The sequence below is a fragment of the Engystomops pustulosus genome, chromosome 5 (genome assembly GCF_040894005.1).
Source record: "Engystomops pustulosus chromosome 5, aEngPut4.maternal, whole genome shotgun sequence".
In the NCBI taxonomy this organism is placed as follows: Eukaryota; Metazoa; Chordata; class Amphibia; order Anura; family Leptodactylidae; genus Engystomops; species Engystomops pustulosus.
In genome coordinates this window covers 22,252,733-22,500,184 of record NC_092415.1, presented here as the reverse complement: position 1 = coordinate 22,500,184, position 247,452 = coordinate 22,252,733, and the positions used below count along the sequence as shown (strand labels likewise).

The 247,452-nt window shown below is 44.4% G+C and overlaps 3 protein-coding genes across 10 annotated transcripts; 1 reads left to right on the top strand and 2 right to left on the bottom strand.

The window, feature by feature from the left end:
- Positions 1 to 23,319: 23,319 nt before the first annotated feature.
- Positions 23,320 to 159,629, bottom strand: LOC140132489 (fibrocystin-L-like). Its single transcript, XM_072151315.1, has 78 exons — positions 159,542 to 159,629; positions 149,830 to 149,904; positions 147,794 to 147,874; positions 140,653 to 140,797; positions 140,020 to 140,125; positions 139,554 to 139,611; positions 137,627 to 137,720; positions 134,784 to 134,837; positions 133,271 to 133,344; positions 126,350 to 126,392; positions 124,719 to 124,789; positions 123,306 to 123,416; positions 116,949 to 117,038; positions 113,696 to 113,958; positions 111,254 to 111,342; positions 107,536 to 107,695; positions 107,305 to 107,437; positions 105,542 to 105,685; positions 103,358 to 103,515; positions 101,612 to 101,725; positions 100,985 to 101,131; positions 99,862 to 99,992; positions 97,134 to 97,288; positions 96,744 to 96,901; positions 94,485 to 94,629; positions 90,227 to 90,384; positions 88,045 to 88,167; positions 87,736 to 87,835; positions 86,689 to 86,808; positions 85,554 to 85,715; positions 84,399 to 84,520; positions 81,828 to 82,153; positions 81,065 to 81,207; positions 80,806 to 80,910; positions 78,151 to 78,336; positions 77,621 to 77,791; positions 75,094 to 75,308; positions 73,009 to 73,993; positions 71,830 to 72,075; positions 71,538 to 71,687; positions 69,615 to 69,792; positions 69,106 to 69,262; positions 67,885 to 68,041; positions 67,092 to 67,171; positions 66,840 to 66,969; positions 65,829 to 65,958; positions 65,328 to 65,569; positions 64,521 to 64,657; positions 62,977 to 64,006; positions 61,297 to 61,488; positions 59,045 to 59,202; positions 58,771 to 58,930; positions 57,537 to 57,696; positions 56,337 to 56,425; positions 53,495 to 53,649; positions 53,274 to 53,403; positions 53,070 to 53,188; positions 51,495 to 51,624; positions 50,719 to 50,892; positions 50,451 to 50,554; positions 49,596 to 49,722; positions 49,223 to 49,338; positions 47,154 to 47,244; positions 46,547 to 46,695; positions 44,857 to 44,967; positions 43,656 to 43,770; positions 43,254 to 43,343; positions 42,991 to 43,156; positions 42,085 to 42,317; positions 41,048 to 41,215; positions 40,801 to 40,958; positions 39,567 to 39,696; positions 38,420 to 38,791; positions 30,788 to 30,939; positions 30,486 to 30,635; positions 26,317 to 26,473; positions 25,539 to 25,782; positions 23,320 to 24,281 (listed from the first exon to the last, which is right to left on the bottom strand). The coding sequence occupies exons 2-77, from the start codon at positions 149,885 to 149,887 to the stop codon at positions 25,553 to 25,555; spliced, it is 12,621 nt and encodes a 4,206-aa protein (XP_072007416.1). The 5' UTR covers positions 149,888 to 149,904; positions 159,542 to 159,629; the 3' UTR covers positions 23,320 to 24,281; positions 25,539 to 25,552.
- Positions 159,630 to 173,867: 14,238 nt separating this feature from the next.
- Positions 173,868 to 188,479, top strand: EBAG9 (estrogen receptor binding site associated antigen 9). Of its 3 annotated transcripts, none has more exons than XM_072151312.1 (8): positions 173,868 to 174,028; positions 175,211 to 175,279; positions 177,110 to 177,208; positions 180,922 to 181,000; positions 182,163 to 182,312; positions 183,933 to 184,037; positions 185,251 to 185,342; positions 188,065 to 188,479. In XM_072151312.1, the coding sequence occupies exons 3-8, from the start codon at positions 177,126 to 177,128 to the stop codon at positions 188,183 to 188,185; spliced, it is 630 nt and encodes a 209-aa protein (XP_072007413.1). In that variant the 5' UTR covers positions 173,868 to 174,028; positions 175,211 to 175,279; positions 177,110 to 177,125; the 3' UTR covers positions 188,186 to 188,479. The 3 variants fall into 3 exon arrangements, with proteins under 3 accessions (XP_072007413.1, XP_072007415.1, XP_072007414.1); XM_072151314.1 differs by having other exon boundaries at positions 173,868 to 174,035; XM_072151313.1 differs by having other exon boundaries at positions 173,868 to 174,039.
- Positions 188,480 to 191,148: 2,669 nt separating this feature from the next.
- On the bottom strand, positions 191,149 to 231,608 carry SYBU (syntabulin). 6 transcript variants are annotated; one of them, XM_072151306.1, is made up of 10 exons: positions 231,403 to 231,608; positions 231,170 to 231,237; positions 224,620 to 224,800; positions 219,941 to 220,138; positions 207,020 to 207,125; positions 198,126 to 198,179; positions 196,668 to 196,739; positions 195,265 to 195,468; positions 194,035 to 194,184; positions 191,149 to 193,424 (listed from the first exon to the last, which is right to left on the bottom strand). In XM_072151306.1, exons 2-10 carry the CDS (start codon positions 231,191 to 231,193, stop codon positions 192,347 to 192,349), a joined length of 2,067 nt encoding a protein of 688 aa, XP_072007407.1. In that variant the 5' UTR covers positions 231,194 to 231,237; positions 231,403 to 231,608; the 3' UTR covers positions 191,149 to 192,346. The 6 variants fall into 6 exon arrangements, with proteins under 6 accessions (XP_072007407.1, XP_072007408.1, XP_072007409.1 ...); XM_072151307.1 differs by having other exon boundaries at positions 231,426 to 231,608; XM_072151308.1 differs by lacking the exon at positions 231,403 to 231,608 and adding an exon at positions 231,343 to 231,361.
- Between the last annotated feature and the right edge of the window lie 15,844 nt (positions 231,609 to 247,452).

The window sequence follows — 247,452 nt, the reverse complement described above, 5'->3', positions numbered from 1 at the left end:
AAAACACAAATGCTAACACAATGGGGCTCATTCACTAAGGGACCGCGGAGCGCATTTTTGTCGGGTTTCCCGACGAGTTCTGGTTTGCTCGCATCGCGCCGGGGATTTTGGTGCACGGGATCGGATTTTGGTGCATCGGCGCCGGCTTGCACACAACAGAAATGATACTGTGCTCCTTTCAGAGAGATATAGATATATACTGTGCCCCTTCGAGAGAGATACAGATATATAATGTCCCCCCTTCCAGAGAGATATAGATATATACTGTCCCCTCTTCCAGAGAGATAGAGATATATACTGTGCCCCTTCCAGAGAGATAGAGATATATACTGTGCCCCTCCCAGAGATATAGAGATATATACTGTGCCCCTCCCAGAGATATATGTACTGTGCCCCCTCCAGAGAGATATAGATATATACTGTGCCCCTTCCAGAGAGATAGAGATATATACTGTGCCCCCTCCCAGAGAGATAGAGATATATACTGTGCCCCCTCCAGAGAGATAGAGATATATATTGTGCCCCCTCCAGAGTGATAGAGGTATATACTGTGCCCTCTCCAGAGAGATAGAGATATATATTGTGCCCCCTCCAGAGAGATAGAGATATATATTGTGCCCCCTCCAGAGAGATAGAGGTATATACTGTGCCCCCTCCAGAGAGATAGAGGTATATACTGTGCCCTCTCCAGAGAGATAGAGATATATACTGTGCCCCCTCCAGAGAGATAGAGATATATACTGTGCCACTTCCAGAGAGTTAGAGATATATACTGTGCCCCTTCGAGAGATACAGATATATACTGTCCCCCCTTCCAGAGAGATATAGATATATACTGTCCCCCCTTCCAGAGAGATAGAGATATATACTGTGCCCCTCCCAGAGAGATAGAGATATATACTGTGCCCCTCCCAGAGATATATGTACTGTGCCCCCTCCAGAGAGATATAGATATATACTGTGCCCCTTCCAGAGAGATAGAGATATATACTGTGCCCCTCCCAGAGAGATAGAGATATATACTGTGCCCCTCCCAGAGATATATGTACTGTGCCCCTCCCAGAGAGATAGAGATATATACTGTGCCCCTTCCAGAGAGATAGAGATATATACTGTGCCCCCTCCCAGAGAGATAGAGATATATACTGTGCCCCCTCCCAGAGAGATAGAGATATATACTGTGCCACTTCCAGAGAGATAGAGATATATACTGTGCTCCCTCCAGAGAGATAGAGATATATACTGTGCCACTTCCAGAGAGATAGAGATATATACTGTGCTCCCTCCAGAGAGATAGGGAGGAAATTTGCTTACCGAAATTTCCATTTCTTTTAGTCCGTTCGGCAGCACACATATGGGATTTATCCCCTAGGTACAACTCAGAAGAGAACAGGGTAACAAGCAGTAGTAGACAATTAACAATTAGTGTCTTGGCTGACTCCACCTATATAAGGCCGGAGCACACACACAACCCTTGTATGGTATATAGCAATAACGTTTCATCATTTAAGGGTGGGAAAGCTGTGCTGCCTCACGGACTAAAAGAAATGGAAATTTCGGTAAGCAAATTTCCTCCTTTTTCGTCCGTTCGGCAGCACACATATGGGATGTAGCAAGCAGTACTTATGGGGAGGGATCTTAGTCGCCTGCTGAAGCACCGCCTTGTGTAAGGCTGAAACCTTAGGAGGCAGAGAAGTCCATCCTGCAGAGATCTATAGATGAGGATGGAGCGGAGCACGTGGCTGCTCTGTAGAACTGATAGACGTGACAGAGCTCAGCTAAAGAAGCTGATGTAGACTTGGCTCTCAGCTGGTCTGGAGCTTCATGACCAGAGAGCATCTCATGGAGTCCATGATCCATGTGGACAATTTGCCCCCTTATAAAAATTATTTGAAAATGTATTGTTTAAAAGAATTGTTCTGAAGACTGTAGAAATCGCTGGATGAAGGATGAGCAGGAAAGTAACATGATGCTTTCTGGTAGGAATCCTTGAAGGACATTGCTTGGAGTTCTGCAGTCCTCCTGGACGATGTCGTGGCCATCAAGCATGAACATGATCGGCGGCTTTTGAGGATTCTTCTGGCTTTAGGCTTTTAGTGCAGCCAGAAGATATATCCTTTGTGAGTAGGCGCCCTGGACCTCCACTCAGCGCCGTCCGGGATGCGTCATGTGACGTCACATGTCTTCATGCAGGAAGAAGATAGGACGGCCCGCTGCCTGGACACACAGGTGGAGCCAGGTGCGGCAGACTTAGGGACGGGCAGCCCCCTCAGCATTGCGGCTGCAGCAGCTATGGTCAATAGGGCCGGGCCCGCCTAGGTACACGACGTGCATAATTTATGATTCGGTCGTGGGTCCTGGGCCGGCCATTAGCATCACTGCTATGGTTGCTACGGCGATAATAACGCCTCTGATAGAGAGTATTCTGGATATCAGAAATATGATTAAGGATATCAAGTGTCAACAGCTGAAGATTTGCCTCTGCTTAGTGCAGGGTTTTGCATTCTCTTGTAAGTTGGAGACTTCAGGACCCTTTTTATAGTAAATGACTTATGTATGCAGCAGCACATTGTGATAGACGTGTTAGAATAACATAGAAGTATATGTAACGCTGGTCTGATTGGCTCACAGCTCCCGATGAATAGAGGACAATATCTTCTCTTGAGTGTTCCATGACTTATGATCCTCATCATCTCCTACATGGGACCCCAGCCTCAGAAAGACGTATCCCTATGGTTAATGTGCGAGGATGAAGAATCCAGAATTTTCTTGCCATAAATTATTGGGACTGGTTCCTTCACTTCAGATATGGGCTTTGCTCATTGCACTACATCTATGGTGACAGGCATTTGGCCAGTGCTCTTGTCACTCACTAACTTTTGTTAGCTGATATCAGGGGAAATATTTCCAAAAATACATTTCTAGACTTTCATTACTCTTCTTCAAATTTGAAGTTGAAGATTTAGAAGTTCCATGGAAATAACCAGTCCTCCAGGTATGGAACCTTTAAGGACATGACTGGCAATGCAGTGGGCTGGAGTCTGAAGCGCTATCCCAATGTTCTCCCGATGTGGAGGCAGGATGGGAATATGAAGATCTGATAGGATAGTTGATGCCGCGCAGTGATACCTTTGAGGCAGAGATATACAACTAGCAGATTGCTGGTCAGGATCTGTCAGGTGGGAAGGTTACAGAGTGTATACTTGATGTATTGTAGAGGACACCAGGCGTCTGATAAAGACTTTGGCCAATCTGAAGAGAAGGACCTCCTTCTTATTGTTGATATTCCACCAGGCCAGATGCACTAACTCCCATGGTTTTGAGTTAAGTGGCTTTTTACCTACTCATGGAAGGTGTTGCCTGTGTCTGAACCGACCCTGTGTACCAAGTCCATGTGATGGAATGATAAACTCTTCCTGCTCTTCCTGGATTTTTGAGTCTATATCTTGAAAATTCAAATAATCCTTTTGGTGGTGCGTCCTTATTCCAGAGCTTTGTCCATATAGCTTTTTGCCATGACCAAAGCAACCAGGACTTTAGAGGAATCCTTAATGCTGGTAATACAAGCATCAGATAGCTATTGTGACAGGTCACATGGCCAGTGGTGGCACAGAGTAGGATTTCATCCCTTGGTCACTGGACCTCTAATGCCGTTATCAGGTGTGGTCCATCCACGCTGAGAATATATAGACAGGACTGGGTGAGTAGGGAAGACGTCATCATCAGTGACTGGAAAGTAGAATCATCCTTTCCCTGTTGTTTCCCTTCAGTATCTTTAGTGGATTCCACTGGTGGTTACATTCTCCTTCCTCAGGAGGAAGATCTGGTCTGGGTCATCAGATTTAATCTCTGAGATTTAATATTCCAATAAACAAGAATCTGCAATAGAGAATGATGTCTGGAGATCCAGAAGAAAAGGACATGATCCATGATAAGAAGGCTTGGGCCTGGGATCTGTGTGGATCTCTGGCTCTATATCCTGGGGTAACACAGGAGAATAGATACAAAACTCATTCTTAATAGGCAATGGGTGAGGACATAACCTCTGCCTAGTTTTCCTCCTCTTTCCACCTCTCATAGGGGTCTGTGACAGCCGCTCAGGAGAGGACGTCTAGTGAAAACACAAAGGACACATTAGTATGAGGTAAAGATGTGTACAGACAAGCCATATGCAGCCGACATCACTGTATGAGGAGTTCTGCTGCCGGGATATGAGAGGATCACTCTCCAATGCCATTCATGTAGAGCAGACTATGGAGAACATACATAGAAGCAGAACCTAGAGATTCTGGTATCAGTCTGCTGTGTATCATTATTACAGTATGTCACTATGTATACAGATCATAGATACCTGCACATCTCACCAGACAGAGGATGTGGGTACAGTGTATAACACACAGGCCATGCTCATTACTTACCGGAGGCCGAGTACATGCTCATCACATACCAGAGGCCGAGTACATGCTCATCACATACCAGAGGCCGAGTACATGCTCATCACATACCAGAGGCCGAGTACATGCTCATCACATACCAGAGGCCGAGTACATGCTCATCACATACCAGAGGCCGAGTACATGCTCATCACATACCAGAGGCCGAGTACATGCTCATCACATACCAGAGGCCGAGTACATGCTCATCACATACCAGAGGCCGAGTACATGCTCATCACATACCAGAGGCCGAGTACATGCTCATCACATACCAGAGGCCGAGTACATGCTCATCACATACCAGAGGCCGAGTACATGCTCATCACATTCCAGAGGCCGAGTACATGCTCATCACATACCAGAGGCTCATTACATACCGGAGGTCTAGTCCAGAGAAAATGGTTAGTAAATCTAGTGTAAAGATCACAGATTATACACATGAAATACCGGTAAGATAATTCTAAGTCAAGCAGAGCTCACAGACTCTGCATATAAACCCTGGAGTCAGGGCGCAGGAGTGACCTGAAATGCAATAAAGATCTATGCATTTAGCAAGGTAGACATTATACCAATGCCTTGAGCAGGTAGACATTATACCTGATCATTGAGCAGGTAGACATTATACCAATGCCTTGAGCAGCAATACATAGGAGACCTGAGCATTTAGCAGGTAGACATTATACCAATGCATTTAGCAGGTAGATATTATACCAATGCATTTAGCAGGGATACATAGGAGAACTGAGCATTCCTCTTACCTTGTCTTGCAGAGGGCAGAGGTTATCTGGCAGCTGAGACCTGCTGTGAGGTTGCATGATCTGACTGCAACAGGTGAATGCAAATTGAAAATGCACCAATACATAGCAATGGCTGACACATGTGCACAAGAAACACCAGAATGTCCAGGACAGGACAATCTATATCCCAGGAGCTGGCATGTAATGCTCCCTGTACTGCAAGTGATAGCAGGACATGCAGAAATCTCTGTACAACATGTGGTAACAGTGTAAATACTGTACAATATGCAGAGATCTCCAGCAGGAGAAAACAGGTTAAGAAACTGTATAACATATATCACAGGAGGATGAGAGACCAGCGGCCGGTATACAGCCTGGATATACTCACTGATACAATGTGCTGCTGTATAGCCCGCAGGCTGTTTAAGCCGGGGGGCTGCAGGACTGGCTGTGCTCCATACAGTAGGAGCGCAGCCCTTCCTGCTGCCCTTTAACCCGGGCCTCTGATTGGTTGCCATTTTGGCCACTGGGGGCAGTGGCCCGCTTGGTATTAAAGCTTGAGCGCGGAGCTAGCCCTTCCTCTTTGGACTGCTCCGCGCTCAAGAGACTTCTGGCCCCGCAAGTATGGCGGACCCGGCGTTATTAGCCCTTCTGGAGGAGAAGCTGAGGAGAGAGGGGTCCGGCTGGCTGACCCCCTTGTTGGTACAGCCGGATCCCTCTGCTCCCGTGTCGGCTGCTCCGGTTCCCCCGCAGGCTTCTGCCCGTCCTGCACGGCGCGGTCGTGCGCCGTGCAGGCTTAGCCCATCCCCCATAAAAACGCGGAGCCGAGCGCGGGGTCCGTCGCGGACCCCTGCCTCGGCGCCGCCGGCGGCAGAGCGCACGCTGCGCTCTGCTAGCTCAAAGAGGAGAGCCTCCGCTGCGGCTGGCATTCGGCCAGCGGCGGAGGCGAGCGTACAGTGCGGGGAGGGGATGCGGAGCACTGCTGCTCCTGCATCCTCTCAGCCGGACAACCTGGCTGTGCCTGTCAGCACAGTGCAGGTTGCTACTGCTCCCCCTGCTGGCCCTCCACCCAAACAGCCCGGCAGATTAGCTAGGTGGTTTGGGCTGGGGGCCAGCTCTGATGTCCCAACCCCTGCACACACACAGGTGACCTCCCAATCCCCACAAGTGTCAGTGGCGGTGCAGCCGCCTGCACCTAACAGTACACTGCCCGGTTCACATCCTTAGACGCCGGTTGGCAGACAGGCCTGAGGTAGGTTGGGCAACGAAGGCGACTGACGTGTGGATACAATTTATGATGTCGCAGAAGCCTCAGGCTCCCTTTCTTTCAGGAGCCGTCTCGGGCAATCAGTCTGGGGCGGCTTCAAAACGACCGGGATCCTGCTGGCTGTTCAATGAAGGCCACTGTCGCTTCTTTGCATCCTGCAAGTTCAAGCATGAATGCTCCATATGTGGTGGGGCGCATTCTGTACTCAGATGCTTCAAGCGCCAAAGACCTCCCGCTAAACCGGCTGCCGGTGGCAAAGGGGAGGACGCCGGTGCTGGTGCAAAGGATGCGACCGTGGTTAGACAGCTACCATCTGAAGCAGGAGGCAAAGGTGTTGCTTGAGGGTTTTACGCACGGTTTTGTTATTCCGTTTGTGCCAAACACGGTTTTGCAGTTGTCGGATAATTTTAAATCGGTTAAGGATAATGAATCGTTGGTCTTAGAGAAGTTGTTGAAGGAGGTGGAAATGGGCAGAATGTCTGGCCCGTTTGCTAAACCACCATTTGAGAACCTGCGGGTTTCTCCTTTGGGTTTGGTCCCGAAAAAGGAATCGGGAAAATTTAGGTTAATTCACCATCTTTCTTACCCAGCAGGTGAATCGGTCAATGACGGCATCCCCAGGGAGGAGGTAGCGGTTTCTTACACCTCTTTTGACAAGGCGGTACTGTTGGTCAATAAGGCTGGTCCTGGGGCTCTTATGGCCAAATCGGACATAGAGTCGGCTTTTCGCCTCCTCCCTGTGCATCCGTCCTGTTTTCACCTGTTGGGTTGCAAGCTGAATGGGTCCTTTTTTGTGGATATGTGCCTACCGATGGGTTGTTCAATATCTTGTAAATTGTTTGAAACTTTCAGCAGTTTTTTAGAATGGGTGGTTCGTTGGGAGTCTGGTTCGAACTGGGTCATGCATTATTTGGATGATTTCCTATTTGTGGGGGCGAAGGATTCGTCTGACTGTTTGCGGTTGTTGAATTTGTTCCGTCATTTGGCAGGGTATTTTGGCATTCCCTTGTCGGTGGAAAAGACTGAGGGTCCTACCTACCAGTTAACCTTTTTAGGCATTTTGATAAATTCTAAGGATATGACTCTCAGTCTTCCGGCCGATAAGTTGGAGCGTTTACGAGTCGAAATCGATTTTTGTCTGGTTTCTGACAAGGTGACTTTACAACGGTTACAATCATTGTTGGGTCAGCTGGCCTTTGCTTGTAGGATTTTTCCTATGGGCAGGGTGTTTGCAAGAAGGCTGTCGATGGCTACTGCTGGTACGACCAAGCCTTATCATCACATCCGTTTGACGTCAGTGCGTTAAAGACGATTTGAAGGTTTGGAGGTCTTTTTTGACAGATTACAGCGGTGTTTCAGCTTTTCTTGAACCGGAAATGGATAATGCGGATTTACAGTTGTATACTGATGCAGCTGGGTCTGTTGGTTATGGGGCCATCTTCGGAAAAAAGTGGTCGGCTGAACGTTGGCCACCGCAGTGGTTGGAGATGGGTCTTCATAAAAATTTGACGCTGTTGGAATTATTTCCTATTGTGGTTGCGGTGGAGCTGTGGTGTTGTGAAATGGAGAATAAGAGGATTCGTTTTTGGTCTGACAACGAGAGTACAGTACAGTCCTTGAACAGCCTCACGTCAAGTTCTTTGCAGGTTTTAGCGCTGCTGCGGCATCTGGTGTTGCGTTGTTTGCAGCTCAATATTGTGTTCAGGGCCAGGCATGTTCCTGGTGAGGTTAATGTGGTTGCTGACGTCTTGTCTCGTTTTCAGTTCCAGCGTTTCAGGGATTTCCACCCCCTGGCGGACCTGGAGGGGTCCCCCTGCCCCCCTTTCCTGTGGGACCTAGTGGTGAGCTGTTGACTCCTTTGCTTCAGACCTCGTTGGCGGAAAGCACGTGGAGCAGCCATGGTAAGGCGTGGGGAGAGTGGCATAGCATGCTGACGGAGGAGCGGGGGGAGCCGGTATCATTGGCCAAGGTCAATACGTTGCGTTATTTAGCTCGTCTGCGGGCGGAAGGTGTGTCCATTGCAGCGGTTAGAAAACGGCTGGCCGGGGTTTCATTTATCTTTAAATTGTGGGGGTTTCAGGATGTCACAAAGGATTTCCAGATAAAAATGCTGCTAAGGGGGTGGGAGAAGGAGCCAGTCCGCAGGGACGCTCGCAGGCTGATTTCATTTGCGTTGCTTCAGCGTTTGTGCGTAGCGGCCGGGGATGTGTGCTCTTCTGCATTCGAGGCGTTGTTGTTGCAATGCAGTTTTGCGCTGGCTTTCTTCTGCGCTCTGCGGGTGAGTGAGTTGGTTGCTGCATCGGGCCGCGCTACGGCTAGCTTGGGTGAAGAAGACGTTCTGTTAGTGGGGGATTTCGTAAAAGTGCATGTTAAGAAGTCAAAAACTGACATATATGGCACCGGGTGTTGGCTTTCGGTCGGTAGACTGGGAGGCCCCTTTTGCCCTTTTCAGCTCTTGGGCCGTTTTATTGCGCAGCGCCCAAAAGCGCCGGCTTTCCTGTGCCATCAAGATGGCTCTCCCATCACAAAATTTCAATTTATTTCGCTTTTTCGGAAGGCGCTGGCGGTGGCAGGTGTCCCGGCGGCGGAATACGGGTCACATTCTTTTCGCATTGGTGCGGCAACAACAGCTGACGCGGCTGGGCTTTCAGACGGCGATATCATGCGAATTGGCAGGTGGAAGTCGGATTGTTTTAAACGTTATGTTCGTCCTAATTTGCTGTTGGATTAATTTTTGTTTTCTTTTAGGTGGCTGTCGGCCGAAAGTGTGGTTGGTCGGCCATTCATATATTTTTTGGGCGGGAAGAAGGGCAGCGGTGCGCCCGGGAGGTTTGAACCTGGGCTTTACCAACGCTGATTTGTCATGGAGGGGAGTCAAAGGCCTGAAGTGGCTTCAAGTCCTGCCGGAAGTGGTGGCGATCAGCAGGTCCTCGCCAGGTCCCACGGTGCTGGTGATACATGCTGGGGGAAATGATATGTGCTCCACGCGCCTGGCTGAGTTGATTTCTGTTATAAAATCGGACATTGAGCGCTTCTCAGCTTTCTTTTCAGACTTGGTCGTAGTTTGGTCCGAAGTTGTGCCCAGAGTTATTTGGAATGGCGCCCGCAATCCCGATTCCATTGAGAGGGCGCGGCGCATGTTGAACATGCGTGTCACCCGTTTTGTGCGGTCGAGATGTGGTGTCGTCATTCGCCATAGGCAGTTAGAAGGGGACAACAGAGGCCTCATGAGGGAAGATGGGGTCCATCTCAATGAAATCGGCCTTGATATTTTTCTATCTGGGCTCCAAGATGCCATTGAGAGGGCCTTATTCCTTCTGTGTGGGGGTCGGAGCACAGTGTAGGGGTACACTGTTCTCCTAGTGGCCTGTGGTGGAATTTTGACCCTCTCGGTTTAGCCCATATAACCTGACAGACCAACTAGGACATGCCCCCGCGGAGGCGGGGCCCGGCATGCAAGGAGAATTTGGGCAAAGGGTCTGGATTTCATCATAGGTCTGGGATTTGATTTCTGTTAGCAATAAAGCTGTGGCCGACCCCCACCTTTTTTCATCCAATACGGTTTCTGGCGTTTTTATTTTTGTGGTTAAGGGACGGGGTATTTTAAGCGGGGTTTAGGCATTAGTACAGCCAGTCTGTATAGCCCGCAGGCTGTTTAAGCCGGGGGGCTGCAGGACTGGCTGTGCTCCATACAGTAGGAGCGCAGCCCTTCCTGCTGCCCTTTAACCCGGGCCTCTGATTGGTTGCCATTTTGGCCACTGGGGGCAGTGGCCCGCTTGGTATTAAAGCTTGAGCGCGGAGCTAGCCCTTCCTCTTTGGACTGCTCCGCGCTCAAGAGACTCCCGCCCACCCTCGCTATTTTTGTGTTTTTGTATTTGGATTTGTATTACTTGTTATGTTACTTGTTTATGGTTATTTAATGTTTGGAATTTGTTGGTAGTCACACCTTGGGCCTGTGGTGGAATTTTGACCCTCTCGGTTTAGCCCATATAACCTGACAGACCAACTAGGACATGCCCCCGCGGAGGCGGGGCCCGGCATGCAAGGAGAATTTGGGCAAAGGGTCTGGATTTCATCATAGGTCTGGGATTTGATTTCTGTTAGCAATAAAGCTGTGGCCGACCCCCACCTTTTTTCATCCAATACGGTTTCTGGCGTTTTTATTTTTGTGGTTAAGGGACGGGGTATTTTAAGCGGGGTTTAGGCATTAGTACAGCCAGTCCTCCATCCAGATAAACAAATGGTTAATATCAGGAGCAGCGCTGGGCTGCGGCCTATGCAGGAGGCGACCTAAGCGTCCGATGGTGAGGCACGCAGGGTTAATGAACCACAAGGCCCAGCAGGTAGGAGATAATAGCAGTGATCTCATGTGTCAGTGATGTGTGGTATATACTCAACACAGTCTGTATTATTACCCCTGTAAGGGCCGGATAGCTGTACAGGCTCTTACCTGGGCTGCGGCCTATGCAGGAGGGGATCCATGCGTCTGATGGTGAGGCACGCAGGGTGATGAACCACAAGGCCCAGCAGGTGGGAGATGCAGGAGCGATCTCATGTGCCGGGTACATGGTGGCCGATGTACACCACAGCCTCAGCTATTACCCCTGTAAGGGCAGGATAGCTGTACAGGCTCCTCCAGGCCAGAGACCAGCAGTGCTATGGTATACAGCCTGAGCTGCGGCCTATGCAGGAGGGGATCCAGGCGTCCGATGGTGAGGCACGCAGGGTGATGAACCACAAGGCCCAGTAGGTAGGAGATGCAAGAGCGATCTCATGTGCCGGGTACATGGTGGCCGATGTACACCACAGCCTCAGCTATTACCCCTGTAAGGGCAGGATAGCTGTACAGGCTCCTCCAGGCCAGAGACCAGCAGTGCTATGGTATACAGCCTGAGCTGCGGCCTATGCAGGAGGGGATCCAGGCGTCCGATGGTGAGGCACGCAGGGTGATGAACCACAAGGCCCAGCAGGTAGGAGATGCAAGAGCGATCTCATGTGCCGGGTACATGGTGGTAGATACACACCACAGCCTCAGCTATTACCCCTGTAAGGGCAGGATAGCTGTACAGGCTCCTCCAGGCCAGAGACCAGCAGTGCTATGGTATACAGCCTGAGCTGCGGCCTATGCAGGAGGGGATCCAGGCGTCCGATGGTGAGGCACGCAGGGTGATGAACCACAAGGCCCAGCAGGTAGGAGATGCAAGAGCGATCTCATGTGCCGGGTACATGGTGGCTGATACTCACCACAGCCTCAGCTATTGCCCCTGTAAAGACAGGATAGCTTGTACAGGTTCCTCCAGGCCAGAGACCAGCAGTGCTATGGTATACAGCCTGGGCTGCGGCGGCCTATGCAGGAGGGGATCCAGGCGTCTGCTGGTGAGGCACGCAGGGTGATGAACCACAAGGCCCAGCAGGTAGGAGATGCAAGAGCGATCTCATGTGCCGGGTACATGGTGGCTGATACTCACCACAGCCTCAGCTATTACCCCTGTAAAGACAGGATAGCTTGTACAGGTTCCTCCAGGCCAGAGACCAGCAGTGCTATGGTATACAGCCTGGGCTGCGGCCTATGCAGGAGGGGATCCAGGCATCTGATAGCTGTACAGGCTCCTCCAGGCCAGAGACCAGCAGTGCTATGGTATACAGCCTGAGCTGCGGCCTATGCAGGAGGGGATCCAGGCGTCCGATGGTGAGGCACGCAGGGTGATGAACCACAAGGCCCAGCAGGTAGGAGATGCAAGAGCGATCTCATGTGCCGGGTACATGGTGGCTGATACTCACCACAGCCTCAGCTATTGCCCCTGTAAAGACAGGATAGCTGTACAGGCTCCTCCGGGACGAGGGACCGCATGCAAGCGTATACAGCCCGGGCCGGTCCATCCAAGTGTTCTGTGTAAAGACACAGAGGACCTAGAAAACTTATTATCTAGATAGTTTTTTTTTTTTTTCTGTGTAGACACACAGGACCTGAACTCTTCTGTCATACTTAAGAGAAAAAGAAATACAAGGGTTGTGTGTGTGCTCCGGCCTTATATAGGTGGAGTCAGCCAAGACACTAATTGTTAATTGTCTACTACTGCTTGTTACCTGTTCTCTTCTGAGTTGTACCTAGGGGATAAATCCCATATGTGTGCTGCCGAACGGACGAAAAAGAAAGATATATACTGTGCCACTTCCAGAGAGATATAGATATATACTTTAAAAAAATATTTGAATTTTTATTTTGTAAATATTAAAATTGCAAGGTCACATCCTGGCATATCATCCAAAAAAGAAAAGATCTACGCGTTTCGGACTAGTGTGCTTGCGTCCTTATTCATGATCTAAAAAATCATTGTGATCCTCCATCTTAAAAAAGAGGAGGAGGAAAAAGACCATCAGTTAACCCTTACATAACGGCAGCAGAGATACATTCCATGACAAAACATGCTAGTTCATCAAAGTATACAGATAAACATTCGGACATAATTTACTTTGTGTACAAACCTGCTATTAATGCAACCACATGAAAAAATATATACTAAAATGAACTAAATACATTAGACCCATGCAGTCATGAATAGGTACATAGTCTAATAGCGTACACAAATATAACGCTGGGTCTATACAATAAAGAGGTTATGGTGTTTTTTGAATAGTGTTAGAATATCTACGTTATAAACAACATGATGAGCTCTGAATATCATAAAATAATCTTCCGTCCATGTGACGTTAACAGTATATGTTAACATATATTCAAATGTATTTAGTTCATTTTAGTATATATTTTTTCATGTGGTTGCATTAATAGCAGGTTTGTACACAAAGTAAATTATGTCCGAATGTTTATCTGTATACTTTGATGAACTAGCATGTTTTGTCATGGAATGTATCTCTGCTGCCGTTATGTAAGGGTTAACTGATTACAAGCCAATTCACCTGGTCTTTTTCCTCCTCCTCTTTTTTAAGATGGAGGATCACAATGATTTTTTAGATCATGAATAAGGACGCAAGCACACTAGTCCGAAACGCGTAGATCTTTTCTTTTTTGGATGATATGCCAGGATGTGACCTTGCAATTTTAATATTTACAAAATAAAAATTCAAATATATTTTTTTAAAGAAGATTCTGAGTGCTGGAATACCTTCGTTTCATTGTGCATCATTCAGTCAACCGGCAGGACTGCCTTTCCTTGCACGGAGAGCTAAGGAGGAATAGGACCTCGTCTATATTGAGGATGCAGCTTATGTGAGCGGTGGCTTTCTTTCTATTGTTTCCTATAGATATATACTGTGCCCCCTCCAGAGAGAAAGAGATATATACTGTGCCCCTCCCAGAGAGATAGAGATATATACTGTGCCCCTCCCAGAGAGATAGAGATATATACTGTGCCCCTCCCAGAGAGAAAGAGATATATACTGTGCCCCTCCCAGAGAGAAAGAGATATATACTGTGCCCCCTCCAGAGAGATAGAGATATATACTGTGCCCCCTCCAGAGAGAAAGAGATATATACTGTGCCCCTCCCAGAGAGATAGAGATATATACTGTGCCCCTCCCAGAGAGATAGAGATATATACTGTGCCCCTCCCAGAGAGAAAGAGATATATACTGTGCCCCTCCCAGAGAGATAGAGATATATACTGTGCCCCCTCCAGAGAGATAGAGATATATACTGTGCCCCCTCCAGAGAGAAAGAGATATATACTGTGCCCCTCCCAGAGAGATAGAGATATATACTGTGCCCCTCCCAGAGAGAAAGAGATATATACTGTGCCCCTCCCAGAGAGATAGAGATATATACTGTGCCCCTCCCAGAGAGATAGAGATATATACTGTGCCCCCTCCAGAGAGATAGAGATATATACTGTGCCCCCTCCAGAGAGATATAGATATATACTGTGCCCCTTCCAGAGAGATAGAGATATATACTGTGCCCCTCCCAGAGAGATAGAGATATATACTGTGCCCCTTCCAGAGAGAAATAGATATATACTGTGCCCCTCCCAGAGAGATAGAGATATATACTGTGCCCCTCCCAGAGAGATAGAGATATATACTGTGCCCCCCCCCAGAGAGATAGAGATATATTCTGTGCCCCCTCCAGAGAGATAGAGATATATACTGTGCCCCCTCCAGAGAGATAGAGATATATAATGTGCCCCCTCCAGAGAGAAAGAGATATATACTGTGCCCCCTCCAAAGAGATAGAGGTATATACTGTGCCCCCTCCAGAGAGATAGAGATATATACTGTGCCCCCTCCAGAGAGATAGAGATATATACTGTGCCCCCTCCAGAGAGATAGAGATATATAATGTGCCCCCTCCAGAGAGATAGAGATATATACTGTGCCCCCTCCAGAGAGATAGAGGTATATACTGTGCCCCCTCCAGAGAGATAGAGATATATACTGTGCCCCCTCCCAGAGAGATAGAGATATATACTGTGCCCCCTCCAGAGAGATAGAGATATATACTATGCCCCCTCCAGAGAGATATAGATATATACTGTGCCCCCTCCAGAGAGATAGAGATATATACTGTACCACTTCCAGAGAGATAGAGATATATACTGTGCCCCTCCCAGAGAGATAGAGATATATACTGTGCCCCCTCCAGAGAGATAGAGATATATACTGTGCCCCCTCAAGAGAGAAACAGATATATACTGTACCCCTTCCAGAGAGATAGAGATATATACTGTGCCCCTCCCAGAGAGATAAAGATATATACTGTGCCCCTCCCAGAGAGATATAGATATATACTGTGCCCCCTCCAGAGAGATAGAGATATATACTGTGCCCCCTCCTAGAGAGATAGAGATATATACTGTGCCCCTTCCAGAGAGATATAGATATATACTGTGCCCCTTCCAGAGAGATAGAGATATATACTGTGCCCCTCCCAGAGAGATAGAGATATATACTGTGCCCCTTCCAGAGAGAAATAGATATATACTGTGCCCCCCCCAGAGAGATAGAGATATATTCTGTGCCCCCTCCAGAGAGATAGAGATATATACTGTGCCCCCTCCAGAGAGATAGAGATATATAATGTGCCCCCTCCAGAGAGATAGAGATATATACTGTGCCCCCTCCAGAGAGATAGAGGTATATACTGTGCCCCCTCCAGAGAGATAGAGATATATACTGTGCCCCTTCCCAGAGAGATAGAGATATATACTATGCCCCCTCCAGAGAGATATAGATATATACTGTGCCCCCTCCAGAGAGATAGAGATATATACTGTACCACTTCCAGAGAGATAGAGATATATACTGTGCCCCTCCCAGAGAGATAGAGATATATACTGTGCCCCCTCCAGAGAGATAGAGATATATACTGTGCCCCCTCAAGAGAGATACAGATATATACTGTACCCCTTCCAGAGAGATAGAGATATATACTGTGCCCCTCCCAGAGAGATAAAGATATATACTGTGCCCCTCCCAGAGAGATATAGATATATACTGTGCCCCCTCCAGAGAGATAGAGATATATACTGTGCCCCCTCCCAGAGAGATAGAGATATATACTGTGCCCCTCCCAGAGAGATAGAGGTATATACTGTGCCACTTCCAGAGAGATATAGATATTTACTGTGCCCCTTCCAGAGAGAAAGAGATATATACTGTGCCCCCTCCAGAGAGATAGAGATATATACTGTGCCCCTTCCAGAGAGATAGAGATATATACTGTGCCACTTCCAGAGAGATATAGATATTTACTGTGCCCCTTCCAGAGAGATAGAGATATATACTGTACCACTTCCAGAAGGATATAGATATATACTGTGCCCCTCCCAGAGAGATATAGATATATACTGTGCCCCCTCCAGAGAGATAGAGATATATACTGTGCCCCTTCCAGAGAGATATAGATATATACTGTGCCCCTCCCAGAGAGATAGAGATATATACTGTGCCCCTCCCAGAGAGATAGAGATATATACTGTGCCCCTCCCAGAGAGATAGAGATATATACTGTGCCCCTTCCAGAGAGATAGAGATATATACTGTGCCCCTTCCAGAGAGATAGAGATACATACTGTTCCCCCTCAAGAGAGATACAGATATATACTGTGCCCCTTCCAGAGAGATAGAGATATATATTGTGCCCCCTCCAGAGAGATAGAGGTATATACTGTGCCCCCTCCAGAGAGATAGAGATATATACTGTTCCCCCTCAAGAGAGATACAGATATATACTGTACCCCTTCCAGAGAGATAGAGATACATACTGTGCCCCTTCCAGAGAGATAGAGATATATACTTTGCCCCCTCAAGAGAGATAGAGATATATACTGTTCCCCCTCAAGAGAGATACAGATATATACTGTACCCCTTCCAGAGAGATAGAGATATATACTGTGCCCCTTCCAGAGAGATAGAGATATATACTGTGCCCACTCCAGAGAGATAGAGATATATACTGTGCCCCTCCCAGAGAGATATAAATATATACTGTGCCCCCTACAGAGAGATAGAGATATATACTGTGCCACTTCCAGAGAGATATAGATATATACTGTGCCCACTCCAGAGAGATAGAGATATATACTGTGCCCTCTACAGAGAGATAGAGATATATACTGTGCCACTTCCAGAGAGATATAGATATATACTGTGCCCCCTCCAGAGAGATATAGATATATACTGTGCCCCCTACAGAGAGATAGAGATATATACTGTGCCCCCTCCAGAGAGATAGAGATATATACTATGCCCCCTCCAGAGAGATAGAGATATATACTGTGCCACTTCCAGAGAGATAGAGATATATACTTTGCCCCCTCAAGAGAGATAGAGATATATACTGTGCCCCCTCCAGAGAGATAAAGATATATACTGTGCCCCTCCCAGAGAGATATAGATATATACTGTGCCCCCTCCAGAGAGATAGAGATATATACTGTGCCCCCTCCCAGAGAGATAGAGATATATACTGTGCCCCTCCCAGAGAGATAGAGGTATATACTGTGCCACTTCCAGAGAGATATAGATATTTACTGTGCCCCTTCCAGAGAGAAAGAGATATATACTGTGCCCCCTCCAGAGAGATAGAGATATATACTGTGCCCCTTCCAGAGAGATAGAGATATATACTGTGCCACTTCCAGAGAGATATAGATATTTACTGTGCCCCTTCCAGAGAGATAGAGATATATACTGTACCACTTCCAGAAGGATATAGATATATACTGTGCCCCTCCCAGAGAGATATAGATATATACTGTGCCCCCTCCAGAGAGATAGAGATATATACTGTGCCCCTTCCAGAGAGATATAGATATATACTGTGCCCCTCCCAGAGAGATAGAGATATATACTGTGCCCCCTCCAGAGAGATAGAGATATATACTGTGCCCCTCCCAGAGAGATAGAGATATATACTGTGCCCCCTCCAGAGAGATAGAGATATATACTGTGCCCCTTCCAGAGAGATAGAGATATATACTGTGCCCCTTCCAGAGAGATAGAGATATATATTGTGCCCCCTCCAGAGAGATAGAGGTATATACTGTGCCCCCTCCAGAGAGATAGAGATATATACTGTTCCCCCTCAAGAGAGATACAGATATATACTGTACCCCTTCCAGAGAGATAGAGATACATACTGTGCCCCTTCCAGAGAGATAGAGATATATACTTTGCCCCCTCAAGAGAGATAGAGATATATACTGTGCCCCCTCCAGAGAGATAGAGATATATACTATGCCCCCTCCAGAGAGATATAGATATATACTGTGCCCCCTCCAGAGAGATAGAGATATATACTATGCCCCCTCAAGAGAGATACAGATATATACTGTACCCCTTCCAGAGAGATAGAGATATATACTGTGCCCCTTCCAGAGAGATATAGATATATACTGTTCCCCCTCAAGAGAGATACAGATATATACTGTACCCCTTCCAGAGAGATAGAGATATATACTGTGCCCCTTCCAGAGAGATAGAGATATATACTGTGCCCACTCCAGAGAGATAGAGATATATACTGTGCCCCTCCCAGAGAGATATAAATATATACTGTGCCCCCTACAGAGAGATAGAGATATATACTGTGCCACTTCCAGAGAGATATAGATATATACTGTGCCCACTCCAGAGAGATAGAGATATATACTGTGCCCTCTACAGAGAGATAGAGATATATACTGTGCCACTTCCAGAGAGATATAGATATATACTGTGCCCCCTCCAGAGAGATATAGATATATACTGTGCCCCCTACAGAGAGATAGAGATATATACTGTGCCCCCTCCAGAGAGATAGAGATATATACTGTGCCACTTCCAGAGAGATAGAGATATATACTTTGCCCCCTCAAGAGAGATAGAGATATATACTGTGCCCCCTCCAGAGAGATATAGATATATACTGTGCCACTTCCAGAGAGATAGAGATATATACTGTGCCCCCTCCAGAGAGATAGAGGTATATACTGTGCCCCCTCCAGAGAGATAGAGATATATACTGTGCCCCCTACAGAGAGATAGAGATATATACTGTGCCACTTCCAGAGAGATAGAGATATATACTTTGCCCCCTCAAGAGAGATAGAGATATATACTGTGCCCCCTCCAGAGAGATATAGATATATACTGTGCCACTTCCAGAGAGATAGAGATATATACTGTGCCCCCTCCAGAGAGATATAGATATATACTGTGCCACTTCCAGAGAGATATAGATATATACTGTGCCCCTCCAGAGAGATAGAGGTATATACTGTGCCCCTCCCAGAGAGATAGAGATATATACTGTGCCACTTCCAGAGAGATAGAGATATATACTGTGCCCCCTCCAGAGAGATATAGATATATACTGTGCCCCTCCCAGAGAGATATAGATATATACTGTTCCCCCTCCAGAGAGGTATAGATATATACTGTGCCCCCTCCAGAGAGATAGAGATATATACTGTACCACTTCCAGAGAGATATAGATATATACTGTGCCCCCTCCAGAGAGATAGAGATATATACTGTACCACTTCCAGAGAGATATAGATATATACTGTGCCACTTCCAGAGAGATATAGATATATACTGTGCCCCCTCCAGAGAGATAGAGATATATACTGTGCCCCTCCCAGAGAGATAGAGATATATACTGTGCCCCCTCCAGAGAGATAGAGATATATACTGTGCCCCTCCCAGAGAGATATAGATATATACTGTGCCACTTCCAGAGAGATATAGATATATACTGTTAGAGATTTTTATCTATGGCTTAACAGCCCTTACTTCGGTTGTACAGGTGACTTTTAAATTAACTTTTTCATGGCTGCCCTGGTACCGGGACTTGAACACAAACCAAGACACACGTCAGTCTCTTAGTGCATGTAAAAATCTTCTCCCCATTTATTAGTCCCAGCTGCATATATAAAACACAAAATCATCAGGAAAAAGGGTCGTGACGGGGAGATAGACTATTGCAATGCTATTGGCCATAATGAAATTACCAGGACATTCCCCGAAAAGGTTAATAAATTGTGTCCTGTGTTCTCAGGGCCCTTCTCCCCAGATAAATGGTATTGTTTATATTATCTGAGCCACGGAATGTACATAAAGTGGAACCAGAACAAATTAAAAAACCATACAGGCCGAAGGACAGTAAAATGCCAAGGACAATGTGGAAGGCAAACAACAGTTTAAATAACAAAAATGGCTGAATTAAGACATTTAACCCTATAACTTCTCAGTGGGCAACATACACCTCCCCCCAGGCCAGACCTAAAATGGCTTCTGTTTGGTTCTCTTGGTCAAGATGGCTGCAGTAGAGGAATATATCACTAACAATGCTGTGCCACTTCCAGAGAGATAGAGATATATATACTCTGCCCTTTCGAGAGAGATAGATAAATACTGAGCCCTATATATATATATATGCTGTGTCCCATTTAAGAAAGGTAAATAATGTGCCACAACATGTAATGGCCCTCTGGATGGGTCATTACTAAAACGCTTACTCTAGTAATCCTCCCGGTTGTTTGAAGGAAGTGTGGCCAGCTTCCCAATTCTAGCCTTTAGGAATCTCCTTCTGTAACATTGGGCTGCCCCTGATTGCTATCCTTTGTCACCTAATCCTATAATGTGATATTACATATGTAATAACTTATGCCTGTGAACTATCGGATTAATAGCTAATGTTTATATTAAATGTTGCATTGGTTGGTTTAACTCAGCATACCTTGCAGTGAGCTCCTGTTTATGTATAGTCTGTACTATGTGCAGTTTTCTTGTGTAGTCTGCATAGGGCAGAATCTGGCGTCCCCCGCACTGCCCTGACTTAGTGCACCAACTTCTTTTTGGTGCACCTTTAACATAGGGCATGCAACACAATTCTCTTGGACACTGGATGATAAATGTGGAACATGGTCCGACTGAGCGCCAGAACGCCCCCTAATTTGCGTTGCATGATGCCGAGTGCAGATGCACCACAAAATGGTTGCTTGCGTCACAATTGTGGTGCAGACACTTCTTAAATACTTGTGCAAGCAGTATAAACCTAAAAGAATGTGCAAAGTCTATCACAAAACTGGCACAAAGCCCTTAGTAAACTTGCCCCAATGGGTTAACAAAAATATTTTGCACATAAAAATCACAAACCAAAGAAAGAAATGTGCTTTACTCCTGTAACCACCTGTGTTCAGACTAACTTCCCCTGGTCCTGTATCTGGGCTGCTTGTCCTGGTGGGGGCGCTAAAACGATTGGGGTCATTAGAAGACAGTCATCCAATGGGTGTATTCCACCATGTGTCCACACGTCAGCCCCTCCCCTAGAGTTATTCCAGGAATGTGTCACCTGTCTGGAGGGGTGTTACTGGAGGGGTGTTACTATAAACATCCTCCTGCAGGGGGTGCCATATCTGTGTGTGACATCCATAGGTGCCAATAGCTCCCTCTCTTCATCTAAATAGTCACTTCTTAACCCAGAGAGAATTTAAGAAGTACTTGTAGATATGAGACTGCAGCTCTGGATGCAACTTGGGTATCATAGATGATATACAGTAACTGCAGATTGATACTCCGGTCACATCCAGATCTGCAGCCATCTGAGATGATATAATAACAGATAGATGGTTGCAGTTCAGGATGTGACTGGAGTATCAGAGACGATCTAATGACAGATGCAGTCCTGGATGTGAATGAAATAGAGAAATTATATAACAATAGATGTAACTAGAGTATCTAAGATGATATAACATCAAATAATTACTCCAGCCACATCCAGAACTGCCGTCATTAGAGATTATATAATGGTAGATAGATGATTGCAGCTTTGGATGTGACTGGAGCATAATAAATCACATAATAATAGTTAGATTATTGCAACACTGAATGTGACTGCAGTTTCGGAGATGATATAATATCAAATAATTACTCCAGTCACATCCAAAGCTGCAGTCATTGCAGGTAATATAATGGTAGATACATGATTGAAGCTTTGAATGTAACTGGAGTATCAAAAATGATGTAAAAATTTATAAATGATTGCAGCTCTGGATGTGACTGGAGTATCAGTGATGATCTAACGCCTCTACAACAATGTTGGATAAGTGTATGGCAAGGATAAGACTGCAGCTCTGGTTGTGACTGAGTATAAAGAGATGATATTATGCCTCTACGTTGACGTTGGCTACAGGACACAATTGAAATCATATTAACTCACACATAAGCTGTCTTGTACTGAAAACGTCCTATGTTGACCAATCATAGTTCAGAGCTTCTATAGTTTGGCATTAAGTAATTTAAGTGTATTTTGAAAATGTGGGGTTAAAAAATTTAATTCAAAACCTAGTCTATGAAATTCCCCGAGTCACAGGAGGCGTCTGCGTGAAATTTTGTAATTGTAAATGCAACGGTGCAGATTCCTTCAGAGGACATAGACAATCAGCTTCATATATTAGATTGCATCTATTTCATATCAGTGTAGAGCTCAAACATATCCTATAGCCAGGCGGAGGTCCCCAGACCAACCTCATCTGTGTTGGGGTAGCCTCTACCCCACTAATTGGGGGGGGCATTTATCAATTGTGGCGCAGGGTTTGTGTTTTTGGCGAATGAATTGTGCTATAATTTACACCAGGAAGTTAGGACGGAAATCAGTGGACGTGGCCGAACGAAAACCCGACGGATTCGGAGAAACCGCTGCATTTTAAAAAAAAGTGTCGCTGGATACGCGCTTACCTGCACCCAGCAATGGATCGTGAACTCCGGCGGACCTCGGCGGACTTCAGCACAGCAGCGACACCTGGTGGACATCGGGCGCACTACCTTACTGAAACCCCGGAAGACCCGAATCCACCACAGAGAAAGCGTCGCTGGATCGCGAATGGACCGGGTAAGTAAATCTGCCCCAATATCTACTGCGTCATCCAGCAGAGGGATATCGGAGGGTGTCTCTGACATTGCCAAGTGGCTCCTGGATGCTCCGGCTGTCGTTGCGATGTCTATGGCCCAGATATATGGAAACTGGTGCAATCTGAATTGTGGTGAATATGATAAATATGTGATCGCTTCGGTTCCCACTTCTCGTAGTCCTGATTTATACAGTATGTACAGGATAGAAGAGAACATGCTGTATACTGGCAGTTTTTCTTCTAGGACTGCGATCAGTCCCAACAACAAGGCTCCCTAGTACCACTGAATAGACAATTCGTCTGGTGGTGCATGTGTGTAGCTGCTCCCTTCATTCACTATGGGACTATAGAAGATGAGTGTAAATGGAGCAGCTATTTATGGGCTTTTAGTTATAAAGTAACAAAGTTTCATAGGCAAAATTGTACTTTATTATAATAAGTCGTTATAATCAGGTTCTAGAAACAGGTTTAGATCAGTGCCCCCCCCCCCCCATTTCATTTATTAATAACCTGTACTTTGCAGAAAATCACATTGAAATATTTATTGTATATTTATTTTATTGAACAGCCTGATAGAGGATTCTAGAAACATCAATGGGGAGACAGCAGGATCACCATAAAATAACTGGACGAGTGACGAGTGAAGGTTGCTAGAGAATATTTTCTGGGGGATAATGAAGAGTAGGCCTCCCAAATTGATTCTCTCTGGTGGGCCTAAGGAAACCCAGTCCAACACTGATCTTGTATCTTCTATAACTCATCTTCACAGAACAATAAACCAGATTCAAATCTTGACTTTCTTGTCTGTGTTTGTCTCCATTGTAGGTGACCAATCACAGATCAGCATTACTGTGGTCACTGTAGTCTGATGGTGGTTGTAGTCCTCTATGTAGGACACTAACTTCTCACAGACAGCTGTGATACATGAAGGATGTGTGTACATACATAAAATAGCTCAAATTCTAAAGAATTTTAAACTCTATAAATATAGGTTCAGCCTTGGATTCTGGGTTCTTGCTTCACAGATTTGTGTTGCTGAAGCAGCGGAGCCTATACAGCTCCTCGAAGATTTACCCAATACCGCAGACAATACAGACCAGTTCCTGCCCCTACGTAAAGGGAAGTTAATATAAATCAGTCAGTTGTATATATAAATCAGCTATGTGAGAATTCTCCCATGTATGTCCATGTGTCTAGCGCTTTGTATAGTCATACGTTATACAAGATACATTAGAATATTGCGTGGGATCTACACGCCAAATACCCGATACGTATTTTATTCACTTCTCTACAAATAACAAGGTTATTCCTACTAATAAATTGTAAAGGGGCACAATATTTATACTTTTATAGAATGTCCTACAAAAACTTCTAAAAAGTCGACTGATATATATTATTTTTGACTTAATGAGATAAATATAGAGACATTGATTAAATTATAGAGCATGGAAATTGACCATAACATCCGATCTTCTGGAAATTTTCATATCTGCGGAAACATAAAGATCAGTGTTAAACCTCTTGCTCTGTGGATGCTGCGCCCTGTATAGGAGGTGACCTGATGATGATCTGTTTCATTATATGTCAGGACATCTCTTTGTTTGCTCTGGATTACAGTGTAGTCATTCAGACAAAGATATACAGAAAACTCAGTTTTTTCAGACTGCTGACTACTCAAGGATATAAAAAAAATAAATGTAGTACTTACCTTCCGGCGCTCACCTTCAGTGTCCTCTTCCCTGCCTGCACACACATTATGACATCTTATTAATGGGGTACTCTGCCATAGACATTTTATTAAAGGGGTTATCCGGGTTTAAAAAATTTCTTATGGCCGGGCTGGGGAGGGCTAGTTAAACACAATAAACATGTATTTACCTCGTCCGGTGCTGCCGATGTCCCACACCGCGGCCGGTCTTCTCTGTGCGCCGGTTTCATTACAAGTGCCGCCGGAAGCTCCCATCCAACACCATCTCCGAGCGCTTACAACGCTGAGAGATAGGGACGGATAGGAGGAGCCGGCCACATCGCGGACCGGAAGCTCCCTGTGCGCGGCTTCCGTGCCCCTGTAAACAAACATTGGCATGGATCGACCGGACCGCGGGACATCAGCGGACGAGGACGAGGTAAGTACATGTTTATTATGTTTAACTAGCCCTCCCCAGCCCGGCCATAAGTAATTTTTAAAACCCAGATAACCCCTTTAATGAGGGGGCTCTGCTGGACATTTTATTAATTGAAGGGGCTGCTGTGGACATTTTATTAATGAGGGGAGACTACTGAACATTTCATTGATGAGGAAAGACTGATGGACATTTCATTGATAAGTGGAAACTGATGGAGTAAATTAATGATTTAAGACTAAAGAGTAGCGGCTGTATTTACCACCCTAGGCTTATACTCAAGTCAATACATTTCCCTAATTTTTGTGGTAAAATTAGGTGCCTTTGTTTATACACGGGTCGGCTTATACTCGAGTATATACAGTAATATTCCATGCAATGGTAGAAGGCATATGGAAGACTGTCCATTCACCTTCTGTTTTTAGTTTTTGTTACGTGTCTAAAAGAAAGAGTAAAATGGAAATCCTCTACGTAAATGTGAGCTGACCCTTAACTGTTGCAGGAAGACTCTGGAGCCACACAGACACCACCAATGTGTTTCTGATGGTCATCAGAAGAAAAAATATGCCACTCTGCCCAAAAAACCCAGTTTGAGTCCGAATTTTACATAGTCTATATCTGACCTGTGTTTCACTCCTTACAATCCGTCCCTCAATAGATTCACAGTAATCAAGGTGATGGCCAAAGTCAGCAACGCCTGGAATGGACCGTATATGGCGAGAGCAGCGCCTGATGATGAGGTACTGGTACTGGTGCTGGTACTGGTGCTGGTACTGGTGCTTGTTGTGGCTGTCACAGTTCTGGCATCAAAAGATCGAGTCTGCACAGAGACCCTATTCAGCACAAATTCCAGCTTGTATCCTTTTCCTGAAATAGAGATTTCCATAAAATTAAAATTTCACCTTTTTCCTTCAACTATTACCCTCAAAAGTAAAATAGAGGGTACAAGTCACCAACCAAACAAAGCAAAAAGCTTTTGGGCAAATGAGAGAACAAGAATAATCCTGTAGCTAAAGACATGGTGCACAGGGTTTCCCATCCACTGATTAATGGAATATTGGGAATTTCCTGTATATAATATATATATAGCAGCACATTCTCATATATAATATATAGCAGCACATTCTCATATATAATATATAGCAGCACATTCTCATATATAATATATAGCAGCACATTCTCATATATAATATATAGCAGCACATTCTCATAGATAATATATAGCAGCACATTCTCATATATAATATATAGCAGCACATTCTCATATATAATATATAGCAGCACATTCTCATATATAATATATAGCAGCACATTCTCATATATAATATATAGCAGCACATTCTCATAGATAATATATATCAGCACATTCTCATAGATAATATATCAGGGTACAGCCTCTACCTGGCAGCTTCAGACCAAGGTCGGTGAAGTTTGCCCAACAGCTGACGAATGCGATGGTCACGTTTCCATCCAGTCCATTGCTGACGATGGTGTTATTGGGGTATTTCAGGGTGGCTGTTAGAGTCAGAGAACTTGTACTTACAGAGACACAGTTCCCCTAGTAAATTAAAATACAAAAACATAAAAAAGCAATGCAAACCTCAATTACTGACGTTCACAAAGTCCATTTTCATCATGTCTCTACCCGTGAAGAAGCATCTGTTGCAAAACACTTATTGGGGACCTTGTGGCGTTACACAACAATTATGCGTAGATCTCTACCTACTTAACCTCATGGGTAGAGATGAGTGGACCCGATGTTACCGTTCGGGTTCTGTATTATTGCATATTGCTGGTCTGCTTACAAAAGCAAATGCCCTCAAGAAATATATATAACTTAGCATTTAATTAAATCAAGTTAAAAATTGGTCTCAGCATATACATAAACAAACAAACACAGTTGTAATGTATGTTGAACCTAGTCAGGGACAATCAACATAAACCAGGACAATTTATCCTGGACAAATGCACAGTGTATGAGGGCATACAATTGCTTCAGGCATATAATGCGGCAGATATGGGGGAAGAATACAATTTTTAGTTAAAAGAAAGGTTTGGTCTCACCAGTCTTCATCCCAGGGAAAGAGGTACAGCAATAAATTGGTTATGCTCTTACCTGTCTTCATCCAGGGGTAGGGAGTAGGAAAATCTACTGTGGCGTATTCCTAGTTCACCCTACTATATCTTAACCCTAACCCCATGGATTAGCTCCCGGCCCTTACAAGGGCGGTCCCCAGTCTGCCCCTAAGTGCGGCTATTATGCCCTCAAACTAGAGGATGCATGAAAAAATCACTTCCCCACGCGTTTCGTGTACCGGTAAGAGTACACTCCTCAGGGGAACCATCTTGCGAAGGGAGACAAGATGTATTTTCCTCCTCGACACGGTTGCTCCCTAAGGTTTGAATGAAACCCTTAACTGGGCGAGTTTCCTGTAGTCTGCCTTCACAAGCACACGTTTCTCTCCACCCTACCGTTCTGTAAATCTTAATCCACCTCTTGAGGTGGAATTTGATGTTGGGTCAGGTGTTTAGCCTATATATGGTCGTCATCTAATACCTTGTTTCCTCCTTCCCATGTACCCTTTTACATAACGGGGCTGCTTAATACGTTCATAGCCACTACTTTCGCTTTCTCGTCTACGAGTTTAATGTGTCCAAAAAATTGTTTTCAAGACTTACAGCCATAGTTCGGTTCTTGACGTACGGAACTATTTTTAATAAACCAGAACTAAAATTGACCTTTGTATTAAGCCTCTAAGAGGAGCCTGCAATGGGGGGATCGATGTGGCTCTCTACAATGAGAGGTCATTATGGCCCCTTAGATTCAGGCTATCTCATCAGTCATGCGGGTGAGAACTCCTTATCTGAGTCCCCGCACGATACGAGGCAGACACTCCCCCTCACAAGTGAAATTGATACTTACCCGTCATGATCGATGGGAGGGTGTAGGTGCGGTGATGTCGAGATCAAGGCGGGGAAGGCTGGATCACTACTCAGCAACCTCCGATCCTGGACTCCGCCCACAACCATGACGTACCGCTTCACAGTCATGTGCCGGAGGCGTGGTGTGGGCAGGCCTATCTCAGCCCATTTCTGGCGCGTGCGCAGTAACCGATGCCGTCCCTGACCTAGCGTTTGGGTCCATGCTTGTTTGGGGAAGACGAGCCACTGCTCGCCTTCCGTAATTTTTATGGACCGATGTCCATTCCAGACTCAAGCTTATTTCCTCAACCAAATCTTGCACACTATTCCCCTGAGGAGTGTACTCTTACCGGTACACGAAACTCGTGGGGAAGTGATTTTTTCATGCATCCTCTAGTTTGAGGGCATAATAGCCGCACTTAGGGGCAGACTGGGGACCGCCCTTGTAAGGGCCGGGAGCTAATCCATGGGGTTAGGGTTAAGATATAGTAGGGTGAACTAGGAATACGCCACAGTAGATTTCCCTACTCCCTACCCCTGGATGAAGACAGGTAAGAGCATAACCAATTTATTGCTGTACCTCTTTCCCTGGGATGAAGACTGGTGAGACCAAACCTTTCTTTTAACTAAAAATTATATTCTTCCCCCATATCTGCCGCATTATATGCCTGAAGCAATTGTATGCCCTCATACACTGTGCATTTGTCCAGGATAAATTGTCCTGGTTTATGTTGATTGTCCCTGACTAGGTTCAACATACATTACAACTGTGTTTGTTTGTTTGTTTATGTATATGCTGAGACCAATTTTTAACTTGATTTAATTAAATGCTAAGTTTTATATATTTCTTGAGGGCATTTGCTTTTGTAAGTTGACTACTATTTATGCCTGGTCAAAAGACTGGTTCCCTTTGATTGACCAATCATTTAGTGAGTACTGGTTACTGCTGTGTATATTCTACATATTGCTGGTCTGGCGACCAAAAAGCCAATCAGACAAATTGATGCACCTGGCAGCTAGCCTTGGCTGTGATTGGCCAGGGGTTTCCCCCTAGCTAATTATAGTCATGGCTCGTTGCTGGAGCCATCAACTTGCCCGATTGACTGATCCCAAACCTGAATGTGAACATCGGTTCCTCTCAACTCTACTCATGGTATATACAGGATAGGTTTATCAGTTGTGGGGCAGTGGAGTAGCTCTGTTATGCCCTCACTGATATTTCTTATGTATTGATATTTATCGGGCTTTAGGACCAGACAATTTGTATAGTGAGAATCCCCACATTGGGGCAGATTTACTTACCCGGTCCATTCGCGATCCAGCGGCGCATTCTCTGCAGTGGATTCGGGTCCGGCCGGGATTCATTAAGGCAGTTCCTCCGACGTCCACCAGGTGGCACTGCTGCGCTGAAGAGCATCGCAACGCACCCAAGTTCACCAGCCTATACCTAGTGAAGGTAAGTGCAAGCTCCGCGACACATTTTTTTTTTTAAATGCGGCGGTTTTTCCAAATCCGTCGGGTTTTTAGTTCGGCCACACCCCCGATTTCCGTTGCGTGTATGCCAGCGCCGATGCGCCACAATCCGATCGCGTGCGCCAAAATCCTGGGGCAATACAGGGAAAATCGACGCAAATTGGAAACATTCGGGTAACACATCGGGAAAACGCGAATCGGGCCCTTAGTAAATGACCCCCATTGTGTTTACACTGAACCCATTGGCTGCTCTTGGTAAGATCTGACCAGGTTTTTGATTTTCTATTTTCACACTGCAACTGATATTTCTCTAATGGTTAATGTGCTGTTTACAAAGTCTCTTGTGCCCATTGATCTGTGGTATATGAGTTTTATTTTTATGTATATAATGTGGTTTAAATTGATTACATTAAAAGTTATATTTTAATATCCACTTTCACCATTTTCTATTGTTATGGTACACAGATCCCAGTCAATTCCACAGAAAGGAACTTTTTTTTGTGTAGTTATGCACATGTTTATATGTATAGCTGGCAATAACTGTCATGGGTACTCCTGCAACCCATTTCCTAGGTCGCAGGCGCACCCGTGTGCCTCCCCGTACCCCCTCTTGCCTGCAGTAGCTCTGCTTACCTGACCACATTACACTGGCAGTCTCCTCGCTGCGCCTTGCGCCTCAGCCTTCTAGGATGCGCAAGCTCCGGCGTTCTGAGATTTAAAGGGTCAGTGCGCCGATAATTGGCACCGGCCGGCCCTCTTTCCTGTTAAATTCACAGCCCCTTCCTGTGTCCCCTGCCTGATCTTTGTGCCTCATGCCATTAAGAAAGCTTATTCCTGTATGCCTCTTGCAAGTATTGAGATTTCCTCAATGCCCCGGTTCCGTTCCTGAACTTGATCCTGTGCTGCCTGTCTTGACCTCCTGCCTGTTGACGACCACGATTCTGCCTCACGACTCTGTACCTTGCCTTGGCCACTACTGTGGACAAAGTCGTGCCTATGTAGCGACCTGGTGGTACCAGGCTGCAGCAAGTCCAACCTGCTTTCACTCGGATCCCCGGTGTGGGCTTATGTCATCGTCCGTGGTGGGGATTTTTTTTCTGCCAGGATGTAGAACCTTAGCAAGGTCTCTCCTGTGTGTGTTTCAGGTCAATGTATGTTACGTGCACGGTACTTACGTTGGAGTCTTGAGCCATCACACATGGCTGCTGGTAAAGTCTTTCTCCAGGAAGTCCGGCCACAGGTTCTTGGATGACTTTCAGAGTAGATACTGTGGCCAGATAGCTGCCAGTAGAGGACGAAGTCTTGTTCTCAGATGCAGCCGCCACCTTGAAAACATCATAATATAGACATGGAGGATGCCAATACAGTTTAAAGCTTACATTTAGTGCAGTTGAAATAAGACATATGTCCATCAGGTTCAACCATGCATACGAGTGAGCATCCTGCTACATATTATCATCATTATAATGTTAGTTACCTGACTCCAGGCAGGATCACTCGGAGGTGGAACTGGGTCAGAAATGGACAATGATGACACGGTGACGTTCAGCTGAGAGCTGAGACTTCCATCAATGGCGGCAGATGCCAGGTTCTTACTCATAGTCTGGAAATCTGAGAATGACAGTCCGTCTGAAAGACAACAGAAAATTATTACTGAGAAACTGCAATAGATTGAGATAAAAAAGATTTAGAACAAATAATGGAATGGATGGATAATACAAATGGAAATATACATGCCCCCGCATGTTTTGCTTTTTCCTGATCTTCATGTCTGTCAGGCTTGCGGGATGTGGATCCGCTGGACCACTGCAGACGATGACTCAAGCCACTACCTGGGACCGGAGTCTAAGTGGTACCCGGTTTTCACCAGAGCCCGCCGCAAAGCGGGTTAGACAAGCTGCGGCGTGGTACCACCAGGTCGTTCCTCAGGCGTGACTTGTCTGCAGTGGCGGCCAAGGTTGAGGTACAGAAACAGCAGTCAAGCTCGAGGTCACAGTCCAGGCACAAGGTCAGGGCAGGCGGCAGAGATGCAATGTCAGAATCCAAACCGGGGTCAGCAACAGGAGGTCCAAGCAGAAGGGTACGGGAACACAGAACTCACGACAGCAATACGGAGGGACACTGGTACACAGGAACACGGAGGTAGTCAGGCAACACAGGAACACGGAGGGATTCAGGCACGCAGGAGACACTGGAACGCAGGAGACACTGGAACGCAGGCAAATAGCAACAGAGCTTTCTCTAAGGCTGTGAGGCACAAAGATCCGGCAAGAGTGTGAGGAAGGTGCAGGGTTTTTAAAGGGGAAGTGATCAGCCAGTGCACCAATTAGCGGTGCACTGGCCCTTTAAATTTCCTGAAGATACCGCGTGCGCGCCCTAGGAGGCGGGGACGCGCGCGGCCGGAACCTGGCAGCGATTCCGGAGCGGGGGGAGGTGAGTGGCGCCGGCACCGCGCCTGCGAGGCTCGGGGGGCACGGGTGAGCCTGCGACCCGCGATATGGGTCGCAGGACCACCCGTGACAGTACCGCCCCCCTTCGGCCTCCCCCTCTTCTTGGGTTGTAAAAATCTCTGTAGTAAATCATGGTCCAGGATGTTGTCTTCAGGCTCCCAAGATCTCTCCTCAGGCCCGAACCCCTTCCAGTCAACCAAGAAGAACCGCTTACCCTTTACGGTCTTCATGTCGAGGATCTCCTTTACCACATAAATATCTGAGGAGTCAGCCACCGGAGCAGGAGGAGGTACTTGCTGGGAGAAGCGGTTCAGAATAACAGGCTTGAGTAGAGAGACATGGAAGGAGTTCGGGATGCGCATGGTGGAAGGAAGGCGCAGCTTGTAAGATACCGGATTGATGCGGGATATAACCTCGAAAGGACCCAAGAAGCGTGGACCAAGCTTGTATCCAGGAATCTTTAACCTGATGTATTTAGCTGACAACCAGACCTTGTCCCCAGGAGAAAAAACAGGAGATGGCCTGCGTTTCTTATCCGCTTGGAGTTTGGTACGGGCGGAAGCCTGCTTCAATGAAAGGCGAGTTTGTTCCCAAATTGTCTTAAGGTCTCGTACCAACTCGTCAACAGCAGGAACCTCCGTGGACACATGCAGAGGGAGAGGAGGACGTGGATGTTGTCCATAAACAATGAAGAAGGGAGTAGAACCAGAAGCTTCAGAGTCCAGGGAGTTGTATGAGAACTCCGCCCATGGCAACAAGGAAGACCAGTCATCTTGGCGGGCCGAGACGAAGTGCCGAAGGTAGCAGCCAAGGGTTTGATTGATTCTCTCTACCTGTCCATTCGACTGAGGATGATATGCTGACGAGAAGTCCAATTTCACCTGAAGATGGTTACACAGGGATCGCCAGAAGCGGGAGACAAACTGGACCCCACGGTCCGAAACAATGTGCAATGGGAGTCCATGCAGCCGAAAGATGTGGGAGAAGAACAGGCTGGCAAGACGCGGAGCAGATGGCAAACCTGGCAAGGAGACAAAATGGGACATTTTCGAGAACCGGTCGGTTACCACCCAGATGACAGTATTCCCCGAGGATGATGGCAGGTCAGTGACGAAGTCCATGGCCACATGAGTCCACGGGCGGCTGGGTATCGGTAACGGCATCAGGAGACCGGCAGGTTTGAGGCGTGATGACTTGTTTCGGGCACAGGAGATGCAGGAAGCCACAAAATCCCGCACATCTTTGGCCAGGTCTGGCCACCAATAATAACGGGAAATAAGGGCTATGGAACGCTGCACTCCAGGGTGTCCAGCCACACGAGAGCAATGTCCCCATGTCAGGATCCTCTTACGAAGGGCAGGTCTGACGTACGTCTTGCCTGGTGGAAGCTGCCTAAGGTCCACTGGAGCTGCAAGGACCAGACGTTCTGGAGGCACAATATGACTGGGCACAGGGTCTTCTCCAACCACATCCGAAGCACGGGAGAGAGCATCTGCCTTAACGTTCTTCTCCGCAGGACGGAAATGGATTAAGAAATCAAATCGGGAGAAGAAAAGAGACCAACGGGCTTGACGAGGATTCAGTCACTGAGCGGTCTGGAGGTACAGGAGGTTCTTGTGGTCGGTATAAATGTGAACCGGGTGACGAGCCCCCTCCAGGAGATAGCGCCACACCTCCAAAGCCAGCTTTATGGCCAACAGTTCCCGATCTCCAATGGAATAATTCTTCTCGGCAGGAGAGAATGTCTTCGAGAAGAACCCGCAGGTGAAGGTACGAGCCTTGGGCCCCTTCTGGGTAAGAACTGCACCAGCACCGACGGATGAAGCATCAACCTCCAACTGAAAAGGTTTCTCCGTATCTGGTCTTCTAAGTACTGGCGCAGAGGCAAAGGCAGATTTTAACTTAGTAAAGGCTTCCTCAGCAGCTGGAGACCATTGTCTAGGATTGGCATTCTTCTTAGTCAATGCCACAATAGGAGCCACAAGTGAAGAGAAGTGTGGAATAAACTGACTATAGTAATTGGCGAAGCCCAGAAATCTTTGAACAGCACGCAGTCCCACTGGGCGAGGCCACTGAAGTACGGCTGCCAATTTAGAAGGATCCATCTGGAGTCCCTGGCCAGAAATGACGTATCCCAAAAACGGAAGACTGCTCTGGTGGAAATGACACTTCTCGAGTTTGGCGTATAAATGATTAGTCCTTAAGCGTCTGAGAACCTGCCGGACGTGGTTTTGGTGAGAGGAAAGGTCTGAAGAATACACCAAAATGTCATCCAAGTAGACTATAACACAGGAGTAGAGCAGGTCTCTAAAAATATCATTAACAAACTCCTGGAAGACAGCAGGAGCATTGCAGAGACCAAAGGGCATTACCAAATACTGAAAATGCCCGTCACGAGTATTGAAAGCTGTCTTCCACTCATCGCCCTCCCGAATTCGGATGAGGTTATATGCTCCTCGCAGATCCAGCTTAGTAAACACTTTGGCACCTCGTAGACGGTCAAAGAGTTCGGTGATGAGAGGCAGAGGATAGCGGTTCTTCACCGTAACCTTGTTGAGACCGCGATAGTCTATGCAGGGTCGGAGGGAACCATCCTTTTTAGAGACAAAGAAAAATCCAGCTCCAGCGGGGGAGGAAGACTTGCGGATGAACCCCTTTTGCAAATTTTCCTTTATGTAAGCGGACATGGCTTCAGTCTCGGGCACGGATAACGGATAAACCCGACCTCGTGGAGGAGACGTACCCGCCAGCAAATCAATGGGACAGTCATAGGGGCGATGAGGAGGCAGAACCTCTGCTTGCTTCTCGGAGAAAACATCGGTGAAGTCTCGGTAGCAAACCGGAAGGTCCTTCAGAGACTTGGCAACTACGGAAGTTAGCATGAGAGGCACAGGGTGAAGAGCATCCAAGCAACAAGAAAGGCAGTCAGGACCCCAACGTAGAATCTCCCCCGTTCTCCAATCAAGGACTGGTGAATGGAACTGCAACCACGGAAGACCTAGCAGGAGGGGCGAGGTTGAGCGTGGCAGAACCAGGAAGGACATGGTCTCCTTATGCAGAGCACCAACTTGCATGACTATCGGCTCCATGCGGTACCGTACTGGGTCCGAGAGAATTTGTCCACTGACCGAAGAAATAACAAGCGGTTTGTCAAGAAGAATCACTGGAATGTGGTACTGGGAAACCAATGCAGCATCCATGAAGTTCCCAGCGGAGCCGGAGTCCAAGAAGGCAGATACTTGGGTTTGATTGCCGGAACCAACGCTGAGCAGCACCGGAATCAACAGGCGTGGAGAAGCACTGTTCACACCTAGGGACGCTTCTCCCAATAACCCTAGGTGCTGGCGTTTCCCGGGCGTTGGGGTCGGATAGGACAAGATGCAAGGAAATGCTCAGGACTACCGCAATAGAGGCAAAGGTTTCCTTGACGTCTTCTGTTACGCTCCTGAGGAGACAATTTGGCTCTATCCACCTCCATAGACTCCTCTGCAGGTGGTACAACTGGAGACTGGAATGGTCTTTGGAAGACAGGAGCTAGTCGAGGAAGGCGTCGTGGTCGGACTGGACTCTGCTCGAAACGTGACTCTTCGGCACGCTCCCAGAAGCGCACATCTATCCGGGTGGCTAGGGAGATGAGCCCACTCAGAGAAGATGGTAAGTCACGAGCAGCCAGAGCGTCCTTAACCTGTGAGGACAGACCTTTCTTAAAAGCTGCAGACAAGGCCGCGTCATTCCAGGAAAGTTCCGACGCTAAGGTACGGAACTGGACCGCATACTCTCCCACGGAGCAATTCCCCTGACGTAAATTCAATAAAGCTGACTCTGCGGAGGAGGCCCGAGCCGGTTCTTCAAATACTGACCGGAATTCAGACAAAAAGGCTGCAAGAGAAGCCGTAACTGGGTCGTTCCTATCCCAAAGGGGAGTAGCCCAGGCCAAGGCTTTCCCCGAGAGAAGGCTGACTATAAATGCCACCTTAGATCGCTCCGTGATGAATTGGGTCCGCATAAGTTCTATGTGCAGGGAGCATTGGGTAATAAAACTCTGGCACATCTTGGGATCGCCATCGTACTTGCTAGGCATAGACAACCGCATTCTAGGTTCAAGAGCAGGCAGACTAGTCGGAGCAGTAGGGGTCACAAGAGCAGCCTCAGGTACCTGTTGCTGTTGCTGGTTAGCTAACAGTTGCTGAAGCGTGGCGGTAACTTGCTTCAGTCGATCTCGCTGAGCAGCAATCTGCCGAGACTGGTGGATCACAATAGTGGCAAGATCTGGCTGGCTGGAAGACGGAACCTCGGCGGGATCCATGGCCGGATCTTACTGTCAGGCTTGCGGGATGTGGATCCGCTGGACCACTGCAGACGATGACTCAAGCCACTACCTGGGACCGGAGTCTAAGTGGTACCCGGTTTTCACCAGAGCCCGCCGCAAAGCGGGTTAGACAAGCTGCGGCGTGGTACCACCAGGTCGTTCCTGAGGCGTGACTTGTCTGCAGTGGCGGCCAAGGTTGAGGTACAGAAACAGCAGTCAAGCTCGAAGTCACAGTCCAGGCACAGGGTCAGGGCAGGCGGCAGAGATGCAATGTCAGAATCCAAACCGGGGTCAGCAACAGGAGGTCCAAGCAGAAGGGTACGGGAACACAGAACTCACGACAGCAATACGGAGGGACACTGGTACACAGGAACACTGAGGTAGTCAGGCAACACAGGAACACGGAGGGATTCAGGCACGCAGGAGACACTGGAACGCAGGAGACACTGGGACGCAGGCAAATAGCAACAGAGCTTTCTCTAAGGCTGTGAGGCACAAAGATCCGGCAGGAGTGTGAGGAAGGTGCAGGGTTTTTAAAGGGGAAGTGATCAGCCAGTGCACCAATTAGCACTGGTCCTAGGAGGCGGGGACGCACGCGGCCGGAACCTGGCAGCGATTCCGGAGCGGGGGGAGGTGAGTGGCGCCGGCACCGCGCCTGCGAGGCTCGGGGGGCACGGGTGAGCCTGCGACCCGCGATATGGGTCGCAGGACCACCCGTGACAATGTCACTTGGTGGGGGCATGTCGGAGAGCGTGGGTAGTGAATGAAGGGGGTTGTGGGGCAGCGTGAACACCAGGTCCACCACATTTTCTATAGTCTCTGCCAGAAAACCGTCAGAGACTATAGCAAAAATCTCTCCCAGTTCAGAACTGGTGGAGTTTGCGTCTGTATTTACTTAAAGGCTAGAGCCTCTTAGTAGATATGGACGCAGGACAACCAGCGGGGGATATCTAATTCCATAATGTTGAAATGTTGAATATCTGAAGAACTCAGCAAATATAAATCATTAGACGTGTAATCTGATTTCTCATTGGAGCTTGCAGCAAGAGGGCAAAATGTGCTTTCCGTGCTGTCCTATAAAAAGGCTCTCAGACCCTACTTTTAGTTGGAGTTTCACTTGGTGAGGGATCACTAACTGCTTGACTTTAGAACTCACTTTAAGGCCCCATGTACACGACCATATACTTGCCTGAGCTGTACCTGCATGTAGCATACGGCCAGATGCAGGAGGGAGGAGATGTGAGCGCTCCTCAAACCTACCCTCTCCATAGGCAGCAGCACTCGGATGTGTCCTTTATTTTGCATGGCAGTTTCCGGCTAGGTCACGGTGCGGTGAAACACTGCATGCTCACCACACCATGCCTGTGTGCAATAGACATCTAAGGAGGCCATTATGTAGTCGGGCTTGTGCATGGGGCCTAAGAAATATAACCCAGTTTCCTGACTTTGAGAGTGGGTGCATTTCTAGGCTGGGAAAAGCAGGTTGATCATATCAATGACTTGCCATCATCTAGGCTCTTCTGACTTTGCTGTTAGAAGGTGCCGAGAACAATGGTTACGTGAGGGCACAAACAGCCCACCAGTAGAGAGGAATTCAATGTCAGCACTACCGTTTAATGAAGAAGGAGGGACTCCTTGCATCATTGCATCATGTTATATATTGTCTCATAGTGTATATTGGCATAGGGATAGTTGGCTGCAACACCAAGAATGTCTTTTGAAAATGACAGCGCTTTCCTCTTTCCCTCTTGCCTGCTTGTAACAGAACACGGGCACACTGGGTAGTGAATGAAATGGCAACAACTACACAACTGGGAATGTGTTTTGTGATTTTCCTCTTTCTCGTCTGGCACTGGTGGTAACAGACCACTAATCTTCACTGCTCAGCTAGGCAGCTTTTGTCATTGACTCCAACCATTCCTTATAAAATACCTTATCTAGTACCTACACTGCCTTATTCATCTCCATACTAGAGCAAAATCTCTTCCAATCTCTATTCCAGACCCCTTACACGGAAGTGTAGTTTGCAAATGGATTAGAGATTGCTGAAAGGCTCTACACCTGTGACCCAGGTCTAAAAACCTTGCAAGCGATGTCCTAACCGATCTCTGGTCATCCTAACAGTAGTTCACACTGATAGGCTCATAGAGGTTGCCGGTCAGCTTTTTAGCCAATCAGGACAACTCCTACTCCCGGTTCTTGTCTGGGTTCACCAATGCTGCTCTCACCTTTGCTTCAAACTCACTAAAACGAAAAATTAGTCTGAAAAAAATCAGAAAATATCCAAAATATCCAAATCCAGAAATAGATCCTCTCATCTTTACTCGATGGTTAACATTCCCCTACTTACCTGTGGAGTTAGAATTATCAGTCGTATTACTAGCCGTAGAGTTTATTTGTTGGGCCGGTGGTTCGGCAATTTCCACGACTACGCTGAGTCCTCCTGCCGCTCTCTTTCTACGACTGGAACCCTCCCGAATGATCTTTGTAATGCGGATTTTACTCGCTGGGATCTTCAAGAAAAGTGCAAGGTTCCTGACAAGATTGTCCCCATAAAACTGATCCACGGTCATGGCCGGAAGGTTGAATGAAACAACAATCAGAGGAGATGTACGGATTTCTATCGGAGTGGATCCTCTGACCAGGACATACAACATGTTATAGTCCTTATCAAAGTAGTTTTCTCCCAGGACAGCAGAGTTGAGCTGAGGTAGGTATTGTCCTGTCAGAAGAATGGACACCACATACATCATCAACCAACTCATGTACTACATAGATAACAAATTTAATGAACTTATGGAATTAGAGTGGCAAGAAATGTTAAGTGGAGTCTTGGATGACTTGAAATTCTCTGATATTTCACAAGATCTTCTCATCCAGACTGAGCTCAGATGAGCATGATGCATGTGTGGAAAAGGTGGAAAAAAAATTGTGATCTTTGATTTTCTTCAAAATTATATTTGGTTAGGACATACTGTACATTAAAATGGCCAGATAATTTCAATGAGCTAGATCATCTGCGTAGGAGATGTTTTTGATGTTGTCTATCAATCCATCTAGTTCTGTATATATGCAAAGTTTCCCCACCAGGGCCTAACAGCAGTGTGGTGGCATCGGGATTTCCAGGGACTGTAGTATGGCCAAGCGCCAGAATGTGTTACTTTGGCTTGGTCCCTAGGAACAGGCCTCGTCCACAACCGTCAGCGCTAACAGGAAGAAGCAAAAAGAAAGGTGGGCCACAATGTAGATAAAAAATCCCTCTGGGGCATTCCCAGTGTGTGTGTAGTAACAAATACCAAAACAGGTGGTGAGAGGAGGCTCATGATGTTAGCAGCAGGCCAGGGATCTCAATAGCAGTAACAAAGGGTGACAAGTGTTTAAAGGTGGCATGGGAGAGTTGGCCAGATCCTCTCTATCCAACCAGGAAACTAATCGGGGCAAAAATTATTTTAGAAACATTACATATACAAGCTGCAATGGAGCATGCATTAACTTACCCTGATAAGTAGGTGCATTCAGTGTATAGTCAGATCCCTGCCATTGTATATTTGTAGGGTTTATATACACATTATTAACATAGACGTCCAATCGCTGAGGATTTGAGAAGTAGATCCCCACACGGACAGACTACGATGGAAGAAATTAGTCAGTGGTGGGAGACAATAGAACACAATTAAGTCAAGTCACAAGTATTTAACCAACGATTTCCCTTATCTTATGTAATCCTTGGACTTTACATGCCACATGTGGTAGAACTCCAGGTCTGTACTAAAGACCCGTAGGCATGGTGCCACATAAAATCTGAGAGGAAACTAAGGTTCAGCACTGGCCCATGGAAGGCACAACTTGGATCTTTAATATGGTTCGGTGTGAGACGTCCCACTAAGATAACTGCCCTTTTAGGAAATATGGATGCCACACAAGAGCTCCCTGCTTGGGAACCTTCTTTGGGGGATCTGATGCATGCATATTTTACATAATATGCACCCAATAACGTAGGGCCTAAATATAGGGAACATTTATGTCTCCTTGTGAGATATTACTGCTTAGACAATTAGTCATATCTTCCAAACAGGTTAATAACTAACATTTACTGTATCTTTACTTTATGTCGCCACTAGAAGTTCAATAACCAATTTCCAGATTTCTATATTCTGTAATAAAACTTGTGGGGACCTGTTTGGTTCTAAAGGGATTTTGCACAGCCTATGTTTACTGCCCCCTCTCTTCCCCATAAATCAACTCATTTCCACTATGGAAACCCTAAAACTATTAACAGTGTTAATAGAAGTGGGTTAACCGTGTCGGTGGAACGTGTCAGTATGGGGTTAAAACGTATATATATAGAAAGTATATAAGATTTGATTCAGTGACCAAATCCCCGAGGTGCATTGTCGGACAATCATGAACAGCTGCTGCGATTCACAAAGATCAAGTGCACCCGATTTCCTGCATCTTTTGCTTCCCCGCTCAGGTCCGACAGAGTTCACCTTCTTTTTCCCGGTGTATGTAAGTGCATTGGATGCAACACAATTTAAATGTTAAGTCTGAATCAGTCGGATCGTCTGGCCCGCCCCCGATTTGTGTTGCATGAAAGCCAGTGCCGATGCACCAAAATCTTATTGCGCGCTCCAAAAACCCCTGCTAAATGCGGCGTAAAACGGAAATCGACGGAGTTTTCGACCATAGTGTGGTCCGCGGACCCTTAGTAAATAAGCCCCAATGACTTACCTTGGTGTCATCGCTGTTGAGCATTCTCAGTCGGAGTTTCTGGGGGCTCGTGCTGGTAAAATAAACGTCCACTGACTTGTTTGTAGCCACTATAGCATGAAATAAAGAAAGCCTCTTCCGACAGGAGTATCCAGAACACGAGCCATGGTTTGAGGGCCCTAAAGTTAAAAAATAAAAAAAAATTAGGTGAAACCATCATAATGAATCATAAGGAAATCTATGACTACAAATATAACGTCACACGAACCATTGATGAGATCCACATATCCTTCCTCCAGCACCGCCACCGGGGAAAGGCGTCTCGTCTCGGAATCGGCATCCAGACTCTCAATGACAAGCATCTCATAGTTCAGGCCGAAGCATTTGTAGCTCTCCCAGGACGACATGTACACACATGTGTTATCCCTGATGATACCTTTAAAAGATGATTTCATTTACTCTATTATTTATTTGGTGCTGGTGATAAAACCAGTAACGCTGATAAAAAAAAGTAAAGTATACAGTATAAGGCTACATTCACACTATATGTACTACGGGCATACATCTGCGCCGGGGAAAGGTGGCCGCTCACCCCCGCCCCTCTCCATAGGGTAACATAGGACCCGGCGCCGTATCCCAATGAAAGATAGGACATGTCCTATCTTTCTACGGGCTACGGAACGGTACGCTGCCGCACATGTGCTGCACCGTACCTCTCCCATATGGCGCTGTGAGGCCATTGCAGTGTATGGGGGACGTATATACATCGGCCGTGTATACAACTCCTGTACGTTCTTGTGAATGTAGCCTAATGCTAAAAAAATGCATAAAGTAAGAACAGTAAGAACAATTTACAAAATAAAAGTGAATTAAAGAAAAAACATAAATCTGAAAGGAGTAAATATTTCTGATCAATTTGGATATTGATTCCACAGAGCCCGGACCTGAACATCATCTAGTCTGTCTGGAATTACATGAGGGATGTTTGTCATGTGCAAGTGTAGAAGAACTGATGTTGTTTTAACAAAATGTGATAAAAAATAAATAATGTTCCCTATTACCTGGAAACAGTAAGTGGTTATTGTGCTACTCGGAATCCCTGGAGGTCCTCCAATAAAATGCCCCTCCAGTACCTTTACAATGGGCTTACTCACGTGTAGCCACTCACTATAGTTTATTTATGACTACACTACAAAAGTAGAGTCAAGATGGTGCTATGTTAAAAAACCCAACATGGATGAAGACTTGACCAATGTGAGTCCGGGCCATTTGTTACAAGGCCCACACGGTTTTAGGGGTATTCACCTTTGTTTGGTGCCACCTGTGACACAGGGATTCGACTTCCATTCAGGTAAGTCAGCATAACTTTTGGAATCCTGTAGTCTCCAAGACCGTAACTTGCAACTCCATTCCACTGGTATTCCGATTGTGGAACTACAGCCCCAACATTCCCCAGGAAAGAACCATCGAGATCTTTCAGCAATGCCTTCCTCTTAGCGTCGCAGGTCATGTCCACACATTCAGAGGGGTTGGCTTTTCTTTGGGGATAAGATAAAAAACAATAATGTAACTTCAAAACACACACAAACCTTAATTAGTAATCTACAGTATAATCTATCACATGTGGTAACCTAGAATGCCTACTTGACTTCTCTGGTTAACCATAAATTCCAGCCTTCTGCCATTAAAAGATTCAGATAGTTTGAATTATATTATGCTTAAACATGTTTTTGGGGAGAAAAACCATGGATATATCAAGCGGAAAAGAAGAGTTTTCCCAACAGCTATTAATGTCATATGGGCATCAAGACAAGGCCCAACTCTGGTTAGTCCGATCTTCTCTGCTACTGGAAGAAAGAGTTGCAGGATTACTCTTCTCTGCGTAAGAGGCGGAAAGGTAGAGGTAATTGGACTAAGGAACATCAGAAGAAGGTGAATGAAAAATAACAACCAAAAGATACCAACCACTAATATAGATCCACACATGGTCAAGAAACAAAAGGATCAAGTATGTTGAAATCTAACATGTCCCACCCTTCCAAAAGATCTGCCATCCCAGAAAAGTTACAACATCTCCATACATAAAATTGTCTGGCAGCCCTCCCCAAACCAGTGGGTTATTATCGGTCATACGTCTTACCTGTATGGCCTTTGTATTTGGAAAATTTAATAAATAGAAAGATGCCAGATTATTAAAGGTCAGCTACTTACGATACATCAGGCCGATGGATAAAGACTTTCTGATCCTCCGCACTGTCTGATATTGTTATCCTGGAAACTTCCACCGGATGCTGCAAATCTTCATATTCTGGGTTGGTGATGAACATGACGTTGGATTGTCCAGAACACACGGATTTGTATCCCACAAACGTTGTATCTAACCATGAAATGAGGATGACAACATCAATTTACCACAATATGGAGAGAAAACAAAAGAATAGGAGTAAACTATGAAGTATAAAAGATGACACTACCTTGCACAGTCATGAGGCCAGCAATGGAGTTTCTAGACCCCACGTTATAACCAGACACAAACGTCGGCCAACAAATTCCACTTCTGCCACCTGTATAAAAAAAGGAGAAAAGGGAATGGAGAAAAAAAAAATCAATCTACTGTATATGGGCATACGTACAGTAACGTTATGACCATCCAGATGTGATCCGGGAGCTCAGAGTGCACTCAAATTTTGTAAAACATTTCTAAAAAGAGGCCAATGGGAAAACCCCCTACCACAAAGGAAAGACCGCATCAGTACAAGAGGCATATAATAGTTAGGGGTCCTATATTTACTATATTCTTTTTGAGGAATCCATGAAAAATACAAATTGTTATCTTTTTTTTAATCCAAAATCATAACAGAAGAGTCAATACTTACCTGATACCGGAGGTCTGGCACTGCGGTCTTGAGCCGAAAGCCTGACATTGGTGTTACTGCTTGTCAGGATATCGCTACAGTCAAAGTCCGGACTGCTGCCCACCAGCAAGGATTTCTGAAGTTCAGAAACAAGTTTTATAATTTATGTTTACATTGGGAACAATTCTTTCTTAATGAAATAAATGTAAGTCTTTTAAAATGATCTGCTTCACAATAAAGGACTCCAGAGAGTTAGAATCCAAGTGCTCAGATGCCATGGTCACTACTGATCGCGACATCTGAGGGGTTGGGATTGGAACCAATTACAATGCTCAAAAACTGCCAGTATGTCTCTAAGAAAAACCGACCCTCTTGTCTTAAACGACAGTGTCCCCAACTTTTACCGCACTCAACAAACAACCAACTTAGGTAGGGTAAGAAATATAAGAGTGGATCGTTTAATTTTGACTCTCAAATCATCAGTTTTTCCATATTATGTGACAAAGGTATATGTATGAGAGAATATGAAAAAGAAAATACAATTTAGTTGTAACAACTCAAAACATACAGGTGTTGTCTAGCACTGGTCTATCACGTTTTTGGCACTTACTGCCGGGCTGGTGATGACGGAACATCCCACTTATATGTAATAGTATTACATCTCACCACCCACCACTCATCTCATCCTCTACCATAAACATGAATTGAACGCTAAGCCAGAGTTCACTGATTGAAGACCCAGGTGCACCGTGACATACTGCCAACCAGAAATCGAACACATCCAAGAAAAAAGACTCCGACATCATCTGGCTCTTAACACTTCTCGTGCATGTGCGTTATCCTACACCTACACAGTAGGATAACATGGATAACATTCTGTAGGATAACAATTGTGAGAAGTGCTAAGAGCTTGCTGACGGCACTCGGGGGCAGGGGGAGGAGAACAGAGAAACAAGAGGCGTGCATAATTATAATCTGGTGGAGTGCCGAATCTGAATGCCTAATCGCTACAAACCTGAACTTTGTGGCTTGGGTTCACTCAACACTACTTAGTAATTGTAGTCAACTGCTTCTATGAAGGAAAAAATATAGGATTCCGATTTTCTTAATGGATAGAGTAGAAGACAAAGAATGAAACCCTCCAGGATTCTGACAGACATATGTTCATTGTACAGAAGTCAAGGGGAAACAGAAAATGTCTGTTTATCTATCGTATACTTACTGAGATCTGGACAGTTTTGGGAGAGACCGTTCCTGGTGTGTATATTATAGTAAGTATTCCCATTCCGTTATCTGCCAGGAAGACATCAGAGATCTGCACTGAGGATGAGACCTGAAATGATAAAGACATAAGAGAAGTCAGAATCTTTATTATCAGACATGGTTGAACAAGCAGAGCAAAACAATTCCTTACATCAAGCCCCACCGATGGCATCTTCCCACCAGGACATAGGATCTCATCCCTCGTGTATGCTCAGTACTTTCTTGTATTCACATAATACGTATAACCCTTCTGCTGCACTATTTTCATAGCACTGCCTTGTGCTGCTTCTTTGTGACCAATTTTAGGGCATATTACAACAAGGTTTCCCCTTCCAGGAGGGAGGGGGAAACAATATTTGTGGGCCCCGTTAGTGTATATTCCGATGGTGGCTGGGTAATTAAATACTTAATTCAAACTTCAAAAAAGTCGCACGGCCACCTTTAGCCACCAGGATTGGGTAATAAAACTCAATGACAGGAACCGACTAGGTGGCTTCCATGAACACTTTACAGTGATACACAATATCCTTGAGTGAGAAGTTGATCAATCTCCCTCTAGAAAGATGAGATACCTCTATCACAGTTTAATGAAGCGCCTGAGTAGTATTCCACCCCATTAACCCTTCCCTCTATTGCCTGTCTGCAAATTTTAAAATGAGTTTTCGTTACTTATGAAGTCTTAATTTAATATCTAATAAAAGTTGAGTTTTATTACCCAATCCTGGTGGCTAAAGGGTATTAGTGGTCGCTGGCCGTGCGACTTTTTGAAGTTTCAATTTTAGGGCATGTCCTACACCCTTTCAAACTGTCCAATCAGAGCTTTCTTTGCAAAAGAGAAACGGTAACGCCCACCTGACTACAGAAAGGAACTGCACAAGAAAAAAGCTTTATAAGATTATGCCCCAGAACAGGGCAGTAGGTAGTTTACTCTATAGGTGGAATCTCTTGGACTCATTGGATTCATCAGGTGAAATGCACTGATTTTTAACAGTGAAGCCATGGAATGGAACCATTTTTGGGATAAGGGTAATGCTTTTTAATCATAGTTTTTAATGAGGTTTTTATTTTGGGTATATTCATTTAAATGGCAAGTTCTCGTTAAAGATAAATGCCTTTCTCTTATTTGAGGCTATTTTGCAATATGGAGCAGGAGGAGGATGGAGGCTTGCGCCCCCTACCTGCTCCACAAGGTTGGTGCTCCATGTGGTCGCACATCCTGCTTGGTGTATAAACGGAATTAATACATATGAAATACAAGTATTTAACAAACATGTCTTGATAGCAAGGGATTAACCTAAGGGGCTGCAGAGGGTATGGCTTCACCCATGCCCAGGATCCTTTGGGGGTCCATAAGGTGTAGCTTGCCCTCAAAAAGAAAACCTATAGTTGAGGGTCTGGTTTGGCTTCTGCATTCGCTCCTGGTTGTGCCGCTGGAGGACAGACAAGCCTCAATAAGGAGTTTTTTTGAAGTTGACAACACTCAGGCTGTTCTGTCTTCATACATTACCTGAAGAAGAGTGAAGAAATCACTTTTTTGAGAATAACTGAGTATAACTGGTGGTGAGCTTTCGAGAATACTACTTCTCTTCGTCAGACATGATGTTATGCATGAAACTGAAAATTCCCGGCATTTTATACACATACATTACCTGAGCATAGATACCATAATCCCAGCATTTCCATAATTTAAATCCTCTTATCAGTGAACAATCGGGAAGCCCATCTCCATTCATATAGACACCATATAACCCTCCATAGGCTTCATTGTTAGACCACTGCTGACTGGGATTGATGAAATCTGTAAGACAATAGTATTGTATATTATTAGAGGTTCCGGTCCATTTGCGATCCAGCGACGCGTTCTCTGCGGTGGATTCGAGTCTTCCGGTGATTCACTAAGGCATTTCCTTCGATGTCCACCAGGTGTCGCTGCTGCGCTGAAGTCCGCCGAGGTCCGCCGGAGTTCACGATCCGTTGCTGGGTGCCGGTAAGCGCGTGTCCAGCGGCACTTTTTTAAAAAAAATGCGGCGGTTTCTCCAAATCCGTCGGGTTTTTCGATTTCCGTTGCGTGCATGCCAGCGCCGATGCGCCACAATCCAATTGCGTGCGCCAAAAACCCGGGGCAATTCAGGGAAAATCGGCACAAACCGGAAATATTCGGGTAACACCTCGGGAAAACGTGAAAAAGTGTCAACTAACTGACCCATAGCAGTGATCTAGTGTCTGTGTTACTATTATATTTCATCTATTACTCACTTTGACAAGACTCTCCATCTATGCGATACGCGGCTCTCTCAAAGCCGCAAACCACGTTATCCTGCAGTACAATGTCTGCGCCTTCACTGATCTGGGAATAAAGCAGCACAAATTATAGCTACTAATAAGTACATTATAATCTTATAGGAATAACTTGTGTCACATATCAAGAACTGTATGAGATCATTTCACACAGTGTCAGACTGGGTTTCCTTAGGCCCACCAGAGAAAATCAATCTGGGGGCCCACTCTTCATTATCCCCCAGGAAATATACTCTAGCAGTCTCCACATTGTGGTGTTTTCTGATGGACCTATGGGGTTCAATATTGGGTTGAGCCAAGGCCCACCGGAGGCTCCTCTGGTACTCTGGTGGGCCAGTCCGACACTGCGTTCACGACAAAAGGGTGCAAAAATTGTCAAAAGCACAAAAATTTGCCCACATTGGCAACTAAGCTAACGTAGGAGGACTAGCTCAGGAGAGTCAAAGGAAATCTACCACCTGGCTCGAGGATTGTACACCAAGCACACTTACGTACTGGAGCTTCCCCCCTCTGCCACGATCTGCTCTTTTATTAGCTTCTTGAGCCCTTGCTTTTCGGAAAAAACGGTTTAAAAATTATGCAAATGGACCATAGGGCCGGAAATAATTTTTTTTTCATAAAAACAAGGTCCTAAGAAGCTAAAAGAAGAGCTGAAACTGGCAGGGGGGGTCATTGACCAGTATGTAAGTGTGTTTGTTTTACAATCTTTCATCCTGGTGGTAGATTTCCTTTAAGTCTGCCTTGCAAGCATCTTGAGACTTCTAGCCATTGATGCGCCAGTGGTCTTGATACCTGCCCTCTCATTATTATGCAGTAACTGACTTTTAGATACTGGGGAGATAACTAGACTGAATATAACATCCATGGCCAAGTCTTACTCTGTCCGCAGAATACGACTTAGGTGGCATTTGCCTTTGTGTTTCACTAGTCAGTTGCATGAACCCGCACTTGAGTTACTTGCTGATTTCCTGTCTTTAAACAGTTAATGTTTTGATTGATAGCCTTCTGCTCCTATTGCCTGTGACAGCCTCCTATGATTGTTTTGTTTTCATTCAGTCCAGTGCCGATTTTAGTTCTGCTTGACCTGCTCATTTTCTTTGAGACTACTCTCTTGGACTTTGATTTTGTACTGTATTTTCTATCTCTATTCTGACCCTGAACTCTGACATTGCTTTCTGTGTTATTTAATTGTGAGTCTTGCTTTTTGTCTGCACTGTGGCTTAGGAAGGGACCGTCTTTGTAGTTGTCCCATATCACCTTAGGATATGTGAGGCAAGTAGTCAGGTGTACGTATGGGGTGCTCATTTTAGGGCTCTCTATCCTACTGTCATCCCTAGTCCAGACCTACCATTACACTGACGCACTCTGTGCTACTTGCAATATCAGGCACATCCCCTACTACCAAATCTAGAGTCAAAATCTACGCCACTTTTTCATCAAAGTTATAATAAACTTCCCAGTCAATAGGTGTCAGGGGGCAAAAATAAGTCATGTGCCACAATATTTTACATCAGTTTGTGTTGTAAAATGTACAATAAGATTTGCACCTTCACTGTTAGTAAATATACCCCACTGGATATTTATTTACAGCTTCATACCTCTGTAAATGGTACATGTACATACATACATACATACATGTTTCCCAGTTAGGTCTTGTAGCAATTACCAAAATTCCAACTAAATTAAAATTCTTGTACTCAATGCGAACTGGGACTAACTACCTGCAACGACCACTAGAGGGAGATTTCTGAAGCCTACATTGAGTTCAATAATGATTCTGTATACAGTAAGTGCTCCCTCTAGTGGTGACTGCAGACAGACACAAAGTAAATAAAGTTGATGCAATGAATTTGAACCTCTGAACCAGAAATAATGGAGTCTGATCAATATAAAGACTATATATGAAACAGAGTAAATATAACACAGAATTAATATATAAAAAGATATGATAATGAAAGTTGGAGATTCACGTTGACACCATTCCCAATGCCCATGTTAAATCCCAGCTTGTAGAAGAAAAAGTTCACCTCTATTCCAGCGAGCCACAGGTTGCTTCCTTGGGATGTACCAGGCCTTGGTATGTACCAGGCAAGGGCAACAAGATTTCGTCTTACATTTACACGTTCTCCCCATACTCTGATTCCTACAAAATAAGACATAAATTATGTGAGTTACAGTGTAGTAACATTATATAGAAGAACTGTATTATCAAATGGGTTCCAGTAAATTATGGGGGATACCTAGATAGGCGACAGTATGGAATAAAAAAGTTTTTTATTAGATGTTTTTTTTATTTCTCTATGTTATTTATCATGGTTCAAAACAGAAGTCCATCCATCAAGACAAATATATTCCTATAATGTTGACCCAGAGGAGATTGTACTTTTCTATCTTAATTACCTTCTCCTACAGTGAAGTAAATGACGTTGTCATCAATATCGAGTCCATTTGTGTAAAACACACCAATAGCCGGAGAAAATCCATTGTGGAAGGCGCAGCCCTTCACATAGGATTCATTTGATAACACCTATAAATGACAAAATAGATTAGGATCCAGATAAATTCTGACAGTCCTGATTTTATTTCCAAAAAAAATACTTGTGTAAGCCAATAAACTTACATACACACCTTCCGGCACTCCCGATGCTCAGCGTGGCTCCCCGATGCTCCCTGAGGTAGAGACACGACCATGCGCTCTCCCGGCCGTCGCACACTATGATGCGACGGTGACATCATGATGACATCATAGTGTACGCTGGCAAGCAGAGCGCATGCACACGCACCTCTGCCCACTGTTACATGTAGAGAGAAGAAAGAAGAGGAGCTGGGGAGCATCAGGGTGCTGCGTCGAGTACCTGGAGTGCCGGAAGGTGAGTATGTACGTATGTAACCAAGGGGTGCAGGTAACATTTCATCAGTGGAGGGAGTTCCTGGCTGCATGGGGCATTTTATCATCAGTGGGGGGGGGGGGGTGAATGCATGGGGCCCTTCATAACTAGGGGACTGGCTGCATGGGGCATTTCCTCAGTAGGAGGGTGGCTGGCTACATGGGGCATTTCATTAGTAGGGGAATATCTGGCTGCATGAGGCATTTCATTCCTGGAGGAAGCTGTGCCCAATGCGTTTCCCACCCTTGGCTTATACCCGAGTCAATAAGTTTTCCCAGTTATTTGTGGCAAAATTAGGGACCTCGGCTTATACTTGGGTCAACTTATAATCAAGTACATACGGTAACTAAAATTCAGGGATACATACCTCGCCAAGATTGAGGAAAGCCAATGAGTAGCGCGGGTCTGTGGGATCTCTGTAACCTTCTTGTCCGCTGTGGTAGAACTCCACATTTTCAATTCTTGCATTACCTTTAAACACACAATCATACAAGGATTAGTAATGGCTCCTGCACAAATGGCCAGACCAAAAGTCTCTAAATATTAAACAAAAATTATTCCACAGTCTTCCATTGTATCTGGTGGCATCACTTGCCAGAATCAAAAATAACTTGCATTGATAACGTCTACGATACCTCGATATTCCATGCCGCTGGCAGAAAATGTGCTGACGAGAACTCGGGCTCCAAAGGATTCACTGTACCAACCAGGGTAGTCCTCACCGATGATCTTAACGTTCCTACTGAGTAACGCAACGTCAGCCGCCAGGGTGTAATTCAGAGTCGTGTTCGGTACCTGATAAGTGTTAGCTGAAAGAAAAATACAATAAATAAGCGATAACATCAGATATATCATCAGATATAGATAACATCAGATAATGCCAGCAGATTCAGGTAGGGTATGAAATGTTCCTTCTAGATTTCCCTAATTTATGTTAAAACTCCCTTGTTTAACCATAAAAAAAAAGTTGAGTCACTTTTAGAGGCTGGAAGAGTAGTTTCACTTTGGACAACCATATCTTGGCTTCTACAGCTCCTAAAACCATTAAGTTCTTGCAAACATTGTCAGTGAGACCTTCTGCTGCCCCCAGTAATGTCACTTGTTTCACACTGCTGACCACTTATTACTCCAGCGCAGTCATGAATGCCGGCAAAGTGATGCTCGCGGTGATGCTGGGATCTGATCAATAGGTCGCACATGAAGGACTAGTGGCAGTAATAAAATAATACTACTGCCCAGTGATTTTTATAGAGCATTGACAATACAGCTCGGTAGTAATAACTTAGATGTTGATTGATCTCACTTCAGGTAACTCACCGCACCCACTTTTGTAATCCACACAATATAGTATATTAGACTATCCATAAATTCTTTAAAAAAGGGTTAAAACCAGAAAATATACATAACTTACCAGTGTGGTTGAAGCTGAGGGACACATTTAAGGTGAGGGTCCTCTGGTCAGAAGAAACTGCAACGATACTTCTGGTTTCTGTCTGCCAGGCGTTATAACTGGTGGTCGTGATCAGAATCTCTTCTCCCACCTTGTAAAGGAAAATGTGAGGAAAGTGAAGCCTGAAGTAGTAGCTTATTTTACTGCTTTTAACTAAAGATTCCCTGTAAACATGGAGATCCCACACTAAAATCTGACGTCATTTCATATTCATCAAAGGTGCAACCCCTTCCCGCCGCGGCCCTTTTTCGATTTTTCGATTTTGCGTTTTCATTTTTCACTCCCCACATTCAAAAATCTGTAACTTTTTTATTTTTCCATGTACAGAGCTGTGTGATGGCTTATTTTCTGCGTAACAAATTGCACTTCAAAATGGTGGTATTTAATATTTCATGCTGTGTACCGGGAAGCGGGAAAAAAATTCCAAATGCAGTGAAATTGGTAAAAAAACGCATTTGTGCCGTATTCTTGTGGGCTTGGATTTTACGGATTTCACTGTGCACCCCAAATGACATGTCTACTTTATTCTTTGGGTTGGTACGATTACGGGGATACCAAATTTGTATAGGTTTTATTATGTTTTCATACATTTAAAAAAATTAAAACCTCCTGTACAAAAATTTTTTTGGGAATTTTGCCATCTTCTGGGGCTAATAACTTTTTCATACTTTGGTGTATGGAGCTGTGGGTGGTGTAGTTTTTTGTGGATTTTGATGACGTTTACAATGTTATCATATTCAGGACTGTACGACCTTTTGATCACTTTTTATAGAATTTAAAAAAAAAATGTAAATGGCAAAAAAGTGCCATTTTCGACTTTGGGCGCGATTTTCTGTTACGGGGTTAAACACAGTGAAAAACCGTTATCATATTTTGATAGATTGGGCATTTTCGGACGCGGCAATACCTAATGTGTTTATGATTTTTACTATTTATTTATATTTATATCAATTCTAGGGAAAGGGGGGTGATTTGAATTTTTAGGTTTTTTTATTATAATTTTTTTATTTTAACTTTTTTTTTATTTTTATTTTTACTATTTTTCAGACTCCCTAGGGTACTTTAACCCTAGGTTGTCTGATCGATCCTATCATATACTGCCATATTACAGTATGGCAGTATATGGGGATTTTACTACTCATACATTACCATGTGCTGACAGCACATGGTAATGAATGGGTTAACCCGAAGTAGCGACGGATCGTCGCTCCCCGCGCCGCCGTCTTTTTGAAGCAGCCGGCACCTTTGCCGGCGGCGATCAGCGGTAAAACACCCGCGATCGGTGCCGGCACCGATCGCGGGTGTTACCGGTAAGCCTTTGCTGCAATATGCAGCAAAGACTTACCGGCTATGGAGAGGGCTCGGCCCGCAAGCCCTCTCCATGTACCGGGACCCGACATGTGACGTACTATTACGTCACATTCAAGTTCCAAATTTGCAAGTTATCCAACCCTTAATCCAGCAAGATCAAAGTAAAAGTTCATATTTCTCTTGCTTTTCTGATCCTTGACTTAGACCAAAACTGGTAAAACTCACCTGCCAGTCTACAGGATCTCTGACGGTGATGGTTTGGGATCCCGCTGATGCTGTGTTTGCCAGCTTTGTCCTATACACAGAGCGTGAAAGTCCATGTAGGTCCAGCTGCCCAAACACTCCTACCCAGAGAAGATGAGGGATTGAGTGTTTAGTTTTATGATATCCACATTGTAAACATCCGCAATATTATAGATCTGAATTTACCTAGAACCTTTGACCCTTGGTTTGGACCACCTGGCAATGGAAACTTTGGGGTTGAGTGATTTCCTCGTAGTATAATATGCAATTCTCCTTGGAATGGCTCATCCTTTGTTCCTCCTATCAATCTTCCACCCTAAACATAACCAATAAAAATAAATTGATATCCCCTGGATATTTTTACCAAAACTACTTCTGACCAAATATGGTTGTATTATGTTCCTCACCTGGATAGAAATGTATGTAGCATTGAGTACAGTTGTTCTGAAGGTGGCTGCAGCCCGTGCTGTTGAGTTGTCAGTGAGGTTCCTCAACTCCAAGACACCATAAATGATAAGTTTATTGAGGGATGGGATGTCTATGTCAGCTACTACCCACTTGCCTGGAATGGAAAACAGGAAGCTTGTAATGGAAACTCTGGACAAAGAGATGTCAGACAGGAAAGTGAGCCCCTCCCTTCCACCAAAAACAGTCACCTGCCTACTTATTGGGTCCACCCTAACTGGTGGCCAATAACTGGGTGCTGTTCCTTCCCTAGGTCCCTGGGCAGACACAGAAGACAACCAAATGGAAAAACAAGATAGGAGAAAAGTCAATTCAACAAAGCCAGGGATCAAGAACCAAGAAAATTGCAAAAACAAACCAATAGCAGAATAGTAATAGAGCTAGCAAATTAATTTGACCAGCAAATGGTTAAGTGAGATCCAGTATTGAACAATTATTTTTTGAAAGAAACTAGAGATGAGCGAATCTATTCATCAATTTGTAGATCCATTCCGCCTTTTTTACAGGACTGAATTGGATCTGAATATTTTCTGATTCAGTTCATATGAATCTTTTAAAATAGTGGCTAGTGCCGTTTTAGTGCCTTTGCAATATGGGTGTGGCCAATTCCCTATCACAAGGCAAGAACCGGGGTGAGAGTTGGCCAGATTGGCTCACAGGATGAAAGGTGGAGGAGTCAGAGAGATCATAGCAAACATCATTCTGTCTGCTTCTTGTGATCTGATAAGTAAAAGAAGTGACTGAAAAATTTGAGTGCTCTACCCTTACTTGTATCAGTATTGTGTCACAGCTGCTTTATGCACGCTGTGACACAATCCTCTGCAAAGAAATGGGCGTTCCAGGGCATACTCGCACCAGCCGCCCCATTTATGTCGGCAGGTCGGCCAAAAATCTGGTGCACACAGTTCATGCACTTCAGGCGTGTGCCGCGCGTACCATCGGGCTCCGATCTTCATCAATGTGTTGCCTGCTGCACGATCAGAAGGCAAACTGCACATAGCCATAAAGGTCTCACCATAGAATCATATTCATGGAAAACCCCCAGGGGGTCGAGAAAAATATATAACACACTTACCTGGCTCCAGCTCCCAATTCAAACGTCACTCCATTACCTTCCGGATTTTGAGTCTGAACCCAGGTGTAGGTTCTGGGGGAAGCACAGGATCATCTGATAAGTGGCCTCCTTGGACTTTGGACCTTGGACTTCCTGTTTTGAAGTAGTTTTCGTGAACCCCCAAAAACTTTCAGTCAGATGCAGACCCAAAAACCATCAGTACTGGAGTGACACAGAAACAAGGAGAGAAGGTTGGTTGAACCAAGGCCCTCTGGGGGTTTTCAAATATTTATGGCAGATCTCTTTATAGGGACATTGTATACATATATATTAGGGCTACTGGGCTACGGCTAGCAGGTTAGGGGCAGTTTTTATCTATAAACTAATCATAAGGGAATTGTGTATGTTAGTGGCTTAGGGTTAGTGGCCTATGGTCAGCAGAGAAGGGTTAGAAAGCTAGGGTTAAGGCTAGTAGATGCACTGAGGTTTTCTGAAGTATCTGAAGCCAAAACTAGCTCTGGATCATTGATTATATAGAGGAGAGGTAATACTTCTAATTTTTTAGCATAAGAAGTCCTAAATGTGTTTATATATCCTTTAAGTGAATATTAGAAGCCTCCATGCATTAATTAGAAGGGCTATGTTTTCAGTTTTCTTGATCAGATCTGTCTATGCCCCATTCTTAAGGCGACTTGAGCTTCTTGCCTCAGGCTGCACCACCTGCAGCAAGATAGGGAGGTGCAGCCACCTGCTATAAAGCAGAATCTAATGCCTAAAAATAGTGTCTCTTCATACCCAGCATGGGAGAGACACTTCATGGAGAACTTATTTACTAAAACAATAACAATATATTACTTCTGGATGGGATGGAGGGCGCACCATTCTATAGCTTGCCTCAGGCGGCAGAGACTTTAGATACATCCCCGGACTGCATCAGAATCAGTGGACTACATCAATGACAACAATTTCTTTGCCAATAAAATGGGCAGAATGAACAGATAATAAAACATGGCTGCTTAGTATATAATACTATACACTGCCATATAATTTTAGTTAGCACAGTAACCCCTTGTATATGTGGCACAGCACCCCCTCAAAAATATAGCACAGCACCCCCTTTAAAATGTTGCACAGCACCCCCATTATAAATATAGAAACCCCATTAGTAAAGTTGCTTGGCATTTTTTGTAACTCAGCATCTCCCTTTGCAAAGTAGCTCAACACCCCCTTTCTGCACCCCTGCACCCCCCCCCCATCTTTGTAAAGTAGCACGGAACCCTTTATACTCACCTCCCTGCAGCTTCCTCCTCTGTTTGCAGCCCCACACTTCTCATCTGTATGACACAGGAGATGCTGGCAACTATAATAGCATTGCCTAAATGTAGGCTGTGGTGTTATCACGCTGCCTGCATCCTCTCTATGACCCAGCTGGCACCTTGGACATCATCATGTAGTTACCAGCACCGCCTGTATCCTACAGTGGGTGCCATAGGGCTGTGTGCATTCTGTATGGAATGGAATGCTCATCTTAAAGACACATATACTGTTGATTTCTTTTAAGAGTTAGGACAGCACCCCCAGATTTGGTAGCAGGATAGCGCCCTTAGCACTCACCTACCATGCCTACCCCTGAACCATGGTGTGTTGTAGAGTTTTAATGTATAAGTGGGCTGGGAAAGCCAAATTTCTTTGGGCTCTCCCACCCCTATACCATCAGCACTAGCATCTACCTGCAGGGATGACAACATTAGATCCTTCTTCCGGGACAGTGTAATTGTTTTCTGGGGATGATTCCCAGAAGTGGCGATTGGACCAAAGCCTGGAAAGACAAGATAAATACTTTAAAAAAGGACACATTTTATCTAATCGAATCCAAAGGCTTATACCTACAGATTACACGCCGATCTCTAAAAAACTCCCCTTCTATTATGTGCAAATATATAGAGATCCCTACATAGCAGTAAGTTCACACTAGACAAAGTGGGAAAGAAGGGGCAACCCAACCTGGCCCCCTTTTGTTCATGGCTTCATTAGCAGTAAAGTTGACATTCTCAATCCTGGATACATACACATATACAGTATTTTTTCCCAATAGCTCTAATCATGAAGCGCAACTTTGCTTTTTGCTTCCATTACCCCCTGTCTAGCAGTTTCTGTGCTATCCTCCTCAGTTTAGCCCTGCAAAGCCAGTCTCCACACTTTGTTCTGAATAGTACTGTCAGACCAAAGAGTGTTTACACATAAAACTTTACAGATCCTAGAGGGAGTGGCTACTCCCTGCTCACTCTGGAAGGAAGGATCATGTGATGCTGTGAATGTATTAAGACAGGCACATTGTCGACACAGACTTCTGCTATAACCTGTGCCTGCCAATAATTTTACCCTCTCAAAAAAGTAATGTGAGGGCGGCAAGAGAGGGGAAAATCTGTGCCAGGTTTGATAAAAGCCTATTAAAAAGACTATTCACTCTTCTGTTTCACTGCTGGTTTTTACTACCTATTCCATACTTCATGCTTCTACATTTGATTAAAGCTTCCAGGCTAGATGACAATATAGATCCTACATGCACAGACTATGAGGGGCGCAGTGGATTTAGTTGTTAGAATCTCATTGGATTTAGTACACGGCTGCTGAGGAACATTTCTGACAAGTAGCTTCAGAACAGAAAAATGGCCTAACTCTGGAAAGAAAAAGGTGAGCAAAATCGATAGGGGCATCATTCCATTTGGAAATGGTGAGTCCGATATGAATATATTTTAAAAATAATTGTGAAGCTGGAGGTACACTTTAACCAAATACATGTAAAACAGATAAATTATATCAGTACTTGGTGATAGAATACGAATATAAATAGAATTTTTGTTGATATTTTCTGATACAATAGGAAAGTTACAGTTGTGATCTACAGGTTACAGTCCAGTAACACTTACTCTTTGCCTGTAGGGTAGTATATGGGTGGAGTTGGTGGTGGGGGTGTATTACAGTTTGTATAGTAGCACCGGTAGACCTCCACGTTTACGTTGTTGTTTGACATAGTTGAGTCCAGGATCCCAGGTACAGCTTGTCTCTGAAGTGGGAGTTTTCCTGACACTGGGAGCAGAAAATACTTGTAACTAAAGAATGCAGTGTTTTTTTGGGCTATATTCTGGTTTTCTACTGTTCAATGTACATCATCATAGAAACCTAAAGGATGACATTATTTATGTCTCTCTACTGTCACATGGGTGCCACTGAAAATTCATACTGTGGTGAGTTGCCTATTTAGAAAAACATTGGGGCATGTATCTTAAGTTTGGCTTTGTGTGCCTGCATTTTTTTTGGTTTTCTGCCTGTCAGAATGTATCCTAGTGATTTTTCCTTATTAATACATGTGCAGTTGGAGGAGTTAGGGTCTTTAGTGAAATTGCAACTTTAACAAAAGTTGCAAAAAAAGGTCTCCAAAAGGTCACAAACAGCTCTAAGCGCTTGGCTTAGCTTGCTAGGGGGCAGATGTGAATTTATGCCAAAATTTGTGACTTTTTATAAAAGTTTTAACTTTCACATCTGGAATTGGGAGAATGTTACAAAACACTCAATAATGGCGAACTTTATAATTAAAAAAAAACTAAAACATCAATTTATTGGAGAACCCAGTAGGGAAAAACATATAATGAGGAACAGAACCCCCTCAAGTTGAGCATATATACCAAATGTATGTATCATGTGAAGTAAATACATAATGGGGCACATTTACTTACCCGGTCCATTCGCGTTCCAGCGGCGGCTTCTCGGACAAGCGTTCCGGTCTTCCAGCGATTCATGAAGGTCCTGCGCCCGATGTCCACCAGGTGTCGCTGCTGCGCCGAGGTCCGCCGAGTTGCGTCGGAGTTCACTGATCTCTTCCTGGTGCATGTGAGTATAGCCCATGCGACCAATTTTTTGTTTTAAATGCGGCGGTTTTTCCCAATCCGGCGGGTTTTCGTTCGGCCACGCCCCCCGATTTCCGTCGCGTGCATGCCAGCGCCGATGCGCCACAATCCGAACACGTGCGCCAAAATCCCGGGGCAATTCATGGAAAATCGCCGCAAATCGGAAATATTCGGGTAACACGTCGGGAAAACGCGAATCGGGCCCTTAGTAAATGACCCCCAATATGTATCAACGATATCGCACAGATATACGTACCTAGATATGTTAAAGTAGTTGTGTCACCATCAAAGTACCAGTCTCCATTGATATTGGTGTCCCAGCCCATTGGCGGGGTGGATGCATTGTGATCATCAATTATCTTGAACTTGTCAGGCGACTGAGTGAAGTTGTGGGATATCAGCACATAGTCCGCGCTCTAGATATAATACAGTCAAAGGGCAAAATTATTAAAAATAGCAGATACAACAGTCTTCCAGCAAACGCCAAATATCTGGTTTCATCGACTGTTTGGGATATGTATTCATGTTACCTTAAATCCATAGAAGGTCGATGTGTAGGAGATGTAGGTGATGCCTGTGAGGTCAACATTGCTGAAATACCAGTTGAAGGATCCTGCGTTAGGTAATAAGGCCATCCAACCGTTCGGGTGTGTCAAACGTGCTGCCAGGTACGGTACAAGGCTGGAGCCTACAAGTAAAAGTTACCTGGATATTACAGAGGGTAAAGACTTTATTTGCTATTTATCTTTGCAACTTACTGCAAAACACAAAAGTAGCCATTCCCATTTCCAGTATAGGCAGTCCCCGGGTCATGTACAATAGGTTCTTTAGGTTTGTACTTAAAGGGCATCTACCACCAGGATGAAAGACTGCATGCAAATAAGCCTGAGGGGCTCCAGGCTCCATTAACACCTATGGAGCCTGAAGCCCCTCAAGCTGATTTGCATACAGTCCTTCATCCTGGTGGTAGATTTCCTTTAAGGCTACATTCACACTGCCGTGAGCCCGCCGCCCCGTAGCACGGCGGGCACACGGGAGCGCGGGGAGAGCAGGAGGGGGTGAGCGCTGCTTACCCCCGCCCCTCTCCATAGCAAGTTATGGCGCACGGCGCCGTAATACGGGAAAAGATAGGACATGTCCTATCTTTTCCCGGGCTACGGAGCGGTACGGTGCCACACGTGTGCTGCACCGTACCGCTCCCGTACAGGGCCGTGAGCCCATAGAGGTGTATGGGGGACGTATATCGGCCGTATATACGTCCCCCATACATGTGTGTAATTGTAGCCTAACTCCTTAACGACCTGGCCCTTTTTAGTTTTTTCACTTCCATTTTTCACTCACCACCTTCACACATAAAGGGCACCATGATGGCTTATTTTCTGCGTAACAAATTGAACTTCATAGTGATGGTATTTAATATTCCATGCCATGTACTGGAAAGCGGGAAAAAATTTTTAAATGCAAAGAAAATGGTAAAAAAAAACGCATTTGTGCCGTTTTCTTGTGGGCTTGGATTTTACAGCTTTCACTGTGCGCCCCAAATGACATGTCTACTTTATTCTTTGGGTCGGTACAATCACGGGGATAACACATTTGTATCGGTTCCATAATGTTGTAACACATTTACAAAAATTAAAACCTCCTGTACATTTTTTTTTTAATCTTGCCATCTTCTGGCGCCAATAACTTTTTCATACTTTGGTGTACGGACTTGTGGTGGGTGTCATTTTTTGTGACTTCTGATGGCGTTTTCATTGCTATCACTTTTAGGACTGTGCGACCTTTTGATCACTTTTTTTTATATTTTTCAAAATGGCAAAAAAGTGCCATTTCCGACTTTGGGCGCTGTTTTCCATTACGGGGTTAAACACAGTGAAAAACCGTTATTATATTTTGATAGATTGGGCATTTTCAGACGCGGCGATACCTAATGTGTTTATGATTTTTATTAATATTTATATCAGTTCTAGGGAAAGGGGGGTGATTTGAATTAGGTTTTTTTATTATAATTTTTTTTTTAACTTTTTTTTATTTTTACTTTTACTATTTTTCAGACTCCCTAGGGTATTTTAACTGGGGATTTAACTGTCTGGGGATTTTCCTCCTCATTCATTACAATGTGCAATTAGCACATTGTAATGAATGGGTTAAAAACTTCATAAGAGGCTGACATGGCGATGGATCGCCACTCCCTGATGACGTCACGGGGAGCGACGATCCTTGGAAAGATGGCGGCGCCCGTGCCAGCACCGATCGCGGGTGATACCGGTAAGCCTTTGCTGCATTTGCATCGGGACCCGGCGTGTCCCGTACAAGAAATTCACAAATCAATAGCTCTTAGGAAACACATAATTTGGTTGTGCCTGTTAAAGATGATTTTTTACACTGCCTAATGTGTACATAGGCCTCTGTTGTAGCAGGACAAGCTCTTATGATCTCATCAAAGTGGAGTGCCTGGTATGGGAAAGGCAATCACTATTATTTTACCAGTATTCTGTATGTTCCTAAGCGCCCTCTAGTGGCACTTTCCTATGGATAGAATTTTATTATTAAAAATGTTTAAGAAAATATTATAAGAATTTTAAAATATATTTTCTTTTAACACTAAGTTGGGATGTTCCCTTGTGTTTTCTCCCAGAAATGTATTTGTTTCAGTTGGGAGTTTTTATCCTGTCCAATATGAGCTGACACTTCTAAGAGAAAGAGAAAGTGTAAAAAATTCTATCGGGGCAGATGTTCACTTTTAGCATAGAACATACAACACGTACTGTTATAAACATACCAAAAGAATTTGATATATTGACATCTTTTCCGTGAAGAAAATATGGAGATGGGTTATTGAAGGCCAATCTGTGGAAGCTGACGGAGGCATTACAGACATATCCTGGGAAGCCAGCGCTCCAATCACTGCTTTGTCTGCACTGGGACGGGTCAAGGAGCCCACTACCTGGTACCACCTTTGCTCCGGTCGTTCCTATATCGAAACCAAAATATATTTGTTAGACGCTAATTATAAATGAAATCAAAATGTGATAAAATCCTAATTTATCATCCATATTAGTCATGTATAGAGGTGGCCTTGGGAATAGTTGCTATCACTAGAAAAAGAGCAATTGGAGGTCAGTTCCACCAGCTAAATTACTTTTGTAGCAAATATTCAGGTTGGAAATGAATGTAGATTTATTTATTAATATATCTTCAAAGGTTAAGGAAGAAGAGAGTCATCCAGCTTTACAGTTGTATGTTCATAAGGAGAAGCTGCAGAGCTCCAACTCCACTGTCTCCTTATAGCCATGTGGTCATGCACTGCTATCACCAACTACTAGTGATCCCTCTTTGGTTCTTGTGGGGGCCATTTTCTTTGATGGAATGTAAAAAGGAGTCTTTTGGTAAATACGGCTTTGAGACAGGAAGTTCTTTCATTTGCTTTATTATTTTTGCCTGCCCCTGAGTGGCAAAGCCTCAGCAGAATGGGCCAAAAAGTTCTGCTGAATTAGCCTTTTATACTGGCAACTATATTCGTGAGGACATGCCCATGTTAAAACACTAACAGCCTTCCCCTTCAAGGGTTCCCACCTGATGGAGGAGATCTCTGAGGCTACACTCATCGTCCTCAAAACATTACACAGGAAAGGATTAACTTGCTTCCATTCCATTTGCAACTTTTACAGCTCAAAACTTACAGGGCAATTGTTTCAGGACGCTACTTAAAGCATCAGCCTTCACAGCGTTCACTTCCATAGGTTTCTTAGCATGCCTCCACCGTAAGGATGTTCTTCACCCAAAAAGTCCACATGGTAGGAGGTCACTTTTGTGATACTTTGCTAGCTCATGTTGTCTGATGATAAAACATCAATTTTTAGTTTTTCAAAAATTCTTTCTGTTAGTACCCCTGAGAAGTCCTGTATTCTCATTGCAAAATATAAGCCATAAGCGAATAGGAATAGTAAACTGCCAGGATAAACCCCCGATGATAGTGTCCCTTTTAGAAGGAGTCAGATCAGTTATAAAGTCCATAGACACATAAGGCCACAGTCTTTGAAGGGCAAGTAATGGAAGAAGCTACTCTAAAGGGTGGTCAGGGAGTCATAGCTCTTCCTCAAACCTTCACCAGATGGGTTGATAAAATAAGCACAAACAATATTGTCAAGACCAAGAATGTTACTGCACATTTTTTAGTTGTTGAGTGATGGAGGACTTTCCCTGTGACAGAAGTGATGCAGGAGAAACCTGGGAACGTCAATGATCTCTGAGAGGGTAAGTCTATGGAGCGATGGCTGAAAGATGATGCACTCATTACCATGAAAATAGAAAGATTAATTTCTCACTTCCCACAAGATACATTAGTATCTTTACTATCTTTAGTACATTACTAATTTTGTCCGTTGATTGACCTCATGATTGGCTTGGAGTTTTTGGGCAGCTGACAGATTTTCTTTAAGATTATTATTCATGTACTTACCTGTTAGAGTCCCATCTGTATCGATAAGAACAACTTCGTGCTCCCATCGAAATCCTGCCTTGTTGGGTGAATTGTAGAACTGTATTCCATCAAATCTTGCACTCCAGCCTCCACATCTGTCTGTGCACAGTCCTGATATACTTGTTACAGCGATTGCTGCACAGTTTGGTCGGTCAAAGTTCATAAACTTTAAAGATGAAACCGTGAGTCCTTCATCAAACGGGAGGGTGATGCCTCTAGCAGTGCAGTAATTAGGACCAAGTCCCAGCTCGTCCAGATGTCCCACAATTATGGAATTTTTGAGGACCGCTCCGTTAGTCTCTCCCCATCCACCAACATATCTTGAAACTACTCTCTTAGTTTCTATGCCGGAGTCCTCGTTATTGACCATGGTGAAGTTGTGGAACTGGAGAGCGCCACCATTGACCCATTCTGCTCCTTTCTGACAATTCCAAGTGGTCAAAGATTTAAAGACAGCCGGGGATGGTGAGGAGGATGTGCAATATCCATTAAACATTGGGAAGTAATTTTCATATATCCAAATGCCGAACCATCCCTGAGAGTGAACAGTGTTATTGTAGAATTCTCCAAGTGGCACCAACTTTGGGCAAATGTTAGGATCATAGGAAGGTCCATCTGGGTTATCATGCATCCTGTACCAAAAGCCAAAGTGTGTCCCACCAGCAGCGGCATTGTGTCTGATTGTGTTATTTGGATTGGTGACCCAGTAGGCTGCTGGGGTTATATCATCATTGAGCAAGCTGGTACTTTGCTGGACAAACACGGCCAGGTTGTACTGCAATATGTTTCCATGCTCAATGCCATCTTCAATGAAGAATGCTCCACCCATGATATCATAGATGACGTTATGTTCCACAAGTAGATGGTGAGTGTTGTGGATGGTCACTGCTCTGTTATAGGTCTGATGGATTCCACAACCTCGTACATACGACTTATACTGGACGTCACCCATTAAATGCCAGTTTATTGGGTACCGGCCTAACTTGAAAGCTTGTCCTGCATGGGAAACCTACAAAACAAATGTTAGAGGTCATTTAATGCTGTCATTTTTGTTGTATTTATTTAAACATTATTAGTCAACCTGATCTTATCTCGACTTAAATTTTTCATTAGATTTTTAAGATCGGGAAGTAAGAGTTCTCCCTATGGAGACTGCCAAGGCCGCCATGTAGGCCTGTGGAGACTTATAACCATGGATGCTGTACTAAGGGGGTCTTGGAAAATATGCAAACAAGTTTTCAAGGATGGGATAAGGAAAGAGGCGTGGTTTTCCTTATCCCATCCTGGAAATCTTATTGGCATATTTTGAAGATATTGATTTATGACATTTGTATGACATTTGTAATTGTATTGAATCCTTTTTCCCTTTGCCCATGTCCTCTCCCGTCCCTTGGCTAAAGTTGTTGGACATACGAGTGTCTTACCATTTATGTAACTACTGTATGTAAATTCTTAAAATATGTTTTAGTATCTCCTGGTAGAGCAGAATTATTTGGCCACTATTTTAATCATTATACACTTACCTCTACATATTCAATTCTCCCAATGGACAGTAGTTTATTGGGCTGCGGAGCATGAAACATTATACATCCTCCAAATTGATCACTTCCTGTTTCCTCACCATATCTTCCTTGGAAACAAGTCTGAGTGGCAAATTCACCTAAAGAGAGAACATGAGGATTACAGAATGAGGGATCACATGATATAAGGCTTTGTCCACATTACGTATTTAGACTCAGTTTAACATATTGTATACTGTTCACCAGAAAAAGCTTCTAACCTATCATTGACGTAAAGCCACCCATTACCCAGGATAAATAATGGATACCATTTGTTGACTTTTATTGGTGTATACACTAAGCAGACAGCAAGCATCCTAAATATGATAATAGTCGGGCAAACTTATTGAAATCGTTAGACTTTTCAACTTCTACACCATCTCTAGGATTAGACCAAGCCCAATCCTTAGACTTCTACACCATCTCTGTCATTAATAGATACCCTCCGCCTCCATAAAATAGCCACCAGATAGAAGGTCATGTGATCCTAACTGTCCATGACCAATCGCCCTTCCAGGACTTTAGGCTTGTAATCATGAATTGTGTCATAAGGTCCTGGAAGGGATATGGTCATGGATAGTTAGGATCATTTGACCCTCTATCTGTGGTCTTTTTGTGGGCAGGAAGGACAGCTGATGTGGTAAAAGACATTTTGATCCAGGGGATTAACTTTACATTTCAAAAAAGTGGTGGGAAACCATTAATAGATGTATGTCGGTAAATTACCCAATATCCTCTTCCCCCACTCCACACAAGTAGAATCAACATTACCGGTATCAAATCCTTCGGGACAGGCCGGCATTGTGTCGCTCCATTCCATGTTGGTTGACCCTCTGACAACGATGTTTCTTGTAAGGAGACCTACTTCAGCTCTGGCCTCAAAAACAGTGTTATCAGGTAGAGTGACCGAAACGCCCAAATGTTTGTAACGTAACGGCTGCGTCAGGGTCACGTTCATTCCGTCTGCCGATACGGACTGTATCGTTCTCTTCTCATTCTGATTTTGACTGTGTCTGTCATAGGATGAGGAAGTAGATGGATGTTAGGAAAACATACAACAGATAGCTCAGGATCACTTGAATGGGAAGAACAGCTGCTTACACGATGACGGTGCCACACAGCAATGTTTAGGAAAGAAATGACTGAAATCTATAATGGTGACCAAAATGGCTGTCACTCAGGTTATCCCGATCTACAAGAAGGGGAAGCTGGACTGCAGTCTTTAGCAAACTGGATTTTTTTGACTCTATGTATTATAGTGATATGGTATACCTGTGACCTGTTGATGCAATCACTATTTCATCTCCAGCTTTCCAGGTCACAGCTTTCTGTAGGATCAGGGTTGAGCTTCCTGATTCCGCGGTCTGAGCGAGTCTTGTCCATGTCACAGGAATGGGGAGGCCTAAAATATAGAAAAAACATCAAGTGGGAGATTTATAAGATGTGTCTGAGAGCAGAACTGTTCTAGTTGCACATGGAAACCAATCAGAGGCCAGTGCTAATTTTAAAACAGCTGTGGGGAAAATGAAAACTGAACTCATAAGGTTTTATTAACTAAATCATAGTAACTTAATTTACAGTTTTTAATGTATCGGAATTCTATGGCGCGCATTAAGGATACTTCTCCTGATATGCCACTTTTCTACGGGGCCACATCATAAAAATATTGCGGGACATTATGTCCTGCTTGTGCCGGGGCCCGGCTGTTTTATCACAGCGCAAACCTGGGACTAAGACCCGAGGGGGAGAGGGAGCCACCCATCGGCACCCTGTGACTGCAATCATAGGGTTACGATCGTGTTGCACGGCAGTCCAGGGTCCAGTGAAGGACCCCAGGGCTGCCTTTGATAAGCATCTATTAGGCCAGGCTAAAGGAAGGATAAAACTGAAGAGTTGCAATTTGCACCTCCTTTTAGTTGGTCTACACTCTACAGTATTACATTTTCTGAATTTTTTAGGTGCACTGGCTATTCTCTTCTAGGCCACACCCCGTTTAAACCAAGTACATGTCCCTTTTTAGGCCAAATTGGAAAACTGCCCCAAAATGGTCTAAAACCTTCATTAAATGAGGCACATTGCATTCCAGGGGCAAATTACTTTCAAATTGCTACAAATTAGTTTTCTGGCGTAGACGGATTGGTACAACTCCCCAACTGCAACTTTTTTGGACATTTCAACTCTGGGTTGAATAGGTCTTGCGCAATATATGCCAATAACAAATTTACTACAGTAGTACATGTTATAGTAGATACATCCATCACCAACTCTAGGTCCCCCATTTACCATGAAGATCCAGGGTCCCCTGTCTCACAGCCAATGTCTTGGCCCCATATAATGGCAGCTCTTGAGAACGTAAATGTCCATGTAGGGTGATTATGGCTTTGTGCTGGAATGGAGCTTGTTCAGTTCCAACCTGAACGTAGATTTAAGAAAATATTAGGCGTGGGCATAAAGCTGATGACCAGTCCGATAATCCCAGGAAATTAAACTGAATTAGTTTAACTAATTACAAAGTAAATCTTAGGGTTCCATTACCTGAAGAGCGCCTCCATCTGTAATGAGGATATTCTCAGATTGCAGCTCTATATCTGCTTCATCAAAGATCAGGGTTCCTCCTGTTATTAATTAAGAAAGGACTGTGGATATTACTGCGCTAAACCTAGTGGTAAATATATTAAAATCTGAATAATATATTTCTAAAATATAATACCCGGTGTTGCATGGGATAGTAGCTAACTATTCCTAGCTATAATAAAATAGAATAAATTACTATACACTAAAGGTCATGTGTGCTACATCATCCACAACAACAATGTTGGCGAAGCATTGCAATTGACATCGTATTAATTGACACATAAGCTTATAGCTTAAAGGGATATTCTCTTCTGGACATTCACATTTAATTTAATGCATCTGCATTAGCTGTCCTTGGATATGACCACCCACAAACTTTCATGTGCTATTGTGTCCTGCCTGATCACCTGGATTGAGCATTTATTACTACAAGATGACTGTTGGACATGCAGTTACTCCCAGCCATTTAATATGCAATTGTACAATCACTCCTGCAGGGAGGGTCATATCCAAGGACAACTACCTTGATTCTAAGGGACAGCATGGCTAATTTTATGGGAAATTATCTTCACACAGGTACTTTGCTTTAATAACATCCAATTGAAGAATGGTATGTCAGATCAACAGTGGCAATAGTTTTTTGAGTTATATAAACTCATCAGCACTCTCCATCTTAAGCTTATAGATGACCATCATATACTAAATGAATATCCTATTACTTAAATAATATACGTAAGGGATGTAGATCCATTACCCTGAATCAGCAGCATCTTCAGCACTGGTGTATTCTGATCCAACAAGATGGTTTGCCCCTGTGTGATAACCGCCATAGACCCCTCATCCGGTGGAGATTCTCCTCCCCAGGTGTATTTAGAAGACCAGACATCGATGTAGAAGAAGTCTGCATTTTCCTAAAAAATTAATTAAGTAATTACAGTATCTTCAGTTTTGGTTGGGCATGTTGGACCACAAGACCAATAAAGGCTTATACTGAAGGCTTATACTCCATTATAATTGTCCCCGAAGTTCAGGAGAAGACATGAGGTGACAGAAGGTATCACTAGACACTAAGGCATATTTCATACAGGAACATTCACATAAGAAGGGTTAATTAGAGTCCTGTGTTCTGAAGTCTTGGAACGTCAGACTTATGGCCAAGTCATGTAAGTCTGGAGGCATTCCCCATTGGGAATCCCAAACTGACCACCTGCCAAGCGGCTAGTTAGCACCTAACCCATTCGCCGCTCAGCAGGAGGGAATAGGATGGAAAGACGTAACATGCAACGTTTTTCCATCTTCCCTTTTTCAGTGGATCCGACGTATAGTGGTGAGACAGAGTCAACAACTATGCCTCTCTGTCATAATGGGGCACATTTACCTACCCGTCCTGTCGCGATACCCGCCGTGCGTTGTCTGACGAGGATTCGGGTCTGTCGCGATTCACTAAGATCGTGCGTCCAATTTCCTGCATCTGTCACTTCTCCCGCTGAGGTCCGCCGGAGTTCACCTTCTTCTTCTCGGTGCATGTAAATGCTGATCTTGCAACACAATTTGGTTTTTAAATTGTTCCGAATCAGTCGGGTTGTCAGACGTCCACGCCCCCCGATTTGTGTCGCATGCAAACCTGCGCCGATACGCCACAATCCGATCGCGTGCGCCAAAAAGCCAGGGCAATTCAGGGTAAAACGGAAAAAAGTCAGGAAACCCCACGAAAATGCGGCATTCAGACCCCTAGTAAATGAGTTTTTCTGACGTATGTGCTGTACGTACACAAAACGTAATGTGAACCCTGCCTAATTGTGGCACATTCATTAGATATCCCAAAACCCATTTCTCTGGGCACCTCTAATTCCATTTTTTAATCCTGTATTTTCTCCAGCTGTCATATTGCACCGGGCTAAGCTTCTATCTTCTACAGATATTCTAAAAAGCAGAATTCATGTAATATTTTACCTTTTGCTATCTTATTTCTTACCATCTTAGCATTGCCTTGGCCTTCAATGTACACTGTGACTTTGGCTCTTTGTGAAGGGGAATGGGCGCTGGTTATACACACTATTTGTGTGCTACTGGATGACTGGACGGCACATGCGGACTGAGCGATGGTGACGGTGATGGCTGAGGTGTTAGAGCTGCAAAGGAAAGAAGAAGATAAAAATTAGACAATTGTCGTCATATAAACAAAGTGGGGCACATTTACTAAGAACACATTCATTAAGATCGTGCACCAGAAATCATGAATCTGTTGCTTCCTTGCACAGGCCTGAGAGAGTTCACCAACTTTTTTGTGGTGCACCTGTAACATAGGGTGTGCGACAGACTTTGCATGTTAAATCTGGGACACGGTACGAAGGAGCACCAAAACACCCCCTAATTTGTGCCGCATGGTGTCTAGCGCAGCTGCGCCACAAAATAGTCACAAAAATGTTTAACATCACAAAACCAGTACTGCCGTTATAACTAACCTACGGCTATGGCGTCTACCTGAACATTGATCCGGTGATTGTGAGCCTGGTTCCCCCCGCTGTGCCGCCTCTCTTGGGGGTGACATCAGATATGGTTGGAGTAAGTGCGGAAGAGTATGTGAAGGCATTACTGATCTGTACAGAGTTGTCTCCATTTATCACACTGACGTCACAGCTTAAGGAGGAGATGTTAGTATCTGAGGAAGACATGAAGTTAATTTTACCATTTAGAGCTAAAGTGGCAGTGCACCGCAATGCATGGAACAACAGCCATAGTACACAGCCATACATGGAGCTACAGCGGCAGTACACAGCCATACATGGAGCTACAGCGGCAGTACACAGCCATACATGGAGCTACAGCGGCAGTACACAGCCATACATGGAGCTACAGCCACAGTACACAGCCATACGTGGAGCTACAGTGGCAGTACACAGCCATACATGGAGCTACAGCCACAGTACTAGGCCATACATGGAGCTACAGCCACAGTACACAGTCATACATGGAGCTACAGTAGTTATGCACATCCATATATCAAGCTAGAGCAGCAGTGCACTGCCACACTTGGTGCTACAACCGCAGTACACAGTGACACATGGAGCTGCAGCGGCAGTGCACAGCCATACATGGAGCTACAGCGGCAGTACACAGCCATACATGTAGCTACAGCGGCAGTACACAGCCATACGTGGAGCTACAGTGGCAGTACACAGCCATACATGGAGCTACAGCCGCAGTACACAGCCATACATGGAGCTACAGTGGCAGTACACAGCCATACATGGAGCTACAGCCACAGTACTAGGCCATGCATGGAGCTACAGCCACAGTACACAGTCATACATGGAGCTACAGTAGTTATGCACATCCATATATCAAGCTAGAGCAGCAGTGCACTGCCACACTTGGTGCTACAACCGCAGTACACAGCGACACATGGAGCTACAGCGGCAGTGCACAGCCATACATAGAGCTAAAGCAGCAGTGAACCGGCATAAAAAGACTCTGTGTAGCCCTGGACTTATTTTTATCCAGGTATTGCCATTTTGCTTGCCCACAGGACATGTTCACAGTGATGACTGTACACTGTCAGAGTGTGTATCACACCCTGTGACAGGAGACTCTGTGATGCCGATGACATAAATTTTTATTTCATTGAGAATTCAAGAATTTATTAAAACAAAGTGGGAGATATGTCCAATTCTTGTTCTATGGCTACATACCAACAGGGCTGCACACACCTGTATAGTCTGCAGGTTAATAATTCTTAGTATTTTACACTGAGCTTGATTGTACAGAGACTTTTTGCGGTATTGTATTTATGTACCTTTTTGGTTCTGGTTTTGTTCTGGAGCTGCTTTTAATTACTGAGGTTTCTTTTGGTGCTGTATTTATGTAATACAATTTCTTTCTGGTGCTGTATTTATGGCATGAGCTCAGTTTTGGTGCTGTATTATGTATAAAACTAGGTTCTAGTGCTGTAACGTCTTGATCTTTGCAGTTTACGCAACATTTTTGTATTTATGGAATGTTAAAGGGAGTATATTTGGATCTATAACTGAATAGTTTGTGTAGGTTGATATGTAAACAATTTTATTCTTAGTCATTTAAATGATTTATTTATTTTACATTCTAGGCTAAAAGGCATTGAAAAAAGAAAGAGCTTTTAAATACATAAAGATTGTTTTAAATATTGTATTACTATAAAATACACTTTAAAAATTGTAATTGTTTATTTGATTAGGTAATATAAACTCCTGCATATAACCTGGCAAGCATTACATGGCATGACATAAGCAATGCAATCAGACAGTAACTTGAAGTCTTCCCCACAACAGGGTCAAACTGTGACCCCTATATCATGTTGGTATCCTCCTTTGTAAGAGGGAGACAATTCCATGGTGAACCTCCTTACATGCAGAGTGTAGCTTGACTTACCATTGATTGCAGGAGCTGCACAGTACAGAAAACTTGGACTGGATCTCGCCTGGTCCACTACACACCTGGAGTTGCACACAGATACCTTGGACATCTGACTATCAAAACCGGAGCCAGAGATTGTGAGAATCAACCCACCACCAAAACTGCCTGTATGGGATCAAATGAAGATCAATTAGCACTTACTGTAAAAAACACTACAGGACATTCTAGGATTGTCGGTGACATTCCCAGGAGAAGACATGATGGTGGCCATCGTGGTCTTTACCGACTTTACCAGAATTAGACTTACCTTGATTTGGGGAGACACCGGTCATACTGAGTTCGTAGGTGAATCTTACATTGGATCTTGCAAATCCCTTCTCATTTGTGAAGGAAACAGGGAATGTTCCTCCCCAGTAATCTCCTACTGTACAGTTCAGCTCAGTATCAGACACTGCTACGATGGAGCATGTGGCATTGCCTATAGTCACTGTAGTTTTTGAAACATCCGCACCAAAACCAGAACCGGACACTGTGATGGTGGTTCCTGATGGTCCTAATAAAACCACATAAAGTAGAAGATTTACAAATCTGACAAGCAAATCCTAAACTCTTATTTACTACTGTAAGCATTGGCACAGTTAACTCTAAAGGGGCATTACGGTTAGGTCAGGTCTGAAAACCTCAGAACCTCATAATCATGAAAACAGAGATCCCTTGAAGCAGTGGGTTGCACATGTGCAGTTTGCCTCCGCAGTGTGGAGACTACAATAATTTGGCGCCCCCTGCACGGCTTAGGAAGTATGCACCATCTGTATATTGGTGCTCCTTCAGCATACGGCGTGCGACACAATACTTTCGAGGTGCTGTATTGAAAGTGTTGTAAACTCCGACTAAGCAGTAACACACACATTTTTTCTGCCTTGTCGACATAGCCACGACACAAAACTGGCGCAGATACTTTATAAATACACGTGCAAGCGCCAAAGATGTTCCTTTCAGTGCAAAGTCAGACAGAATAATGGATGTGGCCTAATAGGTTTATTTTATATTGGTCGGCTAAAGAAATACTCTGACTAGCTATGACCATCGGGAACAAAGAGGCGACTACAGTACAAAGCCAGCCCATTCTTGTGTCTGCCAACTTTTTATGTACGACCCATTTTGCCTTATTAATCTTCCTCGGTGTCTACATTCTTAGCGGAATATGGAATGGTGGAATGGTGACAACACAGATACAAATGAACAGGTCAGCCAATCCTACAAAAATCGGAGTCTTCGGTTGAACACATATGACCACCCTGCATCAGCAGATTATTTCAATATTGTCAGATTTAATACCAATTTAGAACTGATTAATCAAGAAAATAGAGCAGCAGGTTTACAATCTGTATATCATCAATCTATAACTAGTAGTCCCATTCCCAGCCCAGCTACAACTAGTCACTATGTAACTTATAATATTAAAATTGTCTGCAAAAAGTCATACCTGTGTCTGGAAGGACTGATGTTACTGCTGGGGTATCGGCCTCGGAGTAGGAGAAGCTGAGTGATGGATAATTAGCAGATGGTACACGGATGATCACAGTAGTAATTCGGGCAGTGGTGCTGGAGGGAGTAATGCACTGGAGACTACCAGGAGTAACCGCAGTTATTGGACACGGGGAACCACCAACTTGCACTGTGGTGTTGGTAGGATGAAATCCATTTCCATGTACAAGTAGAAGAGTTCCACCTAAAACACTTCCAGAAGGTGTCAATAGAGTGGCCTCAGCAGGACTGGTCACGGTGGAATAGCCCTGAGCCAAACCTTTACTAAATACAACAACCTTAACAGGATAGTTTCCGGCAGGAAGAGGGTCTATTCTGCATGTTATGTATGTGTCGTTGACGGCTAACACATCTAATATCTTGTCTCCGGCATAAACAGCTACATCATCAGCATCCATCCCAAATCCAAGGCCATTGATGTAGATTGTGGTGGACGTGTTTCCAACTTGAGCTGGGGAAATAATAGAGACGTGTGGTACTGAATCGCTTGAATAGGTGAAGGTGCAGGATCCATTGCACTGAGCAGGGATTCCCCTCACTGTTACCCCAACATTAAGACTGTGGGAATAACTAGATAGCGTATCACATACAATAGATGTGTAATTCACTGATACAATGTTACATCCTATCCCGGTCACCACAATGCTATTATTTACATTCAGGAACCCAGATCCGTGTATGGTGACTCTGGTAGACCCTGTAATGGACCCATTGACTGGTGAGATGTAGTCGATGTGGGGTATCAAGGCGAATCTTCTGTCCATCTCATTTCTTAATGAGTTAATGGCATTGCCCAGGTTATTTACAGTCAGTGACACCATTTCTGCAACCCCAATATCCATTGAGCCCTGGGGATCCACATTACAAGTGATTGTATTCTCATCAGCAGAAGACACGATACAAGGATATTTTCCGATTAAAACCTAAAATGAAAAGAAAAAGGAAAACAGGTCTAAGATAGTAGAGGTAGAAGCATAAGCCAACCCTGACAACTAGCAGCTTTTACAAAATTTTAAGACACAAGACAGCCAATCAGATTATGGTAATTCATGAGATATTGAAATATAATATTTACTAGGACCTCTGCACCACCGTTTCTTTTTGTAAGATCTCTGGAGTCTGGAGAGATACTAAAGGAACCTAACAAAAAACACTTTAATAAATGTAGAGAAGTCTACTCGACCACTGGTACCCTCTATTGATGCCAATAATGGGCTACAAAGCATTTAATATCACTCAAAGCGAGTTGTTCTGTACTGAAAGGAAAAAGAACCAAAGGATAAGGGTGAGAGATTTCCCTTCTTGTTTGGGTTTAGGGCACACGAATGGGCAATTCGACCTGCTCTTCTTAAAAATTGGAAAATGCTAAGTCAGGATCCGCAACGCTCTATGATCCCTGGCAGGGACCTCTCTTTTAGGATGAGCATGACTCTAAGGACGCAAAAAAAAAGTTTTGTACAGTTGAAAATATTCCTGAGACCTTCTTGAGATTGTGTGGCCAGTTGAAATATAATATGTTACAATCAAGCTTTAAGGTCCCTTCATCAGGCATGATATCAGGAATATTTTGATGGGTTGGATTGACTGCCTAATTCTGTGTATAAACTTCTATAGATAAAAGGGAGGATATTTTCTGCAGCATAAAAATCGTTCAAAAAATTATTCCAGTTTGCCAAAGCAGATACATCATATTCCCTTAAAGGGGTGGGGCCTAACTTGGAAGCGACGAGGGGTCTGAAGGAGGAACCTGAGGGTCTCAGTGATTCCAACGATCAGCAAGTTAGGCTCTATCCACTGGATAAGGCCTAACTTGTTTCCTGGGAAAACCCCTTTAAGGAATATGTCACACTCCGATCCAATGTGACTGAAATTGTGCAATTACTAGATTTCATTTATCGCTGTGTTTTGATATTGTTAATCATAATTTCAGTTTCTCCTATTTATTATTTACAAAGACAAGTCATTTATCATAGTCAGACACAGTTGTAATAATGTGATGAGGCTGATTGATAAAACGGTATACCTGGTTGGAACAAGTGATGTTACTGAAGCCTCTTCCGGTGATGGTTATTGAATCGTGGATTGTTCCAGAATTTGGGGTAATTTTGGTAATAACCGGTGTGTAACAGTCTGAGAACCCAAACCACATGGATGAGTTACTGGCAGGCGGGGAGATGAGCTGTGTGCACTTTGGATCTGGTGTGACACAAGCGCTCGGTGGGGTGGTGGGAAGCGGAGCTGTAAAAACATGACAAAAAATTACTACATTCAATCCATCCCTACAAATGACTGATGACAGAATCATTAGATTCACAGTCTGGGCCAGTATCTTGTGTACTGCAAAATATAAAACTCAAGATACAGATTTTGTTAACTTTTGGGTTTGTACTAGAAAACCAATTTTGCCCATTTATCTCCTGATCTATACATTTCTCCTGACCCCTGTAATCCCAGAAAGTAGCAGCAGAATATAAAGATTGGATGGAACTAATTGTGTCCAGAATACTTTCTCTTCTCTCCTGGTTCTTGATAAGTTCTGGTCCAGTTATAGAACATAGTTATGTGATGGCACACACAAAGCCCTGGTGCTAAATAGCCTTAAAGGGCATCTACCACCTGGATGAAAGACTGGATGCAAATGAGCCTGAGGGGCTCGAAGTGTCCATAGATGCTAATGCAGATAAAATGTATAGTCTGTTCTGGGTTCTTATTTGTATCAATTGAGTTAAGCTAAATTGTATTCTGAGGGACTTAAATTTGTAGGGAATCCGATCTTGGGGTTGAAAATAATAGAGTGGGGAACTAAATACATTTAAATGAAACCTACCACATGAAATTGTACTTCTAAGCTTCAAATACCGAGCACCAGCTGAGGGTGAGCTGGTGCCGGAGCATATTTTCGTTATTCTCATATTGCGGTTTAAACACTTTTGTAATCTTTATATGTGAAGCAGCTTCGGCGCACGGTGGTACGCGCTCCAGAAAATGTCACTTAAACGAACCCACACAAACTAAACATACAATTGAAAACTGTGATTACACAGCAGGACAACTATCTCTATAATGTTCCTCCTCATGCCATTAAAGTTCTATAGTCCATTCATAAAACTGACTCAACATCTATGTAAATGACCCTATGTCAGTCCCATCATCAACTTTCCTTTGAGCTTCGAGTCCAGTATATTCATTTTCTTACAGCTCAGCCGGACTTCCAGCTCATTCCTTCTTCCCTTAGAAAAAGACAGATACTGGTTGTGTGCAAGGGAGGATTAAGACCACCCTGGGCCCTTGGATGTATAAATATTGCAACCCCTACAAATCCAGAATTCACTTTCTACATATGGTTCTAGAATCAGCTTCTTGGAGAATGGAGGAAGTGTCCCTTCTGCTGCTTTCAATCTGTGGTGTCTGGACCTATAGAGGACCTCTCCTTGAGAGAAGGAACATATGTATGAGAATTGCATGGGTGAAGTTCTTTCTCCGTATAAAATTCACTAGGTGCTTTGGGTTGCCATGGGTCTTATAGAAGGCTCCGGGCTTAGGCTCCGGGCTACAGCCCAAGCCGGCTATATAATAATCCACTACTGGTTGAGTGTGACTCATTGAAGAGAATTCCTGAGGGAAGGGTGGATGAGGGAGCTGATTTCTCTTCAGTGTGATAAATATATTGAACAGGGGCACATGTTGGGTCTTTTCATGTCCATCAGAGAAGTTACAACAATCCCCAACTTATCGTGCTTTATGCAGAATACAAGCTGATAGGGTAATTCACTCCATGGGGGTGTGAGCCATTTTACACCTTGAGAAGACTCATTGGCACCAAGAATGTTCATAGAATTCCCTCCAGAACTACAAAAGGGTACATGGCCAATAACCTCATATGCCAGTTATATGGCCCAGCCAGATCAAAGAACCACAAGAGGATCGAAAAGATGAGATTCTCATCTTTAATGTAAGACCATGTTTCTAGGTCCTATAGAACCAAAGATAGGGGGATCTGAAGTGACACCCACCCCACAGCCAACTTGTATTTCAAACAATATATGACTCCTCTCTGCTCATTTTCACATGACTTTGGAGGAGATTTTTTTATCTTTTTTACAAAAAGAGAGAATTGTAAAAAAGGACATTTTATCCCCTATTTGAGGGGGCTGCTAGTATAATGGGGTAAAATCTGGTGACAGAGTACCTTTATTTAGATTTGATCTATTTTTTTTCTGATGGAGGGATTTCTCCTGCGGCCAAAAAATTAAATTAGGCATCTGGTCTAAGGTATGATATTGTAAAGGTCTTGCTCACTACTATTTCTACAGCCAGTATAGTAGTCAGGGTCAGCTCCAGGTTTCAGTAGACCTCTCCAGCCCCCTCATGGTTATTTTTTTATAAAGCCCCCCTCACCCCATATGGATTAATCAGATACAGCCCCTCCACCTCCCTGGATTCTTTATGTGCAGCCTTATGTAGGCCCCCCAGCAGCTCTGGGCCCCAGCAGTTGCCCTGGTATGCCCATTGCTAGCGCCGGCCCTGATAGCAGTGTTGTGTGTAATTACCAGCGGCATAGATGGCTTCATGTCCTCCCACGTACACACGCACTTGGCTGTTCTGGTCACTGATGGGGATCACATTGACCACTCCTTGCATAACTATGAACTGTCCATCATTTACATACCCGCTGCTGTAGTAATACACCCCCGGAGATGTGAACTGATAGGAAAAGACGCCTACAAGAAATAAAACAACAATGTTATCAAAAACCATACAACTACTAAGCATAGTAATGCCAATAAGTGTCATGTAAAGCAGGGAAAATAGGTTAAACATCTTCCCCCTCACTAACCCCTACAATCAGCTGATCGATGTGTCAGTACACATGTGTTTGGCTCTTCCTAATGAATTGGAGGTGCAGATCAGTGACCAGCAGTGACCACTTACCTGTATGCTCAATAGAAATAATGATCTGTTTCATCATATGTCAATTTAATGAGGAAAATGTGAAGTTTTGGTAGCAAAACGTGTGAGAATCGTCACAAATATCCTCAACTCCACAAGCTATAAAAACACTGATATAGTAGCTGCATACCTGAGAGGGTACGATCCCCGCTGTTAAAGGAGACTCCATCATAGGTGAAGTTGCCAGGATCCGACACTGAGAATACTCTGTATCCAATACCCAGGATGAGCGGCTGAGAGCTCCATTGCCAAACTACAGTATCTCCTGGAGATATCACCAGGCTGGATGGAGACCAGGCGTAACCTGCACCATACACTGCATAAAGGATATACTTATTAATCAATGCAGAAACTAAATGCAACATATTATACAAAAATACTATGCAATGTGTTAAAATATAATAGGATAAAAGAAAAGGTTTCACCAGTACAGCAATTGCATAACTTGTTCACCAACCAATCAGAATTTTTTGAGACTCTAAGAAAACAGCAAACTTATTGGTTCTAATAGGCAACAGCTCAACTTTTTACACCAGTATTAACAGAGCTCACTACATTGGCTTGTATTTTCATGCATCCCTTCTCTGTGGAAAAAAATTATGAAACTGTCCTATGTTTTTCATGGATGAGGATCATGGAAGGCAATAGAAGTCTACTGGTCCGCAAAAAGAACTGATGAAACATCAGGTTTTTTTCAGTGATGAGGCTGAAAAACCAGATGTGTTGTTTCCAAATGTTAAACCTTTAGATTTTTTGGCGGGCTTGTAGACAAAACGGAAGAATAACGGAGACACAACGGAGACAAAACGCAACGGAAGCTGAGCACCAATGCCAATGTGAGAGAGCCCTTACCCACATGACGGATGTTTCAGAACTCAGGATATAACTGTGCATTTTATACACATCTTGTAGTGAATTTTCCAGTTTTTACTGCCACGCAACAGCTTGAATGCACCAGTAATACATTGAGATGCCTGTAAAAGTGTTGATGGCTGTGGTTTTTCAATGGCTTTTAAAGGGGTCCTTTGATCTGCTCCAACAAATAATTGTAATTGTTGCAACTGTAGTGACCAAGAGTGGGATACCTTCTAATTTTTATATATATATATATATATATATATATATATATATATATATATATGGGTGATCCTTGATCAATCTGCTTCTGTCTTTATTCCTAGGAGAGATCTTTTATATTTAAACCCTCTATGAGATGTGCAAGGTGGAAAAACACCTAGATCTGAAACGAGTCAGTTTTTCTTATGTCATGACAATTTTTTTTTTCACTTTTTAATATGATGGAATAAAAGTTGTTTTTAAACTGGATATTTATGGATTTGATCGAGTGCTGGAAAAACTTCAATTTCTAGACTGTATCATTGCCTGGCAGCTCAGAACCTTATAGAGGGAAATACCATAGTTTGTAAAAGGGGTTCTGCCCTGGTTCAGGGTGATTAGTTTTGAGGAGCAGATAAGTGTGAGTTGGCAGTTCTGAAAGTGCTATAGAAAGAAGAAAGTTTCAGCCACAGGTCAAAACCTTGCCGCCCGAGGCAATTATTAAGGTCAGAACCATAGCCAAACTGAAAGCTAGCTCTACTTCAGCCTATCCTGTTGCATGTGATGGATCCTGCACTATTGTTTTCCCGCAAATAAAATTTTGGTTTGGACCAGTTTGGATCCTACTGTCCTGCATCCCCAGCCTTGTTGCTTAACATCACGGCCTCCCTTTAACTACAGCCAAGGACCATCACAAACCAGGAGTGCTCCATGGCTATCTGCAAGGTCCTGCAGAACCCCTTTCCTGCTCCATCCTTATCAGTCCCGAGGTGTGTAGAAATGTGTCATCTGCAAGGAGAGATCTACGGCGACCACCCAGCTAAGCCCAACAATGATACCACTCACCCCCTGAACTGTCATGGACACATTGAAAACTACATTGGTGCAGATAAAATGTTTCCTCTGCCCCCAAATGTTGCTGAGTTAATATCTCTGCTAGGTTCAAAATCCAAAATGCCAATTTTGCTCTTCACTGTCAGTGGGTGACCCTAAGCTTATCCATCCTGACCAACGTTGTTCGCGTCTCAATTAGCCAACCAGTACCATATTCTCAACTAATGAGACATGAGGGGCAAGATTCCTAAAACATCTCTTTCCAGATTCCAGATATTCATCCATTATGCCCTTGTGATACATGTATCTAAATTTGCATTCAGATATTATTTGTTTGTGTATATTTATTTATAGTTGATGGTATCTTGGACATTGTTTGTGGACCTATACACACAGTGTGCATATATACCGTATATATGGTTTGTTACATTCTTGATCAGTGTCATTATACTGTATAAGCTTTTTATATATATTTGACATGTTTTTGTGTGTGGGGGGAGTTATTGGTTGTGGTTTGCTTTTTTTTTTTTTTAGCAGACCTTTTGGATCCATACACGTCATCATCTTGTGCTTTTAAATGTTTTTAGGTGTATGAAATAAAGATTTGTATTTATTCTCTATTATATATTGGGCATTGCATTTATACACCAGTTTTTTTCATCTGATCATTTTGGGCCATCTTTTATTGCCATCTTTGCCGTGCATACGTTTCACTTTGGCTGGTAAAATGTACCAATCTGATCCTGGCTTATCTGAATTGAAAGCCAAGCGTCACTTTGGTTCATCTGATCCAGCTTTGGGCAGGTAAATTATGGCAACAAAGGAAACAAATGTGGCAGCTCACACTCGGTAATGTGCAATGTTTTGCCTGGTGCTGGCAGAAGTCTGTACTCACCTGAATGTCTTCCTCCATTGGTTACTGTATATACCGTACCGGGTCTCTGTATCACACAGATCAACTCACTGGCTGAACTATCAGAGACGTTACATGGGAGGGAACCTAGAACATAATACATATATCAGTATGAAATTGTATCTGGACAATGTAAATCATTTGACAAAGTCACCTAAGATGTAATACTTCTACATTCACTGGGCACATTGTCAGTTCAATAATCTTTGCTGTGCTATTTGATACCCAGTTTGTACTTTACCTATTAGTACTTGATTATTATTTGAGTCAAGACTGAACCCAGATCCTTTCAATGTGACCCGAGAACCTCCATACAGGGATCCATGTTGTGGGAAGATGCTGTTCACTTCCAGGATATATCTAATTGAGGCTTCGCTGTCCGTCCTACAATAAGACAAAAAAAGCTGCAGTATATCCACTGTGTACATATCTATTTACACTGGGGTAGATTCAAAGGCCCTTTTGCCCCTGTTTATGGAATGAAGTTGAGCTGCAATAATAGACATGTTCAAAAGTGAGAAATATTGTTCCAAGAAAACCCCCTAAGATGACCTAAGAGTGTGTAGCGACTCCAAATCTCTTACAGGAAGTAGAGCAGCTAATTTGCATAGTCAAATTAGAAATTTTAATTCTACCCACGATTATCCAATTTTGGAAAGGGACGACATTAATTTCCAGCCCGATTCCAAGAATGGTCCTGTCGACACATGAAAATTGTTGGCTTGCGTAGAAAGCAACTCAACCACGTTCCCACATAAGGTGCTCCGTAAAGGAAAATACTTTCATGATACAGCAATTGATGTGATTATGTAAGATTCGGTGCAGTGTAACAATTTGTAGAAGTTTTCTTCTTTCGAGGTAAGAGGCATCTACTGGTTATACCTGCAGATACTCGAAAGCTGACATTGAGAATACTTATAGTCATCCTCACAAGTCCTCAAAAGGTTAACCACACTTGTCAAGAGGAGATAGACATAGAAAAATAATAAAAATAGCAAATATACCTGGAAATCGCAAATCCCCGGTTCCCAAACTGAACCAGGATCTTGTATGACCCAGGAGGAAGTGCCGGCAGGAGACACGTTATACTGGTGGGTGTCCACTCCAGAAGCGAGCACAGGGTGTTCCCAATATACACAGCATTGTCCGCTGATTGATCTTGGAAGTTAGAGCCTGAAATGGTCAGGTTTGTGTTCCCCAGAACACTGCTGGTACTAGGGCTGATTCCAGTGATGGTCGGTGCCGAGTAAGAAGTGAAGTTGAAGGCGTTTTGTAAGGTTCCATTGAGTCCATTGGTGAAAACAGTAACATCAGCCAAACCTTCTAGTCCCTGAAACATAAGATTAGTTACTTAGAGGGACATTACTAGATACATTACAGAACTATTCAGGCCCCAGGTAGGAGCTGGTTACTGTGTTCAATCGCATCTTGCAGGTATGTAGTCTTATCTTAAGACAGTCTCCATTTACTACAACTTTCTACTTAACGTATCTTGTCTTACCTTAAGACTCCGTGTACCATAACTCCCAACTACAACCCAACATTGGTTGTCTCCATGTACTAGAACTGCCAAATTCAACAGTACATTTGTTGTTGACTGTCACAAATTCATTCAGTAATGTCAGTATTTTACCACATGACCTACTAACTGTACTTCTACATAATAATTTACTTACAACATTACAGAGTAATGTCAATCTGTGGAATAGCCTGCCTCAGGCGCTGGTCACAGCAGGGACAGCAGAGAGCTTCAAGAAGGGTTTAGATGCCTTTTTACACCTAAATAACATTGATGGTTATGTTTAGAGATGAGCGAGCACTAAAATGCTCGGGTGCTCGTTACTCGAGCCGAACATTTCCAGATGCTCGAGTGCTCGTTTCGAGTAACGAGCCCCATTGAAATCAATGGGAGACCCGAGCATTTTTCAGTAAAATTATAAATTTAACGAGCACAGTGAAAGAACACAGTGCAGAACAGATTGCAGATGTTCGGGAACATCTGCGATCTGTTCCGGAGACACGCGTGCAGAACGGTGTTCTCCGCAATAGTATTTGAAGAACAATATGTGTAGAGAACAACTTGCAGATGTTGCCAAACATCTGTAATGTGTTCTTCACACATATTGTTCTTCAAATACTATTGCGGAGAACACCGTTCTGCACGCGTGTCTCCGGAACAGATCGCAGATGTTCCCGAACATCTGCAATCTGTTCTGCACTGTGTTCTTTCACTGTTTTCTTCAATTAAACAATTAAATTAAATGTTTTAATTGTATCTTTTTACTGTTCTTCACTTTTTTTTTTTAAATTAAATGCTCGTTATCGAGCAGGGCAAATACTCGTCCGAGCAACGAGCCGGTCCGAGTATTCTAATACTCGACCGAGCATCAAGCTCGGACGAGTATACTCGCTCATCACTAGTTATGTTATATAGAATTGTTTCCCCTTAATCCCTTTCTCATCCAATCCCTTCCCTATCTTGGTTGAACTTGATGGACAAGTGTCTTTTTTCAACCGTATAAATTAAACTATACGTTGTAAGGAAATAACGGGCGGATTCCTGAATATCCTTACAACATATGGCACAGTTTCCCACTGTATGTTTATACAATGGGATATGTCACCCAGTGACTCCTCCTTCCCCTGAATGTAGGGGGAAGAGAGAACAAGGGCAGCTGCCGGTGATTGGGTGTACGACCATACTGCCGATGGGTGTTTCCCCAGTGATGTCACTGTCCTTATATGGTCAGTGACATCACCGGCATCCTCCCTCCTGCTGAGTAACGTATCTGCTCAGCAGTTGGGGCCCCGGGATGCAATATATTGTATCCACTCCCCATAGGCTTCTGATGCCTCCGCTGAGTGTATTATGTCGCTCAGCATGCGGGAGCAGGATGGAGGAGGTAGCTTGCTACGTCTTTCTATCCTGTCTTTTTCACAGGATGGGGCACATTTACCTACCCAGTCCTGTCACTATCCCCGATTGGGGGGTTCTACAAGATGAAGTCCGGTGCGATTCACTTAGATCGTGCGCCCGATATCCTGCATGCGTCGCATTCCTGCTGAGGTCCGACGGAGTTCACCTTCTTCTTCCTGGTGCATGTAGGTGCATTGTCTTGCGAAACAATTTAAATGTTAAATCCCGCGCTCAGTCCGAATCAGTCGGATCGTCGGACGGCCCGCCCTCCGATTTGTGTCGCGTGAAAGCCGGTGCCGATGCGCCAAAATCCGATCGCGTGCGACACAATCCCCCTTTTAAATGCAGCGCAAAATGGTAATCGTCGGAATATCCGACGTTTGTGCGGTCCGCTCCCCCTTAGTAAATGAGCCCCGATATGTCTTATACTGAGAAGACGAAATTAACAACTATTCCTCTGTCTGCCACTATATGCCAGTGGGTACACCCAGCGTATATGTCAGGAGTTTTTCCAAGCGTTTACTAAAAATGAAGCGTGAACACATCCCAAAATCGTATGTTACTGGAAAACAAAAAAAAAACAAGTATTCCCCTCATCTCCACCAAAACAAGAAGAACAAAAATATCGCTGAAAAGTCTTTATTCACACAGAACTTACTGCGGAGGTGCGGCAGGTGATCACAGTCAGATTGGCGAAGACAACAGCGCATCCGATTCTGCCAACTTCTACCACTGAGCTATCACTAAATCCAGAGCCAGAAATTGCTACTAAGGTTCCTCCTATAAGGAAAACATTTTTTAAATATTAATGCATAGAAGTTTCGCTTACATAAGCATCTGTTCACACATGATGGAATTTTCACCCAGATTGAAAACTACATCCTGTTTAGGTGACTTAAAATTTTCCACTCCTGATCTACATATACATTGGAAATGATCAATGAAGAACATTGAGCAAACATCCAATCCACAGTACATGTGTCTCAGAAATCCGGGAGGACATGTTATTTTTTTTAAACTTGTTTTTATTTGTTTTTTCATAAACATACATATAATATTCCAACATAAAAATTTGTACTTTTGGGGTTCTTGTCGTAGCCAAAGCAGGTTATTTTAATTTTAGAGAGGACATGTTAATTTTTGGAGATCACCGAAAGTGCATTGTCCGTGTATAATGCATTGTGCCGCGATTCACTAAGATCGTGCGCCCGATATCCTGCATGTGTCGCTTCCCTGCTCAGGTCCACCTGAGTTCACCTTCTTCTTCCTGGTGCATGTAAGTGCATTGTCCTGCGACACAATCTGAATCTTAAATCCCGCGCTCAGTCCGAATCAGTCGGTTCGTCCAACGGCCCACCTACTGATTTCTGTTGCATGGAAGCCAGCGCCACTGCGCCAAAATCTGTTCAGGTGCGACACAATCCCCTTCTAAATACCTGTCACAGTGGGGCAAATCTCTAAAATGTCGGGAAGACCAACGGAAATGCGATCCGCGGACCCTTTGTAAATAAGCCCCACTGTGAACACAGCCAAAGGAGAAAGAGTTCTGTCCACTTACCTTATACACTGACAAGAAGACCTGTTGCTTTACTAAACCCCTTAATACTAAGAACCTGCTTTGCGATACACCTCCTAGTAGGACCTTCATTCCCATTGTCCTATCTGACCATATTATTACTCTGTGGTATCCTATTTTGTATGTACATCTCCCCCATGATCTGTAAAGCGCTGAGGAATATGATGGAGATATAAAAATCCAGATTTATTTCTGTGTTGTATTTTATGAACATGCTTTCCTAGAGTATAATAATACCTGCGGTACTTCCAGATGATGGAGAGACTGAGGAGACGCTGATCTGATGAGTAAAGGTCAAGTTTCCTCCGGACGACACTGCAAACCCGAGTTCTGCAACGTAGACACTGATGGGGAATGTTCCGGCGCTGGCTTGCTGGACCTGACATCGGATCTCATTGTCTACATTTAAAAAAAACTGAGATTAGAACACATAATAAAGATAATCTGCATAAATTTCCATGAAATAAAGGGCTTCACCATGAAAGAAAATTCTCAAATTTTTTTTTTTAACCCCTTACTTTACAATGTTACTCAGTTTTATTGCTGTTTGAGCTCCTATCACTCAGTAATGGTCAGTGTAAGATTCCAGAGTGTGCGCGGGGACTCTCTAAGACACTTCCTGATCCCTCTGTGCTATGAGATGCTGTGTGCTGACAATGTGCTTAGATTATCAGGGTGCAGGGTTTATCTACACTTTTATTAAGCTTCTAAACATTCACTAGTATCTGACACATGAGGGAGATGAGAGATGATGAGATCCATGACATGCATATAACACGTGACATTATCAGCTTTGCTATCTCAGCCATAACATACACTGTCAGCACTGCTATATGCCACCCTCCCCTGCATAAAGACCTTATCTGTCTGTAGCGTGTAGAGTAAGTCTCCTCACACTGCTCTTTGGCAGCATGAAGTGTCTGGGGAGGGGCCGCTGCAGAGAGGAGCTCAGTGCAGCGACGGACAGGAGAACAATATGTCCTCCCGTCCCAACCCTACCAGGACTGGTAGAGACATGTTGGAGTTATATCTGTGAAATGCTGAATTATTGTTAGTTGTTAACAGTGAATTGGAGAATGTGTTATTTTGTTATCCTGAGTATATTTAAAACACTTGTCTTCATGGAAATACCGCTTTAACAGGGTTGTTCCACCCACCCTGGTGACCAACTGATTGTTTCTGGTCCATTTTCTGAACTCCCCAGTGACCCCTACAGGGAAGATGTTGTATTACAACACATTTAGTCCATTCAAGAAACTGCACTATGGCTATTAAATGGGGGGGGGGGAGTCCTGAATGGGGGTCTCCCTATGTGATATGTCATGATAAAATCCTATGGAGTAATTAATTTTTATCTTATGTGCTAACTTACTAGTGAGGGCAAGAATGGTGCAAGTTTGGCTTCCAATTTTCACGTAGGTTGTGTCACCGGCCGTGCTGTTAGCAAATCCGGTCCCATTTATTATTAACAGTTTATCTAATCCACTGACAACTGAAAAGAGAAATATAAACATAATGAGATTTATTGTTATTCGTTTATTTTTATAGCTTAAAGGGAACCTGTCATCAGCAAATGGCCTGATATATCATTAGTTATTGTTTCTTTCATGGACCAGTAAGGTGGCCTCATCCAGAAAATCTACTTTGAAGAAAGATGTAAATTGGTTGCATAAAGTCAAGAAGGCGGAGAGCTTAGCACTGAAGTCAAGGTGTGGAACAATGAACGCCTCCTCCTCTGTGACTGCCACCATGCTTCTGACTTCAGGAGATCTGGTTAGTGATGTTTTTGGAAGGAGGACCATCAATTACAGTGAGAGCTTGACTTTGGTGCTAAAACCCCGCCTCCGTGACTTTATATAACACATTTACATCTCACTTTAAAGTTGATTTTCTGAACAATGCCACCACACTGGATCATGAAAGTAACCCAATCTGGAAAGTGTTCAGCTGCTTGACAACATACTGGTAGTGGTTTATTGGGTCAATTTCTGATGACAGGTTCCCTTTACCATTTCTTCCCATTCTACTAAACTAGCACTTCAAGGGGTTGTCTAGAATTATAAAACTTAATACTATAGGCTACAGCAAGTAAAACTGCCTGCTTATGTTGCTATACAGAGGCTCGATGGTGACTTTGCATTGGCGTGGACCTATTACGGCCTCTGGCTTGAATTAAGCTGTAGCAGTCACCTGCTGTAGACGTGATGTCACCCCTGAGCCTCTGTATACCAATAGAGGGCGCTAGTGATGGGAGGAACAGCGCTGGATCGGAGCTCCGGAGAGAGGTAAGTATTACTTCTTTATTATTTTTAGAATTCCTGGAGCCCTCAGTATAAAATTAATGAAACCGAAAAAACGCTTTAAATGGGGGACTCCAAAAGTGTTATTGAAATAGCCCTATCAGTATGTCGGTCTTTACCTGTACTGACAGAATATATAGCTGGTGTCTGATTCTTATTCCAGGTATAGTCACAGTTTCCAGAACACTTTGAAGGAATCCCATTAATGTAGACTTCCACCTACAATGGAGAACACGTGGATTTGTATCTATTTATTGGTTATCTATATGGATTTTATATATAAATGTATATGAATACAAACCTCATTTGCATATGGAGGTCACTTATAGGTGACTCAGTGCTACTACTTATTACTGACATATTGAGTAGTATATGAATAGGGTAACATTTATATACTACTAGTACAAGACAATGTAAATTTCTCATACCTGGGGTTGTTTGTTTGGTGTTCTTGACAAATCTCCAAGCAGCCGCTGACGAAACAGCCCCCCCTCAGATAATTTTACTGCTTGTATTGTTGCATTCTGTCCGGTCACCTTGGAATCATTTACCTGAGTAAGACACATGACTTACACTTAGCTGTAGACAGTGTTTGGTATTGTCCCTGGAGAGGTGAGTAATCTCACTTTTCTTTGTATTGTTAGCAGCCAGAAAAAAAAAATGATCTTTTTCCAGGATTGCAGCTGGACTTGGAGCACTGGGGTGCAATGGTTTGTAATATCTGTTTACTGAATACAGTACAGCCCTGCTGAGTCAGAGTTGTAGCAGCTTCTGTTTGTATACGACAGCAATTACGGGGGAAGTGGTGGGTGGCAGAGGCTGTGCTTTGTTCAATGAAGCGATCTTAAAGGGGTCTGCCCATGTAAGAAAGTTCTCACATTTTAATACTCTAGTGATGTTTACAAATTATAGATCATTTTTAACCCCTGACTTTACAATTATACTCAGTTTTAATGCTGTTTAAGCTCCTACTACTCAGTGGTGGTCATTCTAAAATTCCAGAGTGTGGGCGGCACTAGCTAAGAGGACACTACCTGATCCCTCTGTGCTATGAGATGCTGTGTGCTGACGATGTACTTAGATTATCAGGGTACAGGGTTTATCTACACTTTTATTTAGTTTCTGAACATTCACTAGTATCTGACACATAGAAAGAGAGATGAGACAGATCAGCGTCATGAGATGGATATAAATTACAATGACACAATCCAGCTCTGGTATCTTACCTATAACACACACAGGGGCACATTTACTTACCCGCTCCATGGAGTTCACAGAAAGTGCACGATAATGCACTGTGCCGCGATTCACTAAGATCATGCGCCCGATATCCTGCATGTGTCGCTCAGGTCCGACTGAGTTCACCTTTTTCTTCCTGGTGCATGTAAGTGCATTGTCTTGCGACACAATGTGAAAGTTAAATCCCGCGCTCAGTCCGAATCAGTCGGATCGTCTGACGGCCCACCCCCCGATTTGTGTCGCATGAGAGCCAGCGCAGCTGTGCCCAAATCCGATCACGTGCGACACAATCCCAGTGCGGACACCTGTTAAATACCTGTCAAAGCCATGCACATCCCGAATAGTTGGAAAGTCCGACGAAAGTGTGCTCAGGGACACGTAGTAAATAAGCCCCACAGAGTCAGCTCAGCTATATACCTCCCTCACAGATAAAGACCTTATCTTGTCTGTAGCTTGTAGAGTAAGTCTCTGCATGCTGCTGGTTGCCGGCAGAAAGTGCCTGTGTCTGAGCTGTGCCTGTGCAGAGAGCACTGCAGTGTGCAGACAAGAGAAGCTATTTCTGAGAAGAACCTTACCATAGTCAGAAGATTTACGGTCGTATTCAGGGACAACCAAAATTCTAAATATCAGGACTGATAGAGACAAGTTGGACTTATATCTGTGAAATTCTGTATTTTTGTTAATAACAGTGAATTAGAGAATGTGTTATTTTGTTATCCTGTGTATATTTAAGAATCTTGTCTTTGTGGGAATACCTCTTTAAGCTCTGAATCCAGCTACAATCCTGAAAATAGATGCATATTTTACAGTTCTCTCGCTACACACATAGTAGGTATAATTACACATTGGGGGTCATTTACTAAGAGCCCGATTTGCGTTTTCCCAACGTGTTACCCGAATATTTCCGATTTGCGCCGATTCCCCCTGAATTGCCCCGGGATTTTGGCGCACGCGATCGGATTGTGGCGCATCGGCGCCGGCATGCACGCGACGGAAATCGGGGGGCGTGGCCGAACAAAAACCTGACGGATTCGGAAAACCGCCGCATTTAAAAAAAAAAATCTGTCGCGGAGCTTGCACTTACCTTCACTCAGCCCTGCTTGGTGTATTCCAGTGCGTTCCGATGCTTTTCAGCGCAGCAACGCCACCTGGTGGACGGCGGAGGAACTACCTTAATAAATCCCGTCCGGACCCGAATCCAGCGCAGAGAACGCAGGATCGCGAATGGACCGGGTAAGTAAATCTGCCCCATTGACTCTCCAGGGCCAATACCTCATTCGGTCTGCAGCTTTAGATGGTCCAAACTGCAGATACTGATATGTTCTGACCCACCAGATCTAGAACATGATGTAATGTTACAATCTTATATACCTGTAGCAGCGGCTGGTATCCTGTTGCCGTTAAGAACTTTACTTGCCATGTGTATCCGCTGCAGCTTCCATATCTTCCAAAAATGGAGACTTGTCCCATCTCTGGAATAGTCTCCAATGCATATTTCAGATCAGCTGCAGAAATGTCTACCTTGAGATCTGCAGAACAAACAATTGACATTCAATCATAAAAAAGAATTAGTTGTATTGGATACCAATGCCAGTCTCAAAAAGGGCATTGATTATCCTAGTTGATGAGGGAGCCCTTAACCCCTTAACGACCAAGCCCTTTTTTTCATTTCCCTTTTTCACTCCCCACCTCCAAAAACTCTATCTTTTTTATTTTCACACGTAAGGAGCTGTGTGACGGCTTGTTTTCTGTGTAACAAATTGCGCTTCATAGTGACGGTATTTAATATTCCACACCATGTACTGGGAAGTAGGAAAAAAATTCCAAATGCAGTGAAAATGGTGAAAAAACGCATTTGCGCCATATTCTTGTGGGCTTCCCTGTGCTTCCTGTACGGCTTTCACTGTGCTTCCCAAATGACATGTCTACTTTATTCTTTGGGTCGACACGATCACAGGGATACCAAATTTGTATAGGTTTTATAACGTTTTCATACATTTACAAAAATTAAAACCACCTGTGGAAATTTTTGAGGACATTTTCAATGCTTCTACATGTAGGACTGTACGACCTTTTGATCACTTTTTATAGAATTTTTTATATTTTTCAAAATGGCAAAAAAGTGACATTTTCGACTTGGGGTTTAAACGCAGTGAAAAAACGTTATTATATTTTGCTAAATCGGGCATTTTTGGACGTGGCGACACCTAATGTGTTTATGATTTTACTGTTTGTTAAAATTTAAATGACTTCTAGGGAAAGGGGGTGATTTTAATTTTTTGTTTAGTAATTAATTTTTTTTTTTACCCTAGGGTACTTTAACCGTAGATTGTCTGATTGATCCTACCATATACTGCCATACTGATCGCACATTGAAATGAATGGGTTCAAGCGAGACAGCCACAGGGCCTCGGAAGACCCGAGGCTGTCATACCAATGGATCGCCGCTCCCTGATGGCAAAATGACTACACTTATGGGAAATTATCTTTACCCAGGAACATTTCTTTAAATAACATCCAATTGAAGAAATGTATGTTTATGGTAGATTAATTCAATGTAATCTTCATGCCCAAATGAGAATATCCCTTTAAACCTCGGTTCGCTCATCTATACTTCCTATGTCTACAACATCACATCCATCAGCCACATGGATAATTTGTAAGACCAAGAACAGCCACTATACATTGTATGGCGCTGTGTTTGGAGGGAAGTAAAGAGACTGCGACACTCATCCAAATTGATTTCTAGAAACTTCCAGCACTGATGAGCAATCCTAAGGAAAGGTTAAAATTGTGCCAAAAAAACCCATTAAAGAAAATCTACCATCAGGATCATGGGTTATAAACCAAATACACTTACATGCTGGTGCGTGCCCCCTTTATTAGGATCTGCTCTTCTTTAACCTTCTTATGCCCTCCATATTTAAGAAAATATGATTTAAAAACTATGCAAATGAGCCTGAGGGGCTCCAGGCTCCATTACCTTCTATGGAGCCCCTCAGGCTCATTTTGAAGCCTTTTTTCGTAAAAACAAAGGCATAAAAAGATTAAAGAAGAACAGATCCTGACAAAGGGGGCACACACAAGCATGTAAGTGTACTTGGTTTATAATCCATAATCCTGATGGTAGTTGTCCTCGAAATCAACCACATATTTGGTTGAAATAGCCCCAGAAGTAAATATATTAATAGACCTCATATATAAACAATTATTAACATTTTAAATAACATATTAAATAGCGTTATAAATTACATTCTTAAATATAAAAAAAAATAAAACTTAAATAAAAAATTCCATTCCATTTTAACATCATTCAGAAGAGTCCTTCAAGGCATCACCACCTTCTTAAATGTATCTCCTTGTCTCACCATCATCTCAGTGCACATAAAACCTTTCTGCTTGGCAGCTTCCACCTGACCTAAGGACACCTGAAACTACACCAAGTGGACTGTACTCCGAAACGCCATAGGTCCAATCATATAACCAGGAGAAAGAAAGGGGGAGAGGCAAAAAGCGCTCACAGGGTGATAGTATTTTTCATAAATTGGTGTAAGGGTGCGAGCAAAGTTCTAAATATTAGGAACAACTGTAATTCAGATGATTGCTTTGAATTGTTGAATTGTTGAGATGCAGTTCCAACAATGGATGCAAATTGATGTAGGGGTCGGAGCTCGGTGAAGTACGGTGCACACCAAAGACCAAACACAATAGACAGGAATCGGGTTGATGTCTTTATTAGAATGGTCTCAGTGCATTTTAGAGCATTGGGGCTTCGTTTTTGAGTGTACAAGCATTTGGTTGTTGTAAGGGTGAGGGAGGGTGTGCGTAAGTGTAAGAGATCACAAACAGAGCCTTTCCGCAAGTTAGAAGGAATGCCGTGCCAAGGCTCCAGTAGTAGCCAACAACAGGCAGCATAAGCCCCAGTAATTGGCAAAAATGGAGCTATGGGCAGTGTCTCTTCTGCCAAACCAACAAGAGCATCAGCAGCAGCACACCGCTGTATCACCTCAATCACAGTTACTACCCCCACTGGCACCCCTACTGTGGTAACCCCTATGCATGTCTGTTTAGCCTGTGTCTATTTATTATTGTCACTAGGGTATTTTCTACTGTAATTGTTCCCCCATATGTAATACAATGTGGTCCTGCAATCTGTATGTGCTGTATTGCAATGTCCTATAACTATGTTTGTACGCAACCAAGGAACTAACAACATGTATGAATGTGCCTCTTGTAGTGTATGTATGTAACTGTAGCTGTATGTAACAATTGGGGTGAAGTTATGTACAAAAGAATTATCCGCCACCCGCCCCCCCGCCCCCAGCCCGTGCATCAATAAAGTGCTATAATATCGTACTGTATCGTAAAATATGCTACAGGAAAAGGAACAGAGGGGACCATAGTATATTGGAGATGAGCATGTCACGGGTGCTCGGGTCGCAGGGTCACCTGTGCCCCTCTCCGAGAGACCCACACCGGCTCCAGAAGATTTAAAGGGCCAGTGCACCGTTGATTGGTGCTGGCCATTCCCAGAATCCCTTCTAACCCAGCCTCTCCCAGCTGTAACTCACAGCCTTAGAAAACGCTTGTTGAATGCCTTGTGCTATTATTCCGAATTCCCGTTGTGACCCCAGTTCTGTGCTGCCTGCCTTGACCTCCTGCCTGTCCCCGACTACAATTCGCAATCCAGCTGCGCGTTCTCTGCGGAGGATTCGGGTCCGGACGGGATTCACTAAGGTAGTTCCTCCGACGTCCACCAGGTGGCGCTGCTGTGCTGAAGTCCACTGAAATGCACTCATGTACACCGGCCTATTCCTGGTGAAGGTAAGTGCAAGCTCCGCGACACTTTTTGTTTTTCAAATGCGGCGGTTTTTCCAAATCCATCGGGTTTTTGTTCGGCCACGCCCCCCGATTTCCATCGCATGCATGCCAGCGCTGATGCGCCACAATCCGATCACGTGCGCCAAAATCCCGGGGCAATTCAGGGGAAATCGTCGCAAATCGGAAATATTCGGGTAACACGTCGGGAAAATGCGAATCGGGCCCTTAGTAAATGACCCTCAATGTCTCAGCACCTCGCCTTGGCTGCCACCGCGGACAAGTTGCACCTGTGGAATGACCTGGTGCAATCCAACCCACTTTGCGGCGGCCTCTGGTGAAGACCAAGGTATCACTTAGATTCCGGTCCCAGGTGTTGGCTTATGTCATCGTCCGAGCACAAGGTTGGGTGTTATTTACAGGAATACAATCGGTGAATATTACTTTATCTACTTTGTTAACACAAATATCTTTACATTTATCTAGAAATGAACAAATCGTAATAATTTCCTTGTAATAATGCGCCTTTAACCTACTACAGCCCATTCCCGATTTTGGTCTTCTGTGGTTTACCCCCTCTTCCCAAAAGCTGGAACTTGATTTTACTGTACGGGGGCTGCATAACAATTTACACTCAACATTCTCTGCCAAGTACTGGGAATCTGGATAAAATTCCAAATCTTTTATCAAGTTTTTGCTATATTTTAATATATCTTAAAAATGTTAATCTTTCATGCCAATAATGTTTTAGCCCATAACCAGAGCAGTGTTCAGAACGACTAGATTTCTGATGACTGACACATAACTGTACCTTTTATTTCTCTTCCATAAGCTTTAATGCTGAATGTTCCTCCGATGGGAGGGGATGCCGTTTGGGTTCGATTTATCTGGATTGAGGCATTTTGTGTCCAAGAGGATGATGTATAGATGGCTGAATCTGAGCGAGTGATTGTGTTCTATGATATAATAGGGGGTAATAAGTACAACATCAGATGGACATTGGTAATTAGACTTATGCGGATAAAGGTTAAAAGTTAAAGATGAGGCAAGTTTGTTCTGACAAACAGGATTTACCGGACTAAAGTTAGAATCACTGAAATGAAGTTGTGATTCATGGCTCGGTTCAGTAAATTTCTATGAGTTTGTCGGAACATCCACTAAACTTATCCAAACTTATCCTAAAGTTAAAACAGTGAAGGACAACAATGAAGAATTGGTCCTCCATGCATGGTAAGAGATCTATTCACTTCAATGAGATTCTAGTAAAGCTAGGTCCCAGAGCCCAGTAGAAGTGAATGTTTCTGTTTACATTGGGCTTTTGTGTTCATATCTTCTCTTTTCTCAAGTGAACCTGGCAGATTTTCACAATAACCCTAATACCAAGTTCCAATAGACCTATACTAACTTGTTCCCACACTAGCTAAAAAAACACAGTTCCTATCCCCAGAAAATGATGTTTGTAAACCTACTTGGCACCTACAAAATTAAGTGTGTAAGCATGTCTAGTACCCAGCCCAAAGAATCAGGGTGTCCCAAGGGCAAGTGCTATCATGTGAGACAGTGCAACTCTCACCTCATGTCTGTTCTTCCAGCAGTGCAGAGCAGAGGACCCTACAGACATGAGGTGAGAGAAACACTGCTTCACATGAATGGCACACACCCTTGGGACACCTTGCTTCTCCAGGCAGGGTCCTAGACAGGCTTACACACTTAATTTTCTAGGGATAGGAACTATGCATTTTTAGCTAAAAACAGTGTGGACACAAGTTAGTAAAATGCTATGGGAACTTGTTATTAGGCTTATTAGTGAATCTGGTGACAGGTTCCCTTTAAGTATTTTAAACAACTACAACGTGGATATATGATGACTGGGTCCAAATTTTTTTATTCAGATTAATTTATTTACAAAAAAGGCCCAATTAGGACCTCACTGAAACCCATTTGTCAACACAGGTACACTTGTGTGTGTCTAAAAAGTAAATCTTTATTTATTCATTTAAAAGTTTTATATCTTTTATGAGGCACTACAAAAAGGTGTAATAAAAATCTACAATCACTAGGACCTCAAATTAAACTGATTATAGAGATGTATTTTCTTTTTTAATTTTAGTGCCTTGAATGATGTGTGATGGGAGTTTTAAATTTCTTCACACTGTCATCTTTTGATTCATTGGGGGTCATTTACTAAGGGCCCGATTCGCGTTTTCCCGACATATTACCCGAATATTTCCGATTTGCACCGATTTTCCCTGAATTGCCCCAGGATTTTGGCGCACGCGATCGGATTGTGGCGTATCAGCGCTGGCATGCACGTGACGGAAATCGGGGGGCGTGGCCGAACGAAAACCCGACGGATTCGGAAAAACCGACGCATTTAAAAAAAAAATGTGCCGTGGAGCTTGCACTTACCTTCACTAGGAATAGGCCGGTGAACTTGAGTGCGTTCCAATGCTCTTCAGCGCAGCAGCGCCACCTGGTGGACGTCGGAGGAACTGCCTTAATGAATCCCGGCCGGACCCGAATCCAACGCGCCGCTGGATCGCGAATGGACCGGGTAAGTAAATCTGCCCCATTGTTCCTTACACACAGAATCTCGAGCGCAAGATATTTTAAATTCACGTGTGGATAGCTTTTATTTTGGGACACTAGGTGTCACCATTGAGTCAGCACACATCGATCGTATCAAATAGTGTCATACAATGTAACACTCTCAACGATGTTGTTTAAATTACATTATCCTTTCGTGAATAGTCGGAGTGTAAGCAGCTCCACTGTAATTTTCAGGAATTATTCAGTCTCAATCACAAATATTTTTGCTGAAGACACACATCCACCATTCACAAATCCATTTGCAAATTATGCCACTCGTAATTTCTAACTATGTTAGATATTCGGTAGGTCCTATGATCGCTAAATAAAACATGAAACACTACAGCCCCCCCCCCCCCCCCCCCGACATGTTTCACCACTAGCGTGGCGTCCTCATGGGTGCCGGGGCTAGTGGTGAAACTCCCTTTAAGAACCCTGATTTTTTTTCTGGAAATACAATTGTATTCACCCAATTACCTACCTGTGCAAACGCAGCCACAAAAAGTGGAAAATTGTATCCACAATTATACGGCGTTACAGTGATGGTATACTGGTTCTTAGAAGCGCTCACTGACTGGGTCACGCTGACATCTTGTATAAAGACTCTACTTTGTGATAAGGCCGCACTTCTTCTATCAACTGCAAGACATAAAATTGCCTTAAAATACATTGGAGGAAAACAAGAGTCCTAATAATCTGATTAGTAATAGCAACAAAATCACCAATCAGTAGTAAGGATGAGTGGACTCAATCTGGTTCGGGTTTAACTGAACCTTGAAAAAAATATGTGGTTCAGGTACCGGACCTGATCCGGAACCAAATGCTGACATTCATTTATATGCAGCCATAAGCCTGACCTGCGGTTACCTACCATTAAAGTCATCAGTAGTTACAGTTTGTCCAATGTACACGACGTCTATGTAATAATCTTTGTTCGATAAAATGTAGATATAAATCATATTGTAATTTCTTCCCCTGTACTTAGTTTTTACAAGTTGTAACAAATCTATACAAGTGTACGTCCAGCTAGAAAGATAAGAGACAATTAATTAAAACCAGCACTAATTACACAGGTTATATTCACATTTCTAGTGAAGTTTAATTGCTAAGCAGTAAAGTTGTAGCTTGGAACCTCCTTTAATGTTAAAGGGCACCTACCACCACGATTCTACCTATAGAGCTAATCCTCACGTCCCCGCTAACTTTTAATAAACTTTATTCCCTTGATATGTAAATTTACTTATGCGGCTACTGGGGCGTGGAGTAGCCGGGCACGAGGCTACACAGCGCGGCTACTCCACGCCCAAGTAGCCACGTTACTCCTCCTACCCGGTGTGTTCAGCACGCAGCTTCTCGTAGCTGCGCGTCCTCGCCCGACATGCTGGCGTTCTGCGCATGTGCAGAACGCAGGTCAGCGGCTGAGCAGCCACAGCTCCGAGGCCGGAACTACTGCGCATGCGCAGAACTCCAGCTTGTCGGATGCTGCGCACCGCACACACAAGGTAGGAGGAGTAACGTGGCTACTGGGGCGTAGAGTAGCCGCGCTGTGTAGCCTCGTGCCCGGCTACTCCACGCCCCAGTAGCGGCAAAAGTAAATTTACATATTAAGGTAATAAAGTTTAGTAAAAGTTAGCGGGGACGTGAGGATTAGCTCTAAAAAGAGCTATCCTCACGTCCCTTACATCCACATACCACCCAATCTACCTTTATCGGTAGAATCGTGATGGTAGGTTCCCTTTAAAGGAAATCTACCATCCAAATCCATCATGATAAACCAGGGACGCTTACTCATAGATCCAGGGACCGGGACTGTGGGATCTTCTTTATTATATATTTATTAATATTATTTCCTCCTTAATTCTAAAATCAAATTTTACTTTATGCTAATGAGCATCCAGGTATGCAATCTAGGGGCATAGCTCTTACACTAGTATGAGGTTGGGTGCTGTTATTCGAACAATCCGGACTCACAGGTTTTCTATAGTTTCAGAGTCTCTGTTTAGATATCTTTCTCTGAGTTACATAATATCTGGGTCACCGCTTTACTGCTTGATATCTTTACATCAAAGCGACACAACGACTATTACTGATTTTAAATGCGGAAATGGAGACTGATGTGCTGATGGGGTTGTACGATAGCACGATGTCCAGGTATGATTCATGATTATTATGATACTTGTTACAATTGTGTTTTCAATTATAAATTATTATTATAAAAACAGAGACAAAACAAGAATGCTACCTCTGTCTGGTGTGGCTATTAATGATAGTGTGCAGAGTGAGGTTGGAGGATTTATGATGATTAAATTAAAGAGAACCCGTCATGCAAAATAACCCCCCTAAACTAAATATATTTTCATAAACTGCCATTAGAGAGCATTGCCTCTATCCCTTCATTGTCCCTCTACATGCCTGTAAACCTAAGCAATGAGGTCCTAAAGCTGTATGCAAATGACCTGTGAAATGTCCAGCATATTCGTGCTGTCCAGCTTATTCATGAGTGGGAGGTACAGCCACACCCCCAGTGCATGACTGACAGCCTGTATAATGATGTGCTTCCTGGTGCTGGCCACACCCCCTGCAGCCTGTGTGTGTGTGAGATACAACAGCTCCAGGCAGCCATGTTATAGCAGAACATGTCAGGTACTTGTGTAGCTGATGTCTGTGTCTGTGTATTAGGAGGATGCAGCATGTCAGCAGATGCAGCACACACACTAGCAATGCTTTACTATACATTACACACAGACATGAGCAGGGGGAGGAGAGGGATGACAGGGGGGACATCACTGCCTCTGACCATGTGACCAGCCTCATTTACATAATAAAGAAAATATGATTTTACAATGAATAATGTATGAAATAACTAGATAAAGGCTGGGATGGGATCCTTGTGAGCTGCTCAACCCCCAGACGAAGGCTCAGCGCGAGCCGAAACGCGTGTCGGGGACGCGGCACATCCTGGACGGTGGAGCACTATTACCTTTTCAAATCTGGTAGGAGCTGGTTTTTCACTTGTTTACTCATCTTTTTTATAATGCATAATCTGTCCCATTCTTGGGCATTTAATGTTTGGTTGCCAATAGATTGACACATAGACATAACACCTTTGGTGCAATATACACCTCAGGCCTAGCTCCATTTGCATTTACTGAATGTACCATCCACCTCCACCTTGTCCAGGTAGTCCCGCTTCTGTATCCGTGCCACCTCACTTGCTTGCTCATTTTGTAACCCATATACACAAATTTTATTCATATATTAGTGTCATATTCTGTCACTTGTATATTTTTATATGTTTGCATTTTTCACCAATAAAGGTTTAATTTTAATTTCAATACCAGTCCTTAGTGTTTGTCAATTTCCCCTGCAATGCAAGGGGTACTCCTCCTAGCTGCTCCAATAGGTAGAGGTGACAGGACAAGTGACACAGACCTGATGACAGGCGTCCTTTAAAGGTCAAAATTTTGTATGGTTGCTTGTAAGTCTCTTTGTGTCCTAGGGGGCAACTGCGACCATTTCAACCACTATAGTTACGCTAAGGGTTAGTCTTAATTTTCATTTCACTTTAAAAATAAATCAAAAATGGAAGAGAATCCTACCTGTTCCCCTGTTCGAAATCATAACTAAAGGTATCGTATGCAGTACGGACAGTTCCTGGATTACTATTGTCTTCATATTCAAAATATAAATAAAGTCCATTTGTGATATATCCCTTGTAGGCAAAACAAAGCTGAAAACAACAACAAAAAACACAATTATATACAAAAAAGAAAAGAAGCAACCTGTGCACACAGGGGAGAAAATACAATTCGGCGACTTATCCAGAGGGGAGGGGTTTATATCAAACGCTGCCATACAGTGCACCAGCACATGATATAAACTCCGCCTCCCAAATGTCATGGAGACTAATTAGTGTCCACCCATGATGTCATGCTGGAATTGGAAATTAAAAATGGTGGCGCTAATTTGCAGTGCTGTTTAATGCCTAACAAGTTAACTGCTGCGTTAACTGCTTTGGTGCCAGTACTGACTGCAGAAGTTACTGTCAGCTGTATGTGTCTAACACAGCTGACAACCGCCATGTATGGCGAGAGCTCAACACATGAGCCCTCTCCGTACACCTTTGACAACTACCAGCCCATAGATTTATGCCAGCGCCACACTGTGAGCTCTGTGAAGGAGAAAGGAGGGAGGAAGGAGCTGCACAAGAATGGGGGCTGAGAGCTGAGGAGTGAGCAGCACAGACAAGTCACATGTTGTTTTTTGGAATGCATCCAAACCAAAGCCCAACCCCAGGGACTACATAGAGGATTCTGTCAGGGTGCAAGGTAAGTTATAACATAGAATTGTATTGTAATGCAAATGCTTAGAGAAGGCAGAAAGGCAGATGCAGGTGTCATGGGCTTCTGCAACCTGAAAATGAGGTCCCTGGTGACAGGTTCCCTTTAAATTTAAAAAAAACCTCAACAGCTCCTCCTTCCCTACCCCCACAATACATGAACAATGGTCAACCTGGGATTGCATGGCAGGGGTGGCAATGATGGGGCCCTGTCATAAACCCTTTAAATACCACTGTCGCTACTAGTTGTATGGCCTTGAATGGTGTTTTTACATCTCATAGCCATTAGCATTAGATGTCACCTGTGTTAGAAACCAAGTAACATTTTTACTCGCTTTACCAACCAAAACAAATAAGAAATATACTATTGAGCGGATACATACCTTGTTATGTAAAGTAAGTGAGAGACGACCGTAGGATGACTGAGTTACTGGATTATATTCATAACTATAATACACCATTGACGGGCTCTTCATGGAATATCGTCCACAAAACGCTTCAGTCTCAGTTATAGTTCCCCAGTAGAAATACTGTGGAGAGAATGTGTCGTTATCGGAGAAGGTTTTGAAGAATTGGCGGAACCTCGTTATCATTTTTCTGCGTTACAGGGAAAGAAAGTCTATTGTTTGCAGTAATTAAAAGACAATAACAAGTAAGGCTGCATTCACACGTGGCCGTAGCCTGGCGGGTGTACGTTCGCCGCGATGGAGAGGTGGAAGGGTGACCCCTCTCCATAGCGATGCATGACGCACGGCACCGTAATACAGGGAAAGGTAGGACATGTCCGGAGCGGTACGGTGCCACACGTGTGTAGCACCATATCGTTCCATCCGCCCATTGCCGTCTATAGAGGACGTAAGTACAGCCGCAAGCTCACCCCCCCCCCCCCCCCGATGGTCGTGTGAATGCAGCCTAAGTTTATGTAGACCTGAGGATTTATATTTATTAGCAATGTTTTAATATCTCTCCCCACTCATCTTAGGTGAAATGATAAAGTGCATTTTCCATACCGGATTGTAACCGGATTCAAAGTTCCTGAAATACTTGACGGATGAACTTTCCTTCTGGTTAGCGATGGCATCCGGACACTGCACGCTTAGGATTTCTAGAACAGCTTTTTTCACCTAGAAAGAAGAAATTTTAATAGTTGAGTCACAGATGCAAAATTGAATAAGCTCAGAGGGCAATCATCCGAATCAGCCTTCTTATCCCTAGAATAAAGGATTCAGCTGCACATCACATTTTAACCAATAAGGTGCTCCAGAAAGGGACCCAATCCCTTATAGTAAGTAGTAGATGATTCCAGTTACACTATATATCAATGGTTAAACATTTTTTCTTTTATTTTCACAGCAAACAACATGTGACGTTTCGGTCCTCACATGGACCTTCTCCAGACACTGTGATAGGAAATATATACATATACAGGCAGTCAAGATAGGGTTTGTAGGCTTGTTCTTAAGTTGACTTTGTATGTAAGTCGGAACTGTATATTTTATCATTGTAATCCCAGACAGAACTTTTTTGGTCTCTGTGACAATTGCATTTTACAAATGTTGGGTTGTCATAAGAACCAATATTAACACTAAAGCTTCATTACAGACACCTGTGATAACTGTTACAGCTGATCATTGTAGCCTAGGACTAAAGTACAGTAAATTACCAATATCCAGAGGTCCGTTTGTAACTAGGGGTCGTCTGTAAGTCGAGTGTTCTTAAGTAGGGGGACCGCCTGTACAACAAAATGATCAACAAACAAGACATGTGGCTATGGTGGTAACAAAACATAAGGCAGATATTTGATAACTGTGATAAAATGTGGAATATATACCGTATATACAGGTGGTCACGGACTTAAGACGACCCCTAGTTACAGACGGACCCCTCTGCCCCCTGTGACCCCTGGTGGCCTCTCTGGATGTTACTATAGTCCCAGGCTGCAATGATCAGCTGTAAGGTGTCTGTAATGAAGCTTCATTGATAATCCTTGGTCCCATTACACACAACATTTTGAAAACCCAGTTGTCACTGGGGCAAACAAAAAGTTTTGTCTAGAGCTACAATTATAAAATATTCCTGTTCCAACTTACCTACAAATTCAACTTAAGAACTATCCTAAAGAACTTATCATGTATGTAACTGCCTGTACTAGACAATTTTTACTGCCTGGCTGGGTTCTATACGTCAGACGTCTGTGGAACTCACAGTACGTATAGAACCCTCCTGTAATTGTTCCAATCCTGTGATTTAAATAAAGCTGTGGCCATTTTGGCATTATCATGTATTTTGTGTTTGTATTCCAAAGCCATTGTTTGTGTTGTGTTAAAACAAAGTTAAGGGTCTATCTCACATCCATATATCTCATATCTCATATAGCCCATAGGGGCTCATTTACTTACACGGTCCATTCGTGATCCTGCGGTGCATTGTCCAATGTGGATTCGGGTCCGGCCGGGATTCACTAAGGTCTTGCTCCCGATATCCACTAGGTGTTGCCGGAGTTCTCCATCCTCTTCCTGGTGCATGTAAGTGCGCGTCAAGTGACACATTTTTTTTTTTAAAATACCGCGTTTTTTCCGAATCCGTCGGGTTGAAACCCGGCGCCGATGCAACACAATCCGATCGCGTGCACTAAAAACCTTGGGGCCAAAACGGCGCAAACCGGTAATTTTTGGGAAACCCGACGAAAATGAGCCATTCGGGCCCTTAGTAAATGAGCCCCATAGACTGCGTCTTATCACTAGTTTATCACTGACCTCTAGAGAAGATGCATTTGCAGGCAGAGGAGAGGAGGACACGTTATCCCACACTAGAGTGAAGGTCTCCATGTCAGAAACACCTTTAATTGTCTCTTCAATATCCACTGTAATGTTACTTTCATCCAAAATATGATAAGATAGAAGCTGGAAATCACCTAAAATTATCATCAATAATGTTTTTTTAAAAATTTTGTACAGTAATAACAAATACTTAGTAAAGCTATACGTACAATGTTGAGAAAACTATTGCACAACCTCTTTAAATAGTTTTAAATATCAGGCACGAAAAGTTCTTAAAATCCACAACCTCAGATAAGGAATAATGTACAGCAGATTTCACTATTAGGAGAAAAAAAATCAGAAATAAAGGCATCCCACACTGTCATTCAACTGTGCCGGAAGCAGAAAATGTAGAACATACTGCAGTACAATAGTATCAGAGTATATTTATGAGCAATCAGGCCTCCAGGACTAAGATATCCTACGGCCTAAATAAATTCACATCCCTTTCCTTAGAATACACATAATTATTAATAAACAAAAAAATAACATAAGTAGTCCCCATGTTCTAAAATGCCTGATTTGTTGAAAAAATAAAATTATTATCCTACACAATGTACTTACCGTATTTTTCAGACTATACGGCGCACAGGAGTATAAGGCGCACCATCAATAAATGCCTGCTAAAATGTCTAGGTTCATATATAAGGCGCACCGGATTATAAGACGCACCGGATTATAAGGATGAATGACCAGCAGGTGGCAGACCTGTGCACTGTTCAAGGCAGCTGTTGTCTGTAAGTACGGTTCATACATAAGGCGCACTGGACTATAAGGCGCACCTGATTATAAGGATGAATGACCAGCAGGTGGCAGACCTGTGCACTGTTCAATGCAGCTGTTGTCTGTAAGTACGGTTCATATATAAGGCGCACTGGACTATAAGGCGCACCTTTGATTTCTGAGAAAATCAAAGGATTTGATATACTGTAGTCCCAAAAATACGGTACTAAAAAATTTCTGCATTGCCACTTCTTTTGCCACCCACAAAAAGTGATTGGAAAGGTTAAACAGTTCCAGACATCGTATCTACTTCGTCTGCTAGTCCTGTAAATAAATGACACACTACTAGAGATGAGCGAGCACTAAAATGCTCGGGTGCTCGTTATTCGATACAAACTTTTCCAGATGCTCGAGTGCTCGTCTCGAATAACGAGCCCCATTGAAGTCAATGGGAGACCCGAGCATTTTTTTAGTAAAAGAGAACATTACAAGAACAGTGCATAATAAAATATCCCAGATGTTGGCAGATGTTTTACTTGTAAGAACACATTGAAATAACACTATTCTTCACTTTGCAGGTGTTCGCGCGTGTCTCCCGCTAAGTTAGGAGATGTGCACGAACATCTGGAATATGAAGAATAGTGTCCTTTCAATGTGTTCTGCACTTAAATGCTCCTGTGTTCACTGTTTTTATTCTATTCTTCACATTGCAGGTGTTCGCGCACATCTCCGAACTTATCGGAAGACACGCGCAAACACCTGCAATGTGAAAAATAGAATTAAAACAGAGAACACAGGACCATTTAAGTGCAGAACACATTGAAAGAACAATATTCTTCATATTCCAGATGTTTGTGCACATCTCCTAACTTAGCGGGAGACACGCGCGAACACCTGCAAAGTGAAGAATAGTGTTATTTCAATGTGTTCTTACAAGCAAAACATCTGTAAACATGTGTAAAGTGTTATTATTCACTGTAAACACTGTTCCTCACTGTCTTTTATTAATTTAATGCTCGATCCCGAGCCGGCGAGATACTCGTCCGAGCAACGAGCCGCTCCGAGTATGCTATTACCCGACCGAGCAGTATACTCGCTCATCTCTACACGCTACCAAGCATCTCACACCAAAGTATTAAAAGCTCACAGGTTTCACAGATTGTTTTTTCAAGGATTTACATTTTTTAATACAAATATAACATAAAAAATATAAATTTGGTATCTCCATGATCCAAAGAAAACGGGGAGCGCCATTTGGATTGTACACTGGAAGACGTAAAAACAAAGCCAATAAGAATTTAGAATTTGGGGAGTAAAAAACGGCAACATAAGAATGTAAAAGGGTTCAGTGTTAAAAGATTAAAAGGTAATTCTCCTATAGTATCTTTCCTAACTTACCTCTTTGTGAATTGAATGTCACATCATAGATATTTTGTACATCAGATGCCTCCTGCTGAACAGAGACCGTGTCTGGCCGTATGGACCATAAACTATTTAATGCTTGTTGGATATCAAATGCCGTCGCATCAGCTGATAGAGGAGCTACCAAGGGGAACAATGAGGAAATATCCATTATCAGATTTTGAAATGGAATTGGAAACAAATAAGATAACACAACAGATTTAGATAAAATAGACAGATAAAAAAGCTGGGCATGAGATTTCATTTGTTTTGTGTGCTGCTGTGGCTTGAGTTATAGAGGGCTGAACCAGTCAGTTACTGGAGGTGGCATCCATTACTCTGCTTATATTCTGTCAAGCTCCATCAGAGGTTACTTTTTATTGCAGTCCTACTATTTGTTTTTGCTACTGCTATTCTGTGTATCCAACCTCAGCTACGTTTATTCGACCATTCTCTCTCTCTACATTTGTGTCTAGTCCCCATCTTGGATTTGACAAAGTTTTGTCTGCAATGTAATTATCTGTTGTTTGTCGCTCTGTGTCTTGTCCCTCCCAGTGCGACCTCACTCTCCCTGACTCAGACTAGTGTTTGGTTTATCTTGACATTTTTCTGTGTACTTGTGTGAACACTGGTCTATCTCTGATTTCCTGTTACCTGTCCGCTCCACCATCCAGCAGCTGCCAGATAAAGTAAGTTCCCCTCTCAAATTGCAGGGGCTTTCAGGGTCTGTTAGCAGGTGCCTGATAGTGGGTTCGCCCTTAGGGGGATTATTTGCAGTAGGCAGTGCCAGGGCTCGCAAGAGTCTTTGGGTTAGTTGGCCATTATTTACCCAATCTGACAGTTTGCACCAAGTCTGTGGTTGCACTGTTTAGTGGACAGGTTTGTGAGATTATGACAACTGAAGAGCATGTGTGCCCTCAGATTATTCTGGGTAGGAGAGGATTATTAACATGAACATTAGTTAACATTATCCGTCAAAATTTAGCAACATTTTTACTTTATCTGGACCCTCCTCCAAGCTTCTCCCTGCAGCTGTTTAGTGTTACACTGTGGTATCTTGTGCTTCTGGGTGGAATTTTCTGGCAAACTGAAGCATATTAGGGCACATTTACTAAAATAAGTGCAGTGTGTACTATGTGCAGTTACTTGTGTAGTGTGCGGCGTGCACCAGATACAGGATTTCTGGTGCCCATTCTTCATGAATCTGGTGCCCCCTGCACTGACCCGACAGAGTGCACCACTTTTTTTTTTGGTGCACCCTTAACATAGGGCGTGTAACACACTTCTGTTGGATGTTGCACATCTGGCGCATGGTTTGACTGAGCACTGGAGCGCCTCTTTCAGTGCAGTGATTTGTTTTGCATGAAGAATAGTGCAGCCGCGCCACAAAAGGGTCATGTGCGTGCAACACAAATGTCACCCGGACACTTCTTAAATACATATGCAAGCAGATTGCACTAGAAAGAACGTGCAAAATCTGACAGAAAGGTGGCCCATGGCATTTAGTAAATGTGCCCTTTTGCTGTTTTGGGGAGGTATTTAGTGCTAGACTCCTGTTTCTGGTACTTCTGGGAGGTATCTTAGCTGAACAGTGGTTCTGGGATGTATCTTGATCTGTACTGCATTTGTCATTGATGGGAAGGTACTTCGGCTAAACTGTGGAATTTTGGTGATTCTCGGGCGGTATCTTGGTCTGTATTGTGGTATTCAGATATTGGAAATGATTTAACTTTATGTCACTTTCTTTCACAAAATGTTACCTGTTTCTTCATTGCCATAGATCAGTGTGTAGTACATGGCAGGACATGGAGAGACACAGTATTTGGTAATGGTAATTTTCTGCACTTCATTTTGTGCTTGTTGGGTTGTGTTCCAGTTCTGTAATGTTATCACCTTAGGGAAAAATAAATACAGTGTTACTCGTAACACCAAATACTGTTCATTTAGAGAAAACTCCTACACAGAGTAGTACAACATACTGTACTACCTACCTGCTGTTCCCGGATAGTAATGCTTTGTGACTGTATGCCCTGGAATTCGTTTATGGCGTCAGACGTTTGCTGGTCTGTGTATGAGCTCTTTCTTTTGTACACGCCAATATCCAGTGATGATGATCCCCACCAATTCTGGAGATACGCCTCAATGTAACATCTGGAAATGAGCAGATAAGTCATTTCCCCAATATCTTATGTGTCTATATGTCTTATATCTGCAAGTTTCTGTGGCCAAATCAGGAGGTTTGTACTGTGATTTACCTGTGGGCATTGCAAAAGGTGGACGCCATGAATAAAACCCACAGCAGTATAAATATTCCTGTGGTTAGATATCCGCCACGTCTACAGCATGAGAGGTAATTATTCTCTCATCTATCATGTAGCAGCCATATCTACAGCTTGTGAGGCAAAATACTGCCATATACAGTGGGGAAAAAAAACATATTTCGGGCAGTTTGTGGAAATTTTCCTACTTGAAAAAAATGAGAGACCTGTAATTGACATCATGGGTGGATCCTCAACGATGAGATACAAAATGAGAAAACAAACCCAGAAAATCACATTGTCTGATTTTTTTAAAAAGTGGTGGAATATATGTATTTGGTGACCTACAAACAAGCAAGATTTCTGGCTCTCACAGACCTGTAACATCTTCTTTAAGAGGCTCCACCGGCCTCCTGTAGTAATGGCTCCTCTGTCCTTCTCTCACTACCTGGAGTAATGGCTCCTCTGTCCTTCTCTCACTACCTGGAGTAATGGCTCCTCTGTCCTTCTCTCACTACCTGGAGTAATGGCTCCTCTGTCCTCCTGTTTGAACTTGTTATCCTCAAACAGTCACACTCCAATCTCCACTATGGTGGATTTCCAAAGAGCCGTTGAAGGACACCAGAAACAAATTTGCACCAGGCTGGGAAGACTGAATCTGTCAGCAGTTGTGAAGAAATCAACTGTTGAGTTAGGAAATGGAAGACGTGCAAGCAAGATCTCCACACAGGATCTTACCCCGTGGGGTCAAAATGTTCACAAGAACAGAGAGCGAAAATCCCAGAAACACACGGAGGACCTGGTGACTGCACTGCAGAAAGCTGAGACCAAAGTAAAAAAAAAGGCCACTGTCACTAACAGACTACACCACCAGGCTGGACGTGTCATCCTGCTTAAGCCACTACATATCCGGGCCCGTCTGAAGATTGCTAGAGAGCATTTGGATGTTCCAGAAGAGAATTGGAACGTCCTATGGTCAGGTGAAACCAAAGTAGAAACACAATTCTTTGTGTTTGGTATAGGGTGAATTCTGAGATGCATCCAAAGAACCCCAGACCTACTGTGACGTATGGGGGTAGGGGATCATGACGAGGGGCTGTTTCTCTGCAAAGGGACCAGGATGACTGATCCTTGTACATGAGAGAATGAATGGTGCCGTGTATTTTGAGTGCAAACCTCCTTCCATCAGTAAGGGCACTGAAGATGGAACGTAGCTGGGTCTTTCAGCATGACCATGATCCCAAGCACACTGCCAGGGCAACAAAAGAGCAGCTTCGTAAGAAGCATTTAAAGGTCCTGGAGTGGCCTACGCAATCTCCAGATCTCAATCCAATAGAAAACCTTTAGAGGGAGTTGAAAGCCGAGCAACAGCCCAAAACATCACTGCTCTAGAGGAGATCTTCAGGGAGGAAAGGACCAACGTACCAGCAACAGCGTTCGCCCACCTTGTGAAGTCTTACAGAAAACAGAAAAAAATTTGTTTAAAATCAGATAACGTGAATTTCTGGATTTGTTTTCACATTTTGTCTCCCAGTTGAGGTTCTACCTATGGAGTCAACAGTGGCGTAACTAGAAGCTGATGGGCCCCAGTGCAAAGTCTGTGCCAGACCCCCAACTATAATTTATGGTTTATAGTAATAGTCTTCTCATATGGGAAAGTGACATCATAAGGGCCCCCTAACCTCTTGGGACCGGGTGCAATCGCAACCTTTGCACCCCCTCAAGTTACGGCCCTGGAAGTCAATTACAGGCCCCTCTCATGTTTTTAAATGGTAGAACTTGCACAATAGGTGGCGGACTAATTCTTTTTTTCCCCACTGTACATCAGCCATATCTAACATATACATATGTTAGATACATACATACCTATATACATATCAGCCATGTGTGCAGTGTGTAAGATAACTGGGGGCAGATACAGGAGGAGACATGGTGACCACATGGACTTCTGAGGTAATAATACTATACATATTGTACATTATTTAGAAAGTATTACTACACAAGTACATACATATATACCCGATAAGAAAAGCGAACTCGAAAATAGTTAATTAAAATCTTATAACTTTTATTTCTTAATACATAAAACCGAAGACAAACATTAACTTCATCAGATTAAAAGAAAATGATCCCAAGTTGATGGAGTAGACTTTCAGCAATTCATTCCTATGTTATATTTTCGATGTGCCCTTACACATTTATACAGGACAATAAGGTGCAACGAGTGCTAGGTAATAAAGTGCATTCTTTACATTTACAATCTATAGTATAGGGATTATTACCTTTTTGCGGCTGTTAGTCTGCCCCGCGCCCCGACGCGCGTTTCGCTTGCTGCTTCCTCAGGAGGCGTGTTAACTAAGGGGTACGTCCAGCTATTAAAGGTGTGGGGTATGCATCACATGACTTCTGGGAGGGCTGTGAGAGGTGGGTATGCCTGTCACTCCTATACTTAGTATGTTTACCTATTAGCTGGCGCATGCCTAAACACCTTTTCCGCCTGTAGTAAGATGGCGACGACCATCTTCCGGCCACTGCCGCGCCTGCGCAGTCCCAAGGCAGGGAGACTGAACAAGTACATACATATGGTGACATCAGTGTGACATAACATGGTTACTTGAGTATTATACATTTTGCAGTGGCAGATATTTGTTCCGATAATGGAAAGAGAAAGAGGAAGAGAGACAAGACACGTATACGCAGAACGTATACATAGACATATACTGGCAGATCAGGACATCCTTTATACCTCCGTCTGCACAGTATACGATGCATCCAGCAGAACAAAACTAGATTTTCCATGCTGCTTCCTGCTCCAATGTGACATATAAGCTCAACAGAGACCATAATGGCCTATGGGTGATGGATGCAACTGTATTGCATCCATCCCCAGCCTCTGCTGAGCGTACACCCTGGGGGTCCCAAGTGATGTAACTGTCCATAGACAGATAAACAGTTACTGTATGTCACATTGGAGACACCTTTAACATCAGCAGGAGCCAATCACAAGATGATGGGGATGTTCACTCTTCCTCCCACTTTCAGGGAGGTGGGGGAGAACAGGAGGTTCTATCACACCTCATACAGTTGGATACAATCTAGCATCCCGCTGTAAGGATACGTTTAGAATCCGCCCAACATATACTTACAATGAAGGGCAAAATGTACACTTATAGGGTCTCCTTTCCCAAAACCATGATCCCCTTTGCTTAGTACCTCAAGGGATTTTGGGTAGCTAAACTGTTATTACAGTAGAATATTACTGTGGTAATTCTTACATTATTTTACTGTAGAATGCAAGATCTAGACCTCCCACAATGCATAGCAGCAGAACAACTGTGATTGCAAATAATCTTGTCTTCAATCAAAGCGTAATAGTAAAATACAGGAAATGGGAGGAAAGAATTGTGTGCTCTTAAATAAGAAATTTACTAGGTTTAATATTTGTACTTACGGCTTCCCCTCCAGGAGGAAGAAGGTGTTTGACTTCTGTTGTGAGTATGAGTAGTAGGATGAGGTCTGGTAGCCATAGGCAATCTTCTCCTGTCAAAAGGAAATAGAAAAGAAGTGACAAGTTAGGCTCTGTTCACACTGGTTCCTAAGGTTCTGTTAGATTCCAGTATGTTTGATCGGAAGAATGGAGTCATCTGCAGAGACTGAACAAACACCAGAACCCACGTAGGAACCTGAACTGTTTCTAATTAGGATTCATTAAGATTAGTCTGTAATCAGATCCATCATATGAGTCCTAGTTATGCTTTGGTGTCACATATTATTCAAATATAAAAGCAGACAAGCTTGTTTTTTGCAGGATGAACTCAACTTGATTAGTACCTATTATTTCCATAAAATTTTTGGAGAATTCAATGGCAAAGACCGGATGAACAAACAGCTAATTCTGCTATTTTATTGAAGTTTTCATTTCATTATTTGCAAACATAACAAAATCCTAAGATGCTACAGTTGCTTCAGCTCTTATTTTATATTATTTTTTAAATTTAGAACTGCTTTTGGAGATGTGAGAGGGGAGATGTATAAACGGGAAGATTTTTGACAGCTTGGTATGTTATTGTTAACATTTTCTATATTTACCAGGCATCTGGTAGTGAGTGCAGTCATTGGCAGAGGGGAAAGCTAGAGTAGAGTTTAATTTACCAAATTCAGCTAAATTGAATGGGGGGAAATTAATTAAGACTGACAATTAAAAAGCCAGTCTTCAAATTTTCCCTGCTGGCGCTCAGGGACCCGTATCTACTCACAGTTTCCTGACCTCAGTAGATACAGGCACAATCTCTGCCAGATTGGAGGAGAGACAAAGGGGGATATTTATCAGGACCGCCAGTGGCGCAGAGGCCCTGAAATAATCGCAAATGCTAGCTTATTGCTAGCTTTTGCGATTATTTTCCCCAATCCGCCACCTTCACGCCAGTGGGGCGTGAAGGGGCGTGAAGGGGGTGCGCGGCCGGCCGAGCGGGGGGCGCGGACGGACGGGAGTGGGCCGGCGCGGGGCGTTACTGTCCCCGCGCCTGCGCACTCGCTGCTGCCGGCGACTTTTCATTCGTGAAAAGTCGCCGGGCTGCGCAACTGGCAGCCCGATACATGAAGAGGCAGAAGCCTCTTCATGTATCGGGCTGCGAATTTGCAGCGGCGGGGCGATCATACGCTGGCGCACGAGCGCCAGCGTATGATAAATATCCCCCAAAGTCTGATCTGGCAGAGATCGCTGCTATAGTATATGTGGTGGGCCAAGGCATTCACTTTATTACCAATTCTACTAATCAATAAATCAATTCACTAACCTCTAGATACAACATATGATTTGAACACTATGGGGCAGATTTACTTACCCAGTCCATTCGCGATCCAGCGGCGCGTTCTCCGGCCGGTATTCACTAAGGCAGTTCCTCCGCTGTCAACCAGGTGGCGCTGCTGCGCTGAAGAGCATCGGAACGCACTGGAATACACCGAGCCGGGCTGAGTGAAGGTAAGTGCCATTTTCGCGACATTTTTTTTTTAAATGCGGCGTTTTTTCCGAATCCGTCAGGTTTTCGTTCGGCCACGCCCCCGATTTCCGTTGGGTGCATGCCGGTGCTGATGCGCCACAATCCGATCGTGTGCGCCAAAATCCCGGGGCAATTCAGGGGAAATCATCGCAAATCGGAAATATTCGGGTAACACGTCGGGAAACCGCGAATCGGGCCCTTAGTAAATGACCCCCTATATGGTGGCACTTCAGAATATTGGCCAATAGATGCTTATAATTCTCCCTCCCAGTCTAGTGCTGGCTAAACCTGCTCACCTATCACTTTCCTCTGATCCTTGCTCATTTCCCCAGCTCTACGCAGTGTCCCTTAGTGGGCAGGATCAGTGGGCTCCACCTTCACGCCCCGCTGGAGAAGATAGAGGAGCGTGCATGATGGACGGGAGGAGGATCACATGTTCCTCAAGTATGTGAGACGCGGAGGACGGCCAGGAAGATAGAGAAGATAGAAGATGGACCTGGACATTTTCGACCACATGCGACGACCAAGACATTGTAGAAATTCATAGTGAAGGTAAGGTTGCAAAATGTTTGTTAGCCAACCCCTTTAAATAGACTGTATATCACAGTATAATAAAATATACTGATCACTGCCTGGCAGTACAATGAAATCGTTTTTGCCCTGTTTGTTGCCCTGTGTTCTATGAACCAGCCTTAATGGGGTGTCCAGTGGTTGAAAAACATGGCCGCCTTCTTGCACCTAAGCTCCGTTAATTTCTATAGACCAAATACTGGCACTAACCATGGTCATGTGTGGAGTAAAGAAAGAAGCCATGTTTTATTAAGTAGATCATTGTTATTGAAATGTGTTTTTTAATTATAACAAATTTATAATATGTAGACTCTTCTAATTACCTTTCTTGTAGGGTCACCGGATTCATTGAAGTAAAGAGCATAATTTTCATCTCCCTTAATGTAGAAATTGTAATAATCAGTTTCTGGAGGCACAAAGAAACCACTGAGCCGAGCCACAAAGGTGTTAGTTTCGGAAGGCCAAGATATGGATGCACCATCAACCCAGGAAGATCCGGCATAGCCCGCGGAGCTCTCGTTAAATGTTACTGCGTCATCTAGTGAAACACTCACGTTCCACCGTTCCAGCTTCAGTCCCCGGTTTCCTTAAGAAAAGAAAGAAGATTACTAAAATGGTCAACATAAGTGACTGGTATGAGTGACCCCGAGAAACTTTGTAATAATCCTCCTTCCTTACTATTCTGCTTTTGAATCTGAAGTCGCTGCTGAGTTTCACCCTGCTAGCAAGATGGACAGAAGTCTATGTATAAGGGCGAGCCATTAAAAAAATAATGAAACGTGGTGTTTTAAAAACAGGACAGAAGCCTCAAGGGGAGGCAGGGAATAACAGAATCACACATGATGCCTTGAGGCCATGACTCAAGTTGGTTATTTAGACTGGAATATACACCCAACATTTGGACCATTTTCAATAGAAATGTATATAATTATCTAGTAACTCAGAATATTTTCCACTGACAGAATCCTGCTGCCACTCTGATGCCGGATTTTGTACTTGAAATGACTTTTAGGGACTCCTTTCTCTTAAACATCGAGGTTTTAAAATATGTAAATTACCTGAAAGTGTTCAGGGTAGCACTACCAGAGCCCACCCAGTGGCAATTACCATATATACTCATGTACTGAAAAAGCCTCTCTCTGCCTATACTCGAGTATAAAAAAATGTAGTACTCACCTCCGGCAGTCACCCCAGCGTCCTCTTCTCCACGCGGCTCGTCTTCTCCCCTCATCTTCCAGCTTTCCAGCAGTGCGGGCAGAGGAACATCTATGCCAGGGGTAGGGAACCTATGGCTCGGGAGCCAGATATGGCTCTTTTGTTGGCTGCATCCGGCTCTCAGACAGATCTTTAATAAATAGTGACGGCTGCTGTGTGTCTCTTAGACTGATCACAGGCAGCGATGTTACCATTGCCTATGTCCTTTGTACGACCCAGGCGCCATCATCTAAGCCTGGGTCAAAGAGAAGAGCGTGGGAGCGATGAGGAGCTGACTGCGGAGAGCACTGATAAGTGAATATTCTTCTTTTTTTTTTTTGCTGTGACTACCTATCTACTGGGGGGCATGTGCTGTGGCTACCTATCTACTGGGAGTGTGTGCTGGGGCTACCTATCTACGGAGAGTATGTGCTGGGGCTACCGTATCTACTGGGAGTATGTGCTGTGACTACCTATCTACTGGGGATCATGTGCTGTGGCTACCTATCTACTGGGAGTATGTGCTGGGGCTACCTATCTACTGGGAGTATGTGCTGGGGCTACCTTATCTACTGGGAGTGTGTGCTGTGGCTACCTATCTACTGGGGGCATGTGCTGTGGCTACCTTATCTACTTGGGTGCATGTGCTGTGGCTACCTATCTACTGGAGGTATGTGCTGGGGCTTCCTATCTATTGGAAGTATGTGCTGGGGCTACCTATCTACTGGGGGTATGTGCTGTGGCTACCTATCTACTGGGGGGGCATGTGCTGTGGCTACCTATCTACTGGGGGGGCATGTGCTGTGGCTACCTATCTACTGGGAGTATGTGCTGGGGCTACCTTATCTACTGGGGGTATGTGCTGTGGTTACCTATCTAATGGGGGTATGAGCTGTGGCTACCTATCTACTGGGAGGCATGTGCTGGGGCTACCTATCTACTTGGGTGCATGTGCTGCGGCTACCTATCTACTGGGGTGTGTGCTGTGACTATCTATATACTGGGGGCGTGTGCTGTGGCTACCTATCTACTGGGGGCGTGTGCTGTGACTATCTATATACTGGGGGCGTGTGCTGTGGCTACCTATCTACTTGGGGGCATGTGCTGCGGCTACCTACATACTGGGGGACATGTGGTATGGCTACCTATCTGGTAGCCGCCGGTCTTTATAGGAACCCAGGAAGTGGGCAGCGGCACACTGGCCCTTTAAATCCGCAAGTGCTGGGGAGCATGTGCATGTGGTACGGCTCTTACGGAATAACATTTTAAAATATGTGGCGTTCATGGCTCTTTCAGCCAAAAAGGTTCCTGACCCCTGATCTATGCTCTCTGTGCCAGCACGCACATACACTGTGACACGGAGTGATGTCAGCAGGTGACGAGAGCAGAGACGTGCCTCTGCCCATGCTGCTGGGAAGCCAGAAGACGAGCCGCGGGGAGAAGAGGGGGTGAGTGCTAGAGGTACTAACTTTATTGTTTTATTACAGCTTCTGGACATTTTATTTTGAAGGTTTGGGACTGCTCAACATTTTACTTTAATGGGGGGCCTGCTGGACCTGGAATCAAAAAGGGGGCTCTGCTGGACATTGAATCATATAGGGGGGCCTGCTGGACATTGAATCATATAGGGGGGCTCTGCTGGACCTGGAATCATAAAGGGAGCTCTGCTGGACATTGAATCATAAAGGGAGGCCTGCTGGACATTGAATCATAAAGGGAGGCCTGCTGGACATGGAATCATAAAGGGGGGCCTGCTGGACATGGAATCATAAATGGGGGCTCTGCTGGACATGGAATCATATAGGGGGGCCTGCGGACATGGGTTCATATAGGGGGGGCCTGCTCGACTTGGAATCATATAAGGGGGCCCTGCTGGACATGGAATCATAAAGGGGGCTCTGCTGGACATGTTATTGATGAGGGGGCAGCGCTGCTGGACATTTTATTACAGAGCAGTTGCTGCATTACCCATCCTAGGCTTATACTTAAGTCATAGATTTTCCCAGTTTTTTGTGGCAAAATTTGGTGTTTTGGCTTACACTCAGGTCTGGTTATACTCAAATATTTACAGTAGTAGATCCCTGGAGCACTGCTTACACTGCCCCCTGTGCATCACTGATGCCTTCAGGGATGCTCTGTGCAAGTGCACTGCACTCCTGGAAGAAGGTGCAGGAACAGAAAGCACCCTGAGCACTCGGAGCTCATTTACATATTTTTTTAGCTTAAAAAGTAATTTCAAGCACAGATTCGGCATCAAGGTGATAACAGCATTCTGGCGTTGAAGCTGGTTTAATGGGTAAGTTTCAGATGGTGGTTTTTTTTAATGGTAAACATTTTAAATTTTACACTATATAATATACAATTTTATATCATTGTATTTACCTGTGAAAAGAGAAGGCAGGACGGGCGGCCGTGATGGACTCATACAAGTTATTGTTGTATTTGTTAGTCCAAGAATTTGGCATTTCTGACCTGCAACACAATTTGAATAAATATGAGTATCAGCCACAAATCTATAATCTGTCTCCTATCTATCTCTCTCTCATATCTATCTATCTTTCATCTATCTATCTATCTATCTATCTCATATCTATCTCATATCTATCTATCTATCTCATATCTATCTATCTCATATCTATCTATCTCATATCTATCTATTGTGGGGAATTGCTCTGGTAGTTGACAGGTAGCAGTGCAGGAAGCAGTGACACACGCAGGTTTAAAAGTCCAACTTAAGTGTTTATTCACACTTGCAAAACAGAACACAAATTCAGCCTTGGCTTAGGCACATGCAAAAACATTATAAAAGTAATTCCTGCCCGGCTAGGCGCTGGCTAATACATTTTGAGGACCCTAGCTATCCGGGTACCAGGCTGCCTGGCACACGCTCTTGGCCAGCAGCAAGACAGGAGACCCTCAGTTACCTTTGCTGTCAGAATGCAATCTCGCTTTCAGCTCTCCAGGTAGGGCCTCCCCTACTGCTTCTGGCCTGCAGACTAAATCAGGCCCTAACGAGGCCTGTGACCTGCACCTGTGGGCTATACAAAAGCCCAGGACCGAAGCCCGGGTGGAGTAGGAGTCCCACTACCAGCCTACCCCTACTCCATAATAAGCAGGCCCAGTACGGACATTACCAATGTGTCTGTGTTAGCTAGGCCAACACAGACAAAACAGCATTTCATCTGCCTGTAAGACAGATAGCGGTTTTCCCACACAACACCTCTCACTTTCTCACATACCCTCCCCCTCAGTTCAGACCCACCGGGGCGAACTCCTGACATTAAGCAATGCGTTCGGGACAAGGCATCCGCATTGCCCTGTAGCTTCCCGGCTCTGTGCTCCACCATGAAACTGAAATTTTGGAGGGACAAGAACCACCTAGTGACCCTGGCATTCTTCTCCTTAGTTCTACTCATCCACGTGAGAGGAGAGTGGTCAGTTATGAGACGGAACTGTCGTCCCAGCAAGTAGTACCATAGGGACTCCAATGCCCACTTTATCGCCAGACATTCCTTCTCTACGATACTGTAATTTTTCTCTGCTGGCGTGAGCTTCCTGCTCAGGTAAGTAATGGGGTGTTCCTCGCCATTCACCTCCTGAGACAGGACAGCTCCCAGTCCTACATCTGACGCATCCGTCTGCACAATAAACTCTTTCTTGAAGTTTGGCGCAATGAGGATGGGAGATCCACACAACGCAGACTTCAATGCCTGAAAAGCACCTTCTGCTTGTTCATTCCACCGCACCATGACAGGCCTTTTACCCTTCAGCAGGTCTGTCAGGGGAGCGGACATGGTGGCAAAGTTTGGTATAAACCGTCTGTAGCACCCTACAATGCCCAGGAATGCCCTGACTTGCTTTGTGCTCACTGGTTGAGGCCAACCCTGTATAGCGTCAATCTTGTTGATCTGAGGTTTAATTATACCTCGACCGATCACATACCCCAAATAGTGTGTCTCCTCCATTCCCAGCGCACACTTCTTGGGGTTTGCAGTCAGGCCCGCTGCCCTTAGAGAGTTCACTACGGCCTGTACCTTGGCCAAGTGACTCGCCCAGTCTTGGCTGTAGATGATAATGTCATCTAGATAGGCGGAGGCGTATCTCCTATGTGGCTTTAACACTATGTCCATTAACCGTTGAAAGGTAGCGGGGGCCCCATGAAGCCCAAACGGTAATACAACATAGTGAAAAAGGCCCTCAGGGGTGATAAAGGCTGTCTTTTCTTTAGCCCTATCTGTCAGGGGTACCTGCCAATATCCTTTAGTTAGATCCAGGGTGGTGAAGTACCGAGCACCCCCTAGTCTCTCAATAAGCTCGTCCACCCCGGGCATGGGATAGGCATCAAACTTAGACACCTCATTCAATTTTCTAAAATCGTTGCAAAATCGCAACGTCCCATCCGGTTTGGGAATTAGAACAATTGGACTGGCCCACTCACTTTTGGACTCCTCAATAACCCCTAGCTTCAGCATCTTCTGAACTTCTTCTGATATGGCTTGTCTACGAGCTTCAGGGACTCGGTACGGCCTTAATCTTACCTTTACCCCTGGCTCAGTGACAATATCATGTTTAATTACAGATGTGTAGCCTGGAAACTCTGAGAACACATCTGTATTTCTTGCTACAAACTCTCGAGCCTCTCGCTGTTGCTCTTTGGTAAGGGTATCGGCTATTCGCACTTCTGCCTCCGGCACAGGCTTATCTGCAGCCTGTGAGGGTAGCGCAGGAGGTGGACTAGCCAGAACCATCTCTGTATGCAGACTCTCTCTGTCTTTCCAGGCCTTCAACAGATTTACATGATAAGTCTGCTCGGGTTTTCTCCGTCCGGGCTGACGTATCCTGTAGTTCACCTCTCCTATTTTTTCTATAACCTCATACGGTCCTTGCCATTTAGCGAGAAACTTACTTTCTACAGTGGGGACTAGCACCAACACACGATCACCGGGACTAAAGCTCCTTACTTTTGCTGACCTGTTATAAACCCGGCTTTGAGTTCTTTGTGCCTCCTCCATATGCTCTTTGACAATGGGCATGACGGCTGCCACCCTGTCCTGCATATCTGCGATATGGTCTATTACACTTTTGTGGGGGGTGGGCTCTTGTTCCCATGTCTCCTTGGCTATGTCCAGGAGACCCCTGGGATGTCTGCCATACACTAACTCAAACGGTGAGAACCCAGTAGAGGCTTGTGGGACCTCTCGGATGGCGAACATTAAATATGGCAATAGTACATCCCAGTCCTTCCCATCCTTGTTTACCACCTTTTTTAGCATACTCTTTAAAGTTTTGTTGAACCGTTCTACCAATCCATCCGTCTGAGGATGGTACACAGAGGTGCGTAACTGTTTAATATTAAAGAGCCGACATAGCTCCTTGGTGACTTTTGACATAAAAGGAGTCCCCTGATCTGTGAGGATCTCCTTGGGAAGTCCCACCCGGCAGAACATGGCAAACAACTCTTTAGCAATTAGTTTCGCAGAGGTGTGCCGCAGTGGGATGGCCTCAGGATATCGGGTAGCATAGTCCATGACTACCAGGATATGCTGATGCCCCCGAGCAGATTTAACTAAAGGACCGACCAAATCCATGGCGACCCTTTCAAAGGGTACCTCAATAATGGGCAGAGGTACCAACGGACTTCGAAAGTGTACCATGGGAGCATGCAATTGACAATCAGGGCAAGTTTCACAATACCTTTTTACCCTATCATATACTCCTGGCCAGTAAAAACGCTGCAAGATGCGTTCCAGAGTTTTTGTGGTACCTAGGTGCCCTCCCATCACATGCTTATGTGCAAGGTCTAACACCATCTGACGATATGGCTGAGGTACCATTAACTGCTCCCGGGTTTCACCGTGGACCTTATCAATGCGGTACAATAACTCCTGATTTACCACCACACGAGGGAACAACTTATCCGCACCTGGGTGCTGAGGTACGCCATTAATTTCTACCACATTTTCTCTGGCGCGGACCAGAGTGGGGTCCTGGAGTTGGGCAGTACCAAAGTTGTCACGGGATACCTCCAAATCAGACAACTGCGGTCCTGTCACTACCTCCTCAGTTTCGCCTGCCATAACATCTAGGGGAAACATTACACTTCCATCTTCTGTGGCGGTCACCCCTACGGCAGGAACTCCAGAGTCTGGGTCATCAGGCTCGGCTTCAGAGATCTGACCAGACAACACAGGAGAACAACCCCCCAACTCTTGGTTTCCCCGCCATAGAGTCCAGAACATGGGGAAGTCCCGTCCCAAGATAAGGTCATGGGGCAAGTTCTTGACAACCGCTGCCTCATGTAGTGTCTCTCCACAAGAGGTCTGGAAGTTAATAACTGTGGTGGGGTAGTCCTTTACGTCCCCATGGATGCACAGGACTCCAATTGTGCGCCCTGTGACCGCCTTGGGGTCTGTGAGGGACCCATTAATCAAGGTCACCCGACTGCCTGAGTCCAGCAGGGCCAACGCTGGATGCCCTGCCACAGTCACCCGGCACAGGTGGCGCTCATCAGCAGAGTCGGGGCTAGTAGCTGTGTAGACAGGGGCAGCATAGAGAGAAACCCTTCTGGCGGAACTGCAGTCCATGGGCTCTGAGGAATTGGGGCAATGGGCTGCAATATGACCTGGCTCATGGCAGGTCCAACAGGTGGGAGCCTCCCCCCTCCTCCTCCCCTGGGGTACATCCCGGACATTGGGAGTTGTCTTGCCCCGGGAATTTGTGGGTGACACGACCTTCCGTGCCTTAGGGCCCACCTGGGTATAAGGGGCTTTCTTTGTTAGGGCCTGAGTGGCATAAAACCTCTCCACCAACCCCACCAGCGCCTCGGCATCAGACGGGTCCCCGTGTCCCACCCATTGTTGGATCTCACCCGGCAAGGCCCTCAGGAAACGGTCCAAAACAACCTTCTCGACCATCTGGGCTGGGGTGGATGTCTCCGGCTGAAGCCACTTGCGGACCAAGTGAACAAGATGGTGCATTTGCCCCCTCGGTGGTAGCGCCTCCTGGTATCTCCAGCTATTCACTCTTTGAGCGCGTAGATGCTGATCCACTCCTAGTCGGGCCAAGATCTCTGCCTTTACCTTGGAGTAGTCCCGGGCATCCTCCTCGCTAAGGTCGTAGTATGCCTGCTGGGGATCAGCGACGAGGAAGGGGGCCAACACCTCTGCCCAGTGTTGCTGTGGCAACCTCTCTCGGGTGGCCACCCTCTCAAAGCCTGTCAGATAGGCCTCCACATCATCCTCGGCGGTCATCTTGGTCATAGCTTTGCGGACCTCTTTCCTGGCGTCCTTCACCGTCATTGCTGGGACAGTCCTTTGTCTCTTGCTGCTGCACGTTGGACTGGACAAGCTGCTTGATTAACTCCTCCATGGCTGTGGCTTGCAGCTTCAGTGCTGTCAACTTCCAGGACATGCACTAGTGTATACTTCACTGCACTTTGCCCGCTCCAATCCACCATATGTGGGGAATTGCTCTGGTAGTTGACAGGTAGCAGTGCAGGAAGCAGTGACACACGCAGGTTTAAAAGTCCAACTTAAGTGTTTATTCACACTTGCAAAACAGAACACAAATTCAGCCTTGGCTTAGGCACATGCAAAAACATTATAAAAGTAATTCCTGCCCGGCTAGGCGCTGGCTAATACATTTTGAGGACCCTAGCTATCCGGGTACCAGGCTGCCTGGCACACGCTCTTGGCCAGCAGCAAGACAGGAGACCCTCAGTTACCTTTGCTGTCAGAATGCAATCTCGCTTTCAGCTCTCCAGGTAGGGCCTCTCCTACTGCTTCTGGTCTGCAGACTAAATCAGACCCTAACGAGGCCTGTGACCTGCACCTGTGGGCTATACAAAAGCCCAGGACCGAAGCCCGGGTGGAGTAGGAGTCCCACTGCCAGCCTACCCCTACTCCATAATAAGCAGGCCCAGTACGGACATTACCAATGTGTCTGTGTTAGCTAGGCCAACACAGACAAAACAGACTATTCCTGCTTATCATGTCTGCATTAACCCTTGGGTTACTGCAGACAAACCCAGGGCTTTTACCACCAGCATTTCATCTGCCTGTAAGACAGATAGCGGTTTTCCCACACAACACCTCTCACTTTCTCACACTATCTATGTATCTATCTATCTCATATCTATCTATCTATGTATCTATCTATCTATCTATCTATGTAATATCTATCTCTCTCATATCTATCTATCTCATATCTATCTATCTCATATATATCTATCTATCTCATATCTATCTATCTATCTCATATCTATCTATCACATATCTATCTATATATCTCATATCTATCTATCTATCTATCTATCTATCTATCTATCTATCTATCTATCTATCTCATATCTATCTATCTATCTCATATCTATCTATCTCATATCTATCTATCTCATATCTATCTCATATCTATCTATCTATCTCATATCTATCTATCTCATATCTATCCAATATCTATCTATCTCATATCTATCTATCTATCTATATCATATCAATCTATTTATCTATCTATTTCTCATCTCAATCTATCTTATTAGTAACTATTAGTATCTGTTTGTCTGGTGTGCTGCTATTTTTCCCTTTAATTATCAATTAATGAAAGTGTGTAGTGCTAGATAATATATTTTCTATACAGGAGATGTTTTATACAACTATAAAGTATACAAAATATCTACCTGGAAACTGTGAACAAGCAAGTCCCACCGGCAGAATATCTAATAAAGATACAATAATCACTCACCTCCTATGAGGACTCTGGCCGGAGCATCGGATTGATCAAAGTACTGTCCAGATATAGTGACGATTGTTCCTCCATTTACACTTCCAGTAGAGGGGGAAACCCCTGTAATCACTAGAAAAGTAACCACAGCGTGTAACCCATGAATATACTGCCACCAGTTTCTCAGTCTGTGTTCACACAGGTATACACATGCAGGTGAAATGCACTAAGACTTTAATAGACCTGATATATGTTCGATTTATGAAGTCAAAGATGGCATAGCCTGGTCTACAACACTTTATTGTACAGCAGGGCTAGGAGTAGATTATAATATGGCGGTTTGGGCAGCCACCCGGGGCCCAAGACTGCTAGGGGGCCCCTGACCACCTCAACCAATCACCTTGTTTGTTACTGCCATGTAGAGAGGATCTAAATAGGGACCTTCAGCCAAGAAATCTTCATCCTTTCAACACATACTTATATAAGAGTCCTTTCAGGACCATTGGAGATCCTCTAAAAGGTCCTCCAAAGGTCCTCAAACTGTAGAACTAAGTTGATTCTAGTACAATATGAAGAAATTAAATTCCATTCGATAATTTTTATACAGCCCAGGGCCCGCCGCTGAGCAGGGCTCTTACATAAACACAAGCCTCATATAATGTGTATATGTATAATATATATTCTGTAGGTGACATATATAACTCTGTGGTATGAAATCAAAGGAGGGTTTTAACAAGGGCAATTCAGACACCTCCCTGGCACAAGTTACGCCAAAAGTACGGACCTACCTAGAGCAATTTGTCAGGTCTGTACCTCTGATATTTGAATCACCCTGTGTCATTAAAGGGAACCTGTCACCAGGAAGATCATTTTTACATGATGACAGGTTCCATTAGGCATGTGGCTTTCAAATAAGCCTTTGTGGTGAATCTGAATCATTCCAGCGCTTTTAAAATGTTATAATAAAATAATAAATATAATGAAAAATAAAACAAAAACCACCAAAATATATAAATGCATTCAGCCACTATACTGTATATCTTTATAATATATACAGGCATCTACAGGATAGCTTCTTTAGGTTTGTTCTTAATTCTTGAATTTGTATGTAAGTTGGAACTGGTGTATTTTATAATTATGACTGCAGGCAAAAAATTTTCTTGTCCTTCTCACAATTAGATTTTCAAAGTTTTGTGCTGTCATGGGAACAAGAATTATTAATAAAACTTTGGTACAGACACCTTACAGGTCCGTGGAAACCTAGGACGAGAGCGTGACGTGTCGTTGTGCTATCCGTAGAATTATCAGGTTTTTTTGTGATTTTTTTCTCATTGTTATTTGTCATTGTTATTTGGTGGTGGCAACCTTCATGTTCATGAATATAATGAAATACTGTGCGCAGTGCCCAATGAGTCCACAATAGCAGATTGTTACCTGCGTACGTCTGGTACATGGCAAGTTTATTCACTGAAGACACAAAGTAGGTGGACAAGTCCGGCAAACTCCTGTAAGAGAGGAAGACACCATTGTCATGTTAGAATATTATGCTCCAGTGCTCCAGTGTCCCTGGACCGAAACCTCCAATTCTAACCAGTGGGGCGGCTATAACGTAGGTTATGTAAGGATAATGGGGTGTCGTCACTGTTATGTACCATTGTGGGGACCTGGAGAAAGTAGTAAAGACTGTAGTGTAAAGAGTACTGTGCCTCTTTGGATGCGTGCAACCACCAAACCTCGATAAATGAAGCCTAGAGGAAGCCCTCACACATGCTGTTTACATTGCGGAGAAGAGATTTGCCTAATTACATTGGGGGACATTAAAGGGGTTGTCCGAGTTTTTGAAAAAAAGCTAAAAGTGGCCGGGACAGGGCTGCTTAAAAAAAATAAAGATGTACTTACCTCCCGGTGCCCTCCCGTATCCAGCGCTGCTGTCACTCCGGTCCGGGCGCCATGTAAACAAACATGGCCGCCGGAGCAGCACTGGACTCAGTTCCGGCCGGACCCGACAACCTTCCGGCCCCCATACACAATGCTGTGTATAGGGACGGATAGGCGTGCCCGGCCACGGCCGGCCGGAAGCTGAATCCAGCGCTGCTCCGGCGGCCATGTTTGTTTACATGGCGCCCGGACCGGAGCGGCAGCAGCGCTGGATACGGGAGGGCACCGGGAGGTAAGTACAGCTTTATTTTTTTTAAGCAGCCCTGTCCCGGCCATTTTTAGCTTTTTTTTCAAAAACTCGGACAACCCCTTTAATCATAGTGGGTCTAAGGTTCGCCTGCTTTTGCGCCTGGTTTGCTCTTTTTTTTGGCTCCTGATCTATGATGGATCTGGTTCTGGCTTAGTAAACGCACTTTGGAATTGTCGCATGTCCCATTCATTTGCGCCAAATTGTTAGATCTCATTTGTGAGCAATAATGAAAGGAGACTGGGAAAATGTGACAGAACGTTCAGGGCGTCATCTCTGCACATAAAACTATCATTGTGATGTAACTGCAGGGACTAAAAGTTACAGAGATGTAAAAAAAAAAAATAAAATTCTTGCTGAAATGAGTCTTTTCCTTTTTTATTATAATTTACATGAAATGGAGACTGATAATATTCTCAGATCTGTACAATAAGACAATAATCACTCCCAGAGATGATCCCATAGACAATGGTGAAGTCCTTACTGGAGAAATTCTACATTTTAAAACTGCTCTGAAGTATTTTCCATGTTGCATAAAGGGAATTTTTCATTTGGGAACCTAAAATGTATGTTTTTAGTAATGAAAAGTGAAGTTTTTTGGAAGTGCGCCTGCTCAGAGTAGGTGCATTTTTGCGCCTTTTTAGGCGCAAATTTGTGATAGATGCCGTGCAAACATCTGTATTATTACATCGCCAGAAGAAATCTGTGATCAATTGGCTGGCACCACCGGTGCCCGGCATATATGTGGTCAGGCTATGCTTTTTCGTTGCATGGACTGCAACATGCTACACCCAAAGTCTGTTAATAGTCTAAGTTTTCCATAAATCCCTAGTATTCAGGGTATAAATGTTGCCTAACTTTAGCTGTAACCCATACTTACCGTCCATAATTGCCATTCAAGATGAAACTGATGTTCATATGTCCTATGGGAAAATAAGAAATATAGTAAAAAACTTTACCTAAATTATTAGTCCAGTTGTGTATAAATGAGAAATACATTGGGGGTCATTTACTAAGGGCCCGATTCGCGTTTGCCCGACGTGTTACCCGATTATTTACGATTTGCGCAGATTTTTCCTGAATTGTCCCGGGATTTTGCATGCGATCGGATTGTGGCGCATCGGCGCCGGCATGCACGCGACGGAAATCGGGGGGCGTGGCCGAACGAAAACCTGACGAATTCGGAAAAACCACCGCATTTAAAAACCGAAAAAGTGTCGCTTGGGAATCACTTACCTTCACTTGGTCCGAGCTGGTGTATTCCGGCGCGTTCAGATGCTTTTCAGCGCAGCAGCGCCACCTGGTGGACGTCAGAGAAACTGCCTTAGTGAATCGCCGCAAGACCCGAATCCACCGCAGAGAACGCGACGCTGGATCGCGAATGGACCGGGTAAGTAAATCTGCCCCATTATGTCTGGCGTTTTGAATGCCAGTCTAAAAATTCCCCAGATACTGTCTGGTGCCCGTATCTACTAAGAGGCTACGGCCTCTTAGTAGATTGGGGACAAACTCCACCAGTTTGGACCTAAGACCAGGTCTGAACTGGTGGAGTCGTTTGCTATAGTCTCCGATTTGTTATGTTCACCTTCGAGTAGCTTTTATTTTTGGGGACTCTACAGTATAACTTAATTCCTTCTTTGTGTTGCTGGATGCAACCATATGACTGCATTCACACTTGGCGGTAAGAAGTGCAATTAAAATGTCACGGGGAGGGACTTTGCCCGATCACATATGCTTCTTACAATGCAAAACACCTTAGAGATAACATGCGATTCAGTGGAAATGCATATGCTATAGGCCATTTCATGTGTTATTACGAACTTTAACAACGTATCTGGTTCCCGGTAAACCCAACGAATCTGTCCGGTTCCACTGCACAGAGCTGTTTCTTATAGATAAATTCCCTTGTATATTTGTCGCCATCTATTGCCTGTAACTGATAAAGCAGCTGCACTAATTTCTGCCTAGCAGGGGATTATATGTAGACAAGTTTTGTTTCATTAATGTTAATCCTAGTAGCCTGCTGCTGCTACTGTCTCACCTGAGGGTAATTCCCTCCTTCAGGCCTTGCAGCTCTGACTACTTACAGAGTCAAGTTTGTTATTAATTTATATGTATTTACATCTTCGTCTATTTATGCACTTGCATGTAACACACTGGGGCAGATTTACTTACCCGGTCCGTTCGCGATCCAGCGGCGCATTCTCTGCGGTGGATTCGGGTTCGGCCGGGATTCATTAAGGTAGTTCCTCCGACGTCCACCAGGTGGCGTTGCTGCGCTGAAGATCATCGGAACGCACTGGATTACACCGCCCTATCCTGGATGAAGGTAAGTGCAAGCTCCGCGACACTTTCGTTTTTTCCCGAATCCGTTGGGTTTTCGTTTTGCCACGCCCCCCGATTTCCGTCGCGTGTATGCCTGCGCCGATGTGCCAAAATCCAATCACGTGCGACAAAAACCCGGGGCAATACAGGAAAAATCGGCGCAAATCGGAAATATTCGGGTAACACGTCGGGAAAACGCGAATCGGCCCTTAGTAAATGACCCCCACTATATGAGCACTTTATTAATGGTATATATTATAGGTTTTAATATATTTGTATCATTATTATCATTAACTCAAAATTACCAGTATAAATGAATTCCCTAGTGTTTGATATATAATTTTGATAATCATAAACAATATGATTCTGGATACCTGTAGCTTCCACTAGAGGGAGCTCCGGGGTTAACGGCATACATTGATACCTTACAATAAACTCCTGCAGGCAGCTAGAATATTAATTTCTTAACCTTTAGTGACATGTACAAAAATGAGGCTGTTTATCATAAGAAATAGCACCCTGACTGGTGTTTAACACTACCGCTCAAAAGTTTTGGGTCACTTAGAAATGTCCTTATTTTTGAAAAAAAAACAGCAAATTGTCTTTCAATGAAGCATTAAATGAATCATAAATGACAATTTTAGCTGCAAACATCTGTTTTTTAATGCAATATCGAAATAGGTGGATATAGGCCCATTTCCAACAACCACTACTCCAGATGTTTAATGGTACATTGTGTTTACTAACTGTGTAAAAAGGCTAATGGATGTTTAGAAAAAACTAGTTCAAGTATGCTAGCACAGCTAAAAACTGTTTGGCTGACTAGAGAATTTATTAAACTTTGAGCTAGTTGAGAACCTGGAGCATCACATTTGTTTGTTCTATGAAACTCTCACAATGGCCAGAAAAAAAGAACTTTCATGTGAAACTCGACAGTTTACTCTGGTTATTAGAAATGAAGGCCATTCCCTGCAGCAAATTTCCAAGAAACGGAAGATTTCTTTGTGTTAGAGCACAAGCAGAAGTGGGAGACCCCGCTGAACAACTAAGCAACAAGACAAGTACATTAGAGTCCCTAGTTTGAGTAACCGACGCCTCACAGGTCCTCAGCTGGCAGCTTCATTAAATAGTATCCGCCAAACGGCAGTGTCACCCGCTACAGTGAAGAGGAGACTCCAGGATGCGGCCTACAGGGCAGAGAGGCAAATACAAAGACATATCTGAGACTGAATAATAAAAGGAAAAGATTGAAATGGGCAAAGGAACACAGACATTGGACAGAGGAAGATTGGAGAAACGTGTTATGGACAGACAAATCTAATTGGATCACACAGAAGGACATTTGTGAGACACGGAACAACTGAAAAGATACTGGAAGATTCCTAATGCCATCTGTCACCATAGTGGAGGTCATGTGATGGTGGTGGTCATGTGATGGTGGTGGTCATGTGATGGTGGTGGTCGTGATGGTGGTGGTAATGTGATGGTGGTGGCCATGTGATGGTGGAGGTCATGTGATGGTGGAGGTCATGTGATGGTCTGGGGTTGCTTTGGTGATGGTAGAGTGATAAATTTGTACGAGGTCAAAGGGATTTTGAATAAGGAAGGCTATCACTCCATTTTGCAGCGCCATGCCATACCCTGTGGACAGCGCTCGATTGGAGCCAATTTTCTCCTACAAAGGGACAATGACCCAAAGTACCTCCAAATTATGCAGGAACTATTTAGGGAAGAAGCAGCAGCTGGTATCTATCTGTAAGGGAGCGGCCCAGTCACCAGATCTCAACCCCATTGAGCTGTTGTGGGAGCAGCTTGTCCGCATGGTACGCAAAAAATGGCCATCGAGCCGATCCAATTTGTGGGAGGGGCTTCTGGAAGCACGGGGGGGGGGGGGGGGGGATTTCTCCAGATTACCTCAGCAAATTACTAGCTAGAAGCCAAAGGTCTGCAATGCTGGAATTGCAGCAAATGAACATTCTGTGATGAAAGCAAATGTAGAAAATTATTATTTCAAATGAAAAAAAAAAAAATTTCAAACTTTGTCAATGTCCGGACTATGGGCCACATGTATCACTCGTTTTTTCTGTTGTTTTTGCGCCTTTTCATTCAGGCGCACCGTTTTTGCGCCATTTTTGCGATTAAGCGCCAAACTAGCCGCGCAGCAAAAATAAGCAGCTTTCCCTCATCTATCTTACCAATCCAGATGTTTTGCTGCGCCTAATGATATTCATCACTTGCAACGTTTTCATTTAGGCGCAAAAACGGGCGCAAAAACACTCCAGCCCGAAGGTGGCGTTATCTGAGAAGAAAGCACTGAGCCCCTTTGCAGAACAGCTCATTTCTAGCAGCAGAGCTCAGCCAGACACTAGGACATATAATAGATACATTAGATACACTACAGACAGGAGCTGCAGACTCTATTTACAGTTCATCACCTTCTATTTACAAAATATTCTGCAAAACGCTGAGCTCAAAGCAAAAGAGCAAAAGAAGTTTGCACAAGTTTGCAGAATGTTGCAGATACTACAAACAAGTACCTGAGTGAAGTTGGCCCCCCCACCTTGTTCAAATCAAACAAAATTGATGTCAAACGTTTGTGCTACTTTTGTGCTGGTTTGTGCAGCAAAAATTTTCGTTTGTGCCGCTATCGTTTTTAAGATATTAATGAGAGTTTCCAGAGGTCATCAGAGGTCAACCAGCCCCCCCACATTGTCCAAACCAAACAAAACTGGTGCCTAACAATTCTGCTACGTTTGTGCTGGTTTGTGCTGCTCAAATTTTTGTTTGTGCTGCTTTTGTTTTGAATATATGAACAAAAAATGAAAGGTCAAAAGTTCAAGCAGCCCCCCCACATTAACCAAATCGAACAAAACTTGTGTCAAACGTTAGTGCTACGTTTGTGCTGGTTTGTGCAGCAAAAATTTTTGTTTGTGCCGCTATCATTTTTAATATATTCATACTTTTTTCCAGAGGTCATCAGAGTTCATTTCTTCCAAAGTACAATATGTTTGCTAGCTCCCCCTGGTGATCAAACCAGGGAAGTGTCACTAAGTTTGTTTTTTACCAGTTCATCCTAAACACCTTTAACCTATGTAAACACCTGAACATACCGTAAAAATGATAGCGGCACAAACGAAAATTTTTGCTGCACAAACCAGCACAAACGTAGTACTAACGTTTGACACCAGTTTTGTTTGATTCGGTTAATGTGGGGGGCTGCTTGAACTTTTGAACTTTCATTTTTTGTTCATTTATTCAAAACAAAAGCAGCACAAACAAAAATTTGAGCAGCACAAACCAGCACAAACGTAGCAGAATTCTTCGGCACCAGTTTGGTTTGGTTTGGGCAATGTGGGGGGGCTGGTTGACCTCTGATGACCTCTGGAAACTTTCATTAATATCTTAAAAACGATAGCGGCACAAACGAAAATTTCTGCTGCACAAACCAGCACAAACGTAGCACAAACGTTTGACACCAATTTTGTTTGGTTTGAACAAGGTGGGGGGGCCAATTTCACTCAGGTCAAACAAGTGTCCCCCATGTAATTCTGCACAGTATCACCAGTGTTTCTGAGGGGGATACTGTGCAGAATTACAGGGGTGCAGCAGGAGACCAGCACTGGGGGATCCCCTCCAGGAGAAGCCACTGCTGAGGAGGTCACTGGGAGCTGGGTGTCACACACCTGGGTGCTGCTGTGAGCATACCTCCCAACATTTGTGAAAGGGAAAGAGGGACAAAATGGCGGCACGCGTCACTCCCTGGCCACGCCCCAAATTTTAGCCATATTATACTGAGACTATTATTATTATTATTGAGATGAGATTTTACTATTATTAATAATCATCTCCATAATAATAAAAATAATAAAATTTATAATAATAATAATAGTCTCAATAATTACAATAATAATCTCTGAGAAGATCCCTCTCTATATATCAGTGCATTAGTCTGTGTCACAGTGGCAGATAACATGTCTTAGTTACCAGAATTCCTCAGCTCTGTATCACTGGGTTTATAGCTCAGTTAGTTAAAGGAAACCTACCATTTCAAATGGTCGGTGTAAGCTGTAAACACCAGCTCAGGGTGAGCTGGTGCCGGTGCTTAGTTTCGTTAGTGTTAAAACCGCGGTATCGCGGTTTTAACACTTTTTAAACTTTATAGCAAAAGCTGCTTCGGCGCTGCGCGCAACCGTGCGCGCGCAACGCCTGCGGCATTTCCTATGTAGGCGCGCGCACGATCGTGCGCACGCAGCGGTTTTAACACTAACGAAACTAAGCACCGGCACCAGCTCACCCTGAGCTGGTGCTCGGTGTTTACAGCTTACACCGACCATTTGAAATGGTAGGTTTCCTTTAAGGCTCCTGTCTGCCGTGCAGAGGGTCCCAGGTTCGATTCTCAGCCTGGCCAAAACTTTATTTAATTTAATTATATAAAGAGCTTGTGTCTGTGAAAGCCCTGGAGACCAAATATGGACAGATGCTGATCTGACCTGATGACGTGGTCCCTGCTCTCTCAGCTAAGCCGACACTTCTCTGAAAAGGATTCTCTGCCCGATGTCTGCTCTGGGGAACCCTAGGAGATGCAGTGACCATATATGGATAGAGATCTGAACCTGATGACGTGGTCCCTGCTCTCTCAGCTAAGCCGACACTTCTCTGAAAAGGATTCCCTGCCCGATGTCTGCTCTGGGGAACCCTAGGAGATGCAGTGACCATATATGGACAGATGCTGATCTGAAGCTAATGACGTGGTCCCTGCTCTCCGCTAAGCCCGACACTTCTCTGAAAAGGATTCCCTCCCGATGTCTGTAGAAGCCATTCTGTACTGTGAGTTCAGGCTTTCAAAGTATTTACTCTGCAGACACAGCGCCGGGACATGCGGGACCTGGGGGGGAAAATCCGTGACAATCTGACAGCTGCCCGTGACGCGGGGCAGAGGTAAGAAAAACGGGAAAGTCCCGTCAAAATCGGGACGGTTGGGAGCTATGTGTGAGTGTTATCTTCATTCTGGGCTGTGGGAGAAGCAGAGAGGAGCTTGTAGCAGGATGACATGTAAGTGCCTGAATCTAACATTGCACCGAAACTGCGCCAAAATTGCGCCTAAACTGTGTTAAAGTAAAGTGATTAATAAGAGGCAGAAAATATACTTATCACAGATGGTTGTAACTTGTGATAATTCTGGCAAAACAGTGCGCCAGAATTTAGGCGCAACTACTACACTTAGGCGCACAAAAGTGATAAATGTGGCCCTATATTTTCTATTCATTTTGCAACTCGTTTGAAAAATAAAAGTATGAGATTTCGTGGAAAACACAAAAATGTCTGGCTGGCTCCAAACTTTTGAGCGGTAATGTATATTTCATAAAATCCATAATAACCAATTCCATAATATTTGTAAAGAGATTTCGCTAACAATGGAGGAATTCTGTCTTCATAAATGCGACCACACATGTATCACATGAGATATTCATCTTACCAACATATGTCCCTTTGGGACGGCAGATCATGGAGCCCATATCACTGTATGTATAGTCCAGCTGCAGCCCGTACCTGTGATTGGAGAATACAGAAATATTACATTACTGATCACACGGACTGTAATAGTGGTTCATTAAATACAATATAAAAAAATATTTAAAGGAAGCCTACCATCTACCTGTTAAGGTAGATCCGGCGGCAGGTTCGTCTAATGTATAGATGTATAGCCCTTTTTAGGCTAATTCTTCTGTGGCCGATAACTTTAAAAAAAACTTTAATTTGCCCAACATTCAAATTATCTAACAAGGCTTCTGGGGCGATAATAGCCGGAGCTGAGGCTACACGACGCGGCTACCCCACGCCCCAGTAGCCTCTTGTGTTCCGCCTACCCCGAGATCTTCAGAGTGCATCTCCTGGTAGCTGCGCACACTTGTCTGTGAACCTGGGTTCTGCACATGCGCAGAAGCTCCGGCTTCAGAGCCGAGAACGTGCAGCCGACGGCCTGCATTTTGCGCACGCGCAGAACCCTGGTTCACGGACGAGTGCGTGCAGAAACCAGGAGCTGCGCGCTGAAGATCTTGGGGTAGGTGGAACATAAGGGGGCTTGGAGTAGCCGCGCCGTGTAGCCTCAGTAGAAAATTAGCATATTGGGTGAATTAAAGCTTATTACAGTTATCGGCCACGCAAGAATTAGCCTTCAAAAGGGCTCCACAACTGTACATTAGAGAAACCTTAATGGGTAGATCTGTGTTGATAGGTTTCCTTTAACACTGTGTGAAGCCTAGTGCCCCATAGTTTCTGAATGTTTGGGATGATTTTGTAAGAGACTATAGACTTCAGGTTGACTATACAGACAGTCCCCTACTTAAGAACACCCGACTTACAGACGGCTCCTATTTACAAACGGACATCTGGATATTGGTAATTTACTGTACTTTATCCCCAGGCTACAATGAACAGCTAAGTTTTAGTGTTAATCCTGGTTCTCATGACAACCCAACATTTTTAAAATCCATTTGTCACAGAGACCGAAATAAATTTGTCTGGAGCCACAATTATAAAATATACTGCTTGCACAGGTATTTAAGAAGTGTCTGCACCACATTTGTGTAGCACGCAACTTTTTTTGTGGCGCGGCTGCACTAGGCATTACACAACACTGGTGCTCAGTCGGACCGTGCACCGTATTTAACATGCAAAGTCCGACAGAAGTGCGTCCCACACCCCATGTAAAAGGTGCACCTAAAAATAAGTTGGTGCACTCTGTCTGAGCAGTGCAGGGGGCGCCAGATTCATGAAGAACAGGCACCAGAAATCCTGAATCTGGCGCCCCCTACACACTACACAGGTAACTGCACATAGTACAGACTGCGCTGTTCTTAGTAAATTAAATGCAAAAAAAATTAAAAGTGTCCTGTAAGAGTTAAAGGGGCAAACATGTAAGAGGGTCATTAAGAAGAGTAGGGACAATTCTGAAGGGCACTTGTATCAGAATTGAAATGAAGACTTACAATGTATCAGAATTCGGCATAAGAAGTTCACACGGCATTGCTCCAGAATAAACCCTGTGAAGGGGAAGATATCGGGATTACGTATCCATTTTAACGCAGTTATAGAAATAGAAAACGAAACAATGTCATGTTATGGATTTGCAGATTTACATTACTTTTATATCAGCTTTAAAGAGAACCTGTCACCAGTTTTTACCCCACTAAACTACTACTAGAGCCCGGGGGGTATGAAATGTCCTTTCACATAAAAGTTCCCTCTATTATGTGAAATCTCACCCATTTACCTATAAAACAAACTCGCCCAAAGTCAGGCAAATATGACTAGTTTCCCCTCATTTTCACAGATGAAGAATTTTAGTGGTAACTGGGTAGTGTCACTTCATATGCCCTCATCTCCTGTTATATAGCTCCTAGACACAAGGGGCTCATTTACTAAGGGTTGCAGATGGCACTTTCGTCAGACTTTGCACCTTTTTCAGCGATTACACGGCGTGCACAGATATTTAACAAGCGTCTGCGCTGGGATTGGGTCGCACACGATCGTTTTCTGTCGCTGCTGCGCTGCTTTCATGCGACAGAAATCGGTGGCTGGCCGTTGGACAATCCGAATGATTCGGACTGAGCGCGGGATTTAACTTTCGAATTGTGTCGCAAGACAATGCACTTACATGCACCAGAAAGAAGAAGGTGAACTCCGGCGGACCTGAGCGGGGAAGCGACACATGCAGGATATCGGGGGCACGATCTTGGTGAATCGTGGCACAGTGCATTATGGGCGGACAATGCACTTTCTTTGAACTCCTCCGGACAGGTAAGTAAATGTGCCCCAATGTTTGTAGCTGCCTGTATCTCTAGTTCTGTGGATCACAAAGCCATAAGCCCAATATGATCTGAAAGATGAGATTCTCATCTTTAATATGACAGAAAATGTTTCTAGGTGCCATAGAACAGAAGACCGGGGCGTCTGAGGTGACACTACCTCTGTGGTATTGAGGAGAGAAGAGTCATATTTGCCTGACTTCGTATTTTTTTAATTGCAGGTAATAAATAGTGTAGATGACAAAAGTGAGAGTTGTAATAACAGCTGCTCGGTGTCTCTGTGTTCCTAAAGATAAGAAAAAGAGGCATAAAATTAACTCTTTCCATACCTAGGGAATATTTCCCTTGGTGATTTAGCTCTGTAAAATTTGACTATGCAGGGACTGGGCTGTTTGTAAAAGAGTAACGTATTTAGACACTTTATCAGGCTCCTTAAAGGACATCTACCACCAGGATGAAGGATTGTAAACCAAGCACACTGACATACTGGTGTGCGCCCCCCTCTGCTCTTCTGCTTTTTTTTTAGTTTCTTATGCCCTGGTTTTTAAGAAAAAATACTTTAAAATTATGCAGATGAGCTGGAGGGGCTCCAGGCTCCATTAATACCTATAGAGCCCTCGGGTTCATTTGCATAATTTTAAAAGCCTTTATTTTGTAAACACAAGGGCATACACCAGTATGTCAGTGTGCTTGGTTTACAATCCCTGATCCTGGGGGTGGATGTCCTTTAACCTCTCAGCTGTGAGTGGATATAGGAGAGAAAGCTGATTTCCACAAACTGCTTAAATAAGGAAGAAAGGAAGGGGAAAAGAAGGGAACAGGAACAGATTTTGCTAATAAAATATATTACAAAGTTTACTTTTATCATTTGCACTATTCATTCATGGCTCCCGAAGAAGCCTAAGCGAAATGTGCGTCGGGTAACGGGGAATCACAACAGTATACAGGTTTGCAGCGATACACTAAAAAAAAGTATGCATCCAACCATATAAGAAAACTAAGATTAAACAATATATAGATGGGAATGGATGGGGCATTATTTACCTGCTATACTTTATTGCGGTGGTTCCCCTATTGTGTGTTTAGGACCATTTAGGTTAGCAAAATAATTCATTTCGGTATCCCTGGGGATTATCTAGGGGATTATGGGGTTAATATTGGTATAAGTGGTGATCTAGGATAGGGAGAGAATTAATTCTAGTAATTCTGATGGTTAAGGGCAGACAAATGATACCATTCAGAAGGGTTGTCTGCATGTTATTGGTGAGAGTCATTGATCTTAACCCCTTACTAATCAGCCATTTGGTGGTTTTCTGGAGTATTCTTTGGTCTGGGACAAATGATACCAGGGTCGAATCTGGGAAAAGCATTATTTTGCCTGATACACAGACACTGGAACCGTTAAACTGGACCAAGCCAGAAGTAGACAACAAATATGTGAGGACCATCAACCAAAGTCTGTTTAAAGGGCATCTACTACCAGGATGAAGGATTTATGCAAATGAGTCTGAGGGGCTTCAGGCTCCATAGGTGTCAATGGAGCTTGGAGTCCCTCAGGCTCATTTGCATACAGTCCTTCATCCTGGTGGTAGATGCCCTTTAAAGGACATTAACCACCAGGAGGAAGGATAGTAAACCAAGCAGACTGATATACTCGTGTGTGCCCACTCTGGCAGGATTCAATCTTCTTTTAGCTTATTATGCCCTGGTTTTTACATAAAAAAGAGGATTTTAAATTATGCAAATGAGCCTCTGGACTCCATAGGTGTTAATAGAGCCCAGAGCCCCTCAGGCTCATTTGAATAATTTTAAAGCATTTTTTTCTTAAAAACATGGGCATAAGATACTTAAAGAAGAGTGGATGCTGCCAAAGGTGAAGACCAGTACGTCAGTGTGCTGGGTTTACAATCCTTCATCCTGGTGGTAGATGTCCTTTAAGCGTCTTTATTACAACCTGTGCAGCATTACTAAACATTTTGTTTGCAAAATTTGAAGAAAATGAAAAAATTCCATATTTAATTTACCTGAGAACTTTGACATTGTTTCTTTGAGAAGTTATAGTGGTATTACTGCCATAGGCATCAGTCAAGATTTTGCCTCTGATTGTGATCAGAGAACCTGAAAAATGATACAAGTTAGATACATCTGGAAATCCTCCAGTATCAGTGGACACACTATTTAAAGGGGAGTTTCTACCACCTTCATCCACGACAAAGCTACGCATTATATTATACCCTAAACTACAGTGAAATTGTTCTTTAGTCCTCACTTTTCCAGAACAATCAGTGCAACCAAAATGTTGAATAGACTCTCTACTGTCAGGTGGGTGGTGTCAGGCTCTCAGGACCACCCACCTGACAATAAAGAATATATCTGAATATATCTGAAATTAACTAGAATTATTTCAGATAGAATGGCGGTGGCTAGAGAAACAAATCCAAATGTGACTATAAGGAGCAGAATATAGCAAAATGTATTGCTCAGGAATGGTAGGGGGTAGAAAAATCATTTTTTTTTGCTTCTTTCTTCTCCTGTACAGAGCATAGATATAAGAGGTTACAGATGAACTATTTCCTTACTTAGGGAATATTATCCTTAATGATTCAGCTGAGATTACTCTATGGGGCAGATATATGAGTGATTCTATGCCAGTTTTCTGATGTAATAGCAAATTCTTGTTATAATTGCAACTATGCCACTACACTTCGGCGTGGAGGGTTGTAGAGGGGCAAGGCTAGCACTGGAATGGACCGACATGGAGCGCAGGTTTTTACACAAAACTATGCCAGGTTAGTCCTGCCGTAGTTTTACCTAGTGCCCGCATCGCTCAGCCAATGAATCAAGAGTCCTCTTTATGTATCCGTCAGGACACGACGGGGTACATCTGTTAGTATCCCTCTGTTACTTCTCCGACTGCTCAGCCAATGCATCAGGAGTCCTCTTGATGTATCCGGCAGGACATGGGGGTCCATCTGTCAGTGTCCCTCTGTTACTTCTCCGACCACTCAGCCAATGCATCAGAAGTCCTCTTGATGTATCCGGCAGGACACAGGGGGGGACCCTCTGTCAGTGTCCCTCTGTTACTTCTCCGACTGCTCAGCCAATGCATCAGGAGTCCTCTTGATGTATCCGGCAGGACACAGGGGGGGACCCTCTGGCAGTGTCCCACTGTTACTTCTCCGACCGCTCAACCAAAGCATCAAGAGTCCTCTTGATTTATCCGGCAGGACACGGGGGGGGATCCATCTGTTAGTGTCCCTCTGTTACTTTTCCGAACACTCAGCCAATGCATCAAGAGACCTCTTGATGTATCCGGCAGGACATGGGGGGGTCCCTCTGGAAGTGTCCCTATGTTACTTCTCCAATTGGTGGTTTCTGAGGAGTTACCTTGGCATCCGGGGGTCTGAATGAGACCTCCGTAACTGTAAATGAAGTGTTACATCAGATTCTCCTATCCTCTGTTCTATAGCAACTAGAAATATGTCATATTAAAGATAAGAATCTCATCTTGATGATCACATCAGGCTTATGGCTTTGTAAGCTATAGAACTGGTGATAAGACAGATAAGTCATAGTTGGAAATGTAAGCTGAAGATAAAGATCCAGTTCCCAACTATTTTGTAACTTCCTATATGTCCAGTTCTGTAGCTTCAGAATCTGAGATCGGAAAGAGGAGGTTTCTAGGTGCTATGGAACAGAAGATAGAGGCATCTGATGTAACACTCCCCCTGCAACCACTGATGTTGCGATGAGGTGAGAAGAGTCACGTTTGCCCGACTTTGGATACATCCTTTTTTTGCCTAAACTATCGGTTTTTGGCCATAAACAAAATATGTCCTGGGATCAGTGGCAAAGAGCCCAGAGGGTGGTCTGAGGAGGTCACTCCAGCTGGGATTTAGTGGTAGGTTTCCTTTAAGGTGTTAAAAAAATCTGTATAAAAAGTATACATACCTGGAGTCCCAGACAGTGGTTCTATACTCTTTATCACTGGGGTGTAGTATGGATCAGTCTGAAATGAGATGATGAATCACATCAATTATTCAGAATAATTGTATTCTATACTCCATAGAGCACTGCAGAGAGAAGAGGGGGCGGGGTTAACATGTACATTCTCATTCTGCCAACAGCCATCTGAGGGATCACTGACAGAGGCTGATAGCAGGGGGAAGGCTGCTGAATAGAAGAGCAAGGAGCAAGTTTCGGGAAACTGAACCAATTCCCGAAGGGCTTTCAATTGCCTGCCCTTCAACATATCAAAAGTATTTTTAAATTACTGTTACTCTTTGAGGAGAGACCTGCCAATCAAGCTTTAAGGATGTAGTAGGGAAGGCGCTCTGCGGATGCTTCTATATTTCAATTGTTATACAAACAGATTCCAGGTTTGAGGCAAAATTTACAACAAAAAGAATTCACATACCCGGAAATTCAGACACCACCAATAATAGTATTGGCAATAATCGCTGGTGAATGCAGGAACTCCATCAACAATGACTCTGACAGAGTAATAATCTATCGGCATGGGTCTGCAACACAAGAAAATAGGTTTTAATTTTATCAATTCCGGTCCCTGAATATTCAGAGCGACCCACACAAATATGATATAGAACATCTATTCATTTACATACAAGATGCAAGCCTTGGATACATTCACCAGGAAATAGATGCAAAACTCTAAGGCTACATTCACACGGACATATGAAAGCGGCCGTATCCGTACCGTACCGTACCGTTTTTTTACGGATTACATACGGCCACATTCATTTCAATGGACAATACGTCTGACTATTTATATTGCCGTTGTCGTTCCGTACCGTATACTGGCCGTATAAAAATATAGAGCATGTCCTATTTTCTCCCGTATTTCAGTTCCGTATGCTCTAGAAGTCTATGGGGACGTATAAAATACGGGTTACATACGTGCTGCATACGGATGAAAAATGTCACGTATATACGGCCCGTAAATACGGGACTGGAGAAATCATACGGTCGTGTGAATGTAGCCTTAGTATGATAGGAGCAGATTCTGGTTATAGGTGAAGAGGCGGACTACCTGGTGTTACAGACAATTTGGGTGGAGTGACTGGAAACTTTCTCGACATCACATGGGATTGACAGGGTTCGTGACACCAGCTGGACGCTGTTCCCCAGATTCTCCTTTCCATCACCATAGTTGAACTGATTTGCATCTGCAAACCCTACAAAGTATGGAAAGATAATAACATAACCAGAGAAGTCACTGTACAAACATATATATATATATATAATCTATACAATATATACAATATATGTAAAAACAATAAAGGGGTTTACCAGTTTCAAAGAAAAAATCCCTAGGGGTCAGGTACAAATTCTAAATACTTTTAGCTTGCTGTGGTAGTACAGACCCTCAGCTTACTGTATGTGCCCTCTACTGACCCAGAAGTGTTCCTTACATGGTCTCCAGCGTATTTTTTGGTCCACAGGGGTCTGGTAGATTTTAACATGTATTTAGATGGGGGATGGGGGGGTTGAGGTTTTAGAGCCGGGGTGTACTCTAAGCCCAGGTCATGTCACATTATTCTACACAAATAATTTTCTCACAGACTTGTTGACTATGGAAGAAATCTTTGAATTCCCTCTGTACCCGTGCTTGTTATATTAAAATTTCTCATGGTTATTTTGTATGCGTGTAACGATCTGGGTCTGGTTTTGGTGTCTAAGTGTTGTAACTTACTGCAGGCAGGAATCGTAGGGGGACATTAATCATAGGTTCGCCTATTTTTGAGCCTGGTTTGTTCTCTGTTTTGGCTTGTGATCTATAATGGATCTAGTTCTGCCTTAGTAAATGCGTTTTGGATTTTTCGCCTGTCCGAATCATTTGCGCCAAATTTGTCTCAAATTGTTAGATCTCATTTGTGAGCAATAATGAAAGGAGAATGAGAAAATGTGACAGAACGTTCAGGGCTTCATCTCTGCACAAAAACTATCATTGTGATGTAACTGCAGGGACTAAATGTGACAGAGGTGTAAAAAAAAAAAAAAAAATTCTTGCTGAAATGAGTCTTTTCCTTTTTTTTATTATAATTTACATGAAATGGAGACTGATAATATTCTCAGATCTGTACAATAAGACAATAATCACTCCCATAGATGATCCCATAGACAATGATGAAGTCGTTACTGGAGAAATGTTACATTATAAAACTGCTCCGAAGTACCATATTTTTTGGACTATAAGGCGCACAAAAAATCCTTTGATTTTCTCAGAAATCAAAGGTGCGCCTTATAGTCCAGTGCGCCTTATATATGGACCGCACTTACAGACAACAGCTGCCTTGTACTGTGCACAGGTCTGCCACCTGCTGGTCACTCATCCTTATAAACAGGTGCGCCTTATAGTCCAGTGCGCCTTATATATGGACCGCACTTACAGACAACAGCTTCCTTGTACTGTGCACAGGTCTGCCACCTGCTGGTCATTCATCCTTATAATCAGGTGCGCCTTATAGTCCAGTGCGCCTTATATATGAACCTAGACATTTTAGCAGGCATTTATTGATGGTGCGCCTTATACTTCGGTGCGCCTTATAGTCCGAAAAATATTCCATGTTGCATAGAGGGAATTTTTGGCGCAAAAAAACGCTCAAAACAGTCTAACAGACTATGATTAATGTCCCGCATAGTCAGTAAAACCAGAGGTTGGAACACATATGATCACAAGGTCGACTTCTGGCATGTATGACCTCTGGCTTTACTGACTACGATTCCCGCCTGCAATAACTCAAGGAAGTTACAAAACTTAGACTCCAAAACAAGACCCAGATCGTTACAGAATAATCTTGCAAGGATGTATAGTCAAGGCTGGGTTTAAATAGGAAGTCCAATATAGAAAGGGGTGGAGCAAGGCCAGGGAAACAGGAACTAGGAACTGGAAAATAAAAAACTAGGCTAAGGATCAGCACTGGAGCTGTCCAGAGAGTTGCATAGCTCAGCTGGTAGAGCTGCAGCCTGGGACAGCAGAATCCAGACAATGGGTTTCCATTTCAAGTTTTCTAGTTGTGTTAAGGGGTTGGCTATTCTCAGAAAAATAATTTATACAATTTTCCTATATACTTTCTACATCACTCCTCACTGTTTTCTAGATTTCTGTTTTCCGAAATTCCACAAAAAGATTAATTCTTTACTTTCTGTGGATAAAAACTCATCCCTTGTCATGTGATGTCACACAGGTGCACGGCTCAATATATCCCTGGTCATGTGATGTCACACAGGTGCACGGCTCATTATATTCCGGGTCATGTGATGTCACACAGGTGCACGGCTCATTATATCCCTGGTCATGTGATGTCACACAGGTGCACGGCTCGTTATATCCCTGGTCATGTGATGTCACACAGGTGCACAGATCATTATATCCCTGGTCATGTGATGTCACACATGTACACAGATCATTATATCCCTGGTCATCTGATGTCACACAGGTGCACAGCTCATTATATCCCTGGTCATGTGATGTCACACAGGTGCACGGCTCATTGTATCCTTGGTCATGTAATGTCACTCAGGTGCATGGCTCGTTCTATCCTTGGTCATGTGATTTCACATAGGTGCAAGGCAAATTATATCTCTGGTCATGTGATGTCACACGGGTGCACGGCTCGTTGTATCCCTGGTCATGTAATGTCACACAGGTGCACGGCTCGTTGCATCCTTGGTCCTATGAAGTGCATGGCTCATTGGGGCTCATTTACTAAGGGTCCGAATCGAGCACTTTCATCGGATTTGCCGATTTGCACTGAATTGCCCTGGGATTTTGGGGCACGCAATCAGATTTTGGCGCATCGGCGCCGGCTTTCACTCGTCAAAAATCGGGGGGTGTGGCCGTCGGACAACCCGACGGATTTGGAAAAACCACGTGATTTAAAAAACGCCCTACTACATGCCACTTCTTCTCAGCCACCACAAACCATTACAGCAGTCGCCACTGGGCAATATTTACAGATGAGAATAACTTAGACAGAGATTTATAAATCGCGGATACAGCCAAAGATGCTTTCGGAAAGCCTACAATAGAGCAAAACAGATCTCCAGAATGGAACTGCTATATCCAGAAAAGAAAAATCATGAGGATCAAAAGGTAAGATTCATTATGGAGAACCATTCACAATGGCAGAAAATGAGACAAGTAAAGTAAACCCTAATATCATAAAAGGTGAAACATTTATGGCCAAAAGTAATACGAAATGACACATAAATCACCTATTACACAAGGGGCGGTGATATACCATGTCACGTGCCCATGTGGTATGATCTATATAGGTATAACCACCAGGATTCGTGAGCATGTGCGGGACATTAGGGCAGCAAGTGACACAGAATTTTGTACTGATTGTCCTACTTCAGCATACCTGAGCCGTACAGTGCAGGAACCAAAAATAGAGAATGAGAAATAAAGTGCACAATGCTATAACTAGGAACCCCCGAAAGGAATTTTTCCGTCATTGTAAAACTCTATTATGTACATAGAGGTTATAACTATATTGTGTACATAGATCCACATCCATATTAATTGTGAAAGTCCCCCAGACTATATATCATGCTGCAACATCCCTAAACAAAGAATAAAGTGTACAATGCTATTGCTAAAAACCCCAAAGAAATTTTGCCTATCATTGTTATACATATAGGGGCAGATTTACTTACCCGGTCCTGTCGCGATCCCGCGATGCATTGTCCGACGAGGATTCGGGTCTGCCGTGTTTCACTAAGGTCGTGCACCCGAGTTCTTGCATCCGTCGCTTCCCCGCTGAGGTCCGCCGAAGTTCACCTTCTTCTTCCCGGTGCTTGTAAGTGGGTGGCTTGCGACACATTTCTAAATCTTAAATCCCGCGCGCTGTCCGAATCCGTCGGATTGTCCGACGGCCTGCCCCCCGATTTCTATTGTGTGCAAGCCGGCGCCGATGTGCCAAAATCCGATTGCGTGCGCCAAAATCCCAGGGCAATTCAAGGCAAAACGGAAATCGTCGGGAAACTCGAGGAAAATGCATCTGACGGACCCTTTAGTAAATGAGCCCCATTGTGTACAGATATCCAAAATGATGCGATGAGGCAGCACTCCGGTAAGTGTAAAGGTGATCTTTATTCACCCATGGCAAAATAAGGTGCAATGTTTCAGCTCATCCATAGAGCCATTATCAAGCGTATGCTTGCCATGGGTGAATCAAATCAGTTAAAAACATCATCATAATGAGGCCAAAAGTGTGTGTAGGGGGGGGGGGGGTACAAATATATATATATATATACCCTGAGGGAGTTACTCATCAAGGAATGCAGCAAAACCAAGGTTCTCATTAAAGGAAACCTACCATTTGATTTGATACATTATGAAGCAAACATACATTGAGAATACTGTAGCTACACTGATGCAGGATCATATCTTGGTTAATCCCTGAGCTGAGTGGTTTAGCGGAAAAATTAATTATAACATCCAGGACCTTGGGAAAGCTGGGACAGTATGTAACACATTACATGGGAGCTTGTACTTACAAATGGCGGTTAGTGAAGACATGACTAATCAACCTGCGCTGGATCACTCATACACAGCAGCTGGGGGGATGGTAGATGAGATTTGTAAATTGAGGCTGATACCCCGACATTTTAGACAATTTCATATCTGTAATGCAGATGAGCTGACGGGCATTGACCATGTCCATAAAACCCTTAGAGGTGGATCACTAACACGACAACACTTACGTAAAGAATCGTAATGGATTTGGTTACTTAAAACCGTTCAGCCAAAGGCCTGAGGCAAACTATAGAACAACGCCCCCTCAGCCCCATACAGGAGTAATATATTAGGTTATTTTTTTTTAGTAAATGGGTTCTCCATGCAGGGTCTCACACCCATGCTGACATTTGAGGTGAAGAAACACTATTTTTAAGCGTCAGGTCCTGCTTTGTAGCAGATAACTGTGCCACTGTTGCCGCCCCTCATCTTACTGCAGGTTGTGCTGCCTGAGGCAAGAGGCTCAACTTGCCTCATGGCTGGTGCACCCCTGACTGAAGGTATATGGAGTCATTTTTGATAGATCTTCTGTCTAAAATACATCCAACATCTTTGGATTTGTGTTGGGATTTATCATTTTGATGCAGATTTGTACAGAATACACCATCCTGATTCTATATTGAGACACTTCTCTATCTGACACAACCAGCAGCTTCTTCTGGACAATATTGGAGCATTCAGTGTAAATTAATCACTCATGATTCCTGGTGGGATCTTTCAGATTTTCAGAAAACTCTTTTTCCAGTTGTTGTGATGTATTGGTGTTTGAGTGCCGGGGCCCCGGTGTGTGTGATGGGTTGTGAGAAGATTTATGTATTGTGTATCACATTTACGGGTAAGTTAATATGAATGTGTGATCTATGTACACAATATAGTTTTACAATGATGGAAAAATTCCCTCGGGGTTCCTAATTATAGCATCGTGCCCTTTATTTCTCATTTTCTATTTTTAGTTTCTGCACTGTACGGCTCAGGTATGTTGTAGCAGGATATATACTTTATTTGGTAGGTGTGTTGTATGATACACAGATATTGCTCAACTGGTTTCTGACTGAGCGCTCTATGTAGGAAGGTTTGCTGTATATCATATATTCCACCATGTGGTAGTGCTGCAGAATGTCTGGCATGATTGACAAGTCACACACGGATACTTTATTATACTATTTAATCAAATGCAGGCAAGTTGAATTTGTATGTAAGTCGAAACTGTATATTTTATAATTGTAGCTCCAGAAGAAAAAAAATTTTGCCCCAGTGACAATAGGAGTTTCAAATTTTTTTTGCTGTAATAGGACCAAGAATTATCAATAAAGCTTCATTACAGACACCTTACAGCTGATTATTGCAGTCTGGGACTATAGTAACATCCAGAGAGGTCACCAGAGGTCACAGGGGGCAGAGGGGTCCGTCTGTAACTAGGGGTCGTCTGTATATTTATTTACAGATCATATATAGTCTAATAATTATGTCTTAACATCATCTCTATTATACTTCTGAATACTTCTGATGAGTCCCGATTACCTTGGATACTTACATGACCCAGGCGCATGCGCTGGGTTTTGTACTTGCCTTGAGGATGTATTACCAGATCGTCACTTCCGGAGAGGTCTGCGCCGTGATACATCGCATCAGTCTCAGTGAGTGGCTGTGATTGGTATGAAACCAAATTCAATCCCCCTGATGAAGGAGTTTCCTCCGAAACCCGCACTGGCCGGCACGCTGGCGTCTGGATCCCTATTCCCATCCCCCCTTGATGTTAGCTTGTAGGTGTACTCTGTACCTGTGTTCTGGATATTTATAGCTTTTTGGCTTTTCTAGAGGGATGTAGTGCTGTTTACAACTAATATGTTAATTCAACATATCCAGCATTTTATATCCATGTGTACAGTATGTGGGATCCCGTATCGTGCCATGTCGTATATGATTACACCTGACATAGCAGCCATTTTCCTTTCCTATATATGTATTTTATTGTAATTTTAATATCCATTCTTAAAAATTCTATTTTTAATCCAACTCTTTTGGCCTACATTATGTATTTCCCCGGATTTTTGTGGTCTGGTTTATATACACTATGATATATAATGAGTGGTGCACCTGTGTGACATCACATGACCATGGACCGGATTTTATCCACAGGAAGTAAATAATGATGTTTCCTGGTTCAGCAAGGAGATTCTTTCAAGCATTGAGGAATTGATACAGAAAGTATATTGGAAAATTGTAGAACTGTCCATCAAACAAACTATATCATTTATTTGCGGGAAGTAGACAATTCCTTTAAAGTTCTGTTCACTAAATGTAATTTTTTTTTAAAAAATCTGATGTATAAGATTTTTGTTTTGCAAATGATCAGCCTTTGCACGTACTAAGGGATGTGGATGTAGGAGCTCAATGTTACGGGTAAATAAGTTATTTTATAAATTATTTTAGAATGATTACAATAGAGCAGCCACTTTATATGGATAAATTAAACTTTAGTGGAGGTTTTCAAGAATTTATTAAAGACACTTATTCACCCTAGAACATGTTGGCCCACCAATCCAGCAATGTCTCCAGATCAGGTGACCAAACCCAACCAATAAGAACACAGTATGATAGAAACACCTTCTGACCTTCCCAAATATAGTTGATATAGTTCACTCACCTTCTCCTCTGATAGTAATTTTTGTTGCACCATTCAAACTGCCATAAGTGGGTGACACCTGATTGACTTTGGGCTCTCCATCTGCAAAGAAAGTCAGTGACATGTATATAGGTTTAGCTGAATTTTGCTATGAATACTATAGATATTTTTATCTACTTTGCAGCGACATAACTAGGATAGACAAGCCTGCTATGGGGCCCTACTTAACACTTTAAAAATATACATATGTGTATACTCACACATGCAAGTTACAATCACACATTTATACACTCATGCGCACACATACAGAGCATATACACACATACAGTGCTATATACAGACATACAGCATATATACACACTTACAGTATATACACACACCACAAATCACAGATACAGCATGTATACATAACATGTATAATTGTACTGCAGTATATGTTAGAAATGATCAGACCCCCTGGGGCTGAAGTACCCTAGGGGGTATACATATACAGTAAAAAGAAAATTTAAAGGGGTTGTCGGGCTGTTAGAAAAATTTAGCATGTGAGCTGGGGAGGGCTTTTTTAAAAAAAGCAACTCCTCTCCGGCACACCCACCGATCTCCTGTCCCTCCCCTTCCCAGCCCACCTGTTAAAAATTTTTAACAGTAGGACAACCCCTTTACAAAATCAGGAATCACTGCATCCCAACAGTCACTTCACACCTCTATGCAGGGTCCGTTCTAGCCTTTTTGCCGCCTGAGACGAAAATTAAAATGCCGCCCCCCGCATAGTATTTTGGGTATATATTAGGTATAAAAAAAGTCCTCATTTGTCATCCACAATTAAATTAACCAATGACTTTGCTAACCAACTTTCATGTAGCATTAAAACTCTCTAATATTTATTATACACTCGGGACCTGGCGGCGCTGTGGAATTATCTATAATGGAGGGAGCGGCAAGGTGAATGATGATTCACCTTTGTGCCACCCCCTTAAGGGACTGGACATCTGCCGCCTGCGCGAGATTCTCATCTCAACTCATGGCAGATACGGCCCTGCCTCTATGTCAGGATGAGAATCCAGGTTCTTTTGTTACTCCCACCTGAGTAGTAGTAAATACACATCCTGAATTGGATATACAGAGTAGGATGGGTAAGACATCTGTTGTCCACCATCTTGAGGAAAGATACAAAGGACAGACTTTTAAAAGGGCATGGTGGTTGAAGAGAAAAAGTAATCTCCCCTCAATACCATCTAGGAGGATTCTACACAGAATACACCACACCACCTTCCTTGAGCCGGCTGAGTACCTGTATCCCTTACCTTCACTCTGTTAATCTATTCCCCTGTTAATCTGATCCCTCTTCCATCGCAGTGTGAGGATACTAGTGGATATCGGATGTAAACAAACATGGTGGCGCACTGGTACAGGACATGCCTTGACGTTGTAGTGTTGTGACGTTACTCGCTGTGCCACCATCTTTGTTTACATCCGATCGTCTATGGCAGAGCAGGGAACTTATTGTTTCCTCACTCTGCCATAGGCTGAAGTCAGGACACATCGGCGGGATACAACCTGGGGAGCCCGGACCCAAACACAGTTGGCGATTTGCCCACATTTGGTGGGGGCCCCTTTAAGGGCACAGTGGTGGGGGCCCCGGGGCGCGTGCCCTGTGCACCACCCTATAATCCCGCCTTGTGTTTTAGCATTGTATACCTTTAGTGTGTCAATAAATTTATTTTCATATCAATACTGAGTGTGGTAAATGATAAGTGCACAACACAGGGCAATTAGAAACAGAAGAGAAATAATCTTATAATCAGTACGGTAAGGAAGTTACTGGTATTAATTGTAACACCACATAATAACTGATAGCACTGCAGAAGACACAGTGTAGAATGCTGTACAATTAGCCTCGCGGGACTAGAAATGGTAAAAAAATATTGTGAAATATAGTAAATTAATAAAAAATAAATAAGTCTTCTGTTGGGTAGTGCCATAATCATGCAGAACTGTGAAATTTAGTAATTTACACAAATGTAATATTTGCCGTAAGACACCGGAGCCAAACTTACCTATAATCTGAATAGTGGAAATGCAGAGAAGAAGGATTTCTATCATAAGTGGGGCCATGGAGCCACCAGCCGGAGCTGCGGGAGGACAAAACACAAGGATATTTTTATCATATTTTATTCCCTATTTAATAGGCTGCACAATGTCATGAACAATATAAGAGCAGTCATGTATTGTCTATGTATTATTCTGCTCCTCAGGGGATGGACACAACAATCAAATGCTCCTTCCACTTCTCTTTATCCCCCATCCACAAAATAGGGGAGAAGGTCTCTATCTATCTATCTATCTATCTATCTATCTATCATCTATCTATCTATCATCTATCTATCTATCTATCTATCTATCTATCTATCTATCTATCTATCATCTATCTATCTTCTATCTATCTATCTATCTATCATCTATCTATCTATCTATCTATCTATCTATCTATCTATCTATCTATCTATCTATCATCTATCTATCTTCTATCTATCTATCTATCTATCTATCTATCTATCATCTATCTATCTTCTATCTATCTATCTATCTATCTATCTATCTATCTATCATCTATCTATCTATCTATCTATCTATCTATCTATCTATCTATCTATCTTCTATCTATCTATATATCTATCTATCTATCTATCTATCTATCTATCTATCTATCTATCTATCATCTATCTATCTTCTATCTATCATCTATCTATCTATCTTCTATCTATCTATCTATCTATCTATCTATCATCTATCTATCTTCTATCTATCTATCATCTATCTATCTATCTATCTATCTATCTATCTATCTTCTATCTATCTATCTATCTATCTATCTATCTATCTATCTTCTATCTATCTATCTATCTATCTATCTATCTCCTATATATCTATCATCTATCTATCCATCTATCTATCTATCTATCTATCTATCTATCTATCTATCTATCTATCTTCTATCATCTATCTATCTCATATCTATCTATCTATCTCTCTATCTATCTATCTATCTCATATCTATCTATCTATCTATCGCATATCTATCTATCTATCTAATATATATCTATCTCATATCTATCTATCTTGAGAAAGGTGCGGTTTTAGCACCGAAACGTCGCTGTGTGATGGAATAAAAGTTCACCACTTTTCTACAATTCATTGAGTGCTGCCTCTTCACTACGTATATCAAGGACCCATGCCAAGGGATCATCGGCTGTTGCACCAACTACTAACTACTGGCTTGTGCTGCTTTGGACTTTGCATTTTCAAACTATCTATCTATCTATCTATCTATCTATCTATCACCTATCTATCTATCTATCTATCTATCTATCTATCTATCACCTATCTATCTATCTCATATGATGGGGCCACCAGCCAGAGCTGCGGGAGGACAAAACACATGGATACTTTGTATCATATATTTTATTCCCTATTTAATAGGCTGCACAAAGTCATGAACAATATAAGAGCAGTCATGTATTGTCTATGTATTACTCTGCTCCTCAGGGGATGAACACAACAATCAAATGCTCCTTCCACTTCTCTTTATCCCCCATCCACAAAATAGGGGAGAAGGTCTCTATCTATCTATCTATCTATCTATCTATCTATCTATCTATCTATCTATCATCTATCTATCTTCTATCTATCTATCTATCTTCTATCTATCTATCTATCTATCTATCTATCATCTATCTATCTATCTATCTATCTATCTATCTATCTATCTATCTATCTTCTATCTATCTATCTATCTATCTATCTATCTATCTATCATCTATCTATCTATCTATCTTCTATCTATCTATCTATCTATCTATCTATCTATCTATCTATCATCTATCTATCTATCTATCTATCTATCTTCTATCTATCTATCTATCTATCTATCTATGTATCTATCTATCTTCTATCTATCTATCTATCTATCTATCTTCTATCTATCTATCTATCTATCTCCTATCTATCATCTATCTATCTTCTATCTATCATCTATCTATCTACCTATCTATCTCATATCTATATATCTATCTTCTATCTATCTCATATCTATCTATCTCATATCTATCTATCTATCTATCTCATATCTATCTATCTATCTCATATCTATCTATCTATCTATCTATCTATCTATCTATCTATCTTCTATCTATCTCATATCTATGTATCTCATATCTATCTATCTATCTATCTATCTCATATCTATCTATCTATCTATCTATCTATCTATCTCCTATCTATCTATCATCTATCTATCTATCTATCTATCTATCTATCTATCTATCATCTATCTATCTATCTTCTATCTATCTATCTATCTATCTATCTATCTATCTATCTATCTATCTATCATCTATCTATCTATCTATCTATCTATCTATCTTCTATCTATCTATCTATCTATCTATCTATGTATCTATCTATCTTCTATCTATCTATCTTCTATCTATCTATCTATCTCCTATCTATCATCTATCTATCTTCTATCTATCATCTATCTATCTTCTATCTATCATCTATCTATCTTCTATCTATCTATCTCCTATCTATCTATCATCTATCTATCTTCTATCTATCATCTATCTATCTATCTATCTATCTATCTATCTATCTATCATCTATCTATCTACCTATCTATCTCATATCTATCTATCTATCTATCTATCTTCTATCTATCTCATATCTATCTATCTCATATCTATCTATCTATCTATCTATCTATCTATCTATCTATCTCATATCTATCTATCTCATATCTATCTATCTATCTATCTTCTATCTATCTCATATCTATGTATCTCATATCTATCTATCTATCTATCTCATATCTATCTATCTATCTATCTATCTCCTATCTATCTATCTATCTATCTATCTATCTATCTATCTATCTATCTATCTATCTATCATCTATCTATCTATCCATCTATCTATCTATCTTCTATCTATCATCTATCTATCTATCTATCTATCTATCTATCTATCTATCTATCTATCTATCTATCATCTATCTATCTATCTATCTATCTCATATCTATCTATCTTATATCTATCTATCTATCTATCTCATATCTATCTATCTTATATCTATCTATCTCATATATATCTATCTATCTATCTATCTCATATCTATCTATCTATCTCAAAGCTATCTATCTATCTCATATCTATCTATCTATCTATCTATCTATCTATCTATCTAATATCTATCTATCTCATATCTATCTATCTATCTATCTCATATCTATCTATGTATATATCTATTTATCTCCTATCTATCTATCTCCTATCTATCTATCTATCTATCTCCTATCTATCTATCTATCTATCTATATCATATCTATCCATCTATCTATCTCCTATCTATCTATCTATCTATCTATCTCATATCTATCTATCTATCTATCTATCTATCTACAAAAAGAAAGTCCAAGCAGCACAAACCTTCAGAGAAAAAGAAAAAGAAAATTGGGTGCAGGCAACCTAGGACCGGGCCTCAGGTCCTCCAGTAATAGTATAAAGAAAGCGGGCAGCACTCCGTTGTAGATAAAAGTAAAAAAGTGTCTTTATTCCATAGTGAGCAACTGTGACAGTGCTGTCACAGTTGCTCACTATGGAATAAAGACACTTTTTTACTTTTATCTACAACGGAGTGCTGCCCGCTTTCTTTATACTATCTATCTATCTATCTATCTATCTCCTATCTATCTATCTATCTATCTATCTCATATCTATCTATCTATCTATCTCATATCTATCTATCTCATATCTATCTATTGTGAGACACTGAAGGAGTTAACTGTGGATGGGCGGTATGTTTCCCCTAGGTTTTCCTATTATGCAAGGCCTTAGTGCTGAGGTTGAGTTGTCCAGCACCTTGGACACAGGTGGAGGTAGAAGCCTAATCAGCCTGCATAAAGCCGCTGAGCAGAGCTGAGAGTGTGGTCTCTCTGAGTGGAGGCTGGAGAGCACACAGCCCTGACCTCTGTGCCTGGAGCAGCAAAGTATTTTTGTTAGTGGTGAGAGAATCACTGTATAGTTAGCACCCTGACGGGTAGGATATTATTTGTTTTTATGCCTGAATGTGAAGGCTGTTTTATTTTGTTTCTGCTGCAATAAACGCAGGCTAGACCTGTTTTGGACTGTACCTTGGTGTCACTGTCTTGAACTGCATCACAGCACCCCGCTACCACGGTCTCTACTGGGCCAAATCTCCCACATATGGTGCTTCGGATTGAGGGCAGTTCAAAAGACACACACCTGAAAGGCTCTCTACATCCTGCAACATTGCATGGCCGGGGTGAAAGCAGCAGGCAAATTGCAGGATAAAGCCAAGATGGAGGACTTTATTAAATACCTGCAAGAGGAGGCCAGAGCTAATCGGCAGCAGCAGCAAGCCATGCTCCAGCAGCAGGAGGAGAGGTCCCGACAGCAGCAAGCCATGTTTCAGCAACAGGAGGAGAGGTCCCGCCAGCAGCAGGAAGAGTCCCGAGCTGATCGGCAGCTGCAGCAAGCCATGCTCCAGCAACAGCAAAAAGAGTCCCGAGCCATGTTCCAGCTGATGATGGAAAAGTTTTCTGGCGTTATGGCAGCACCGCAAGCGACGACTACTGAGGGGTCCCATACTGGATTGCAAGGGTACCCGGTTGTCCAGCGTTCCGCACGGGCTGCAGTACAAAAGGCTTTACAAAAAATGACGGCTACCGACGACGTGGAGGTGTATCTCACTGTGTTCGAGCGAGTAGCTGAGCGAGAGGAGTTACCGGCTGAGCAGTGGGCAGATGTCCTGGCACCGTTCCTGACAGGCGAATCGCAGAAGGCTTACTACGACCTGAGTGAAACAGAGGCCCGTGAGTACCCCCAGCTAAAGGCGGAGATTATGGCTCGTCTTGGGGTCACCATTCAAGTTCGTTCCAGCTGGGTCCACCAGTGGACTTACTCAGAAAAACTACCCCCACGCTCCCAAATGCATGACCTGATCCATCTTGTCCGGAAGTGGCTACAACCAGAGGACTGGACCCCAGCACAGATGGTAGAGAGAGTGGTTCTTGACAAGTTCACCCGTTCTCTGCCTTCTCGGCTCCAGCGATGGGTTGGACAGGCCGGTCCCACAAATGCTGAGGAGCTTGTGTCCCTTGTAGAGAGATATCGGGCTACGGAGGATCTTCTACTTACCTCTCCCACACGAAGCAGTGCCAGTGACAGGGTTACCAAACCATCTGGTAAGACTGCTACTGCGGAAAAGGGGAGACAGGTCAGGTTGGGAGGGGGTTCATTGGGGGGCGTGGATACACAGAAACCCAGTGAGGCTCGTGACAGAGGTCGTATCCAGTGCTGGCAATGCCATGAAATGGGCCATATTGCTGCCAACTGTCCACTGTCAGTGGAGCCAATGGACTGCAACCAGACCCGGCGAGTGTCACTGTTTGCCCGGCCGGTTCTGGCAGCCGAGTCGGTCACGGATGCAGAACCCCAAGTGTGTATGGTCACAATCGGGGGTAACACAGTGGAAGCCTTGCTAGACTCAGGGAGTCTGGTCACCCTGGTGCGGGGAACTTTGGTTGATCCTGGACTATACAGTGGGCGGAAAGTGGGAGTGTTGTGTATACATGGGGACACTCGCGAATATCCCACTGCTGTCATCAACCTACATACACCTTGTGGTAATATTACCCATGAAGTGAGGGTGGTGGGGGATCCTGTTTCATGAGGCTATTATCGGCAGAGACTTACCGGTGTTTTGGGATCTCTGGAGACGAAGACCCACCTCAGGTGCTGTTGCAGATAATGGACATCAGGTATGTCCGGCCTTGGCCCCTGAACCCTTTGAGGCCAATGTACCCACACCAGCAGTAGGAGTGACCCCATGTGATGAATTCTCTCCCCTAGAGGTCCTAGCTGGTGAGGTCGAGGGCCACGAGGAGGTAGCCGACATGCGGGACCTTGAGGGGGCTGCACAGCTACAGGACCCTACCTTATTTAAAGCACAGGAGAATGTTAAAGTGATAAATGGGGTACTCCAAATACCAGGGGCTGACAAAATATACCCCCGAATGGTGATTGTTGGGGAACTGTTGTACAGGGTTGACCAGGTACGGGGTGAGGAGGTTGAGCAACTTGTAGTACCCCAATCTCACCGTAGGCTGGTGCTAGATTTGGCACATAAACATGTGCTGGGAGGGCACTTAGGTGCTGAGAAGACCCGAGTGAGGATCCTGCATAGATTTTTCTGGCCCGGGCTGTGGGAGGAGGTAAACCGGTATTGTAGCTCCTGCCCTGAGTGCCAACTTACTGCCCCGGTGTCCCACTTCAGGAGTCCTCTGGTCCCGTTACCAATCATAGAGGTGCCGTTTGAACGGATTGCAATGGATTTGGTTGGCCCCATAGTCAAGTCCACAAGGGGGCACCAGTACATCCTGGTTATCCTGGACTACGCTACGCGGTATCCAGAGGCAATCCCGTTAAGGAACACCTCCTCCAAAAACATTGCTAGGGAGCTGTTCCAGGTATTCTCCCGCACAGGCCTACCCAAGGAAATCTTGACTGACCAGGGAACCCCATTCATGTCTAGAGTAATGAAGGAGATGTGTAAATTACTGCAGGTTAAACAGCTCCGCACCTCTGTATATCATCCTCAGACAGATGGCCTGGTCGAGAGGTTTAACAAGACCTTGAAGGGGGATGCTAAAGAGGGTGGTCAGCAAAGATGGGAAGGACTGGGATTGTTTGTTGCCTTATTTGATGTTTGCCATACGTGAAGTTCCCCAGTCCTCCACGGGTTTCCTCACCCTTTGAGCTGTTATATGGCCGTTCCCCACGTGGGCTTTTGGATGTAGCTAAGGAGACCTGGGAACAGGAAAGGACCCCCCACGTAGTGTGATTGAACACGTCTCCCTAATGCAGGACCGCATAGCGGCAGTAATGCCCCTTGTAAAGGAGCACATGACAAGGGCACAAGAGGCCCAGTGTAGGGTCTGCAATAGATCAGCCAGACTCAGGGCCTTTAACCCAGGCGACAGTGCTAGTTCTGGTGCCCACCGTTGAGAGTAAGTTCTTGGCGAAATGGCAAGGTCCATATGAGGTCATGGAGAAAGTGGGGGAGGTTAACTACAAGGTATCTCAGCCAGGGAGGAGGAAACCCGAAAAGATATACTACGTGAACCTCCTAAAGCCATGGAGGGAAAGAGAGTCCCTGATAGCCATGGGAGTAGAAAAAGCGTCTGTCCCCAAGAAGGTGACACCGGAGGTAGGTGTACCCGATGCCAAGGTGCCTGAAGTACGGATCTTGGAGTCCCTCTCCATGGCCCAGATTCAGGAAGCGAAGGAGTTTGTGCTCCGAAACGTTGATGTGTTCTCTAAGTTACCGGGTCGTACTTCAGTCATCAAGCATGACATCATAACCGAACCCCACATCTGGGTACACCAAAAACCCTACCGGGTCCCTGAAGCGCCGGCTAGCCATATCTGAAGAAGTCAGGCAGATGTTAGACCTGGGGGTTATCGAGGAGTCTAAAAGTGACTGGTCGAGTCCTATTGTGTTGATTCCCAAACCTGATGGTTCCCTACGGTTCTGCAATGACTTTAGGAAGTTGAACGAGGTATCCAAATTTGATTCTTATCCTATGCCCAGAGTTGACGAGTTGATAAAATGACTTGGACAGGCTAGGTTCTTCTCCACCCTTGACCTGACGAAAGGGTATTGGCAGGTACCCCTTACTGACAGGGCTAAAGAGAAGACTGCTTTTGTTACTCCTGATGGGTTATTTCAGTATGTGGTACTCCCCTTTGGGCTACATGGGGCTCCGCCACATTCCAGAGCTTAATGGATCTCGTGCTAAAACCTCACCGGAGATATGCCTCGGCCTACCTGGATGACATCATAGTCTATAGTAACGATTGGGAGAGTCATCTAGCCAAGGTACAAGCAGTGGTAGACTCCCTGAAGGCAGCAGGGTTGACAGCAAACACCCAAAAATGTGCACTTGGTCTGGAAGAGGCCCGTTACCTGGGGTACCGTATAGGGCGAGGTGTCATCAAACCCCAAGTAAATAAAGTGGAGGCGATACAGCAGTGGCCACGACCTGTGAGCAAGAAGCAAATGAGGGCTTTCCTAGGCATAGTGGGCTATTATCGCCAATTTATTCCCGATTTTGCGACAATAGCGGCACCCCTGACTGACCTGACCAAGGGTAGCAGGGCGGTGATGGTAAAGTGGAGTGAAGAGGCTGAGGGGGTGTTTCAGCGACTTAAGACGGTTTTGTGCGAGGGACTGGTACTGATCATCCCTAAATTCACCAAAACCTTTATTGTACAGACTGACGCTTCTGACGTGGGCTTAGGGGCTGTCCTGTCCCAATTAGTGGAGGGTGAGGAACATCCCGTGACATTCCTGAGCCGCAAGCTCACACCTCCTGAGAAGAACTATATTATAGTTGAGAGGGAGTGCTTGGCGATCAAATGGGCTCTGGAATCCCTGAGGTATTACTTGATAGGGCGACAGTTTACGCTAGTTACCGATCACTTTCCCTTCACCTGGATGAGTCAGGCTAAAGAGAGGAACGCCAGGGTCACAAGGTGGTTCCTAATGTTGCAGAATTTCAAGTTCACGGTAGAACATCGAGCAGGAAAGCTGCATGGGAATGCTGATGCCTTGTCTCGTACCCACTGTCTGATGGCCAAAAGTGTTCGCCCCCACAGGGTCAAACAGAGGGGGAGGGTATGTGAGACACTGAAGGGGTTAACTGTGGATGGGCGGTATGTTTCCCCTAGGTTTTGCTATTATGCAAGGCCTTAGTGCTGAGGTTGTGTTGTCCAGGACCTTGGACACAGGTGTGGGAACAGCCTAATCAGCCTGCATGAAGCCGCTGAGCAGAGCTGAGAGTGTTGTCTCTCTGAAAGGAGGCTGGAGAGCACACAGCCCTGACCTCTGTGCCTGGAGCAGCAACGTGTTTTTGTTAGTGGTGAGTTAGAGAATCACTGTATAGTTAGCACCCTGACGGGTAGGATATTATTTGTTTTTATGCCTGAATGTGAAGGCTGTTTTATTTTTGTTCCTGCTGCAATAAACGCAGGCTAGACCTGTTTTGGACTGTACCTTGGTGTCACTGTCTTGAACTGCATCACAGCACCCCGCTACCACGGTCTCTACTGGGCCAAATCTCCCACACTATCTATCTATCTATCTATCTATCTATCTATCTGTCTATCTATCTCATATCTATCTATCTATCTATCTCATATCTATCTATCTAATGTTGCACAAATGGAATAAAGATTCACCTTTTACCACCTACTACGGAGTGCTGCCTGTTTCCGGATTTATCTATCTATCTATCAATATCTATCTATCATCTATCTATTTATTTATCTATCTATCTAATATCTATCTATTTTTATATATATATATATATATATATATATATATATATATATATATATATATATATATATCATCTATCCATCTATTTATCTCATTTCTATCTATCTATTTATTTATCTATCTTTTAAAATGATGTGTTTGGAATAAATCCCCTTGTTTTTTTATTCACTACTTGTTGTGCTGTTGAATTCTTTGTATCTATCCATCATTTTGTCCATCATATATTTATTTCTTCTTTCTATTATCATTAATCTCTTATTTATTTATATGTATTTATTTATCTATCTCTATATCTATATTACATGTAATATTATCTATAAATACAAGTAATGACAATCCTCCTCCCTTACCTGGCTGTGGCTGTGTATAGGAGAGCAGACGCTGCGGTTCCTGGAGGTGACAGGTGAGTGTCCTGCTCTGCTCACAGACTCCTTTACTTCACCACTTTCCGCTCTGTATTTATACGGCATCTCCCCGTGGTAACACAATCTCGGCTACTTGTCACTCCAGGAATTTGTCATTGTCATGGTGGGGCTGATCCTACAAGAGGCTGACATGTTCTGCTAGATGAGGCTCGTACACTCTGTGTAACAAGATCTTGTAAGGTGATTATAGAATAAATACAGAATCAAACCAAAGTTTGCAGATCTTATGTTTGTTCATTGCATAAAACAGGTGCAGCACTTTTTTTCAGGACATTTTTTCACGTTTTCTTTCATCAAACTTTGAATTATGATTAAATAAATAAATGATTGGAATCAAGACACAGATTTTTGATACACGTTGATTATTTTTAGGCTACATTCACACAAATGTGTGCCCACCGTAAAGTAGCATGCGCCCAGGAGAGGAGGAGGGGATGAGCGCTGCACACCACCGACCCTCTCCACAGCGATGTATGGTGCACGGCTCCTGGATATGGAACGGTACCGTGCCGCATGTGTGCAGCACCGTACCGCTCTCTACGGCACTGTGCGCCCATTGCCGGCCTATGGGGGACATATATACAATGCATATACGCCCATATATGCGTCCCCCATACGGTCGTGTGTAAGTGGCCTTATGTTGCATACGTTTTTATACTGGAATAAAGCATCAAATTAGAGTTTTCAGTTTTCTCTAAAAATATTTATCCGACGGCTGTGGATTGTATCCGAACACCCCCCCCCCCCCCACTCCATGGATCCGACGAACAGGGACTGAGGGCTCATTCACATGGCCGTCTGCGGGGACATACATGCGGCAGCAAATTTGCAGCCGCATGTACGTCCCCATAGACGGCAATAGCGGCACGGCGCAGATACGGTGCTACACATGTGTGGCACCGATCCGGACCGCACACCGCAAAAAGATAGAGCATGCTGTATCTTTTGGTGTGTGTGCGGCCGTGTGCCACTATTCTCTATGGAGGGGGTCACCTCCTCCTCCTCTCCAGCACACGGCGGTATGCCCGCACGGCGGGCATACCGCGTGTGAATGTACCCTAAGGGTGAGCTGTTTTTTTCACCAACAGATGACTATGTTTAATATTATCTTTTAGGCTACATCCGGAACATGGCCACCATCTTGAAAGCTGCTGAATTGGGTCAGTGGTAGAGGTGAGCGGATTCAGTGGTCGGGGTCAGCCACCTCATCCGGACATTCTGCTGGATTAGTGGATGAATAGTCAATCTGGCAAATCAATGCCAATGCCCATATGCAAAGTCTGAACCCAACCACCGGGGCCACTCGTCTCTAATCAGGAACAAGTTTTACCAATAGATAAGTGACCATTTAGTAGTTATTGGGGTTCAATATTATACAGACAGTCCCCGGGTTACGTACAAGATAGGGTCCGGAGGTTTGTTCTTAAGTTGAATTTGTATGTAAGTCGAAACTGTATATTTTATAATTGTAGATCCAGACAAAAAAAAAATTGGCCCCAGTGACAATTGTAGTTTAAACATTTTTTGCTGTAATGGGACCAAGGATTATCAATAAAGCTTAATTACAGACACCTTACAGCTGATCATTGCAGTCTGGGACTATAGTAACATCCAGAGACTTCACCAGAGGTCACAGGGGTCTGTCTGTAACTATGGGTTGTCTGTAAGTCGGGTGTCCTTAAGTAGGGGACCGCCTGTATCAACACAGAGATTCTCCATAGATTCTCATGCAGGTTCTTAACGATTGGATAAAGAGTCTTCAGCTCTGTGTTCAGCATGGATATGGTCTATTATAGATTGTACTAGAATAGTAGGGGGGATACTCAGAGAGACTCCTGGCTATCACAGCAACTCTGCTCTCTTTTTAGTGTCAAATCTATTCAAATTAGGAGCTGCTCTGCAGTTACCTGATCTGACCACTACACAGAGAATGGAGCTGTCTGCTTCCTCTAACATTCTCAGTTTATCAGCTGTTGGGAATAGTTGATCAGTGGGGTGATACATGATAGATCCCCAGTAATCTAATACTGAGGATTTATTCTATAGATTTGCTTACTATATAATAAGGGGGGGGGGGGGGGGACGCCTTTATTTTTTGACCTCCAAAGATCAAAAACGAAAAACAAGGAAATGGATTTATATTTCAAAACTCTTGTCACTGTCCCGTTGTGTATTTGCTCTGTATGATGAATGAAGCGCGCTGTATACATATTTGGTGTCTAAGGTGATGAATCCTCGAGGTGCATTATACAGTTACACGACAACAGTGCAGACAATGGGAGCTGGACAATATACTGTACATCACAATCAGCAGCAGGAGGAAGACGCTGAGCTCATTTACATGAACCGTACATACCTAGCACATAGCATGAAGGGACATGCTGAAAGGAAACAAAAGTAATGCAGGTCTATCAGGTCCTACTGTTAACCTTTTAATGCCGATGGTTCTACAAATTTTAGCATTTTCCCCATTCTAACCACATAACTTTTTAATCATTTCATTGCCATCACTGTAGCAGGGTTTGTTTTTAGCAAGACCCGTTGCATTTTTTAACCTCACCCTATGTGTGTGTGTGGGGGGGGAGGGGGGCTGGGGGGGGGGGTACACAAAACGCATTTGCGACAGCCCTGACAATGTATAGGCAAGGGAGTAGTTGCGAATAAGGCCCTCTACCTGTCAGGATCCACCTGGTGAGCCTGTGCGACTCAGCCAAGGAGATGCAGGGAGATCTCAGGTAATCTGCAGCTGTAGCCTCTGCCAGGACAGGCAATAGTTAAGTGGGTGTAAGCTGTTATCCAATCAGTTGGCTGCATTGTAAACTGGAGTGTGATTGGAGAGGTGCTACCACATGACCAGGGGGAGTATAAAACCCCTGGGCAGTAGGAGCACATTGGGGCACATTTACTTACTCGGTCGCGATCCAGCGGCGCGTTCTCCAACGAGGATTCGGGGTCTTCCGACGATTCACTAAGGTCGTGTGCCCGATGTCCACTAGGCGTCGCTGCCGCGCTGAGGTCCGCCGAGGTCTGCCGAGGTCCACCGGAGTTCACCATCCTATTCCTGGTGCATGTAAGTGTGTGTCAAGCGACACTTTTTTTTTTAAATAGCGCGATTTCTCTGAATCCGTCGGGTTTTCCGACGACCACACCCCCCGTTTTTCGTCGCATTCAAGACGGCACCGATGTGACACAATCCGATCGCGTGCGCCAAAAACCCGGGGCAATTTGGCGCTAAATGGTAAAATTCAGAAAACCCGGCGGAAAAACGCGTTTCGGACCCTTAGTAAATTAGAGTGAACAGAGAGTGTGTAACACATCTCTAGTAGAGATGAGCGAACATACTCGTCCGAGCTTGATGCTCGTTCGAGCATTAGCGTACTCGAAACTGCTCGTTGCAGTGAATACTTCGCCCGCTCGAGAAAATGGCATCTCCCGCCGTTGTGATTTTTGGCGGCCAGAAACAGAGCCAATCACAAGCCAGGAGACTCTGCACTCCACCCAGCATGACGTGGTACCCTTACACGTCGATAGCAGTGGTTGGCTGGCCAGATCAGGTGACCCTGGAATAGACTAGCCGCTGCCCGCGCTGCTCGGATCATTCTGTGTCTGGATGCCGCTAGGGAGAGAGCTGCTGCTGGTCAGGGAAAGCGTTAGGGTGTTCTATTAGCTTACTGTTAGGCAGGAGTGATTCTAAAAGAACCCAACAGCCCTTCTTAGGGCTACAATAACGTTTTATTTTACTTTTTTTTTGTTTGCTTGTGGCTGGGCTTGCTGCCACTAGTAGTGCAGCTAGTACCATATTGTGAGGAATTTGCTGGGAGACTTGCTACCGTTGTGTTTAGCTCTTAGTGACACGCATATCCACCTCAAACACCTAAGTGTTACAATTTATTAGGGGTTTGATTTGAATTAGGCAGAGTCTGCTGATTTTTTTTTTTTTACGTTTATTTCTTTTTATAACTCAAAGTAATCTGGCAAAGCAGTGTGCTTTCAGTGTGGGCTAGAAAATAGCCATAGGAGAACCCCAACGGCTTACTTAGGCCTACAATAGCGTTATATTTTCCTTTTTTTTGGTTTGCTTGTGGCTGGGCTTGCTGCCATTAGTAGTGCAGCTAGTACCATATTGTGAGTAATTTGCTGGGAGACTTGCGACCGTTGTGTTTAGCTCTTAGTGACACACATATCCACCTCAAACACCGAAGTGGGACAATTTATTAGGGGTTTGATTTGAATTAGGCAGAGTCTACTGATTTATTTTTTTTTACGTTTATTTCTTTTTATAACTCAAAGTCATCTGGCACAGCACAGAATCCAGTTGTGTGCTGTCAGTGTAGGTTAGAAACTAGCAATAGCAATAGGATAGCATCGTTTTGTTTAAAAAAAAAAAAATTTTAAGTTTACACTTTAATTTGGAAAATGTTTAACCCGAGGGCTAGGGGTAGAGGACGAGGGCGTGGACGTGGGCGTCCAACTACTGCAGGGGTCAGAGGCCGTGGTCCTGGGCGGGGTGAGACACCACCTGCTGATGAGGGAGCAGGGGAACACCGCAGAGCTACACTCCCTAGGTTCATCATGTCTCAAGTTACTGGGACTCGTGGTAGAGCACTGTTGAGGCCAGAACAGTGCGAAGAGGTGATGTCGTGGATTGCGGACAATGCTTCTAGCCATTTGTCCACCAGTCAGTCTTCCACGCAGTCCACCCATGTCACCGAAATCAGCACTCCTCCCGCTCCTCCACCTCAGCCTCCTTCCCCCCAGTCTGCCCCCTCCCAGCAAAATTTGGCATTTGAACCGGCATACTCTGAGGAACTGTTTTCTGGACCCTTCCCACAGTCACAAACCACTTGTCCGGTTGCTGCTGAGCAATTTTCCGATGCCCAGGTTTTCCACCAGTCGCAGTCTGTGGGTGATGATGACATTATTGACGTAATGGAAGAAGTGTGTAAAGAGGTGTCGGACGATGAGGAGACACGGTTATCAGACAGTGGTGAAGTTGTTGTCAGGGCAGGAAGTCCGAGGGGGGAGCAGACTGAGGGATCGGAGGATGATGAGGTGACAGACCCAAGTTGGGTTGATAGGCCGGGTGAACACAGTGCTTCTGAGACGGAGGAGAGTCCTCGACCAGAACAGGTTGGAAGAGGCAGTGGTGGGGCCAGACGGAGAGGCAGGGCCAGAGCTGGTGCATCAGTGCCAAATGTTTCCCGTAGTCAAGCTCCCGTGGCGAGGGCTAGATTTTCAGAAGTCTGGAGGTTCTTTAAAGAAACACCGGATGACCGACGGACTGTGGTGTGCAACCTGTGCCAAACCAGGATCAGCAGGGGTTCCACCACTACTAGCTTAACTACCACCAGTATGCGCAGGCATATGAATGCTAAACACCCCACTCAATGGCACCAAGCCCGTTCACCTCCGGCCGGGCACACCACTGCTCCTTCCCCTGTGTCATCTGCTAGTCAGCCCCCTGCCCAGGACCCCGGCCCAAACACCTCCCGTGCGAAAACCCCATCTTCGCCTCCACGATCCTCCACAGCATCCACCAGCTCTCCATACCCCAGACGCTGGAGCGCAAAAGGAAGTATAGTGCAACCCACCCACACGCCCAAGCCCTCAACGTCCACATCTCCAAACTGCTTAGCCTGGAGATGCTGCCCTATAGGCTGGTAGAGACCGAGGCCTTTCGAAACCTCGAAACCAGCCCTGCACAAGCACGTGTCAGAGAACATCATCTGTGCCCTGACCAACGCTGTTTCTGACAAGGTCCACCTGACCACGGACACGTGGACGAGTGCTGCCGGGCAGGGCCACTATATATCGCTGACGGCACATTGGGTTAACTTGGTGGAGGCTGGGACCGAGTCTGACCCTGGGGCTGGTCATATACTGCCAAGGATTGCGGAGCCTACCTCGGTCCAGGTCTCAAAGGCCTACTATGCCTCCTCCTCCTCCCACGCCTCCTCCACCTCCTCCTCCGAATTACCATCTGTGGGCATGGCGCCATCAGTCGGTAGCTCTAGGCACAGCAGCAGTGCCGTCGCTAAGCGTCAGAAGGCGGTTCTCAAACTTCTGAGCCTAGGCGATAAAAGGCACACCGCCCAAGAGCTATTACAGGGCATCACGGCGCAGACTGATCTGTGGCTGGCACCGCTGAACCTGAAGCCAGGCATGGTTGTGTGTGACAACGGCCGTAACCTGGTGGCGGCTCTGCAACTCGGCAGACTGACACATGTGCCATGCCTGGCCCATGTGTTAAATCTGATAGTTCAGCGTTTCCTCAAGACATACCCCAATCTGTCTGATTTGCTCACGAAGGTGCGCCGCAGCTGTGCGCTTTTCAGGAAGTCCAGCACAGATGCTGCCACTCTCAGGGCAGCGCAGCGCCGCCTCCAACTGCCCGCCCACCGACTGTTGTGCGACGTGCCCACGAGGTGGATTTCAACATTAACCATGTTATACAGAGTTTACCAGCAGCGCAGAGCGATTGTAGACTGCCAGATGTCAACTTCCACCAGAACTGCTTGTCAGGTCAGTCAGCTTCCTCAAGTCTACAATGAGGAGTGGACGTGGATGTCTGAAATCTGTCAGGTGCTGAGTAACTTTGAGGAGTCAACACAGATGGTCAGTGGCGATGCCGCCATCATCAGCCTCACCATCCCGCTGCTTGGTCTGTTGAAAAACTCTCTGGTCAGCATGAAGTCGGAAGCTTTGCGCTCGTCACAAGAGACGGGGGAAGAAGATTCCCTTGTTGATAGCCAAAGCACCCTCAGGTCTGTTTCTCAGCGCATATCGGAGGAGGTGGAGGAGGATGAGGAGGAGAATGTTGGCGAGACAGAAGAGGGGAGCATTGTTCAGTCCTTCACTGTTCAGCGTGTATGGGCAGAAGAAGAGGAGTTGGAGGAGGAGGAAATGGACAGTCAGGCCAGTGAGGGGAGTGAATTCTTGCGCGTTGGTACTCTGGCGCATATGGCAGATTTCATGCTAGGCTGCCTATCCCGTGACCCTCGCGTTCAAAGAATTTATTCCAGCACCGATTACTGGGTATTCACTCTCCTGGACCCAAGGTACAAGCAAAATCTTTCCACTCTCATCCCTGGAGAGGAAAGGAGTGTGAGAATGCATGAATACCAGCAGGCCCTGGTGCACAAGCTGAAACAGTATTTCCCTTCTGACAGCACTAGCGGCAGAGGGCGTACTTCTGCGGGACAAGTAGCGAGGGAGAATAGGCGAGCAGGCAGCTTGTCCAGCACTGGCAGGGGTACGCTTTACAAGGCCTTTGCCAGTTTTATGTCACCCCAGCAAGACACTGTCACCCGTCCCCAGTCTCGGCAGAGTAGGGCTGATCTTTACAGAAAGATGGTGAGGGAGTACGTAGCTGACCATACCATCGTCCTAAATGATCACACAGCTCCCTACAACTACTGGGTTTCAAAGCTGGACATGTGGCACGAACTGGCGCTGTACGCCTTGGAGGTTCTTGCCTGCCCTGCCGCTAGCGTCTTGTCCGAGCGGGTTTTCAGTGCAGCTGGTGGCATCATCACCGATAAGCGTACACGCCTGTCGACTGACAGCGCTGACAGGCTGACGCTTATCAAGATGAATAAAGCCTGGATTTCTCAGAATTTCCATTCTCCACCAGGTGAAAGAAGCTCAACCTGAATAATGTATGCACTCCTCCTCCTCATTGTCCTCCTTCTCCTCCTCTTTGTACACTAAAGCAGAGGAAACTGGCTATTTTTTTCCAGGGCCAACTGGCTCTAGCTATAGTACTCTATGTATTTAATTTTTCTGGAGGGCCACCTACCCGGTCCTCTGTTTTAAACAATTTTTGGGAGTGCCACATACAGGCACTCAATCTATTAAATTTTTCTGGAGGACCACCTACCTGCTCCTCTGGTTTGAAAACTTTTTTGGACTGCCACATACAGGCACTCAATTTATTTAATTTTTCTGGAGGACCACCTACCTGTTCCTCTGGTTTGAAAACTTTTTTGGACTGCCACATACTGGCACTATCCAAATTAAATTGTCTCCATAGCAGCCTCCCCATGTCGTCTTTTTAGCTGCCTCCACACGTTGTCTCCATTGCTACCTCCACACGTCATCGCCATAGCTGCCTCCAAAAGTCGTCCATATAGCTGCCTCCATACATGGTCCCCTTATCAAACGAGCTGTGTCAGGAGAAATTTTGGGTTGTTTTCATGGCTTCCACATCAAACTTGTTAACTTTGTCGCCACCCTGCTGTGTAATCCACAAAATATACTGGCAAACTTTTATCATTTACCGATATTATTTCAGCGCTTCATGCGCATCTGTTTACATTCCCCTCACCCGCCATAACCCAAACTTATAAGAACGCTACTACACTTGATCTTATACAAAAGGTTCTTAGAGGTGCTGTTTGGGGAGTAGCCTAGAGACAGGGGCTTGGATTGGCGAAAGCTCGCCTGGCAGCGGAGCGCCAGCTCCATCCCAAGATCCAACTAACATAGTTTTAACTGCAGCACCTTTAATCTACTACTAGTTCACTGCCTACATACACAGTCTCCTTATCAAACGAGCTGTGTCAGGCAGAATTTTGGGTTGTTTTCATGGCTTCCACATCAAACTTGTTAACTTTGTCGCCACCCTGCTGTGTAATCCACAAAATATACTGGCAAACTTTTATCATTTACCGATATTATTTCAGCGCTTCTTGCGCATCTGTTTACATTCCCCTCACCCGCCATATCCTAAACTTATAAGAACGCTACTACACTTGATCTTATACAAAAGGTTCTTAGAAGTGCTGTTTGGGGAGTAGCCGAGAGACAGGGGCTTGGATTGGCGAAAGCTCGCCTGGCAGCGGAGCGCCAGCTCCATCCCAAGATCCCATAGTTTTAACTACAGCACCTTTAATCTACTACTAGTTCACTGCCTCCATACATGGTCCCCTTATCAAACGAGCTGTGTGAGGCAGAATTTTCAGGTGTTTCACCAGATACATAGTGGAACTCGGCCCATCTGTCGCCGCCATGCTGGAGACCTGAAGTTGCAATCATAGCAGCGCAATATGGATGCCCCATACTGTCGCTCTTAATCATGGAAGTCGTCTCCATGGCTGCCTCCACATGTCGTCCCCTTATCAAAAGAGCTGTGTCAGGCTCATTTTTCGGGTGTTTCACCAGATACGTTATGGAACTTGGTCACTATGTCGCCACCATGCTGTGTTATCGACTAAATATACCGTCAACCTTTTGTTCACATAGGAAATCATTTCACCTCCTTTGGTCCATTTAGGGTATGTCGCCATGACACTCTCTAGCCTGCCGCTGCTGCCGCTGCCTCTGCATGCCGTCCCCTATAGTGTCAGGGTCAATTATTGCATGTTTTAGATGCTATCTAGCCTCATTCTGACACTCTGTCATGGCCATGCTGTTGCCCATAATTTTGGCATAATGGTGCGATTAAGCAGCCTCAGAGGCATCCATGCATGCTGCCCCTGCTGTTTCCTGTCCATTTCCGTGGTGTTTCCATCCTTTTCTGAGGTTCCCAGGTGTTTGGCCAAGCTTCCCTGTGCAGACCCTTGGTCCCCTTGAAAAATGCTCGAGTCTCCCATTGACTTCAATGGGGTTCGTTATTCGAGACGAGCACTCGAGCATCGGGAAAAGTTTGTCTCGAATAACGAGCACCCGAGCATTTTAGTGCTCGCTCATCTCTAATCTCTAGTGCTGCCACAGAACCCAATCCCAGAAACAGAGTCAGGAGACTCTAATCCAGAGCTGCAGCTTCCACAGCTCTATTTCCATTATCCCAGCATCTACTACCATTCTGGTGCTATACTCCTGAGGACCCTCTCCACGACCACTCCAGTACAAGAATCTGATCGTTTAGGCCCGTTGCCTGCTGCCTGTTGTTCAATAAAGAACCGTGAGTTGTTTGCACAACGTTGCCTCCATATGATCCCTGGATATGGCTGTTAACACCACGGGCTTCCCAAGGGGCTTATCTTATAGACACTCAGGGGGTTACCCCAGGGAGAACCAGTACATCAGCCTCTCCCTCCATATTTCTTGCACACACCACCTGCTGGAGACCTGCCAGGCTGTAGGACAGCCCTCCGGTCCCCATACCAAGCACCGTGACCACAGCGTTCCCAAGGCTGCAACCGCCAGCCACTCTTAAATGTGCTGTTCTCCGTTTTAATGTTGTATGTTGTGCTGTTTTATAACTTTTGGACAATAATTAGATTTTTTTTTAATTTTAAGAAACTAATTTGCTATTTTCTAAGGGTCTATATAACTTTTTTATTGTTTGGTTAACGTACCCATTTAACCCTTTACCCTGATGTCTTTTTATCCTTTTTGTGCTTCCATTATTTGTTCCCCACCTTCAAAAATCCATAAAGGTTTTATTTTTCCTAGTGTAGATCTGTATGAGGGTTTGTTCCCTGTGTAACAGATTGTACTTTCTAGATTCAGTGTTCAATACCCCATTCAATGTACTGTAAACTAGAAAAAAAATTCCTAAGGCTGCATTCACACACATGTATGGGGGACGTATATACGGCCAATATAGGTCCCCCATACACTTCTCACGGCACCATACGGGAGCGGTACGGTGCAGCACACGTGTGGCACCGTACCGCTCCGTAGCCTGGGGAAAGATAGGACATGTATTATCTTTTCCCTATTACGGCGCCGTGGCCCATATGTTCCCATGGAGAGGGGCGGGGGTGAGCTGCGCTCACCTCCTCCTCCTCTCCCCGCTACGGTGCGGCGGGCAACGGCAGTGTGCATGTAGCCTAATACTGTGAAATTGACAAAAAGTGTTCCATATACTACATGCCTTCTATTCTTTTGGTTGATACAATCATGGAGATACCAAATGTACATAAGTTTCATTAAGTTTTAACTTGTCCCCGTTCCCCCACTTACAAAAGATGTGGGTGCGGGTTGATGCAGTTTCTCCTGCTCCCAAGTTAATTGGGGGAAAGGACCGGGTCTTCAGCTGTCACAGCCAGAGACCTGAGGGAGAAGATAGAAGTGGTTTATTATGGCTTCTGCCTTTTCCTGCTACATTGTTGTCCTGCTCCTCCTCCCCACATTATGGTACCTATATGCCTCGGCCACCTCATATTGTGGAACTTCTTCTCCCCCTTTGTGGCTCCTCCCCCTCAAATTGTGGCCCCTCCCTCCGCCTTTTATTGTGGGCCCTCCATCCTCCTCCTTTATTGTGGCCCCTCTCCTCCTCCCCTCACATTGTAGCCCCTCTCTTACCCTCAAATGGTGCTTCTTTCCTCCTTTCCCTCACATTGTGGCCTCTCCTCTCCTCCTCCTCACGTTGTGGCCTCTCCTCTCCTCCTCCTCACATTGTGGCCTCTCCTCTCTTCCTCCTCACAATGTGGCCTCCCCTCTCCTCCTCCTCACATTTTGGCCTCTCCTCTCCCCCTCCTCACATTGTGGCCTCTCCTCTCCTCCTCCTCACATTGTGGTCTCTCCTCCTCCTCACAATGTGGCCTCTCCTCTCCTCCTCCTCCTCACATTGTGGTCTCTATTCTTTTACCCTCACATTGTTGCCCCTCTCCTTCACACACGGTGTCCCTTCTCCCCCTCCTCACATTGTGGCCTCTCCTCTCCCCCTCCTCACATTGTGGCCTCTCCTCTCCCCCTCCTCACATTGTGGCCTCTCCTCTCCCCCTCCTCACATTGTGGCCTCTCCTCTCCTCCTCCTCACATTGTGGTCTCTCCTCCTCCTCACAATGTGGCCTCTCCTCCTCACATTGTGGCCTCTCCTCTCCTCCTCCTCACATTGTGGTCTCTATTCTTTTACCCTCACATTGTTGCCCCTCTCCTTCACACACGGTGTCCCTTCTCCCCCTCCTCACATTGTGGCCTCTCCTCTCCTCTTCCTCACATTGTGGTCTCTCCTCCTCCTCACAATGTGGCCTCTCCTCCTCACATTGTGGCCTCTCCTCTCCCCCTCCTCACATTGTGGCCTCTCCTCTCCCCCTCCTCACATTGTGGCCTCTCCTCTCCCCCTCCTCACATTGTGGCCTCTCCTCTCCTCCTCCTCACATTGTGGTCTCTCCTCCTCCTCACAATGTGGCCTCTCCTCCTCACATTGTGGCCTCTCCTCTCCTCCTCCTCACATTGTGGTCTCTATTCTTTTACCCTCACATTGTTGCCCCTCTCCTTCACACACGGTGTCCCTTCTCCTCCCCCTCACATTGTGGCCCAGGCTGCAATGATCAGCTGTTTTATTGATAATCCTTGTTCCCATGACAGCACAAAATTGTGAAAATCCAATTGTCGCAGAGACAAAATTTTTTTGTCTGGAGCCAAAATGATAAAATATACTAGGATTGCATACAAACTCAGTATAAAGGGGATTTTCCCATAAAACGAGTTAGGCCTTATCCACAGGACTTTCTGATCTGTAGGGGCTAGTGATGGGACCACCCACAGATCACTAGAACAAGGGTCCGATGTACCCCCTCCGCCCTCCTCGTAGCACCCCTTTAAGAACAAACCTAAAGAATGGATCTTGTGTGTAACCCGGGGGCTGGTGCAGTTTGTCGGGTGCTGAGTATTTTTGCAATGTGCGATACGTCTGGTACTTTCATGTTTGCTTTACACTGGCATCTAGTGGATATCTCTGTACTGTAGAGATCCATAAAACTGACTGGACAGCAGGTGGCGCTCTTCACCTATCAATGGGCCGACTTTCATCTTTAAAAAATTGACTACAAGCAACGGTGATCACTATAGAAACGTATTAAAAGCTGCAAGTGAATAAAATACATGTAGGGGGACTAACCCTTTCAAGCCTGGATAGACATGAGAATAGCAGGTTATTTAACCCCTTAACCACTTGACACTTCTTTTAGTTTTTGTGTTTCTATTTTTCACTCCCCAACTACAAAAATCCCTAACTTTATTTTATCACTTAATTTCCCATGTACAGAGCTGTGCGAGGGCTTGTTTCCTGCAAATTGTCCTTCCTAGTGACGGTGTTTAACAAGGAAAAAATTCCAAATGCAGCACAATTGGTGAAAAAAAGCGTTTGCGCCATTTTGGGTTTGGATTTTACGGCTTTCTCTGTGTGTCCTAAATGACACCACTACTTTATACTTTGGGTCTGCCCATGAGCTGTTTCCATACTCCCGTAACCTAGGTGTGACGTACTAATACATCACATGTTGGTAAGGGGTAAGCGTGCGGTCACACGTACCACTAGCTCTGTATTTACAAATGCAGCGTAAGCGCATAGACGCATGGCTCAGCCTCATCGCATTTGCGTTCCAGTTTCACTTGGAACTCAAATGAGATGACGCCAAGGCAATCCCCATGTGCTAGAGTTGCGTTTGTAAATGCAGCGCTTGCGGTATGTGTGACCGCACCCTAAGAGCGCGTTCACACGTTGCGTTTTGATTGCATCACAACAGCTAAAGGAGAGGTGATTTGTCTCATTACTGTTTACAAAACCCAATGCGTTAATATCACGTTAACGGTTTATGTTTAGTAAATGCAAATGTTAACAGTAACGTAATTAGGAAAACGCATCATGTGAACGCACCCTCACAGAGAGCTGGTGACCCCAACAATCAAGATGTCACATGACTTCTGAGATGCTATTGACTTCTATGCGAGTGCCGCCAGATTCATCTGGGGGAGGTCAAGTCGTAATAAATAGTGAATTGCTGTATATTGTAACACTCTAGTCTGGGGGGAGCCTGAAAAAAAAAAAAAATATGCTAAAAGAAATCTAAATAAAGTTTGAAAAAGTAAACATTTCTATCCCCTTTTCTTATCCCCTTTTCCGCAGAAAACATATGGCAGCTGATTCTGCCACAAATGACAGGGTGCGTTCACACCTGCGTTTTGTAAACACAATGTAAATAGGCAAATCTCCTCTTCTCAGCTGTTGTGATGTGTTTGAAACGGCACGTCTTAACGCAACGTGTGAACGCAGCCAGGGGATCCAGTAACACTGGGCTGTGTTTTGTGGGCGTGGCCAGGGGCGTGGCACTTGTGTCTATCAATATATTATGTAACGTGACTCCAGTCCAGTCCAGTCCTTACGCTCGGAAAAGTCAAGTCTGACTGTGTTTCTAATGGGTTAATCCTAAAACAAAATAATGGACATATGAATAATACAATCCTCCGTCTCGCCGCTGGCATTATGGGAGATGTAGTTCCGGTGCTCGCACAGTGACTACAGTTCCCAGGAGGCCCCGCGCGACGTCATCACAAGTAGCCGCGTCATGACGTTTAGGACGTGGCTACGTCAGCGTCATCCCGTGCAGCTGCTGGGGGGCAGAGAGTGGAGGAAGAGAAGTGCTCGTCCTCTCCTCCCTGTGTATGCCGGGACCTCGCCTGATGGGCGCCTCACACCCGCGGCCGGGCGCGCTCTGACCTGGAGCCCTTCCTCTGCAGGTGCATTGTGGGTAATGGTCTTCTTATAACAGATGGAATTGGGGTCATTGTATGTGTCACATGTCATGTCATATCGTGATAGTCCAGGACACTGTACAGATACAGAGTTTTCTGCTGCTCTTATCTTCTCCCGGGAAAGCTGGGTGGTGGGGATTTTGGGAAAGCTGGGTTTTCTTTTGCTTCCAGACATTAGCTTTTTTTTTTTTTTTTGTGTCAGAACTTTATTTTAATGAAAATTTTGCCATTTGATCCCACACCAGTGTTGGTGGCGCCACGTACCTGCCCATGCGACTGCTGCAGCCAATCCCAGCCCTCCATAATGGCCAGCGACTAATTGGCTCAGACATCAGGCACTCGTCACATGTGACGTCATCACTTCTGATATGAGAGGAACAGAAAGACTTCACCGAACCAATAATACCAATCTCCAAAATCCAATGAAATGGAGCAGAAACGAGTCATATTTGTCTGAGAAAAGTAATTTTTAGAGGCTGCTGAGGTACAGTCACTTCACACTTTCCTATTTCGTTCCCATATGACTTAGAAACATTCTGCTGGTGTCATGTTAAAGATGAGAATCTCATATTTTGGAGCACATCAGGCTGGTGTTCCTGTACTCTACAGAACAGGTGACTCGGGCATTTAAAGGCAAAGTGTGAGAATGTGAGCTGCATATAAACATCCAGTTCCTGCTTATTTCTTTATTTGCCTGTATCTCCGGTTCTATAAAGCACAGAACCAGGGGCCTGATGTGATCCGAAAGATAAGATCTGTATCTTTAATATAACACCAGCAACATGTCTCTGGGTGTTATAATCATAAATAGGGGGGGATCTGAAGTGACACTGTTCCTACAACTCAAAAAGCGGGTCATCTCAGGCAAATATGACTCTTCTCTGCTCATTTGTCACATAATTTTGGGGGAGATTTTTTTTATTTTTATAGCTAAACTCATAAGATTTTACATAAAATGAGGGAATTCTAGAAAGGGCATTTTATACCCTACCTCAGGGGGCTAGCAGCTCTTTGGGCATGTTGCAGTGTACTGCTCCATCTTCATTGTCCTGGTTCTGGGAGCCCTGGAGGTATTGGGTCTGTTGGCCGCTGATCATAAGATTTTGGTTCTATCTGCAGTTTTGTACATCTTCTCCTCTGTATTTACATCCTGTGTTTTCCTTCTAGTTTCTGGGGACGGATATCTACGATCTGCTCAGACCTTTGGATGAAGCTTAAAGGGGCCGCAGCTCCTAGGTGGGTATAGTCATCCGTGACCGCAGCGCATGGCTGACAGAACACGGAGTGTAGGGAGAAGGAACAGGATGTGTATTGTCCTCCAGCCATTGTGTGAGGGCGTCCATCATTGCTGCCCCAGAGACAATGCTTCATTATGTGCTGGGGGCAGATGTATAGTCATGCTCTTTACTTCATGACTCTTTGATGAGCAGACATCGCACTGAATTATAAGACCCTACGGATATACTGGGGCTCATTTACTAAGGGCTTTGCGCCGCACTTTTGTCAGACCGTGCACGCTCTTCTAGGCTAAAACGGCTTCTACAGGTATTTAAGAAGTGACCCCTTTTTGTGGGACAATTACTTTGGCCTCCATGCGACTCAAATTAGGGGACGGGCCGTCGGACGGTCCGACGGATTCGGACGGAGCGCAGGATTTAACTTTCAAATTGTGTCGCACGCCCTATATTAAAGATGCGCCACAAAAAAAGATGGTGAACTTTGTCGGACCTGAGCGGGGAAGCGACACATCCATGATTTCTGCAAAAGTCAAGAGAAAAAGACGTAAGCTACATGACACCCCCCCCCCCCCCCCCCAAAAAAAATGTATCAATTTATTTATATCAAAAAACATCTAAAAGTGTGAAGAAAATGCACAAAAAAAAGCAGCCCCCCCCCCCCCCCCACTTAAAATGAGCCCCTCTCAACAGCAGAAATTGTAAAAGTGTGTATCATAAGTAGAACAAGCTTGTAAGGTAAGCACAAAAATATATACACACTCCAGTGGTGTGTGAATATATATCTATAGCGGTAATGGTACCAAGAGGGTGAATGCAGAACCAAAAACAAGCTATGAATGCTAAATATATCTACCTGACGTAACGAGAAATCATGCGGAAAGAGGGTGGGGGAGCTGGGGTGAACCTCACCCGACTGGCTTCCTTGGGGGTCATCCATGATTTCTGGTGCACGATCTTGGTGAATAGCCGCAGCCAGCGTTATACACGGACGATGCACTTGCAGTGAACTCGAGTAAATGTGCCCTACTGTATGTCCTACGGATGGCTCGTGAGACAAGTGACCTGAATGGGGCTTCCCATGGTTCCTTGTTGGAATGGAGTAATGGCTGCACTGGTTTGCTGCTCCTCTATTCATCTCTGTATAGAGCAACTTGGTTACTGTCACTAAAATTAGAACAGGTGTATGTGGGCCCCCTCTTATATCCTAGACCCCCACTAAATTGGCTGCTGCAGACTATTCCCAGGTCTGTCGCCTCCTGTTGTGTTCCATTGAGTAGAACTGTCTCTTCTTTGCTTATCAATCCGTTCCAACACTTGATATGTCCAGCCCCTAGAGCAGTGGTGGCGAACCTATGGCACGGGTGCCAGAGGTGGCACGCAGTGACATTTCTGTGGGCACTCAGGTTATCACCCCAGGACAGAGCTCACCAGACAGGAACAAATCCACCAAATCTTTCTGCAGTCCCAGGCAATTTAAGAGTTGCTGCTCTCAGCGCTGTTTCTAAGCGACACTTCATTGGCTGTTTGGAACTGCGGGAAAAGTGAGAAGGTGTGGAAGGGGCTGCATTATCTTTTTGAGGTCCCCCTGCTGGACCCTTCATTCTTCCTCTACAGAGAGACCCTGAGGAGAAGATACAATGAGAGTCTGAATTTGCCCTCTTTTTTTTCAACTGTTTTGGTGGCATTAGGCGGCCGATACGATTGAATGATGTGGAAGAACAGGTAGCAATAAGTTACTGCTTAAAATTGGCGCTTCACGGTAAATAAGCGGATTAGCGGATGGGTAATGATGCCATATGTGATGTGACGTCGTGTGCTTGACTTGCAGGTGAAGAGCTCTCGGGATGGCCGTCACACAGTTCCGCCTCTTCAAGATTTGCACTTGCTTCGCTTCCATTTTCACCTTCTTCAAGAGATTAATATGCAGGTATTACTGACGCTCTCTGTATATACAGGATAGGAGTATTAGTACTGTGCTGGGCCCGTATATATAGGATATGTGCTGTGCCTGTATATAGAGGATAGGAGTAGTAGTACTGTTCTGTGCCCATATATACAGGATAGGAGTAGTAGTACTGTGCTGTGCCCATATATACAGGATAGGAGTATTAGTACTGTGCTGTGCCCGTATATATAGGATATGTGCTGTGCTCGTATATAGAGGATAGGAGTAGTAGTACTATTCTGTGCCCATATATACAGGATAGGAGTAGTAGTACTGTGCTGTGCCCGTATATACAGGATAGGAGTATTAGTACTGTGCTGTGCCCGTATATACAGGATAGGAGTAGCAGTACTGTGCTGTGCCCGTATATATAGGATAGGAGTAGTAGTACTGTGCTGTGCCCGTTTATACAGGATAGGAGTAGCAGTACTGTGCTGTGCCCGTATATATAGGATAGGAGTAGTAGTACTGTGCTGTGCCCATATATACAGGATAGGAGTAGCAGTACTGTGCTGTGCCCGTATATACAGGATAGGAGTAGTAGTACTGTGCTGTGCCGTATATACAGGATAGGAGTAGTAGTACTGTGCTGTGCCTGTATATATAGGATAGAAGTAGTAGTACTGTGCTGTGCCCTTATATACAGGATAGAAGTAGTAGTACTGTGCTGTGCCCGTATATATAGGATAGGAGTAGTAGTACTGTACGGTGCCCATATATACAGGATAGGAGTAGTAGTACTGTACTGTGCTCATATATACAGAATAAGAGTAGTAGTACTGTGCTGTGCCCATATATACCGGGTGAGAGTAGTAGTACTGTGCCCATATATACAGGGTGAGAGTAGTAGTACTGTGCCCATATATACAGGGTGAGAGTAGTAGTACTGTGCCCATATATACAGGGTGAGAGTAGTAGTACTGTGCCCAAATATATAGGAGGAGAGTAGTAGTACTGTGCTTTTCCCATATATACAGGATAGGAGTAGTAGTACTGTGCTGTTCCCATATATACAGGATAGGAGTAGTAGTACTGTGCTGTTCCCATATATACAGGCTAGAATCTCAGCTACACAACTGTGAGTGGTCAACCAAACATATTGTGAGGCCTCAAAGGTTGGCCTTGATTAGTGCTGGACATAAATGTACCTGTTTGTACCTGTTGATGTCAGTTTCTAGCGCAGACACAGCAATTCTAATGCCGCCGTTGGCTTTACCAGCTGCATTTAAACAGTTATCACCTGCGATTGGTTCCAGGTCCGATCACAAGTGTTGCTTTTGGGTACCAAACCTGGACTCAAACACATTTTTATACTTCGCTAAATTGATAGCACAAAATACCTTGATATTACATTAGCAATGGTCAGGTAATAAGGTGGGTATATCAGGTATGACATAACAGGTTTCACTGAATAAATCTCAACGTATTATTCTGCTGAAAACTTTGGAATACAACACAGTGGATGATGGTGGTACTACTGGTGGCAAGAAGGATGTACAGGACTGTATCAGCAGTGGTGCTTTATAGTGAGTTATTTGAATATAACCGAGGGAAATGCATTGGTCCCAGCCCCCTGTAGTATATAGCCTGCCAGCCCCCTGTAGTATATAGCCTGCCAGCCCCCTGTAGTATATAGCCTTCCAGCCCCCTGTAAATGCTTGCCAGCCCCCTGTAGCAGCCTGCCAGCCCCCCTTAATTTTTTTATGTTTGATAACATTTATTATTTACAGATCAAGGGAGTCAGTATGGGTGCCAAGTTTTCCCCATCCCTGGCTAACCTGACTATGTCGTGGTGGGAGGACCATTTCATTTACTCACACACCAACCCCTTCTCTGGATCCATTGAGTGGTATGGCAGGTACATCGACGACATTTTGATCATCTGGAGTGGTGATGTGCCTGCCATACCACTCTTTGTTGACTACCTTAATGATATGAAATTGTAATCATAGCCCTGATACAATTATCCTTTTTAGGAACAATATAAGGAATATTTTCTTTCTTCCTATTTGCTGCTGTAGAGTTCATCTGACCCATCCACATGGCTGATAGTCCTGCTGCATATTACATATTCTGTTGCTCTCTTTTTCCATCCTATCACTGTTTGGCTAAGTTCACACCTGCATTTAGTCGGTGGTGGATTAAAGACAATTTGAAACCTTACATTTTTTACATTTCTTCCGTTATGTACTAATGAAAGGAAATCTTCTGCAAACCCTCCAGAAGGTTCTCTGCTAAGCACAAGTCTTTTGACTGTGAGCTGACCGCAATCCTGCAGCACTTTATAGGAGAAATTAAAGGGTTGTCCACTTCAAGCAAATAATTAATATTCAAACCCATTTACACTATGCATCCAAAAATCTAAAAAAAACACAAATGGATTTATCCAAAAGAAACAATTCTTTATTAATCCACTAGATGGCACACAGTTGCCTGAGTTAAAATACTTAAAGGACATCTACCACCAGGATGAAGGCTTGTACACCAAGCACTGACAAACTGGTGTGTGCCTCCTCTGGCAGAATCCACTGTTCTTTAGGCTTCTTACGGCCTGGTCTTTAAGACAAAGGCTTAAAAAAAATAATATGCAAATGAAGGGCATAAGAAGCTAAAAGAAGAGCAGATCCTGCCAGAGGGGGCACACACCAGGATGTCAGTGTGCATGGTTTACAATCCTTCATCCTGGTGGTATATTTCCTTTAGCATAAAGACATCCATGTTAAAAACACAGCGGGGATGGAGCATGTATTCCTAAAATATAGGAAGCTATCATGTCCGAATATATGGGAAGCCACGCTGATTCATTAAGGTAGGCATCAACAAGATACAGACATGACTTGTGATAGATCCTGCCTGCTCCATGTCCCATCACCACATGTATGTCACGAAAGCTTCACCGGGGAGAGGGTTAAGTACTAAGGGGATCCAATAGGACGTAGAGCATGATCACTAGTGGTGTGTTTCTAGAATAAGAATATAATCACCTGCTGCATTGCTCTAATTTATATTGTTTTTGTAATGAAAAGTTAGAGGACCTGTCACCTTAAAAAAAAGGCTATGGAAGCTATTAGTGCTACCCCAGTATTGGCAGTGTTACACTGCTAGCTTTATCCGAACCTTCCATGAAGCCCTCTGAACGGCGGACTGAGCTTACAGCAGTCTGAAATATTCATGGGGAGGTTCAAGGAGGCAGTGACTGCCAGGCTTTAAGCGGCACTGGTGTGGTTGGGGCGGTCTGGGGGAGAAGCAGAGGAGAGTGGAGCGCCTCGGACTATCCCCTAATGAATACGCCGCACTGCTGTAAGCTTGGTCTGGCGTTCAGAGGGTTATGGCAGTGCATTGTTTGCTAGCTTAGGCTACATTCACACGATGTATGCCCGCCGTACCGTAGTACGGTGGGCATACATCGGCGCTTCATAGAGCAGCAGGGGATGAGCGCAGCTCACCCCCGCACCTCTTCATAGCAATATACAGCGCACGGCGCCGTATCACGTAGAAAGATAGGACATGTTTACTCCCTGTGGATACAAACCATTCCCAGGTCATGTGATGTCCTTGTCAGTACTGCTCAGTTCTGGTCTGTATTGTTCTTCAAGGTGACATTATACATTGATGTGGTTTCTTAGTGATTGAGAGCTACTATAATTTGTGGCGATTTGATGAACTTGTTTCATGTCTCTCTTCTTTTCTTCTAGGTCTGGACGTGGTAGGAAGTTGAGTGGGGACCAAATAACTTTGCCCACAACTGTAGACTACTCCTCCGTCCCCAAGCAGGTCAGTCACCATCTCGTGTATGTGCAGAACCTAAGAATATGATATACTTGTTCAGGCTCCAGGGACAATTTAGATTTGTTTTGTTTCCGCCGCATATGCTGTACTTGTTAAAGAAAATTCATCATGAGTTTCTTACTCATAGATCCAGGCACCAGGACTGTGGTAATCTTCTTATATTTGTTATCCACGGCCTCCTTCCTTCTAAAATCAGTCCCACAGTCCCGGTGCCTGGATCTATCAGTCCCTTGGTTAATCCTGAGGGATTTTGATGGTAGATTCCTTCAAAGTCCTTTTGTATGCACCTACCACCACTAAGGGGAGATTCTAAGGATTTTTTGTTTGTAATTGGCAACTGATACAATGGAAAGGGGCTTATTATCTGATGGCTGCAGATTCTGCTCTTCCTGCCTGGTGCGGGATATTTAGGACATGCCCTGTGAATATACCATAAGTCTGTAAAGAAGGTGAATGCACACAGTCCAGGTTGTACAGATTTTGTTGCACAAGTTTTACTGCAGGGAGTGAGTTGTATGAAATGCTAGTCCTCATGGGGGGAGTTTGCGGTCAGTTTTGCCTAGGTGGAGATGGAAAGGGTGCGCACTCCTCACCTCTCCCATCTCTATAGGAAGCTGAAGAATGGGCAGGAGTAGAGCCTGCTCTGTATTTTGTAGTGTGAATGTACATAATGGACCTCAATGGCGGCCGTGCGTTAGCTGGCGTTTCTTTGGCCGGCTCACACTCCTTGTATACGGTTGGGTGCAAGAGGCCTTAGGTTCTCTTTTTAAGCATTTTAATTTGTCCAGAATTTTGGCTGCAATTTTCTGTGAGAGGGGTGAAAGCTGCACAAAAATCACAGCTGCACATTTTGATGCAGACTCGATTTTAATTTCTGTATCTTATCGTCACCATTTTACCAAGATCCTTTGCATAACAATTATTGTATAGCCGACTTGTAGTGTCCACGTACAGCAGATGCAAACCTGTCCTTGTCATATGATGGAGACTCAGATCTAGGACTGGTAACATAATACATGGACTGGAGTGTCCATATGACCAGGACATGATCTGGAAGGTGCTGTTCACACTGGCTATACAGTATATTGTGGGTCTTGTGCAGTATAACACGACCTGTCCCCCGGTAACTCTTGTACATCTCGTGTAGGTGGAGGAGTGGAGTTCCTGGGATGATGAGGCCCCCACAAGTGTGAAGATCGAAGGCGGAAACGGGACACTATCTACACAAAATTCTGTGGAGCAGGATGAACCGGACTATTTCAAAGACATGGCGCCAACCATCAGGAAAACTCAGAAGGTCAGTACTTGAATCCAGTGGGTGGCACTATGTGGTACTCAGTGATGCATGTCTATTGTTACTCTTCTTTCTATGGTGAATACTACACACAGACCAGGAGTGTCCATTACTAGACCTTCATCTTCAAAGTTAGGATGTCTATAGACCTTTTATAGTTCTGCATTCTTTTATGACTCTGTTCACACCAGGGACTAGTGCAGCGACTTTAATATTACTCTCAGACGTAGGGAATATAGAACTAGACCCCCATCCGGCCGTATCACATGGCTGCCTAGGAAAGGCGACAAAGGAGACATGTAAGAAAGTGTTCAAGGGCAAGAACATTACCCCTAATAGGATCACCTATATTGTACCCATGTAAACGTCCGCTCTGCACACCACAGGTCATATGACAGTCAGGTGGTCACTTTTGGGACTTCTGGTGGGTCCGTGCCGCCTCCTACCAGTGACATGTGGGTGGTGTTAATGGAGGTGACTGGCAGAGAATCCCCTGACCCCTAGGTATTACCCTAAATGTCAGCCCACAGCTCCTCCAGGCGGAAGGGGAATGTTTTCCAGTGTAAAAAATATATGGGTTACCCCTTAGGGCAGTGATGGTGAACCTATGGCGTGGGTGCCAGAGGTGGCACTTAGAGCCCTCTATATGGGCACCCGCGCCATCACCCCAGGGCAGAGTTCGCCAGACAAGACTCAAGGCCTCTTGCAGTCCCGGGCAGCCCATGTCCCTAGAAGGAACCTACAATGATGATCCAAAATTCTTCTTCTTCTTTCTACTGTATTGGTGTCCTCAGGTGCCTATACAATTTATACCCGTGAAAGAGCAGGTAGTAATAAGTTACTGCTTAAATTATCGCATTGGCACTTTGCGAAAAATACGTGGGTTTTGGTTGTAGTTTAGGCACTCGGTGTCTAAAAGGTTTGCCATCACTGCCTTAGGTTACTGCAGCAAGTTTAATACACTTTCTTGTATGTGGCCAAACCCTTTAACAAATGAAGCCATGTTCAGTCGCCTCTCCCATCCTCGCTACCCTGCAGCTCCGAGCCTCCTCGCCAATCTGTGTCGCTGGCGCAGGCCTACCATGTGTGTTTAGCCCCGTGACTAGTAAGAGGGGTAAGCAGTAGTTGATGACCTCATCTTGCTGCACTAGCCGCATGGCTAGGGGGGGGGGAGGGGATGGGTCAACAGGGAGATGTGAACGTGGCTCTATCTATTATGCTACTGCTGCTAGGGAAACCTTTGCTTTTCCCCAAAATGGACTGTAAGCTCTTGCGAGAAGGGCTATCAATCCTATTGTTTCATATGACAATATTATTACTTTTTCTGTATACCTCCCCCATGATCTGTACAGCGCTGTGGAATATGATGGAGCTTTATAAAGATTTACTATAATTCTTCCCTTGAAATGGATGGAGGTGCACTGTGTATTGTACAGTCCCATCCTCCTGCCAGCAGATGGCGCTGCGCACACACATCACGCTGTCAGCAGGTCATTAACCCTCGCCATCAGATAACTGTGTGTACGCAGGAATAATGGACAGTTTTGCCACGTTCTGTCTTTTCGTTCCTGTTTCGGCTGCAGGTTTTGATCTCTTCTCTCTCTGCGTTGCTTTTGTCTGCAGATCATTGTGAAGAAGAGAGAACCGGTGAATTACAGCCCCCCAGATGGGAGCCTGGGGTTCTCCAGCAGGCTGGCGGCCACACACGATATCCCTTTTGTGCAGTCTGTGAGTATTTAATGAGGAGGTGCCTTATGTTATACATCAGAAGAGCGTCCTCTAATGTCTGTTCCCAGATTATGTAGGTACCGGGCCAGGAGCACACAGTTAGCCCCATAGAGATGGATGAAGAGCAGCACACCTGTGCATACATTGTTACTCAGTAGACCCCTATAGGACCCCTATGGTTCTTATCAGACCTTCCCGATCTACATCCAACTCCAGAATGTGGATACGTTTTTATTAGTGAGTAAAAGCATTTAAAGGGAACCTGTCGGCACATTTTTTTTCACAATCCTAACTAGTGACGGTTCCTATAGAGCCCTATTGACTAAATAGCGCCCTTTTGTTATCTGTGGGAATTCTTCCACTAATTGGGAAATTTTCCAAATATGTGAATAGTAGAAAACTGGCTGGACAACTCCTTTAAAAGAAACCTACCATTTGATTTGATGCATTATGAAGCAAACATACCTTGGGATTGCTGTAGCTACACTGATGCAGGATCATAGCTTGGTTAATTCCTGAGCTGAGCGTTTTTGCTGAAAAAACAATTAAAACATTCAGGACCTTGGGGAAAGCTGGGTCAGGCTAGCTGACAAACGCATTACATACGGGAGCTTGGAATTACAATCACTCATAGAGAGCAGCTGGGGGATGGTGCAGCAATTGATTATTCTGCCTTCAGGCACTAGCCAGGGATTACATCATCCTCTCCTGCAGAGAATAACTCATGTGCTAGGAGAAGTACTGAAGCAGCCATAGAAGCAATAAAGCTTCATTATCATAATGTTATCTCTGTTTTATCAGCAAAACCACTCAGCTCAGGGATTAACCAAGATCTGATCCTGCATCAGTGTAGCTACCGCATTCTCAAAGTATGTTTGCTTCATAATGCATCACATCAAATGGTAGATTTCCTTTTAGACCCTGAGACCACTGGGTGAGTTTCCTCAGTTAGCGGCTTTGTATTCATTTACAACTCTAGCTAAGTAGCTTGCTCACGGCTCATCATACATCTTATATGGCCATTGTGTTGTAAAACACCAGCAGCCCACAGCCGCCACAAGGGGGAGCCTGATAGCGTCCTGCATACTGTAAGTTATGTAGGTCATATGAGATGGAGAGAAATGGCCTTGAGGACAAGGATTTGCCTATATTTAAGCTGCACAGTCACAGGGCTAATAGTGTCATATATTCTCCCTTCATATACATTTTATAGGCAGAATTGGGCGATTTGGAAACTTGGCAAGAAAATTCCAATGCGTGGGAAGAAGAGGAAGACGCTGCCTGGCAGGCCGAGGAGGTCCTAAGGTAATAACTAGTAATATACAGGCACATGGTGGTCACCCTGCAGCCATTGTGGGTCATCAAAGGGTTATCTGCTTTGGACAATCCCAACTAATTAAAGGGGGCTCTAGTAAACTTTGATTCTGATGACCACCTTGGACTTCTATTTAAGATTGATAATTAGTGAACACCAGATATTATCCCATTAAACTGTTAGCCCCCTTGGGGGAATGAAATGTCCTTTCTAGAATTTCTTCTTCTATATGAAATCTCAGCAGTTTACCTATAAAAAGTTAGAGGTTTCAGGCCGGGGGAGGGTGGGTAGGCGGGTGGTCTTCAGATCATTCACATCACATCTGGTTCTGTGTTCTACTGCGCCGGTGTTACGGGCAGTTTGAAAAAGCAGAATATGGATCTTTAGCTGCCGGTATCTCCAGTGCTGTAGATCACAGAACCGTAAGCCTGATGTTGTCCGGAAGATGAGATTCTTCTCTTTAATATGACAGCATGAAGCATGTTTCTAGGTGCTATAGAAGTCTTTGAACCGAACTCATCTCGGGTAAAATATGACTCGTCTCATCTTCATTCTGACGGTTTCACTTTTAATAGCAGCTTAGCTGGGGACTGATACCCATCCTACCACAAGTACACTGTACATGCTTATTTGGCAAGCTAACAGCCAATCAGTGTGCGAAGGTGCAGGACTCCAGTGACGCGCCACCATAGGCATAACTATGCATTGCACTGACTGGTCATCAAGAATGAGCAAATCTCAATTAGGGCTCATTCAGACGGTCCTGTCCGCTGCACATCCAGACAAAAAATGCTGAAATGTGATCTGTGTTCCGTCCTGTTTTTGTGTTTAATGTGTTTTTTGGATGTGCTTCTACTCTTTTTGCCCTGCCTAGTCGGTTGCCTAGCCACATTTGAGGAAAATAATGGAACCTAATATAGATATCATCAGTGTACGGTCCATTTTTTGTAATTTTGCGGGTCGGTTGCCTTCTGTGGAGGTCCATGGTCCGCATGTGAGAAATAAATAGTGCAGGCTGCAAGTGTTTTCTCACTGTTTCACATCCTTGGAAAAACCCAACGTGTTAACAGACCCATAGGAATCTGCGTCCATATGCCATCCACCAAAAACCGTATACCATACGGACCTCACAAGCCCGTCTGAATGAGCCCTTACGTCTCTACACTTTAGCCATAAGTTTATATCCCCCCCCCCCCCCTTATTACATCCGAATGTTCGTTTTGTATCATCTAAACTGGAAACCCCACCCCAGGCCGTCTCCATGTGTCATCTCATTATTAGAATTACTTTAATTAAAGATGTAAATGATGTCTGACTTTATCTGGGTCATTGGGTGTTTCCTGGTAAATAAAGGTGGTGACTCTTTGGACAGCGCCCATCTGTTTTGGGTAAACTTTTCCCGTTTTCCAGGAAAACTCTGCAGAGTATAGAACCTTTCACTGGCAGCATAGTAGTGTACTAATAGTAAGATTGTGTTACAGATACCTTATAAATACTAGAGCTGCAATCCCCCCTCTAATAACATTTCCTATGCAGGATGGTAGTAGCCTCCTCCATATACAGTGCACGGAGCCGTCTCCGTCCAGGTAGGGAGTTGCATCCACATCGTCCTGTATCGGTGGGGTGCGTGGGTTCCCCCTGTGAACATCAGTCCGCAACAGTGGGAGATGAGTTGTTCCTACATAAGACAAGCTAAACAGTCAGTCCAGGTGCCGACTCTCCAGCAGAATCCTAAATGCAGCTCCGGAGTAGCCTGGAGCACGACGCGTGGCTGTGCCTTGTCATCACAGACGGCACAGAAAGGGTTAATTTCTTAAAGTAAATCTGCCATCAAAATCCTTCATGACAAGTGAGGGGCACTCGGCGCTAACGTGTGTTATGAAACGCGATACAGCGACTGAGGAGATCTGCATTGCCGTCAACTGTTGCGTTTTGGGAACGCAAATGTTATAGCGATATTGGCGAACGTGTTGACAAAACGTGTTTGGTAACATAACTTTCACATGTGTGCTAACATCACATTTATGGTTGTATTTTGTAAACCCCAATGTAATTAGCCAAATTACCGCCCTCTAGCTGCTGTATTGCTCCATTAACACTTATTAAGCCCCTCAGGCTCATTTGCATACAATCCTTCAGCCTGGTGGTAACCATGTGTGTCCCTGGTTTAACATGATGGATCTTTGCCTGGATCTATGAAAAGGAAATTCCTTCACAGTGGTTATCTTCTTAGAATTCAATTAAAATTATGCAAATGAGCCTGAATGGCTCCCTGGGGTGTTACCAAAGCCCCCCCCCCATGCTGTAGTTTCACAGGCTGTTACACTGTACTGGAGCAGCCCCCCCATCCCTTTCCCCTGTACAGGAGCACAAAGGTGGAGGCCAAGAGCTGAGCAGTCTGCAGCACAGACAAGTCACATGTTGTTTTTTTAAAATGCATCCAAACCAAAGCCCAACCCCTGGGACTACACAGAGGATTCTATCAGGATGCAAGGTAAGTTATAAAACACAATTATATTGTAATGCAAATGCTTAGAGAAGAAAGACAGATTTCCAAGGCAGGTGTAATGGGCTTCTGCAACCTGTCTTCAGTGAAAATGAGGTCCCTGCTGACAGGTTCCCTTTAAGGAGATGACGATTATAGAGAAGTATTTTTAGTTCTTTCTTTATGATATATAATATTTCATTTTATTCTTGATTCCCATCCATCAGGCAGCAGAAAATCGCTGAAAGGGAAAAACGGACGGCGGAGCAGCAGCGGAAGAAGATGGAGAAGGAGGTGCAGCGGCAGATGAAGAAAGAACAGAACAAAATGGGAGTGAAATTATCCTAACAAGCGGCTCCGGAGCAGGGGGGCGCCGCTCATCACACAGACACTTCAGCTTTATAAGATCTTCTCATTGGGGCTGTAGAAACACTGGCAGCACCACCTCACCGGGATTCATGGGAACTCGACCCCTTTTTATGACTACGGATCACAGAACCGGATGATTTCTTGCCTCCTTTAGACTCTCGCATGGAACTTGTACAATTTAAGATTAAAAGGTGTAAATAATTATTGGTGGGAATCGACCGCTCCATTACCCTGTGTGATACATGTAATTATTGATTAAAGGGTTTTAAAGAATTTTCCATAATTTTCTTTTTTTTTTTAACCATGAAGAATCCTTATACAGATCTACATTGTCCTTGTGAAAGGTTCTGTCCATACACCACTGACCATTGTCTTGGCAATGCTTCCATTAACACTTTGTACAGCAATATCCCTTTAAGAAACATCCAGCAGCAACACCTTATCTAGGAGGAAAAACATGGAAGCTGCTTTCCAGTGCTGTCCTGCGGAGCTGTCTTCCTCGTACTGAGCCTTTAAAGGGAACCTGTCACCACATTTGCAAATGTACAACAATGACAGGTTCCTATAAAGCTTTATCCACTTACACCAACTAAAACTTGTTTTCTTCAAATCCCCATAAATCAATTTTCTCTTACCTGTAATCAGAGGGGGTGTGCCTTGCTCAGCTGGCCCCTCCCATATGCTCCTCCCCATGCCTTATGCCTCCTTACTATTCAGCAGTTAATGTCATGTGACCAGGGTGATGTCAAAGATCCTGTACCTTTTACATTTGCAAAATCGACCCCATGTGTGTATCTGATCACATGAATTTAGAGCTGCCTCCGTGGATTTGTGCTCCTCTCCATCCTCTTTGGAGGCTGGTGTCATTTCATCTGATCAGATACATACAGGAAGTTTGCCAATGTAAGAAGGCTAAAGGAATTGAGATATGGGGAGGACTTTTAACCCTTTATCAGCTGCCATTGTTAGTGGAAAAATGCTGTAAACAGTCTATATAGCGCCTAAAAATTGCACAGAGCTTGCCAAATCGGTCCATTAAAGGCAATCTACCATGAAAATTCGTTGAGCTGGAATATTTAACCCCTTATCTCAGGGAAGCTCAACCATCCAGTGACACTGCCCCTCCCTTATTACACCTGGACTTCTATCCTCATTAGTAGATGCTCTGCACCTATGTGCTGGCCCTGCATGTCTCAGACGTGCTCTACTGACTGAATTTGGACCCTCTTGCTGCTTGGGGGTGAGTAAGGGAGTGCACCCCTTACATGAGACATGACTGTACTGTTGAGGTTTCCTTTCTCCAACTTAGGGATACTTTATTCAGGCAGTCCCCAGGTTACATAGGTTTTGTTCTTAAGTTGAATTTGTATGCAATCAGAAGTGTATATTATATAATTGTAGATCCAGCCAAATTTTTTTTTTGCCCCAGTGACAAACGTAGTTTCAAAATTTTTTGCTGTAATGGGACTAAGGATGATCAGCTGTAATGTGTCTGTAATGAAGCTTTAGTGATCGCTGCAGTCTGGGACTATAGTAACATCCAGAGGGGTCACAGGGGTCCATCTAACTAGTGGTCGTGTGTCCTTAAGTAGGGGACCGCCTGTACTTCAAAATTATGTTTAGAGCAATTACTGCCACATTTCCCATGTATAAATTCACAATGTGGAAACTGCAGCATATGGTAGAGTCTGGTGTTTTGTGTGGGGGTAGCAGAGATGACGGGTTCCCTTTACACCTTACTGTTTTATTTACCATGTAACACTCAACACATGCAATGTTTAAAAGGGTTTTCCAACAAACAAAAGTTAGGCCCTATCCCATAACTTGCTGATCAGTGGGGGTCTCAGTGCCAAGACCCCCACAGATCGATAACGAAGGGTCCGTCTGCTATCTGCTCCATTAGTCTGATGGAGCAACAAGAGGTCCAACTGACCCTTTGTTTTTGCAATGCGTGGGGGTCTCAGCACTGAGACCCCCACTGATCAGCAAGTTAAGTCCTATCCTGTGGATAGGGCCTAACTTTTGTTTGTGGGAGAAAACCCCTTTATATAAAAAAAAAAAAAAAAAACACCCTGAACCCCCTCAACCACAGAATTACATTGGATAAGACATCTCTGGGCTCAGAATGGGCAGCGCTCAAAGCAGAGAATCTAATGAGTTGTGTGGATGCAACGTGGGGGCTCAGAGTAATAATTAACATAATTCCAGGGGGGCAGCATCTACATGAAGATGGAAAGTCTCCTAAACTATACTACTCCCCAATCTTTTTGTATCTGGAGACAAGACCAGGACCCCCGCCTTCCTTAACCACAGGCCCTAGGAAGGGGGGGGGGGGGGGACTGCATGCCCTGCAAATACCCCATATCCAATCCCTATAACCCCATCTGCCTTGGGCTTTTCTTACATGGAGAATGTAACAGCGATGACAAACAGATCTTCTGTTCACCTCCTATTGCCCAATGGACAGAAAGGTAGTTAAAAAAATTTTAAAGTGAGAAAAAAAAAAACTAATATGGACAATTTTTTAAAACCTGAGAACATAACATTAGCTGGTGCACTCATGTGTGAACTTGGCCAAACCATCCACTTTTCTGTGGGGTATGACTAGGAATCCATGAGACTGTGGCTGGAGCTCAAACTATATTCCTGCCCACTCTGTAGACTTTTTGGAGGTTCCAGGAGAACAGGCGTGGTTTGAATGTGGAAACCGTGGTTGGTGCCATGGTCTCTCTCGAGAGAGATTGGTGCTACATGAAACTTTCAAGTTTTCACTGGTTGCGTAGGCTTCCTCCAGCCGATTAGAAGAATAGAAAATGGTCCAAAAACTCACATCAAAGACTTGATGGTATTTTCAAAAGGATTGCCCACTGAGCTCTGAACTTGCAGCTCCACAAGCAAAATTCTGAGAATCTTCTAAAGAAGCATCAAAATTCCAGACAACATCTAGAGAAGCTCTTTATTGAATCTGTACATACAGACATCCGGCAAGCTGTGTTTGCGAACAGCAACACAATATATATAGCAAATAAATATGGAAATGGTCCACGTATAGAATCTCTTATAATTACTATACACTAGCTCTATAAATAAAGTCTCGTCATACTATGTTACGCTGTAAACACTTTGCAATAACCTCTTAAATACAGGCACAACTCTCAGTACAACATGCTCTGACAATGCAGTTACCAAGAAAACTTTACATTACCATAGGCAACAAGAAAATACTTCACAGATAGCCAAGCGTACCTACAGCAGAAGCCAGGGAGGGGCTCCATGAAATGGCTCGATGGATGGTAACATTCCATATACAAATACACCAGCAGGTAGGTTACATAGCACAAGGGTACGGCGAGGTCAGTGAATGTCTCAGGTGCGGTCACACTAGTGCAGAACAAGTCACACAACAAGCACAGCAAGGGTCAATTGTACAAGTGCAAAATTTAGGAATTTTTTTTTTTTTTTTTTACATTCAAAAGCAAAAACTGGTCCTTTCGCAAGAGGACAGGAAAAGCTATCAATTCATTGTGATTTTTTTTTTTCTTCTATATTTTTATATGCATTTAATGGCAAACTCAAAGTAAATTAGGTGATAAAGTGCAAATGAAAAGCATTTTAGGTGCAATAGTGCCAAATTCGATTCATTCAATTGTTATAAGTGCTCTGTATATTGTAGTAAGCAACGTTAAAGGGGAAGGAACCTGGAGTGGAATCTGGCAGTGCTGCAAAAGAGATGGCAACTAAGTAGAAGGCAGATTGTACTCTACATATTTTGGCTATAACCCCATGATCCTCTACTGAACTAGGTGCCTATGCTGCTGTAAGCAAAGTTCAGCAGAAGCATCATAGCTCCAGACAGATCATTAAACACTGGAACAATGCGCTAATCTCTAGAAGGCCTTACAGTGTTCCTGTAATATTTTTAGAATCCCAGTACTATTTATTTGGCTTATTTTAAGGATCTGGGACAAGGAAGGGAGTACCAGGCAAAAACACTAGAAAATGTCAATGCGTTAGGAACAGAGTGGGTCCTACAGAATAGATTAAAAACCAGGTGATCATCTACAGTTTCCCCTTTAAGCATGTAAGACAGGACCGTGTCCATTCAATCGTGTGGGTCAAAGTTCTAGCAAACATCAAGTGCTAAACATAAGAGTTACTGGATGTTCTTCGAAGAGTATGAAGAGCCACCAAGCAGCAGCCCCGCATCATTGTACCAAAGTTATACACAGGGTCAGGGTTCCCTCTTTGGGTAGTGAATGCCCACAAGACTGAAGGAATTACAGGCACCGCCACGGCAAGGAGGTCTGTCAGAAAACGGTCACTCCAGTGTTTCTTGGCTACACAAGTCTGGGGTGCATCGTTACTTGGCAGCTGGAATGAAAGTCCATCAAAGTCCAGTTCTTTCATGGCACGGTTTGACATGAAACTTGGAAGAGAATCATTGTGCTGAGAATCTGGGGATAGGAGGATAGCCGAATTCGGATCATCGGGGGTAAGGTCTATCACATCGGTGGAACATTTAAACTGAAGACTCTTCAAAACAGAGGATGATCGACCAATGATATTGTCATTATGGGATTTGAAGATCTTCTGGAGCAGATTTTCAAGATCAAGGCTGTAGGGAACGACATCTGTCTGGATTGCCTGCTCCATCCAGTGTGAACCTTGAGCCCACTTGGTGTTAAATTTCTCCCTCTCCTTTTCGAAGCTGGCCAATGTAGTAGAATTCAAGTGTGGTAGACTTCCACCATCGCTTATGGTCTCCAGGAGGACATCATCATACAAAGAGTCTCGGTTTGCTAGTTCATCATTCAGAAGATCACAATCTGCCATTTCCTCTGTGGCTTGGTCTTCCATCAGAAGTCCGTCGGACATTTTATCATAAATGGCACTTTCTGTAAGAGACGCCCCTGGAGAGTTACACATGTAATCCAGACACAAGTCATCTGTAAATGCCCCATCTTGGGCCAGCTCCATGCTTCGTAGCAGCGTCTCCAGCTTCCGGTTCTGAATATTTATATCTATGAAATATTTTTGAATTCCTTTATCTTTCTCGGCTAAACTATTTTTCATGGTCTCAATGAACTGCTTTAGCTGCTTGATTTCCTTCCGGGCTTCCTTCAAGGCAAGCTGGGCTTCCACACGATGACATTCCTCTTCGATCCAGTCTTCTCTCATACGCGCAAGTTGAGACTTCAAGTCTTCGATTTCTGTCTCCCTGTAAAGACAGACAATTTTTTATACCCATACACAATTAAAGGGGTTATCCGGGTTTTAAAAATAACTGAGGCCCGGGCTGGGGAGGGCTATTTAAAAATAATAAACATGTACTTACCTTGTCCGGCGCCGCCGATGTCCAGCGCCGCGGACGGTCTTCTCTGTGCGCCGGTTTCATTACAGGGGCGCACAGGGAGCATTCGGTTGGCCGGAAGCTCCCATCCGACACCATCACCCAGCGCTTACAACGCTGAGAGAGATAGGGACGGATGGGAGGAGCCAGCCACATCGCAGACCGGAAGCTCCTTGTGCGCGGCTTCCGCGCCCCTGTAAACGAACAGGGGCACGGATTCACGGGACATCGGCGGCGCTGGAGGTGGTAAGTACATTTTTATTATGTTTAATTAGCCCACCCCAGCCCGGCCATAAGAAATGTTTACAAACCCGGATAACCCTCTTAACCAAAACATTCTTAAATAGCCAATAAAAAAGGATTTAAAAAAAACTTGACCACCTTCTTTCAAAAACAGAACCACCACTGTTCAAAAACAAACCCACCGAGCATCAAGAACTTCCAAGCAAGGAGTTGGGTTCATCTTTAAGATCAATACCTTTCCTCCAATGTGCTCTGTGACTCCTTCAACTTTGCCTTCAGGTGTCGTATCGAGACTTCCTTCTGCTGAAGCGGGGTCAGATACTGTTCAGGAGATGGCGGCTTGATGCCATGGTTATCTCCACAAGATGTGTATCTCGTATTACGCCTACAGAGAGAAAGACAACAGCATAAAGGATATCTGATCAGCCTTATTTTCTTAGAGGGAACCTTCAATACAAATTTAACCACCCAAAATAAATACCTAAAAAAAAAATTATTAAAAAACATTGCCCACATCCCTAAATGGTTCCTTTCCATGGCTGCAATATTAAAAAAAATATAAAAATAAAATAATCAGTTTGTAAATTTAGAAGTCCAATGATATTATTGGAGTCCTGCATATGTAGCGGTCACTTCCCTGCCTCCCCAGTCCAGTTTGACAGGCTCACGGCTACTAGTACTTTGTATTTCCTACAGAGCTGTATATATATGTAGCTGAACAGTGGTATGTAATCTTCTAGGAACATTGAGAGAGCCGTTACATCATTCAGTCAGCCATGTCATGTGACCAGGGTGATATCATCTAAGGCCCTTTTATCCCCTAACAGTTGCAAAATCTACCCCATATATATATATCTGATCAAATGAAATCACAGCAGGTTGTGATTTCATGTGATCAGATACATACATGGGGTAGATTTTGCAAATATTAGGGGGTAAAAGGGCCTTAGATGACATCACCCTGGTCACATGACGAAGTGCTGAATGGAGAGAAGAGGCATAAGACATGGGGAGGAGTCGCAGGACTCGGCCTAGGAGGCCACACTAGGAGTACCACCAACGAGGTTTCTATACTCTTAATTTGAAACGGAATGATAAAAGACCTTCCTATTTACTGGAAACCACATCTTCCATTTTTAGTCTACCAACTCTACGAGGCAAAAATTCTATATATTCCGCATTAAGTGAGCAGCTTTTACATGGATTAGCTGAGGCCATTAGGATACAAGACTTCACCCAACAACGGCAAAAGTGGGAGTAGATGGACCAAATTATGCCGAACCAGATCTGTCGAACTCAATACAAAAGGATCACCTACACACACGAGACAGGGTGTGAAGCCAAGGCAGTAAAAAGTAAAATAATGGAATATAAAGTGTAAGTAATGGGATCCTCACACTGCTGTGATCTTCTCTCTCTGCAACAAGCTTCTCCTAAGTTTCATCCGCTAAAAGACAAAACTTACCGTAGAGTAGGGCTGGTGTCGCTGCCCTTGTAGGATCCAGAGTTACTGCTACTCGGAGAGGAGACTCCATACGCATCATGGACATTTATTGGACTGGTCTGATTCCTGCACATCACAGAAAATAGATCCTTCTCGCGTGAGGCAGGAGGACTGTGCACAGGCTTCGTGGTGGCGCAGTTATGACTACGTCCATGGGACACCCGACTGAAGAAAAAAAAAAGACCAAAAAAATAAATATCAAAAAGTCAGTAGTTTCATATGGCTACAGTATTCCAAAAACAGCACCCCCCTCTAGCGTGGAGAACTGGTGTAATACTTGATGCCACATCTGTTAATGGGTTGGATGGTTTTTGGAATAAGGCGGCCATGTTTATCTAATCCTACAAATGATAGTGAGACTTGGTCCAGAAAAAACTTGAAATTATGGTGGATAGTGTCAAAATAAACCATGCATGACTCCATGAATGACCAAGGTTTAGATTTGAAAAAGTTTGGGATGTAGGGAGAAAAAACATAAGTGGGGGAAACTTACTATGAAAAAAAAAAATAAAAAAAATCACTATTTGGTTCCAACTATTGCCGTTTTATGATTTTTGGACGTACCATGGGCTTTTGTAGTCCGATACAGTATCCTCTTTGTTTGGAGGTGGGAGTGTCTCAGACTAAAGCTACATTCACATGAACGTATGGGGGGGGGGGGGGGCGTATTTGCGGTCGACGTATATACATTCCCCATACATCACAATGACCTCACGGTGCCGTATGGGAGCACACATGCGGCACCGTATTGTTCCCTAGAAAGATAGGCCATGTCCCTTCTTTCAACAGAATACAGCACCGGGCTCTATGATAAGCTATGGAGAGGAGCAGCGCTCTCCCCCTCCTCCTCTCCCCCGCACCGATGTTTGCCCGCCATACTACGGTACGGCGGGCTGTGAATGCAGCCTAACAAAGGACAATCGGTAGTAAAAAAGTTAGGTCACTTGGTGCCATCATTGCCGTTTCCCCGAAATTCAGGTCCACACTGTGCTTGAGACACTCCCACCTTTGTTTGGATTGGTCAAACTGATAGGAAATGGGGGTATCAGACTAATCAAAAGAGTGAAAGAGTGAAAAACAGTTGGACCTAGTTGGAGAAACGAAGAAGGTTCTGGAAATTGGAGAAACCGCACCACAAAGATGATAAATGAATGAGAAAAATTAAAGTGACAAAGTTCACCAGAAGAGACAACAATATGTTCTGTTTTACGAAATGACTTGTGCAACACATGCGAGACAAGTCATGAGGATTTTATATTTGGAGGAGAATGTCTCGTGAACTTTGGTTAGATATGATTGTGAGGGTTTGCAACACAATAAGATTCCCTGCCTTGCGTCCACTCTTGCCAGGCATTATTTCTTACCTATTGATGCTGGGGGTGAATGGGACACGACACGGATCTCGATTCCGGCCGTGTACTTGGGGCCTAAGAGAGCTGGAGTAGAGACCCAAGGGGAAAAAATTATTCACTTCCCAGTTTTTCTTTTACCGTATTTGACATGACCCAAAGGGTCATCCTACACGATCAGATGTTTGGCTTTGTTCACACCATATTTGGGAAAAACTTTATATTTCGTAGTATATACATACACATTTTTTGGAATAATACTACCTTATTTTGTGGTTAAGGTGTCAAATTTGTAGGCGTGTAAAAAATTTGTTTAAAAAAAAAAAAGTCACTCAGCATTATAAATCTTGGTATAAAATGAGATGTGAACAGAGCCATAGACATCCTGGGGGAGATCTACTAATGTACTTGCAACAGACAAAGCCAATTTTACATCGAGTTTTTCGAAAGGTGTGGCCACAGACATTGTACAAAGTCCTGAGTGTGCGCTGAAAGACACAATTAGACATGACCAGACCCGATATCTAAGTTTGGGTCCAGGTGTGTCCACACAACAACTCTAATGGGACACCTCTGGCTAATCATAGACATGGCTAGTTGACTAGGGGTATCAATTTGCCGGATTGGTTGTTAGGCCGCCAATATGTCAGTCGAGTGGGATGCATCCAACCTTAGAGTTAGAGTCCACTCATCTGTAGTCACAGCCTACCTACCGACAAAACCAATGGGTGACAGGTCTCATCTTTTACACACATTTTACTAAGAATATGGCACATTAGGGTCAAAGTCAGACCACCCAACGTGCAAATTTAAAGTCCATTGTGTGAAGTCAAACATTGTCAAAAACTAAAACAAGGTAGGTAGATTGCAATGTGATTGGGTAAAGGAGGTGAATAGGCAGCTTCTGGCTCAAAAGTATTTAAAGGGAATGTGTAAAATGTCGGCTGGGGGCAGCCATATTGGAGACACCTTCTTTCAATTCAAATAAGGTTGGGGATCCAATAGTATCAGAGCCAAATATCTGGACACCCCGATGGTGAAAACATTGGAAGATTTTTTCTAGTGCTTAGGGGCAGGGTTTGTCTCATCAAGACATTATCCATCTATATGCCCAATTATAGTATAGGATGGACTTATTCTGCCATATTGTATTCCGGAAGGAATGTTTTCCCTACCACTGGCATCAGCTTCGAGATTTTTTTCTCCCCTTCCTGTAGGATTACAGATTAGGTGTAATGGTCTTGCGTCTTTACTGAACCTAATCTGTAGTTGCCATGAGATTCGGCAAAGCCCATCTCTGTATTGGTGGATCTGCCTTTTCTCTGACCATTTGACTATACAGTTTATAATATGATTACACCAATGTATGGTCACAACGAGGACACCACCGATACAGCGAAATAGTAATACGATTACAACTACGAAGGGCACAGTTTACACAGAATGATACGGCAGAGGACCGCATGCAGTCACCTCTCAGTGGTATTCCTGGAGACGCGTTTCTGAGGCTCGGTACGGTAAGGCGGCCTTCCAAAAGCAGAAGAGGAGAAATGGATACCATCAAGAATTTATACAGTTTTTATGAGAAAAAATATATAAATGCTATCCCTCAATATAGCACGTTCTGCTTCCACCATTCCTATAGACCCTTTGGAGTTCATCCATGTTCTAACAATGTTCCCATTCTTACAAGTTCTCTTACATGATGAAACCTTGATCGTTATTTCTACTTCAAGAGGACTTATGGGTCACAGAAGGACTTTGTCATTGACATAAAAGCCACATTGGTGCTGCCGATGATCCAAGAAGTGGTACAAATGTGAAGGGAGCTGTATGTTGTAGCCCACTTGTGTCAGGAAGTGGATCTAGAGACGTTCAATATGAAGCTACAACAAGTGGGATCTCCATGGAGGTCATAGCAATAGTGGTCGCTATGGCTTTCAGAATACCATTTATAGGCATCTTTTGACCATTTCTGGCAATCTGCAGTAAATTTGGACACACCCACACGCCCTTACTACCACCTCCCCTCTTATTCCAAGGAGTTTTATGGGTTACCCCTCACTTTTATGGAGCCTGAAGAATAGCTTTGTTTTGCAGTCTCAAAAGTGGTGAAATATTTGCATAGAAAAAAGTTAAACAACTGATCAAACCCTTATCTCAATCATTATAAAAAGGGGGGATAATAATCACTTGGGGGGGGCGGAGCCACTTCTACATACAAATGTTTGTCCCAATACATCTAAAAATGAAGGGACAGTGAAAAATATTTTCAATGAAAATGTCCAAAAGTTTGTGTCTACAAATTAAGATACTTGATGAAATTCTGCTTAACCAAATTAGTTACCAATTTTATATTAAAATTTTCCTTTTCAAATACTAACTCTAAACTTGTGGATTAGCGGTGTTAGTTTTGTCCCCGATAAAATTGTTAATATCTGGCAAAAGTTCTTTAAACCTATTCAAGAGAGAACAAATACGGTAGGTGCGGCCGACATAAAACATATCAGAAAGATAAGAGTAGAAATCTAGTATTTGTACAATCCAAGCAGTCTTCTGGCAATAGTCCTTGTATTGTTCCATTGTACCGATTCACCACAGAGGTGCAAGGACCGATAAGGGGGGGTGCGGTATACTTAGGTTTATAAATCCAGGTACAATAGAGGAATTTGTTGGAGAACTAAATGTCCAATGTTTAAAAAAGTAAAAACCAAAAACTATAAAACAAAGCACATTCCTTCAATTTCATGGCCAACTAGTGCACATACTCCACTGGGCTTGGCTTACCGGCTGGTGTCAAAGGTAAAGCATGAGGTGCGGCCTATAAATATAAACCAGTGGAGGTCCACCGGTGTATCGGCAGTTTATTGGGGAGGGGGGCCTAAAGAGAGAAGCCTTCTTGGCATTTCAGAACATTTACTTCATATCCCCCTCCCCCCCCCCCCCAAAAAAAAAGGATCCACCATGACTGTAGTAATATTCTTATATTTGTTATCCATCCATGTTATACAACATTCTAAAAATCGACTTTTAAAGTTATGCTAATGAGCCGGAAAGGTGCCAATGTGTTAGTATGGGTTACTGAAGCCCCTCAGTGCTCTGGCTTCACAAGCTGTGGTTGAACTGGGCAGCAGCACATCTCCTTCTCACCCACCCCCTGCAATCCCAGCCGCAATGGGTAGGGGGACGTGATCCTTCAGCAGGGGCGGACTGGCCATTGTACCCACCGGGAATTTTCCCGGTGGGCCGGTCGGTCCTGGGCCGGTCTGGGGCCGGTCCGCACTCGCTAAAACTTTTCACATAATCTATAGTACCTGCATCGTACTATCGTACGATGCAGTTACTATTGATTAGTACACAGACGCAGCGCAGCACCGCTGCTTCTGCGTCTGTGTATACATTCAGCTACACAGGACACGCAATCGACGTCATTGCGCGACCTGTGTAGCGTGGAGGAGGCTGACTTACCAGCTGTCAGCTGTCACCTGCCTCCGTGTAGCTCCGCGGCTTGGTGTGGAGGCGCGGAGCAGTGACGTCACTATCCCGCGCCTCTGCACCAAGCCACCGAAGACCTAGGAAGACGGGAAGAAACTGCACCAAAGGGGTGAGTATGATGTTTTTTTTTTAAATTACAGAACGGGGGCATTATTTATCTGTCTGGGGGAGGCTGCATTATTCTATATATGGGGCTGGCAGTGGGCATAAATTATATGTCTGGGGGGGGGGGTATTATTGTATATATGGGGCTGGCAGTGGGCATAAATTATATGTCGGGGGGGGATTATTATATATATGGGGCTGGCAGGGGGCATAAATTATATGTCTGGGGGGTATTATTGTATATATGGGGCTGGCAGTGGGCATAAATTATATGTCTGGGGGGGGTATTATTGTATATATGGGGCTGGCAGTGGGCATAAATTATATGTCTGGGGGGGGGGTATTATTGTATATATGGGGCTGGCAGTGGGCATAAATTATATGTCTGGGGGGGTATTATTGTATATATGGGGCTGGCAGTGGGCATAAATTATATGTCTGGGGGGGGTATTATTATATATATGGGGCTGGCAGTGGGCATAAATTATATGTCTGGGGGGGGTATTATTATATATATGGGGCTGGCAGTGGGCATAAATTATATGTCTGGGGGGGCATTATTGTATATATGGGGCTGGCAGTGGGCATAAATTATATGTCTGGGGGGGGGTATTATTGTATATATGGGGCTGGCAGTGGGCATAAATTATATATCTGGGGGGGGTATTATTGTATATATGGGGCTGGCAGTGGGCATAAATTATATGTCGGGGGGGGGTATTATTGTATATATGGGGCTGGCAGTGGGCATAAATTATATCTCGGGGGGGGGATTATTATATATATGGGGCTGGCAGGGGGCATAAATTATATGTCTGGGGTGGGGGGGATTATAGTATATATGGGGCTGGCAGTGGGCATAAATTATATGTCTGAGAGGGGTATTATTGTATATATGGGGCTGGCAGTGGGCATAAATTATATGTCTGGGGGGGTATTATTGTATATATGGGGCTGGCAGTGGGCATAAATTATATGTCTGGGGGGGGTATTATTGTATATATGGGGCTAGCAGTGGGCATAAATTATATGTCTGGGGGGGTATTATTGTATATATGGGGCTGGCAGTGGGCATAAATTATATGTCTGGGGGGGATTATTGTATATATGGGGCTGGCAGTGGGCATAAATTATATGTCTGGGGCAGGGGGGGGGGCATTATTGTATATATGGGGCTGGCAGTGTGCATTAATTATATATCTGGGGTGGGGGGGCATTATTCTATATCTAGGGCTGGCAGGGGGGCATTAATTATATATCTGGGGTGGGGGGGGCATTATTCTATATCTAGGGCTGGCAGGGGGCATTATTTATATGTCTGGGGTGGGGGGGGGCATTATTCTATATCTAGGGCTGGCAGGGGGCATTATTTATATGTCTGGGGCGGGGGGGGGCATTATTCTATATCTAGGGCTGGCAGGGGGCATTAATTATATATCTGGGGCTGGCAGGGGGGCATTAATTATATGTCTTGGGCTGGCAGGGGGGCATTAATTATATGTCTAGGGCGGGGGGGAATTAATTATATATCTGGGGCTGGCAGGGGGCATTAATTATATGTCTGGGGGAGGCATTATTCTATATCTAGGGCTGGCAGGGGGCATTAGTTATATGTCTGGGGTAGGCTGGGGCCATTATTTTTATACCTGGGTCATAGTAGGAGCTCTATCAATACTGGGGTGGGTCGGTGGGGGGGTTAAAGGAGAGAAAGAAGAAATAAATTATCCTTCCCATTACAGTTACATTATGGGGCACTATTTGTGTGGTACTAATATTGTAGGGGGCTCTATTACAGTATTTGGGGCACAGTATTGGTGGTAGCAGAAGAAGGGACAATGGGAAAGAGCAGAACATAAGACGTCTGTTTGGTAAACTCTGCAGGAATGCTGTGTACCTGGAGGAAGAGACAAGGTGATGGTGGAACTAATGGAGAAGATGAGGAACGAGAACAATCCGAGGAGACGTCACCTGATGTCACTGGATGCAATAGGTGAGGATCTCATGTGTTTTCTGTAGCTGTATATGATACATACTGATTTTTTTCATGTTCGCTTCTGTGTATATATGTAGTATTATAGTAGTAATATTCCTGTACATAGGGGGCAGTATTATAGTAGTTATATTCCTGTACATAGGGGGGCAGTATTATAGTAGTTATATTCCTGTACATAGGGGGCAGTATTATAGTAGTTATATTCCTGTACATAGGGGGCAGTATTATAGTAGTTATAATTCAAATTCAAGGAATAGCTCAGCATCAGTAGTAAAAATCCATTCTTCTTTATTTCATTTAAATTAAAAAGTCCATAGCAAAGACCAACGCGTTTCAGGAGAATAATCTCCCTTAATCATGGTAACATTTTGCTCAATGCACAACCATATTTAAAAGAAAAGAGGACTGACATGGGCGGGTACACCCAAGTCTGGACATCACTTCCTCTTTACACAGCAGATACAATTACAAATACACAGTGGATACAATTGTCATTACAAAACATTTTATACATTTCTTTAAAAAATCATCATAAGGTCTTCCCTGAAATTCATACCTGAGGGGATCCTAGTGTTTAAATTCATAATCCAATAAGCCTCTCTTTTTCTTAATGCTTTTAGCCAGTCACCACCTCTTTCTGGTCGGTTAACCCTCTCTACACCAAAGAATTTCAAAAAATTTGTTGTTCTATTGTGTTTTTCTACAAAGTGCTTTGTCGCCCCTGATATTCCCTTACTTTTCTTTGACACATCCCCTATATGTTCACTTATTCTGTCCTTTATTTTTCTTTTTGTGCTGCCCACATATTTTATGCAGCATGCTGTGCATTCAATGACATAAATCGCATAGTCTGAATTGCAATTAATGAATGTTTCAATATCAAAGGATCTGTCATTGCTTTTCACAGTGTTACATTTTTTGGCATATGCGCACATATTGCACCTACTCCCATGACAAGGAATCTAATCTATATATGCCCTTTTATAGGTGATATACTATGGTATGGCAGATTCATGGATGACATCCTCATTATTTGGAAGGGACCAGAGGACAGAATAAGTTCATTCAGGCAATATATTAATAATAATTCCTGCAATCTGGTGTTCACAGGAGATATGGCAAAGGATAAGATATCATTTTTGGATCTGCTCCTCACAGGAGATCCTAAATGCAGATCAATCCTCACAGAGACATACAGTAAACCACAAGCAGTCAATTCAATTTTACAGGCTGATAGCTGTCATCCGAGCCACACGATAAAAGCAATCCCACTAGGTCAGATGCACAGACTAAAAAGAAACTGCACTGAAGATAAGGTTTTTCAAGTAGAATGTGAGAAATTAGCCCAAAATTTAAAGTCTAGAGGGTACAAGCGATGGCATATTGAGGAAGCAAAAAAACGCATAGACACTGTTCCCAGAAGCACTTTATTAGAGTCTGAACAGGGTGCAATAAGAAAAAAACAAAAAAAGGAAAAAATCACCTTTTCAACAAATTTTAACAGCAACTATGGGCAAGTGTGTAATATAGTAAAAAATATCTGCCAATGCTGAATAGTGACATAAAATTACGAACTATCTTAAAGGAGGGAGTGCAATTTGTAGCCAGACGAGGTAGAACCATTGGAAGCATAGTGTCCCCTAGTCTTTACAAAGAACAAAAAAACAAAAAAATTTGGCTCTCACAGAAGGGCTTTTTTCCTTGTCATGGGAGTAGGTGCAATATGTGCGCATATGCCAAAAAATGTAACACTGTGAAAAGCAATGACAGATCCTTTGATATTGAAACATTCATTAATTGCAATTCAGACTATGCGATTTATGTCATTGAATGCACAGCATGCTGCATAAAATATGTGGGCAGCACAAAAAGAAAAATAAAGGACAGAATAAGTGAACATATAGGGGATGTGTCAAAGAAAAGTAAGGGAATATCAGGGGCGACAAAGCACTTTGTAGAAAAACACAATAGAACAACAAATTTTTTGAAATTCTTTGGTGTAGAGAGGGTTAACCGACCAGAAAGAGGTGGTGACTGGCTAAAAGCATTAAGAAAAAGAGAGGCTTATTGGATTATGAATTTAAACACTAGGATCCCCTCAGGTATGAATTTCAGGGAAGACCTTATGATGATTTTTTAAAGAAATGTATAAAATGTTTTGTAATGACAATTGTATCCACTGTGTATTTGTAATTGTATCTGCTGTGTAAAGAGGAAGTGATGTCCAGACTTGGGTGTACCCGCCCATGTCAGTCCTCTTTTCTTTTAAATATGGTTGTGCATTGAGCAAAATGTTACCATGATTAAGGGAGATTATTCTCCTGAAACGCGTTGGTCTTTGCTATGGACTTTTTAATTTAAATGAAATAAAGAAGAATGGATTTTTACTACTGATGCTGAGCTATTCCTTGAATTTGAATTTTCACTATTTGTGTCCGTGGCCGGCGGACTAGGCTCTCTTGCATCCCAGAGGAGTGGAGACTGGATTACAGACTACATGTCCAGGTGTGTGAGCGCTTATACCTGTTTCCCTCTCATTATAGTAGTTATATTCTTGTACATAGGGGGCAGTATTATAGTAGTTATATTCTTGTACATAGGGGGCAGTATTATAGTAGTTATATTCTTGTACATAGAGGGCAGTATTATAGTAGTTATATTCTTGTACATAGGGGGCAGTATTATAGTAGTTATATTCTTGTACATAGGAGGCAGTATTATAGTAGTTATAGTCTTGTACATAGGGGGCAGTATTATAGTAGTTATATTCTTGTACATAGGGGGCAGTATTATAGTAGTTATATTCTTGTACATAGGGGGCAGTATTATAGTAGTTATATTCTTGTACATAGGGGGCAGTATTATAGTAGTTATATCCCTGTACATAGGGGGCAGTATTATAGTAGTTATATTCCTGTACATAGGGAGCAGTATTATAGTAGTTATATTCTTGTACATAGGGGGCAGTATTATAGTAGTTATATCCCTGTACATAGGGGGCAGTATTATAGTAGTTACATTCCTGTACATAGGTGGCAGTATTATAGTAGTTATATTCTTGTACATAGGGGGCAGTATTATAGTAGTTATATTCCTGTACATAGGGAGCAGTATTATAGTAGTTATATCCCTGTACATAGGGGGCAGTATTATAGTAGTTATATTCCTGTACATAGGGGGCAGTATTATAGTAGTTATATTCCTGTACATAGGGGGCAGTATTATAGTAGTTATATTATTATACATAGGGGGCAGTATTATAGTAGTTATATTCATGTACATAGGGGGCAGTATTATAGTAGTTATATTCTTGTACATAGGGGGCAGTATTATAGTAGTTATATTCCTGTACATAGGGGGCAGTATTATAGTAGTTATATTCTTGTACATAGGGGGCAGTATTATAGTAGTTATATTCCTGTACATAGGAGGCAGTATTATAGTAGTTATATTCTTGTACATAGGGGGCAGTATTATAGTAGTTATATTCTTGTACATAGGGGGCAGTATTATAGTAGTTATATTCTTGTACATAGGGGGCAGTATTATAGTAGTTATATTCTTGTACATAGGGGGCAGTATATAGTAGTTATATTCTTGTGCATAGGGGCAGTATTATAGTAGTTATATTCTTGTACATAGAGGGCAGTATTATAGTAGTTATATTCTTGTACATAGGGGGGCAGTATTATAGTAGTTATATTCTTGTACATAGGGGGCAGTATTATAGTAGTTATATTCTTGTACATAGGGGGCAGTATTATAGTAGTTATATTCTTGTACATAGGGGGCAGTATATAGTAGTTATATTCTTGTACATAGGGGGCAGTATTATAGTAGTTATATTCTTGTACATAGGGGGCAGTATTATAGTAGTTATATTCTTGTACATAGGGGGCAGTATATAGTAGTTATATTCTTGTACATAGGGGGCAGTATTATAGTAGTTATATTCTTGTACATAGGGGGCAGTATTATAGTAGTTATATTCCTGTACATAGGAGGCAGTATTATAGTAGTTATATTCTTGTACATGGGAGAAGGTATTGTAGTAGTTTTATTTTGTATATAGAAGGCAGGATTAAATGTGTTATTGTAGCATTATTCCTGTACATAGGAGGCAGTATCAATATATTCTTTCTCTGAATTCTACATGTATGGCACAGGGGAAAGGTAATTAAGGCATAATTTACTGATCGACAGGTCACATTCCTTGCACATTAGCTTCACTTACTAGCAAAAGATGTTCTTGTTTTGCGTTAAGGCCATCTACCAACAATTTGTCTGTTATAACTCCACCCACATTATCTGACCACACCCACTTGTTTTGACTCCGCCCATAAGATGGGGCCACTTTTATATTTTTTTCCAGGGCCATTTTAAATTCCCAGTCCGCCCCTGTCCTTCAGATTGTAACATTTTGTGAAGCTGCAGCACAAAGGGGCTCTGATAATAAGCCCATAGCTTTTCTGGCTCATTAGCATAATTTGAAAAGATAAATGCAAGAAGATTACCACAGTCACAGAGCCTTGATCCAAAAGTAAGTGGCCCTAGTTTATTGTGCTTGATGATAGATCAAAAATTTTTAGGATATCTTTCACATCAAAAGTGCTGCCGTTTACATGAGCAACAGGTTATAGAGCAGGAGGAATGGAGAAAATTTGGACTCTCCTCTCCTGCCGGAGCCCATCACCCGTAGGCCACCCGCTGGATTGAAGTCCTGAACTGGTTGGTTGAAAACAGTCAGCGCACGGCACAACAAAAATATTCTTACTTGCGTGAGAATGACGTCTTCTTGCCTCCTGACACAGCATTTATATGAACTTCTGGAGCAGATATGCTGCCGGTACTGCTCGATGAACTGAAGTCCGCTTCACTTCCTAAAAACATACAAAAGCAGAACAAAACATGAATACTCTGCCAAACACCTGCTGGAGAGTCATAAACATGTCACCCATAGGAGAAGCTCAGAGGAAGAATTTGGAGGTCAGATGCTGTCATGTTACATTTTGGATTCCGAAAGCAGCGTCCTGGCCAACAATGTGACTGTCCATTTAGAGTACTTGAGGATCCACGAGGACTTGGACTTCTGGGCTCCAATTTTGGGTTGCAAACTGGCCTTTTCAACAGAAGACAACCCAATTTTGGGGATACTTGGGCGGATTACCTCCGGGTTGATGAACCTTTGCCCATCGCTGATGAGAAGAGGAATGTTTGGAGGTTCAGGTTTTCATGGCGATCCTCCTTCCCCAAGATCATCATAAATGAAGCCATCTGACATGAAACGGTCTCATTGGACCTAAAGTGGATGGATTCTTTTTTTCTTTTTAATATAGAGACAGCAAAGTGGCTTTTGCTTTTAGTTATTCCCACTGGTCAATTAAGTAAGGCCGTAAAGTTTTTACTCTGGATGGGTTGCGGTCATCTGGTTTACATGTCCCTGGGATATCATCAATGATGGAACATTTAGGAGCAATTCTGATGTAGGGAACAAGAATCTACTTCTTACTGTCTCGAGATACAACAAAAAAAAACGCTGCATCAAACCAATGGAAGTTTCCCAAAACAGGTTTTAAACTATCCCATATTATTCCGGACATAACAGCATTAACTTACCAAAGCCCAAGTAGCATTTACAGACCTTGCTGACTGCGTATGAAAGGTCCCATGGGGCCACTGACTCATCAGTTCTGAGACCATATGGGGAATGATGAGTGAGAGGAACCAGGATGTTAGATAATTAGGCTTTACATCTTGTATTGATTTTGTAAAAAGCACAATTAGGAAAGCTTTATTCTCATAGGAACAAGATGGCTACTGGATCCATGATCAGGATCGGGAAGAGATTAGAGATGAGCGAACATACTCGTCCGAGCTTGATGCTCGTTCGAGCATTAGTGTACTCGAAACTGCTCGTTGCTCGGACGAATACTTCGCCCGCTCGAGAAAATGGCAGCTCCCGTCGTTTCGCTTTTTGGCGGCCAGAAACAGAGCCAGGAGACTCTGCACTCCACCCAGCATGACGTGGTACCCTTACACGTCGATAGCAGTGGTTGGCTGGCCAGATCAGGTGACCCTGGGATAGACTAGCCGCTGGCCGCGCTGCTCGGATCATTCTGTGTCTGGATGCCGCTAGGGAGAGAGCTGCTGCTGGTCAGGGAAAGCGTTAGGGTGTTCTATTAGAATAGTGTTAGGCAGGAGTGATTCAACAAGAACCCAACAGCCCTTCTTAGGGCTACAATAACATTATACTTTTTTTTTTTTGTTTGCTTGTGGCTGGGCTTGCTGGCACTAGTAGTGCAGCTAGTACCATATTGTGAGGAATTTGCAGGGGGACTTGCTACCGTTGTGTTTAGCTCTTAGTGACACACATATCCACCTCAAACACCAAAGTGGGAAAATTTATTAGGGGTTTGATTTCAATTAGGCACAGTCTGCCATTTCCTTTTTTATCAAAAAAATAAACGTAAAATAACTCAGCGTCATCTCATCTGGCATAGCAGTGTGCTTTCATACTTGGCTAGAAAATAGCCATAGCAATAGGATAGCATCGTTTGGTTTTAAAAACTAAAAAACACAAAAAAAAAGGTAAAAAAAAAATTAAAGTTATAACTCTCATTTTCAAAATGTTTAACCCGAGGGCTAGGGGTAGAGGACGAGGGCGGGGACGTGGGCGTCCAACTACTGTAGGGGTCAGAGGCCGTGGTCCTGGGCGGGGTGAGACACCACCTGCTTATGAGGGAGCAGGGGAACGCCGCAGAGCTACACTCCCTAGGTTCATGTCTGAAGTTACTGGGACTCGTGGTAGAGCACTGTTGAGGCCAGAACAGTGCGAACAGGTGATGTTGTGGATTGCCGACAATGCTTCGAGCAATTTGTCCACCAGTCAGTCTTCCACGCAGTCCACCCATGTCACCGAAATCGGCACTCCTCCAGCTCCTGCACCTCAGCCTCCTCCCCCCCAGTCTGCCCCCTCCCAGGAAAATTTGGCATTTGAACCGGCATACTCTGAGGAACTGTTTTCTGGACCCTTCCCACAGTCACAAACCACTTGTCCGGTTGCTGCTGAGCAATTTTCCGATGCCCAGGTTTTCCACCAGTCGCATTCTGTGGGTGATGATGACCTTCTTGACGTAGTGGAAGAAGTGTGTAAAGAGGTGTCCGACGATGAGGAGACACGGTTGTCAGACAGTGGGGAAGTTGTTGTCAGGGCAGGAAGTCCGAGGGGGGAGCAGACTGAGGGATCGGAGGATGATGAGGTGACAGACCCAAGCTGGGTTGATAGGCCGGGTGAACACAGTGCTTCTGAGACGGAGGAGAGTCCTCGACCAGAACAGGTTGGAAGAGGCAGTGGTGGGGCCAGACGGAGAGGCAGGGCCAGAGCTGGTGCATCAGCGCCAAATGTGTCAACTAGTGAAGCTCCCGTGGCGAGGGCTCCTGCGGCGAGGGCTAGATTTTCAGAAGTCTGGAGGTTCTTTAAGGAAACACCGGATGACCGACGGACTGTGGTGTGCAACATTTGCCAAACCAGGATCAGCAGGGGTTCCACCACTAATAGCTTAACCACCACCAGTATGCGCAGGCATATGAATGCTAAACACCCCACTCAGTGGCACCAAGCCCGTTCACCTCCGGCCGTGCACACCACTGCTCCTTCCCCTGTGTCAGCTGATAGTCAGCCCCCTGCCCAGGACCCTGCCACAAAAACCCCATCGTCGCCTCCACGATCCTCCACAGCATCCACCAGCGTTCAGCTCTCCATACCCCACACGCTGGAGCGGAAACGCAAATATAGTGCAACCCACCCGCACGCCCAAGCCCTTAATGTCCACATCTCCAGATTGCTTAGCCTGGAGATGCTGCCCTATAGGCTAGTAGAGACCGAGGCCTTTCGCAACCTCATGGCGGCGGCCGCCCCTCGGTATTCGGTCCCCAGCCGCCACTACTTTTCCCGATGTGCCGTCCCAGCACGTGTCAGACAACATCATCCGTGCCCTGACCAACGCCGTTTCTGACAAGGTCCACCTGACCACGGACACGTGGACGAGTGCTGCCGGGCAGGGCCACTATATATCACTGACGGCACATTGGGTTAACTTGGTGGAGGCTGGGACCGAGTCTGACCCTGCGGCTGGTCATATACTGCCGACGCCGAGGATTGCGGGGCCTACCTCGGTCCAGGTGTTTCAGGCCTACTATGCCTCCTCCTCCTCCCACCCCTCCTCCACCTCCTCCTCCGAACTACCAACCGTGGGCACGGCGCCATCAGTCGGTAGCTCTAGGCACAGCAGCAGTGCCGTCGCTAAGCGACAGCAGGCGGTGCTCAAACTGCTGAGCCTAGGCGATAAAAGGCACACCGCCCAAGAACTATTACAGGGCATCACGGCGCAGACTGATCTGTGGCTGGCACCGCTAAACCTGAAGCCAGGCATGGTTGTGTGTGACAACGGCCGTAACCTGGTGGCGGCTCTGCAACTCGGCAGACTGACACATGTGCCATGCCTGGCCCATGTGTTAAATCTCATAGTTCAGCGTTTCCTCAAGACATACCCCAATCTGTCTGATTTGCTCACGAAGGTGCGCCGCATCTGTGCGCATTTCAGGAAGTCCAGCACAGATGCTGCCACTCTCAGGGCAGCGCAGCGCCGCCTCCAACTGCCCGCTCACCGACTGTTGTGCGACGTGCCCACGAGGTGGAATTCAACACTGACCATGTTATCCAGAGTTTACCAACAGCGCAGAGCGATTGTAGACTGCCAGATGTCAACTTCCACCAGAACTGGTAGTCAGGTCAGTCAGCTTCCTCAAGTCTACAATGAGGAGTGGACGTGGATGTCTGATATCTGTCAGGTGCTGAGTAACTTTGAGGAGTCAACACAGATGGTCAGTGGCGATGCCGCCATCATCAGCCTCACCATCCCGCTGCTTGGCCTGTTGAAAAACTCTCTGATCAGCATGAAGTCGGAAGCTTTGCGCTCGTCACAAGAGACGGGGGAAGAAGATTCCCTTGTTGATAGCCAAAGCACCCTTAGGTCTGTTTCTCAGCGCATATCGGAGGAGGTGGAGGTGGAGGAGGATGAGGAGGAAGAGGAGGAGAATGTTGGCGAGACACAAGAGGGGACCATTGTTGAGTCCTTCACTGTTCAGCGTGTATGGGCAGAAGAAGAGGAGTTGGAGGAGGAGGAAATGGACAGTCAGGCCAGTGAGGGGAGTGAATTCTTACGCGTTGGTACTCTGGCGCATATGGCAGATTTCATGCTAGGCTGCCTATCCCGTGACCCTCGCGTTCAAAGAATTTATTCCAGCACCGATTACTGGGTATTCACTCTCCTGGACCCACGGTACAAGCAAAATCTTTCCACTCTCATCCATCCTGGAGAGGAAAGGAGTGTGAGAATGCATGAATACCAGCAGGCCCTGGTGCACAAGCTGAAACAGTATTTCCCTTCTGACAGCGCTAGCGGCAGAGTGCGTAGTTCTGCGGGACAAGTAGCGAGGGAGAGTAGGCGAGCAGGCAGCTTGTCCAGCACTGGCAAGGGTACGCTTTACAAGGCTTTTGCCAGCTTTATGTCACCCCAGCAAGACACTGTCACCTGTCCCCAGTCTCGGCAGAGTAGGGCTGATCTTTACAGAAAGATGGTGAGGGAGTACATAGCTGACCATACCATCGTCCTAAATGATCACACAGCTCCCTACAACTACTGGGTTTCAAAGCTGGACATGTGGCACGAACTGGCGCTGTACGCCTTGGAGGTTCTTGCCTGCCCTGCCGCTAGCGTCTTGTCCGAGCGGGTTTTCAGTGCAGCTGGTGGCATCATCACCGATAAGCGTACACGCCTGTCGACTGACAGCGCTGACAGGCTGACGCTTATTAAGATGAATAAAGCCTGGATTTCTCATAATTTCCAATCTCCACCAGGTGAAGGAAGCTCAACCTGAATAATTTATCCACTCCTCCTCCTCCTCATTTTCCTCCTTCTCCTCCTCTTTGTACAGTAAAGCAGAGGAAACTGGCTATTTTTTGACAGGGCCCAATGGCTCTAGCTATAGTACTTTATGCATTTAATTTTTCTGGAGGGCCACCGACCCGGTCCTCTGTTTTAAACAATTTTTGGGAGTGCCACATACAGGCACTCAATCTATTCAATTTTTCTGGAGGGCCACCTACCTGCTCCTCTGGTTTGAAAACTTTTTTGGACTGCCACATACAGGCACTATCCAAATTAAATTGTCTCCATAGCAGCCTCCACACGTTGTCTCCATTGCTACCTCCAAAAGTCGTCCATATAGCTGCCTCCATACATCGTCCCTTTATCAAACGAGGTGTGTCAGGCAGAAATTTGGGTTGTTTTCATGGATTCCACATCAAAGTTGTTAACTTTGTCGCCACCCTGCTGTGTTATCCACAAAATATACTGGCAAACTTTTACCATTTACGGATATTATTTCAGCGCTTCTTGCGCATCTGTTTACATTCCCCTCACCCGCCATATCCTAAACTTATAAGAACGCTACTACACTTGATCTTATACAAAAGGTTCTTAGAAGTGCTGTTTGGGGAGTAGCCTAGAGACAGGGGCTTGGATTGGCGAAAGCTCGCCTGGCAGCGGAGCGCCAGCTCCATGCCAAGATCCAACTAACATAGTTTTAACTGCAGCACCTTTAATCTACTACTAGTTCACTGCCTCCATACATGGTCCCCTTATCAAACGAGCTGTGTCAGGCAGAATTTTGGGTTGTTTTCATGGCTTCCACAACAAACTTGTTAACTTTGTCGCCACCCTGCTGTGTAATCCACAAAATATACTGGCAAACTTTTATCATGTACCGATATTATTTGAGCGCTTCTTGCTCACCTCCTTTGGTTCCTCTCTGCCACCCATTGGTTTGAAGCCTGAGTCCATTTAGGGTATGTTGCCATGACACTCTCTAGCCTTCCGCTGCCGCTGCCGCTGCCTCTGCATGCCGTCCCCTATAGTGTCAGGGTCAATTATTGCATGTTTTAGATGCTATCTAGCTTCATTCTGTCACTCTGTCATGGCCATGCTGTTGCCCATAATTTTGGCATAATGGTGCGATTAAGCAGCCTCAGAGGCATCCATGCATGCTGCCCCTGCTGTTTCCTGTCCATTTCCGTGGTGTTTCCATCCTTTTCTGAGGTTCCCAGGTGTTTGGCCAAGCTTCCCTGTGCAGAGCCTTGGTCCCCTTGAAAAATGCTCGAGTCTCCCATTGACTTCAATGGGGCTCGTTATTCGAGACGAGCACTCGAGCATCGGGAAAAGTTCGTCTCGAATAACGATTACCCGAGCATTTTAGTGCTCGCTCATCTCTAGAAGAGATCAAACTGACAGAGGGAACAGCAGCCAGCGCCAATGAAGGTGGTATTATAGGCAGCTGCAATGTGGTAGAATTAGGTCTTTTATGGCCGTTTACTCTTATCAATCGCGTTGCGAACATGGCGAGACCTCATTTTCTTACATTAGCTGCAATAATGATTGGGGGCGCTGCCGTCAACAGTTCCTTCTGGAATAGATCTATTGCTTTGCTTTTAATCCTACATGTCATGAGGCCTCTTGTAGGTCATGCTTGATGTCAAGGGAGCGGCCTTACATGGTAATGGCTTTTCTTATCCCATCCTAGAAAAACTTTGCATATTTTCCCAGAATTCCCCTAGTGGAGCATCCATGGCTATAAGACTCCACACACCTACACGGTGGCCTTAATGGGCAGTCTCTGTAAGGAGAAATCTTACATTCCGACCCCTGGAGCACTGCCACAGCCATCACATAGATGTCTTACGACAGATGCCTCCTGTGATGCAGAATAGCTTTTCATAAACCCCAACTGTACCGGTTGTGACATGTTCCTAGTTTGAGAAGAACTGATAAACATGTATGGTGCCCATGTTCTGAAAAAGAGGCAAGGCTGACAAGTTCAGTGCCTCAAGCTCATGTAGATGCCCACATCTGGTTAAGTCAGGAGATTTCTGCCAGGCTCTGGAGATCTACCAGCTTTCCCAGGGATGCAGGACGACTTTTTCTTTGAGGAATCTCCCATTACTTTCAGGAGAGTTGGGTGAGGGGTGAGCATACATTCATGAGGTCTAATAGTGTATGAGCGCAGAACTGTGTGTGTATGAAATAGATAGAGATAGATAGATAGATAGATCTATCTCTCTGTGTGCAGGTATATAAACATGTGTAAGAGTACAAGCAGAAAAGGGGCCCCATGCAGAAGTCTGGCCACAGATAATTTTGCTTTCTTTTGAACTGGATTAAAACACACAATTGTCGTGTAGATTAGGCGCTCGGCATCCTACAAATTCGAACTCTATGACCTGAACGCACAGAGATTTCCATTTTTATTCATAGGCATACAAGACTTTCAGTGCATTATGGGCGTGGCCTCTAGATCTTGTGCACTTACCAAGTTGCATCACCCCATTTGACATTGCCCTGCTCCATGGTGCCTGGACCCAATAGCCACTCCCATAATGCACTGAAGTGGGAGGAACTTTACCTACAAGGGTAAGGGCAAGTACAGGCAGTCCCCGGGTTACATACAAGATAGGGCCTGTAGGTTTGTTCTTAAGTTGAATTTGTATGCAAGTCGGAACTGTATATTTTATAATTGTAATCCCAGCCGGAACTTTTTTGGTCTCTGTGACAATTGGGTTTTGAAAATATTGGGTTGTCATAAGAACCAGGATTAACACTAAAGCTTCATTACAGACACCTGTGATAACTGTTACAGCTGATTATTGTAGCCTAAGGCTAAAGAACAATAAATTACCAATATCCAGGGGTCCGTTTGTAACTAGGGGTCGTATGCAAGTCGAGTGTTCTTAAGTAGGGGACTGCCTGTATAGTTTTTAAGTGTGGTGGAGTAAAGACAAAGTCGCTTTGTTTTTTTTTTTTTTTTAACAGGTTTGTAAACATGAGATGCCCCGGATGGCAGAGAAGCGATACCAGATGTAGCGCCCATCTATTCTCCGCCTGCATTCTGTGCTGCTGTTGTCATGGAGACAGACTTTAATGTATCCTTGTGCTCGCAGGTCAAGTAAGCAAATGAAGCGGGCGCCATGACAACAGAGAGGAAAAAGACAAACGCGAAACCTACGAGCCAAGGGAGCAAGACGCAGCTGCCGGGCTGAGAGGTAACAATTTATATTACCTCCCGCCTCCCGGAGAGATAATGAGACGCCAATGAGAAGAAACATTTCCAAAACATGCAACGTAGTGTTAAAAAAAAAGTGAACATGAGTTACCCTGGAAGGAAATTACCATCGGAATCCATCCTGATAAACCAGGGACATTACTCATAGATCCAGGCACCGGGACTGTAGTAATCTTCTTATATATGTTATCCATGTTTTCCTACCTTCCAAAATTAACTTTTATAATTATGCAAATGAGTCAGAAGGGCTCTGAGGGGATTACCAGAGCCCATCTGTACAGTGACTTCACAGGTTGTTACACGGTGCAGGAGCAATTCCCCTTCCTCTGCCTGCTGTAATCCCACACAGTTGCTGGATGGGGAGTGCTCCTGCACAGTGTAACAACCGGTGAAGTCACAGAACATAGAGGCCCTGGAAACGCCACTCCCGAAAAGCTTTTCTGTCTCACTAGTATAATTATAAAATTGATTTTACAAAGAAGGAGGCCATGGGTAACAAATATAAGTAGATTCTCACAGTCCTGGTGCCTGGATCAATGAGTAATGTCCCTGGTTTCGCAGATGGATTTTGATGGTAGATTTTCTATAATGTTATTGTGAGGAGGGGGGGGGGGAGGAGGAGGCGAGGTTTGGCTTCTGACTTATACCTGCGTTTTACCTCGCAAGAGCTTACAGTCTGAGGACCAGGTACAAGTCAGTTTGTACCTTGTAATGTAGTATTTTATATGTACATTTGTAAAGCGCTACTGCATATGATGGCGCTATATAATATCATTATTATGGGGTCTAATGAGAATCCAGTAAAATTGTTGCCCTTTACTAGTAGAACTGTTTGGTTTTTTCCTTTCTATATGAAAGATCTCCTTCCTGGAAAGGAACATCTATTTTTACGATTAGAATACACCCTTCCTGGATCCTGGTGCCGGCCAGGTGGATAATCCGGCCTCACCCTTTCCAAACCCTGTCCAGAAGAAGAACAAAAAAAAAAACCTTAAATTTGGTGATCTGATAAATCTGTTTAAAGTTGTTCTGATTCCAGCACATGTTGTATTTCTTTTAATTACTTATTCATTTCCTAGAGTCTTTCTGCTTGCTGTCAATGAATATCTACAACATTTCCAGGTGATCGTGTGATGGGCGCAGCTCGTTACAAGAAAACGCTCTGATAATTTCCATCCTACTACCAGAGGACAAGCAACTTTTTTGGCCATGTAGCACTTTGGTTTACATCTTGAACAGTAAAGGATCTCATTGGACGACATCATGCAGAGATGGGTGTCTAAAAATCTATTCACTGCAAAACAGGGCATTCAATTTCTCACCCCATTGACCCCTTTTAAAGGGAATCTACCATTGTACACCAAGCATCCCTACACATGGCTGTGTGTGCCCTGAAACAGGATCCATTCTTCCTTTAACTTCCAATAGCCTTGTTTTGGAGAAAATAGTCTTTTAAACTTATGCAAATGAGCCTCAGGGGCTCCTGTGTCACAGAAGTCCCTACTGGCAACACTGTCTAAAAATTATTCTTCACACTGCTTTCCTCCACAGCCAAAGATTATTAATTAGCCAGAAAGGGCTCCGGTGACAGACCAAACCACCTGAGGCTCATTTGCATAATTTTAAAGACTATTTTCTCAGAAATTAGTCCTTGAGAAGATAAAAGGAACAATGTATAAGTTTTCAGGGGACACAACAGTGTGCTTGGGTGTAAAATACAGCATCAAAGTGGTAAGTTTCCATTAACTATGTATACGGGGCTTTCTGTGTACCCCGAATGCTAATCTTTAGTTCTGTCTCGACAGATGGGAAATTACTGCATAGCCAATCACAGGTCACAGTGTTGATCTGTCTCAGTGATCAGTGATTGGCTGAGTTGCCACTTCCTGTTTGTCAAGGCGGGACCAGGAAGTTGAGTTTAGGAGTGAACCAATGAGAGTTGGGGGATAGGGGGGTTGGGGGAGATCTATTCTATTATTATTATTATTCTATTTATTTTAACCCATTCTACCCCATTTTTAAAGAACTTTTTTCACCAAAAAATGTGGGATATTCTGAATATTTCTATTATAACACCCCTTCCCCATCTTTTTAAAAAGGGTCATTTGTTTTAAAAAGTGTCAAACAAACACTCAACAGAGGGGCCCTCTTAAAAACAGAGAAGCCACCGTGACCCTTTAACCACGGCTAATCTGGTATCATCCACAGTCGAGGTGAAAGAGCCGACACTGACAGCAGCAGGAATTTGCGGAGCGGAGGGAATGACAGGGGGACACGTGCGGAGGGTGAATGGAGCACATTGTTATGGCGCGCTACCATCCATCTCACTGCGACTTGTTTAAACAAGAGACTGTTTCTAAAACAAAATATTTCCACCGCCATGACAAACTCCACTAAAAGCCGCGTACAGCGAGCGATTCTCCCCACACGCGCCAACATCTGCAATAGCAACACAACAAAACAGAGACCAAACTTCTAGGGCGTCCTCCCAGCTGTATACTGCACATCGCATGTCATTAAAGGACATATACCACCAGAATGAAGGACTGTATGCAAATGAGTCGGAGGGGCTCCAATCTCCATTAACACCTATGGAGCCTGGAGCCCCCCCAGCTCATTTGCATACAGTCCTGGTGGTAGATGCCCTTTAAGAGAAGGAATCTACCATTTCCAGAAACAGCGGCTCTTATACATGGGCTGCGTCCGATACTGCAGCAAAGGCTTTCAGGAGAACAGAGATAAAGGGAACCTGTCAACAGGTTTATCCCATTAAACTAGCAGCCCCCTCCGGTAGGAGATGAAATGTCCTTTCTAGATTTCCTCCTTATGTTAAATCTCACCGGTTTACCCATACAAAAAAAACAAAACAAAATTTTTTAATCTTTCCCAAAGTCAGGGAAACATGAGGAGTAAAGTTTAGTGGTTGCAGAGAGCGTCACTTCAGCAGCCCCCCCCCCCCCCCATCTTCTGTTCTATAGCACCTAGAGACATGCTGCTGGTGTCATATTAAAGATAAGGATCCCATTGTTCCGACATCATTAGGCTACAAATGAGCTACAGAAGCAGATACCTGAAGCCAATGACATATTTGGAGATGCAAGCTGCAGATAAACATCTAGATCCCGCCTATCGTTTAACAACCTGTATGTTGAGTTTTGCAGATTACAGAACCATTAAGGATCTTATCTCTCAGATTCAAGCTTATGCTTAATATGACACCAGCAACAGGTTTCTAGGTGCTATGGAGCAGAAGAAAGGATTCTGCAGTGACACTACCCCTGCAACCACTAAAATTTGACTCATCTGAAAACGGGATGAGAAGAGTCATATTTTCCTGACTTTGGGAGAGATTTTTTTTTTTATAGGTAAAAAAGTAAGACTTCACACAAAAGAGGGAATTTAGAAAGGACATCCCTTAACTGAGGGGCTGCTAGTTTGTTTGGGCAAAACTTGGTGACAGGTTCTCTTTCGGATGCAATACCTGACACAGCCCATGGACATGAAAAGCCTTTAGGACCATTTAGAAATGTAGTGCAATGTATGGGAGACAGCAGTAAATCTTCCCAATTTGCATTCTGGGGCTCAGCTACAGTACTAGACACCACCTGTGTTCATGAGGAGTGAAGTTTCTGGGAAAAAGTAAAACTGACATTATCAAGGCCCAAAATTCTGGGAGGAATAAATGGCCCCCACAGGTCTCTCTACAAGAGTCCAAAAACAGAGACAATTGAGAAAATGACGTTGGCCAAATCCTTGACCGGAAAGCCACGTTACCCAATGTTCTACGAGAAGTTGTAATGTGCAGGACTGCTACATATGCAAAACTAATTTCCGTAATCAAATTAAAGCTGCAGTTTCCATAGCGACACCGAATTCTGCGGAAGTACAAGACGCTTGGATGAATTAGGATTCGCAGATAAGTCTGGTTGAGTTTCAGTTTAAGTTTAGAAGGAATATTATAATTATATGTATCGGTACTATAGGGGTGGAAACCATATCAGCATCTTGTCATCCAGGGCCATCTAGTGGGTTGTTCATTAGCCAAAATTGGGAAGGAGGGGGGGGGGGGGGTTCACTACATCAGATGGGGATGTTCCCATGGCAACTCAAAGGAAAACAAGACACAGATGCAGGAGGTTTGATAGTAGCATGTAGCGTCTGGTCAACGGGTCTTGCTGTGACAATTGGGGGGGGGGGGGGTGCAATCGGTCTGCTGTTACTACTGAGGATTGTAACCCCCATTGAGACCTCCGCTTAGTGCTGTATGGAAGGGGACTTTGCAGACGTCCATATTGCAGAACATTTTGGTTTTAGGACATGGTAAGTTTTAATGACCTCCGGAGGCTTCTGGCCTTACATAGTCAAGTGGTAGAAGTCCCTACTGACTAGAGCTTTGGATCTTGCCCATAACTGGTTAAACAGAACAGGTATTTTATCAAATATTAGTCACTTTCGAAACCAAAATATGGATCAGAACATGGTCATTGACACATACAACAACGAGGTGTAGTCATGGTACCTGTCTTCAGGAGGCCACTCTTCAGTTCCTTCTTGTATCGGCCCGGCTGAATATTTCCATCTGCGAAAGTCCCAATGTTGACCTTCTTGTGACTGTAGTCATCCTCACTTCCGGTGCAGAATCCCATAGGGCTCATACCGGCATCGGAAGGCGTCTTGACGGGCGATACAGACTGACTACTGGGGCACCCCGTGTCATCTAGACAAAGAAGGAATAAAGATAGGTTCATAAGATCCCTCATATATAGACCCTTGTATTATATGAACCAAATATGGTCTACATCTTCTTCAGCCTCGCAAAGTCATCTTGGGACAAAAGCTCAGTGAATATTTACGACAGATAGAATTAGGTGAAGGCTTATTTTTGGCATTTCTATGGAATAAGGAAGTTCTCCAAATCCATAACAACCTTCATGCTGAGGGGATGCAGACATCAGAGACATTAGATGCCCAATTTACAAGTCAAAGCGGAGAGCAACTACCTACTTCTGCCCCCCCCCCCCTTCCTGCTCTCCAATACTAGAACAGTATAGACAGTGCCGATGCAGCTCCTTCCCCTTTCAATACCTCTGCATCCAAACGCTCGTCTGTGATCTACGTACAGGCAGTCCCCGGGTTACATACAAGATAGGTTCCATAGGTTTGTTCTTAAGTTGAATTTGTATGCAAGTTGAAACTGTATATTTTATAATTGTAGATCCAGACTTTTTTTTTTCCCCAGTGACAATTGGAGTTTCAAAATTTTTTGCTGTAATTGGACCAGGGATTATGAATAAAGCTTCAGTACAGACACCTTACAGCTGACCATTGTAGCCTGGGACTATAGTAACATCCAGAGAGCTTTACCAGAGGTCAGAGGGGTCTGTCTGTAACTAGGGGTCATCTGTAAGTTGGGTTTCCTTAAGTAGGGCACTGCCTGTACAGACAAAAGTCCAGCCCGTAGACAAAAGTGGCGCAGTTTCCTGCACAAATCATTGGTATCCCCTCTAATCTACATTAAAAACACAAACCACACCTATAAGCTAATACTGTATAATAAACAAAAAAGTTGATCATAATACTAAAAAAAAATATAAAAATAAATAAATAGATTAATATAAATACAGGCAGTCCCCGGGTTACGTACAAGCTAAGGTCCGGAGGTTTGTTCTTAAGTTGAATTTGTATGCAAGTCGAAACTGTATATTTTAGAATTGTAGATCCAGACAAATAAAATTTTTTTATGTCCCAGTGACAATTGTAGTTTAAACATTTTTTGCTGTAATTGGACCAAGGATTATCAGTAAAGCTTCATTACAGGCACCTTACAGCTGATCATTGCAGCCTGGGACTATAGCAAAGCATTCAGAGACTTCACCAGAGGTCAGAGGGGTCTGTCTCTAACTATGGGTTGTCTCTAAGTCGGGTGTCCTTAAGTAGGGGGACCGCCTGTAAATAGATGAATATATATTTTAAAATCTGCGTCACAACAGCCTCCGAACACACAGCCGTCCTGACGGCGCACGCATTTCCTCCCGTGCTATAGGCGTCTGTTTTATGTAGAACACGGGCTATTTTTATTACGTTTAGGTTATCTGCGTCTATGGAAACATTCTGCATAATAGAGACCTACAGGGCGCCGGGGGCCCGATCCAGAATTTACATTTTTTTTTTTTTTTTTTTTTTTTTTTAAAGTTAAGAAACATTAGTCAATTTATTTTGGAAGCTGCAGCCTGATCTTTCTTTTTCCAGTGTCATAATGAATAAAATGCATTTTGGGGGTTGTATTTCGCTGCTGACTGTACAGAGCAGATGCGGCTGGCAGAGCGGCTCTCCGCAGCCTGACATCCGAGCCGGGGGCCTCCAGCCAAGCACATAGATGAAGGGAAGGAGGTGGTTCTGGTGTCATGTGCTGCACACGTCCTCCCATGTTACTAGCTGGAGCATACACGCTGGCACTACCTATTACACCGAGGGGGGGGGGGGGGCTGCAGGCTACACAGTACAACCGTTCACATCCAGCAGGGAGTTCACTACTAATATTTGCATTTGCTCAAAGAACATAAAACAGATGGATCAGCTCACACACAGATCTTGTGTACATTTCACTGGTAGAACATTCATTTTCCCTAAATAACGTCCTTGGATAACATTAAATAGTCATATGTGCAGTCAAGGGTTAAATTAAAGCTTCTAGGTATTTTGCTGTATAGGCAGTCCCCGGGTTACATACTAGATAGGTTCTTTGGGATTGTACACGGCGGTCCCCTACTTAAGAACACCCGACCCATAGTTGCAAACGGACCTCTGGATATTGGTAATTTATTGTACTTTAGTCCCAGGCTACAATAATCAGCTGTAACAGTTATCACAAATGTCTGTAATGAAGCTTTAGTGTTACTCCTGGTTCTTTTGACAACCCAACATCTTTAAAATCCAAATTGTCACAGAGACCAAAAATTTGGACTTGGGTTACAATAATAAAGTTTACAGTTCTGACTTACATACAAATTCAACTTAAGAACAAACCTGCAGAACCCATCTTGTATGTAACCCGGGGACTGCCTGAACTTAAGTTGAACTTGAATGAAAGTCAGAACTGTATATTTTATAATTGTCGTTCCAGACAAAAATTTTTCTGTCCCAGTGACAATTGGGGTTTCAAAATTTGTTGTTGTAATTGGACCAAGGATTATCCATAAAGCTTCATTACAGACACCTTACAGCTGATCATTGCAGTCTGGGACTAAAGTAACATCCAGAGAGCTTCACCAGGGGTCACAGTGGGCATAGAGGTCTGTCTGTAACTAGAGGTCGTCTGTCCTTAAGTAAGGGACTGCCTGTAAATCCTACAATAATAATCCTATAATATGCTAATTAACACAAACACATATTGAGAAGAACATTTACCCAAATTTTTATTTTCCATACAATGCACATCCGATAATCACAATGGAATAATATCACCAGAGAACGCTGAAACTCAATACCCATATAGCAAAGTGGTTAATAGTAAAGCCCATTTTGGCCCAGGGCAGTGAAGTGGTCGATGATAAAGTCCTTGGTGGATCAGGTCAATGTAGGGTTGTCCGGGATGGAAACAGCAGTTCGAAGAGGTTACATTTCTATCCCCCATCCATAGGACCTCCATTCCCCATGACTGATTGGGTGACAGGTCCAACACTCTGCCCCTCAATGCAATGTCTATATAGCGTCAGAGATATCCAAATCATCTCCCAGGTCCCTTCACCAAGTCAAACCCTCTTGTGAATGGTGATGGTACCAGTAGAGGGACCCCTGATGATTGGAAGGATAACCTGTGGATAGGCAACCACTGTTTAACATGAGCCACCCCTTTAATAGTCCACTTTTGCGTTGCTCCTGTACAAATGAGGTGGGGGGCCTTAAAAAACAGGTGTCCTGAGCAATGCCTAGCTCAGTGATGGTCAACCTTTTGGAGATAGAGTGCCCAGAGTACAACCAAAACCCACCTACATGTCGCAAAGTGCCAACATGACAATTTAAGCAGTAACTTATTGATCCCTAGTTTCAATCGTATTTTCGTCATGAGTACACCAATACAATAGAAAGATGGAGAAATTTGGATTGTAGCTTCCCTCTGTGTTGGGGTGAAGGCTTGGGTGCCCACAGAAAGGGTTCTGAGTGCCACCTCTGGCACCCGTGCCATAGGTTCGCCACCACTGGCTTAGCTTGTAGGCCCTTCAACCTGCAGCAGAGTGGTTGTGGTTTCACACAGAATCTATTAACTCAAGAACAGACTTAAAGGAACTGTGGATCTTCTACAGGAAGATCAGGTCAATGGTCAACCATACGGTTGTCGAAAGAGTAACTTATCCTCTATATGCTCCACAGGTGCACCGCCACACTTGAGCCAGTAATGTGCACAGCAAGTGAGGACTATCCGGCCGCGCTCTGTTGTGAAGGGGCAATGGAACGGGCGCATTTAAGGTGCACCGAGGAGCCTACCGGGAATGTGTAGGCCAGTGCTGAACTGACAGGCAGGAGCGGGTCTGGACAAGGTGGGGCCCTGGGCAAAAAACTATAAGGGAGGCCCCAAAATAAAAACTATTGTATGAAGAGTCACAGTCAGTAAGAGGCTCCTTTAGCCCTGCACCATAATAACACTTTGTAGTTACACCCAGTAGTAGGCAAGTATCTGTAATATGGGGCTGTAGGAGGATGTTATAGGAGAGATACCGATAGATGATGAAGATAAATGAGAGAGCGATACAGTAGAAGAGTTAAAAATAGTGATTGATAAATGGATAGAAAGTAAATAGGGCAAATATATATATACACACACACACACACAGGAGATGGATGATGAGCATCTTCACCCAGGCATTCAACCAAGGGGTAGTAAAAGAGCAATACATCACCAGCCCACAACATGCGGGGGCCCCTTTAGGACAGGGGGCCCAGGTCAATTGCCCAGTTATCTTCCCCCTGACATGACAGGGGTCAAGACAGGGGACAGGGGTCCGAGGCTGTAGGCATAAAACAGTAGTGGTTGTGGCCAACGACATTGAACGTGACCAAATATCAGTTCCTGCCCGAGGCAACTTACAAATACGACCACATTGAGATCTGTATGTACAAGTTGGCATGACACATGGCTACAACTTGCCGGGCTTAGCGTAGTAGGAAATATCACAAGTTACAATGTTGATGCTCCATTACCTGAGCAGAAGCTGTTGCTACTTATGGTCCTCGCAGAACGACTTGAGGTCAAGTTGAAGTCTTTGCTGTCCTCTTCCGAATAGGGGGATTCAGAAGACGGGGAAACCTTCTGCTTTGGTAAGTAGGGCCGCAGGACCAGGCGGGGGATGCGGCTGCGGGCAATCTCCTTGTCTTGCATTTTCTGTTTACAAAAATATATTAAGAAAAAAAAAACATTTTTGAGTCATCTGCTTCACACGCCGGAGGAAACCGAGAATCTTAACGTAAAACATAATGGAGCAGTTATCACGGATTGCTTGTGTTTCCATGACAACCGTCTCTGAAGCCGCGAGAACATCTGCCAAAGCGTTTACCGACAAGGAATACAGATTGTAACAGAAGCCATTACCATAATCACAAAGCGGATGAAAAATAAACCTATAAAGCGATGTCTGATGTTTATCACTTGGCCCCCGTTTTATCAGTAGGGGGCAAAAAGCGCCCAAACACTTACCAGGGTCTTGGACATGTTATTTTTAGACATGGGGCCAGGATGGGTCAATGGCTGCGTCACTGGTAGATAGGCCCTTTTGCTATTCCGTTTAACCTACCTGCGTCTTTAATACTGTAGTTGTAGGGTTCCGATCCAATGTTCACGACAACATGAACCACACGTGTGTAGATATTTGCCGTCCTAGATAACACTGTGCTACAGAGTGGATAGGGCGTTACACAAGTCTGAATAAAAGTAGATGCTCCAGGCTGGCCCATGGCTGCTGCTCTGTACGTTGGAAATGGCTCTCAAAAATCGTCATGTCATGCAAATAGAGTAATAGAAACCAGTTCCCACGACTGTACAAACCTGACGGACACAACGCGTGTTCAGAGAAGGACTGAGGTTGGTGGGTGTCCCATGATTCTATTAATGCCCCTTCTTCTATGGTAGAACAGATGGTTCCCCATAATAGATGAAACAGGATCTGTCTGGTCTGTGAGTGGCCATTACTGGTAAAACCGGTGCCGCGCTGGGGCCCTAGAGTACTTCCAGGTTATTGTTCGAAACCTCTACGATGGGTGGTGATGGTCACGGAGAGATGTAGGCATTGGACTATGGCATCCTCTGGTCACATATTACTCAGACATTCTGGAGACTGCAATGAAACTTAGAGGTAACTTTTTCTGGTGAAGGGTCACTTTGACCTACAGGGACCCCCCCCCCCCTCCTTCCCCCACAATTCACACTCAATATTAACACTGTGTCACTTACTCTAACTTTGTACCCTGCACATTCTGCCTCCAGTCAGTGGCTCCGTGTTTAATCAATACTTGTTGGTGCCAACAAGGGGGCACATAAAGAAAGAATATCCCAGAGAGAGTACGACATCACAAATATATTTCAAATCTATGGAAAATTCAATACACTTCCCCTACACAACGCTTTTAATTAGTGTCTATTAGTGTCTGTGTTTAATTAGTCGCCTCAGGTTATGACAGGGATGACCCAATTGTCCACCTATTTATAAGGGGAAATATAGGACATCAAGTCATCAATAAAGGTTTGCAAGGTTAATAACTCTTAGGTCCCTTGACCACGTGGCACTACGACATTTGCCCCCCCACCTCGCTCTCCCCGATCTTATGGTCTGGGTGAGACCGCGATGTCCGTAGCCATATACTGATCATCACTGCACACAGTAAAACGGCTAGGTATATGCAGAAGTCGTTAGTCTATTTGGGTTTCCGACAGATTTTGATCTGTCCTATATTCAAAGTGGCGTCAACATCTCCATACATTTCAGTGGGCGAGTAATTTTACCACCGATATTCCGGCCGAAAAATCTGTGGCAAAAGATCCCTCAAAAGGCTTTTCTGAGACCGACTCTTTTATGGTGATGTCTACAACGAGTAGGGACACTTGGTCACTACCAGTGGCGTAACTTGAAGCTGATGGGCCCCAGTGCAAAGTCTGTGCCAGGGCCTCCGACTATAATGTATGGTTTATAGTACTAAGCTTCTCATATGGGAAAGTGACACCTTATGGGCCCCATAGCCTCTACGGGCCCGGTTGCGACTGCACCCCCTCAAGTTACGCCCCTGGTCACTACGGATGGAGGGGTGTTCTTCAGGCTTTTTGGTTCAAAATCCCTTTCTAACGATTATATCAAAAGTAATAAGACATCTTAAAGGTCTAGTAATCTTTTCCCCACTTTATTTCTGCTCATTTCACTCTTTCTAGAGCCAAGAAGACTTCACACATTTCTCCGTCCTCCCTGCTCCGCGGACAATAATTACAGAGAAAAGTGACAACTCCTGGCACCCGGATGAGGGGCAGGAGATTTCTTGCACAAGGATTATGTAGCTGTAGTCATGTCCTCGGACTACCGACAGGAAAGGATCGCAGCCAAATGTACCGCCTGTAATTACTGCTCAGGACTGGATGAGGAATAATTTATGGAAATATCTTTGGTTTCGGTAGTGAAGGAAAATAACAAGACAATATTTCTGTTCTCCAAGACAAGACGGCAACAATGGGTCCATAAAAGAACTGTACAGACTTAGAAATAAGCATGGCTTAATTGTACCTCCATGGTATGGTGAAGACTTCTATATCATGGCAATTAAAAGGGTAGACTTAAAGGGGTTGTCCGGGTTTATTCTAAACATAACCAGGAGGGGGAGGGTGGCAGTTGTGTTAAGAAAAAAAAAAAAAAAAAAAAAAAAAAAAAAAGAGGTTTATACTTACCTCTGCCGGCACTACCGTTATCCTGCGCCGTCTCCCGTCAGCACCGTGTCTGTTTATATATATACGCAGGGCACACCGACCCGACCATTGCCATGCACCGGACACAGCATTACATTCAATGCTGTAGCCAAAAACTGGAAGTTGTCGGGTCAGCGTGCCCTGCCTCTGTATACAGAAACAGCGCTGATGGGAGACAATGCAGAACGGGAGCACCGGTGAAGGCAAGCATAAACTCTTTTCTTATCCCTCCCCAATTCGATTGGTTATAAGTTTTGGACAAAAACCCTCACAACCCCTTCAAAAGGAAATCTTCCACCAGGATGAAGGATTGTAAACCAAGTACACCAACATGCTGGTGTGTGCCCCGTTGATCCTGGTGTTAAATTTCCTTTCAAGGAAATCAACCATCAAAATTATGCAGCTTCATAGGCTGTTACACTGTACAGGAGCACATCCTCCTCCCTCTGTCTGATATAATCTTGTGGCAACAGAGGAGGTTTCAGCACACAGGAGGAACACACTTAAAGGAAAAGTGCAGCCGCTCCCAGGTTTTGCATCACTGTAGTATTGGACCCATCGCAGATCATACACATTACCAACTATGGTGGCGCTACAGAGGACGGCAACACACGCCAAAATATTCCCTTACATAACAGGGAAAGTGTAACGTGCTCCTCTAAGGGTCCCTTATTAAGCAGATTTGATGTTTCCTCGTTGCCCACAGTTTTTGTTTTTCCAAAGACAACAAAGTCCGTGTCCTTCACATGTTCTGCGTGTTTACAGGCCATTTCCAGGAGCCGTCACATGCTCCGAGGAAACATGAGCCGGGAGAGCGGCAGCCATGTGGGAATTATTACACCCGGCTGCTAGGAAACCACAGGCAAATACCGGGCCGCAGCGAGGAAAACAAATCACCCCACGTCCTGGGCAGGAATCTCATGTGCGATGTGTGACAGAATGGAGGAGACACAGCACAGCCGAGCAGCGGCCCCAGTGTCCTGGGATATGGATTAGGGCTTATTCACACTACAGGAAATATCATCATGTGATGTCCATTATATAAAAAAAACACGTAAACACTTGTGGCCCGTGATCGCAAACCCAATACACAAGAAAACAAACATGGCAGAAAATCTGAAGATCCATAAGGATATAATGAAAGTTCATGATGAGCGAGTACCCAGAATGCCCTGAAGGCGTTGCAGTAGGAGCGGGTCTTATTCTCATTGTATTCCTAGAACCTGGATACACAAGGTATAACTCATCAAACCCGCTGTGACTGGAGGGTTCCTTGAGGCTGCGCTTTGACGCAGATTACAACAGTTGAGAAGAGGTGGCGATTTGCCCAATTACATTACTGTTAACATTTGCGTTTACACAAACAATGTAATTAGGCAAATCGCCTCAGTTTCAAAATGCAATGAAAACGCAACCAAAGCGCAACGTGTAAACGCGCAGTTATAAGTTGCATCTAATGCACGCATTTCAAAACACATTGCAACAGCTGGAGAGAGATTTACAGAACACAACCGTTAATTTAATGTTAACACAAATGTTAACATTTTTGTCTTGTAAACGCAGCTCTTTAATTCGGTACATCTCTCTCCAGCAGTTGCAGTGCATTTTGAAATGCATGCGTGAGGGTGAATGCAATTGTATTTCAGAAAGCAGTCACACGTCTTAGGGTGAAGACACACATGGCGTTTTTGGGCCGTTTTTACTAAGTGCTTTTTCAGATCGTTAAAAACGTTTTTTGAAAACGCATGCGTTTTTGTCCGTTTTTCCGAAATTGCGCAATGAAAAACGGACAAAAACGCATGCGTTTTTAAAAAACTGATGCGTTTTTTAACGATCTGAAAACGCACTTCGTAAAAACGGCCCAAAAACGCCATGTGTGTCTTCACCCTAAGACGTGTGACTGCTTTCTGAAATACAATTGCAGGGGAGAGGAAATATGCCCAATTATATTGATGTTAACATTTGGGTTTTGTTAACAGCAATGTAATTCGGCAAAACTCTCCAATTGTATTGTGTTTCAATACAAAATATGTAAACGCTGCCTTAAGTCACAGTTTGGGAACGCAAAAGCTTTGACCCGTAGGGCGCGTTCACACGTTGGCTCCAATAACTACCCCCCCAATTTATTTTTCTTTATATTACATGAGTCTATGGGGCGCATTCACAAGTTGCGCTTTAGTTGCGTTTTCATTGCGTTTAAAACTCATTACAACAGCTGAGGAGAGGGGATTTGCTTATTTACATTACTATTTATATTTGTTGCCACAATGTTAACATCACATTTAAAATGCATTTTGTAAACGCAAATGTTAACAGTAATGTAATTTGGCAAAACCCCTCTCCTCAACTGTTGTAATGGGTTTTAAAACGCAATGAAAATGCAACCAAAGCGCAATGTGTGAATGCGCCCATAGACTCATGTAAAATAAAGAAAAAAAAATTGGGGCCAAAGCCATAAGTGGGTCAAGCAGAATAAGAAATTTGGGTGCAGCTATGGGGTGAATAGGGATCGGTCAGTACCCGGCACTTGAGAACATGTATGGGGAAGGGGGGGTTCCAGGAACTAGTTATTCAGTGGATGTATGAAGGTGCGTATCATACATTCAGTTTTTCCGATTTTTTCCCAAGTTTCCAGTTTTAGAAGCCAAAATCCGGTGTGAATCATGAGGGTGCGGCCACACAGTGCGTCCTTGGTCCGTTTTTGCATATCCACCATGCACTTGGCTGCTTTGCATCAGTTTTTCTTAATTTCTGGAAGCTTAAGCAGCTATATAAGGTCGGTGACACAGGTGGCATTTTTGGTGTTTTTTTTTTACATTTTTTCCTTGTAAAACACATCAGTTTTATGTATGGGCTTTTTAAAGACGTTTTTGGATAAAGAGTCTCAACTTTGCGTTTTCTCCGATTTGTTTGTGTCTGCGTCTTTGAGGTGCATTTTCATTGCACTTTTCACAGCGTTTTTATTTTTTGAAGACGCTTGCTGTTGCAATCTGCGTTTTGAACTGTATGCGATTACATGCACAAACAGCAGGGAGAATGCGATCACTGCGTTTTTTACAAATGAAAATTACAACGCATTGCAGTTTTTAAAAAAAAACAAACATTTTCAAAAAACTCTGGGAGGTTTTCAACCCGTTCAAAAATTGCAAACAAAACTCGACAAAAAACGCCACACGTGTCACCGGCCTCAACATTTTCACAGCTGCTTAAAATTCCACAAATGAAGAAAAACGGATTCAAACTAGCCAAACACGTAGGCGACATGCAAAAACGCACCTAGATTGACTGCACCCTAATGGGTGAGAACCCCTCACTCCACCCCTGGTCTACATATCAAAAACTGCATCAGGTAAACTGTCCGTGTGAACGCAACCCAAGACTTTCTAGAGATTTCATCATCCTTTAAGCACAAAAACAGCTTCAAGACCCACATGTGTGATCCTAGTCTTATACTGAGCAGATGACGTCACCCCTGGTCTCGTACGGAGGGCGGTGGCTAAAAAAACTGATTATACGTTATCTATATAAAAGACACAATATATAAGATTATAACAATATAATTGCCACATAACACAACAATCCGGAGTCTGTATCTCCATGATCCCCATCACATCGTCATCAGATCCAGAGCTGATAAAACCCTCACCTAAAAATCCCACAGGTGAACGTCCCCCCCCATACAGAAGACACAGAAACACAAAGCATATAATGAGCCCCAATACAACGATTAGATTATACGGACGCGTCGCCCTCCCTTGTGATGCGATGAATACGATGTGACCCTCTGTACATGGCAGGTGACACCCTTACCTTGCTGTCTTGCAGAGGTCCCATGATGATCCACCACCGTCCTGATCAGCAGAGCTTGCACTCTATCCCTGAGGAATCAGACAATACAACGTATCAGTCATCCACGTCGTTACCTCTTACACCAATGAGCATCCGGCCCCTTCCTCTTGTTAATTGTATTAATTGATCCCTGCCTTGATGAATGATACAAATGAGCTGTAGTAGGGCGGTGTCCAGGCTCCCATGTGTGTTACCTGGGGGTGTGGGTGCCCCTCACCTGGCGCTCCCCCAGACAGTGGTGCACTGCAGCTGACACAATGCTGTCTGCGCCTCCTCCTCCCTGGCTGCAGAGTCTTCCCAGAGACAGGGCTGCGCCTGCTGCCTCCCTCTGGCAGGAGAACAGGTCCTCACACTGCTGCGCACATGACACAGCAGAGCCGGATGTGTTCACTAGCTGCTTCTAATAATATAATGACAGCGAGCGTTCTGCAGATATTTGTGTCGCCTCTGATTCATCCTGTACACGTCAAGGTCATGACCAATCCAGGATGACTCCATATATATCTATGTACACACAACATCTTATTAAAACAATATTTGTCTAATATGAACAATTCCAAGGGCTTATTCACACATCAGGTTTTTATTTTATTGCACTTGCTGTGATTTTCATGGATGTCGTACTGACCGCTTATTTTCCATGTTTTTCTTTCTTTTTCATTAGTTTTTTTTGCGATGGTTCTACAGTGCGGTTTTTAGAGCCTGTCCTACATTTTTGTCCACGTTTACGGATAGTGGACAACTAGAGAAGTCTATGAAAAACCTGATGATATTTATGCGCAATTTTTACCATCAGGACACGTTCACACATTATGGTAGGATTGCGTTTACACAATGTGAGACACCGGGTGTGGGCTACCAATCGCACTCCCCCGGGCGCTAGCGCAGCATGTGAACGCACCCTCAATGATGCAGGGGAACCAGGGGTGGGTTGGGAGATTGAGTCCGGTGACAAAAATGCCGTCTTTGTTGCGCAATGTATTTTCTTATCTTCACATTTTTAAGGGTTGCTTTCAGGGCGCGTTCACACGTTGCGTTTTGACCTGCGTTTTCATTGTGTTTTAAACGCATATACAACAGCTGAGGAGAGGTGATTTGCCTAATTACATCACTGTTAACATTTCCGTTTACAAAACGCATAGTAAACGCGATGTTAACGCATGCGTTTTGTTAACGCATGCATTAACATTGCGTTTACAAAGGTAAACAGTAATGTAATTAGGCAAATCACCTCTCATCAGCTGTTGTATATGCGTTTCAAACGCAATGAAAACGCGACCAAAACGCAACGTGTGAACGCGCCCTCACACGATGCATTGTGTTGCGTTTTTTGCGCATTCTAAAGGCCTGTGAAATGCATTAGGGTGATGCCACACATGGCGTTTTTAGGCCGTTTTGGGCCGTTTTTACTAAGTTTTGAAAACTCGTGCGTTTTTGTCAGTTTTTAATTGCGCAAATTCGGAAAACAGGACAAAAAGGCATGCGTTTTTTACGATCTGAAAACGCACTTAGTTAAAACGGCCCAAAAACGCCATGTGTGGCATCACCCTTGAAAACACATCAAAAAACGCCACGCAAGGCATCGTGTGAATGCGCCCTCAAACGCAACGCTCAATCTGCTTTAATTGAATGCATCTGTGTCTCTTGGAATTTTTTAAAAATGCGGTGATCTTGTTCTCCCTGCTGTTTGTGCACGTAATCGCACGCGTTTCAACACGCAGACCACAAACGCACACATTTTCAATAACGCAACTTTTTTGAAAATCACAATGAAAATGCACCACGAAAACGCAAGGAAGAAAACGCAAAGTTTTACACGGATGTGAAAACGCAATGAAAAGAATGCACCAAAAATGCCACCTGTGTCTCCATTCACACGATGTAGTACAACGTAGTAGGTCGGGCATACATCGGCGCTGGGGAGAGGAGGCCCCCTCTCCATAGTAATATATAGAGCACGGCACCGTTTTCCAGCTAAAGATAGGACATGTCACCGTACCGCTCCCGTAAGGCGCTGTGTGCCCATTGCTGTGTATGGGGGACGTATATACGCCCCCCATACGTTCGTGTGAATATAGCTTATATATATAGTGCACTATTTTGCCTATATGCTAAGTTGCCGTGAAGGGGGACATTCCCAGGCTTCTTGTTCTCGTGCCTGTGCTCTAGCTTTAGCCTTCACCCACTACTGCCACAGGTTACAGCGCAATTCTATTGCAAGTCGCCCCATATGTGACAGCGCATGATAAATCCAGCCAGGTGTGTCTAAGGCTGGCGCCACACAGGGCGCTTTGTCTGCGCTTGCAAACGCAGACAAAGTCGCGCCCACCGGGGCGGGCCTCGGCTCGATCGCATCAGCATTTCTATGGAAACGCCTGCGATCAGGAACGAGCCGCCGGTGTTTTACGTTAATTTAACGTGAAACACCGGCGGCTCATTCCCGATCGCAGGCGTTTCCATAGAAACGCCGATGCGATCGGGCCGAGGCCCGCCCCGGTGGGCGCGACTTTGTCTGCGTTTGCGTTTGCAAGCGCAGACAAAGCGCCCTGTGTGGCGCCGGCCTAATTGTTTCAACCCCCCAACTCAATGTAAACACAACCAAAACACAACATGTGAACGCGGCCTTAGGGAAATATCAGAAGTGATAAGTGTCACTACCCCAAATACTTCATATGATGTGACCCTCCCTCCGTGACGCCAGTCATGGCCCAATGTACTTGTTCCCCATATTAGGGCTAGTAAGACACAGCCGTGACTCCCTGTGTCACCCAGTGACTCCTAAACTAGATGGAGTCACATTTGGAAGCTGAGGGCGGATTCCCATGTGGAGTTTTTGTTCCGTTTTTAAATACATCCAAAGCTCAAGTGGAGGGGGTTTGGCCAAAACTCACATGCTTTTTGGCGCAAACTCCTCCCATTTGCATTTTGGATGCGTTTAAAAAACGGGACAAAAACGTCACGGGGGTATCCGCCCTGAGGATGTTGCTGGACGGTCGCAGCACCCTTGGGTTTGTACTCCATGGAGGGGTCTGTCTGTAAGACGTTACCTATATACGATTATTTTATATTATCGTATAGTCATGAATTTGAAAGAAAATTAGCATAAACCCCTCCCCCTTCCTGTTTGTTTAAATTGTCATTCGGGATTGTACTTTAATGGATCTGGATGACTGGAGATCGAGGCAAATTTTTTGTGGTAGGCGCATCTGAAATATTTTAGTTATGACTTTAGGCCTGATCTCCAGACAGGTAAGTAAACGCTGAGACGTCAGGTGCCTCATTGCTTACGCGGCTTGTGTAACCCAGGGGTGATGGTCAGATATCAGTGTATCACACTATATATAACTTTATGCCAGAGAGGTTCTGCAGCAGCCTAGTTTTACAACACACAATCCAGCTGCTGCAGAACCTCTTTACCATGCAGTTTCCTTTTACACATCTTATAGTGATTCTACAACCTATGGATGTATATTTTTCCGTATTTCATCCGCCGCACAGAACCTTCTACTCATTTCTATTATTTAGTAGCGCAGTGCATGCTGGGAAATGACGCTCGTTACCAGAGGATGTCAGGCTGTATATAGGGATGATGTCATCCATAGCAACCGCATGAATAAGGCTGCGGATTCTGCACTGCTATCATGCAGAGAAGGAGATATAAGGGGATTTCAGGACCATGTGGATACTATGTAACGTTGTGACTCGGAATAAGATGCTTGAAACGCGTCGGTCTATGACTACTGTGGATATTACATGCTCTGAATATAACATTATTAACAATTTAAACTGAAGGGATGCAGTGATGGAGGACTGGGGTGAGGGCGGCCATCAGGGGGGGTTACTGTGACTGCCGTCAAGGGCCAGGAATAACAGGGCCCCCTCTCCCTTCTTGTAGTTGCAAACATACTAATGTGCCTCACAGAATTTCCAGTGGGGCGGCCCTGCCTAAGAGACACGTGTCCCTTGGATTCCTCTAATTATATGTCTGCCCTGAAGCTGTAGCCAGTCCTCGGCCTTTGCCCATCAGTGTTTTGGTATGTAGTGTAGATACATCTATTCCCGGGATAGTATAGGGGACTCGCCATAGTGCAGGGGACTCAAGAATTAACCATTTTTTAAAAGAGTTTTCTACTTTTGGACAATCAGCGACAAACTAAGAATCACATTGTAACTCAGCAGTGCCCTCCGCTGGCCATACGCAGGAAATGCATAAAAATATATTTTAGGATCATTCCTGCCAAACATTTAAAGTAACGATAATAAATCTTTTATGTATATAGCGCCATCATATTCCTCAGCGCTGTACAGATCATGGTGGACATATCTAAACAGAATGAGACATTACAAAGCCTGCCCGTAAGAGCTTACAATCTAAAGAGGGACGAAACTTAAACATTTATTAAGTTACATCATCTATCCTCTCCCCCTTAGTGCCCCCCACAGGATAATGCCCCATGTTAATAGCAGAATGCCCCCCTTGGTGACCCCACACAGAAAGATACATCCACAGAGTATAAAGCCCCTTAATTCCTCAACACAGTATATTGTCCACCGCTCAACCCCCTACATAGTATAATTCCCCCCTTACTGCTCTCCATCTCCCCCTCACATCCCCCCAACTACATGTCACACTTTAGCCCTTCTGATAATGTGCCCCCAGCTCTCCCTCATATTAGGGCCCCCTCTTATAATGCCCCTTCAGAAGCTCCCCCTTTGTTGTGCCCCCATTTGTTCCTCTTATAATTTTATAGTGATACAAGTTGTATAGTGTATACTGATATAGTGCCCTGATCATATTAACCCCCCCCCCAGTCACCCAGCAGCTCCCCCTCTTTTTGTGACCCCTCTCCCTACCAGAAGTTTTCCACTCATATTGTTTCCCCACAGCTGCTCCTGCTTCTTTTCTCGTTGCTGGTTAATAAACAAAGATACTCACCTCTACCAGTTCCCCTGCAGCAGCTCTCCTCCTCTCCTTCTGCTGTATGAGGCTCTGAAGCCGCAGCAGGCACCTACCGGCTCTGCTTCACACAGCATTATCTGAAGCACAGAGATAAAGGTCCACAGTATCTCTGTATTCAACTCCATCAGCATCAGAAGGATGCCAAAAGAGTTGATGCCCTAGGACAGTGATGGCGAACCTTTTAGAGACCGAGTGCCCAAACTACAACCAAGACCCACTTATTTATCGCAAAGTGCCAACAGAGAAATATAATTTGTGATTTATACTCCGTGCTCTGTCACAGCTTTCATTCATATCAGCACCCTGAGGACACCAATAAAGCAGAAAATAGAAGAAATTTGGATGATCATTGTAGCTTCCCTCCAGGGTCCCATAAACAGGAAGAATTGTCAGGGCCGGAGCAGGAGCTACAATGATAATCCAGATCTGTCCACACCTTCCCACTCCTCCAGTAGTCCCAGGTAGCAATGTCACTTTAAAATAGCTCTGTGCACAGCAAGTCCTGGGCTGTCTGGGACTGCAGGAAGATACCTGGAGTCATCTCTGGTGATGGCCTGAGTGCCCGCAGAAAGGGCTCAGAGTGCCACCTCTGGCACCAGTGCCACCACTGCCCTAGGACATACCTCCCACTGGGCAGAACGGCGGGACAGAGACAAGAATCCAGGACTGCCATGCTGGGTGTAAGATATGATATTGCCCCCTAGTACCACAACATTGGTAGATAAGGGATCTGATAGCTCCGTGATCCACTATTAGGATCAATCCTATCTGCTCTCTATGTAGGTCGGGATTTCTGCAGCCAAAGGGCAGAGGACAGAACCCACATTCCCAGACTGTCCTACTATATCGGGGATGATATAGGACAGGTCATGGTACTGTTACCCTACCCCTATCCTTATCCTGATCTGGGGTACCTTGTTAGGGCTTCCTGGCACCCAGAAACCAGGGCATTGCCCTGATATAATAGAATTGCAGAGAATATTGTTCCTAGAGTTTATCTGTATAACAATTAGTACTGAATTTTACACGGGTCACCGGGATCCTCCTCTATTCCTGCATGATAAGGAAATTTTACAAAGAATACCATTGTTCATATCAGGTCACGAGTTACCTAACCAGCTCAAACCCTTTACCTCCCAAGCCTTCCTCTTTTGGTAAGTCTCTACTTGGTAAGAGCCCGGCAGACATGATGTAATAATACAACCAAGGCTGCCGGCATCACAATGCAACACAAGCAGGAGCAGAGGAGAGAGGACTGGTTTTGGGGAGCAGTGAGAGGTGAGTATCTAGAGTTTATTATTTTAATAACACATTAACTAGTAAAGGGGGTAGAAAGGGGGCCACAATATGAGGGGGACATGAAAGGCCACAATATAAGGGGAGATAGGAGACCACAATATGAGGAGAGATGAGAGGCCACAATATGAGGGGGAGATGAGAGGCCACAATATGAGAGGGAGATGAGAGGCCACAATATGAGGGGAGATGAGGGGCCACAATATGAGGGGGATCTGAGAGGCGACAATATGAGGGGGAGATGAGAGGCCACAATATGAGGGGGAAACGAGAGGCCACAATATGAGGGGAGATGAGAGGCCACAATATAAGAGGAGATAGGAGACCACAATATGAGGAGAGATGAGAGGCCACAATATGAGGGGGAGATGAGAGGCCACAATATGAGAGGGAGATGAGAGGCCACAATATGAGGGGAGATGAGGGGCCACAATATGAGGGGGATCTGAGAGGCGACAATATGAGGGGGAGATGAGAGGCCACAATATGAGGGGGAAATGAGAGGCCACAATATGAGGGGAGATGAGAGGCCACAATATAAGGGGAGATAGGAGACCACAATATGAGGAGAGATGAGAGGGGCCACAATTTGAGGGGAGATGAGAGGCCACAATATGAGGGGAGATGAGAGGCCACAATATGAGGGGAGATGAGAGGCCACAATATGAGAAGGAGACGAGATGCCACAATATGAGGGGGAGATGAGAGGGGCCACAATATGAGGGGAGATGAGAGGTCACAATATGAGGGGAGATGAGAGGCCACAATATGAGGGGGAGATAGGAGACCACAATATGAGGAGAGATGAGAGGGGCCACAATTTGAGGGGGAGATGAGAGGGGCCACAATATGAGGGGGAGATGAGAGGCCACAATATGAGGGGAGATGAGAGGCCACAATATGAGGGTGATCTGAGAGGCCACAATATGAGGGGGAGATGAGAGGCCACAATATGAGAGGGAGATGAGAGGCCACAATATGAGGGGAGATGAGGGGCCACAATATGAAGGGGATCTGAGAGGCGACAATATGAGGGGGAGATGAGAGGCCACAATATTACACGCGTGCCATAGGTTCGCCACCACTGCCCTAGGACATACCTCCCACTGGGCAGAACGGCGGGACAGAGACAAGAATCCAGGACTGCCATGCTGGGTGTAAGATATGATATTGCCCCCTAGTACCACAACATTGGTAGATAAGGGATCTGATAGCTCCGTGATCCACTATTAGGATCAATCCTATCTGCTCTCTATGTAGGTCGGGATTTCTGCAGCCAAAGGGCAGAGGACAGAACCCACATTCCCAGACTGTCCCACTATATCGGGGATGATATAGGACAGGTCATGGTACTGTTACCCTACCCCTATCCTTATCCTGATCTGGGGTACCTTGTTAGGGCTTCCTGGCACCCAGAAACCAGGGCATTGTTCTGATATAATAGAATTGCAGAGAATATTGTTCCTAGAGTTTATCTGTATAACAATTAGTACTGAATTTTACACGGGTCCCCGGGATCCTCCTCTATTCCTGCATGATAAGGAAATTTTACAAAGAATACCATTGTTCATATCAGGTCACGAGTTACCTAACCAGCTCAAACCCTTTACCTCCCAAGCCTTCCTCTTTTGGTAAGTCTCTACTTGGTAAGAGCCCGGCAGACATGATGTAATAATACAACCAAGGCTGCCGGCATCACAATGCAACACAAGCAGGAGCAGAGGAGAGAGGACTGGTTTTGGGGAGCAGTGAGAGGTGAGTATCTAGAGTTTATTATTTTAATAACACATTAACTAGTAAAGGGGGTAGAAAGGGGGCCACAATATGAGGGGGACATGAAAGGCCACAATATAAGAGGAGATAGGAGACCACAATATGAGGAGAGATGAGAGGCCACAATATGAGGGGGAGATGAGAGGCCACAATATGAGAGGGAGATGAGAGGCCACAATATGAGGGGAGATGAGGGGCCACAATATGAGGGGGATCTGAGAGGCGACAATATGAGGGGGAGATGAGAGGCCACAATATGAGGGGGAAACGAGAGGCCACAATATGAGGGGAGATGAGAGGCCACAATATAAGGGGAGATAGGAGACCACAATATGAGGAGAGATGAGAGGGGCCACAATTTGAGGGGAGATGAGAGGCCACAATATGAGGGGAGATGAGAGGCCACAATATGAGGGGAGATGAGAGGCCACAATATGAGGGGGAGATGAGAGGGGCCACAATATGAGGGGAGATGAGAGGTCACAATATGAGGGGAGATGAGAGGCCACAATATGAGGGGGAGATGAGAGATGCCACAATATGAGAAGGAGACGAGAGGCCACAATATGAGGGGGAGATGAGAGGCCACAAAATGAGGGGAGATGAGAGGTCACAATATGAGGGGAGATGAGAGGCCACAATATGAGAAGGAGACGAGAGGACACAATATGAGGAGGAGATGAGAGGCCACAATATGAGGGGAGATGAGAGGCCACAATATGAGAAGGAGACGAGAGGACACAATATGAGGAGGAGATGAGAGGCCACAATATGAGGAGAGATGAGAGTCCACAAAATGAGGGGGACATGAGGGGCCACAATATGAGGGGGAAATGAGAGGCCACAATATGAGGGGGACATAAGAGGTCAAAATATGAGGGGGAGAAGAGAGGCCACAATATGAGGGGGAGATGAGGGGCCACTATATGAGGGGAGATGAGAGTCCACATTATGCGGGGGAGATGAGAGGCCACAATATGAGGGGAGATGAGAGGCCACAATATAAGGGGAGATAGGAGACCACAATATGAGGAGAGATGAGAGGGGCCACAATTTGAGGGGAGATGAGAGGCCACAATATGAGGGGAGATGAGAGGCCACAATATGAGGGGAGATGAGAGGCCACAATATGAGAAGGAGACAAGATGCCACAATATGAGGGGGAGATGAGAGGGGCCACAATATGAGGGGAGATGAGAGGTCACAATATGAGGGGAGATGAGAGGCCACAATATGAGGGGGAGATGAGAGATGCCACAATATGAGAAGGAGACGAGAGGCCACAATATGAGGGGGAGATGAGAGGCCACAATATGAGGGGAGATGAGAGGTCACAATATGAGGGGAGATGAGAGGCCACAATATGAGAAGGAGACGAGAGGACACAATATGAGGAGGAGATGAGAGGCCACAATATGAGGGGAGATGAGAGGCCACAATATGAGAAGGAGACGAGAGGACACAATATGAGGAGGAGATGAGAGGCCACAATATGAGGAGAGATGAGAGTCCACAATATGAGGGGGACATGAGGGGCCACAATATGAGGGGGAAATGAGAGGCCACAATATGAGGGGGACATAAGAGGTCAAAATATGAGGGGGAGAAGAGAGGCCACAATATGAGGGGGAGATGAGGGGCCACTATATGAGGGGAGATGAGAGTCCACATTATGCGGGGGAGATGAGAGGCCACAATATGAGGGGAGATGAGAGGCCACAATATAAGGGGAGATAGGAGCCCACAATATGAGGAGAGATGAGAGGGGCCACAATTTGAGGGGAGATGAGAGGCCACAATATGAGGGGAGATGAGAGGCCACAATATGAGGGGAGATGAGAGGCCACAATATGAGAAGGAGACAAGATGCCACAATATGAGGGGGAGATGAGAGGGGCCACAATATGAGGGGAGATGAGAGGTCACAATATGAGGGGAGATGAGAGGCCACAATATGAGGGGGAGATGAGAGATGCCACAATATGAGGAGACGAGAGGCCACAATATGAGGGGGAGATGAGAGGCCACAATATGAGGGGAGATGAGAGGTCACAATATGAGGGGAGATGAGAGGCCACAATATGAGAAGGAGACGAGAGGACACAATATGAGGAGGAGATGAGAGGCCACAATATGAGGGGAGATGAGAGGCCACAATATGAGAAGGAGACGAGAGGACACAATATGAGGAGGAGATGAGAGGCCACAATATGAGGAGAGATGAGAGTCCACAATATGAGGGGGACATGAGGGGCCACAATATGAGGGGGAAATGAGAGGCCACAATATGAGGGGGACATAAGAGGTCAAAATATGAGGGGGAGAAGAGAGGCCACAATATGAGGGGGAGATGAGGGGCCACTATATGAGGGGAGATGAGAGTCCACATTATGCGGGGGAGATGAGAGGCCACAATATGAGGGGAGATGAGAGTCCACAATATGAGGGGGAGATGAGAGGCCACAATATGAGGGGAGATGAGAGGCCACAATATGAGGGGGAGATGAGAGGGGCCACAATGAGGAGATATGAGAGGGGCCACAATATGAAGGGGAAATGAGAGGGGCCACAATGAGGAGAGATGAGAGGGGCCACAATATGAAGGGGAGATGAGAGGGGCCACAATATGAGGAGAGATGAGAGGCCACAATATGAGGAGAGATGAGAGGGGCCACAATATGAGGGGGAGATGAGAGGCCACAATATGAGGGGAGATGAGAGGCCACAATATGAGGGTGATCTGAGAGGCCACAATATGAGGGGGAGATGAGAGGCCATAATATGAGAGGGAGATGAGAGGCCACAATATGCGGGGAGATGAGGGGCCACAATATGAAGGGGATCTGAGAGGCGACAATATGAGGGGCAGATGAGAGGCCACAATATGAGGGGGAAACGAGAGGCCACAATATGAGGGGAGATGAGAGGCCACAATATAAGGGGAGATAGGAGACCACAATATGAGGAGAGATGAGAGGCCACAATATGAGGGGAGATGAGAGGCCACAATATGAGGGGGAGATGATAGGCCACAATATGAGAAGAGATGAGAGGCCACAATATGAGGAGAGATGAGAGTGGCCACAATTTGAGGAGAGATGAGAGGGACCACAATATGAAGGGGGAGATGAGAGGCCACAATATGAGGGGAGATGAGAGGCCACAATATGAGGGTGATCTGAGAGGCGACAATATGAGGGGGAGATAAGAGGCCACAATATGAGAGGGAGATGAGAGGCCACAATATGAGGGGAGATGAGGGGCCACAATATGAGGGGGATTTGAGAGGCGACAATATGAGGTGAGATGAGAGGCCACAATATGAGGGGGAGATGAGAGGCCACAATATGAGGGGAGATGAGGGGCCACAATATGAGGGGGAGATGAGAGGTCACAATATGAGGGGAGATGAGGGGCCACAAAATAAGGGGGAGATGAGAGGCCACAATATGAGGGGAGATGAGGAGCCACAATATGAGGGGAGATGAGAGGCCACAATATGAGGGAGATGAGAGGTCACAATATGAGGGGAGATGAGAGGCTACAATATGAGGGGAGATGAGAGGCCACAATTTGAGAGAAGATGAGAGGCCACAATATGAGAAGGAGACGAGAGGCCACAATATGAGGGGGAGATGAGAGGGGCCACAATATGAGGGGATATGAGAGTCCACAATATGAGGGGGACACGAGAGGCCACAATATGAGGGGGAAATGAAAGGCCACAATATGAGGGGGAGATAAGAGGTCACAATATGAGGGGGAGAAGAGAGGCCACAATATGAGGGGGAGATGAGGGGCCTCTATATGAGGGGAGATGAGAGGCGACAATATGAGGGGGAGATGAGAGGCCACAATATGAGGGGGAGATGAGAGGCCACAATATGAGAGGAGATGAGAGGCGACAATATGAGGGGGAGATGAGAGGCCACAATATGAGGGGAGATGAGAGGCCACACTATGAGGGGGAGATGAGAGGGGCCACAATAAGAGGGGGAGATAATAAGTGACAATATGAGGGGGAGATGAGAGGCCATAAAATGAGGGGGAGATGAGAGGCCACAATATGAGGGGGAGATAAGAGGTCACAATATGAGGGGGAGATGAGAGACCACAATATGAGGAGGAGATTAGAGGCCACAATATGAGGGAGAGATGAGAGGCTACAATGTGAGGGGGAGATGAGGGGCCACAATATGAGGGGAAATGAGAGGCCACAATATGAGGGGGAGATGAGAGGCCACAATATGAGGGGAAGTTTAGAGGCAACATTATGAGGGGGAGGTGAGGGGCCACAATATAAGGGGAGATGAGAGGCGACAATATGAGGGGGAGATGAGAGGTCACAATATGAGGGGAGATGAGAGGCGACAATATGAGGGGGAGATGAGAGGCCACAATATGAGGGGAGATGAGAGGCCACAATATGAGGGGGAGATGAGAGGGGCCACAATATGAGGGGGAGATAAGAGGGGCCACAATATGAGGGGGAGATAAGAGGTCACAATATGAGGGGGGGGTGAGAGGCCACAATATGAGGGGAGATAAGAGGTCACAATATGAGGGGGAGATGAGAGACCACAATATGAGGAGGAGATGAGAGGCCACAATATGAGGGGGAGATGAAAGGCCACAATATGAGGGAGAGATGAGAGGCCACAATGTGAGGGGGATATGAGGGGCCACAATATGAGGGGAAATGAGAGGCCACAATATGAGGGGGAGATGAGAGGCCACAATATGAGGGGGGGATTAGAGGCCACAATATGAGGGGAGATGAGAGGCCACATTATGAGGGGGAGATGAGGGGCCACAATATGAGGGGGAGATGAGAGGCCACAATATGAGGGGGAGATGAGAGACCAAAATATGAGGGGGACATGAGGGGCCACAATATGAGGGGAGATAAAAGTCGTTCACAATGTGAGAGGGAGATGAGGGGGGCTACAATATGAGGGACCACAACATTAGAGAATGATGAGGGGACTACAATATGAGGGCGAACAATAAGAGGGGGATGAGTGGGATGCAATAGGAGGGAGACCAGTGGGAGGGACAGATTTTAATAAGAGGTCCTACCTAATTGTGGACCTAAAGGACATGCTCACATGGTATACTTAAATTGCATTTTAAGTTACTCCTTCGTGAATGTAGACATGTTTAGACCTGAATGTTTGCGTTCGATAAGTAGCAACAAGTGTTTTTTTAAACAAGGCAAAACATTTTAGCCAAGGCCACTGCCCAATGCCGATACCTCCGCCGTTGTGCTGGAATTTTGCAGGAATATGAATGGGGGTTACACATAGTAATAGACTTTAGTATTGGAATATGATGTACAATATCACAATTGATAAATATCAAAAAGAGAAATTACCGTAAGTTTTATATGTGATCTCCTATTTTTAACTTTGACCTAAAATTATAATTACTGCTCCAGAAAAGGTGCCAAGTGTAACGGGAAGTGTCTGGTAACGGGAAGTGTCTGGAGGACCATTATTGCAGAGTGATACAGAGTATAGGGAAAAGAAAGCCTGGTCCTGCCATTAGTCAGTCCGGCCTAGTCCTGCCTGGAAATCAGTATCCAGTCAGGAACAAGTAAAATTTCAAGAGCTTCAAGGTACAACCACCTCAAAGAGCATGAGATGGTATGAGATGTTATAGAAGGAGCCATCAGCCTTGACTCCTGTCCTCAACTATAAGCTAAAAACATGAAACAATGACCCAATAGTACAAAGATACATACAATCTGTCAGGATCAGTGGTAGTGGATCCTCTGTACCAAAGGGGACAACGACGTTAGCCAACACCTGGGACCAGTGTCTAAGTGGTACCCGATTTTCATCAGAGCCCGCCGCAAAGCGGGTTGGACTTGTTGCGGTGGGGTACCACCAGGTCGTTCCACGGGAGCAACTTTGTCCGCGGTGGCGGCAAAGGCGAAGTGCAGAATCATAAGGCAAACTTGTGGGGACAGGCAGGAGGTCGAAACAGGCAGCACAGGAACAGGGTCAGGGACGTAGCAGGAGGTTAGGACAGGCATCACAGAAGTGAGGTCAGGAACGGAATCGAGTTCACAACGGGAAATCAATCAGGATAATCGCACAGGGCATCAGACAAGCTCTCTCTACGGCTATGAGGCACAAAGATCCGACAGGGAACACAGGAATGGGCTGGGAATTTATCAGAATTTGAGTCTCTAAGTCTATGTAAATCTCTGCGTGCCCTAAGAGGCGGGGGTGTGCATGCCAGACCTCCGGAGATAGCGCAGGATCGCGGAGAGGTAAGAGCAGTGGCGGGGTCCAGGGGCACAGATAGGAGCACAATCTTTATTAAAAATAAATTCTAGAATGACTCAATTCACATAGCAAATTGTGTACAAAGGAGAGAATGGCCCAGATGTAAAAAACCTGGGGAAACAGACAATTCCTGCATTCACTATCTAGACACAAAAAACACAAGGTTAATCCCATTAACCTATTACTTACAATTCTGTGGTATTCACATTCAGGGTGCGTTCACATGGGGCAGTAACGCATGCGTACATTCAGGGTATGTACACATCACATATCACAAAGTCATATGCAATAACTGCCCCTATGAATGCATCTACCCCTGTGGTTAACCCTTGTGAACAAGCCATACTACATAGTTTTTATGTGTATACACATCCCTGGGGTAACAAGGCCTGCAATAACTGTCCAGGTCACCCATAACATCCAATCACAGCTTTCTCATAGCTCTCTCTAAAAATTTAACACATACAGTGGGTACGAAAAGTATTCAGACTCCTTTAAAATTTTCAAGTTCAAACGTTCACTCTGAACCCCATCTTGACAGAAAAAAACTGAAATATAGATATTTTTGCTAGATATTTTGCAGCAGCGACATGATATCTAGCAATCTTAGCTGGGCAGAGAATCTGAAGCTGAAGAACAACTAAGTCTAATCCAAAACCACAGAGCTGAGACTATGTTTATAGACTTTCTAACTCAGCTCTGGAAGGATCAAGGGAGCTAGCCAATCACAACCTGCTTTACCTCCGAAAAGATACATCTAACATGAATAAAAATAATTGACTTGTACATATGCAACATCCCCCACCGGGGCCTAGCCCTTGAGGTGAGGCCTGGTGACAGCCGGGGCCCGCGGTACCGGAGTTGCTGGCGGTTGCGGCCTAAGCACGCTATTGTCACGGTGCTTGGTACGGGGGAACCGGAGGGCTGTCCTACAGCCTGGCAGGTCTCCAGCAGGGTGGTGTTGGCAAGAAATGATGAGGGAGAGGCTGCTATAGCGGATCTCCCTGGGGCAACCCCTTAATGTCCCGAGTGTGAGTCTCTGTGTGGTGGACAGGGTGCCGGTGATGATGGTAGTTGTAGTAGCAGGGACCAGACGGAGGCAAAGGTTGAAGAGAACAACTTACAGTTCTTTATTGGAACCGCAGGAACTTCAGCAACATGCCGTGAACAAAGTGATGGAGTGCTGGAGAGGTACTTGGAGGGAGCCGCAGGAGTAGAGCACCAGCCTGGATGCAGATGGCAGGCTGGGCGGTAGCTGTGTCCTAGTAGGATGCTTCAGCTTGTTCTCAGGGGCTTCAGGTATCACCCTTAAAGGTAGGATGATACCCCTTTTCCTCACTACACTAACTCCTAGTTCCACTCTTCAGAGGCAGGGGCTAGGCTCTTCCTGCTCTGGACTCCTAAGAGCCTGTACTGGAGTGACTCCAGTCTCCCCCTGAGCTACAGCTCAGCTAACTACTAACTCCTCACATTCCTAAGTCCTAAGTCTTAAGACCTCTAGAACATTCTGGGCCAGGGGTTTTATCATATCCCCTTGGTCAGATGGTGGCTGCTCCTCCAATTACCTCTCAGCTTACAGAGACAGGATGCAATACATGTGATTGGTTACTAGACTCTTACATCACACAGAACACTTAACTTCTGCCTTGCCAGGCAGGATTAACCACTGCAATGTCCCCTGTGTTATGTGATGACATGCTGTGGGGCTTATTCGCAAGCACTCCTTCGCTATTGCATCGGCGAGGGTGTTGCATACCCCGGGGGCAATTGAAAGAGCCGCCCTCGGCTCGACTACAGATGGTTGGGGCGCATAGGTGGATACGGGCACTTCGGGGAAGTGCAGGCTATGTGAAGGTGTAGGGACAAACCGCCCATGGTCCTGGAGACAGGCACCTGGGTTGGTGTCGGACTAAGACACATAT

What these genes read in the sequence shown, in the direction of transcription:
- EBAG9 (XM_072151312.1), top strand. Translation starts at nt 177,126, where the DNA reads ATGGCCGTCACACAGTTCCGCCTCTTCAAGATTTGCACTTGCTTCGCT. An exon ending in TTCAAGAGATTAATATGCAG is followed by an intron (nt 177,209 to 180,921) that starts GTATTACTGACG and finishes CTTTTCTTCTAG; the next exon opens with GTCTGGACGTGGTAGGAAGT. An exon ending in ACTCCTCCGTCCCCAAGCAG is followed by an intron (nt 181,001 to 182,162) that starts GTCAGTCACCAT and finishes CATCTCGTGTAG; the next exon opens with GTGGAGGAGTGGAGTTCCTG.
- LOC140132489 (XM_072151315.1), bottom strand. Translation starts at nt 149,887, where the DNA reads ATGGCCCCACTTATGATAGAAATCCTTCTTCTCTGCATTTCCACTATT. An exon ending in TACAGATGGGACTCTAACAG is followed by an intron (nt 61,489 to 62,976) that starts GTAAGTACATGA and finishes GTTTCGATATAG; the next exon opens with GAACGACCGGAGCAAAGGTG. An exon ending in TGCCAGACCTCCGGTATCAG is followed by an intron (nt 43,344 to 43,655) that starts GTAAGTATTGAC and finishes TTTTTTATACAG; the next exon opens with GTGGCAGAAGTGGAATTTGT.
- SYBU (XM_072151306.1), bottom strand. Translation starts at nt 231,193, where the DNA reads ATGGGACCTCTGCAAGACAGCAAG. An exon ending in TTCACCCCCAGCATCAATAG is followed by an intron (nt 195,469 to 196,667) that starts GTAAGAAATAAT and finishes TTTTTTCTTCAG; the next exon opens with TCGGGTGTCCCATGGACGTA. An exon ending in CAGAGCACATTGGAGGAAAG is followed by an intron (nt 193,425 to 194,034) that starts GTATTGATCTTA and finishes CTGTCTTTACAG; the next exon opens with GGAGACAGAAATCGAAGACT.